Source organism: Phyllostomus hastatus, unplaced genomic scaffold, assembly GCF_019186645.2.
Source record: "Phyllostomus hastatus isolate PE091 unplaced genomic scaffold, TTU_PhHast_1.1 phas_contig_37, whole genome shotgun sequence".
Lineage (NCBI taxonomy): Eukaryota > Metazoa > Chordata > Mammalia > Chiroptera > Phyllostomidae > Phyllostomus > Phyllostomus hastatus.
In genome coordinates, this window is record NW_025333867.1 from 4128331 (window position 1) to 4416688 (window position 288358).

The 288358-nt window shown below is 41.1% G+C and overlaps 2 protein-coding genes across 2 annotated transcripts; one reads left to right on the plus strand and one right to left on the minus strand.

Annotated features, from left to right (window-relative positions):
- The first annotated feature begins 27234 nt into the window (after positions 1–27234).
- BMP6 (bone morphogenetic protein 6) lies at positions 27235–200671 on the plus strand. The gene is made up of 7 exons (XM_045841656.1): positions 27235–28747; positions 165759–165951; positions 182346–182494; positions 183172–183369; positions 198023–198099; positions 198938–199048; positions 199147–200671. Exons 1-7 carry the CDS (start codon positions 28111–28113, stop codon positions 199294–199296), a joined length of 1515 nt encoding a protein of 504 aa, XP_045697612.1. The 5' UTR covers positions 27235–28110; the 3' UTR covers positions 199297–200671.
- On the minus strand, positions 200478–231677 carry TXNDC5 (thioredoxin domain containing 5). The gene is made up of 10 exons (XM_045841657.1): positions 231169–231677; positions 225608–225757; positions 220004–220109; positions 213473–213569; positions 210846–210961; positions 208828–208914; positions 207979–208119; positions 204989–205071; positions 203366–203495; positions 200478–202241 (listed from the first exon to the last, which is right to left on the minus strand). The coding sequence occupies exons 1-10, from the start codon at positions 231432–231434 to the stop codon at positions 202119–202121; spliced, it is 1299 nt and encodes a 432-aa protein (XP_045697613.1). The 5' UTR covers positions 231435–231677; the 3' UTR covers positions 200478–202118.
- Positions 231678–288358: the final 56681 nt, after the last annotated feature.

Here is a 288358-nt window from a genome sequence, read left to right on the forward strand (position 1 = left end):
ACAAGGTTGAACAAGATTTAGTGCTTAATTGTATATTATCACCATGTCCCTAACACATTTTTTCTTTCCCTATACTTTATTTTTAAAAAAAAAACTTTATTTATTTTTAGACAGAGGGGAAGGGAGGGAGAAAGACAGAGAGAGAAACATCAATATGTGGTTGCCTCTCATGCACCCCCACACTGGGCACCTGGCCCACAACCCAGGCCTGTGGCCTGACTGGGAATTGAACCAGCAACCCTTTGATTCTAAGGCCAGCACTCAATCCATTGAGCTACACCAACCAGGGCTATTATGTTCAGCTTTAATTAAAGCCAAAAAAAGTTAAAAGTTCAAAAGGTTATAGAACTGGAGTGTGGCATAAAATGAAAGTTACTAAAGAAACCTAATTTTAAAAAATTGCTTTTGGAAAGAAGTTTATTAATCTTTATAAAATTATTTCCCACTTTTACCTGAAGATTTTAATTTCTTGTATCAATTTCAGTCTTAGTAAGTTGAGGTCCTTTATTTAATTGTCATCCCCAGATTAATTCTAAATAGATTAGTGTTTACACAGAAAAAAAAATAAAGTAAAAAAAAATAATAGAAAATATTGGTGAGAATTTTTTTTTAAAGATTTTATTTATTTATTTTTAGAGAGAGAGAGAGAGAGAGAGAGAGAGAGAGAGAAACATCAATGTGCGGTTGCTGGGGGTCATGGCCTGCAACCTAGGCACATACCCTGACTGGGAAACGAACCTGCGACATTTTGGTTTGCAGCCCACGCTCAATCCACTGAGCTACACCAGCCAGGGCAGAGAATTTTTTTATAATATTTTGAGAGAAGCAGGGCTTTCTAATCATAATATTAAACTCAGGAGCTGTAAAGGAAAGTAATAATAAATTTGATTATAAACTTAAGAAAATCTCTTCATAACAGCAAAATTCATAAAGTAAAAGCAAAAACCTATTTCAACATAATGACAACTGAAAGTTTGATTTCCATAAAATACAAAGAGTGCTTTCCAATTTGTTTTTAAAATGCTAATAGAAAAACAGGCAGTGTCTAAATAGGAAATTCACATAGAAAGAAATACAAGTATCCAATGAATATAAGATGCTCAATATTAATTATTAAAGAGCTTCAGTTTGAAAAGGAAGTTTATTATTTTTAAGGAAGTAAAATACTTTCAATTGGCCTGCAGAATTATATCAATATATATTATCTTTTCCTCAATTTTAAACTTACTATGTATACCTTTGAGAGCAGACTCTTTGGCAAATGTTTTACATGTAAATGAGCTCTTCACCAATTAGAATGGCTTTTTAAAAGAGACTATTAAGTGCTGACAAGGATGCAGAGCAACTGGAATTTTTATTTCTTGTTAGTAGAAATGAATGTAAATGGTATAGTCACTTAAAAAATTGGCAGTTTCTTTTAAAATTAAACATATACTTACCATATAGTTTAGCAATACCATTCCTAGGTATTAAGCCAAGAGAACTGGAAACTTTCCTTCACATAAAAAACCTGTACACAAATGCCAAAAACTGGAAACAACCCAAATGTCCTTCAGTTGGTGAATGGATAAACAAACTGTGACATCCAAGTACTGGAATATTCAGAATGGAATAGAAAGGAACAAATTACTAGTTCACATAAGAACATGGATGAATCTCAAATGCCTTGGGCTAAGTGAAAGAAGCCAGACTCAAAAGACTATATTTTCTATGATTTCATTTATATGAGATTCTGGAAAATGCAAAAAAATTATGGGAACAGATCAGCGCTTGCCAGGGGTTGAATGTGCAGGGAGCAGTTGGCTGTAAAGAGGCAGCTTGAGAGAATCTTTGGGTGAGGAAAGTGTTCTGTGTCTTCATGATGGTGCTCTAACTGAATGCATTTGTCTGACTCAAACGTGTACACCAAAAACAATGACTTTGACCGAATGTCTATTAAAAAGGTGAATAAAAAGCTAATGTATTTCTAAACTAAAGATTGATGTATAATGTACAAAAGTGCACAGATTATACAGAGCAGGGCAAAAATAGGTTTACCGTTGTGAGTATGTGAAACAAAATTTATTCTTGTATTACTGTTTATTAATTATTGTATTATTTTCCATATGAGCAACTGTAAACCTAGTTTTGCCCTACCCTTACATATGCAGCTTGATTACAAACATTGCAACTAACATTTGCTGGACTAACCACCACCTGGATCAAGAGATAGAACTTCACCAGAGGCCCCTCCCCTAACCCCTTCTTCTTTCCCAGAAGGAACCAATATTCTGATTTCTAACACCATAGATTAATTTTTACTGTTTTTGAACTTCATGTAAATAAAATCATATAGTATTGAATATTGCACTCTTCTCAATAGGCTTAGTTATATTTTGAACTACTTTTTTGTATAAGTGTAGATAAGCCAGCTAACAATGAGGAGATTAGAATGGGTAATCACTATGATTTCTTCTAGGCCTCAAATTGGTGTCTGTGAGTTAACAAAATTGTAAAGTATTTCTTTGTTTGAAATATTTAATATACTTTTTTTGGCCAACCAAATTAATCATCTTTTTTTTTTAATCTAATCTAAAAGCATTTGGGAAATCCACACCATACTGTTCCTTTATGACCTCCAGAATTGTATTTTCCCCCAGTATTATTTTCCCTAGTATGGGCAGACATTAGTATTAAAATTGGCCTGATAGACTAATCCTGTCATATGATACATCCTTGGTACTTCACCAAATGATGATCTATGAACTTTTCCCTCTTTGTTCTTTTGAGATCGTGCTTGACTTTTGCTCAGTTTTATTTAAAGCTTTGGGGAGAAGTGACTTCTTGAAAAATATGGTACTGAAGTCTACTCTAAACTTAAATATTTGGAAACCTTCAGTAAAAGTAAATCCATACGACAGGTCTGGTCCCAGCTTGATTCTTGCATGATTGGGTCCAAGATCCTTTATAAATTTGTGTGAGTATGTATGTGTATCTGTGCACACACAATCTTGTATGTATCCTTTGTGGTGGAAGTCAATTATGCTGGTTTTTGTTTTTGTTATTCTTTCCAGGGAGAGAACCTGGAGTATCAGTTCTGAGTTTCTGGGATGGGCAGGTTTTATTTTCTTAGCAGTAACCAAGCCACAAAAGGGAAAAGCAAAACAATTTCTAACAATTAAAAAATATCATGAAAAATAATATCAATAACAAACATTAACTTTCATGAGTTCAATGCATATGCCAACTGATTCAAAGCCTAAATTAAATATTATATGTATACCTCAGATCCTTTTTGCAAAGCTGGATGGACCAGCTGTTCTTCCCATTGCTGGAGTCAACTACAATCACACAGCTCAAGTGAAGACTGGGTGTGACCAGCAGGGCCACCAAACTCCAGATGCTTTGGTTATTATAATTCAAAAATGCTCTAAGGACTTGCCTTTTTGATGTGAGGGAGGAGCAAACTTTCCTCCACCCTCAAGGTTCTTATGGCTGATCTAATAATCAAATAGACATGAGACAGATTAGCAAGAGAGAATAACCCCACATACACAAGTGGTTCAGAGGTAGAAAGAGAATATGGGTATAAAAGATTTCAAGCTAGGAATGAGGTGAGGCACCTCGGGGGCTTCAAAAGGTTATTGCAACATGATAAGAAGAACAGAAGTTTAGTAAATAGAAGTTAGGCCTACCCTATAGATAGGTCAAAAGAAGTTATCTCTGATAAAGTGTTATGAGCAAGGCCCTTAATTCAAATTTTTCTAGGTAGTCAAAGGGAGGGGCAGAAATTTCTCTTGAACCTGAAGCTAAAATTGCCTTTGGCTCCAAGTAGCCTGCATACCATTGAGGCACATGTTGGGGTGAGTTGTTCTGAACCCCCAAAGTGAATAGGATTCAGTAAGAATACTATTTAATTGTGCTCCCTCCTTTCCTCTCTCTAGTTCTCTTTTTAATAATTCCAAGCCTGGGTTTCTTGCCTCATGCTGGAAAATGGTGAGAATTTTAATGCAGCTAAACTGTTTTATTGTTGTTGTTCATTTCTGAGTTTGAGAACATGGCACAATTCACATATGTAATTATAAACTACCTCCACATGACTCAATAAAAGTTGGAGCTAAGGGTCTACAATTAAATTCATAGGATGTTAAAGTCTAATTTTTTTTTCATTCTTCAAATGAGTTACTGGGCTCAAAGAAGGCACATGATTTGCCTAAGCTTCCATTGGCAATTAGTGGCAGAGAAGGGCTAGTATCTTGGAAACATCCAATTTTCCAGTCAAGCATTATTTTTCTGTTTTCCTTTTTGTCTCCTAGAATATACTAAAGTAGGTAGGGATTATTTAGCAGTGGGAGCATGTACACTGGAGTAGTACCTCAGGAATTTTAGTTAAGATGTTTAGTTAAAGGAATTTATTGGACCACATTAATGAATAGTCTGAGAGAGGGTGGACTTTAGGAATGGTTTGATTTGGCAGCTCAACAATGTCTTCTACGACAAAGTTTCTTTTCCATTTTTACATTTAGACTTCCATGGTGTCATCTCTTTGTGGTTATAACAAGGCTGTCAGCAACTCCCTGGTCTGCATACTTCTTCATCAGGATCTAAGAAGTGAGCGAGGAGGGCATTCTGGAAGCTCCCAGAAGATCTCGTCAAACATTTCCTCACATGTCATTGTCCTCAGTGGCTGATTGTTCCTTTCCTGAACCTGCATCTATAGTTAGGGGACCAGGCTATGTCAATTAACTTAGGCCTGAGTCATATATATTGTTCTGGAATCACATTCTGTTAAAGCATGTATATGTCACTGAGGAAATGTGGGTAACAGAATGAAAATCAAGGTAATTGCCAAGAAAGGAAAATGCATGTAAGGAGGTAATTCCAGTGTCTACTATAGTTGCAAATACTGGCAATCAACCTGAGCCAGCTTAAACCAAAAAGCAGAATGAATTGCATGGATACAGGCATGTCTCATGGAACACAAGGATGGGAAGCAACAGAATGGGAGTCAAGAACAAGAAAGCAATCAGACAATCATATGGTCACTTCCTTTCCCTTTCTCTCCTCTCCTCTCTTTCATCCACAGCCTCTTATCTAACCCCAGGGCTTTATTGTTTACCTGTGGACCCTCAGGTCTTGTGCCTCAGAGTTGTTGGCAGGAGATGACTATCTCTCAACTCTTGAATAGTCATACCCCTCCACCTTCAGACAGACACCCTGAGACTGACTAGCAGTCTCTGGTTTCCAAGTCCTCATTCATGAGAGAATTTGCTTTTGTAAGTTCAGCTCTCCCCTGAGATAGGCAGAGGACACTGGTCCTGATAAGCCTCCTGGAATCTACCTGTGTGGTATGGGAAGAGATGGGGTGCCTGGTGGAGCTGGTGGTTCTTAGAGAAACTAGGCAAAGGGGGCACCCTGGATAGCCACCAGAAGAAGGATAATGTTTGGAGTAAGGTTGACAGGGAGATGCCTACACAAGGCAGGCATCTTTTACCAGTTAATCCACTTCAGTGCCTCCAGAATCCTCAGGTGGAGGTGGAGGAAGAGATGTTGGGAGGGAAAGCAGATAACATGGGTAAGAAAGGAGAATTCTTGCTTCTAAATAATCTCAGACATTTGAGAAAACTCTATTTTGCAGCCATAAAAATCAAAAGGAGATACATTCCTAAATCACAGGCAACCTTTTCTCATGTTTGAAGCTAAAAATTGGCATTGTTAATAAGACCTGGTCCACAATTGACTCTTTCAAGCCTGAATCTCCATACTGATGATCCCTACTGGGACAGGATCTTGAGATAGTAGTGCCTTCTGGAGGTCCTCAGACTTAGGTATTTTGCTCTCTGTTTACATTTGGCAGCTCCACCCTTTCCTCTGGGAGGGCGAGTCAGGAGCTAGGGTGGCAATATCTGAGACCTGAGAGCAAAGTCAGATATGATTCTTCTGGGGGCTTAAAACTGTCAATTTCAGTGAAGGGTCATTTTGACCCTACTCTTGAGAATAAAGCTATCAGAGCTTCTGTCTATTTTACTGTTTTACAACTTCCTAGAACAATATCCTTATAAATGGGCAGGAAATCCATGTGTATCTGTTGAAAGGAAAGGGAAGTAAATATAGGGACTGCCTTTTAGGTTATTTCATTTAATACAGACTCTGGCTTGTTCAATTTGAGAAGTGAGAAATTTCAAAAGGGTTTCACCCTAATTTATTTCAAAGTTTCACAGAAATGAGAGCAATTGTTTTGAGGGGCCTCAGGCTCAAAAGGGGTATATAGAGGAAGGAGCTCAGGTTAGCTGAAGTTTAGGAGGGCAAGAACATAAGTAAACTCTAAGGTAGCTCTCATTAAGGAAGCAGTGCTGAAACCAAAAGGAGTCTGACACAGGAGCGAAAAGATGGGGGAATGGAAAGAGGATGAGACCTGTGCCTGCCACTGTTAAACCTAAACTGAATTTATTGGTTTGGAGACTTGTTACCAATAACAAGAGCTGAGCAGTGATTTTTTTTTAATAGCACCTTGGATTTCACAAACCTCCTTTTTCATGTTCATGATGTCATTTCATTCCCAAAGCCACATTCTGAGATAGGCACTATGCCCATTTTGTAGATGAATAAAGTGAGGTTCGGTAAGGTAAGTACTTTGTTGCAAATCTTCTACCTAGTAAGTTTTGGAGCAAGGATACAGATTCAGGTCTTCTAATGCATTATGCTGCCTTCATACTCTCCTAAAACATCACAGTTAAGAATGTACTTCAGCCTTTACTACCTCACTTGATTTCCACAATGACCCTGTGATGGACCTATTCCTTTCCATTATTCAGATGAAGAGTTTTGAGCTAAATAACAATAATATTTAACATGTTCTGGTTCCTTATATGGGTCAGGCTCTGTATTAAGTTCCCACGCTTTTATCTCTTTAGATTCTTACCACAGTTTCAGTCCCCTCCATGTTACAGTGGAGAAACAGAGGTGTGAAGAGGCTGGGATGTGGGCCCACAGGGGCTCAGATGTCAGGTGCTGCCACCTGAGCTCCCGCACAGGCGGTCTAACTCCGGGGCCTGCATTCTTCTGCAGTAACATCCACTGCTGGGCCTCGAATCCAAGCTGACCAGTCTTCCCACCACAAAAAGTATAGCTCCGCTTATCTTCTCAGTCAAGCCCACACTCCAGCTCATTAAATTTACTCATATAACAAACATTTTTCCAGTGCCTACTAAATGCTAAGCACTTTGCTAAGTGATAAGGAGGAAAACTTAAATGAACTCTGTTTCTGCACTCAGAAAGCTCATGGACTAATTCTCACCACAGTAAGTTCTGTGACAGGAATGCATGCCTGGGACCATCTGGCCACTGAGCGCAAGAAGCATCAATGTGTTTCCATGAGGCTGTGGAATAAGGCTGTTTCCATGAGGCTTCCATGAGGCTGTTAATCAATCAGGGCCTGCCTAGTCAGTGGGCACTGTGGGCTCAGTGCTGAGGGCACACACTACTTGTAGGGGTCCATGAAAAACATTTTAACTTCTTATAAAGTCACAAGAAAGAAATGAACTTTTAAGTCTAAGAATTTGTCTTTATATATAATATTAATGTATTTGCCTTTATACAAGTGCAGTATATATATGTAATTTATATATCTAGGAAAGGACCAGGAAGGCAAAAATGCCTAGGGCCCACAATAGTCATAATTTGTCTCTGATTATACTAATCTATTGTAAGGTAAAGCCCTTGCCTGGATCTTCAACCTGGCTTTACTATGTGCTATGTGATATGTGACATGTGCTCTTTCAACCCAACTTCCAGGTTGTGTCAGAGTGTTCAGTTCTAGTTATCTGTCAAGGGCCTGGTCAGTTTCATGTGTTTACATCATGTTCACAGCTCCACTGGGCTGTTCTGCAGGGACTGACTGGTAGATGGGGTAGGGGAGGAGGGTCTTGTCTGTGCATTATTATTCTATCCTCTTTATTCTTGAAAATAAGGTTTAAAGTTTTAAAAAGCACTTTTCTACTTGTAGGACTTTGCTCATCATTCTTGCTCTTGATGCCAGGGGTCTCGTGAACCTGGGTAGGCCTTAGCTAGCCAGAGGTAGGTGAGGAAGAGAAAAGAAAGAGTGGGAAGCAGACTTCCAAGCTGTGGACTTACCTAGATAATGGGTCCTGCAATGGTTGATTGTGGAGGTTCCCATGGAAGTCTACTTGGGAAGATGGAGCTTAGAGGTATGCTACAGCAGGACTGTATTTCAGCTTAGAAACTCTGAGGCTCTTTCACGCAAAACAAACCCAAACTCGAAAAGCTTTCTGGAAGGGTAATTCCAGGTAATGCTCTAGCATCAGTGACTGATAAGCAGTCACTTCCCTTGGCTCTTGGGATTTGCCCCTTGCCTACAGGTGCTTCATTTGGAGAAGTCCAAGGACTGAGGCTACTTGGGTTCACTGGCTTGTTAAGGCCACTGGACCCATATTGCCAGGGCACCTCCCCAGTGTTTTGGAAACAGGTGAGTTGGAATTGGCTGAAACTGACATGACTAATGGCAAAGGTTACTGGGGTTTAGGTCAACTTTCTATGACCATGAAGAGAAGAATCATTGTCTGTCTTTGCTAGGGAACTAACATGTGCCAAGTTTATTCTCAATATGTGTTGTGGGGATGTTCCTAGCAATAATTAATAATTAAGGCAATATTTCATTTCTGGGTCTCCAGAAGTTTTGTTTTGTTTTGTTTTTACTCAACTGTTAGTTTGTGTGACAAATATAAAACCGAAATCTATGAAGTCACCCACTAGTTACTCACTATTATACCTTAATAGCTTCCTGCTCTTCTTAAGAGAAAGACTAACATGTTTATTAGTGGCAATTAGTTCCTGCATGGGCTCAGTCCTACTCAACTCACCAGCCTCATCGCCCAACCCCTACTCTGTCTGGAGCTCTGCTCTCCCTCAGGCTACCCAGATATTCTTTTAGTTCTTCAGATGCACCACATGCTCTCCTGTGCTGGGTCTTCGCAGCAGGAAATAGCAGCCGTCTACCTGGATTACTCTTTGCTCACTACCAGGGAACTATCTCACCCTTTTTACCTCTGCTCAACTATTGCCTACTTAGAGATGCCTGTCTTATCCTCTTTGATTAGGTTCAGCTTTCTTGATATTATCTACCAAATGTGATGTTATTATCACAATTGTTTTACCAAACTTATACTGTGATTCTTTTATTCATGTCAGTCTTTCCTACTAGATTCCTTGTCACAAGGGTTGATGATACTCCTTACTGTATTTTGATGCCAGAGTATGATAAGTATTTAATAAGTCTGTGTTGAACAAATGACAAAAATGAATATGAGGAAGACCAGAGCAAAATAAACTATTGTTGAGAGATTAGAAAACAAAACAAAACATTACTTAAATATACAAGTCATTTCTTTAAAAGAAAATTGGGTTATTATTATTTTTTTTAGAATCCCATAACTAAGCCTCACATACAAAATGATAGATGGCTATTATGTATTTTTTCCTTCTCTGTATTTTTCTTAATGGAAGCAAATGGAACTTTCCAAATATCACTGTATGATTGGAAAAAGTGAAGCAGTCTGTAGTGCCATTTTGGGGGGAGGAGGGGAAAGAAGGGGAAAAGATTCTGAAAAGGGTTTATGTTTTCTAATCAAAGTCAGATGTAGAACTGATTTTATGTTGCTTAAGTAATGTGCTTCATTTTCTCCATTAATGGTCTTGTCCAGCATAGGATGTTCAGAGTAAGTCCCTTGAAGATAAGTATGTCCTTTTAATTCTGAATATTTTATACCTTAGCAGTCTGCTCACTCTAGCTTTTAGCACAGCAGAAACAACACTTTGGGCAGACCTAAGACAACTTTGAATAAGAAACCTGCTTGAGAAAGATTTCCCTTACAAGCTAAATGTTACATTTCCACTCAACAGAAAGGTGCTGCTGTGTGGCCATAAAAAGCTGGCCCAAACCCCGTAACCTTTGCAGCTAGCCATGTTATTTTTGGTTCATGCCAACATGGATCACAGCTGTGACTCAACAGAGCCACTGAAGCAAGAATTCAAAGAGTTTAAAGAACAGCAAACTCAGAAATGAGTTTTTTTTCTTATGGTGTCATTACGCAACATTTCTTGTAGTTTACCTTTTCAAATTTACCAACTCCATACAGATGAGCTCAGTTGTTGTTTGGCAAATGAACTCCTGAGTTGCGTCAGCACACTTCCCCAAACCCCACTGCAGGCTAAGGGTGATGGAGCTTTCCTTTCTGGGCTGTTTGTTTTACGTAAGTAGTGACTTGCTTTTTAGAGGTAAAAAAAAATCTGTGTTGATATATTTCTCCTTCAAAGAAACCAAAAATAGGATTAGGGTTTGACTTAAACATTTGTAATTCCCTGTTTGAAGATGATAGAAAGCCCATACCAACTGTTTCTAATTTTGCTTTTTCTTTTTACTCAATCTGTATGAATTTAGTTTAGCCATGAATGTAAAAGTAACCAACTAGAAAACAGGCATGGACTTCAGTAGACAATATATTAGTATAATTATTAACATCCTTTAAACTTTGGATTTCATTGTGTTAGTTATTACTTAACATTGAAGAACATTCCAGTTCTTCCATTTGAAGGTGCATAGGAAATGAGGACACAGAAGAAACAATGAAACTTGTCCCTTGTCTACTAAGTACTTTTTTTTTCAGCCTTGTGGTTAGATTTAAAAATTCTAAGAACTAAAGTGTTAAGATGTTATTTTGTTCTTTTCTGGTGGAGTAGATCATTAATTAAATGTTTTATTGAACCAAGGGAAAAGGCAACACATCCAATTGATTTTCTCTTTGGAAAATAGATCCACTTTTTGTGTTATATAGTTGGGCTCATTGCTGAGGCTTGACACTTAGAAAATGCTGTTCATGACAAATGCTTCCGCTGAGGCCTGACTCAGCTCTTCATCTGCATACCTAAATATTAGTTTAAAATGTGGAAACACAATTTCAGAGCTTTCCTTCCAACAGCAAGGGTGTTATTTTAAAAGAAATTATATTACTGTGATATCCTCTGGATATGGTAGGCAGCCACTTCCACACAGCAAGTGTGCAAGCCCCTGAGGTACCATCTTCAAACATTTACTGTGCAGGGAAAACTGGATGCTCTACTGAGGGAGCATCTCATCTTGGATGGTCGGCACTGGTTCAGTACATGCGAGCCTGGACTCCTCTCTAATTTAAGCTGATGGAGTGCCTGCTTTCTTTGGACTGTTTCTCTTGTTTTTAACAATTTCTTACATATACTTGAAGACTAGGGAAATTGAAGTGATTTAGAGAATAGTTCTTATTTTCAAGAGATTCAAAGAATTTTTGAACTAGGAGATTTAACAGAGATCAACAGAATTTTTGAACTAAGAGAGACTGCAGAAGTCATGTAGGTTTACCATTTTATTGATGGATGCAGAAAGTGGCACAGAGAAGCTGAGGGTCTAAAGTTACACAGATAATATATGGCAAAATTGTGATTCATAGCCAGGTCCAATGTGTCCTTGAACCATACCACCTGCTTTAGAAAACAAATTTGTCCAAAGAACTGACTGCTCCAAAGAGCTTGGATCCATACATTTCAGAACAAATTATTTAGATCACAAATGTCATGAGAGAAAACAGTGAGAATATTTTATAAATGGAAGTTGTGACTTTTTAAAGAAAAATAAAGCATTGCCTGTATCCTTATATATATATAATGATTTTTAGATTATTTTTTAAGTTGCTGAAATTCATTTTGGCAAAGCAATTAACTTTGAAAGATGAGTTAGTAAACTAAGGTTTTATTAATTGATTTTCTATACATGAATGAACACTAAAATGTTATCTATAGAAATGAAGATTCATTTGCTCCTGGCACATATTAAAAGCTCAACAGATATTTGTTGAGTGATTAGACATGAACTATAGTGCTATGGAAGTTAGTGTTTGACTATAGATACATTAGTAAGATATATAAAATACAGTGTTGAGTAAAACAAGCCCAAAACAAATCATAATACTGCATTGTTTCATTTATATGAAGTCAAAACCAGGCAAAGCTACTTAGACTCTCAGAAGTCAAGATTGTGGTTATCCTTGGGACAGGTAGTTGCTGGAAGCGGGTCTGAAGGGCTGGTCATGTTGTTTCTTGTTCTGAGTGCTGGTTATATACATGTGCTCAGTTAGTAAAAACTTACCAAATTGTGCATTACTACATATGTACTTTTCTGAGTGTATATCACACTTCAATAAAAACCTAATAATATATATGTGGCCTTTCATCTTTTGAACAGAACAAGCAAATAAATGCTAAGTGCTCAGAAGAAATCTCTGTAGCATGAGTTAACAAACAAAGCAAAACAAAACAAGTTGGGGTGAGGGTTTTGCTTTCCATAATGTTGTAAAATTTGCAACTCTTACACTGTCACAGAATAAATAGAACCTTGACTTTGGTTTCAAAATTTATGCAGCTGCTTCCTTAGACTTTTGACAGTTTTATCACATATTTGGCAGTTATAAAGCATGTTTTAAACATCAGGATGAGACATGCAGATGTTGGTAGGCTTACATATCCATAGACTTGTAAAACTGAAAAAAATTCTGCAAAAATAAATGATTATTCTGGTTTATTAAATTACTTTGCCAGCTTTATGAAAGTGCTTTTAGCATAATTGACTAAATATATAATATTAAAGGATAAACTTTCTAAATTGGTAAATAAGTTTTGAAAAGTCATACCTAAATAAATACCCCTTTTAGAATGAATATGTTAGATATATTAATGTATGTAAAATGTAATTTTAAAAGAAATAGTTGATGTTCTTTAAAGTTGACATGGGAATAGTGACTTCCAAGTGCCCCCCTCTTTGGTTGAAGCAAGAATATCCTGAGAGGAATTTAAAGGAAAAGAAGCAGGGATCATGGGTAAAAGGAATAGGACAACTTCATGTAAAACTGTTTTGGAGTTGTTACTGGCTGAACTAAAATGTCCACTTAGGGTTTTTGTTGTTGTTTTTTTACCAGCTTGATATGTAAGCTTTTTACCAAGAAAGGCTGATGTGTATTTATGTAGCCATGTTTCCGCATTTAAGAAGTTTATAATTTCAAGACTCCTGCAGGAACACAGGCCTACTGCTTTTCCCAAATGACTTGTACTTTGGAGCTAGGTATCCTTTTAGTTTAGCCATAACAAAGGAATTCTTTTGTTTAAGATTTTTGCTCATTCAACTTCACATGGCAATGTTTTTTGTTTTTATCAACTAAATTAAATTATAGGTGCATTCACACTCCAACATGTTGATCTCAATAAGCCAATTCAATTAGTCCATCAAAAAAATACTTGCTCTAGCTGGTGTGGCTCAGTGAATTGAGTGCTGGCCTGAAAGCCAAGGGGTCACCTGTTCAATTCCTGGTCAGGACACATGCCTGGGTTGTGGGCCATGTCCCTAGAAGGGGGTGTGTGAGAGGCAACCAAGCACTGATGTTTCTCTCCTACTCTTTCTTCCTCCTTTTCCCTCTCTCTAAAGATAAATAAAATATTTTTTAAAATACTCTTTTTAAAAAATAGAAACTTTCCACATTTCTCCTCAACAGAATGTGTGGCTTGTATTTCTAGATGAATTGAAAAAATAGATATAAACTGGAATCAGGAAACAGCTCATAGTTTCATAATACTTAATTAATTTCCCTATTTCTTTTTAGGAAATCTAATAAGGAAAAAGCCTTCTTTAAACCTAGTATCATCATCCCATTAGTAACTATGTTTTGTTTAGTACTTTGCAGTTTACAAAGCGCTTTTCCTGTTTTTTACCCTTATTCAATCCTCACAACAATTCTATTAATACTATTTAGATATAATTGTACTCCTTTTTTATGCATGAGCAAACTGTGACTCAGAGGGCAGAGCCACGGCTGTGTCCTCAGCTGGACTACATTCTTTCCACTAAAACACACCATTGTTTGACCAGAAAGGGAGGAATTTTTGTTTAAAAAGCTTTTATTTTTGCAAATGATGTGATATAATTGATATACTGGGGATGTTATTATTTTCAAATTGACAAAGCTGTTTCAAAATAACAATTTATTTTATTCAAGAGAAACTTGTTGAGCACCTCTAGGGAGCTGCAAACATGCTGGGTTCTAGGAGGGAAATGCACACAAGCTCTGTCCTCTTGGATGTGAGCCAGTTGTGTCAACAAGTTAACATTAAACATGCATGCACAAATAGATAAATCGCTAAAACTATAATAAATATTAAAAGAAAATCTAGAGAGCACTATGAGAGATTATTACAGGAGGAATAAATCTAGACGGGGAAGGCCTCTTTGAGAAAGTGACATTTAAGCATTAATGCAGGAGTGAGGTAGATGAAGAGTTTGGATTGGGGAGGAAAGATTATTTCAGATAAAGATAGCAGGACATGCCAAGTCCCTAAGGACTTGGAAATGGAAGGAGTCCAGGTGTGACAGGAGGGCAGTGAGCACTGAAGAGAGGCACAATTCTGAGGCTAGAGAGGTCAACAGGATTTTTGAAGGCCATTGGAAGGTTTGAGTAGGGACACAGTTTATATTTAAGATCATCAAGGCTGCTGCAAGGAGAATGGATTGGAGGACAGGTAGGACAAAGCCAGTGGAAGAGTGTTTCATAAAAGCCAAGAGATGAAAATATTTTAAGAACAAGGTAGAGGTCAAGTTGATTACTATGAAAAGTTTCTAAAGTAGCTCTTGGATTTGACAGCATAGTGACCCTTGCATGGTGGAGTTGGAAGCCAGATTGGGGTGGATTGAAGTGGAGGCAGCATATGTAGAACACACTTGAAAGGAACCTATCAAAGGAAGGAAAAAGATGGGAAGGAAGCTAGAGGGGTTGTGTACTGGGTGGGGATTGAAGGGAAGGTCTTGAAAGTGGAACATATTGAAGCATTTGAGCACCATAAAGAAAGTCATCTATTGTCAAGGGGGAGAGTGATGGTGATGATGGTATGTGTGTGAGACAGAAGTCAAAAAGGCACACACTCTTGGGCTAATCAAAGGAGTACATTCCTTGGGAAGTCACAAGGGCACATGACCAGAGTGAATTGGGAGCATTTTGCACTATTTTACACTGTTCCTGGGATAGAAGGAGATCAGTACAAGGCATCATTTCCATCAGTAACCAGATTGAAGCCATGTATTTGTTCATGAAACAATCATGCCCAACAATTCCCAGCATTTTCTGCTTGGACACACCATTTTTTAAAAGGCAGTTAATCAAGAATGAAGAAATACACAACTTTATTTTTTATTTTTATTTTTTATTGTTATTCAAGTACAGTTGTCTCCATTTTTCCCTCATGGCTCTCCCCTGCCCCACCAACCCCCACATGCAACCCTCTAAAACCACCATGAGATACCACTTCACACTGGTCAGAATGGCCATCATAAACAAATGAACAAACAACAAGCGCTGGCAGTGTTGTGGAGAAAAGGGAACCCTAGTGCACTGTTTCCCTAGTGGGAATGCAGACTGGTGCGGCCACTGGGGAAAACAGCATGGAATTTTCCTCAGAAAACTAAAAATGGAACTGCCTTTTGACCCGGCAATTCCCATTGCTAGGATTTGTACCCTAAGAATCCTGAAACACCAATTCAAAAGAAACATACAACTTTATAATGCAGTCAAATAATTTTCTTATACTTAGACTTTAATAAATTCTAGAGAGAATGAAGATAGCATATACTTATTTTGTTTTTGGCAGAATTCTGAAGAATATGCTAGGCACCATAGTGTTCTGTGGGATACCCTTTGTGAAATGTTATTACAAGGTTTAGAGCACTGGTTATTCAAGCTCTGGACCAAACAATGGGGTAGGGTGCTGCTTCAAAATCTGAGACATTTTTAATAAAGACATTGGAGTGTTAAAATGAATGGACCTTTACATTGAAATTGAGTAATAAGTTATGAAATCGTCCTCAGCTGTGTTAAAGAATAAGAAATGGGAATTTGACAGAGTAGAGTTGAATGCATTAAATTAGAAGAAAATATGAAATGTTTTATATATTCACCCCACTGAAGTGAGACCTTTTAATAAACTGGTCATTTAACACCATCAATCCTAACCATAGTTAAGTTAACTTTATTTCTTACTGTTCAAGGTTTCTGTTTCTTGCTTTTGTCTCTGTGTTGGTTTTCTATTGCAGTGTAACAAGTCACCCCAAAATTTAGCAGCTTAAAAAAACAAACATTTATTACTTCATAGTTTCCATGGGACAGGAATTTGGGTACAGCTTACATTTGAATCTCAGACTCAAGGTCTCTCATAAGCTTGTTGTCCCACTGTCAGCCTAAGCTGTAGTTTTATCTGCAGTCTCAGCTAAAGACACCTTCCACACTCCTTCATGTGGTTGTGGGCAGGATTCAGGTCCTCCTGGGCGATTAGCCAGAGGCCTACCTCTGTTCCTTGGCAGGTATGGATTTTACAGCTGAAAGTTAATGGGAACTTACCTTCCTGGCACGGGAATCCCAGACTGGGTTGTCTGGTGTGGGGCTGAGATCCCTCCCTCCCGAGGCATTCCTCCTGATTTTCAGCCACCATACGTGGATCTGTGACTGCCCATTTCACATCTCCGCCTCTCTTAACCATCTGGATGAATGTGGCTTCTTTAATTCCTTGGTTGTCAGACTTCCATACAGCTCAATTTTCTGATGATTCTGGTAGTTGTTTTGTAATTTAGTTGTAATTTTTGCTGTGGCTGTGCAAGGAGGCGAGCTGTGTTTACCTATGCCTGACTAGAAGTAGAACTCCTGTTTTCTAAATCCCCTCTCCCTAACTTACTTCTCTCCGGAGCTCCCCATGTCAATAAATGATGTCACCAGTCACTTTGTTTGCTCATGTATAAATCCTTGATTCCTCCTCTTCCTCAATATCCCATTTTAATCTATCATCAAGTCCCATAAATTTCCTACCTTCAAATATATGTCCAATCAATCCATTTCTTCTCTACTGTCTCCACCCTATTCCAAGCCACCATCTTCTGTCACCTGGCTTACTACAATAACCTCCTACTGGCGTTTTTGTTCTTGTGCAAAGTAGCCAACTAACTCGTTTAAAATACTTTATCAGAATGTGTTTCTCTTGGTTAAAACCCTTTGGTGCTATCCCTTTATTCTGGGAAATATCTAAATTCCTCAGGATCCTGTATGATATGCCTCTTGCTTATCTTTTCAACCTCAGCTCATCGAATTCCCTGTACTTACTATGTAAGTCAGCCGCATTGGCGCTCATTGTTTTTCACAAGTGCTCCGAGTTCTTTATTTGTAGACATTTGAGCACACTGTTCCTTCAGCTGAAAATGCTTTCCCTCACTTTTTCCCCACAGTCTGCTCATGCTTTTATATAAACTAGCAATTACAGTTTTGCTCATTTATCTATTGCCTACCTCATTGGATTGTGAACCCTATAAAGACAAAGCCCATGTTGGCTTTGTTCACACTTGTATACCCAGTACCAAACACTTTGTAAGTACTTAGTAAATATTTGAGCAAATGAATAGTCTCACAGTCATGCTACAAATCTCAATTTAAAAAGTGTCTCCTTAACCACTTTCTCAGCCCTCGGAGCCTTCCCAGATTCCTTCAGGCTGGCCCATGAATACCCTCTCCTGAATACTACTAACCAATTTTACATACCTCCTGTGTTAGCACTTGCCATGATGTGTTGAAAGTTTTTTGCACATCCATCTCCACAAGAGACCACAGGCTTCTTGAGGGCTGGAAGCTCTTCTTTTCATCACTAAAACCCAGGGCCCTTTTTATAGACCTGCTGCAGACCCAGCAGGGGCATGACATGTGTTTGCCAAATGATGTGCCGAGGGTCTTTTTAAAGGTTCAACAGTCTACTCTGGCTTATTGGTGATAAGCTGTTTTTCCAGGCTCAGCAACAAAACCCAGGCTCCTGACTGCGTTGTCAGCTGCCCTTCTTGAACCTGCACTACCGCCAAGCTTGAGCTCGTTTGGGAGGTGCCCCTTTGAGACCCTGGTATTTTGCTTAGTGAAATATACTTAGAGTAGGAAAGAAAAGAACTAACAGTTTTTTAAAAGAATCAACTTTATTGAAGTATAATTGATATAAAAAAGCTGCACATATTTAATGTATACAATTCAGTGAGTTGGGACATATGTATTCACACATGGCATCATCACCACAATCAAGGAAATAGACATATTTATCACCTCCAAAAGTTTCCTTATGTTCCCCTCCCCTTTTTTTGGTAAGAATACTTAACATGAGGCCTTCGATGGTGCAGCTCAGTAGATTGAGTGCTGGCCTGTGAACCAAAAGGTTGCTGGTTCAATTCCCAGTCAGGGCACATGCCTGGGTTGCAGGCCAGGCACCCAGTTGGGGCACATGAGAGGCAACCACACATTGATGTTTTTCTCCCTCCCTTTCTCCCTTTCTTCCCCTCCTCCCTCCCTTCCCCTCTCTCTAAAAATAAATAAATAAAACCTTAAAAAATGAATACTTAACATGAGTCCTGCCCTCTTAACACATTTTTAAGTGCACGACATAGTACTGTTGACTACAGACTCTGTGTTGTACAGCAGACCTCTAGAACTCATTCATCTTGCATAGCTAGAACACAGCAACCTTGAAAAGAATGATTCTTGAGTTCCTCTGCTAAAAAAGTAAGATAAACTTACATAGAGCAAAGGTCATTATGGTAAAATGCTTAACGTGAAACACACACTTTCGTAAACTTGTGACATCATTTTATTAATTTAATAAAAGTAACATTTTTATTTCCCTTCGGCTCACTTGTAATGACAGAGACAGACCCCTTTCTTTCCTTAGCAAAGTGTATGGTTGACAGAAGCCCCATCCTGCTGATGTCATCTGTAAGAGCTTTCTTTTACTGATTCTGGGGAGTCTGAATTTGAAACAGGTGTATGTATGTAGTTGAAAAAAACCTGTTGCAGATGCCAGAAGATTCAGTTCTGGGGTAGGACGTGAAGGAAAATTATGAGAACAAGCATCCTATTCACATGCTAGGAAAATAAACGTTTTACTAATCCTTAAATAACATTTCACTCTGAGGTGTATTGGCAAATTTTAGTTTTAGTTTTCTTTCTTTATAAAAGTCTCATTTTTAGGAATGTGATTTATATACATTAGTTAAGGTGACTGCTAAAATTAGTTTCTGTTATCCAATGCTAATGTATGTATAGGAAGAGAATAATATAGCTTTAAAGCCCTGACATTTTGGTTATATTTAGTGAATAATTTAATATTTGTTATAATTGGATGTAATTTAGTTTAACTATTATAAATGCACATAGTTGTTTAGTCGTTGGGGTCTCCTCATGGTAGAGAAAGTATGTGATCAGGAAGGTGTTCTATATGTTCTCTTTCCCTACCCAACACCTTAGCCAGTAAAATATTATCATTAAATAAGTGTTTATTTAACTCCATACTATTTGCCAGACACTGTGCTATGTGCTGGGGTACAACGGGGCTTACAGTCTAGAGTTTTGGCTTGGTGAAATAAGGTATAGTAGATTCTCACCTGCACAAATCAGACTGGTTATCTGGACAGTGACTTACAAGTTAGTTATTAGTTGCTTGTTTTGCCCACCCCCCCAGTTCATTTGTTCATAGAGTAAATTCAGCAGTCTCTGTGTGAAACTTGGGAACGTAATGCCATGTCAAAGCCCAAACAGCAGTTTCTACTTATTTCTGAAATATACCAAATGAATCTTGTTGAGTAGATTTGGGTTTTTCAGGTAAAAGGAATGATCAACGTGTACACATCAACAGGGAGAAGGAGTGACCACACTTGTTATGCACCATTACAGAAAGCCATCCTGGAACTAACATTTTATGATGGACAATCAACTTGTGGGTGTTTAAAAATTGGCTCCAAGAAAGACTCCTTATCCATGACAGCCTCTCCTGACCCACTCACTGAGAGATACCTAGTGGCCTAGATTGGGAAAGACACTTCAGCCCCTCTGATGGCACCAGCAGGGATGATGGGAACCCCAACAACACCAGATAAACTACACAAACCAAACTAATACCATAAAGGCTCTGAAAATTAAGTTGCAGTTGGAACCATGGCCCACAAAAGTAATCCAGGACCTGCATGGTAAACCTAAGCAGAGTGGCTGCCTGATAAAATCAAAGATTTAAATAGGACCCAGAGACTGTTAACAGAAGAGACAACATGTCCAAGACACAACAAAGAAAAAAAAAAGTCATCTGTTATACCAAAAACCAAGAAAATTTCAACTTGAATGAGAAAAGTCAACCGACTGAGACCCAATAGTGAGATCAATGAGATATTGAATTTTTCACACATTATCCAGATGATCAAGGATTTAAAAGCAGCTGTCATAAAAACACTTCAACGGTCAATTACAAATTCTCTAGAAACAAATGTAAGAGTAGAAAATCTTAGCAAAGAAATCAAAGTTAGAAAAAAAGAATCAAATGGAAGTTTTAGAATGGAATTTTTATTTAGAGTGGATTTTTATTTAGAATTGAGAATCTTCTACATGGAATCTCGTAGAGTGGAGATGACAAAGAAGGATGGACTCAGTAAACTTCAGGGCACCTCAGTTGAATTCACCCCGTCTGAAAAAGAGAGAAAATAGACTGAAAAAAGTGAGCAGAACCATTAGCTATTATGAATCTAATTGGGATAAAGATATTACTTTATCCTTGGCAGAGGAGGCAGCCAAACTTTAATTATTACATTCTAAGATGAATGGTATTGGAATGTTTTCTTAAATAAACTTTTTACTTTATTTTATTATAAATAAATATTTAAGATTTATACAAAGTTGCAAAGATAGTACAGAAAGTTCCTGTATATCCCATCCTCATTGTTTCTAATTGTTATGGTACATTTGTCACAACTAATGAATCAATATTGATGCATTATTATTAATTAAGCATACTTTGTTCAGATTCCATTTGCTTTCCTCTTTGTCTTTTTTCCCCTGCTCCACCCAGGATACCATATTTATAGGAGTCCTTTTAAAATTAATTTAATTCTTAATGACCAAACTTTATATACAGAGATTTTATGTTCAATGATGAAACCATTATGTTATTACACAGGGAACCTTTGTACGAGCCTTGTCTTGAAGCTGTTCTTGGGTAGCAACTACTCTGTTGACTTTGAGTGATTCTTGCAGTACAGTGCTGGTGGGGATTCTGGGTTGGCTAAAGCCCCTCAGGCTATTCCTTGACAGTTACTAGGGCATGAACATTGTTTTCCTTGGTCACAGGAAATTCACACTCCCACCCTAGCCTGTGCAATGGGGGAAAACCATGCTTTTTTGACCCCATACTGGGGAAGAAGTTGTTGGCATATTATGTGCAGTTTGTACATTCTCTTGGCATTGGGGTCTGTCTTCAAAATGTCCAAAACCCAATCACTTTTCTCTCTTCAATGCTTCTATCTGAAGTCCCGTATAAGCCCTCATCATCTCTGACTGAACATTAACAAGAGTTCCTTAGCTCGTTTTCTTGATTCTTCCCTGTCAATATAGTCTGTTCTCAACACAGCGGCTGGAGAGATTCTCTTAACATTTAAGTCAGCTTACAAGACTGTGTTCAAAACCATCCAATGATCCACCCATCTCATGCTTTTTGTTGGTAGTCATGGTAGTCACTCACTTACTTGTTTTTAAATCAAATTCTTTATCGTGTCGTAACATACATGCAGAAAAGTGTACAAATCATATGTGGATCACTCAATGAATTGTTAGAATGGACCACTTCCGTATAAACATTACTACCCAGGTAATAAAATAGGCCAACTCTTAGGAAACCTCCCTTGGTTTTATTCAATCTTGACTTCCACTTTCCTCTTCTACAAAGGTTACCACTAACCTGACTTCTAGATTGGTCTGTTTTTGAATTTATATTAATAGTGTTATTTTACATATGACATTTTCCCACAGCATTATGTTTGTGAGTTTTATCTATATTGTTGTGCCATCTTAGGATGCTTTTTAAAAGCTGAAGCCTTTACAAGAAACTTATGCCACCTTGGCCCCCAATTTCTATCCTCTTTGGCCTTCTGATATAATTTCTTGCTATTAGTCTTTCATTCCTCTGCTATGGTCACCGCCCTCCTTGCTCTTCTTCCTGCCTCAGAGCTTTTGCATTGTATCTATGGCCTAGAAAGCTCTTTCCCCAGAGAGCCTCATGGCTGCTTCTCATTAGTCTGCCAGGTCTGCACACAAGTGCTGCCTCCCTGTGAAGCTGTTCCTGACCATCCCCCTTCCTTGTCTGATTCTCCGCAGCACTCATCACCACACTACATACGTATTAGTTTCCTGTTGTTGCAAAACAAAGTACCATACATGTAGTGCCTCAAACAACACAAACTTACTATCTCACATTTCTGTGGATTGGAAGTTGGGTAGGCTTGGCTGCTTTCTCTGGTCTGGGTCCCTGCAGCCTGAAATCAAGGCGTCAGCTGCCCAGGGAGTTTCTTATCCAGAGTCTCTGAGTGATGATCTGCTTCCAGACTCATTCAGTTTGTTGAAAGGTCCCTGGTTTCTTTCTGGCTGTCCACTGAGGTTTGCTCTTAGCTTCTGGAAACCACTTGCATTCCCTGGCTGGTGGCCGCTTCAACTTAAATCCAGCAAGGGCAGGTTGAGTCCCCCTTGGGCCACCACATCTCATTTGCCTTCCTCTTTGGCTTTTAAGGGTCCTTGTGACCACACTGGGCCCACTCAGATAATCCAAGACAATCTTCCTGTTTTAAGGTTGTCTGTTTAGCAAACTTAATTCCACCTGCAAAGTCCCTTTTGCTATGTAATGTAATATATTCACAGGTGTGTAACAGTCATGGCAAAAAGCATGAGGGACAATATTCTGCCTATCACAATATATTTTCTTAGTTATTTTGTTTATTGTCAATATCCTCTTCCTAGAATCTATGAGGGCAGGGATCTCTGACTCTTTGGTGCCCCCAAACCTAGAACACTGCCCCTGGCACATAGTGCACAAATATTTTCTGAATAAATGAATGCATATTATAATTAGTATCAACATCAGCCCTCCCTTTGATAAACATCTCAAACTTCATCTTTAAAAGATGGCCTTGACCTTCATTTTAACCTGAGTTTATCCAGTCTGTATGGTTTCCCCTGCCTCCCCACCCCCACTGCTGGTCATAGCTCTGCTACTTAAGTATTGGCAACACAATAGCGTCATATTTTCATGGAACCTCCTAGTTGACACACAGGAGACACATCCAGGACATGGGGTACCCATGGGGCCACAGAATGGAGTGATGTTCAGAGGGCAGCACAGGCTATGAAGCTTCAGGCACTACTCAGTATAGCTATCACTTAATGGAATAAAATTCTTCAGGGATAGTATAGCTAGCCATGGAAATGTGTTGCCCATTGTTTTGCCCAGTAAAAGAAAAAAAATTGCCTTAGTCTGCACATGTCAATTATCCAATGAAAATTTTAAAAATTGGATTACCTGGATATTTTTACATACTTCATTTTAATTGTATGCAGACAGCCTAAATCCTAGGATGATAAAGATACGAGCTTGTGTGAAAAGTGTGAAGCATACATAAGTAACAGAATTGCTATTTGGGTTATAGTGTGGAAAAAAATCTCTGGAAACAGGTTTATGTATTAGTTTTTCACTTAGCCACCAGATGTCCTTCATGAGTAGGAAAATATGATGACTTGAATGATATTTTGAAGTGTGAATACCCAGCATTTTTGAATAGTTGACAGTGAAAGGAAAGTGTGAGTGAATGTAAACGTTACCACAGGCTTTGGATGAGACACATATTTTGAAGGCCGCCTTACAGGTGTAGCTTTCAGAAGTAATATTTATTTAACTCTCCAATTTTCATTTCTCATACTTTACAAATATTTACTTAACATATTCCCTTTTTACTTGACTCCAAATTGGTATTTTAAAAATTTGAGCAAATTATTATATTTAGAAATTAATGTTAAGAAATACCCAACTCCTTACATTAATATTAAAGATAAAAATGTAGTCATTTTAAGTGGAGTTTTTCCCAAGGATTCGAGGTGACCAGATCTCAGGCTTTTCAACACAAGAGCAGCATAGCTATGACACTTATATTTTAAATTAATTCTAAAAGCAGCAACTTACATCTTCAGGAAAGTCAGCTGAAAGGTGCCAAGCTTTGTTTTAATAAAAAATCAAGACTGCAGTTGCATTTCATTGCTAATAATATAATTCAAAGGAAAAGTATAGAGTATTTAACATATCAAATTAAAAAACAGCATCTTTTAAAAAAACAATTATTTAGTCATGTGTGTTATAAATGTACAATAGAAACCCTCATAATATAAAAAGGAACTAGGATAATTGCTGCTTTCAAAAATTTGTTGTGTGAATTACCCTGTGCACTACCGAACACTTGGGTATGGGATTCTCACTCTAGCCCCAGTATCACCAGAGGCACGGGATGAACCTGTGCTTTATGGTGAAGGTTCTTCACTCCTTCATTAAGGGGGCGGTAGTGAGACAGGCAACCTGTTTCCAGAAAACTGACAGCCATCTGCATGATATGTCAGCCAAGCAACCAGATTTTGGTATGGATTGGCTCCCACATCCGGCTTCTTGACCCAGTTCCTCCTCTTTCCACCCAGATGTTTTGGTGACAGTTACAGAGAACTTAATGAAGCTTGTCCAGTGCAGAGGAAGGAGCAGCAATATTTTGGTGTCCTGCAGGGGGCGAAGTTACCTCTGATTTTTGTCCAGTCCGTTCATACATACTAGCAAACTCCAAAGCCAGACCTGTTTCTCTCTCTTCACGCCACCTGGCCTGAATCGCATCTGTTCCATGTCCAGTTCCCTGCCCTGAGACTTCATGGGAGTGCTAGGATGTGTGATGGGGATGGCACACAGAAACAAGAAGTGGGTGAAGTGGTGGTTAGGGTTTCCTCACCCACCATGAGTTCCAACTGGCTTGGAAAAGGAGTGGTCCCAAATTTTTAGGTTATTAAAGTTTTAGAACTGCATCTCTTCATCTCCTTTGTCCATAATGGAACCAAGGGCGTTTCTGAATGTTTTTCTGACAATCATGAGCATATGCTTGGAATGCGAGTAGAGCATATCCTCTTTTGTGGCCCTCAGTTGAATGTCACTGTCCTTAGGATCATTTTCATAACTCACTTCACATATTTTTCTTTCTGGCTCTTCACAGAGTTGTGTGTTTTTCTGTTCATCACCAGCACCTTTTCTAGAATTATACAAGAATGGAGAGACCATGTTGGTGGGGATGGGGAGCCCATGGCAGACTTCAATCAGGGTTGCTGCTCAGACATTTTTAATTGGTAATAAGTTGCTAAGTGCCATTTTAGACCCCTGTCATATAGGTGCATCTACCTCTTACCAAGTATTGAGAAAATGGGATGACTGTACATGTACATGTGTGTTTTTACCACTAGATCATATATACATTTACAAAAGGTACATAGGGATGGGTCACAGTCTGCTTCTGTGTTTTAAATGGCATAGCCCTACCTAGATGCATTTGTCTATCCTCAAGGTTTTTACAGTTTTCCTAGTCCTTTCCCCACTGCCCTTATAGACTGGAACTACTTTTACCCTGCTTATATATCACTAGAAGTCTTGAAAAGAAGGTGAAAGTTTGAGAAAAGAGGAACTTGGCAGGAAGCCTACATATACTTACTGAGATTTCAGTCTTCTGATCAGAAATCTTGGCTGCTGTGATTTTATGCACTGCAATGATTTTATGCTCCTAACAAATCCCGCACAGAGAAAGATGTGATGTAGGCTCTTGAATTCCAAGGGTCCTAGCATCCCAGACCAAGTAGTGATGTATTCTCTTTTCAGATGAGAAGAATCCCTGCAGATGGTTAAAAACTGGCCTCCAGTGTTGCTGAAACTGTCTTGCCTGAGCTCAATGGTTATGGGACATCTGTAGAATTAAAGAATGTCTTAAATTACCACCCTGTATGGGCCAACACAGAAGGAGGAAACAAGATCTGATGGATTATGGGATGGTGAGAGGTAAAGACACTTAGCCATGTAAAAACAGATTCTTTGAAATAAGATAAAAATGCTAATAAGTTTTGGATCAGCAGAAACCCCATGATCTCATAAAGTCCATGAATCCCATATTCTGGCTCTCAAATGCCATGGACTATTGAACTGAGGCTGCCAGACTTTCGTTTTCTATTCCAAACACTTTTCACCAGGTAAAAGATCCTAATATTTTAAGTGAGTTTGCTCAGGGTCCATAGATTACTGAACATCCTTGGATAGTATAAAGCAAATAAATTTGCATCCTGAAAGGCCATGGTGGTGTTTGGTAGAGTGGGCAGTGTCTTTGAGAAGTGTGACTGTCATGAGAGTAAAACATGTGTTTTACAAAGTTGATCCTGTCTAATGCTCACAGCAACCTTAATTTCAGGGCCCTGTCTACTGCACCGAACAGGAACATTCCAAGTTCCTACCCGTACGGGAATTAGCTTTACCACCTCGCCTTAAGTTTTATTTATCTGGCATAGAGCATCCAGAATCTACTGTATTTCATTCAATACAGTTAAAAGCAATGTTAACAAACTGGAGAAGCACTGAAACATTTTCAGGAAGGGAGGGGGGCTTTTTAATTATATATATGATTACAGCCTCTTTTTGGGGGGTGCTAGCTTAAGAAGCCAAGCCAAAGACCAAATGAAGAGATAAGTCAAAATATTTGGCACATGCCCGAACCCTCCAGACACTGGGTCTGGCTTATATTTGGCCCTCTCCGAGGCCAGTTTGTGAGCAGCTTCTGGGAGGGTGCGTCCTAACTTGCGGCAGCTGCCTTTGAAAGCCACGTGTCTGCTGAAAGCCTATTTTACATCAATAAGAGAAACTAAGACAAGAATGGGAAAACTATCACTTTTCGGTTCTTCCTCAATCCAGGCAGCATTGACTTAACAGCTGGTTTTGCTCTTATTTAAAGCATCAATTTGCGTGATCGTAAAAGAGTAAGGTTCACACTGAGGTGCTGAACCGATCAGGTCATTTTCACTAGTGAGGACTTCTTTGCCTTTGCTACCTTGCAGTTCCTTGGGTACCTCCTAAAATTCTATGTGCACTTGAAACTTATGCACTGCCCAGGCTGCGCTTCTCGGGAGAGAGGGAGTGAAAGGAGGGGTGGGCCTCTTTAAATATGAGAGAAACGAGCCTCTCTATTGGTTGCCCGCCTGCCCGTAACCCGAGGGGGCGGGGAGTCCAGTGGGCTGGAGTGTGGTACCTGAGCGAGAAGCGCACCAGAAAGCCCACGTTGGCTGCTGCGGGGAGCGCAGCGTCCAGAGGCGGGAGTCTGCGAATTCCGGCGCGCCGACACCGCAGTCACTGCTCCGAACACCGGCCCACTTCCCTCTCGTCCTTTCTGTGAGTGGAGTTTGCTGGGCAGCCGGGAGATCACTACACGGAACGGAAGATCCTTGCCGCCTCCGCTTGGGGAACAGAGCAGCGCGCGGAGATTTTGAGGGGGAGCGACAGTGCCGAGGGTGGAGGGGCGAGGATTTGTGAGCGAGAAGGGAGTTAAGCCTCACACAGAAGATTGGCATCTGAGGACTCCTTGTTACAGCAGCCTGGGCCCTACGGCGGGGTAAACTTCTCAGCCGCTGTGCGAGCCAAGGAAAGACGTGCGCGGCGATGCTGCCCGGCATCACCTCCAGCCCGTGAGCGGTCCCGCTCCCTGCCGCCTCCCGGTCCCACTCAGCGGGGCGCGAATTAGCGCACGTGAGCGGGCAGCGAGGCCGGAGAGCTACCTCTCGGTGACCTGCGTAGAACGAGGGCGCTGGCCACAGCTCAGCCCGGACTCTGACGCACCTGGCCTGTACTTCGCGCTTCTAGGGACCTGCGCGGGCGTGTGGTTCTCCCGGTGATCTCCTTCGCCGCCTACCCCCCTCCCCCCATCCTGGGCAATTGGGGGCGCCCCAGTGGACCATGAGAGATAAGGACTGAGGGCCAGGAAGGGGAAGCGAGCCCGCCGAGAGGTGGCGGGGGCTGTTCTCGCCAAGGGCCACAGCGGCAGCGCTCCGGCCACGCTCCGGCCTCGCTCCCCGGCTCCACGCCTCGCGGGGCCCACGGGGCCAGCCCGGCCGGGCGGGAATGCCGGGGCTGGGACGGAGGGCGCAGTGGCTGTGCTGGTGGTGGGGGCTGCTGTGCAGTTGCTGTGGGCCCCCGCCGCTGCGGCCGCCCCTGCTCGCCGCCGCCGCCACCGGCCGTGGGGCGCTGCTTGCGGATGGTGGGAGCCCGCGCCGTGCGGAGCAGCCGCCACCGTCCTCCTCCGGCTTCCTCTACCGCCGGCTCAAGACACACGAGAAGAGGGAGATGCAGAAGGAGATCCTCTCGGTCCTGGGGCTCCCTCACCGGCCCCGACCCCTGCACGGCCTCCAGCCTCCGCAGCCCGCTGCACTCCCGCAGCAGCAGCCTCCAGGGGAGCCGCCTCCTGGGCGGCTAAAGTCCGCGCCGCTCTTTATGCTGGATCTGTACAACGCCCTGTCCAGCGACAACGACGACGACGACGAGGGCTGGCCGTCGGACGAGGAGAGGTGGCAGTCTGGGCCCCGGAGAGGGGCCGATGCGTCCCATCCCCGGCAGCAGCCTCTGGGAGCGGTGCGTCCCCACAACCACAAGAGCCTCCTGGCCCCAGGACCTGGCGGCAGCGGCATGTCCCAACTGACCAGCGCGCAGGATAGCGCCTTCCTCAACGACGCAGACATGGTCATGAGCTTTGTGAACCTGGGTAAGGATCTGGGGTAGCGTACAACGAGAACAATCCCCATTTACCAGTGTTCCGGGCTTGGGACTGTGCAGGCTGAGAGGGTGGAAGAGCCCTTGGCGCTCGAGTGGGGGCTGGCGAGGTGGGAACGCGAGAATGGGCGGCCCCCGCTCCTGCCACCTGCGCGGCCGTGGGCAGCACGTGCAGCCCCCATAGCTGCAGTCCTGGCGGCAGTCTCTGGCTCCAGCACTCACTGGTTGAGGTGCAGCGCCACGCAGGTGCGTCTTTGCGGGCGCCCAGAGCACGTTCAGCGCGATTTCCCCAAGAGTGCGAGTGCGCGGCTTGGGCCAAGTTAACTAGACTTGGGAGAAGGTCCAGCCCGAGTGTAGTCAGTTGGGAACGAGAAGGCCCTTCGACACTCTTTCCCCGCCTGTTTCCTTTTGCGCTCTTACCGCCCTGAGCGCCAGTTTTCCCACCAGGACTTTTAGGGAGTCCGACAGCAGCTGAGAGCTTTGGAAGCTTTATGTGGTTGTGTTAGGTGGCATCCACGGAACTGGGGAAGGAAGGTTACAGAGGAAGGTGCCTAAAAGGACCGCGGAAGGCGCTCCAGTTCCGGCCTGGCGGGGCTGGAGCTGGTTTGGGGCTGGATCTCTAGCCTAACTCCCGGGTAACCAATCCAGTAACGTTTGTCACAAGCCTTTGGCCATTGCCCCCGAAGGCTGAACTTCTGATCAACGCTGCCCAAGCTTTACGAGCACAGAAAGCGTGCGGGTTGGGGTGCCGGAGTTGGGCGCTGAGCTGGTCTGAACCGGTTACCAGGCAACAGAATGGAAATTTAAGGGCGGCTAAATCGGGCTCCGCCACAAGTGGCTGTGGCAAACCCCGACGAAGTTAGGTAGCCTCCCCCCCCCCCACTCCCAAGTTTTCTAATCTGTAAATGAGAAGGCGGTAAGGAAGGCTCCCCCCACCCCCACCCCCAGTCAATGCCGCCAATTTGTGCACTTCTTCGTTCATAAGCTGGCTCAGTTTAACGCACACAAAGGGATGATGGGGACGTACTCTCCACCGGAAGAAATCAGGGTGCAGTAGCCACGCCCGGAGTGGGTGCAGCGGCACTGTAAGGTGCGTCTCCTTTCCCCTAGGACACGTGGCTCTGCCAAGGCCCCAAAGTGGCTTAGCAGACACTTGCCAAAGAAGCACAAACGTCGCCAAGCCAAGTCAAAGACCTCCGTCCGTCATTTAAGGACATTATTTACTTGAATGACTACCATGTAAAATATCCTGGCGAGTTCTTTACAAATCTATCTATAAGATGATCCTTAACTCCGCTGAATTTTAGGGGCAGAAAGGAAGAATGGGGGTGTAGGGGGTGGGGATGTGCAGTAGGACGATTGACATCCGAGTGGTGCAGAAATCCTCCTGGGAAATTCATGAATCAGAATCTCACAGGCTCAAGGCCTACCAATCCTGCTACTTGCAGTGCGAGGGGTTCTCATTGGACAAAAATTTTCACAATTTATTGGAACCAAATCCAAGGTTGAGCTACTTCCAGGAAGCATTCTAATGAAATTCTCCTGCCAGTCAATAAAATATGGGGGGCGGGGTACAGAGGACAAGCGCTGTTCCTTATTCTAACATCTCTGATTCTTCTGGCTTAGTAAATTCCGCCTCTTGCCTGCTACCTCACCCCCCACCTCCAGATTTCCCTGACGGTCTTGGGGAAATGTTTTATTGCCTCTTGTGGGTAGTCCCAACCTGGACAAAGTGGAAGCAGAGAATCTTGTTGTAGTCTGCCGAAAAACAGTTCCTGGGTTGGGACCGGGATTCTCAACCTTGGCTGCCCATTAGCATACCTGAGGACACTTAACAGAACTACGGGATGCTAGGGCTTCTCCCTGCAGCAAGTAAGTCGGAGGCTTTGAGGGTGGTCTCTCTTCCTTCCCTTCCTTTCTCTCCTTCTTTCGTTTTCTCAGTGCCTCAGGCTTTTTTAATGTGCTACCATGATCAACAAGCACTGGCATAGGAAATTCTGTTGTCTGAAGGAAGTCAATAAATCATCCCAATACGTGATTAAGAGCAGTGCTTCCGTATGTTAATGGCTCCCAAACGGTGCTACACGTTTGAGTCAGCTGGGTGCTTAAAAAAAAAATCTAGATGCCCAAGTGGTACCCATATCAATTAAATCTGAATGTATGTGGTATAGCCCAGGTATCAGTATTTTTAAAGATCCCCAAGTGATCTCAATGTTTGGGAACTACTGCCTTAGATGGTATTTGAAATTGTGAGAGTTGGCCTGAGGCAAGTTTGTAAAGTACCCTGAGATTTATGGTGCTTAATGACCTCCAAATTCTCCTCCTCGCTTTTCTGACCTTTCCTGGTCTACAGATACACATTGCTTCTGAGTCCCACTGCTTGAAGTTGTTTGCCAACTAACCCTGCTAAAGTGATGGTTTAACATAGTGTCTCCCTAGGGATACTTTCATTTTTTCATAAAGGATTGTTAAAGATCCAAAAAATACCACTGAAAATTTACATATTCCAAGAGAATTCAACAATACTAATGTTAATTTCAATCCTCCCCCCTCCCCTCCCTCCCAGGCTGACATGGAACTGAAAGAAATTCATGGGTAGGGAACTCTGCCCCAAGCTCCTTATGTCAAGTCACTGGGCTTTCTGACTATAAGTTATACGTACTAATCTGTAGGTCCAGACCTGGACTCCACCTGGGTACTTAGAGAAGGAAACCTTTTCCAGGTAAATGGAATTGAAGTCATAAAGCCATGCCACCTGCTAGTCAAGCAATTTAATCTTAATCCATTTCTCAGTAGGAAAAGGATTCATACATAATAAGAGGCTAAAATGGCTCTGAGTAGAAGGACAGTTCATTTGAAGAAAGTAATTGCTTAGCAATGTGGATTCTTTAAATAAGAATGTTGGAAGAATTCCACAGATTTCCTAATCTGTGTTGATGGCATGTTAGCTGCTGCATTGCATGACTTTTCTATTAGAGAGCCTACAGAAAGATCCATGTTACAGTTTTGTGTTTTAAACTACTCTTACACCCATTGAGTTAGACAGATTATAAACTGGAAGTGTAAGGGAAACATAGCTGTAAAAATCATTTTTCCTTGGGGCTGAGGAATAATTTACTCATGAGATACATTTAGCCCTGGCTGGTGTGACTCAGTGGATTGAGTGCTGGCCTGAGAATCGAAAGGTGATTGGTTTGATTCCCAGTCAGGGCACATGCCTGGGTTATGGGCCAGGTCCCCAGCAACCGATCCATGTTTCTCTCACACACGGATGTTTTCTTTCCTTCACTTTCTCTCTCCCTTCCTTCTCTCTAAAAATGAATAAAATCTTTTTTTTTAAAGAAATACATGTAAAAATCCCTGATCCTTGTCGGCTAGAGTGCTTATCAGGAAGTATGACTCAACAGCATTAATTTCTCTTGCATATCCCAAATGCTGGTCACTGTTGTTTGGGCTGACTGTTTTAAACTCTCTCCAGGTGAACATGCTGGGGGTGTGTAACCTCCCAAGTGCTAACTGGTTGTTGTGCAGAGTGCTGGGGGAAGCTGGTGCACTCATGAACCTGCATTCAATCAGGGCCACAGATGCCATTTTCTACTTGTTTTCTAATGCTAAAAATGTCTTGGCAGCCTAATAAACAAGGCTGCCAATTTGGTGACCTTGGAGAAGTATCCTGAAATACCCTTTGGGTCTTAGCTCAAAATTCACCTTCTGAGAGAACTTTTCTCTAACCACTCCACAGGAGTCAGAGGTCCCCCCACCCCACCCCCTATTCCTTCACCATCAGAGCACCCTGTTTATTTCCTTGGTTGCACTTATCACAAGGGGTATATTTTTTTCTTTTTAAATTTGCTTACTCATTTATTTGTCACCGCTCTAGGATATCAGCTGCAAAAGGCAACCAGGCTTATCTACTGTTGTAATGTAAGTTCCTTACATAATGCCGAGCACATAAGAGCTGCTTAATAAAAATTGAGTTAATGAAAACATAGGCATATCTCTTACTTAAAATTTATATTTCACTAATGTGATAATTTAGAGATGGTACACCTATAAGTAAATAAGTGAAGACATTTAGGATATTGAGGTTTCATGGTATTTGATGTCTATCATGATTGATTAATAAACTTCTTTTGCATTAGTTACCCATATGTATATTAATTTGTAATATGTATTACATTTCAAACCAGTGCAAAGGTTTCTTTAAATCTCTGCATTTCAGACTTCATTTATTTATTTTGAATTAATGAAGTGTTGAACTCCAGATGCTAGGGTAAAATGAAATAAAAAACTCAAATTATGCTCAAAAAAAGAATCAGTATGTATTAGTACAAGTAATAAGAAACTAGTACTGAAAATACTGGCAATCTTCTGACAAGATTACTCTTGGGAAACATAAATTAGAAGGAAAATGGAAATATTCCTTACTCATATGTGTAACCAGATACACTATACTGTCTTTTTCTCATGACCATAGGATCAGTGGTACTATTTTTCTTTTAAGCTGCCTGTACTTAAGAAGGAAGGTTTTTGTTAGCAAATAAACCCATGCCTGCAAACTACTCACAGCAAAAATAGTTTGGAGAGAGTGGTTCAAAGAGAGTAGATTTTTTTCCTGAAGAGATTTAAAATAGTAAATGTGAAATTCAGTGGTATTTCAACAAAAAAGTTGTACAAAGTGTTCTTAAACTCAGATCAAAGGGCAAGCAGATATCATTGTTTAGACCTCAGATGGTGTTTCCTCTGGTTCTCCTTCTAAGAATGGGTATAAATCCTTTTTAAATATGCTGAATCATGCTCAGTTCCTCTTCTGAAGAGCTTACCTCTGATTTGCATGGACAAAAGGATTCTCAGTGGTACAATGAAGTAAGTGAAAAATAACCCCTAAGGGTCAGCATGTAATGATTCTGTTTCATCACTGTGTGTTCTGAGTTTAGCTACTTTACATATCGGGTTTCAAATTAATATTCTACTTGAATATGGTGGGGGGTAGGGAGTGGGTAGGTGGGTGAATATTGGGTATCAAAGGTAGTAGAGCAGACTCTTAAAGATAACAGCTCTGTCATCTTCGCCTCACCTCATCTGCTTAAATGCTGAGTTAGAAAAGGAAAACAAAGAGGGTAAAATTTCTGGGATGATTAATCAGCTTTCTGAAACTTTTCCCCAAGTCAGTAATTTACTCTGCTTCCCGTCCTGTATTTAAAAATGAATTACTCCATGTAATGCTTAATTTTTCCTTAACTTAAAGCCATTACTGTTTTCTCCTAGTTTTTCTACTGTGAGTCTTATTCTCTCCCCCTCCCCCCCATCCTTTTTGAATTTTAGTCACATCACTTTAGTGCTTCCATCAGTGGAAGGATAGTAGACAATATTTTACTCAGATAATTTTGTTCCTGATTAGAAGCTTCTTTAAATACCTGAATAACAGAAGTAGAAGTCAATATAGAAACTCCTTAAGACAGCAACAGTTTGCAGAGTCCCCATGCATGCAAACAGCTATTATACATTAACCTTTCTGTCCCATCCTCCCTGAGGCCCTTGCTTAGCCCAGCCACCAGCTGGGTCACCCAGGGGCTCGTGTGGGGGACAGCTGCAGTCTTCTTTTGTGTTCCCCACCAAGAGCTAGTGAATTCTGTTGTCCTGTCTCTGATTTCATCATGACAGTGAAGTTGCTTTTATTCAAACATGGTTTTCCTTTCATAATCCCCTCACCTCTTCTCCAACACTGTGGCTCCATCTCTTTCCCACTGCTTGCCCCCTGGAAACTTGTGAGCCAGAAAGTGGCTCCAGTCTCACCCGGAATACATGGAGCCGATGACACTTGTGTCAAGGAGCTGGAAAACCATTCCTGTTTTAGTAAAAAATAGAGTTACTAAAGAACTAGGGCTGTTAACCTCTAATGTTTTTGAGAATGCCAGAAATTGTCAGAACTTCAGAGTTATACCTGCTAATTTTCTCTACCTATAAGCATTAGAAATAAATGACATTGTAGTTCACTGAAGTTGATTGGATTTTTTTGTTTGATCAGTGAAGTTTTGAATATATTGTTCTCTACATTTTTTTCCCCACTGTAAGCACCTAGTATTTCAGTACCCTTATGGATAAAGTTAGACTCTGGAGATGGCTGAGGCCACAGCTACCTTCCATAATGTTGTTTTTTTGGGAAACGTGCCCAGCAACAAACAACCCATTTTTATGTTGGGCTTTCTCTATCATTGATAGGAAGTTTGAAATTATTGGTAAATTTGCATTATTCATAGATCATAGAATTTAGAGCTTTAAAGGTTCTTGCATGTCATCTAGCCTCTTGTATTTGCAGTTAAATGTGTTACATTTATTCAGGATCAGTTTCTCTTCACTGCTGTTACATCTGAAGGCTGAGGGACAGCCAGGAGAACCACAAAGAAATCCTAATGCATCAAGGGAGTAGGGCCATAGGGTTGTTGGTCAGGCATGAGTGGATGACTGAGGAGTAATTACAAAAGCATGCAGGAGCACAGCCTTGGAGTATAGCTAGGATGACCAAATCTGGACTTTTGTGAGTTGTCTGCTAGTGGATAGCATTCTCTTCTAGAATTCTGATTTTAGCAAGGAAAAAGCTATGCATATCTATAAACATCTGATATGTGGAAGGATTGTTGACCCCTAAGAATTTTTTTTCTGCTCTGAAAGTGAGTTGAAAACCACATTGCTCAGAGTGGCATTGTTCCTCTGATGTCTGCAGGCACCGATTCTCTTCCTGCCCTTCCCATGCCTATTATTAAAGAGACTGGGTCCATAATAGAGATGATATCTAAATTACATCAGGTAATTCCTTGATAGGTCCCCACGGTTTTGTTATCTCTAACCCAGTCCCGAAAGACTGGGTTGAAGACTCTGCTTCAAACATTTTTGCAGAATGAGATTCTGGTTCTGAGTGGGAGAGTCTTCCTGACTTTCAGGTTCCTGGGCACACACCCTTGATTACTGATCCTGCTAGATAGATTGGGATTGTCCTAGGCCCAAAACATCATTGCTCCGTAGTGCTGGTTTTAGGTTCAGATTGTTTTCTCATCATCGGAGAGCCGGGTGATGGTGGTGGGATGGGGGACGGGGGGTTGGGGGCGGGAGGAGTGCAGTGGCTCACAGCAGGCAGAAAACAGTGCCCAGCAGCAGAGCCCCTGCGCCCTCTCTGCGCTGAACCTTGATATCCCCCGAGATCCTTATTATGACTCTTCTGCCACTTACCCTTTTCACCTTTTCCAGAATGTGACTTCCAGCCTTAAACATCTGCGTTTGTTGATTGTTGTTCCTGTGTTTACAGTCTTGTGGGTTTCCTGTACATGAACACAGGCTGGCAAAAAATTCAGATATGTGTATCAGCAGAGCATAAACTAACCATATCATTGGTGTGAGCTATTTTATGTGCTGATTCGGCCGGGAGATTTTTATAATCAGCCTGGCTTAATCTCTGAGACCAGTTATTTTCTCTCCCTTCATTTAAATCTGTGAAGTATGTTTAAATATTCTGAAAACAGAGCTTTGTAAGCTATAAAACTAAGCACTAAAAGTTTTTCTTGACTTTGTTTTTCCAGATTTTATTTGAACACCCATATCAGAATAAGTTAAAAACAGAAGCTATGCATTTTTAAAAAATTTTATTTATTAGAGCAGTTATAGGCCTACAGAAAAATTAAGTGAAAGGTACAGCCATTTCCCATAAACTGCCTACCAGGAAGGGAAGAGTTGCCCTTCCTAGCAACATCCCCAACCTGCGTGGTACCTTTGTTACAATTGACAAACCTGCATTAATATGTCATTATCACCCAAAGGTCATAGTTTATATTACAGTTCACTATTGGCGTGAGACATTCTATGGGCTAGGACAAATGTATAACAACATCCATCCATCCAATGACAGAGTAGTTTCACTGACCTCAAAGGCCTGCTGTACCTTTAACTAGAAAAACAACTCAATAAAAATCTTAAAATTCAAAATATATAGAGTTTGAGGAAATAGAAATAACATGCCTTTGTCGAGTATTATTTCGTTTCTGGTGTTTTACCACATGAGTGTATAAATGAGTAATTTTGAATGAATATGAGCACCTTGTTTTGTGCTTCTGTTTATGGACAGCAGATCTAGTAGAAATCTCCCTCTCTCTCATCTAGGAGTTTAAAAATCTTTTTTCTTCCACATACTTTCAGTGAGGTGTCTGTCACCATAGTACCTAGACAATCCCTCAGGCAGAGAGATATGAGTGATTAAATTTCTCCCTGGCTTGTGCCCTCCATGCTCGGCAGGATTTGGGGAGTAAAAGAAAGAAGACTGAAGAATGAATAAGAATTATAGGAATTCTGTGCTTGTAAATTATTGGAATTTGGGGAGTTGGTAGGGGAGGGGTTAAATATTTCTTCTTTGTTTATGGAAATGTATACTAAAACTTAGTGTGACTTTTGGCTTGAGAAACTCACAAAAATACCTTTTACTGGCCCTAAAGGTAGGATCAGAGAACTTTAGAGGTTTCCTCAGGAAAGACTGTTTAGATCAGATTAAAACTAAATTTGTAAAGACTCCATAAATTCAGAGGTCTTTGTAAGTGATGTATAGATTAGGCTCATTTGCTTTGAGCTGTTTTCTATGAGAAAGGGCTACACAGATTAATGGTAAATAAATGGGAAAATTCTATAATATAAGCAAGCAACATGGTAACTACAAAGAGTGCTATTGAACAAATAGCTAGCAATGCATTTGTGATATTTGGGAACTGGTGAGCATTTCTTTACAAGTACTGTACAGGTGAGATATGACATCTCCCTGTCAACTATGAATTCCAGTTAAATTACTAACCTCTTATGTCCTCCCCTATGCCTCCACCTCTGCAAAGATGAAACCCCAGAAAGAGGGAAGAGCTTGGGCCATGGCACTTATGAGCACTTATGAGCACTTTTGAGGGTGGGGCTTGAGAAATTCAGCTTTGTTTCACATTTGCCTTAGTATGTGCTGTGGTTTAACTACCTCTCTGACAGGATAGATGTTGACCTGAGCCAAGAGTGAAATGGGCTAATACTGAGGAGCACATAGGTGCCTTTGGCTGAAGGTATTAGGAGAGTTGTTTCTCCCAGAGGGCCATGGAAAAGACCTTTGCATTTTTATGGTGTCTATCTAGGGCAGAATCCCTTAACACCAGCTTTGGGAACTAGTCCCACAAATGTGGCACCTTGGTTATTCTTTCTACTTAATTAAGGTTGTTAGACGCTATTGTTACACACGCACATGTGTGGTCATAAGAAGATGCAGACACTAGCGTAGCTGCAAGGATATAGGTGGTCCCCAGTAGAGGTTAGTTTCCTTCTTTCTCTCTTGTATTTCCTTTCCTTCTCTTTGTTTCCTACCATTAGTACATTTAGCAATTCTATGGCATATATTTCCTCTTTTACATTTGTCTTTTGACATAGTGTTGGTGCCCTAGTTATTCTTAATCTAACAGAAGATTGTACTCATTCCATGAAGCCTGGTAGTTTATACCACCAAAGTGACTCATTGCTCACTGGAATGGTTAAGTAGCTGGTTTTCTTGATGCTGCTAGGAAGTGCTTAAGGCCTATTCAATACAAAGTTGTGGAAAGAACACATGTTTAAGATCCAGGAAGCTTGAGTCTAGTCTCTAGTGTTAGTATTATCTCTTTTTATAATATCTTGTTCAAGCCACTTAGCCAAATTTCCTTTTCTGTAAAATGTGAGTATTGCATTTTCCAAATAGTGTCTCACGGAGCATGACCTTTCCAACATGCTCTGTGAAAGATGATCACAGAAGCACTTTATGCCATATTTCTCTCTTTGAGATTTTCAAGTCTATTAGGATTCAAAGCCCTAACAAGACCAGTGGTAAAGAAGTTTCCTTTCTTGTTTTAATAGTTTTTTGAACTTACTTTTATTCTGTAACCCCTATTTTCTGAAAGGCCCTTGTGTCAGACCCAGGCCTCTGCTCCCACATCCACTACTGATTCCCAGGGTGAGACCCCACAAAGCTGCATTTCCAGGTGACTCTGCTCTTCTGTGGGTCCAGCTCTCACTGGAAGGGCTGCCCTGCACCACCTTCCACTGTGGCCCCAGGCTCTCCCCTCCTTCCTGTTGGTGGAAGGGGCTTTCTGCTGTTGTTAACTGTGGGTCATGCTAGTCCATGACCTGGTTGGCTGCTTGGCTCTCCCACTGCTATGCCACCAGCTTCCTTTATTAAATTCCCTCTGCTGTGAGCACTTGCAGGGCTTTCTCTTTTCTTGGTGGGACCCTGGTTGCTACGGCCTCTTACTTCCCTGCAACACAGTAGAGAAACCCCAGACTGGATGATACTCAGAAATCAGTTCTAAGAATGTTCCCTGTTGTATATCTCTGAGTGATTACTTATTTTAAACAGCTTTCTTGAGGTATAAGTGACATAAAATAAGCTGCTTATTTAAAGTGTACAATGTGATAAGCTTTGACATATATGTATATCTGTGAAACCATCACCACAATCATGTCAGTTGAATATATCCAGAGCTTTTAACCAGTTGTCTAAACCAGGGAATGAAATACTCAGTCCTAACACACAAGAAGGGCAGTGAAAATTCCCATCTTTCATCAATGCCATTGCTCTTCATGCTTTTCTTATACAGTTTGAACATCCTTATGAATGGAATTTGGTGAAGATGTTTGTGAATGGTTTTCTTGGATCAGAGAACTCGGGGCTCAAGCCTGCTCTTTGCATTTGTGACTGGCCTTTATCCTATATCTTATCCCTATATTTATTTTAGGAAATAATAATCAAAATAGGCAGATATCTTTTCTAATATTGAGAACAAGCATCTGGGCATTTTGGGTTGCTGGTGATCCCATTGGCATCTTGTAACATTCAAGTTTAAATGATTTGATCCTTCAGAAAAATTGCAAAGATACTTCCCTGTGTTTTTGTGTCAAATTCTGGCAATGTAGGTAGGACACAAAAAATTTACAAAAGCAGACTCCAGTTTACCCTCAACTCTTCCCCCACACTTATCCTTTACCAAATGTTCTGTAAGCTTAAGTCAAAACTGCATTTTTCTGCAAGAAAATTATTGCATATTTTTGTGGCCTTTTGCCTTAAAGAGTGACTAATGTCACCTATTCTATATTATCAGCAAGGCAAAAACTGAAACTTCTTTTTTTTTAAAAGATTTTATTTAATTATTTTTAGAGAAGGGGAGGGATGGAGAAAGAGAGGGAGAGAAAGATCAATGTGCAGTTGCCTCTTACACGCCACCCACTGGGAATGTGGCCTGCAACCCAGGCATGTGCCCTGACCGGGAATCGAACCAGCGAACCTTTGGTTTGCAGGCTGGTACTCAATCCACTGAGCCACACCAGCCAGGGCAAAATCTGAGACTTCTGTAGCTGCAAATTTATATTAATCATTAGTGGACAGTGAGATAGGGGAGAATTTGGAGACTTTTGGAGAAAACTATTATTTAGAGTACCATTACTATTCCAAATAACACCCAGCACATAATAGAACAGTTTTGTGAAGTTAATTCAGGGAAGCTGCTTTCTCTCCTTTCTATTCACTTAATCCTTGCTTCTTGCCATCTGATTTCTGTCCCCATCACTCTGCTGAAATTCTTGTATCAGAGGTAGCTAATGACTCTGTTCTGAGTCTTTACCCTCCACTCTCCAAAGCTTTATCACCTTAACACTCCTTTTTCCCATGCTGTATAATCCCTCTAAGAAATTCTCTCCTTAGCTTCTATAATGCTGCTTGCTTACTTTCAGTTCTTTTTCTATCCCACAGACTGCTACTGTATTTTGGGACATTTCCTAGAAAACAGCAAACAATTTGGGAGGGTTGGCACAAGGCACTAGGCCTACACATGGAGCTGAGATAGGCATGGATTTGAAGTGGAGGGAGCATATCCAGCCACAGGAGTGAGGAGATAATACACAACCATTGAGCATGGTGAAGGGCAGGGACCAGGCTTTTGGGTGAACCCCTACGGTAGCTCAGGGGCCTGGTTAGGGTAGCATTGACTATGGTGATGGAGAACCCAGCAGCGGGTGTATTCAGGAGGCCAGATGTCAGCTATAGGGAAGTCTCTCAGTTCTGAGCATATGTTTTCCTCCTCTCTTGCTAACCCATGTATTCAAAGTGTGGTCCTGCCCCAGAATTACTAGAAAAGTGAAATGGAATAAAACCAAATGCACATGAAATCAAGCCTCAATTTTTAATTATTAGATTCCACTGATACAACACTATCAGTTAAATTGCTACCAAACTGTATAGGTAGTTTCCATTTTTGTATTTATTTTATTGCATGCCAATTACAGAGTTTGCTGATCAGCACAGACCTAGCCTATTTATTCACATGCAGTTCCAACCTGCCCTTTTGGACCTGCCCTGTCTCTGGATCTCATGTGTGGATCTCCATTTTACAAATTGGAGATAAGAGTGGTGACTAAGGTTTGAGAATCAGGGTGCTAACTACTCAGGTTCAACTTCAATCTCTGACCTCACTTGCACATCTAATCAATCACTCCCATCCTCCCATCTCTTTTCTCCATTTTCTCCCCAAGTGCCCTAGATGAAGGCTTTATGATCTTGGCCTTGACTTTACTCCAGTCTCCTCTACTGCCAGTCTATCCTTGCATCAACATCAGCTCTCTTTTTCTATAGCACAGGTGTGATCTGTTATCCCTTGTCCATCACCTTCATTGGATCCTACTCTTAATCATCCATCACCTTAATGGCCTACTGCACAGGTGGCAAACACAAGCCCCATGGGCTGAATCCGGCCCTCCACCTTGTTTCTACCCTTCAGCAGTGCCAAGCTCTCCCTTCACTGTTAAGGAGTAGTTACATTCATACAGTCCTAAAATTACATTTGGCCCTTTGAAGGCAACCTCGAGGCTGATGTGGCTCCTAGTGAAAATGAGTTTGATACCCCTAGCCTACTGAATAAAGCTAAGATGCCATCTGACTTCCACTCCCTTTCAATTTCAGTTCTTCTACTCCTCTTTGTATACATATCATTCAGCCAACTGACTGTGCTCCATGATTTCCTTTTTCTGGCCTTTTCTTATAATATATCCCATTTACATCGTGCAATTGCCCTCTTCCATGTTCTCAGTTCTATCTGCTCTTTAAACCCTAGCTCAAATGCCAGTTTATCAAGGAAGCCTTTCTGAAGTTTAATTATCACATGCTACCACTTTTTGCAAGAACATTGACTTTCCCTAGAACAGAGCACCACAGAGTGGCATTCTACTTTCAGGCATACATGTGCAGATGAGCTCTGTGTAGCTTAGAGGATGGAGTAGGGAGCTTTGAGTTCCAGTTTTGGCTCTGCCACCCAGCAGCTGTGTGGATTTGGGCAAATCATCTTCAACACCAACTTCTCTGCTTCTTCATTATTTAATGCTTTATTTATTGTGATACCTCCTCCTCCTCCCCTCCCCCACCCTGTACCTAGCATGGTGTCTTACATGATTGATGCCCAGTTTCTCTAAAATAAAGTAAAATTGATGTGTGCTGTCTTCTTTCTCTCATGACAAGTGCCATCAAGCATTTCAATGAGGGAATTATAAACTGTGAAACACTGTGCTAGTATGAGGAATGCACCTCCATTCACAGTAGTGGTTATAAAAAGAGTCATAGCCTTCGCTTTACAGAGTTTATGTTCTGTTATTCTCTAGATGGGTTAGGAAAAAAAGGCTTCAGGAAGAAGAAATATAATTTTCCATCTATCTGATGTCATGATGACTTTAATAAGTATTAATAGGAGTCAGAAAGGAGTGCTGCTGAGTCTAAATTTAAATGTCCTGGTTGTGCTGTGCAGAAAAGTTTGCATGCGAGGAGGCACGACTCCTCCTGCAGGTGCCGATGCAAAATACTTATCTTGTCAGCTTCTACTTTAGGCCGGCTGGTTTGGCTTACATCGTGAAGGTGTTAGACATTCTGTTTACATAAGGGCTGAGGGGGTGACATAATGTCTATTGAAGCAAAGTCACTTAGCTCTCCACTAGGCAACAGGGAGCATTTAAAAACCAAAAACAGATCAAAGTAATGGGCAGGGTTGAGATACCCCTACCCAGGAGCAGAACAGTCTGGCCAGGGAGGGGGTGGTCTCTTGGTTGGTTGCCCAGAACATACGTGCATTATTGCCTCACTGTACTTCTAGACCACTGTTGAAATGAATCAGGCAGAATTAAACTCTGAGCAGCCAATCAGAGAGACTGCTTAAGTGGGTGCAAGTGTGTCCAAATAGGTTGGAAAAAATGTCAGCTGAGAGTAAGCACATACAAGATGTGATGTTTCTCTTTTTATAGACTGTTAGAAAAGTTGTTTAAAATTAAACAACTCTTCAGTACTTAAATTATGTATAATGAGACAGGTAGGTTCTGGAACAGAGAGCTTTTTATCCCTTCTTCCCTATCCCATTTAGATTTTGCTCTCCCTACCAGAGTATGCAAGACATAAACACTTTCATTTCCAGGATATATATGAGCTTTAGCATGGAGGAAGGGGAGAGATGGAGTTGATACAGGTCACAGAAGTACCAAGTCTAGTTCTCATTCATCTTTTATTTGATGAACCGGAAGGCTGTAGCCAAGGGAAATATGAAAATAATTTGTGACTCATATTTGTAAGTATCATCAAGTGATAATCTTTTGTATTTTATACTTTTTAAATATATGTAGATATAAAGGAAGGTATATTATACAGCATATATGACTTTTATGACCCTAACCGCAAGTAAGTAATTTATTGTTGGTTTTTTTCAGCTTTATCTAGGTGTAATTGACCAATACAAATTGAATATATTTAAATTGTACATCATGTTTTGATATATTGTGAAATATCAACACAATCAAGCAAATTAACATATCCATCATTGCACATTCTTACCATTTTCTTTCCTTTTTTGTGTAATGAGAACATTTTAGATCTACCCTGTTAACAATTTGAAGTACGTAATACAGTATTGTTAATTATATTCACCTTGTTGTACATTGGATTTCCAGAACCCACTCATCTTACATAACTAAAACTTTATACCTGCTGACCAATATCTTCCCTATTTTCCCTCCCTCTCTCCACCAAGACCTTCTACTCTTTCTTCTATGAATTTGAATTTGCCTAACTTTATTTTGTATTTTTGTTTCTTATTATATTTTATTTTTTAATATATTTTATGGATTATGCTATTATAGTTGTCCCATTTCCTTCCCTTCACTCCCCTCCACCCTGCACACCTTCTCCCACCCACATTCCCCCCTTTAGTTCATGTCCATGTGACATAAGTTCTTTAGCTTCTACATTTCCCATACTATTCTTGCCCTCCCCCTGTCTATTTTCTACCTACAATCTATGCTACTTATTCTCTGTACCTTTCCCCCCTCTCTCCTCCTCCCAGTCCCCTGTTGCTAACCCTTCATGTGATCTCCATTTCTGTGGTTCTGCTCCTGTTCTAGTTGTTTGCTTGGTTAGTTTTTGTTTTGGTTTTAGGTGTGGTTGTTAATAATTGTGAGTTTGCTGTCATTTTACCATACATGTTTTTTTATCTTCTCTTTTTCTTAGATAAGTCCCTTTAACATTTCATATCATAAGGGACTGGCGATGATGAACTCTTTTAACTTGACCTTATCTGAGAAGCACTTTCTCTGCCCTTCCATTCTAAATGAAAGCTTTGCTGGATAGAGCAATCTTGGATGTAGGTCCTTGCCTTTCATGACTTGGAATACTTCTTTCCAGCCCCTTCTTGCCTGTAAGGTCTCTTTTGAGAAATCAGCTGACAGTCTGCTGGGAACTCTTTTGTAGGTTACTGTCCTCTTGTCTTTTGCTGCTTCTAGGATTCTCTCCTTCAGTTTTACCTTGGCTAATGTAATTATGATGTGCCTTGGTGTGTTCCTCCTTGGGTCCAACTTCTTTGGGACTCTCTGAGCTTCCTGGACTTCCTGGAAGTCTATTTCCTTTGCCAGATTGGGGAAGTTCTCCTTTATTATTTGTTCAAATAACTTTTCCACTTGTTGCTCTTCCTCTTCCCCTTCTGGTACCCCTATAATTCGGATGTTGGAACATGTAAAGATGTCCTGGAGGTTCCTAAGCCTCTCCTCATTTTTTTGAATTCTTATTTTTTTTCTGTTTGATTGTTTCTTTCTTCCTTCTGATTGTCAGCTCTATTGATTGGAGTCCCCATTTCCTTTCCATCACTATCAGTTCCCTGTGCATTTTCCTTCACTTCTCTTATTGTAGCCGTCATTTTTTTTCATCTAATTTGTGACCAAGTTCAACTAATTCTGTGAGCATCCTGATCAGCAGTGCTTTGAACTGTGCATCTGATAGGTTGGCTATCAATTTGTTGCTCAGTTGTATTTGCTGTGGAGCTTTGATCTGTTCACCCATTTGGGCCATTTTTTTTTTTATCTGGTCGCACCTGTTATATATGAAAGGCAGAGCCTTAGGTGTTCATGAGGCCAGGCAACCCAGTTACTGGGTTGTGATGCTGTACATGTGGGTGGGGTCTGAGAGGAAACAATGGTGCTTGCTCCTCTCTCCATTGGATTTCAGTCCTCTCTGCCACTTCCCCCAAGCAAACTGGGCCTTTCTGGTGCTAATTCCTATGTGGCTGGGCTTGTGCACATTCTAGGACCCTGTGGGTCTCTCCAATGAAGTCTCCTGTGAGGCTGGGAGTTTCTCCCGGCACTTCAATTCCCACAGGTGTTTCCAATCAGTATCCTGAAGTTCTCTTTCCTGGCACTGGGTCCCTGGGTTGCTCGGTCTGTCTCACTGCCCAATTTTGCCTGGTTTATCTGTGTGCAAATGTGACCTGGACAGCCAGGTGCTTTGTGGGCAGTGCCTCACTTCACAGTCACTGCCTCTCTGGGTCTGCCTGCTGCGCTCTTGTGCTTGGGATGCCTTATGTGCCCGGGATGCTTTACGTTTCTGGTACCACCCCTTTTTGTGCTGTGACCTGTCTCTGCCAGGCTACCTGACCCTGCCCCTCTTACTGGTCTGGATGAATGTGTATATTTGAACTCCTTGGTTGTCTGACTTCCATACAGTTCAATTTTATGTCAGATCTGGCTGTTTTCTTGTTTCTAAATTGTTGGTGACTTTATTTTTGTTGTGCGAGGTGGCACAGTGAGTTTACCTACACCTCCATCTTGGCTGGAAGTCCTTATTATATTTTATTGATTATGCTTTTACAGTTGTGCCAGTTTTTACCCCTTTGACTCCTTCCACCCAGCATCCCCCACTCCCTCAGGCAATTCCCACACCATTGATCATGTCCATGGGTCAGGCATATAGGTTCTTTGGTTACTCTATTTCCTCTATTGTACTTTACATCCCCATCGCTATTCTGTAACTTCCCATTTGTACTTCTTAATCCCCTTACTTCTTCACCCATTCTTCCCCTCACCCCGTCATCTGACAACCATCAAAATGCTCTCCATATCCATGATCCTGTCTCTGTTCTTGTTTTCTTAGTTTGTTTTTTGGATTCAATTGTTGATAGACATGTATTTATTGCCATTTTATTGTTCATACTTTTGATCGTCTTCTTCTTCAATTAGTCCCTCCAACATTTCATATAATAATGGTTTGATGAACTCCTTTAGTTTATTTCTTGTCTGGGAAGCTCTTTATCTGGCTTTTGATTCTAAATGATAACTTTACTGGGTAGAGCCAAGAGCCATCTTTGTTGTAGATCCCTGGTTTTCATGACATTGAATATTTCTTGCCAATCCCTTCTAGCCTGCAAAGTTTCTTTTGAGAAACCAGCTGACATTCTTATGGGAATTTCCCTGTAAGTAGCTAACTGCTTTTCTCTTGTTGCTTTTAAGGTTCTCTCTTTATCTTTAACCTTTGGCATTTTAAATATGATGTGTCTTAGAGTGGGCTTCTTTGCATTCATCTTGTTTAGGACTCTCTGTGCTTCCTGGACTTTCGTGTTTATTTCCTTCACCAAATTAGGGAAGTTTTCTTTCGTTATTTTCTTCCAAATAGATTTCCAATTTCTTGCCCTTTTTCTTCTCCTTCTGGCTCCCCTATGACGTGAATGTTGGACTGCTTAAAGTTGTCCCAGAAGCTGCTAACATTGTCCTCATTTTTTTAAAATTCTTTTTTCTTCTTCTTCTGATTGGTTGTTTTTTGCTTCAGTTCCAAATCATTGATTTGATCCTTGGCTTCATCCACTCCACTGTTGTTTCCTGGTAAGTTATTGTTTATTTCAATTAGTGAACCCTTTGTTTTTGATTAGATCTTTTTTATGCTGTTGAGGTCCTCACTAAGTTCTTTGAACATCCTGATAACAAGTGTTTTGAACTCTGCATCTGGGGATAGATTGCTTATCTCCATTTCATTTAGGTCTTTTTCTGGAGTTTTGGTCTGTTCTTTCATTTGTGTCATGTTTCTTTGTCTGCTCTTTTTGTGAGCCTCCCTATGTTTGTTTCTATGCATTAGGTAGAGCTGCTATGACTTGGTCTTGGTAGCATGGCCTAATATAGTAGATGTGCTATAGGGTCCAGTGGCACAGCCTCTCCTATCACCCAAGCTGGGTACTCAAGGTGTGCTTTTTGTGTGGGCTGAGTACACCCTCTTCTTGTAGCAGATCAATGGGAGGGATTTACTCAGGCCAGTGAGCTGCATGGACTGGCTATGACCACTTACCCCCAATCTCCTCCCTCCATGGAGGATCAGCTGTGCAGGGGTAGGGTAGTGGTGCTCTAATGTGGTTTGTAGCTTCCACTGGATGCATTGGCCCTGGGATTTTCCCAGGTGGTATAGGCCAAAGTCAACCTATGTTTAGCCTGGGCTACTCTGCCTGAGCTATAAGGCAATCTGAGGTTGCTGCTACTTATGCTGGGCATGGAGATTCCCAGGTGAAGCCAAGCTATGAATCTAGGCTGGCTTCTGCTGGTGCTGGGCCTGGGGCTCACTGAGGCCAGCTGTTGCTTGTTTGATAGGATTTAGGAAGTTGTGAAGCATGAGCCAAGGCCAGCCCTTCATATGGAAAAGCAGCTTGGGTGGGCTATCATTGGGTTGGGCAGAATTTCTAGGGATCTCCAAGGTGGTTAAAACAGTGTTAGCCGGTTGATGGAGCCTCAAATATGACACCTACTTGCCAGCTCTGTGGGGGGAGGGCTTAGAAAAGGGACAGTGGCCTCTGCTTGCCTTGATGCCAGGCATTTCAATTTCTCCCTATATACCACGGGTGCCTTTCAAGCTGCCACCTCTGCACTGGAGCTCAGAGGGAGGGAGTGAGAGTAGGTGAGTCTGTGTGTGGGTTCTTTAAGAGGAACTTCTTGGGGCTCCAGAAGTTTCTTCCACTTACTCAATTCCTGCTGGGTTTTGCAGCCAGAAGTTATGGGGACTTATCTTCTTGGCACTGGAATTCTGGGCTGGGAGGCCTGGTGTGGGTCTGGGACTCCTCACTCCTAAGATATCCCTCCCACATTTTTATCCACCACACGTGGGCAAGGGACCAGCCCATTCTGTGTCTGCACCCCTCCCACCAGTCTGGAGGGATGTGTTTTCTTTAATTCCATAGTTGTCAGACTTCCATTCAACTTGATTTCTGATGGTTCTGAGTGATGGTTATCCTATAGTTTAGTTGTAATTTTGTTAATGTTGTTGTGTGAGGAGGTGGGCCATGTTTATCTAGGCCACCACCTTTACCAGACATCAAATTTGCCTAATTTTAGATTCTGCATATAAGTGAGATCATACATTGTTTATCTTTCTGTGTCTAGCTCTGGGGTGTCAAGCTCATTTTCACCAGGGGCCACATCAGTCTTGCGGTTGCCTTTAAAGGGCTGAATGTAATTTTAGGACTGTATAAACGTAACTACTCCTTAAATAGGGGCAAGGAGCTTGGTGCTGCTGCCAGGTAGAAACAAGGTGCCAAGCTTGATAAAACAAGGTGGAGGGATGGATTCAGCCTATGGGCCTTGTGTTTGCCACCCACGGGCTAGCTTATCTTACTTAGCCTAGCGCCCTTCGGGTCCATCCATGTTGTCACAGAATTTCCTTCTTTCTAAGGCTGAATAATATCCCATTGTGTGTATACCATGTTTTCTTTATCCATTCATCCATCAAGGGAGGACACTTAGGTTGTTTTAATCTCTTGACTAATTTACTGTTTCGGGTTTTCTTTTCAGCCATATTTAGGAACAAGTAATAGTGCGTAATGTTGCATTGTTCAAGGTGTCTTGAATAATGGTTAAGGTGTCTTGGCTATTGTAATATCTACCTCTTCCATAGTATTATTTTGTTTCATTTGGCTGGATCTTTTTAGGATCAAAAGTTTTCATCTAACCACAGCACTTCTCCCATCTCAGTGTTGGATGGCACTCTTCTCTGAAGCAAATGGATCATCCTTTGTTTTCAGGAGAGTAGAAATGTTTGCTCATTCTCGAGCTCATAATCTCTCTCTGTCTCTCTCATAGGTTGTCATATTTTCACGGTCCTTCTGGTGCTCGGGGCCTGGCTCATAGGAAGCTGAGCTCAGAATCTAAACCTCTGAGTGCCACCTTACATCACTAAAACCACAGAGACAACTGGGATAGCCCTGTTAACACTACAAAAATAAAATATGTCACCAGAACATTTCCCTGGAGTGAGAAATTTATTTCCATGATTCCCTAAGGTCAGCTGTGGTACATGCTTTTTCCTACTAGGCAGCAAACATGTTTTACCAAACTCTTACCTAAGTGCTTTTCATTTACAATTCCACAATGAATTCTTGGCTTTCTCCATGTTGATTCCTGCAAATATTGTGATTTACTTACACCTTTTGGAGGAAACAAATTCCAAGTAGTGATTCTCTTTTAATTTTTGACAATATTTATTGTGAAAAATTGCAAACATAAACAAAAATTAAAAGGCTTTACAGTGAATATCTGTATACCCTCCACAGAATGCAAAAAAGGTCTGTGTATAAAGGGATTACATGTAGCATATGAAGACAAAAGTATATAGGTTTTGTGTGTTGCATCATTTTACATTCTGGAAGATATGATGACAGTGCACCTTTAATCAAATGGGAACTGAGGCACTGGGTCACACCCTGAGAAGAAGTTTCCTTAAACTCTGGAGCATCTTCATTATTAGGAGTATCAGGTGTCATTTGGTTGTCCAGTGTTTATAGAGGCTTTACAAGACACCAGGTGAAGTGCTTACTACAGTAGGGAGAGGAGAGGTGTAGTTGCTGATTTGAATGTAGGAACACCTAACTCTGACCCCAACTAGAGTGTTGTGGTCTCTATGATAGAGGTAAAAACAGAATATGGGAGCACCAAGGAGGACATGATTGATTTATCTGGGGGGATGTATGGACATGGCATTCAAGCTGAATGTAGAAAGAAGAGTTGGATTTCTGCTGGTGGATGTGGAAGGCAGAGGCGTCCCTGGCTGAGGAACACATGAGGGAAATGGCAATGGGGCTCTGGGCCTGGGGAGAGGCCTGAGGTGTGGGGAGCAAGGCCCAGTGTGTCCCAGTGGTAGTGGGAGACTGAGCCAGGAGGAGGTTGAGAAAATAGGCTAAGACCAGATTGTGAGGGATATTGAAGTGATTCTAGACAATTCAAATTTTATTTTGTGGGCTGTGGGGAATTTCTTACAGTTTTTCAGTGGGGCTGTAGAATGACTGCTGTGTGCTTTAGGAAGATGTATTTGGTAGTGGGATGGAAGGGGCCAGGGAGAGGCTGGATGCAGAAGACCAGCTAGGATATTTCTGCAGTTCTCCAGGTAAAACCCCTATTTAATCAGTCTTTGCAGCATTTGAGGGTCTTTTTGAAATTTTAAAAGCACTTTGCATTTTCCTTTTCTTCAATTAAGTTTAAAATGTTTAATAAAGAGGGGAAATTACGTGACAAGCTCATGAATAGCACCTAAGAGATTATAATTTGTGGGAAAAATGCTACTTCCAGTAACTAAAATCTGAAAGGTTATGATTTAAATAGACATTAAATAGACTTAACCTGGTCTTCCTGGAACTCCCTCTCATTTCTCCTTGCAATTAAAAACACTCATTTGTGAGCTTAGAATTGTGGTGAAGGTGTGGAGAATGTTTCCATTATTGAAACTACTTGGCTTATGAGGAGACTTCAGCAGTGAACTAAGCCTCATTTACAGGTGACTCAGCCCAAATGGACCAATCAGATTGAAGTTCAGCTGCATTTTCCACATGGTTTCTCTCCACTCTATAGGCCAACCCACACTTATAACAGGTGGAGTGAGAGAGGGGTGTCATCTCCTGGGGCTGGAATTAGCCAGTGCTAATTCAAGCAGGTGACATACTCTTCTCCTTCCTATCTCCTCAATTAATCACATAAGGACCCACTCCTAAGAAAGTTTTATTTACAGTGTGCAGTTCACAAATGTCATTGCTTTGCTCCACAAAAACTAGGACAACCATGTGCGAGATATCAGGTTTAGATGTATACACATTCACGGTTAGTATTTGCAGTAGGCAGAATTCTGGCCCCCATGGTGTTTGCCCTCTGGTGTTAGCCTGTGAATATGTTACCTTATGTGGCAAGAGGGAATTAAGATTGCTTAACAGCTGACATTAGAATAGGGAGCTTAGCCTGGGTGATTATTTACATGGGCCCTTAAAAGCAGAAGAGGAAGGCAAAACAGCCAGACGGTTGGGATAGAAGAAGAGGCAGGGCAATTCTAGGGGAGAGGGACTCAACCTGCTGTTGCTTTCTTTGAACATGGAGGAAGGGGCCTTAAGCCCATGACTACAGTGATCTGAAGAAGCTGGGGACAGTCCTCAGCTGACAGCAGCAAGGAAACAGAGACTCCAGTTCTTCAACTGCAAGGGACTGAATTCTGCCAGTTTGTGTGAGCAAAGAAACAGATTCTCCCTGGATGCGATCACCAGCTGGTAGTGACCGCGGAACGCTGTGGATGGCTTGTCAACATGTGAGAAAAACATACACAGAGACAACCAGGTCCTGTGGGAAAGTAGGAACGGAATGGCCACTCTCTCTGGTGGGGAGAGTGCACCGTTCCCCCTCCGGAGAGGCTTTTTATTGGTTTTGTTTGCATAAGAATTCAGGTAAAGCTCATTACTCATTCCTAGAAAGTAAGGATCAAACAATAGGTAACAAGGAAGTCTGAGGGCCTACTTTGAGTCAGGGTCAAAGAGCTGTAAAAAACTTTAAGGAACAAACTTACTTCTTGCTTGGACCCTTGTCATTCAACTGAGAGCATTCCAAACAAAGCAGGTTTCACAGGATTTTACATATTCTTTCTTAGGCCTGATCACCCAGGGAACCTGCCCTTTTCAGCACAGAGCTGCAGCACGTTGTCATTGTTTCAGGCTTAGGTGGAGCAAGGGAACTAAGGCAATCAAGAGATAAGGAGATTTTCTCCCAGACGATGAGGACTCAGGCTATGTCAAAGCCAAGGTTTGAGGGTCCATCACCCCCTTTTGCTGTAGTCCCCAAAGTCCTTCCTTGGGGGCCTCCCACATGATCGTGCCTGTCTTAGATCGTTCCCCCCTTGGGGAATCTTACCCGTCATTGGCTAACTGACCAAGTATTGGGTGCCAGGCTGGGTGAAGTAAAAGGAGCAGAAGTAGTGCTCCTGCCAGGGAGATTAGCTTTGTTTCCTTGCTGGTTTACAGCCCAAGGTCATTCCCTCAGCCTTAGCCTTGGCAGGGGTTACAGCTTCTGATACCAGGCAGGGCGGTTCCCAATACTCCCCTAGAGGCTCTAGAAAGGAAAGCAGTTCTGCTGACACCTTGATTTGATCTCCAGTGAGACCCATGTTGCACTTTTGGCCTACATAACTGTGAGATAATACATCTGTGTTTTTATAATATATTTTATTGATTATGCTATTACAGTTGTCCTATTTCCCCTCTTCAATCCCCTCCACCCTGCACACCCTCTCCCACCCACATTCCCCCCTTTAGTTCATGTCCATGTGACATAAGTTCTTTAGCTTCTACATTTCCCATACTATTCTTGCCCTCCCCCTGTCTATTTTCTACCTACAATCTATGCTACTTATTCTCTGTACCTTTCCCCCCTCTCTCCTCCTCCCAGTCCCCTGTTGCTAACCCTTCATGTGATCTCCATTTCTGTGGTTCTGCTCCTGTTCTAGTTGTTTGCTTGGTTAGTTTTTGTTTTGGTTTTAGGTGTGGTTGTTAATAATTGTGAGTTTGCTGTCATTTTACCATACATGTTTTTTATCTTCTTTTTCTTAGATAAGTCCCTTTAACATTTCATATCATAAGGGATTGGCGATGATGAACTCTTTTAACTTGACCTTATCTGAGAAGCACTTTCTCTGCCCTTCCATTCTAAATGAAAGCTTTGCTGGATAGAGCAATCTTGGATGTAGGTCCTTGCCTTTCATGACTTGGAATACTTCTTTCCAGCCCCTTCTTGCCTGTAAGGTCTCTTTTGAGAAATCAGCTGACAGTCTGCTGGGAACTCTTTTGTAGGTTACTGTCCTCTTGTCTTTTGCTGCTTCTAGGATTCTCCCCTTCAGTTTTACCTTGGCTAATGTAATTATGATGTGCCTGGGTGTGTCTCTCCTTGGGTCCAACTTCTTTGGGACTCTCTGAGCTTCCTGGACTTCCTGGAAGTCTATTTCCTTTGCCAGATTGGGGAAGTTCTCCTTTATTATTTGTTCAAATAACTTTTCCACTTGTTGCTCTTCCTCTTCCCCTTCTGGTACCCCTATAATTCGGATGTTGGAACATGTAAAGATGTCCTGGAGGTTCCTAAGCCTCTCCTCATTTTTTTTGAATTCTTATTTTTTTTCTGTTTGATTGTTTCTTTCTTCCTTCTGATTGTCAGCTCTATTGATTGGAGTCCCCATTTCCTTTCCATCACTATCAGTTCCCTGTGCATTTTCCTTCATTTCCCTTATTGTAGCCTTCATTTTTTCATCTAATTTGTGACCAAGTTCAACTAATTCTGTGAGCATCCTGATCAGCAGTGCTTTGAATTGTGCATCTGATAGGTTGGCTATCTCTTTGTTGTTCAGTTGTATTTGCTGTGGAGCTTTGATCTGTTTTTCCATTTGGGTCATTTTTTTTGTCTTGTCGTGCCCTTACATAGTAAGGGGCAGAGCCTTAGGTGTTCACCAGGGTGGGGCAACCCAGTTGCTGGGTTGTGACGCTGTAGGTGGGGGCGGGGTCTGAGAGGTAACAATGGCACCCGCTCTACTCTCTGTTGGATTTCAGTCCTCTCTGCCACTTCTCCCAAGCAAACTGGACCCTTCTGGTGCTGATTCCTGTGTGGGTGTGCCTGTGTATGTTCCAGGATCCTGTGAGTCTCCCCAATCTCCTGTGAGGCTGGGAGTCTCTCCCTGCTCCTCAAACTCCACAGGTGTTTTCAATCGGTGTTTTGAGGCCTTATTTCCTGATGCTGGGACCCTGAGCTTCACAGTCTGTCTTGCTTCCCAGTTTTGCCTGGTTTATGGGCACGTGAATGTGGGACCACCTGGTCAGCCAACCGCCTTGCGAGCATTGCCTCACTTCACAGTCGCTGCCTCGCTGGGTCCCTCCCAGCCCCCACCGCCCATTGCCATCTTGCATGCCTGGTGCCACCCCTTTTTGTGCTGCGACCCCACTCCACTCAGCTGTCCAACTCAGCCCCGCCTACTGGTCTGAGTGAATGTATCAATTTTAACTCCTTGATTTTTGGACTTCCATACAGTTCAGTTTACTGTGAGTTCTGTTTGTTATTTTATTTCTAAATTATTGTTGTCCTTATTTAGGTTGTGTGAGGAGGCACAGTGTGTCTACCTACGCCTCAATCTTGTCCAGAAATCTGTGTTGTTTTAAGCCACTAAATTAGTGGTAATTTGTTAAGGCAGCAATAGAAATTGAATAAATGTTATTTACACAGGGCTTTGATACTATTATTGTTTCCCCGGAACCCTTTGCCACCCCTTGAATCACAGCAGTCTGAAGGGTGGCGTTCTGGAAGGCCAAGCCTGCGGCTGTTGGACTGCCTGTGTCTGCATGTGGGCTCTCGGTCAGTTGCCCTCTGTGTGCTCCAGCTCTACACCTGAAATGTACGAAATAATAATTGCATTAAGTTACTGGGGTGGTTGTGAGGATGAAGATACTACATGTAACGAGCTTAGCATGGTGTTTGGTACATCTTAAGTGTAACAGTTATAAGCTATTATTGGCTTTGTTTGCAATAAGGGGCCATTTTTTAAAATCTACATGTTTTTGGCCTGTCATACTATTTAACACATCATCATCTTATTCTGAAGGTAGAAAGCCACCAAAAAAGAAAACTGGAAAATTTAGAGCAATACATATTTATTAAGTTCAATTTGAATGCATTTACACTTTCCATGCTCTCTGGAACTTAAGGAGATGATGTTTATGAGAGAAATTTATAATGCTAAAGCAGTATGTCAGCATAAGGAAAAATAAAGTAGGGTGTTTGGGGGCTACGCCAGTTGTGGGAACCACAAATACCCTGTGGATAAGTTCAGTGCCCACAGTCAGCTTTTGATTAGGTGGAGACTTTTGCAGCCTAACCAAGCTGAATGACCCAAGATTCATTGTTAATACCCAAATAACCATCATGTGCTGAGAAACTTCCCACTTCTATAAGCCTATAATTTTGGAATTCCATAGTCCCATAATTTCCATAGTCCTATGATTTTCTTGCATCCTGTGATGGTCCTAGTTTCTAGGATAGCAAGTGTGCTGCTGTGTCATGATGATGTCCTGTTTCTGGAATCAGTAGAAGATGAACCTGGCAAAAAATATTAGGAAACTCCCACATCATTTAGCCAAATGAAGTATTCTAATAAAATAGGAAAAAATCTCTAGTACTGCCATTTTGGACTCCTACATTGAAGCCACTGGTTTTCTCCCCTTCAATATTTAGTGCTTAGAATTTTCCTGTGGATATTCATTGTCTATTATATTTCATCTACAAAAGGCAACCCCGGATGAACCATTGTATGTCCAATGGGGAGGGGTGGGAATAAGTCATTCCATATTGTTGATATGTTTTTCAGAACATGAAGCAGTGCTTAGCTCAAATTTCCTGTACCAGGGAAATGCAGGATTTTTTTTTCTAACTAACTTTTGTTTTATGCTATGAATATTATAAATAATCATGTTTCCACTTTTGTTGGTCACTAGGAAATTTAGAATTATTTATAATTTATTGGATGTTATTTTTCTATATTAACCTTATCTTTTTTGCCCTATTTTCCCTCCATCCCTATTTTGACATCTGTTTAATGTTTATCCTGTAAAATTGTATTTCTGTGAATTGTCTCCAGACCTATTTTCAGAAGATGGCAGGGGAGAAACAAATGACCAGTCAAGAGCAATAATAGATTATCAGGGAAACCACTGCCTGCTGTCACAGGAGTTAATAGGTCCCACACCTACCTCTATGCAATGCCTCTGGGACTCTTCTCTAAAGAAATGTCCCATACCCTGTGTTATGCCACTGTGCGTGCAGGGCTGGGATCTTTTGCCAAGCTGTTACATGTCATACACTGTTCCCAGTGCAGATGGGACAATGTGATGTCACCTGGTTGATTAGCCCTGAAGGCAGGTTTGACTTGACATTAAACTTTCTGAGTGTGGTTTGTGGATAATGGGCATTAGAATCACTTGAGGAGCTTATTTAAAATTCATGATCTTGGGCTTCCCTTTCAGAGGTTTTGATTCAATTTGTCTGCAATGGGACCAAAGAATCTACATTTTAGGAAGCATCCTAAATAGTTTTTAATCAAGTGGTTCATGAACCAGACTTGGAGGAGCACTTTCTTACAGGGCAGCTGGGATTTAAAGAGGCAAGGGGTAGTGCACTCCAGATAGGACCAGCAGGAGCAAAGGCCTATTATGATAATGGGCAGGAATGGGTGACACACAGTGAGGCTAGTGGGTAGATACCATATGCGTTGAAGGCACTTTTCCTACTATCAGTATGGTTTGTATATCCATCCACTTAAATACCAGAGTGCCTACTATGTGCCAGCTGCTTTGCTGGGTGCCCAGGGTACTAAAATACAAAGGCCATTCTGCCAGCAGCAGGTTTTCAGAGGGGAGAGGCAGGAGTGTGGATACACAGGACATCTAGAGTGTAGCAGGTGCTAAGATAGAAATATATTTGGGGTATACTAATTAGGCAGTGATGAGGGTAGGACACGGGGGCAGATGGGCTCTGAAACGGAAAGTTGAGCAGTTTTCTTCTGAGTTTCTGAAATTGTTCAGTGCAGCAAGTTAGCTTGAGGTTTTTCACAGTGACTTTTACAATAATGTGATTTTTATTGGATGGTTTCCTTGTGTTTTACCTGTCTTTTTGATACTTAATTAAATGAACTATATAAATACAGGGACATCCACTAGGTGTACCTTAAGATTTTTTCCAGCTGGTTCTGGAATTTAAAATTTGAAAAAAATTAAAACCTCTTTGATTTTTAAATTCTCTATTCTTCAGAAATAAAGTAAACATTCTTTACTTGAAAGAGAGACTTAATAGATGGTAAGATTTTTAATAACTTGGCTACTATTTATTTCTTTTTAAGCCTGGTTTCCATGGTTTCAAACACTTGGAGGTTAAATGTCAGGTAACCTCCTTACTCAACTACACTTCTGCCCCAATTCTGTGATGTCTGAGCTCTAATTCTCTCCACCTTGAGTCTCTTCTTGAAGTGTATTAGCTGTGATGGGGGAAGGGCCCATCTCAGGATTCTGCTTAAGTCACTCTTAATCTAGAGCCAGAGCTAAAATTCTTAACCTACTTGTCTTTGGCTGTAACCCAAAGCTTCGAATGCTGTTGGATTCTGCTGTTCTCAGCCACATTAAGCTCAAGCCTTTGATGTAGCTTAAAGGCAGACTTGACCAAGTGTATTGCCTCCTGCTGATATTTAGGTGAAAGCCAACACCATAAAAATGAACATTTTACTGAGAGTGCTTGCTCTGCTACCTGCAAGCCCAGCCAATCACACTGCCAAATTGGTCAAAGAAAGAATTGGCTGGAGAATTGCAAAGTGTGTTCCGCTCGCAGAGGAGTGGAGCCCAGCTCCATTTCATGAGGCTCCCTAATTCAGATGTAGTAGACATGTCAAGCCCTTTAATTGGGAACATCAAAGAAAAACATTTTACTTTGCTATATTATAAATGTAATTTGGATAAGAAATGAACAACAGTGATGCATCTTTGATTTTTTTAAGGTTTACCTTATTTCTCTATTAGCCCACCCACCTGGGTTTCTAGAAAACAATACTTAGTGTTGTGCTAAAAGAGCCCATGAGTATAGCAGATACTTCAGAGTATATAATTAAGTTGACACATATAGTCTCTGCCCAAGAGTAAGACTGCAAAAGGATCTGGCAATCTGGATTACACAGAGACATCATTAAGTTATATTTACAAATCTCTGTGGAGCAATCACAGCATGTTAAGAGCTATAATGGCCACAGAATTAAACATGGCTTTTGTCCAGTGGAGTCACTTTTATGGACCAATGAAGACAAACTGGTCACCAGAAGATACCCATAGCTTTCCTTTTCTTTTCCTTTCCTTTTTTTTTGTTTATTTTTTATTGAATTTATTGGTTAATAAAATTACATAGGTTTCAGGTATATAATTCTATATCATCTGTATATTTTATTGTGTGTTCACCACCCCAAACCAAGACTCCTTTCATCACCATTTAACCCCTCATATGCTCTTCCATCTCCTCAATCCTCCTTTCCCACTGGTAATTACTATATTGCTATCTATGTCTATGAGGTATTTGTTGTTGTTGTTGTTGTTGTTGTTTGCTTAATGCCTTCACCTTTTTCACCCAGCTCTGCAATCCCCCTCCCCCAGGGCCCCTCCTTTTCAAGATGCATGCTCTCTTTAGATTTTCTTAGCTATAATGTAAGATATTTTTATTTATGAGTCAAGTGAGACTATTTTTCAAGCAGTCTAATATGGGCCTCATAAAATGCAGAATCTCAGAAGGGTTTTAAGAAAGCAACCCTTTGAGTAATACATACATCCCCAAGACTACAGTTCTAAGATGGTGGCCACCTAAAAGCTGCTTAAACCCTTCCAGTTACAGGAAACTTACTACTTCACAAGGACACTTCAATTCTTAGTAAAATAATTTTCCACCTCCTTAAAACTTCTTGGTCTTTGCCCATTCTTCTAGAGCAGGGGTTGAAAAACTTTTTCTTAAAGGGACAGATAGTAAATATTTTTTTACTTTGCATGTGCGGTCTTTGTCACAACCACTCTGCTGCCGTTGTACAGAAGCAGTACTTAAACAAATGGGAGTCACTGTATTTTAATTAAACTAGGTAGCTAGCGCATGGGCTGTAGTCTTCTGGTTTCTGTTCTATATCCATATAATCTAGGTCCTGAATATGAATTACCCAAACTTTTAATTTCAGGCTGGTTTACTAACAATTACAAGGGCCTTTACTCTCCACCTTTCCTGCTTGATGAATTAATTAGGAAGGTCTATCTGAAGTCATTCCATAAATCTAACAAGAGTCTTTAAGTCCTAATAGAAATGAATTTGTAACTGGAATTATCTGCTGTTTTAAGTGTGGATTATAATATTATGAAGTTCAAGATAGTTTTCCCTCCTTTTTCAAAGAGTAAAGTTTTAGTACTATATAATTTTCATGTCATGAAGCAATAACTTCAAGAAAGTGCTTTTAGTGCTCCATCATTGAGATTTCTTGGATGGAAAATGGCCATTTGGGGATGAGGAAGATGCAGGGTAAACAAAAATCTTTACCCTTAAGTGAAGAATATTTTGGTTCTGAACACAATCATCCTTTCAGAGCTATGGGCTGTAATCTAGATGATGCACAGAATAGCTGCATGAGGCATTGCTCCCATGTTTTTCCCCCTTACCTTTTGCCCTTCATATTTTTCTCTTTACTGATTAGCTTCTTCTGTAGGACCCTGGTAGTGTCAATGTATTATCCACTGGACATAATAAACACCTACACATAGCTCAGGAGGTCAAGAAACAGGGTCAGCCAGGAGTCATAGTTTATCATACTACAGAAGCAGGTAATACTAAGCACAGAACCAGCTTCATTTTTAAAATTTCACATTATGTATGGTAGGCGCACTGCTATTGTTAAAAAAATATTGGTCTGTGTCCAAAGTAATTTCAGGCATTAAAAAAAAGTTGAGAGCATTTTAAGTAAGTAATGGTTTCTAAAGCCAGTCCTCACCTCAATTAAATACCTGCTACTTAATTGGTCAAATGGCCATTGGCAAGCCCTGTCTCTTCCATATTAAGTAACTTTGCCCCAATCACACATTGACATTTTCTTGGCATTTTCTCCAGAGAGGACAGAAGACAAAAGCAGAATTAAAAATAAATCAGATTTGGTGGGAGAAATTGCTCCTGGTTAAAATGAAGCGTATGTATTATTTAGGGAAGAGGGTTCTCATTCCTTGCTACTAAAAGTAGCCTGCCTCACTATGGAGCTAGTAAGAAATGCATTCTCTCAGGCCCAACCCTTTATCTTTTGGTTCAGAATCTCCTTACAACACCCCTAGATGATTTATACACACATTAGAGTTTTGAGAGGCACTGATCTAGTTCACAAGCCTCCTTTTTCAGAGGTACCAGGGTAGGGCTGCCTTCATTTCAGAAATGCACATATTCCCAAAGAACTTGAGTTTTTTGGGGGGAGATGAGATGGGGGAGCGAAGCCATGCTTCCAGTGGCATTTGACTTTGCTCAGAAATCTACAAAATAAAGCTCTGAATGCCAAAATGATAAGTAAGTACTCTAATCACTTTGGTATATGGGACTTTCTTATTTTCTAAATAAGCATTAAATGTGTAGATTTTTTAACATTTTAACATATCTGTGTCTTTATATGTAAATTGGATTTCTTATAAATATAGATTTTTATGATATAGAAATATATGAGATACTTATTATAAATATATTTTTTAATGATCTGGCAATCTCTGCCTATTAATGGCAGTGTTTAGACCAGTTATATTTAATATGATTATTGACAATGTTGAGTTTAAATCTACCATCTTTCTAATTATATTCTTTTTGTCCTGTCTGTTCTTTGCTCTGTTTCCTTCTTTCTTTGCCTTCTTTTGGATTATGTATTTTTATGCTTTTATTTTGTCTACATTATGGCTTAAACCTTTATATTTTATTATTATATTTTTAGTAGTTGCTCTAAGTTTCAGAGTATACATATTTATCACAGTCTACCTCTAAACATTATTTTACCACTTCACATATAGTATAAAAATTTTACAAAGCATACTTTAATTTTCCCCTTCCATCTTTTGTACTAGTAGTATCATACATTTTATTTTTTAATGTGTTACAAACCCCATAATTGTCTATTACTAATTTTGTTTGTTTTGGGCAGTCAATTCTGTTTTAAAGAAATTAAAAATGAGAAAAGTCTTTTATATTTATCTACCTATTCATCATTTCTTATGTTGTTTGTTCCTTTGTGAAGATCTAAATTTCCATGTAGAACCATTTTCATTCTACTTGAAGAACTTTTAAAAATCTTTCCTGTAATATAGCTTTGATGATGATAAATTCCCTCAGCTTTTATTTATCTGAAACCATCCCTATCTCCACGTTTGAAAGATATTCACTTCCAATTTTTAATTTTTTCTAATTATAATTCTAGATTAACAGCATACTTTTCTTTCTGCATTTTAAAGATATTCTTCTATTGACTACTACCCCAAAACGCCTGATGAGAAGTCTGCTATCATTTTAATCTTTGTTCCTCTGTTCATAATGTGTCTTCATTTATCTGAATGATTTTTAAGATTTTCACTTTATTGCTGTTTTTCAGAAATTTTATTATTATGTGTCTTGGTGTTATTTTATGTTTCTTTTATTTGGAGTTCTTTGAGTTTCTTGGATCTGTGAATTTACAGGTGTTTTTTTTTCCAAATTCAGAAAAAGTTGGCCATTACTTCTTCAAATCACTTCTCATTCTTCCTCTTTCTTTCCCTCCTTCTGAGACCCAAGTTATGGAAATGCTAGACTGTTTTATATTATTTCACAGTTCATCAAACCTTGTCCATTTATTTTCAGTCTTTTTTCTCTCTGTGCTATCACATTTGGCATAGTTTCTGTTGTTCTGTCTTCAACTTCACTAATAGTTTCTTGTTCAGTATCTAAGCTATTGTTAACCTCATCGAATGTATTTTTTATTTGATTTTAAAAGTTTAATTTGTGTATTTTATTGCTTCCATTTATTTCCTGATTTTTTCATACTTATGTTTTTCTTTGGATGTTTTTCATACTGATGTTTTTCTTTGGATTCTTGAGCAAATTTTGAAGATTTATGATAGCTATTTATAATAACTACTGACTCTATTATCTCTTTCATTTTTGAGTCTGCTTTTATTGATTGACTATTCTTTTAGTTACAAGTGACATGTCTTAGCATGCTCCCTAATATTTTATTTGGTGCTGTGTACTAGATTTTCTTGTGCAGTTAAGTAATTTGCAGATCTGTTTGAGAATCCTTTTAAGGTTTCCTTTTAAACCCTGTTTTGATGGATCCAGAGGTACCTTGATTTTAGAAATGATTTATCCCACCACTAAAACACATTTTTCTTTGAGGATTCTATCCAATACTCCATATATCATAAAGTTTGCACACTCCAGTTCTTGGGCACACAACTCTTCCTAGCCTTGTGCAAGCACTGGTCATATATATGTGTTTTTTTCCCTTACTGCTTTCCTATATGTCTTTCCCTGCCTTGGAGGTTTTTCTCATATGCAAGAAGTTTAGAACTCAACTAAAGACTAGAGAAAACTCCTTTGCAGATCTTTGGAGCTCTCATTCTTCTGTGTAGCTCCTTGTTTCCTGGTGTTCATCCCTACAAATTTAACTTCCTTGGCTTCCCCAAACTCCCATCTTTGTCTCCTGAACTCAGTGAGAATATTGGGTTTTATTTGATCCCCTACTCTTGAACTCTCCAGGCAGTGATCTGGGGCCATTGTAAGGTTTACATTATTTTTTTTTATAACTTTTATCCAGTTTTCTAAGTGTTTTATGATGGGAGGGCAATTCCATAACAGTTGATCCTTTATGGACAGAAGGGAGAGTTCCATTGTGTGATATAAAAAAGTAAAATTAATAACTACATGAGTTATATTATTTTATTTGCAGAATGCGTAATATAGTATACTAATATCCTAGATCTTCCATAGCAAACTGTCACCGGGTGACAGCAAACTGGGTGGCTTTAAATAGCAGAAATTTATTCTCTCATGGTTTTGGAAGCTAAAAGTCTGAGATCAAAGTATCAGCATGGTTATGCTTTCTTTGAAGGCTCTAGGAAAGAATCTGTTCCATGCTTTTCTCTTGGCTTTTTGTATCGCTGTCAGCTCTTGGCATTCCTTGGTTTGTAGGAGCATCACTGCAATCTCTGCCTCTGTCATCACATGGTACTTTCACCATGTATGTTTTTGTGTCTCTTCACATCTTCTTATAAGGATATTAATCATATTGGATTAAGGGCCCACCCTAATCTAGTATGACCTCATCTTAACTAATTATGTCTACAAGGACCCTATGTTCAAGTAAGGCCACATTCTGAGGTCTGAATTTTGGGGAGAGACTATCCAACCCAATATGTACGGCAACTCTGAAGCCCCTAAGTTACTTTTAGCCCTTAAAGCTATGAAATATCTTTGATTCTTTCACTTTCTCTTAGGGAAAAAGGAATGTATATTATTACTGTTGATAGGGAATTCTTTATGCTGAAACAAGGCTAGTTTTAGAGATCCTGCCTATATTTCCAGACCTCTTCTCTTATGTCTCCCCACCCTACCCAGCAATCCATTGGTGTTCTTTTATTGTTACACAATGCACCCAAAGCTTCATCTTCATAGATGTTATGTATTTTCTCCCTTTGAAAGCTCACTGCACTATAAAGTAGGGAGGAAACCCCATTTAGCATTCCTCTTCATTCTCTCCACAGCCCTTAGTCATACCAGCCGGTCCCCACTCCCTACCCTGCTAAAATGGCCATTCTCTGAAAGTTCATATATTTTAGAATCTTGTCTCAAATTATCTTCATAAGTTTCTTTTGTGACACATTTCCCCCCAGAGTGGCTCCTTATATAAATCAAAGTTCTGCAGATGAGAAACAGAATCATGGCAAGTTATTCTTTCTGGTCAGAGAAAAAAGTTCACACATGGGGAAAACAAACCAAATAGATAATGCTTTTCACAAACACTTCCCATATTGCCTTACAGCATGATAGCTCAGCTTCTTTCTGGAAAGGTGATAATCTGTGCAGCTGCCAGCATCTTTTTGAATTCATATTGAAATTGTGAATGCAAATTGAGTAGCCACCACACTTAGTTAAGTGATACTTTCACCATGCAGGCAGGGAGCTGAATAAAGAAACAAAGGTTCTCACTCAGCGCTAGAAATTGCTGGCAGAATCAGGAATAGATTTAGTGAATTTTGGCTAAATACTCACCATCAGGCATTTTCTAAAGACTGAGAAATTCATCTGGGATTTTAGTGAGTCGCTGCAGGACCACACCAGATTTGTGTTTGGAAAATGACCCTACTGACAACTATGGTTTGCAACCACACCTACTCAAAATAAGATGAACAAAAGCTCTGCTCTGTCTTTTTTCTATTGCTTTGTGGTCTTGTGTGTTAATTTTGACTTTTTGGAATATCTGTGGCAGTGGTGGCTAAAAGGTGAAGCATTAGGGTGCTTTAGAGGGATTGGGCACCAGAGGCCAGTTGCCAAACCTGACACGTTAGAAGAATGCAGCCTTTGGGTCAGGCTGTGCCTAGTAATTTGGGTGTTCAGCCTTTTCTTTGACCTAACCACAAACCCACCTCACCCTCTCTCCACCCACCTTCCATGAGCTCACGTGTACCACAGGAGGTGGAGCTAATGTTCCCTTCTTTGCTCACCATGTGCACACGTGCATATGTGGTTTGAGGGGAGGCTGATAGCACTGGTGGAGTAGAGGTGTCTCATGTTGCCACAACATGAGTGGTCTATTCACTTATCAGTGCTTCCCCTAGACCAGTCTAAGAGCAGGGACTGTCTTATTCCTGTGTCTTTAAGCAAAGCCTGGCACATGATAACCATTGACTTAGCTTTTGAATGGCTAAATGCTACAAGAAAGGCTCTCCTTTTCTCAGAATATTATTCTCACTGCTGGTTTTGGGACTCTGGAGGTGTCCTTGAAGTTAGATGTTCTTTAAGTCCCTCATGACCATGTAAGTGTCCTCAACACTAGTAATAACATCAATCTTACTAGGAACCTATGTCCCTAGGAAGGTCATATATTGCCACAGAATAATTCCAACAGATGTGAATTTTTCTAGGTGGTTCCTTGGGTAGCTTAGGACATGTCAGAGCACGGGTGAAAAAAATGCAAGCTCTATGCAGTTAGCCCTCAGCCACCACTAAGTGTGCTGAAATTCAGAACATTTTGTTTCTAGTCTTGCTTTTGCCACTAACTAGCTGGTGACCAAGGACTCACTTAACCTTTCTATACCCCAGTGGCCTAGTCAGTAAAACACATGCTCTTTTACTCTCAGTTCTTGCCTTGAACTTGCTTTGAATTTAAACAAAGGACTCATTACATGGGATTAAATCAGATTTTAAGATCTTGAGTGAAGTAAAAGAACAAAGTACATTTTAAACACCTGCTGGTTCCATTCTTATTTTTAAGAAACTAAAATTTCAAACATTTTTTGAGCTGGTGTGATAAACTGACACTAGTGAAATTGAAACAGAAAATGCAGAATTATAATTTATTTGGCCCTTGGCCCTTTTTCTAAGTATCTTTGTCAGTCTGTGTCTTAAAGGAAGTGAATCTGAGTCGAGTGAGGAGCATCATGTCCCCACCCTGACTTTGCCACTGGGTGACTTTGGGCAAATCACTTACCTCTCCTGGATCCGTGTTTTAACATGTACAAAGAGATGTCTGGTTAATAAAATGTACAAATCAAAGTAGAAGTCTTGAATGGATCCAAGAGTTCTTTGTGAAATCAGCATTATCTTATGGGGCCTCTTAAGTGAGTTTTCTTTGTCTGGTGCTATAACTGGTTAATTTTGTAAGATGATTATGAGCCTAGACATATATTTTTCTCCCTAGATCAGCAATGCCAGCAAACCTGAATGCAAATGGCACATTTTGTTTGCAGTCAATCTGGCCCTTGCTTTATATTGAACGTTAAAGTTGCAAGGTGAACTGATAGTCTCTTCAAGATTCAGACTCTCCTCTTATTTTATGCTTTTCTCTGTAACATTTCTGAAGGACCATCTTTGGATCACTTATACACACAGCTGTTTTATGAGACTGCATTGGAGCTTATGAGTCAGATTACTGTTACCAAAATGTTTGTGAAATCACTTCTTAAGTCATATATTTGCATCATGTACAACCTGTTTGACAATCAAAACATTATGCCCTTCAGCACTTGGCTGGTCATTATAGTAAGTTTTCCAGTAGAATGTTCCAACATAATATAATTGGGCAGTAGACATAAGGAGCATAGTATATTATTTTAACATAGATTCCAAGTGCATTTCTCTTTTTGTAAGATTGAGAAAGATATATGATATTCTGTAATGAACTCAGTGTGATCAATTAATACCATAGAAAATTCCAGTGCAGCTGAGAGAATAAGCAAGCCCATCCATGGTTACACTTTAGTGGGGCAATAGGGGTGGAAGAATGGATTGGGTCAGAGCCCAGGACACAGCCATGGGCACGGGAGTGGTGAGCCAGGAGTGCTGCCACTGTTTCTTTGCCCCCTGCCCTCATCACCTTAGGTAAGTACCCATTGATGATGGCTCCACTTGATTTGCTCTCAGCCAAGCTTCAAGGCCCATCTGAAGTTGCAGCCCTTTCTTTAAAATTTTTACTGAGCTCTTCTGAATAGGCTCAACTTCCTCTCCTTGATGTCTTTATAGTATTTTGATTGCACTTCCTCATGGCTCAGTTGTCATTTGTTAACTTTTCACTGTCCCTAGATGTCTGTAACCTTCTTGATAACATGGGCAGTGTGTTGCCTTGGATTTGTTATAGGAAAGAGGTTGAGTCTTCATTAAGATGTGAGTAGCCACTTGTCAGTGAAATGTTATGTGTTATTTTTCAAAGGACATGTATGTCCATACCTCGCCAGGGACTTCCTGGGTTGACATTTCATTCAGATATTAACATTTGCTTTAATAATGAGTTATCTCAGTATTACTGGGCATCTACTCTTGCCAAGGGGCCATGTGGGGGATTCAAACGTAGTCCTTATACAGTAGTCCTTATCTTCTTGGGGTTTATAGCATATCAGGGGAGTTAAGATAATGTAACAAAAAGACATGACATAAATATGTTTTACATGCTAACTGAGTAGAATAGTCAGTAAATACTATAGAAATGTTAGCTTAATCCTAATCCATGTTTTACTAAATATTCTTTCTTGCTCTAAACATAACAGCATCTATAACAAAACTTATGTCCCAATTTAATAAAAAGATACAACTTGGTGTGCATGTCTGAGTGTATGTCCACACATTTTAAATGTTTTTTTCTGTGGACCTACTAAAACATTGACTATGCATTTGTATTTTCACATTTCTCCTTCTGGGGATAAATAGTAAGATGATAGAGGGAATTTCTGATGGTTGGCATGGTGTTTAAGCTGCCTGGTGACACAAATGTGGAGCCAGCTGAAATCTGTTTTGCTGTGAAGATATACTGGGAATCTAGAAGAGTGGCCTTTTAACAACTGTGAGGTGTAGCCACAGCCCATAAAATGTGGCTGGGCTTCCCTCCTGACCCCTCAACTCCTGTGCAGGTTTCTGTCCCACACTCTGCTTTGCAGGTACTCCTGTGGATTCTGGAAATCTTGGAGGAATAGGTTAGCCTTTAGAAATCTGTGTTTTGAAGTACGAAGCATACATCTGAGAAGTGAATTTAGCACTTGGAAAAAGTTTGCCAATGTTTTCAGCTTTCACTCTCCATGGCCAACCCCAGGGGAGGAATAATATAAAAGAGAGCTCAAAGAAGTGAAAGCACAGGACACCCCTTTTCTTTGAAACAAGAAGGCTGTAAGTATTCATTTCAAAAAAAGAGTAATGATTAAGGTCTATATTTTTACAGAAAATAATGACCCTCTTCTAGATGATTTTACTTTAAAAAGGTGGGGAAGTACTCTTATGGGAATTAAAAAAAAACACCAAAAATGAAAAGTATTTTTCTGAACAGAAAAAGTTTCAAGAAAACATCTGCATTTTCTTTTATGTTCCAGACTTTTACACTCATCCCTTAAAACACTACTTAAAAAGACAGAGGCTAGTGGGTTTCTTCCAAAAAGCTATTTGCTGCAGGGGATAATTGGCCAGATATGAAAGTGTGGTTTGTGATCATGACAGCCAGGTTGGCTCTGTCATGCCTGAGCAGAACCTCTGATGGCCTCACAGGGCCACTGACTAGGCTGCCTACCCTCCTGTGTCTGACAGGTGGGGACCCTGTCCTGATGTAAGGAAATGGCAGGTTCAGGTGGATGTGCAGGTGTGGACTCAGCCTGTTTAAAGGAAAATATATGTCTGCCTGTGTATAGAATGTGGAGCAAATACTGCAAGGTTACCCTACATGGTGACTTTTTCTACCCAGCTCTTGGCTCCCACCGATGGCCAGTTGTAATTGGACTATGAGGTTGAATATATTGTATAGTCTGGAGGAGGAGTTGCCAAAAGAAAAACTGTGCTGGATCAAGGGTGTGTGTTCTGCCTTCATTTCTAGTCCTGTAAACAAACACAGCTGTTGAGTGAAGGATCTGTCCTCAGAAATGGTGGGGGAATAAAAAAAAAACCCAGCTGTGCCCTGTGCCCTGCCAGAGAGACCACAGCAGGGGAGAGAAGTTATGTGACCGGGCTTTGGAGGAGCAGGCGGTCCTCAGTGGGGCTGGGACGGGGTATATGCTGTGTATTCCAGGATAAGCTGGCTGTGAGGAGAGGCGATTCTGTATTTTCAGCTGAGGCAGTTAAAATATTTAGAATGATTAGTTTGGGAAGGCTTTGGGGGAAAGAGAGTCTGAAATGTCATCTTCTTTCCTTGAATTAAACCTCTGTTTAATATACAAGCACTTAGCTGTTTGTTTGTTTGTTTGTTTGTTTTTTTCTGGAAGTGATGGAAGGGAATTTTATTTATCTCCACTTATTCTTATTTTGAAATAATCTGCAACTTTGAGAAAAAACATTAGAAGTTCATAGGCCCAGTAGCCTGTATTTATAGCTAATTTTTCCCACTAAGAATAAGTCTTAGACCACAACGCTGTTTCTTTCCTCTTTCTGCCAAAACGTAAGTTTACAGTATGGTATCTGTAATGCATAGACAGCATGCTGTTATGGGACAGCCCTTGGCAAGTCAGTTGTCTGTTCTGAGATGTTAGTGGAGGTCAGATTTTTCCTTGCCTCAAGGTCTAGTTGCCCACCAGGCTCTCATTGCCGAAACTGCAAGGTCCTCAGCAGTAGGGAAGCCCAAGGGGACTAGAGAGTAAAGCCAACAAGAGATTTATTTTGTGCGTGGAGATCTTGCCACGTTGGCAGTTGACAATTTGAGGGGTTCTATTCATGCCTTCATTTATTTAATAGACATTTATTAAACACTTATGGTATGCAGGAATTTAGGAGACTTCAAAACCAAGTCTTCTTTCAGTAGTGGGAGACTTGTGATAAGTTTGAATTTTGTCTCATTTCTGATTTTTTCCTCTCCCTTTCCTTTTTGGAATAATATTTTCAATGAGTCACTGTCCTAGCTCTTGGTTTTAAAGAGAGATCACAGATTGAACTTCTAAAATGTTTGACTTTAAATGTTTGATGGGAATTAAGACTTATCACTTGGTGTTACATGACTGGTTTTGGGGAAACTGATGTTGCCAGCACAATGGGAAGTCTGTGGGCTCCATCTTCTCGAGGTTTAGTCAAACACACACACAGCGCCCTGCTTTTGCTCTCACTGGGATGCAGCTCGTTCTGTCATTATAAAACAGTGCTCTAACAAATGGTGGCATATGAAATGTTCCTGGAATGGATCAGTCTTGAGACTTTAGAACCTTGACTTTCCTCGTGATTGGTTTATGCACTTCCTCCTGATTGGTTAAGTTAGTTGTCTGGGATGTCTGGGGTTGGGAGTTTATTTCTCAAAAAGGCCAACTTAGTTTCCCATAGGGGAACTCCAATTCATTCAACCATATTCGTTGTTATCTGCTTCAAGGATTGTAGGAAGGACAGGGGATAATTGCCTCAAGTCTCACCATTACAGATTCAGAGAAAAAGAGTCCTCCACTCCTCCCCTAAGATAAACAACTTGATTTGTCAATCCTTGCTTGGTTCATTTAGGTTAACTTTGTTCCATGATCCCACCTTACCTTAACAAGAATGTCTAAGTGGTTCAAAACACATGGTGACTAAAATACATTCCTCAGCTTGTCTACATCAGTACCTCCCAAGGTACCAATTCCTGCTCTTCATTAACTCACTGACCTGATCCCCCTTCAGTACATGATGGTAGACACCAAGAATATTTCCCGTTGCTGCTGTAACAAATTACCACAACATCAGTGTCTTAAAACAACACAAACTTATTTTCTGACCATTCTACAGATGAGAGGTCTAACATGGGTCTCACTGGGCTAACTTTAAGGTGTTAGACAGGCAATGTTTCTTCAAGAAACCCTAGAGGAAAATATATTTCCTTGCCTTTTCCAGCTTCTCGAGACCACTTGCTTTTCTTGGTTTGTGGCCCTTCCTCCATGTTCACATCCAGCAGCACAGCATCTTCAAGTCTCTCTTTAACTCTCACCCTGCTTTATTACATTTGCCTCTGACTCTCCAGCCTCCCCCTTTCCCTTACACTTGTGGTTACATTGGGCCCAGATGGATAATTCAGGATAAGCTCCCCATCTCAAAATCCTTAATTTGATCATGCCCACAAAATCCCTATGGCCATATAAGGTAATGTATCCCTAGGTCCAGTGTTAGGACATGGGCACCATTGAGGGGCCACTGTTCTGCCTGTCATGGTGAGTTTGATGCCTTTACAAGAACTTCACAATTTTTAAGTGGGAGATTTTTTCTGCATTTAGTGTGTACTTCCAGCCGTTTTTTATTTTTGCAGAAGGAAGGAAGATCCTGTGAAAATTTTTGAGGCTTGTATTTTCATCTGCAAATTTTCTGAGTGGCTTTGCAATCTACCTCTAGTAATGAGCTAAATCAATAAAATCAATTAGAAATTATTAATTAGAAGGTATGTAATGGTAGACTGTTTCCTTGTGCCTAAATGTAGATTTGTTCTTTAGAATAATGTACACAATTAAATAATATCAGTATATATTTTGAAGGCATATCTTCTGTGCAGGAGACTTTGCAGAGTGATGTGTATGAAGATATTTTAGATACCATCCTTATCCTGTTGGTAAGCTTACAGCCCCATTTTGAAGACTATTTTGTTAAAAAGTAAAACAAGACAAAAAAACAATTAGAAATGCCCCAGTAAAGAACAAACCAAAAGGGTATGGAAATAGCATATTTTGAAGATGTTTTTATACTTAATGTGCTCATTATAGAAGATAGTAAATTTCCAATTAAGTCATTCATTTCTGTTTGGGGAGTTATAAAGCACTCCCCTGGGTTGCTTTCTTTTGGCACAGAGTAGTTACTCCCAAACTGCCTGATCACCAGGGTGCTAAGGTCCCTTATTAAAGTGTAGAGTTCTTCGTCCCTCCCTGGAGATTTGATTTAGTAGGTTGGGGGACAGTGCTCAGGAAACTCAGTTCTCACCATTATTCTCCCAGATATAAAACTATTTGTTATCTTAGGTGAAAATTTAATGCTGCTAGTATATTTAGGCCAGAGATAATTCTTATTTAGGTACTAGCTGGCAAATCTTTTGCCCTTGACAGTTACAGTTATTTTAGTTTCCTGATTTCATAATTCCAACATCCTTGCCATATCTGAGTGTGGTTCTGATGCTTGGTTGCTCTGTCCCTGCAAACTGATTTTTTTTTTGTCTTTTAGTATGCCTTGTAATTTGTTGTTGTTGTTGAAAGACACCCATCCTTCTGATCCCCCTTCCATCTGGCAACCATTAAAACAACCATTATTAAGACGTGGTGTTCTGTGTAAAAGGAACTTCAGTTACTCAGCCCTTAGTAATCCGGTGGTCAGGTGTGTGTGGGAGGGAGCGATCTAGAGTGCTATGATTAGGTCCCAGGCTTTTGGTGAGCCTGTGGCCCTGGGCTGTGTACCTCACCAGTGCTTTTCAGTGTTTCCCTGTCCCCCATCCCAACTTAGGTGGGACAGGATGGCTAGATGGGACTTGAGTGAGTATTTTCTTTTCCCCAGGTTCATTAGACTCTAGTGAAATAATTTCTCATGAGTCAGGTCTTGTTAAGAACAGGGTGCTCTGGTATATTTCAAAATGGCTACTTTTCTCCTTCTGTAATGTATGAGGCTTTTTCTCTGATCCTGATTTTGAGAACTTAATTGAGTTCCTGAGACAGTAAAATTCACAAGAGTATGGGGCCCCTGGAGTTTTTATTTTTATTTTTAATTAAATTTTATTGTTTATGCTGTTACAGTTGTTCTACTTTCTCCCCCTTGGCCCCCATCGACCCAACCCCCCTCCACTCCCTCAGGCAATCCCCACACCTTTGTCCATGTCCACGAGGTATGCATATGTGTTCTTTGGCTACTCTATTCCCCATGCTGTACTTTACATCCCATGACTATTTTGTAACTACCCATTTGTACTTCTTAATCCCTTCATCTTTTCACCCATCCTTCTGATCCCCCTGCCCGTCTGGCAACCATTAAAACATTCTCTGTATCTATGACTCTGTTTCTGCTCTGCATGTTTATTTATTTTGTTTTTTAAATTTAGCTGTTGATAGATATATATTTACCGTCATTTTATTGTTCATATTTTTTATCTTATTCTTCTTTTTGAAGAAGACCCTTTAACATTTCATCTAATACTCAGTACTGAGTGAGTATTAAATACTGGTTTGGTGGTGATGGGCTCCTTTATTTTTTTCTTGTCTGGAAAGCTCTTTATTGGTCCTTTAATTCTTTTTTATTATTAAAAATTGTGTATTTATTTTAAAGTTTTTAAATTCATTATGCTATTATAGTTTTCCCAATTTTTCTCCCTTTGTCCCCCTCTGCCCTGCCCCCAAACCCTCCAGCATTCCCTCCCTTAGTTCATGTCCATGGGTTGTACATATAAGTTCTTTGAGTTCTCTGTTTCCTATACCATTTTTTACCTCTCCTTGTTTATTTTATGCCTACTAATTATGCTTCTTCCTTGTACATTTTCCCTCCTATTGTTCCCTTCCCCCTCCCCACTGAAATCCCTCCATGTGACGTCCATTTCTCTGATTCTGTTCCTGTTCTGGTTGTTTGCTTAGTTTTTGTTTTTCTTTTCTTTTAGGTTCATTTGTTGATAGTTGTGAGTCTGTTGTCATTTTAGTGTTCATAGTTTTGATCTTCTTTTTCTTAGATGAGTCCCTTTAACATTTCATAAAATAAGGGCTTGGTGATGATGAACCCCTTTAACTTGATCTTATCTGGGAAGCACTTTATCTGCCCTTCCATTCTAAGTGAAAGATTTGCTGGATAGAGTGACCTTGGATGTAGATTCTTGCCTTTCATGACTTCAAGTACTTCTTTCCAGCCCCTTCTTGCCAGCAAGTTTTCTTTTGAGAAATCAGCTGATAGCCATATGGGCACTCCTTCGTAGGTAACTCTTTCCTTTCCCCTTGCTTCTTTTAGGATTTTCTCTTTATCTTTAATCTTGGGTAACTTAATGATGATGTGCCTTGGTGTGTTCCTCTTTGTGTCCAATTTCTTTGAGACTCTTTGGACTTCCTAGACTTTCTGGACTTCCTGGAAGTCTATTTCCCTCGCCAGACTGGGGAAGTTTTCCTTCATTATTTGTTCAAATAAGTTTTCAATTTCTTGCTGTTGTTCTTCTCCTTCTGGCACTCCTATGATTCAGATATTGGAACATTTCAGGTTGTCCCAGAGCTTTGTAAGACTCTTCACTTTTTTGAATTCTTGTTTCTTCATTTTGTTCTAGTTGGATATTTATTTTTTCCTTTATGTTCCAGATCATTGATTTGAGTCATGGTTTCCTTCCTGTCACTGTTGGTTCCCTGAATATTTTGCTTTATTTCACTCTGGGTAGCCTTCATTTGTTTTTTTCATTTTTTGACCAAGTTCAATCAGTTCTGTGAGCATTTTGATGACCAGGGCTTTAAATTTTCCATCAGATTGGTTGGCTATCTCTGCATCACTTAGTTCTCTTTCTGAAGTTTTGTTCTGTTCTTTCATTTGGGCCATATTTCTTTGTCTTGGTGCACCAAAATTCTGAAGCCAATCAGATGAGATATTCACTTGGGCAGGGCAACCCTCCTTGCTGTGCTGAGGCGCTGCCAGTTGGGGAGGGGCCAGAGAGAGAACAGTGTGGCTTGCCTGCTGGTCTCTAGTGCACTTTCCAACAGACTCTTGTGTGAGACTGGGAGTTTCTCCCACTGTGGCCACCGAGGTAGTCCACAGCCAACTCTGAGTCTCAGTTTCACCTTCAGTCAGCCCCGCCCACACAGCCGGCTGCCTTGCTGCTGTTTTTCTGAGTCAGCCCACATAGTTTGCCGCCTTACTGGTCTGGTTGTTCTGGTTGATTTTTTTTAATTCCTTGGTTGTCGGAGTTCCATGCAGTTTGATTTTCTGGTGCTTTTGGTTGTTTATTGATTTTAGATTTGTTTTTATTTTTTTGTTGTTGTGTGAGAAAGCAAAGGGTTTCTACCTATGCCTCCATCTTTAACTGGAACTCCTGGTCCATCAAATCTAAATGATAGCTTTACTGAGTAGAATAATCTTGGTTGTAGGTTCTTCCTTTTCATAACTTTGAATATTTCTTGCCAATCTCTTCTAGGCTATAAAGTTTCTTTTGAGATTTCAGCTCAAAGTTTTATGGGAGCTCCCTCGTAGGTAACTAACTGATTTTCTTTTGCTGCTTTTAATTTTTTCTCTTTATCTATGACCTTTGGCATTTTTAACAATTATGATGTCTTGATGTGGGCCTCTTTTCATTCATCTTGTTTGGGACTCTTTGTGCTTCCTAGACTTGTAAGTCTATTTCCTTCACCAGGTTAGGGAGGTTTTCTGTCATTATTTTTTCAAATAGGTTTCCAATTTCTTGCCCTCTCTCTAATCCTTCCAGTACCCCCATAATGTGAATGTTGGTATGCTTGAAGTTGTCCCAGAGGCTCCTTATACTATCCTGATTTTTATGGATTATTTTTTCTTCTCATTTGTCTGATTTAATTTTTTTCGCTTCCTTATATTCCAAATTGCTGATTTGATTCTTGGCTTATCCACTGTACTGTTGATTCCCTGTGAATTATTCTTTATTTCATTTACTGTGTCCTTCATTTCTGATTAGATTTTTTTTATACTGTTGAAGTCCTCACTAAGTTCCTTGAGCATCCTGATAACTAGTGTTTTGAACTCTGCATCTGGTAGGTTGCTTATCTCCATTTTGTTTAGTTCTTTTTCTGGAGTTTTGTTCAGTTCTTTCATTTGGGCCATATTTCTTTGTCTCCTGATTTTGGCAGCCTCCGCATGTTTGTTTCTATGTATTAGGTAGAGCTGCTGCATCTCTCCAGGCTTGGTAGAGTGGCCTAATGTAGTGGGTGCCCTATAGAGTCCATTGACACAGCATCCCCTATTATTCAAGCTGGCTACTGAGGGTGCACCCACCATGTGGGCTGTGTACACCATCCTGTTGTAGTTGAGCCTTAATTGCTATTGGCACATCTAGTATCAGCCACAGACTGTTTTCTGTCCAGGGTCACACAGGATAAGCTATAAAATGATCTGTAGATGGCTGCTACTTGTACTGGGCTTGGAGGTGCCCAGGCAAGGCCAAGCTGTGGACCAAGGCCAGCTGTTGCTAATGCTGGGTCTGGGGCAACTTAGCAAGAGCTATGGGTCTTACTGGAGCCAGATGCTGCTTGTTTGAGATAATTTAGGAAAATCTGAAGCATGAGCCAAGACAAGCCATTTGTATGGAAAAGCCACTGGATAGCTTGGATGGGCCTAAAAGTTGAAAGGTAGGCCTCAAGGAATCACCAGGGTGGGACAAACTGTGTGAGCCAGGTTGATGGAGTCTTAGATATGGTGCCTGCCTGCTGGCTCTGTGACTTTGTTGGGAGAGGGTTCAGAAAATGAGTAATGGCCTCTGCCAGCAATTCTATCTGGGAGAAAGCTGCCCCTTAGCTCTCACCCTGTTGCTGAACAACTCAGTTCCTCTCCATATGTCTCTGCTGCCTTTCTGAGCTGGAGCTCAGAGAGAGTGAGTCCAAATCAGTCTGTGTGTGAGCTCTTTAAGAGGAATTGCTTGAGACTCCAGCAGTTCCTGTGTCCACAGCCTCAATTCCTACTGAGTTTTACAGCCAGAAGTTATGGGGACTTCTCTTCCTGGCAGTGGAGCCGTGGACTGAGGGACATGGTTGGGTCTGGGATCCCTTGCTCCTCAGATGTCCCTTGTGATTTTTATCCACCACACGTGGATGTGGGACCAGCCTGTTCTACATCTCTGTTCCTCCTACCAGTCTCAATGTGGTTTCTTCTTTAATTCTGTAGTTGGTTTCTTCTTTAATTTCATAGTTGTAGGACTTCCATTCAACTCAATTTCTGACAGTTCTGTTCTATAGCTTAGTTGTAATTTTGAAGTGGTTGTGCAAGGAGGCAAGCCATGTTTACCTACCTGCCATGTTGACTGGAAGTTTTCCACTGGAGTTTTTAATTCAAAGACTTGTCCACAGTGAGCCTCCAGTAAGTTGACAATTACAGTTCAGATTTTCCTTCCTCCCTACTGGTTTTTATAGAGGTTTCTGCTCATGGATTTCTGCTCTGTTGAATCGTGATTCTTTGTATCTGCTGGTCTGCCTTTCCAATTTGTGGGGTGGTAGCTTGTCCTGAGATCTCAGTTCTCTTGTGGTTCCAAGAAGATTTGTTGATTTTCAATTTGCTTAGCTTTTTACTTGTTGTGTGGATGAACTGGTGACTTCCAAGATCCTTACATGCCAAACCAAAACCAGAAGTGAAAACTATTTGTTGCACTTGCATTCGGTGTCCTACCCTAGTCAGAGCTGGGTCCCATGGGTGTTTCCAGACACCCTGACCCCAGTTATGGGCTCTGTTCTCTTTGCACCCACTTATGCAGACTGTCTTCTGCTATTGGCCACCAACATATGAACCTATGTCTCTGGCCCCTGGGAGTCCTTACTTCTACTTCCTTGAAAAATGTGCTCATCATTCCCATTTTTTCCTGCTGTTCTTGATTGTTGTGGTTCCTCTGAAAAGTAGCCTGGCATAACCTTGTCACAACCCTCCATCTTGCTCAGGTGCCTGAGGTTTCCACTTTCTTATTTCAGCCCTCTCAGATTCATTACTTTTTCCTGTCTCATTATTTTGTGGCGTGAAGGAATATTCCTCTCTCTCTTGAACTCCATAACAGTTTTCAGTGCCTCCTTTTTTATACTCATCACTGCTCATTATGACCTGTGATGTGTTATGGTGATTGGTGTTCTTTTCTAGCTCGTTGTAAACCATGAACACCCAAGGAAGAGGCCGTATCATTGCCACTACTTCAAAGTGCCTTTTTGCCTGTACAGTAGGTGGTCAATAAATACAATGAAAGCATTAATGTACTGACTAGATAAAACAGTTCTAAAGGGTTACATACTTCCCCTCAAACCAAACTTATTAGTAAGTACAATGTTCTCATACTATAATGCAGGTAAAAAAAAAAACAGAACCAAGGCACACAAGATACTCAAAAGTTGCAGGTAATTGCTGAATTAGAAAAGAGACTGGGAATTCTGGTGTAGATCACAGGTGGCAAACACAAGGCCCACGGGTGAATCCTTGCTTTATTTGGCCTGGCACCTTGTTTCTATCTGGCAGCAGCACCAAGCTCCTTGCCCCTAGTTAAGGAGTAGTTACATTTATACAGTCCTAAAATTACATTTGGCCTTTTGAAGGCAACTGCAAGGCTGATGTGGCCCCCAGTGAAAATGAGTTTGACACCAGTAGTCTAGACGAAGGTGTAGGTAAACAGGCTTCCCCTTCTCACACAACTACAGCAAAAATTACAACTAGACTACAAAACAAATATCACCCAGATTTGTCAGAAAATCAAACTGTATGGAAGTCCAACAACCAAGGATTTAAAGAAGCCACATTCATCCAGACAGGTAGGAGGGGTGGAGATGTGGAAAGGCTTGGAGAAGTGTGGAGAGGTGCAGAGATGCAGAGTGGCCTGAAGAGACAACAGAATGGGTGGTCCCACATTCACATGTGGTGGATAAAAATAAGGAGGGATACCTTGAGAGCAAGAGATCCCAGCCCTACACCAGACCATCCAGCCCAGGGTTCTAGCACCAGCAAGATAAGTCCCCATAACTTCTGGCTGTAAAAACCAGTGGAGGTTGTTTTGGCAAAAGAAACTGCAGAATTCTCAGGAGATTCCTCTTAAAAGGCCTGCAAAGGTCTTAGGATTAATGCAGACCCACCTCTGGGATTCAGTCCCAGGGCAACAGCTGGAAGGATGCAAAAGGCATTCCGGGAGAAAGTGAAGTGACTGGCAGCAGGATGAGTGCCAAGAGACACTTCCTCCTGGGCAAAACTCCAGAGGTCAGGCAGTGGCATTGTTGCCTCCCCGAGCCCTCCCCCACACAGAGCCACAAAGTGGCAAAAGAGGTTGCCCCACCCTGGTGATTATCTAAGGTTCCTCCTCAAACAGGTGTCTTTTCTACAACAGGCCACTTACTAAGAGAGTAAAACTGGCTCTGCCTAATACATAGAAACAAACACAGGGAACCTGCCAAAATTGGCAGATAAAAAAAAAACGGCCCAAATGAAAGAACAGAATAAACTCCAGAAAAATAACTAAATGAAGTGGAGATAAGCAACCTATCAGATTCAGAGTTTAAAACACTGGTGATCAAGATGCTGAAAGAACTCATTGGATACTTCAACAAAAAAGACCCAGGCAGAAATGAAGGTTGTATTAAGTGAAATAAAGAAAAATCTACAGGGAACCAACAGTGGAGGGGATGAAGCCGAGACTCAAATCAACAATTTGGAACATAAGGATGAAAAAGGCATTCAATCAGAACAGCAAGAAGAAAAAAAGAATTAAAAAAAAATAAGGATAGACTAAGGAGCCTTTGGGACATCTCTAAACATACCAACTTCCAAATCCTAGGGTTGCCAGAAGGAGAAGAGGGAGAGCAAGAAATTGAAAACTTATTTGAACAATAATGGAAGAACTTCTGGCCAAGATGGAGGCATAGGTAGACACACTGTGTCCTCTCGCACAACCAAAATAAGGACAACAACAATTTAAAAATAAAATAACAACCAGAACTGACATAAAATTGAGCTGTATGGAAGTCTGACAACCAAGGAGTTAACATAGACACATTCATCCAGACTGGTAGACGGGGTGGAGTCAGGCGGCCGGGAGGAGAGGGGTCCAGTCACAAAAAGCAGTGACACCAGCTGTGCAAGATAGAAGTGCCCTGACCCTGTTTTTCAGGGTGCAGCCAAGAGGGGGGCCCCAGATAGGGATTTGGAATGGGGTCCAGAACTCAAGGTGTCCAGGAAATATTAGGATGTCTTCACTCCTTCCCCTAGGTGTGAGTTGGGGGAAGAGACTCATGGCCATTGACAGCTGTTTTGCATAGCAACAGCTTTGCAGCTAACATCTGGCATGGTCATTTAACATATCTATAACTTTTAACTGGTTGCATAGATATGTTAAATAGCTGTGGCCAGGCTTTGAGCCAGGGAGAAGGGAGTGACTTCTATCCAAGACATAACTGGGGGGCAGGTTCCCTGAGTTATAGCGACTTACAGAGCCTGCATGGGAGCTTGGAGAATATTGGCTCCATGACATGGGGCCATGCCTGCCCAGACTCACTATGGCAGCCCAGTAAAGCTGGAAGGATATGAGAGTGCTGGCAAGTATAGCCGGTTGTGGGAGGAGTTGGAAATGGGGCTGCAGAGGATTGGCACGGGGATTTAAACCCAGACTCGGCAGTGAGGACAGAGGACCATGCAGCTGTGGCAGTGCAGAGAGAGGACCACGTGGTCTTTAGCAGAGTGGGGACTCCTGCAGTCCTGTGAGAATCACCATGTGGCTTTAGCAGAGAACTGCCATGCGGCTTTGGCAGAGTGACAACCCCCCAACCCCCTGCAGCTTTGGTGGAGAGAACTCTTGCCAGTAGGCCATGAGAAGGTGCCACATGGCTTTGGATTATTTGGAGATCCTGCCCAGATGGTGACACAGCTGATGGTACTGGGAGCCTGAAACACGGACACTTGCTTCTTTTCCGGAGTTATGGTATCCCAAATTAGGGCAGGGGGAGAAGGGAGCACTGTGGGTGTCAGTGGGTATCCTAAAGGACTTTGATATCTTAATGATGACATTGGGTCACTACTTTAAGTCTGTATAGCTTTAAATAAACATTTTGTTTCCTTCTCACAAATCTCTGGCATTGAGAGATGTCTTTCCTGTAAGGGGGCGGACATAATGAACCTGGGGGTTCCTTTCAGTAATTGCAAATCATGACCCCCTTGGCCCTTAGTTCTGTAACACCTGGGCACACAGGTGGCGGCTGGCAGACCCTGGGTGCAAGGTGGCAATGGGCAGTCCCAGCGAGGTAGCAATTGTGAAGCGAGGCACTGCATGCAAGGTGGCTGGCTGACTGGGTGGTCTCACATTCCCATGCAGATAAACCATGCCAGGCTGGAGAGTGAGACAGATCTCTCAACCCAGGGTCCCAGCAGCTGGAAATAAAGCCTCAAGGCACCGATTGGGGACACCTGTAGGAGTTGAGGTGCAGGGAGAGACTCCCAGCCTCACGGGAGAGTTTGTTGGAGAGACTCACAGGGTCCTAGAACATACACAAGCCAACCCACATGGGAATCAGCACCAGAAAGACCCAGTTTGCTTGGGGGAAGCGGCAGAAGGGGTTGAAATCTGACAGAGAGCAGAGTGGGTGCCATTGTTACCTTGCAGACCCCGCCCCCACATAGAGCATCACAACCCAACAACTGGGTTGCCCCACCCTGGTGAACACCTAAGGCTCTGCCCTTCATATGTAACAAGCGCGACAAGACAAAAAAAATTGGCCAAAATGGAAGAACAAATCAAAGCTCCACAGTAAATACAACTCAACAACAAAGAGATAGCCAGCCTATCAGATGCACAGTTCAAAGCACTGCTGATCAGGATGCTCACAGAATTGGTTGAACTTGGTCACAAATTAGATGAAAAAATGAAGGCTACAATAAGAGAAATGAAGGAAAAAGCACAGGGAACCAATAGTGATAGGAAGAAAACTGGGACTCCAATCAATGGAGTGGACCAGAAGGAAGAAAGAAATAACCAAACAGAAGAGAATGAAGCAACAAGAATTCAAAAAAATGAGGAGAGGCTTAGGAACCTCCAGGACAACTTTACACGTTCCAACATCCGAATTATAGGGGTACCAGAAGGGGAAGAGGAAGAGCAACAAGTGGAAAAGTTATTTGAACAAATAATAAAGGAGAACTTCCCCAATCTGGCAAAGGAAATAGACTTCCAGGAAGTCCAGGAAGCTCAGAGAGTCCCAAAGAAGTTGGACCCAAGGAGAGACACACCAAGGCACATCGTAATTACATTAGCTAAGATTAAAAATAAGGAGAGACTCTTAGAAGCTGCAAGAGATAAGGAGACAGTAACCTACAAAGGAGTTCCCATCAGACTGTCAGCTGACTTCTCAAAAGAGACTTTGCAGGCAAGAAGGGGCTGCAAAGAAATATTCCAAGTCATGAAAGGCAAGGACCTACACCCAAGATTGCTCTATGCAGCAAAGCTTTCATTTAAAATGGAAGGGCAGAGAAAGTGCTTCTCAGATAAGGTCAAGTTAAAAGAGTTCATCATCACCAAGCCCTTATTTTATGAAATGTTAAAGGGACTTATCTAAGAAAAAGAAGATAAAAAACATGTATAGTAAAATGACAGCAAACTCACAATTATTAACAACCACACCTAAAACCAAAACAAAAACTAACCAAGCAAACAACTAGAACAGGAGCAGAACCACAGAAATGGAGATCACATGGAGGGTTAGCAACAGGGGACTGGGAGGAGGAGAGAGGGGGGAAAAGTACAGAGAATAAGAAGCATAGATGGTAGGTAGAAAATAGAGAGGGGGAGGGCAAGAATAGTATGGGAAATGTAGAAGCTAAAGAACATATGACATATGGACATGAAATAAAGGGGGGAATGTGGGTGGGAGAGGGTGTGCAGGGTGGAGGGGAGTGAAGGGAAGGAAATGGGACAACTGTAATAGCATAATCAATAAAATATATTTTAAAAAAGAAGGAAGCAGAATGTGAGAGGGAGGATGCATTTGTACCCCTTAATCTGAATTCCTGTTATTAACAGGACAGAAGACAGATTGACTGCTTATTTTGGCAATGATATTTATTACTAGCTGTTTATTATAAATAAATGAATGATACCTCAGAAAAGAAAAAGAAAAATAATGAAAGAAAACTTCCCTAATTTAGTGAAGGAAATAGATATGCAAGTCCAGGAAGCACAGAGATTTCCAAACAAGTTAGACCCAAAGATGACCACACCAAGACACATCATAATTAAAATGCCAAAGGTTAAAGATGAAGGGAGAATCTTAAAAGCAGCAAAAGAACAGATAATTACCTATAAAGGAGTTTCCATATGACTGTCAGCTTATTTCTCAAAAGAACCTTTGCAAGCTAGAAGGGACTGACATGAATTATTCAAAGTGATGAAAAACAAGGACTTACAACCTAGATTACTCTATCCAGCAAAACTAACATTTAGAATGGAAGAGCAGATAAAGTGCTTCCCAGACAAGGTAAAAATAAAGGAGTTCATCATCACCAAGCCATTATTGTATGAAATGTTAAAGGAAACTATATAAGAAAAATAAGATCAAAACTATGAACATTAAAATAACAACAAATTCACAACTATCAACTACTGAATCTAAAAAACAAACTAAGCAAACAAGCAGAACAGAAACAGAATCATAGATATGGAGATCATTTAAAGGTATAGGAATTAAGAAGTACAAATTGGTAGGTACAAAATAGACTGGGGAGGTTAAGGATAGTATAGGAAATGGAGTAGTCAAATAACTTATATGCATGACTCCAGGTGGGAGATTGAACTAAAGTAGTAGATTGATGGAATGGGGGTACTGCATAGAGGGGGGCAAAGGGGGGGCAGAAATTGGGACAACTGTAATAACACAAACAATAAAATATATTTTTTTAAAAGTGAAAAAGAAAAGACACTGGTTGTAGGTTAAGGGAACTGAGCTAGCTGTTGGAAAGGACAATGTAAATTCTGCAGACCAACTCTTCCTAACCCAGACTTGCCAAAATGATGACCAACCAGAGAACTACTTAAGCAAAGGTTCCCAAGCTTTGTTCTGCATTCAGATCCACTGGAGGGCTTATATAAACTTGATGTCCAGGTTGTATCCAATACTTATTCAGTCACTGTGTCTGGGGGTAGGGGTTGGTTATTGGACTCTTTTAGAAATACCCCAGCTGATTCCAGTGTGCATCAGAGTTTGAGAGCCATGGCCTTATGCATCACGTGTGTTAGGTGGGGTCAAGTTCACAGGTGTACATGAACTTTAAAGACTTTTTAACTTGACCTTTGGAAGGGTTTTGTTTTTCTGTATTTTTCTGGACTTTAATTTTAAAACTTGAAAGACTTATCTGGTAGGGTCACAGAGAAATTAAGTATGGGGAAATACGTAAGGTAGTTGCCATAAAATTTTAGAGTATTAGGTGAAAAACATACTGGAAATTATTATAATTTATATGATAATTTTGTAAAATTGTATATTATAATTTATATTATAATTTTTTAACTCAGGAAAAATGTAAAGAGGTTGATATTCTAGTTTTCTAAAGGATTTTTTAAGAATATAAAATTTTGGAATGGCCTGGTTTGGTGTAGCTCTGTGGACTGAGCTTGGACCTGTGAGCTGCAGGGTCTGGTTCGATTCCCAGTCAGGGCACATGCCTGGGTTGTGGGCCAGTTCCCCAGTAGGGGGTGCTTGAGAGGCAACCACACTTTGATGTTTCTCTCCCTCTCTCTTTGTCTCTAAAAATAAATAAATAAATAATCTTTTTAAAAAATTTGGAATGTTATGGGAAAAACATATTTGGAAATTATTATAATTTATATTACAATTTTGTAAAATTATATATTATAATTTATGTATATGTAAATTTTAATTTATATTACAATTTTTTAACTCAAACAGGAAAAAAATGTAAAGAGGTTGATTATCTTGTGTTTTTTAAGGTAGACCATCAAACTATCTGCACATAAAGATAGATTTGTATTTTTCTTCCAATATTCCTTTTTTTCATCTTTCATTATCTAGGACCTCTGAGAGGTCCTAAAACTAATATTTTATTAAAAAATTTTAATAATATTAACAATAGGCATCCTTCAGAGTAGTGACTTTGTAAACAGATTTTCTCATGTTGAATCATTCTTGCATCCTGGATTAAACTCTTATTAAATACAATGATTATAATAGACTATTTTAAGATCTTTAGATATGGTCAAATGAGATTGCTATACATTACCATTTTTTTCTAGTCTTGTCCACTTGTAAGTGGGTATATGGCCACTTATAGTGTCAACTGAAAGAATGAACTTGGAAGTTTTCTGTCTTTTTAAACAAATGTATGGAAAAGTTTAAATAATACAGCATAAAACATTTGAAATAAAAAAGCCACATCCTGTTTTTAAGCAGCAGAACATACTTTCAAGAGAACTGATTTCTTAGTGCTTATTTAATGGTGTGTATATGGCTTACATCACTGTTAAATACTAGGTCCTGGTAATTTGGTTTGAATAATGGTGAAAAGAAAGATCTCTTAAGGAACAATAGAAACCACATGTAACAATTGTTCCTCCTCTCTCTGGGCCAATGACCCACTAAATAAAGATCAAGTATCTGCAGAACTCGGAATTCTTTTTCATGTATTATCTGTTGGCTAAGTCCTGGACATAGAAAGAGATTGGAACAAAACCCCAAAGGGAGAGATTCTGGATTCATGGGTATAAATATATATATATATACTTAGAGTCATTATTTTCAACCTAATCACCTCTGTTGATTTGACAATACCACACACATCTTTTCCTAAAAGAGCACCCTGTTTCCTGAACCTCCCTGATGATATACACCACCAGGGGTTCTTGTAAACATGCTGATTCCTGGGCCCCATCCCAGATTTACTAACTCAGAAATCCTAGAGAAGGGACCTGGGGAATCTGTACAGTCAATAATTATCCCAGATGATCTCTATTATCAGGAAAATTTGGAGAACAATCTATGTGGAAATGGATTAAAGTTCATTATAGCAGTGGTTCTCAACCTGGACTACACATTAGAAAAAAATGGGAAGCTTTAAAAATCCTGATGCCCAGGACTCACCTACCAAGGGATTTCATCTTTGGGGCTGAGGGCTGGGCACCAGTATTTTCTAAATGTGCAGCACTAGCACTGATAGTCATTAATCTTCATCATTCTCTGGAGAACTGAGTGGAATTCTTTGAGATAATTATTGATTACTTGCCGTGTTCGAAAATCAAGATGAGATAACTGAGTAGATACCATGTCTTTGCATAAAAGGAATGAGACTGAAGCCCTCTGTTGTGATTCCCTTCCCCGCTTCTTTCTCTTTGATTTAGTTCTTTATAAAGTTATACTGGTCAACCAAATGAAACCTCTGCAGGAAAACAGGTGAGTACCTGCCACATGGTAAATGTTCAAATAATGTTCACCACTGTGGGTATAATCCAGATGTCAGCTGAGCTTAGTTAGCTCCTTAAGGTCTCAATTTGATAGCATGGAGTCTCCACTGTCCCCTTTAAGCTCCCTGCTGTCCTGGTATCTGTGTGGTCCTGTTGGCCACAGGTTCTGGGTGTCTGCAGCTGTGCCTAGAGGTTTTTGTTCTACACCAAGTTTCCCTAGCTATGAAATCATTTCTTGCTCATAATAACGCCATACATACATAGCACTTATGTAATGTAATTGCTGTTATTCTCCCCATTTTTCAAATGAGGAAGCTGAGGCAGAGAGATTAGAAAACATTCCCTGGGATTTTGCAATAAGTTAGGTGGTGGAGCCAGACACTGAGCCCAGGCAGCCTAGCCCCAGAGTCTCTTTTGATGCAGGCAATCTTGCCTCTCTGTGGTGGATTTGACTAAAGACTTTGAACTGGGGTGCTGAAGAGTGTCACAGGGAGTGGTGGCTTAGCAGACTGCACAGCAGAAGCCTGAAACTGCACATCAGTCATTCCTTTCATTAGAAGTCACTTGGTCTGTGTCCCTGACAGTGCCAGCATGTCACCCCCACTCCCCCCTCTCAGGATCACCCTTGGGAACATTCTTCTTCCTCTACTTTACAGAGCACTTCCACTCTCACCTGGCATAGCCACACTCAGCCAGGTCCTAAGCCCACAAAGAGGCCTCCAGGTTGTGGAGACTCTCTCCATTTTGTTGTCATTATTCATTGCATAGGTATGTTCCCATGTGCCATTTTCCTCACATGCAGAATCATACCTGTTGGGAACTCTTTTCCTTGGTGAGCTTAGATCCTGTGCCATAGTTGTAAGGACCCACAGTCCATTTTGTCAGTAATGAATTTATTGACTTATGATGAGACCATAACTTCTGAGGGAACCAGACAAATGTATCAAATAGCAGAATGTTGTGTCTGTAGAAGGGGGCTATAAGCAAGCCACATTGCAAAGATGAGGCAATTTTATTCACTTACATTGAGAATGGTACCCGCCAATGAGACCAAGCCTCTGTGTCCTCCTGCCAGGATGTTCTCTCCTGGAGGACTAATGCCGCAGAGTCAAATTATAACCAGAGTCAAATTGGAACTAGAATGCAAGAGTGAATTAGACTTCTAAAATCAGGATTCTGTTCTGAATCTCTGAAGCTAAGGACACCCTAACTCTGGACAATGCTTAGGTAAACCTGTCTGCCATAATTGGTGGACTCCTGTTTTCTGAGGCTCAATGACCAACAGGTGACAGCACACTCCCCCAGTGCCTATTGTAGACAAGCATATTTTTACATCCTTTCTTTAGATATTTTATAGAACATTTGATGTTATTACTCATTCCTTGTAAGTTTGGGAGTCAGTCTTTCTCTTTATAGTGGCTTAATTGGATTCATTGCAGATTGACTTTAAAATTTCATTTTTCAAGGACAATTTTTTCTTATTTTCATATTCTTGGAGGGGATGCCTCCTTATAGACCTTGTATGATGTTTACAGTCAGGAAAATGATGGAAGATACTTAGAAGGAGCAGTATTCTCTGTTTTCATAGCATGCACTCACCTGATGCATACTGTTTCCGTAGTTTCCACTTGCATGTGCTCTCAAGCAGTGTGCAGAAAACCCAGGGTAACCGCCCTCTGCCCTTCGTCTCCATTTACACACATGTATGCGGCCCAGTAGATCCAGTTTTACTGTTGTTTATGGCATTTTTGGCAAAGCCAGATGAGTTCCCATATTCCAATGGGAATTAGGGAAGGAACAGGAGAACAGAACATCTGCTGTTAATTGTGTTCATTCATCACAATGCGTTTTCCTAGTGAGTGTGGTTGGGCAGAATGTGGTTACTCTAAGGAGTAACAAAAAAACAGTGAAATCACTGTGCAGGGTATCCTGCAGACAAAATCAAAGATAGGGAAAAGATAGGTAAGCCAAATTTTGCCACAGGCCTGCAGCATGCATAAACATAGCCTCTTATGAATATGTAAATTTTCAAATGACTTTAGAATATGTATCATAGTTCTATTTCATTAATATGTATGTGCATTTACAGACCTTCAAAAGAGCATCATCCTAAAGCCAACAGTTCTAAAAAGAATAGGGGTAAAGAGAAGTATGAACAACGAGCAAACTTAAGCATAGGACTTAAAATTTTAAATATTAGATATTTCTAAAGTGAGCCTTCTAGTTTCATTAATCCACATGCAGGTGACTTTTTCTGAGGCAGCTGAGTAGATCTTTTGGAATTTCCATGTATTGACTGTACTACTTTTGGTATTTGTATTTGGGCTAGAGTCAATGGGACAGATTCCCTCCCTCCATTTTTCTTTCTCCTGGAAGACACCCTTTTCTTGAGCCTATGTGAAAATTTGGGTAACAGCATGTTAACCAGTTTGTAATGATTTCTTGGGAATGTATGAGATGGCCAGGAGCCCTGAATGTGACCATCACCTCTGTCATTTCCAGAGGATTCTATGTTATTCCAGCCTTGCTGGCCCCAGGGAGGGCTAGTCCTGAGCCAAATTTGGGGAGTGGGTGGCAATTAGTGGTAGAACCTGGATTTCACCAAAGGGTCTTACCAACTAGAATATGGGTCTCTAGAGAATTTTATTAAATGAAGAGATACACAAATGGCACACAATGCATCAAGGGTCTGGGTGGCTCCATCAGGACTGTGACAAAGATAGTTCTCCTCATGGTAGTTCCCATTCTGACTCTCCTTTCCACCCAGAAAAGCATATCAAAATGCAACTAGGTGAGTGAGACTGGGACAGACCCGAATTCATCTCATTTTAAAAATGTGAATCTTTTGCAGACTCCAGTATTTTATTATGCTTCTCTGTGACTCAGTGTGGTTAAAAACAACTGTGCTCAAAAGAGGCATGGGGGAGAGGCTGCAGATCGGGACATTGCACAGCAGCAGGCCATCAGAGGAAGTCCAGAGAGGTGGGCAGGTGATGTCAGGTGTGTACTGGTCATCCTCAAGCACATGGGGGCAAGAAAGATGGGAAAATCTACAGGCAGTGAAAAAACCCCATCAAAGAATGAAGGATGATTTGAGCGCTTACTGTGGCAGTTTAATATAAAGTCTTGTCTCATTTCATCCTTTCTGTACCTGGGTGGTACTAGACTCATCATTTTACATTTTAGAAAACTCAAGCTCAGAGAGTTGTAGTACCTCATTTAGGTTCACTAAGCTGTCAGAGACAGATCCAGGATTTAAACCCATTTCTTCTGTTCTTTCCATCGTATCAGAGCTCCCTGCTTACTTGGTGGCAGGTAGCAGAAATACAACTAAAGTGAATGGCGTCAGGGGAGAACAGTAGTATAGGAATTCTGGAAACAGGGAGTGGATAAGGAATCCAGTTTCAAAAGCTGTACAGATATGCCTCAGTATCTAGGAGGGAGCTAGAGATGGACAGAGGGCCTAATCAAGGACAAATGCCAGTATGTGGTCCTTAGGTTTCTCCTAGGCAGAAAGTAGCTTAGGCTAGAGTGGATGGGCATTCAGGGATTTGGTCCCCAGTTGCTTCCAGCAAGGATGCCATGTGTCTGCTTTTGTTTTTGTTTTTGTCACAATGCTGTACATCATGACCCCAAGATTTATTTATATTAGAAAACTGGAAGTTTGTACCTTTGACCTCCTTCACTCATTCCCCACGCCCCCAAACCTCTGGCAACCACCAATCTTCTCTCTGTATCTATGAGTGTTTTTTTGTTGTTGTTTGCTTGTTTTCTAGATTCCACATGTAAGTGAGATCACTGCGGTATTTGTCTTTCTCTCTCTGACTTATTTCACTTAGCATAATGCCCTCAAGGTCTGTCAGTGTCACAAGTGGTAGGTTGTCCTTCTTTTTATGGCTGCATCAGATTCATGCATGTATGTGCACACACACATTTTCTATATCCGTCTGTGCATTGGTGCACACTTAGGTTGTTTCTATGGCTTGGCTATTGTAAACAATGTTGCGATGGACATGGCATACAAACATCTTTTCAAGATAGTGTTTCACTTCCTTCAGTATGTATTCAAAAATGGAATGTTAGGTCATGTGGTAGTTCTGTTGTTAATTTTGAGGAACATCCATGCTGTTTTCCACAGTGGCTGCACAAATTTAGAATCCCACCAACAGTGCACACACATTCCCTTTTCTCCACATCCTTGTAAAAATAATGGTCATTCTAAAAGATGTGAGGAGATATCTCATTGTGGTTTTGACTTGCATTTTCTTGATGATTAGTGGCACTGAGAACTTTTCATGCACCTGTTGGCCACCTGGATGTATTCTTTGAAACTTATTCTTTGGAGCCTATTGTTTTTGTAGGAGTTTGGCTAACTTGAAAGAGGGCTTGGGCTGGATCTTCTAGAAAAGGGATGATGCAGAATGAGGAGAATCCTACAGCTCCTCAGCCTACTAAGGCATTTGCTCCATGGAAGGAGGGCTTTCTCTGGCTGGTAGGTAGATGTAGGACATACAGCACTTCGGTGTGGCCAGCATCTGCTGCACCTTCCCCCTGCTATACCCTGCTGTCCTGCAGAAGTTGGGAAGCTGAAAGTGCCATTTCCCCAACCTAAGGCCATCCAGTCCCAGTTCAAGATGTGACTTACATTCCCCTGGTCAAATATACCTGCAGGAACTGAAGTTGGAACCAACTTGAGGGGGTGGGAAGCAGGTGCTGAGCACCCATTTGCTGGTTGGTGCTGGTCTTGTCAGCTCACCGTGCCTGTAGAGCCAGCAGTCAGTAGCAGCTTCCTGCTGCCCTGGTGGTGGCTGAGATGGTGTGTGGTCCTGGGGCCAGCATGGGGCAGTGGCTTCCTGACTGACCACTGACTGCAATTCTGGCAGCCGATTTTAGAGTGTTGTTCTGGGCCTCATTCTTGGAGACCCAGCCCAGACCGTGTGCCTCCAGCTCGTCCTTCAATTTTATAAGCACCTGAGGGCCTGAATTAACATCTTTCTGCTTCAAGTTCCTCGGTTGGTTTTTGTTACCTGCAATTGCACCCTAACTATTTGGTTGAGTCACTGCATGGTGGGACCTAAGTACTTACCCTGCTCAGATGGCAAAGCAAGCAAGACCTTGTGCCCCTAAGACTGTCTCCACTTCCCTCCTCCTTTTCTCCCCTCCTTTCTTCCTGCCTTCTTCCATTCCTTTTTTAATAGTTTTTTTTGACTTCTTACTTTGAAATAAGTTTAGGCTTGTTGAAAGTTGTGAAGTCATTTCTGCTAAATGGTTTGAACAAATTGGATGGAATTATTTACAACAACATACATGTTTGTAACAGCAAACCCAAAAGCTACATCTTCCTATCCATATTTCTCACCAAAAGAAAAGTATTTCCAAAGTATTAGGGCAAGAAATAAAATCTACTTAAGAAACCCTATGCTGGCATATTGCTTAGCTAATGCATATGCTGTGTGATGAGCATAGAAGAAACAGGGATGTGCTTCTTGGATTACATGCCTCTACCTCGCCTACCCCAGATCCCAGAGTAAAACTGTTTTTAGTAAATATATAATATATATATACCCTTCAACCTGATGTTATCATTTAGCATTAGTAGATCTGGTATCCTGATATAGATGAGTAATAGATTTACTAAATATATATAAATATATATATATAAGTGTATATATATATACTAATTTATATAAATATATATATAGATAATATATATATATTATCTCCTCACCTGAGGATATGCTTATTGACGAGAGAGAGAGAGAGAGAGAGAAACATTTCTGAGAGAGAGAAACATCAATTGGTTGCCTCCCATATGTGCCCTGACCAGGAATTGAACCCTCAACCTGATGTTATCATTTAGCATTAGTAGATCTGGTATCCTGATATAGATGAGTAATTGCAAGGTGACACAAAAAATCAGAACCTTCTGCGTGTGGTCGGTTGGATTGCACATGGGTTCTGCTATTGTTCTGTTCTGGATCCTCTGACAACTTGAAAGAATGTAAGCAGATGTTTCCAAGAGTTTCCTAAAGCAATTTCAAAACATTTGTGTTAAAAGCTTCAGTGACAGGTCTAAGGCTTGAGCAAGGCCCAAGCAGAGTGGTGTCATAGGAAACATACTGGACTTGAAACCAGAAAAGCTGGGTTTAAATCCTAGCTCTGAAATCTTAAACTTTGGTTGAGTTATTTAGCAACTCTTGGCTTTGTTTTCTTGTTCGTGGAATGATAGGGATTGAATAGATCATTCTGATGTTCTTTCTGGCTTTAAATGTCTCTCTCAATCTGTAATTTATCAACCATGGCTGCCCCCCTGACAGCATTGGTTTCCTGATTTGCCCTTGGGTGATTGAGGGACAGATCCATTGCACACACTAGGTGGGATCCACCCCTGTGCCTGTTGAGTTCAGACTGAGAGTCTGATGACTCCTCCAACTTCGATCTGATGACAAGAAGAGTCCTCACTTGTCTGAGTCAAGCTGTAGCTTATGAGTGTTGATTGGCCCCATCCACTGTTGCCCTAACAGGATACCGTATAGTGTATCCTTCATGCATTCTCTGCATCCTAGGGGGTTATGTGTTCCTTTTTATTGTCATGAACCAAGGGTTTGAGATGCATAAAGGGAGGTGCTGTATAATGGCTTCTCATGGCAATTGCCAGGAGACTGTCAGAATGCAGTTCATTCTATGGAAAGTTCCACTATTTGAAGTGTGGCTCTGTACTTTTATTCATTCATTGACATATTCTACAGGTATTTATTGGGTGTTTCATATGTGCTAGGTACTATGCTAGGGGGATACACAATGAACAAAGCTCTTGGTCCCTAGGCCAGAGGATAAGATAGAGGATACATATAAACTCTGACTAGCAGGCACATCCTAGTGGGGTGTGGGTCAAGAATACATTATCCTGGATTTTGTGGGTGAGTTTGGATTCAGCTAAAAACCAAGGGCAGCTGGAGGGTATTGAAGTGAGGAGAACTACTTCTACCCATCACTACCTTGGGGACAAGGAGAGAGAGGTGCCAGGGATAATTATAAGATGGGAAGATCATAACACTTTCTCAGTGAGAGCTGAGCCACCTACTTCCCTCTGTATGGCCACCTGGGTGAATGACTGCTTATTTATCTAGTGTCTGTATCACTAGGGTGGCAGGTGAGGAGAGAGATGCCAGTGTACAGGACTGGAACAGTTATTCTAATCTGTCATTTTCCGGAACATGTGCTGAACTATTGTGGGAATATTAAGAAGTATTCTTTCTTACAAAAGGATTGCAAGTAGTTTAAAAAATTTATTTACTGCAAGACTTAGTCTTTTCACATCAAGCTGCATTGTGAAATTCTAAAAAATATTGTATTTTTTTTAATTAATGAAGTTTCTTCCCACCCCACTAATAATAACTCTAGGAATATATAAACCAGAAGAAGATAGGGGCAAAGTGTATCCAATAAATAAGTGCAAATTCTATTAGAATTTGGACAGGGGGACAGAGGCAGTGAAAAGCATTAAATGCATTTTAATTCCAATTATAATACTTTGGAAGAGGTGGAAATTTAGAGCTTGCATTAGTCAGGGTTCTCCAAAGAAATAGCACCAATATAATATGCATATGTAGAGAAAGAGATTTATTGTAAGAAACTGGCTCATGTGATTACAAAGGCTGGCAAGTCCAAAATCTGTAGAAGCAATGTTCCAATTTAAGTTCAGAGGCTGGAAGCTGCTGTAGAACCAGGAGGAGCCAGTGTCCCAGCTCATCAGGCAGGAAGAGCTGTGTTCAGTTTGAAGATATCAGGCAGGAGAGTTCTCCCTGACTTGGAGGAGAGTCAGCCTTTATTCTATTCAGGCCTTTAAGTGGTTGGATGAGGCCCACCCACATTAGGGAGGACTGTCTGCTTTATTCAGACTACTGATTTAAATGCTAATCTCATCTAAAGACACCCTTTCAGAAACACCCAGAATAATGTTTGACTGACAATCTGGGCACCCCATGGCCCCATCAAGTGAGCACATCAAAACAACCATTACAGAGCTTATCTATTTCAAAGAGGTAGTGACTGGCCTAGGGGCCCACAGCTGGTCTAGGCACAGCTGCCTCATATCCGGATCTGGAATAGAGTCCCGATCTTCCAGTTCCCCTCTAGGGTTCTTTCCACCTGCTGCTTTACAGGAGAATGTATCTCTGGTGACTTCCTAAAGTATAAGGGATTAATACAAGATGTCTTCCCGGATCCTCGGTTTTCTACAGTGATAAAGACCTTCAGACATTATTTATTAAAACATGGATATAATGTTTAAAATAAGTCATGAATATCACAGAAATGGTGGACCTGTAGCTAAGCTAGAGACATCTGGATCAGTAAACTTCTTTCTCTTCTTTTCCGAGGATGACCTTGGTAAGAGATTTTAAGAATTGCAGGGCTGCTTATTATATCTTGCTTTCTTGGGTCCCCAGGAAAAATCATGGTGCCCAAGGAATCTCTCCTTCTTGTTTAGTCTGTGAGTCCCCTGCCTATTTCCAGTCTTCCAGGAGAAAGAACCTCCCTCACAGTGTCCGTCAAACACTTCATCATCAGAGTGGCCTGCTCCCCAAAATGTGTTATTATGTTTCGTTTCACAACTTTACTTTACTCTCGGTTTACTCCTGGTGGGCAAATTAAAAAAGTATTAAGCACAGCATATTTAGTACCATTTTATCAATATGGAAATCCCCTCAGGACTGTACCCTAGTCTATCTTATGACAGTAGGAGTGAAGAGAAGGGGAGAAGATGAGATTCAGTCCTTAGGGATATGATTTGGTCATCACTGGAATATCTAGTGTCAAACTTTTTTTAGAAGGTCAAGCACCCACATTACCACAATGTGCGGAGGTCATAATCAGAAACTGTGCCGTAAAGCTAGGTAGGAATGACTCTGAGCTTTGTAAATGGCAACCTCACCTGAGGGTGCCAGCAGGGAAGTAGAGCATTTCCCATGTCCCTGACCAAGGAAGGGTGTCTTCTACCTGAGAAAGCTGTCCTTCAAACTGGTCAGCATCTTCCATGTCAGGGTACGTGGTGAAGTGAAAGAGGCCCAAGAAGCTTACTGAGTTGGCCCCATCAGCCCTGGGTGCTGGCAACCCTGAGTGCACTTCAACCATCTCATTGACACTTTTACTGGGTGTGTATACACTCTTGAAATAGGCAGCCATCAGGTTAAGAGAGAGTGGACTGGATACATTTTCACACATTGTGGTTTAAAAAAAAGTATATGCATAATGCATGAATGCTTGCTTTATGAGACTATTCTTTAAAGCATTCTGAAGTTCCTGAAAGTGGCTCTGTGTTAAAAAGAAAGCCCTCTCTGGCTGCAATGCCCTAATTGGAAAAGAGGAGATGTATAGAGGAAACTCAGCTCCCTGGGAGGCCAGTTGTAGAAGTAGGAAGTGCTTTGTTTCTCGGAAGACTTCTGGCGTTTGCAGGTTTGGGAAGGGAGGTGGGGGAGAGAAAATCTGAGGAGAGAGGGAGGAACTTAGGCCACTATTAAAATAAAAAAAACAACAACACATCTAATGAAGACCTGTATCTTTCTGGCATCATTATTTTTTTAATAAACAGAGCAGAAAAAGCTGAAAGTAAAGCATAAAACCCTAGTAAATACCAAATTAGTTCTCTATGCAAACATACCTTTATATTTAGAGCTGGAACCACTCCGGGAGTGACCTTGCTCGAGGTGGCTGGCTTTCGCCTCCACCCGAGGCAGGGCTGTATATGTTAGTGTTTTCTTTGGCCTCTGGAACATTAAATAATGATAGCATTGCCTTTCTGTTTTTCTTCATTTCCCAAAATGAGTGCTAATAACTGTTATATATGGAACATTACCTGTTCAGAAGTCTGGTTACATGCCCTTAGGCAGGGCTACATCTCCTCAGAATGGGCAAGTGTGCCATTTGGAAATTGTCTTAAATAACTGTTTACTGACTGTCAGCTGGCTTTAGAGCACAGTAGGAAGCCTTGTGGGGAAGCTGTGTTATAGAAGATGTGACATGTCTCTCAGGCCTTCTCATCTGGAAGCAGGAAGTCTGGAGAGGATAAGTGTGCTAGAGGGAAATGTGTGTGTGTGTGTGTGTGTGTGTGTGTGTAACCTGAAACATTATTAACAGCTAACATGTACTGAGTACTGGCTATACACCAAATGTGATGATTTAATTTCCACAACACTGTGATAGTTGACATTATCTCCATTTTAGAGATGAGGAGACTGAGGTTTTCAGGAAGCTCAGTGCCTTGCACATGGTTGCACAGGCAGCTACAGTGGAGTGCAGGTGTGTCTGACTCTAGATCCCATCCCTTTGAGTGCTGAGGGATTCTTCCTCTCCATAAATAAGGCAGCATGGAGTAGTTTCCTAGACATTGTTCCTGTAGCTGTACATTTACAAATGCTTAAAAAGAGGGATGGGGAAAACTTGAAAGAAGTAAAGAAATTGGAACTTATGTTACAGTCTTGGTAACATCAGACCTGGAAAAGGGTGCAGAGATGATCTTGCCTTAACCCATTACCGTTTCCCTGAAGTCTGGTTCTACGAAGTGACTTCCCAGATTCACTGAGCAAGTCAGTGGCAGAGCTGGCCTTGAGGCCGGGATGCCAGACTCTTCCCTCTTATGCTGTTTGGCCTTGATCCTGTCCAGTCAAGGAGGGCTCTACCTATTGTTTTTATTCTCTCTATGGTCCATTTCATATTTAGTCATCTTGTCTCACTGATTATTTTTTCTCTATTCATATCTTATTTCTCCAATGAAAATGAAAACATTCTGAGGGCAGGTACTGTTCAACTTCTTTGCTATTCCTCAAGTTCCTACATGTTGAGCCCAGTACCTCAAACATGTAGCTATATAAATGTTTGTGATTTGAAAGTAACGTTAGGCACCCATATAACTATGCTTCTAGGAGAGAAGTGTTTCCTGACTCTGGTGCTAGCGGATACATTACCTTGGGTCCCTGTGAGTCTCACTGAGGAGCAGAGCAAGAGGACCCAGGTGCCTGCCCTACAACCCAGGTTCTAGCCGAGCAGGTGTGTGTGGTGGGCACCCATGTGACCAGACCCTGCCTTCAAGTGTGATGTCCAAAGTGCCTACTGACCATGGTGCCCCTGGGGGATGCTAAAGTTATTACCTCTCTCCTCACCTGGGTGGATTTAATCTCTAACGAGCTTTTGATTTGCAAATAGCATACTTACGAAGAATGATAGTAAAAATTTTATAACTCCTGCATAGATAGAGCTTTGTATTTCTCAAAGTGTTCTCAGGGGCAGGATGTTGTATTACCTGCGGTGTGTTCTTGTGAGGCCATTGTTCCTATTTTAGAGATAGGGACACTAAAGCAGGGAGAATACCTAAATAGCAAAAAGGTGCCATCTGAGGTCAAGGAGAGATTGGATAAGAAACAGCCTTTTATTGGTCTCTCCTCGGTGCTTGCTGTGTCTTTTTGTGGTCTCTTATGAGAGTGTCTGGGTGCATAAGGTCTTTTTCCTCCCTGAAACCACAGGCTGCCTTTGGGAAACCAGTCTGTAGCCCTGTTTCACCTCATTCTACCTTACTCCATAGGCTGTATGGGGTTGAGCGGGGCTTTGAAATGGTAGCATGCAGAGGGTGCACACACCCTGCAATTTCCGTGCTTCTGCTTCTCCTGGACTGCAGTGCTAATTTGTCACAACTTACTTTGGAGAGCCAAGGTGTTCTCGCCCTTCTGTGTGTTTCTGTGACCAGTTTAATTCTACATCTCCTGGTGCGTGTTGCTGGTGTCAGACTGTCCACATACCTCAAGAGCATTTCTATTTCTTTTTTTAAAAAGTAAGGAAGACCCTTCACACTTTCTTAGTCTTCCTTAATCCTTGAATTAAGCTTCTATGTAGTAAGGGATCAATAAATATTTGTTAAATATGAATGAGACAATTATGTTTTTAATCTGCATCTCCTAGCAACTTTCTAACCCAAACAGTATAATGCATTATGTGATAATACAGGTTTTCCTTGCCCTGACTATCCTTAAAGTTACTCCCACTTCTAGCCCTTCTAATCCAAGGTTTAACAATGCCTATTTGCATTCTATTTAATCCTTACCAGATTTCTTTTTTTTAATATTTTCTTTTCATTGTTGTTCAAGTACAGTTTTCTGTCTTTTACTCCCATCCCACCACACCTCTCAGCCCTCCCCACCTCCCTTCCATTTCCACCACCCCTTAGTTTTTGTCCACGTGTCCTTTATACTTGTTCCTGTAAACCCTTCCCCTTTTCCCTTGAAATTCCCTCCCCTCTCCCCTCTGGTCACTGTCAGCCTGTTCTCTATTTCAGGGTCTTTGTTTATGTTTTGCTTGTTGTTTTGTTTTGTTGTTTATGTTCCTGTTAAAGGTGAGATCATACGCTATTTGTCTTTTACCACGTGGCTTATTTCACTTAGCATAATGCTTTCCAGTTCCATCCATGCTGTTGCAAAGGGTAGGAGCTCCTTTTTTCTTTCTGCTGCATAGAATTCCATCGTGTAAATGTGCCATAGTTTTTTGATCCATTCATTTACTGATGGGCACCCAAGTTGCTTCCAACACTTGGCTATTGTAAATTGTGCTGCTATGAACATTGGGGTGCATAGGTTCTTTTGGATTGGTGTTTCAGGGTTCTTAGGATATAATCCTAACAGTGGAATTGCTGGGTCAAGAGGCAGATCCATTTTTTGTTTTCTGATTCCATACTGTTTTCCACAGTGGTTGCACCAGTCTGCAATCCCACCAACAGTGCACTAGGGTTCCCTTTCCTCCACACCAAATTTCTATAAAATAAGTATCATTGTTACTCTTAATACCACTTTACAGATGGGGAAACTGAGACACAGAAACATTAAATAATGTACTGAAGTAGTCAGACCCATGCTCCTTCACACACCATCTCTGGCAGCTTCAAGTCATGCTCCTCAGTGATGTGGACCAAGAATTCGTGAGCTAGTTTGCTGTCAACTCTGTTTGTACAGAGTAAGACTCAATAAGCACCCTGAGAGCATTTTCTGTAGGAGGCAGTGTGGTATAGTGGAAAGAACACAACCTTCAGTGTTTGATAGGCCTGGCTCCAAATCCTTGTTCTATCACCCGCTGCCTTAGCACATTATTTAACTGAGTGTCTCTTTCATTCATTTAACAAATGTCTGTAGAGTACCTATCAAGTGCTAGGAACTGTACATGGGATACAATTAAATTAAAAAAAAAGAAATGGATATCAATCAAGGATTGATCCATTTCTACAATCAAGGATTATAGTACTGAATATAATGACAAACTGAGGCAAGCTCTCTGAAGGAGCAAAAGCTATTAATCAAGACTGAGAGGTCTGGAAATATATCCTAGAATAAATGGTGCTTGGTCAAAGGCCATAGTGCCAGGGAATGTGCAACTTTTGAGCACTGAAAGATGGGGTGGTAAGTGCAAGGTTTTGTAGGGTACAGTTGGGATTTTATGCCAAGAGCAATGGGAAGTCATTAAAGGTTTTTAGTGACTGGTGTTAGGAACTGACTTGATCAAATATACATTTGAAAAAAATCACTGTGGTTGGTTTAGAGAACAGACAGAATGGAAAGTTTGGAGTGGGCCAAGCTTTAGGAAGCTTTTTTAGTAGCTGGGTTAAGAACCTGTGACTTAAGTGGCAGAGGAGATGGACAGAAGTGGATGGATTTGAGGCAGGTAAATGGACAGGACCTGGTGATGGATGAGACATGAAGGAGCATGTGAGAGGTATTGGGAATGATGCAGTTTCTGGCTTGCAGACGTGGGTAGAGGGAGTGTTACTCATTAAGATAGGGAACTCTGGAATTTGTTGGGGAGTAGGTTATAATTTTGGTCATGATCGTGTTGAGTTTGAGGTGTCTTTGAGCCATGCTGGGGGACTTGCTGGGTAGGCATTGGTTTATAGAGTTCGGGAGTCTGAAGAACAGGGGTGGGGTAGACAGAACTTGGGGCCGTTTTGGAGCCAAGGTATGTGCAAGGTAACTGGAGCAATGGGCATAGAGGAACTTACCCAAGGGCAGAGGATAGAGTGAGAGAAAAGAGGGCCTAGGACAAAGCTTGAAAACAACCAAACAAACAAAAAACCTGAGAAGGAAAAGCCTAGGGAGGTGGGAAAAAAACTGGGAGCATTGGGGAGAGGATGTGTCAAGAAGGAGGGTGTGATGAACAGTTTCAAATACTGCAGAGAAATCATTAAAGTGACTAATATGAGAACTGAAAATTGTCCTTTGAGTTTCACAACATGGAGGTCACTGATTCCTGAGATTCATTTGGTGAGATGTAGGCAAAAGTCATATTGGGAGGGGTGAGGGTAAGAATAAGAGGTAATGAAATACAGACAAAATCTAGACAACTTTTTCATGAAATCTGGATGTGAAGGGGAGGAGAGAGCAAAGGTATGCACTGGAGATGATAGAAGAGCAAAGGGGAACTTGTGTGGTTTCACTGGGAGAGATTTGAGCATAAAATCCTGGGAATCATCTAGTTGAAGGGAGTGGTTGACTCTAAGAGAAAGAATAGATGATTGAGAATATAAAATATAAATATCTTTTTCAGAATACTATTATAAAAATTGAGATAACATGTAAAATTCTTAAAGGAGTTGATGTTCCTATTCTCTATGATGTTGGTATATTTTTATTGGATTCTTCCTAATGTTCCATTTTTCTGTTTGGAAAAGTCTTAATTATTTTTATTTGATTTCTCTGCCATTTATTGCCTTTACACAGAAAAATTATTTCTTTTAATTTTCATTCTGTCTCGTCAATTTTTTAAAGTTCAATATTCTTTATTGTCTGGTAAGTGGATATAAATATCCTTGAGCAATTTGATGAAATCATCTTGTATATTACATAAAATTTCAGATGCCTTTATTTCTAATTGTTATACTGTGTAATGCTCATGAGAACCTAAAATGTCTCTTTCTTTCCAGTTTCCTTGTATGGTTGTTGACACATTTTGCATTTTATCATCATTTTTGGACCCATCTTCTTGCTCCTCCATTTGCTAATTTAAATTGATCTAATTTTTTAAAAGAAATACAAAACTTAGTAACCTTTAGAGCCAGTTTCTTTTAAAATGAATTGACCATCTTCAAGTATAGCTTGATGGTCTGTATGTGTGTATTTATACTGAGTATATGTTCAAATCACATGATAGCAAGTGTTCAGAGTGTTATCACAAGTGTTATTGCAAAATAAATTTTCTCTGCCAGGATAAATTTTAAAAAATTCACACATTAACTCAAATATTTTTCCAGAGTTCCTTTATTTTTTAAATTAACACATTTGGCAAAATTCAATGTTTCTTAGAAAATTCTTTGGACTTTAGATGGTAGTATTTAATACGACCGTGGGGGAAGATCAAACACAATAGAGAAGGATGTGTAATCAGTTGACCTTGGAAGAAGTGTAAAGTCATCTTCTCATTGAACTAACCCTGAGCTTATAGGAGTCACTGAGGGACAGAGGGACCAATTGTCCACATGGAAGTTGGCTTTCTTCTACCTTGGGGTTGCCAATCACAGAGCCAGTTCCTTCTCCTGGGGCTCCCAGGTGTGCTGAAGAAGTGAAGGAGGCTTCTGTGTTTATTACAGCCTAAGGTAGACTTTTCAGTTCAGGAAAAGGAAGTCCCTAGAACCATTTACCACCTACTTAGCAAGGGATAACTTTACTGGCAAAAGAAGAATATCATGGAGATGAAACATTTAGACGAATTCTGGACAAAATATATTCTCCCCTAGACACCTGTTCAGGCAGCTAGAGGAGTACTGTGATGTTATACCTGCTAGCTTTTTGTGATGATCTACTTTCAGTGTCTATAAAAACAATGCTTGTCTTTAGCCCAACAGTGCTCTAGAGGGAAAGGGATAACAGGCTTATTGGGTTTGGCATTCTTCAAATAAATGATATTAAAAATGCAAGGAGTTAATGTACAAGTTAAATACGTATAGCTAAAAGAATGATAATTTGTTTCTCTTCATTTATTTTCATGTGTCATGACTTTGCTTATTGAGAAACGGGTTCTTCAGTGTTTGAAATTGAGAATTGTCAGACTCTTAGTAAAAATGGTTTATTATGATTTTCCATCAAGATTGGCTTTTTGAGAAGCAGTAAACTGGGGAAAGGTCTTATTAGCTGACACAATAACAGAGAGCATCTTTTGTTTTCAAGTCCAATTTCACCTGAGGCCATTAGAAGGACAGGTGGGGCATGCACCATGATAATCTTAAATTCACACTGTGTCTTGCCACTGGAAGAAATGTGAGGTGCAGCATATTTTGTTGTGTCTTATAGACCTCTTTTGCCTCAAAAAAGTCTGTTTACAGAGAGAGGACACGGCTGAAAAGACTGCTTGTACATAAAACAGCTGTTAAGAGAATCTCCACACACTGAGATCAAGAGAACGTGAAGAAATATGTCCTTCCAAGGACCCCTTTGCCAACTTGGAGCCTCCTTCAGAAAATAAATACAGCCAAGCTACAAGTTTCTGGTAACTTAGTTACTGAAAAATAAATTGAGCTACTTAGACCCTTGAACCTTGATTTAAAAAAAGATTTCTGAATTCTATTGCAGTGATGCAAGAAACTGCAGAATATTTCTTTGCCCTCCTATTAACTGATGTACCCAGAGTCCAGAAAACACACCAAGCAGAAGCCCAGACTTCCCAGTAGCGAGAGAGCAAGTCCACATGCATTTGGTTCTTTAAATCCCCTAAGTTAAGTTTTCTTAACTTTCTGAAGTTTCCTCTGAATGTTCTCTTCTTTGTGGCTTAGTGTGGTAGAGGTCAATTGTTTTCAGTGGCTGCTAGGCAAACTGAACTTTTCCCCGTAATAGCACATCTGGGCACACCTTTTCTCGTTCCTGCTAGGAATACTTAAAAGGTTTGATTGACTTTGGTGTCTACTGCATAGTGGGAGGACTGTTCCAGAAAAATGAGGTCCCTTTAAAATTTTGTGCTCCTACTTAGACATTTCTGGTCATGTGCTACAGATGTTTTATAGTTTATTTCCAAACAGCTGCTTTTCCCTTCTTTACTTTGTTTTTCCTTTAAAAAAAGTCCCTTCAGAAACCTTTCAGCTCACATCCTTGGCAATGCTTCCTTAGTGGAAGCCCTCACATAATATGCCATGCTCCCAACCAGCACCTGTTGCTATAGGCAGGCCATTGATTTAGCCGGTTGCTGTTGTGTGAATAAGAAGTAGTTTTACGTATGTGTGTCAAAACTCTGTAGATTCAATTAGCCTAGAAAAGACAACCCATTAGCCAAGAAAAGGGACAAACAAGCCCTACCTAGACTTCGATGAGACAACCCAGAAAATAGAAAGAAAAGCAGTGATTTATCATTTATAATGTGCACTCAGAGCATCAGGTAGAAAAGTCCTGTGTAGGTGACCCAATTCAGGGGTCAAAAGGAAAGATTTTCTTGAGAGTCCACCAATTTGATAGCCTGTCCCACTTCAGACTTCACCAGCACCTAGCTTGTTAATCACACCTGACCTTTTGCAGTGGGAAGAACAGGAATCATTAGGATCCACAAATCATCCCCAAATTCCTGGTCATGGTTTTCATAGCCTTCACCATGATCCTTTTCCTGAGAGCTGCCATATGGAGCTATTTTGACTAGTTTGAGTACAGTCAGCTTTTCTCTACTTTCCACTGATTCTCTGATAAAGATATTTGGTAGAAGCAAAAGTCCAATGGAAGTAGGCAGCATCAGGGAGGAAACAGAAGTAAGGAGTTTGAAAAACAGTCCTTGAATAACTAAGTGTGGATCAGTTCTTAGAAAAAGGGAAGAGTGTTTATTTGTCCTTTTGCCAGTTGTACATATGCAAATACACCATCTGTGCTGAAAAATGTACATAATTTTCTGGAAGAGCCTAAGCGAGGCTGTCTGAAACAGACTAACACCTCTAAAACAGTTATCAAGTATTTAGGGATGAGGTGCTGTAGAGCCAAGAGAGTGAAAACAATCCATAAAGGCGTGTTTGGCCAGCTCTCAAAAATCTTAGACACTTGCAACATAGTCCTTGGCTGAGGCGCTGGATTTTTCCCATTCATGCACTTTTTTGACAGATGAATTGTTTCAGGCTGCGAAAGAGCTCTAAGAGGAATCTGTTAGACTCCTCACTCAGAGCAAGGATATATTTGCTTGCAACCCTGTTAGCAAACCAACAGACCATTTGCTTTGCCTGCTGTGCCCCTACATCACTGTTTCTTAGCTGTGGCTGCTCTGTCTGAAAGGGTCAAGGCCACATTTGGCTGTGGCATATTTGTGTGTTAGTTTGGAATGAAGACTCTCCATTTAGTAAATATTCGACGCTTGTAGAACTTTCTGGAACTTGTATTTCTCAACTCCTATGGAATGCTTATTGCTTTCATTATAGTAATAACAAGATTTCTTACCCAGAATCCTATAAATCACTTGAGCTTGACATTTCCCTTCTAGCATTCTCCTTTTTACTGATTGGTGGCCTCACATTTATATTCAGTATGATTTATCCATCATTTGGACTATTGACTATGGTTGAATATGTTTTTTAAATTAAAAGTCATTTTGATAAAATTATATCAGGCTAGGGTGCCTGTTTCAAGTATAGCTTCACACTACATGTGATACATGTGACTGGTTAGAAATAATAGAAACTGATGATTAACATTTAGTTATAAGAGTGGTTCAGCCCCTTGCTTGAGGGCAGTCCCTACATAAGTCTGGAGTATATTTCTTGAATCAGTGGAATAATATGGAGTCTTAGGCAGCATTCTGACAGAGCTCAATCAATTAAATTTAGACCTCCAAGTATTTTTAGACAGAGGGTCAGTAGCAATTAGTTGAGAGCACTAGAGAAAAAAAGAGGCATAGTTTGCATCCAATATGGAAAGAACAGGAGATCATACATCAGTCTTTACAGCTAGACTCCATACAGACTATGAGTGACTTCACCCTCAGAGAAGGCACACAAGGGTATACTATTATATAATGGTACAAAATGGAAAAATGATTAGTCATGTGCCCCAAATACTGTCTTCCATGTATATGCTAAAGAAGTATTGACTCCTTCACACATTTTTAAGCCAACAAAGATTTTTTAAAAATAAATTTGAATAGCGCCCTGGCTGGCGTAGCTCAGTGGATTGAGCACAGGCTGTGAACCAAAGTGTCGCAGGTTCGATTCCCAGTCAGGGTACATGCCTGGGTTGCAGGCCACGGCCCCCAGAAACCGCACATTGATGTTTCTTTTTCTCTCTCTATCTCCCTCCCTTCCCTCTCTAAAAATAAATAAAATCTTAAGAATATGGACAAAGAATAAATTTGAAGTTTTAAAATATACAATTATTCACACATACACACTCACACGTCTGTCCAGAAAAATTCCAGCCATTGTTAATATGATGAGAATGGTTTGTGTGACATTGATATGATCAGGCAGCCAAGGAGAGTGGACTGGAATGCACATGCATGAACAATGATGACTTCACTGTACTAGACAGTAAGGGTGGTAGATGCCATTGAGTAAGCATATGTACTGTATTGCATTCAAAATGACTGAATGAGTAGAGCAATCAATCAGCATCAAATTTTATGTTAAACTTGAGTATTCCTCCATGGAAACTATTTGGATGATTCAGAGCGCTTTCAGGGAGGATGTAATGAGTGTGTTGCAATTAAAAGTGTGGCGCAAATGCTTCAAAGATGGTCAAGAATCTGTTGAAAGTGATCCATGTTCTGGGAAGCCTGCAACAAGCAGAACATATGAGAATGCTGAATGTGTATGGGCTGCAGTCAACAAAGATCAGTGACTGTCAGGGCGAGAACTAGAAGCTGATCTGGGGATTCCAAAATCTACTGTGTCTGAGATTTTGATGCAAGATCTTGGTATGAAACATGTCGTGGCAAAATTCATTCACTAGATTCTGCTACCAGAGCAGAAGGAACATCATGCTGCAGTTGCTAATGACTTGATTCAAACCACTACTGATGACCCAGATTTCCTCAAGAATATCATAATGAGAGGTGAATTGTGGGCTATGGTTATGATTCAGAAATGAAGGCCCGGGCATCCCAATGGAAGTCACCTGGTCCTCCACACCTGAAGAAGGTGTGGCAAAGTTGCTCTAAGATTGAGACCTTGTTAACTGTGTTTTTCAATTGGGAAGGTATTGTCAAAAGTATGCCCCTCTAGGCCAAATGAATAACAAGTGGTACTGCCTCAATGTTCTTCATCGGTTGAGAGATGCAATACAACAGAAACCACCACAGCTGTGGGCAACTGATGATTGGCAGCTTCATCACTACAACGCACTCACTCATGCATCACATGTCATCCAGATATTTTTGGCAAAACATCAAATCACCCAGGTGATTCAGCCCCCTTAGAGCCCAGATTTGGTGCTCTGTAACTTCTGGCTTTTCCCTAAACTAACATCACCTTTGAAAGGTAACAGATTTCAGACCATCAGTGTTATTCAAGAATATGCGATGGGGCATCTGATGGCAATTCCAACAAAGGATTTTGCAGAGTGTTTTGAACAGTGGAAGAGATGCTGGAAGAACAATGTGAGATCCCAAGAGGACTACATTGAAGGGGACTAAGGCATCATTGTCCTGTGTACAATGTTTCTTGTACCTTCTATCTTCTTCAATAAATATCTCTACTTTTCATATCATGTTACATGGCTGGATACCTTCTGGACAGACTGTATATATTCATGTATATTCTTTAAATATTTTTTATCAGAATGTTGAATTTATAGATTTTTAAAATGTGTTTTATTGATTATGCTATTACAGTTGTCCCATTTCCCCCCTTCATTCCCCTCCACACTGCACACCCCTTCCCATCCCCCTCCCCCGCCTTTAGTTCATGTCCATGTGTCATAAGTTCTTTAGCTTCTACATTTCCCATATTATTCTTGCCCTCCCCCTATTTTCTATCTACCATCTATGCTACTTACTCTCTATACCTTTTCCCCTTCTCTCCTCCTCCCACTCCCCTGTTGTTAACCCTCCATGTGATCTCCATTTCTGTGGTTCTGTTCCTGTTCTAGTTGTTTGCTTAGTTTGCTTTTGTTTTAGATGTGGTTGTTAATAACTGTGAGTTTGCTGTCTTTTTACTGTTCATAGTTTTTATCTTCTTTTTCTTAGATAAGTCCCTTTAACATTTCATATAATATGGGCTTGGTGATGACGAACTCCTTTAACTTGACCTTATCTGAGAAGCACTTTCTCTGCCCTTCCAATTCTAAATGAAAGTTTTGCTGGATAGAGCAATCTTGGATGTAGGTCCTTGCCTTTCATGACTTGGAATATTTCTTTCCAGCCCTTTCTTGCCTGCAAGGTCTCTTTTGAGAAATCAGCTGACAGTCTGCTGGGAACTCCTTTGTAGGTTACTGTCCCCTTATCTCTTGCTGAATTTATAGATTTTTATATTTTGAAATGTCCACTGTATATATGAAAAGAATAGTGGCAGAATCAGTACTCATTATAAAACAAATCAAGTAAATCAGAAGTGGTTGCTGTGTTTTTTCATTTTAATTAACATGTTAACATACAACTTCAATCAACCATCTGACTTCTGAATTGAAACTCTAAAATGTGTAAATCAGAAAGGCCAGGGGCTTGCAGTGAATTTGTCACCTTGTAGAAATAAGGCCCTTGTACCCCCTCCTTGTCCTCTTGCCCCTACTTACTATATCATATAGTTATTTGTTTTAAAGAGAAGTTCTCTGTGCTGTGCTCTCCTGGGCTCTCCCTCAGGAATGCATTCTTTTTTTTTTTTTTTTAGATTTTATTTATTTAGTTTTTTTAGAGAGGTAATGGAGGGAGAAAGAGAGAGAGAAAGAAACATCAATGTGCGGTTGCTGAGACTCATGGCCTGCAACCCAGGCATGTGCCCTGACTTGGGAATCGAACCTGCAACACTTTGGTTCACAGACCGCGCTCAATCCACTGAGCTATGCCAGCCAGGAGGAATGCATTCTTGAATTACTCCTTTTATTTGTCACCTGGAGGTTTTTACACCCTTGTCAATGGGCTTTGTGATTCAGGAGGGCAGAGAAGTAAGAGGAGGTAGAATAGGAAAACCAGCATAATCTTAGGCTGGTCAGTTTTAGGAAAACTGAGATTGTGGAAATATAATCTACTTAAAATAACCATCTGTGTTCATGCCCCCTGCAGAAAAATCCTTGTCATTCCCCAGGGGTTTGTGGACCCAAGTTGGGAGACTCCTGATTTTGCGTGCATGACTTCTAGTGGGCATATCGTAGAGGGAAAGGTCAAGGAAGAGCATCTCTAAAGAAACTGTGAAAAATAAAATTAAAGTATCTGAACAGCAGATGGAAGTTTAAAAATAGGTAGAAAAATGCAAGGAAGAATGTGACCCATGGGACTGTCATTCACATGGATCCTTGAATTGAATGTGTAGATAATGTCGGAGTGGGAGGCAGACAGACAGGCTGGCAGATGCTCCATGAATCTCAGGGAGAATGGGTAACATGCTCCTAAGAGGCCAGTTCCAAAGTGTCCTAACAACTTCCTTTCTGGAAGTGTTCTGGGCTGGTAATTATTTTCCAGCTGGTAGGATTGCTTTGGAGACTCTCCCTGGCTGGCCTTTTCAAAATTACACTTCTATCTCTTCAAGATTAAGCAGGCCCTTTATGGCCTCTGATGACCCTGGCCAGCTATAGTGGGCCTTGCTGGTCTGGAGGCCTCTGCTTTTCACACCCTCTGACTGTCTCAGGAGTGCAGGCTGCTGGGCTGGCCCTGGTCCTGCATCCTGAGCCACTGGCTCATCCCTGACTTTCTCAGGGTTGCCAGTGCTGGTCAGCATCCCTCAGTGATTGTCGAGTTGTCACTTGGGCCATTCCCTCCATCAATTCTCCTGAGCGATATCGTGTGTTCCAGAAGCCTCTGTGTCTTACCAATTGCTTCAAGCCAGGTTTCTGAACCCGTGTCACTTGTTTTGATGTTGGCTCAGGAATTTGCACACACACAGCTGTTTTTACTGGGGTGTGTGCATCTGTGTGTGTGTGTTTATTCAAGTTTGTTTTTAAGTGTTTTCTTCACATGGTCCCCTTCCTTCTGCCCCTTCGACTTTGTGAAAATTTTTCTAGCATTTGGCAGAGTGTAAGTCGACAGCATTGGCAGAATTTGTCATTGTTCATTTTGGTTCTCAAGGCCTTTGTAGTAAAAAGAAGACACAATTAAATGAAACCCACTGAGTTTCTCTCTTAATGCATGCGAGAGGTCACTTAATTTCCAAACACATCTTCCTGTAGGTTTTCCCACTACCACATGTCTAAGCTTCTTGAAAAGAGCATCTCTTCCTCCTTTCTTCTCATCACATGGAAGAGCTCTAACCCCTTTTGTCATGCTACTTTCAGCTCTTCCCCCCCCACCCGCCCCCGCCAATCCATTCATCTTCCTTCCTTTTTACAGCTTCAAATTCACCCTTTCTGCAGGCTCCTGCCCTGAACACTTAAACATGCTCACATCTGTCTGTCTGCCACAGGAAGCCTCCCTTGACCTCCTCTTCCTTAGGCACAAACTCTGTCTCCCTCCTCCCCTGCCCAGACAAAATTCCTGAAAGTGTTGTCAACAGTCATACTTCCCTCCACACCTCCTTCCCTTGCCTACCACTATGGCCTGCCTTCCCCCATCAAAGGTTGGAGGGGGAGTGGTTATTTGCACAAGGGGGTGGCAAAGTTTGATTTTCTGTATTAAAATTTTGTGGGTTTTACAATATCCCAGCATAAATAGAATCATGTCTTGTTCTATAGATTACTTGACTGACTTCATTGACCTTGGACCATTCTGCAGCAGACACAGTATCTCCCCTGGGTGATTACATCACCCCCACCATGTCAGTGAGACACCTCTGTGGTGTCCTTTTTGCTTCATCTCCCCTCCTCTGGGAATCACCATCTTCCTTGGCTTCTGTGCTGCTCCACTCTTAGTTTTCCTCTGCAATCCCTGGCTCCTGGCATCTCTCTCTGTCACCTTCACAGACCACTTCAACGTTCAAGTTCCTCAGGCTCTGCTCTAGGCCCTCTGTCCTCTGTGCCTCTCTTCTCTCCTGTGGCAACTGTACCTTCTCCCAGGACTTCAGTTAACTCTCTCTCTCCCTCCTCTTCTCTCTCCAGACCCGCCTCTCTAAACTGTTCTCTGAAAGTCACTACTTGAAAGTCCCAAGGACCTTTCAAATTCAACATACAGGAAACTGGTTTCATCATGTCCCCCAAACCTACCACTCTTTCTGTGTCCTCTGTCCAGTGAGTGGCATCACCATATGCTCAGCTTCCTAAGCCAAAGAAAGGATGTTATCTCAGATTTTTTCTTTTCTCTTGTCCTCCACCTACCCATTTCAATCACCAAATCAAAACAACTCTGCATCCTTAATATGTTTCACATGCATCTACTTCTTTTTCATATCTGTCTGCTTATTTTTACCCTTCATCATTTACCTAGATGTCAATACCCTGGAAGATTTCCTTAACCTCACCATAACAGGTGAGGTTCTTGTATCAGTCAGAGAAGCAGCAACAGTAGGATGAATAGATGGATGGAAATATGTTTTAAGGGATTGCCTCATGCCATTGTGGGGGCTGACAATTCCAAATCCATGCAGCAGGTCAGCAGGTTGCACACTCAGGCAGGAGTTGATGTGCAGTCTTGAGGCAGAATTTCTTCCTTCCTGGGAAGCCTTGATTTTTGCTCATAAGGCCTTCAACTGATTGGATAAATCCCTTCCTCCTCATTCTTGGGGTAATCGACTACTTAAACTCAGTTGATCATGGATCTTGACCACATCTACAAAACACCTTCATAGCAACACCTAGGTAACTATTTGATTAAATAACTGGATACTGTAGCTTAGCTGAGTTGATACATAAAAGTAACCATCACAGTTCTTCTTTTGGGTGGATGTTCCCATAAACCCACAACTATGAGCATAGATTCCACTATATTAAAATGGGCTGGGTACTAATCTGTGTCACTGCCAGACTATGGGCAGGTACTGTATGTTGTCCACCTAACCTAATGCTTGCATAAAGTAGGAATACTACACACACACACCACACACATGTGTACACACTCACTCATACACACACATTCATACATACATACATACATACATATGTAAGAGTGAGTGAAGGAATGAATATTTACTCAGTCTCTTTGTTTTCATGGATGGTCCATGGGAAGCAACATCTCAACAATGTACTACTAGTAACAAATGACATTTGGTGGCAGTAGATAGTTGCCAGGAAATGAACAACATTTCAATATACCATACTACTAATATTCCAAGATTTACCAGAGCCTCGTCTGGATCCAACAACAGCCAACAAAGCTGCAAAAGAGAAAAATGAAGAAAAGATTAGGCACTTTGCAGCTAAATATTCTCATACTTAAGAGACACATAACAATAACTACTAATCATTACCTATCATATAACATGTGCTTAAAATGGTTACCTGATTTTTCATTATGTGGCAATTATACATTTCATGTCACATACTTTGAGGTTTCAAAAAGTATAATTTCTTTATTTTTCTATAAATTAGTTTGTCCTTCTTTCCCCACTTAAGCCTGATGGCAGGCACTGAATAGAGTTAACAGCAGAAAAACTCAATCCACTCAAAGTTTTCTCAGTTAAACCTTAGTAGTCCTCCTCTGTGGAATTGCATCTCATTTGTGGGGTGTTCATAGAGGTGAGAGGAGGACATCTGTCCTCAGTTGTCACCTTTCCAGCAATGTCCCCTGGAATGTAAGTTTTCCCATCTCATCCCTGCACTGTCCTCAGTCCACCTTGACGTCTGCAGATAAGTCTGTGGTTCCACCTGAACACCAGCCATCCAGCCTGGGCCAGAACCTGCTGCTCTTACACTGCAAGGCCTTTTCAGAGCTGCCAGCTACATCTCAGCTAATTCCATTCTGAAGCTCATAGGGAAATTATTACTGTTCTCGCACTCCCTCTGGGATCTCCAGAAAGTTTTCTGTGACTCTCCCAGTTACCCACACAGCCATTTCTAGTCTGCTGCCTCTGCTCCCTGGGCCTATGGGGACTCCAAGAGGGTAGTAGTCCAGGGCTTCAGAGGGGAACAAAGATCTGGATCTCCAGACCCATCTGAAGTTCTGTCATTCTCAACACAGAGCTCTGCCGAAGTGCTAGGCTCGTCCTCAGAGGCCCATGTCAGTGTCTCTCTTGTTGCTCTTCTCTCTTGCTCTTTACTCTCCCATAACCTGGACACTTCCTTTCAGGTGTCTGGGAGGGAGTAGAGGAGGTGCACCTGGTTCAGCACATGTTCTGTCAAAATGATTGTTTATGGAATGATCTGGACATTTGAAACTGAAATACCAAAAGTTGGGCTACTTTGTTTTCTTGTTCTGTTCTAACGATTTCTCAGAGAAATAATGGGTTGACTTATATCAAACAAGATCTGGACCCCCAAGTAAGAAAAGGTTGAAGAATGGAAAGGGGCATGGGAAAATAATGCGTTAGTTGAAACCTCACCATAAACTCTGCCACATTAACATCTACCCAGGAGCTAGGATTCTCACCCCAGGTTACAGATGAGAAAATGGAGTATAGAGAGTTGAGGAACTGTCATGTGCCCAAGGTCGTAAGTGGTAGAGCAATTGTTTGGATACATGTTGGTCTCACTTCACTATGCCATACTGTTCATAAGAAAAAAACATGTAGGAATCATTGTTTTCCAAGGGATACCTGTCATAGTTTCTTTCTACTCATACAGGAAAGTTTCCAGACCTCAGAATGCCAGTACTGTCCAGGGAAATACCGAGTCCTTTTTAGGAAACAATGTTTTCTCATTGTTTATTAAATTGAAAAAATGATATAGAAGCTTCCAAGTGAAAGGGGGAAAAGCATATTGAACATCTCTTTGCTAAACACAGGAGGTAAAGCACCTACTGTGTGTTGGGGTTTGTGGATACAATGGGATTGACAATCTTTCATAGGGAAAAACACAAAGGTAGGGAATTTTAATTTATATACAGCCTGGGTTAAAAGAGGCTTGTACAAGGGTCAGCAGAAGCAGAAGGAAGGACCTTGGCCCAGTCTGAAGTGGTTGGTACAGGTTTCCCAAGGATGGGGTCAAGTCTTAAGGAAGGAGGAGTTGGCCCAGAAAGATGATCAGGAGGATTTGATGGTGGTGATGGTGGTGGTGGTAGTGGTGGGTATTCCAGGCTGATAAGACAGGGAACAAGGTTATTGGGTTATAAAACAGCCCTGTTAGTTCATGGATCTCCAACACAGAGTGATGCAAATGGACAGGGAGGTGAGGTCCTGCCACAAAGGGCTAAATTTGTCATGATGCCACTTAGATTCAACCCTGTAGGTGATGACAAGCCATTGAAGGAATTAAATCAAGAGTGATATGATCAGATGTGTTTTTAAGTGCACTCTGGGTGGCAATGAGGAGCGTGGATGGGGTAGAACTTGAAGATGGGAAGCTATCCTATTGTCTAGCAGAGAGATGAGGGTCTAGGCTGAGGTAGTAACAGTATAGATGGAGAGCAGGAGACAAATTCAAAGGACAGAGGGAAGTCAGATTGTTGGGACTTAGCACTAATTGAAAAGGGAAAGTGAGGGTAGGGAATGAGGTGTTGCAGATGACTCCAGACAACTGTGTTGGCTATGTGGGTAGAAGGTGGTACCTCTAAACGAAAGAATGAAGAGTGTGTTAGTCAGGGTTCTCCAGAGAGACTGAACCAATAGGAGACATATACACACACATACACACACACATGATGTATGTATACATACACCTGGGGTTTATATATTTACATACATCTGTATGTTATGTATTTATATACCAAAGTTATAAATATTTAATAAATTTATATTATATATAATTTAAAGGAGATTTATTTTGAGGAATTGGCTCATATAATTATGGAAGCTGAGAAGTCCTATTATCTGCAAGCTGGAGACCCAGGAAAGCTGGTCCAAGGTCAGGAGAAATTGAGATATCCCACCTTTTGCAATCAGGGAAAAAGGGGTGTTTCCCCTGTCTCTACCTTTTGTTCTATTTAGGCCCTCAACAGATTGGATTCTGCACACTCTTGTTGGGAACAACAATCTGCTTTACAGAGTCCACAATTCAAATGCTAATCTCATCCACACACACACAGAAGCAATGTTTACTCTGGGCACTTCATGCCCAGTTAAGTTGACACATAAAATTAAACATCAGGAGGAGAAACAGTAGGCTTTGGGGAAAAGATTATGAGTTTGGTTGAGGTTGAGGAGCCCTTGGGAAGTATCAAATAGGCAGTTGGAATCAGGTACATAATTTGTAAGCAAGGTCAAGACCAGAGGTGTTAGATTTGGAGTCTACAGCATGGAGGGATAGTTACCACCATAGAATGTATGTGATTGCTCAGCAAGAGTACTTAGGATGAAGATGAAGTTGTTTCTGGGATAGACTAGGATGCAAATAGAAGAAGAGGATCCTGAGAAGGATGATAAACAGAATCAGAAATGCACGGGACCCCAAAAATAAAGGAGGCAAGCATTGAGGGAGGAGGACCATGGGATCATAAGGTCACATACTGCAGTGGCCTTTATTTTTTTATGTTTATATTAATTCAAGCTGTATTACAACAATGTCTACTATTCTTTTCTTCTTCTTTTTTTCACATTTCTTTCTTTTTTGTTGTTGTTGTTCAAGAATAGTTATCTCCATTTCCCTCCCACCACTCCCCCGAACCCCAGCCATGCCTACTTCCCACCCTCAATACTATCCCCCTTTGGCTTTGTCCATGTGCCCTTTATACATGTTCCTTGATGACCCTACCCCTTTTCCCCCTGTTATCCCCTCCCACCTCCCCTCTGGTTACTGTCAGTTTATTCTTTATTTCAATGTTTCTGGTTATATTTTGCTTACTTGTTTGTCTTGTTGATTAGGGTCCACTTATAGGTGAAATCATATGGTATTTGTCTTTTACCGCCTGGCTCATTTCACTTAGCATAATGCTCTCCAGATCTATCCATGCTGTCTTGAAGGGTAGGAGCTCCTCCTTTTTTTCTGCTATGTACTATTCCGTGGTGTAAATGTGCCATAGTTTTTTGATCCACTCATTTACTGATGGGCACTTAGGTTGCTTCTAACACTTGGCTATTGTGAACTGTGCTGCTATGAACATTGGGGTGCATAGGTTCTTTTGAACTGGTGTTCCAGGATTTTTAGAGTACAGTCTCAGAAATGAAATTGCCGGGTCAAAAGGCAGATCCATTTTTAGTTTTTTGAGGAAATTCCATACTGTTTTCCATAGTGTCTGTATTCCCACCAATGGTGTATTAAGGTTCCCTTTTCTCCACAGCCTTGCCAGCACATGCTGTTTGTTGATTTCATTAAGATGGCTGTTCTCACCAGTGTGAAGTGGTATCTCATTGTGGTTTTAATTTGCATCTCTCTGATAGCTAGGGGTATTGAGCATCCTTTCATATGTCTCTGGGCCCTCTTTATGTCGTCCTTGGAGAAGTGTCTGTTCATGTCTTTTGCCCATTTTTTAATTGGGTTGTTTGTCTTCCTGGAGTGGAGTCATGTGCATTCTTTATATCTTTTGGAGATCAAACCCTTGTCCAGGGTATCATTTGCAAATATATTTCCCCATATGGTTGTTTCTCTTTTCATTCTGCTGGTTTACTTTAGCCATGCAGAAGATTTTTATTTTGATGAAGTCCCATTTGTTTGTTCCTTCTTTTATGTCCTTTGCTCTAGGGGACAATATCAATGAAAATATTGCTTCTGCAGTACTCTTTAAAGAAGAAGATGGAAGAGTGACACCTGGGTTGTTAATGGGGAGCTCACTGGTGACTGGTGGGAGGAATGTTTTGGCAGAATTACTGAGGATGGAGTCCAACTGCAGCCATTGGGGCTGGGAAGGCTTTGGTTCTGTTGCAGGGAAGTTTCTTGTGTCTGGTGGAAAAAGAATGTTATTTTCACCTGGTTCCCAACATTGTTGCATTAAGGCATGTTAAATAACATTTCTCCCTTTTTCAGATGTAGGAATATTAGCTCTGGGCTTTGTCTTGATGCCAGAATAGCTTAGCTAATTTTTCCTAAATTCTTAGTTATATCCTGGACAGTTTCTCTAGAGAAAAAAGAATTGTGTGTGTCAAATGTCTTCACTTTTATGGGGTCTAAAATTCACAGTGAAGAAGTTTTTATTTTGCCAGAAAAACTAATACTTACAAAATAATATTATTTTCTTTTACTGTTTTACTTTTAGTATAATCAGTAGAGTGGAATGTATTTCCAGTTTGTACAATATTTACTCTGTATGCAAATTAATAGCAGAACTTTTTTTAATACAAGAAGACTGCTAGATTTACAATTGAATATAATTTTTCTATTTTGTAAGTTAGTGAAATAATCCAGTGAATTAACTTCTTATTTCCAATTCATAACTACCCAAATCTTTCTGGATAATTGGTTCTGTTTTCCAGATAAGAGCACAGTCTTCAGTCATAAACAGATCTCCAAGTAGTTTTTTTTTGTCATGTGAGTTGGGGTTTATTTTTATTATTTATCAATTTAAATTATAAAATGCTGAGCCTAAGTGTCCTCTTCAAAGAATAGTTTCTTAAGTACTACCTATTCATAATACACTTCAATGTAGACTAACAAATCCAATAATGAGAACAGTTTGGTAAAGTAATAGGAAACTTTGCAGTAACTACAACAAATATACATCATCATACTCTTTGTGGAGATGACACACTGGAAATTGCAGGTGGTGCTTATTTTTAAATGTATGCTCTATTTAATGTGTCCCTAAGTTCTCAGTCTCCACAATAAATCTAGCACAGGCAGCACCCCTCTTTCATCCATCGTACAAAACGTAGGCTGTTACAAATCCCAAGCAATGAAGTGTATAGTTGCTTCAACTTTGTCTTGGCATATAAAGCTAGGGAACTAATATTCTAAGAGGTGATGTATTTTAATCCTAATATGCACCTAAGAATTCACTGAGTGAAAAGTTAAGGTTAGCAATCGACCTCAGTAAATTGATGCTTATAAATTATTTCAATGTGAAATTGTGTTTTAGGTGAGAAACAAGAGTGGGTGTTGAGAGGGAGTAATAAACCATCACACTTCAAATGGTGACATGTCATCACACCACTGTACTCATTGGACATTATTCACAAGTGCACCTTTGATTTATTTTTCTCACTGAGTCTGTAAATCTCTTTCTTGGAGTACAAACTGCATGAGTAGTAAGTTCCATGTGCCAAGGGATTGCTTGGTTCATCTCTTAGACTTCAAGTTTATTAATAACAGCAACAAAAAAGTGGATTGACGCAAGCCTTAGAGAACCCCCCAAAGTGAAAAAAATTATTTTAGTCTCTACTTTTTTGTTTTATGTGTATTTCTTTTTTGCTAAACGAACTTCTCCAATAATTTGTTCCTTCATAATGCTTTGAAAAATGTAGAAACTAGCAGTTAAAAAAAATCAGTTATGCCAATTGTTTTATCCTTCCCCTGGAACAGGGTGACTTCTGCTTGCTGTTATACTGTAGGACTTGGGCTTCTCTGTCGTTCTTTTGTTTAAGGTAAATGTGCCTCTAGAAACTCTCTAGCAGTCTGATCTCCATCTCTTAATTAGTTGCCTTGTTGGGTTGAGTGAAGTACTAAGAAGACCCAAGTCTTGGATTTAATATGACAAAAATCACCCTATGTTATGGAGTACATTTATCTCTGTAGAGTCAATTATCTTTCTTATAATTAAGGGCACAAACTATACCTTTAGTCCAAGTCAGCCAAGTCCTTACCATGAGTCATGAAATAGAACTTGATATAAGACCAGACAGCTGAGGACACCGGGTCCAGCAGGAACCACAGAGATAGTTTTGGTGTTTTGGGGCTGTGATAACAGAATACCATAGACCCAGTGGCTTATAACCAATGGAAACTTATTTCTTACAGTTCTGGAGGCTAGTAAGTTCAAGATCAAGTCACTGGCAGATTTGAAATTTGGTGACAATTTGCTTCCTATTTCATAGACAGCCATCTTTTCATGGTGCCTTCACATGGCAGGAGGGGCAAGGGATCACTCTAGGGTCTCTTACATGAGCACTGATCCCATTCAGGAGGGCTCCATCCTCATGACCCACTCACTTCCTAGCAGCCTACCTCCTAATACCATCACACTGGGGTTTAGGGTTTGAACATGAATTTAGGGGGACACAAGCATTCAGAGATTATCTACATCAATTTTTTACTTTATAGATGAAGACCTGAGGCCCAAGGAGGTCAAATCCCCGTTCACAGTCACATAGCCTCTTAGAGCTGGTACTGGAGGGCCACCTTCCTGTCCTTTTCTTTCCTGGTCCATTGTGTACAGATGTCTTAGCAAATATCCCTTATCATTGTTGGAAGCAAGCAAAAACTCCAGTTTAGTGTTTTGTAGTCCATGTGTTCTTTGCTTTATGTTCTCAATAGTCTATGCTTTCAGTCCTATTCGTCTTGAGAGTGAGGACACAGATATTCCTCCCACACTCATGCACTGAGCACTGCTGTGTGCCACACACTGGTGCTTGGGGTAGGAGTGCAAGGACACATTGCACACATGTTAATACAAATATGCCAAAACGTCCCCAGTGCCCCCTCTCCCCTGCCACATGTAGCCTAGGGAAGATGATCTATACAGTAATTCCCTTAGATTCAGATATTAAAATAACTAGCCTCAGCTCAGGAACCAGAGAAACCCCTGGCAGAGTTAGAAATGCCCTTTATTTCACAGATTTCATGGCTAGATGCCAGAGTGATATAGGGAAACTGGGAACGTGGTCACCAATGGGTTTTCTGGCAGGCCTAGGGAGATTGGATCATCTCATTACATCATTTTTAATTATTACCTCTTGACCTCACTTGCTCACTTTCTCTCACCACATCATGTACTGATTTTAATTGGTCAGTAGCCTAAGAGTGACAAGCTTACTCGAACTTTCCAACATAGAGCATGAAAACTTCGGCTACTGTGAATTCCAAGGTTTTGCATGGTGAAATCTGGCAAGGACTCCAAAGGAGGCAGAAAGGAGAGAGCAGCTTATTCAACAGAATAACCTCATTTTAAGGCCCGAGTGCCAAGCTAATTTGTTCAAATTACTACACTCAGTTCTCAATTATCCATTTCGAGGATTATTTACATTGTGGATTTTCAATGGTCACCAAGTCTCACCCAGTCAAAGCAGGAGGTCAGGGTCAGATGCTAAATCAGTAATTGTATATAAAGATAATTCAGAAAACTGCCAGTAACATGGATTAATTCAGGGGAGGCCTGTTGAAATTATTAGAGAGATTAAAGTTATGTTGTTGCTGTGTTCTTTCCAAAGAAAGGCTACTTGATTCTAGCTGTATATCATTGTGCAAGTTACTTAATTCTTCTGGGCCTCAGGTTTCCTCTGTAAATGAGGATGTACCAAGATGAATTTTAAAGTCCTTTCCAGTGCCAACACCTCATAAGCATAAGACCACTACTTTCAAATACCTGCAGTATCTGGTAATAAGCTAGTAATCATTCCAACCAATCAGCTTTAGTTGTGATTTATAGTTGAAAACAGCAGTAGCCCACACTTACCTTTCCTAAATTATAGTAACAATGTTTGTGTTTTAAAAAATGAATATAGGATTTAAAAGCATGTAATGTTTAAAACTTTAAAGGGACTGCTGGTCAAGATGGCAGCATAGGCAGATGTGGCTTGACTCTTTGCACAACTACATCAAAATTAAAACTAAAAAATAGAACAACCATCACTCAGAACTGTCAGAAATCAGATTGAACAGATGTCTGACAACTATGGAATTGGAGAAACCACATCCATCACACTACTGAGAGTGGCACAGATGCAGAGCAGGCTGGCCCCATACACATGTGTGGTGGATGGAAATTTTGGGAGGAATATTTCAGGAGCCAGGAGTCCCAGCCCCATACCAGGGACCCCAGCCCAGAGTCCCAGTGCCAGGAAGATAAGTCCCCACAACATCTGGCTGCAGAAGTTAGCAGGGACTGAGTCAGTGAAGGAGGCTGCTGGAGTCCCAGGCAGTTCCTCTTGAAGAACAACCACATGTGCTCTCATACTCAGACTCACTCCCCTCGAGCTCCAGCACCAGTGTAGCAGCTTGAAAGGCACTAGTGGTACAGAGGGAGGAACTGAAGTGTCTGGCATCAAGGTGAGCAGGAACCATTGTCCCTTTTCTAAACCCTCCCAAGCTGGTGCCATATCTGAGACTCCATCAACCTGGCTACTACTGTTTGACCCGTCTTGGAGATCCCATGAGACTGCCCCCTGGAACCAAAGCTGCTTTTCCATATGGAGGGCTGCTCTTGGTTCATGCTTCACAATGTCCTAAATCCTATGAAACAAGCAATAGCTGGCTTCAGTTATCCCCAGGCTGGGCACTAGCAGCAGCCAGCCTAGATTCACAGCTTGGCTTTGCCTGGGAATCTCCAAGTCCAGCACAAGTAGCAGCCATCTCAGATTGCTATATATCTCAGGCAGGGTGTCCTGGGCTAAACAGAGGTGGGAGCTGACCCTGGCCTGTGCCACCTGGGAAACCCCAGGGCTGGCGTGCCCAGTGGACAGCTGTAGACCATGTTAGAGCACCACCACGCTGCCCCACTCATCTGATCCTCCATGGAGGGTGGAGATTGGTGGTGAGTGGTGATATCCAGTCCTTGCAGCTGACTCGCCTGGGTAAATCCCTCCCATTCACCTGCCAACAGCAACCAAGGCTCAACTACAAGAGAAGGGTGTACTCAGCCCACATGAAGGGCACACTTTGAGTACCCAGCTTGGGTGATAGAGGAGGTTGTCCCAGTGGACCCTACAGGACACCTATTACATTAGGCCACACCACCAAGACAAGGAGTCATAGTAGCTCAACTTAATCCATAAAAACAAACACAAGGAGACTAACAAAATGAGCAGACAAAGAGACATGACCCAAATGAAAGAACAGATCAAAACTCCAGAGAAAGAGCTAAACAAAATGGAGATGAGCAATGTATCATATGCAGAGTTCAAAGCACTGATTATAAGGATGCTCAAGGAACTTAGTGAGGACCTCAACAGCATAAAAAAGATCCAGCCAGAAACAAAGAACACACTAATTGAAATAAAGAACAATTTACAGGGGAACAACAGCAGAGTGGATGAAGCCAAGACTCAAATCAATGATTTGGAACATAAAGAAGCAAACAAAAACAAAAACAAAAACCAACAAAAAACACCAACCAACTAACCAAACAAAAACCAACTAATCAGAAAAAGAGGAAAAAAATAATCCCCTAAAATGAGGATAGTATAAGCAGCCTCCGAGACAGCTTAAGTGATCCAACATTCACATCATAAGGGAGCCAGAAGGAGAAGAGAAAGAGCAAGAAATTGGAAATCTATTTGAAGAAATAATGAAAGAAAACTTCCCTAATTTGGTGAAGGAAATAGACATGCAAGTCCAGGAAGCACAGAGAGTCCCAAACAAGATGGATGCAAAGAGACCCACCCCAAGACATATCATAAACAAAATGCCAAAGGTTAAAAATAAAGAGAGAATCTTTAAAAAATATTTGATTGTTATTCAAGTACATTTGTGTCCATTTTCACCCCCCACCCCCCACCCAACCCATCCCTGCCTCCCACCCTTGAACCTACCCCGTTTGGCTTTGTCCATGTATCCTTTATACATGTTCCTTGATGGCCCTTCCCCTATTTTTCCCCATTATCTCTCTCCCCCTCTTCTCTGGTTACTGTCAGTTTGTTCTTTATTTCAATGTCTCCGGTTGTATTTTGCTTCCTTGTTTGTTTTGAAAGCAGCAAGATAAGAAGTTAGTTGCCTTCAGCGGAGTTCCCATGAGACTATCAGCTGATTTCTCAGGATAAACTTTGCAGGCTGGAAGGGATTGGCAAGAAATATTCAAAGTTATGAAAAGCAGGGACCTACAGTCAAGATTACTCTACCCAGCAAAGATATCGTTTAGAATTGAAGGGGAGATAAAGGGCTTCCCAGACAAGAAAAACTAAAGGAGTTCATCATCACCAAACCATCATTACCATATTTTGCTGAGTATGATGCACTGCTGTGTCTAATGCACACCCATGTTTTTGGTCCAAACTTTAATGAAAAAAACCCTTCATTTTAATTTTTTAATTGATTTTTTAAAATTTATATTTAGAAACAGAACTGATGATTGTATTTTAGGGTATTATTTTGCATACATTATTGCTTTCTAGAGTTACATTTTTAACACATAAGCATAAATACAAGAATTAAAAACATTTATATAGATATGGAATTAGTACTACTCATATATAATACACACCCTTAGTTTTCCCTCAAAAATTTGGGCAGAAAAGTGCACATTATACATGGTAAAATACAGTATATGAAATGTTAAAGGGACTTATTTAAGAAAAAAAGATGATCAAAACTATGAACAGTAAAATGGCAATAAACACATACCTATCAACAATTGAATTTAAAAAACAAACTAAGCAACAAGATATTTGATTGTTATTCAAGTACATTTGTGTCCATTTTCACCCCCCACCCCCCCACCCAACCCATCCCTGCCTCCCACCCTTGAACCTACCCCGTTTGGCTTTGTCCATGTATCCTTTATACATGTTCCTTGATGGCCCTATGAACAGAGACAGGATCATGGATATGGAGAGAATTTTGATGGTTGCCAGATGGGAGGTAGGTGGTGGAGAATGGGCGAAGAGATGAGGGGATTAAGAAGTACAAATAGGTAGTTACAGAACAGCCATGGGGATGTAAAGTACAGCACGGGAAATAAAGTAGCCAAAGAACTTATATACATGACCCAGGGACATGAACAATGGTGGGAGGATTGCTTGAGGGACTGGGGGTTGCCGTGTGGAGGGGGGCAAAGGAGGAAAAGTCAGGACACCTCTAATAGCATAATCAATAAAATATAATTTAAGAAAAACTTGAGAGGAGCATTGATTTGAATTCCTACTCCTGTTAATTGTTGAGCTTGTTTTCTTACATAGGTGTTTATTTCCATTTGCTCAAGGAACCCATTGCTTATTGATTGATAAGTGCAAATGGAGAAGGGTCAGGTGCCAACAAGTATGCAGACATTCCAAATTAATGAAGTCTTGAATTGATGAGGTTCTAATACATGATGCTTTTTGAGTTTTTCTGTTGTTTATATTATCTTTATCAGTATGTCTTATCCTAACCACAAGAGCTGAGTGTTACTACAATGAAGGAAGGGGAGTGTATGTACATGGTCTAAAAGTAGCTACCTTACCATACAACCACCTCCAAACACGTCACATTGATTGCTACTCTTTATCTCAGATAAAGGCTATAACATGGGATAATCCTTATTTTTCCTACCTCACAAGTAGTAGAGACAAGTGAGACAATAAATATGAACATTCTTTGAACTCAAGAAGACAGCTTTTAAATACAGACTTAAAAAAATTATCTTAGAGTCAAATAATCCCAGTGGAAAACTTTGTAGATAACAGTGTCCATAAAAAATTCCATTTGATCTCGTATTTCCCCATGTATTGGCCTTCACCTTTGTAGATCAAATGTCTCACAGAATCTCTAACATGTATATCTTGAAAAAGCTCTGCCTCTGCCCTTCTCCCTTGACCCCAGTTCTGGGAAGTCCAGTCTAACCACATCTGGATGGAGGAATCTCTTGGTTCTCTTCTTGCTAGGTTCTGGGAGTTTAATAGTAGCTTCCCCTACTAAGTACATAAGTTTTCTTTTACTATAGGGATCAGGGGTAAATCTATACATTTATTTAGTTATTTTTGGTATCTTTATTGTTCTGTTTTGTTTCTACATTCAACAGTATAGTGAACGTATTTGATGGAATGACTTTATTTTATAAACAAGTTATCAAACTGATTCAATAAAACTTCACTAATTAAAAAAATTAAATTCAGCCCACATTTGCTAGTGCCAGTGATTCTTCTTAAAAGATTTTATTTATTTATTTATTTATTTATTTATTTATTTATTTATTTATTTATTTTGTATTTTTAGAGAGAAGGAAGGGAGGGAGAAAAAGGAGAGAAACATTAATGTGGGAGAGAAACATCGATCAGTTGCCTTTCATGCACGCCCCGACTGGGGACCAAACCTGCAACCCAGGCATGTGCCCTGACCTGGAAATGAACCTGGATGACCTTTTGCTTTGTGGGATGGTGCCCAACCAACTGAGCCATGCCAGTCAGGGCTAGTTCCAGTGATTCTTTACCTGAACTGGTCAGGTTAGGTGTTTGGTTGTGGCCATAAAAGGGTCGGCTTGCCTCAGTTTGGAAGTAGCTATCCATAAGCTGTTCAGAATCTAGATTGTTCTTATTTGGCTACTTAATTTGAAAGTAGAAATGTGTCTCTGTTTGGGAATGTAGTAATGAAGGCAAAGATGATGAAGCACAATTTTTCTAAATTGATGATTCCTCCCATACAAATAAATAGTATTCATTCTGGTGGCTTAGCATTAATTTTTAAATAGAGTATTTACTAAATTGAACAGTATCTTCTGAAAAACTTTCTTGCAGAATTTTCAAACTGCTTTGTTTATTGTTCTCTTGAAGACTGGTCCTCTTGTTTTTGGCATTAGCTGATACCACCATTGGACTTCAATGCACCTCTTCATCATTGAGCAGTGATGCACTGAGAAACTTAAGAAGCACCTGCAGTGATTGACACTAGGGCTAGACTCTGCCAGGCTACACCTGAATATGTCCTTAAGAGTAAACCCAGGAGAACAGGATATCATTTCCTTCTGGTCAGCACTGAGTTCTGAGATCCACAAAGATCAAATGCTGAAGCCCAGAACAATTGGATGCTGCCAAATCATGCTTTGCCCTCAGAGTTGGCATCACTCATGATCTCAGATGATTTCATGAAATAGCTTAGGGACTGAAGAGGTCTATCCAGAAAATAGAGTAGTGTCAGAGAAAATATTTTCCCTCCATTTGGGAGATGTGTGCCAAACTGGGGTGCGTGGGGAGCTCAAGTGGCTTGCAGAATGTGGTGTGAATACAGATGCCTTCTATATCTCCATGAGGTTTACGAAGAACTTAGGCACAGGGATAACTTTCATGAGTTAGTGGATCCTGGAGCCACAGCACACATAGCAGATGTGGCTCTGTTTGGCAGGAACAGCAATCTGATATCTAGCAAGATGTGATGCAGATGGTTCTATAGTAGAATTGATAAACAAGGTCAGTTTGATCTAGGTCAGGGAGACAGACGTACTGCCCAAGAGTCTGTAGAAGGACCTTTCTCTCAGGGAGATTTGGAGTGCCCTTAACCAGACGGAGATCCAGAGGTTAGATTCCCAACAGCTTCCTGCACACAGAGCACCTGCCAAAAGTCCATTTAGAAGGCATTTGGTAGAATGCTCAAGAGATCTTCAGCTTGAATGAGAACCTTATGTGAGCCTGTTAATTTACTATCTAATTCAGATTATTATTATTATTATTATTATTATTATTATTATTATTAAAGAAAAAGCTGTATTGTTTACAGATACTTGTTTTTTAATTTTATTTATTGATTTTGAGAGAGATGGGGGGAGAGAGAGAGATGATTTGTTGTTTTACTTATTTATGTATTCATTGGTTGATTGTATGTGCCCTGATTGGGGATTAAACCTGCAACTTTGACATGTTGGGAAGATGCTCTGATCAACTGAGCTACCCAGCCAGGGTGCAAATACTTTGGATTTCAAAGAAAATTGTGATTTATTAAGCTCAATGGAAGGAATGTCTTATTCAAAGTTTTCATTCACTAAAGCAATAAATATTGAGTAGCTCTGTGTTCTTGGAACTACCTATACAGTGGTGAATTAAACAGATATGTCCCTGTCCTCCTGCAGTCTGTTTGATTCATATGGTTGAGTGTCATTCAGAGACTAAGGATATAAGGATAGTCTTGACAGTTAACCTTTCTCAAACCCTGGTTTCCGGGGGTTGTAATATTTACAAGCAAGAGGCTTTTCACATGGTGGGCATAATGAATGGAATAGGCACAATATTCAGCACAAACCTGGATTTATGGCCTGGCTGAGTTAGAAGAATACTGTTTGAGAAGCTTAGGTTAGACCTCCCATTGGGGAGGGAAATAGACAGGGCAATAACTTGATCAGCAGAGAAGGTGCAGCCATCGATAACAAGTGCCTCTTCTGAGCAGGTTGCTAAAAGGAAAGTGGCCTTGAATGGACTGAGACTTCTCTTTTGGATTGTCATCTGACAAAAATAGCATCACTGTGTTTTTTTCATCTTTCCAGATGGTGAGACTGCATAGACCTGGGGCTGACCTGGCATTCTGGCTTAGAGCACATATGCTCTAGGGGAGGAGTAGACTAGGCATTCAGATTATTCATTCACCAAATACTCATTGAGTGCCTGCTTCATGCTAGACACTGCCACGTGCTGGGATGCAACAGAAGATAAGAGAGACCTGGTCTCTACACTGATGAACTTTTTATTCTAAAGAGAAGACTAAAACCGAGTGAACAGATTATGAATGAAATCACCTCAGGCTATAGTGGGTGGTAGGAAAGAGGAATATAGAGGGTTGAAAGGGAAAACAACAGACTTTGGAGGGGTTCAGCCTGGACAGGTCCCTTCATCTGAGAAGATGTGTAGAGAACTGAAGAATGGGAAGGACCCACCTTGTGAGGAGCCAAGGAAGAATGTTATAGGCAAAGGGAACAGTAGGTACACATGTACCAAAGTGGGTGACCCTGGCTGGTTCAAGCATGATGGCATCAGTGGTTCAGGAGGAGAGGTGGGTTAGGCTGTGGAAAAAGGCAGTAGCCAGATCATTTAGGGCTTTGGATTTCTTGAAAAAGAGTTTGTATTTGTTCTAATGGGTATCCATTAAAGTGTTTGAATACAGTTATGACATAATCCTAGATACTACAATGAGATTAATGATCTCTGTGGGTTGCTACACCACACAAAAATCCTCAGGGACTCCCCACTGCCTTCCAACCAGTATTGAATGTGTCCTTCAGATTGTCTTGTCTTTTATTTCTTCCCTTCATGCAAATTAAGGCCCAGCCTAATGTCAACCTCTACTCTCTGCACTCGCCTACCTTAAGCCTTTGTCCCTGCCATTATCTCCATCTCCAGAAAACTCACCCCCTTCAAGGCTCAGTTCCCATGGCATCCCCTTCATGCTGCCTTTCTTTCACAGTTCTCCCAGCCCAGATTGATCTCCCTTCTCCACCAGCCCTTTGAAACTTATGAATACCACTATATTAATCAATTTCAAGATGCACTTCTCCCCCCACATTTAACTTCTCAATTAGGTTGTGCCACCTAGCAGTTGATAGTATATCATAGTATATAGTTGGCAGTGCTTTTAAGTTTCTTAGCAGTTGTATAAATGAATACTGTGTCTTACAATCAGCGGTATCTTAGATGGGATGAGATGTAGTAATCAGTCCACCAATACTATTATAATCAATATAATTGCATTTTCCCCTCCTGAAATGAGAGCTCTGAGCTGAGGAACCACATGGTAGCCCTTTTCATGTTCCAAGGTAAACTCACTTGGTGTTCCACAATGAATCTGAAATGATAAATGAGAGAAAAATATGCAGGAAACAATAGGGTATTTATCCTTGCTAGATCTGAGTAAATCAGAGCATTTTAAGAGATATAAACATCTAGAATGGGGTGGGTGACCAGTTTAGTAGAGAGCCCAAATGCCAAGCTAAAGAACTAGCATCTCCTCTTTAGGATTATCTCAGACTACAAGTTAGATGCAAAGTCATTGTTATGGGCTGACTGCTTGTGTCCTCACAAAAATTCATATGTTGAAATCTTATACCCTAATACAATAGTATTAGCAGGTGGGATCTTTGGGAGGTAATTAGGGTTGGATGAGGTCTTGTGGGTGGAGCTCTCATGATGGGATTAGTGCCCTTATAAATGACACTGAAGAGCTTGCATACCCTTTCTGCTAAGTGAGGACACTTTGAAAAGATGGCTTCACATGAACCAGGAAGTGGGCTCTCACCAAGTACCTGGTGTCTTGACCTTGGATTTCCCTCCAGAATGGTGAGAAAATAAATTTCTGTTGTCTATAGACTACCCAGTCTATGGAGTTCTTATTATAGCAGCCCAAATCAAAACAGCCGCTGAGGTGGAAAATTAAAGCAGGAGTATAAGTAAGAAGTGAAAAACTAAGGGGGAGGAGGATATTATTAACTTTCCTTTGGTTTTAACCCTCACTTATGATAATTTTTTCATGATTTTCCCACTTACAACACTGCAGATTTTTAAAAAACCTATTTCCTTTTGCCACTAGTCATCTCACCATAAAACTTGGTTTTCAACACACCCTTCCTTTTTTCCTTTGCTTTTGTCTTTATTGTTTAATAGACATCCTACTCTTATACATAGTGAATGCCAGGACAGAATTTTCAGGCAGCTCTGTGATGATCAGGACCAGTTACCCTAGTCCTTTATTTAAGTTATTAATTTCACATCCAACTAGAACATCAATGAGGATAAGGATTTTAGAATCCAAAGAGACATGGGTAATGCTGGAAGCCTCTTCTCTTTCCATATTATTGAAAAATTTATTCATTCATTCATTTGGCAAACATTCAGTGCTTTCTGTATGCCAGTTACTATGCTGTGTTCAGAAAATACACAAAAATGTGTACCTTTCCTTCTAGCAGTTTCTATTCTAAACACAAAGAGAGTTGGTTATGAGATTACTTACATGGTGACTGAAAAAGCATAGTTAGTACCTATTCTTAGACATGTATGGACAACTCTCTATACTGGGTTGGTTTAAATCGGGTGCTTTCCATTTAAGTCACTTAGACTTGACTAGGTGACTTAAAATATATTTTCCATTTTTTTCTATGACTGATTTTTAGTGTATAAACACTAGCCATTCCCCAGAAATATTGTTCCCCATCTCGTAAACTCACTTCCTAATACTTGTAAACTCACTTCCAGGTCACACCAGAGGGATAAAATCTTTCATAGAAAGCAAATTTTTCTGTTAATTTCAAAGAACTTTCATTGTTCAAATTATAACACTATCAAATTACAATACTGTCATTGATATGCTGTAAGTTTTTTTGTCTGTTTTAATTTTTTGTCTTTGGTCTAGAGCAACAGTTTTCTACCTTTTCCATCTGGTGTCAAACATAAAGTACTGACTAAAATTTTGTTACACACCAAAAAAAGTATTTTTTGCCAATCTGACAAAAAATAGGTTTAATTTTGATTTGTTCACACTGAATGACTATTGTTTTAACTGTTGTCATTTTTTTATTTGTCAATCTAAGGGAAAAGAGGTCAGTGCCCCTGACTAAATAGCCAGGTATTGCATGTTTTAAAAATTCTTGTGGCACACCAGTTGAAAATCGCTGGTCTAATAGAGTAAATTAGATCCAATAGACAAAGAGCAAGGCAGAGGCTCAGGACTCCCACTAAAGTCTTTCCCATGTAAAAGAGCTTTGCTGGGCATCTAGATCATCTGTCATCCCTCTGATGGGGCCAGAGTCATTGCCAAGCTTACTGTCAGGACCTTACATGATGTGAAATTCATAAATATTATCTTTTGGATTACAAAGCTACAGCCTGACATACAGGTATGTGAAGTGAACTGTATTCAACACATACAAGATTTTTATCTTGGTTACAGTCATTTTCGAATGTTAGAATGAAATTCGTGTCGTTTTAATTCGAGACATGGCCAGGTTCATTTAAAGAACCAAGTCTGACTTGCTGTCTTATTTTAATGGTTTAGGATGGATGGAATTTTAATTGTATAAATGCATCAGATACTCTGGAAGGAAACCAGATCTATCCCCATTAGAGTTTTGTAGAGGTTTCAAGTTACAGGAATGAATGTGAATCAATGAGCATGTATTTCATTATGACTGGGGAAAACAAACAGTGTCAATATTCGGTTCAAGAACTTTTCAGATTTAGGGAGCACTTGTAAGACCATGTAAGGCAAAATAAACCCCACAAAAAGCATTTTGAGGGTCAGTAGAGATCATAAAGTATTCTAGCACAGAAGTCACAAGGCCATTAAATTCTTAAATACTCCCCAATGTGAAAAATGTCCCAAGGAGTCTTCCCACACTAAGTGAGGTCATCATGGAAGGCACATTTGAGTCTGTTTATCTCCGGTTGGAATGGTACATGACTACAGTCACATTTAGTCTCGTTACTGTTAAAGTCTGAAGTGTTGACTTGGAAAGAATGCAGTCTTCCACACATAGGATTGCTGCTTTCTGGGATGTGGGGGTCAGCAATGTGGTGGGATGCTTTTTTAGGAGATTATTATCTGAGATGTTTTCTACAAAGCCTGCTTAATACACCAAGTTAACCACTTGGTGCCTGCCTTCCAGACGCCCAGGGAACATGAGGCAAGTGCTGCTCTGGGTTTCCAGCACGCTGAGGACTTTCCCTTCTCCCTCTCACATGGGGGAGCAGGATCTTCAACTGAAGGTAACACATGCATTGCCAGCTTGATGAAATTGATTTCCTTTATAGTGATCACTTCTTAACTTGGGTAGGCAATCTACAAGTTACATTCCTATGCTCCATGTCTAGAATTGCTAACCAGGTGATTTCCTTGTGCACAAACATCTTTATAATCCCGTATGTTCTCACAGTGAAAAGTTATGTAGCTTTTCTCATGTGTAAATTGTAACTTTTTCTTCCTCTAGCCAGATTTTTGACTTGTAAATGTATGGCTTTTGTGGTTGCACAAATGCATTCCATTGGCTCTTGATATTTTTCTCTGATTCTAAGAAACATGTATTTTTACTGGTCCAGCCTAGTAAAAAAGAAAGTGACTTAAATAAAGGGAGTATGTTAGAGTAGTCAATTTTTAGGACTTATTTTTCTTAGTAATAAAATATTAATAAAATTAATATTTTCCACTTAGTCCATCTTATGAAACCATGATTGAATTACTAAATAATTTTTAAAAAATTATACTTAGAATTAAAGGTTCGTGCTTTATCAAGAGGCTGATTAATCTAGTGTGGCTAGGCAGGTAGGAAAGGAAAAACTTCATGTATCACAGGATGGGAATGGATTGGGTAACACTCCCCTCTTCAGTTTAAATCATACTGTTGAATTAAAAGTTGCCCTTAATCTTAATAAATTCCTCACGAGAAGATTCCACTGTCTCTCTGCCATCCCATTTCAATATTTAACAACTCTCTAAGGAACTTATCATAACATCTCTTGTTTCAGTTTGTTACTTCTCCATTTACTCTTATGAATAAAAAATGATGTTCAGTCTCTTAGGTAATGTTCTCCCAGTGATCCTCCTTAGGGGAGAGAATGATGCAGCACAGGACCTTCTATCTCCTGTCCCATTCCCACCCTTTGATACACATTAGCAGTGTTTCTCAGCGTGTGGTCTACAAATCAGCAGATCAGCATCTCTCCGAGAAATTTGTTAGGCATGCACATTTTGGACCCCACTGCAGACTTACTAAATCAGAAACTCTAGGGGTAGGGCCTAGTAATTTGTATTTTAATTGGCCTTCCAGGTGATTCTGATGCATGCTAAGGTTGAGAACCCTTGCTATGTAGAAAGCTGGGGAGAGGCAGTCACAAAAGGGAGAGGACCAGTCAAAACACCTTAAGAGAGCAAACTGCCTCCTTCCTCCATCACAATGCAGATGCATCTGGAGACAACCACAAAATGCAGCCCTGCTAAGCCCCCAGGCCTGTGGGTGATCCCCCAGTTCTTTTTTTTGAGTTACTAACCAAAAGGCTGTGAAACTTTCGGTTAGCTAAAACAGAAGAAAACAAATATGCATATACAGGATTGATTGCACTTATAATTAAAGTCAGCTTGTACTTTCGGTTGGTAGAAGACAAACCTCTGTAAAATCTGAACATTTGCTGATAGATGGATGGAGAAGCATTTCTGAAATAGACCTATTAGCCATGCACAATTCATTGATCAGAAACTGCTCATTGCCTCTTGGATGGGGGTGGGGGATACATTGCAAACTTACCAAAACCAATTGCCTGGAATTTCTGTGCTGCGGTTAACTTCTCAAGACTCTAAATTCCGAGTTGTCCGTTTTAAATTTTGCATTTATTCTTGGGACTTGGAAGGTCTTAAGAAGATTTGGATGGTCCCTGAATACGCTTCTCTCTTCTTTTGCAACAGGTACCGAAGTTGTCAGATTTTATTTGAAAGAGCAAACCAGGCAAATGTTCAAGTACTGTGATCAGAAGCCTCCGCTTCCTGTTAGCACTTCTGAGCCTTGAGATTCCTGAGAACTTGTGATCATAGGAGAATTTTGAGCTATTTTTTTTCCGGTGCTTTGGCAAGGGTCCTGCTTCTTCCACTGGGTGTATAGTACAGAAATGTATCCCTTTTAATGTCTGTGTTGATAAAGATTTAATAGCGATGGCTTAAACATCCTTTAAAAACTTTTGGCATGAGTGTGTTTAAGTGGAACTGTGGTAGCTTATTGCAACCTGTAATAAACTCATTGGAATGAATGGGAAATAGCTATCATATGTTTCTGGAACCTTCCTTGGGCTCCTGGCCAGAAAAGAGATGTTATTCAAGGGGTTAATGGTATCCAAACCTTATTTATGTTTGTGTGATTAGAGATGTGAGGATGTGCCTCTTGCACTCAATCCAGGTTTGTGAAAGATTAGTTGTTCTAAACAGAAATGGGAGAACAGCCCTGAAGAATTGGAGAAAGAATGCGTAGCATGAGAACAGGGTTTTTTTTTCCCCATGTGTGGCTATGTAGAGGCAGAAAGGGATGAAATGTGGTTTAAAAATTAAATGCAGACTAACTGCTCTCCTTTTCTGAGAAATGCCAGAAAACATTTAATCCAGGAGATACTCCCGACCATAAACCTCATTCCACCCACCACCATTCAGTGGAAATCTTCAGACTCTGTAAAATAGACTGACATGGTTATTACTGATTTTTTTTTAGGGTTTAAAGCCCAATGGGTGAACAGTGTGTGATTGTGTTGGAACTTATACTATACTCAGTAAGTCCTGTAGGGAAATAAAACATTATCAAAGATAGAAAATCTGAATCTGATCATGAAAATCTATTGTATTACTTCTCCTAAGTCTTTTACTCGGTGAGATCACTCATTCATGTATTTGTTCACTACTTACTTTATGTAAAGCTAAAAGGTTTAGCCCAAAGTTTTCAAGTCATTTATGTGTGTGTATGTGTGTATGTACATATATATGTACATTTATGTATCCAGCTCTACAAATTCCCCAAGTTAGATCTTACTTTCTTGGTTAATTGTATGTATTCATAGAAAAATATTTATAGGGCTGGGCAAAAAAAAAAGTAGGTTTACAGGTGTGAATAAGTGAAACAGAGCTTATTGTATTATTTATTAATTAATTGTATTATTTTCCATATGAACAATTGTAAAGTTACTCTTGCCCCACCCTGTACATTTCTTTGGCTCACTGAAGAATACAAATTAAACATTTTCTTTGGGCCAAGTAGTTCATCTTATCCATAAATAGCAAAATGGTTCCACTCAAGCTGTGTTACACCCAAAGTTTAAGAAAACAGCTGTGTAGCATAGTGGAATTCTTAAAGCTTCAAGGGGTATATGAGAATACCCTTAGCTTACAGGTGAGCACAGTGAAGCCCAGTAAGCTCCAGGCAAGTGGCTGTCCTGAGGCTGCTGGGCAGTGGGTGGACTAGCCCAGCACAGGGCTGCACGATTCCCGACCATAAAACTCAGGACTGTGTTTACCTCGGGGTAAATGCTCCACCTGCACCACTCTTCTGAGGGCACTGACTTGGTTCCAGACCCTGAAACTGGATTTCATGACTAAAACAATAAATAAAAGAAATTGAAAGTCCCTGTCCTTGAGTAGCTCACTGTTTGTATTTGTCTTAGATCTTTCTTCCTCTAATGCTACAAACCGGAAGTGTATGAAGTGTGAAAATTACCCAGAGGGTCTGTCAGAAAGATTATCTTCTGAAGGATTCATTAAACTTAGTAGTTGCACTCATTATATTTTGCTGAAAGCATTTATAAGATGTGAAAATATATACATTCTTCAGTGAAAGGAAATCTCAAAGTATATGTCAGATGTGGCTGTTGCCTTGCCTCTCTGCTACGGGGCCAACACTGATTCTTGGGGTTAGGGGTTTTGAAATGAGAGGTCCTTCCTGTGTGTTCCCACAAGGATGGCAAATTATGGAGTATGCTGGGACTAGAATTTTAACCCATGTTCTGGACTTGGGTCTGCACTGTAGTCCCCTTTGTTGTATCTTTCCCTGCAACTGGTAAACACCATGTCCGGAGCCTGAAAAGTGCTCTATTAACTTCAGTGCAGCTCACACTTGCTGACTAAAGAATCATGTTTAGTAACTCACTAGGCTCGTGCTAAACGGGGCCAAAGGTCAATACATAAGCATGACTGCTATCTCTTTGAGAAGGCACCCACCTCCCACTGTGTCACAGGTTCTTGACACCTTCCCAGGCCACCATCCTCAGTTACTGTAGCAATGATTCCTGAGTAAGCAGACCTACCCCCTTGCCCATCCTGCTTGTTCTTATCCCCAGAAATCCAGGACATGCCCTCCTGGTGCTCAGGTGCTCAGCATTCCCAGCTCCTACGGGGACATGAACTGGGGGTCCTGAGGGTTGATTCACAGGGGCCAAGATCAGGGTATTTGTCAGGTTGTGGAGGGGAAATGTTGGCTTGAGGGACAAAATGACAGGAGGAAGAAAACAATGGTAGAAGAGGAAATGGGGAGAGAGTGTTTGGGAGGAAGGTCTGATTTGTAGCAATAACTGTTGGCTTGGTAACTTGTTGCCATGGGGATGGGCCCCCTGTCAGGGCAAATGTATATCCCCTTGAGAGAAGCTTTTTCAGCTGGCGTTGCTGACCCACTGTCTAACTGAAACAACTTGATTAAGGAGACTTTGTTTATAAAGCACTCTGTGTTCTGAAATAGGGTCTTAGTTCAGGGTACTATTCTTTTCTGCTATTTCATTTGACTGTAACAGGAGGAGTTTTGCGCATGCAACACAGGGTATAATTTGACCTAATTGATTCCAGGCCTCATCATTGTCTCACTAACATGCCCCCCCACTGCTCCTTTATTAAATTCACATGGGTTCTCTTTCCCCTCAGTGAAACTTTTCCACTGAAACTCTTGCAGAGGTGAGAACCCTTTCCACAGATAACTTCTGTGATGGAAGCACCTAATTTTCTCTTTGGGCAGTAAAAGCCCCTGGTAATGAAAATATTTATTTTTTGTTTTAACATTGGGATTCTGAACTAAATGAAAAATGTATACATGAAAATGACTGCTCTGCAAATGGTTGTGAGAGAACAGGGTAGCGCCTCTGCTCTGAGCTTGTGTCAACACAGGCAGGTGTTCCAATGGAGCAAACAGGGTGGGGGTTAGAGAACCCAGGACTGCGGTTCCAAATTCAACATTGATTTAGTTGTTTCGGGTTAGGGTTGAGTTAGAGCAAGTCCTGGTACATTTCATATACTTTGATAGAGCTGTGTTATAATTGGATTGAGAAACTGGAAGGACTTTAGGGAAAGAAAATAAGTGAATCTGTTTGCTTGTTCTCAGGACTGATAGTGAATTCATTCCAGTTAGCAAGTATCCATTTTAAACTTCCGATCTAAGAAAAAGTTTCCTTTTATTTCCTTAAAGAACACTATTCATTCTTGTTCATATGGACAATGGCCTGGACCTCAGATGCATTTTAAAATTCAGTAGTGTTTGGGCAACAGAGAAATTTACAAAATAAGCCATTACAAACTAGAAGAAAATACAGGTGATTATTCAACTGGTGCCTAGATGGAGAAATGCATCATAGCTATAAAGTAATAGAAAATTGTATAACATCTATGTATGTGTGTGTGTATATATACATATATATATTCCTTACACATATATGCAAAAAATACATACCTATATATGACATACAAGTTTTAAACCCACTTATGCCAAATACAAACAAAATTAAGCAAACAAAATATTAGCAAAAAACAAATAAATATATTCATGATGTTAATCCTGTGGCACTGTTGCATATATGACAAACAACAAATATGACAAAAAGTGATTCTTATTGTACAATGAGCCCATCTACATCATGAAGAAAAATAATAAAATTTAAAATATGCAAAAGATGGAAAAACATTGAGAAAGAAATATAAATGTCTGTGGCGTATTTTCAACAATTCATCTTTCACAATAGGACGTGGCGTCTCATTTGTGAGGCCCTGCATGAGGACTCCCTCCCAGGCCTGGGCTTCCTCTGAGCAACTGGTGTCGGTGAGAGGTGTAACTGGCCATGTGTCCTTGCTTTCAGTGGTTGCTGGAAAGATCAGGAATCATCCTTAGCATGGCCAGAAGATCTTAATTCCATGCAGTTTTTATATACCTGGGTTTGTTTTCTGTAACCCAGTTTCTTACTTTTATTCTACTGTATGATTTGATTTTGTAAACTACCTCAAATGCATTTTGGAAAGACATGGGCTTTAAGTAAATTGTTACATAAAAATATATTTAAAAATGCCTACAGATATTTTATCGCGTCTTTCTGTGATATATCTTTGAAATTCCCTTGATTCTGAACACCTGTGTTACAAACAGTAGTTGTATAATAGCAGGCTAGACAATGACTTTTCACTCCTGCTGCCTGCCCCTCTGTTACTGCCTTTTCTCTACTCCACCCAAGGTTCAGAATGAAAACCCAGCTGTTTTTGTTTGGTGGCACCACCTGGTGGCCAGTTTTAGAGACTCCAGTTATTTTGATTCTTCCTCACAAGCAAGTGCTTCTAGGTGCCAGGACCAGGACGCTAATTCAGTACTCCCACTGACTTTCTGAGCTGAGTATTATCGTCTCCATTTACAATAAGAAGACAAAGAGATTAAGTCACTAGCCCAAGATCACAAATTGGTAACTGGACAAAGCTAAGATTTGAATCCAAGTCAGTCAATATATTAATTTTCTACTGCTATGTACCAAATTATCACTAACCTAAGGGCCTTAAACAATGTCCATTTGTAAGCTCATTGTTCTGTAGATCGGAAGCATGGGGGGCTTGGCTGGGTGCTCTGTCAGGGTCCCACGAGGCTGAAATCAAGATAGCAGAAGCCAACCTGGCCTCTTATCTGAAAGCTCTGGAGAAAAAAAACTGCCTTGAAGCTCATTCAGGGATTTGCAAGTATCCAGTTCCTTGTGGCTGTAGGACTGATGTTCCCATTTTTTGCTGGCTGTTAGCCAGGGCTGCCCTCATATTTTAGAACCCATCCATACTCCTTAACAGGAGGTTCTTCATCTTCAGAGCAGCAATAGCACCCCCTACCCAGAATCTCTGATTTCCTTTTCTGCCATCAGCCAGGGAAAGCTCTGCTTTTCAGGGGCTCCTGGAATTACATCAGGCCCACATGGATAATCTCCTCATTGATGAACTCAAAGTCAACCCTTCAGTAACCTTAATTACACCTGCAGAAAATCCTTTACCATGTAATATAACATGTTCAGGGCATGATGTCTTATCCTACTTATAGTCCCATGGATCAGGGCATGACATCTTAGGGATCATTTTAGGAATTTACCTACCATAGCCAAACATCAAAAACTCTTAACTTCTTTTCATCCTTAAGGTGGTATGTATTTTATTCCCCATTTCTGTCTTTCTGTTGTTTACTAGCTACTGGTGTTCTTCAGTTTTATTTCAGGATTATTTTTATTCTTTCACATAAAACACACATATCCCCTGACCTTATCCTTCGTCACCATGTCTGAATTCTTCACTAGCAACCATGGAGAGTCTCTCTCTTTACCTTTCTCTTCCTCTCACTGTACTTCACTTTTTCTTTGGGCCATGGGAGGAGGCATGCAGAGGTCTGACACTCAGGAGGTCCAGTGTCTCTGAAGAAAGAATGTGGCCTGATCTCTTAGTGCCTTGGTTTCCTCAGCTGGCAACAACCAAGTCTCTGGTAACCTGTTTGGGGCATATAATGAGCTTATCAAATTTTTAAAAAACATTTAAATTATGTGATGCCAAGCTCCTAAATCACCTGTTGCAAGATTGTTCTTAGGATTCTGAGGTGCTGTTCCTCTAAGTCCAAGAACTCCTGGGATTTAATCAAGGGATCAGTCTTGGTTTTCTCTTGCCAAGCAAGTAGAACCTTGACCCAAAGTACTTCCTAGATGGAAGTTGTGCACTCCAGATCTCCACCAAGTCCTGTGGCACCAAAACACTGATGAATGTGGAGACATTTTTGACTGTATGGCAGCCACCTACATGCATGCAGAATAACAGAGTGCGTAGGAGCACTTACTTTGTAATAAAAATATCCGCACTGGCATCCTGGCTCTGACATTGACAAGCTTTAGGAATCAGGGCATGTTTCTCATCAGGAAATTTGGATAATATTGGACATTGTGAAAAAAAGCAGAATTAGTTGTCTGTAAAGAGCCCGTCACTGCTTGGCACATAATAAATGTTCAATAAATAATAGCTTTTATTACTTCTGCTGCTAAGAATTAATGGTGGCAATAGCAATAGTCTTGGTTAAAAAAGACATTATAATGAAAACACTTTAGAGGTTAAAATGGTCATAGAAGGATCATAGAGTTGAATCATAAATTAATACTTAATTTTCAAAAATTGAGATTACACACTATAATAGGGTCTTTAAGAATGGAGGAAAAGAGCTTACCTCATTGCTGTTATAATTAACATGAGCAAAGATGTGCTTAGTATTAACAGTTTCTTTTGTCTCCACTTTCTGGACTTCCTAGTACAAAAATAGAACAAGAGAAAATAGAATACAGTAGCATAGAAATAGTCATTCTGGCTGCAAACCAAGTACTTGGCAGGAGTATTTTACTAATCATTTGTGTATTGATATGGCTTAAGCTGTACTTGCTGGCAAAACGGTTACAGTGTGACTTTGTGACACTTCAGGGTGCGGTTGTGCTTTTAAGTTAGAGCGTCTCCCACAGTGAAGACCTAAGGAAGCCCTGCCCTCTTGATTGCATAGCCAGCCATTAGTAGGATGGAAAATTGCTAGGAAGGCTTGTGTGCATGTTTTCTGGACAAATATTAAGAAAGGAAGAGGAGTGAGTGGGAAAGGAGAGAAATAAGTTGAGGAGTTGGCAGAAGAGAATGGCGTTTACATTTATATAACACCTGGGTCCTTTTACCTTTAATCCTTTCCAAACAATCCACAAAATAGGTGTTCCCCCATATTAAAAGTAAGCAATTGATATTAACTGATAAGTGATAAAGCTGAATTTAAACCCAGATCTGTCTGATCACAAAAATCCAAGTGTTTTCCCACTGGTATGACTTTGGATTCTAGCCCAAAGTAAAATTCATAATTAGGAAAGTGTTCGTATATTCAGCCATGGTAACTCTGAAAGGGGAGATGAGGTTAAAACAAACTTTAAGGGAATCCATCCCAGTGGGATGTCTCTCAGTTGAAGTCCCATCCATGATTACATTTTGTGTTCATGTTGACCCATATTTTAGACTAATTAAACTAGGACCACTAGGTCAACTTGATTAAATTGCATTATTTGCACATCAGAGTATATAGTTCATTTATTTTGGTGGTGGTTGTTTTTGGTTTCACATTTTTCTGTTAGTGTCAGGTTTGATTACGGAGGTTATAGATTAAGTTTATAAAATCCACTATAACATTAAGGGAAAATACTAAGGAATGCTATATAAGCAAAAAGTTATTGTTCCAATATGTCTAATTCCAGTTATTAACTGATTGGCCTTTTTATTACAGTAATGCTTCAATTACTAAGATCAGATCCTTCAGTTAATTAGGATTGTCTATTATTCTGAACTGTATTTCCAGAAGAAGGAGCCAAACTTGGAAACAGGGCCCCCACAGCACCATCCCCATTTCACTCTGGAGAAACCAACTTTTCACTCTGGAAAAAGTACTGCCTTGCCTTTGAACTTTGTGAAGTGCTTTTATATGTGTTAATGACCTCATTTAATTCTGTTTTTGTGGCATGCGGGGGGCGGGGGGGGGGGTGGATTTGTGTGTGTGGGGGGGGAGGGAGGCACATGCTGTGATCCTGAGGTCTTCCAGTCATTAAGGTTCTTTCAACTAAAAGATTGTTTCCTTCTTACCTTCCTTTCTCAGTGGACACTACTGTTGACATTCTACAGGAGACTCAGTCATTAAGGAATGATGTATTATAGTATATTTATTAAAGCAGAAAACTGCTTCATGTTTTAAAGCTGAATTAAAAGTGTTTTTAATTCAGCTAAAAGTGTGTTTAAATTTTATGTGACCTTCAGCTGACTAGAATATCGGATTATCCCAAACCCCTCCTGTAATGATAATGATGTTGTGCTGGGGTGAATGGGCCTTGGGAATCATGTGCAGCCACCTCACGTGGCCAAGTGAGGCATTGCAGGTCCAGAATGCCAGGCCCTTTGCCTCTCGTTACTCAACCAGCCAGCCCCCGTCTGTGGTGGGTAATCACATTGTGGCTCTGACAGGTGAATACATTCAGATCATGTCGCCGTGTCCACACATTGTTTTTTTTTAAGCACATTTATAATTGGACTGTTTCCTTGGAAATTTTTCAAAAAGCATTAACTAGGCCAAATCCATGGCTTAGACTGTTTTGTTCTGCTGATTTTTCTCAGATTTTCCAAAATACAAAGAATTGCAGTAGATCAAAAATAAGCAAATACATACAAATTAGGGCCAGAAAGCCTTCTCAGATTCCCTAATTTCACTGCCATAGAAGAATAAAACAGCATTCCTAAATGTTTCTTTTTTATGTAAGACAGGGGTGGCAACATCGTGTTCAATTTATACTTTTGGGACATTTTATATTTGGCTGAAGGCAATTGGGTGAAAAATAGAAGAGATTTTGGAATCTTTAATACTCTCTGTAAAATCATGTTATTTAACTCCCTCCCACCACTTGTGGGATGTTTCAGCACTTGTGAGCTTCCCGTCGCTAGCAGCTGTAGGCAATAACTGACATCTTTATGTAAGTTGCACATTGTCAACATACACAGTGGAGCGGTTCTTTATTGTTGCTGGTGCTTTAAGAGGTGTCCTTTCATGTAGACAAACACTGTCTACGACTGAACACTAATCACAGCCAGCCTCCACGGGAAGTGCTCCTGCTGGCTGGGTTGCAGTCACACAGAGCCAGAGGACGCCTCACCCAGGGCTGGGGTCCCGCAGCCCTGCTCCAAAGGCTTGCTCTCAGGGTGAACAGGGAAGCCGCTGCTCATGATCTTCAGGACCACCGCACAGACAACTGTCAGGGCCTACCTGGGTCAGAGGTCGTTTGTAGATGTATTAATATAAAAAAAAGGAAAGGGCCATCATGATCTGGAGAAAGAAAACCTTTTAATGAGCTGAGGATTTTATTTTATAAAAACATCAACATATGAAATTGACAAGATGGTTTTCTCAGATTTCAGAGAGAGATAGTCCATGTCTGTGTGCAACAGCTAAAAGACATAAGAGCATGAATAATTAGAGGGAGAAACATCATTTGTAATGACAAGGTGACCTGTAAGAATTGGCTGCAGAAGAAAATAAGGGAAAGAATAGGACCAGCTGTGACCAAGAACTTATGTAGGCATGTGTGTGTGTGTGTTTAGTGACTGTGTGTTACTTTCATGTGTACATATGTGCATGCATGCACTTGTGTACATGTGTGATCTCTAATCTGGGCATCTTCTAGAGTCTGAGGTGTTACTGAAGTAGCTCTTCTATGGCAATAGGGTGATCAACTTGGCCTAGTTTGTCCAGGACTATCCAGTTTTAGTGCTAAAAGGCCTGTGTCCTGGGAAATCCCTCACATTGTGCAAACCAGCATGAAGAGTCGCTGTATATCTTATTTACAGATTCATTTTTAAGGTCTGCTGATGAAAATGATCCAGATGAACTTCAGACCTGGAATGACTGCATACCTGTATCTTTGTCTGTCTCATTGCTCACAGTTAGCTGGCTGGAATTCCCAGGTAAATCCATGTACTAATGTTTTAGGGATTGCATGCCTAACAACAGTGTTTTTTACATCAGATGTAGAGATTTAGCAGTTCTTTAAATTTGAATTTGGCAAATAAGCAAATAAGTAGGCACAGAAAGAAGTGAAAAGGGGACAGTAGGTTAGAGAAAGGGAGAAAGAGAAGGACTGGAGAAGGGGTTTAGGTCCTTAGGCCCTGTTGAGAGGGTCTCAGGAATGTCACCACACCAAAATGAGCCTGACCATGGGAATGAATCTGTTCCAGAAATACTTTTTAGTTGTGTTTTTTTCTAATTATAATATTCTTCCACAACTCAGCATATAACCCTAGCTGTTGTTTTTCCATCTTCCAGCTGGAGTTGAGGTAATACTGTGATTTTCAACCAGAAACAGAAGCTGCATTTTTTTTCAGTAGCAGAGTTACCATTAATTAGACTACAGAGAGTAATATTTTTACCAGATGGAAGTAGGCATTTCTTTTTTTTAAGACTTTATTTATTTCCTAAAGAGAGGGGAAGGGAGAGAAAAAGAGAGGGAGAGAAACACTGATGCACAAAAGAAACATTGATCAGTTGCATTTTGCACGCCCCTAACCAGGGACCTGGCCTGCAACCCAGGCATGTGCCCTCACCAGGAATAGAACCTGTGACCTTTAGGTTTGCAGTCCAGCGTTCATCCACTGAGCCATACCAACCAAAATGGAAATAGGCATTTCAACTATGTTTCTAGTTGACTGAGAGCATTGAGCACCTTCTTTGAGAAATAAAGTTAAGAATTGATGAAATTGGGGACAGCTGTGGTTTGCTTAAGTGACGTACTTTTAAATTTTTTATTTTAAGTAGTGTATTTTTATTATGAATAATTTATAAAATAGAGATAGGCAGAAATAAGGATATAGAAAGTACCCATATTCCTTTTATCATCTCAGCTAACTAGAATTTTGTTGTATATCTTTTCAGCCTTCTAAAAGTTGCGTATGAGCATTTTAATATATGTTCGTACTTACAAATGGCTCATCCTGCACATATAGTTTTATAAAGAGATAACTTTTAAAGTTTTGTTATTTAAAAACATTATTTTAAATTGAGATATAATTGACATGCAGTATTATTACATTAGTGTCAGATGCACAACATGACAATTTGATATTTGTATATACTGCAGAATGATCACCACAGTTGACCTATGTAACATTTGTCACCACACATAGTTACAGTTTCTCTTTCTTGGGATGAGAACTTTTAAGATATACTCTCTTAGCAACTTCCAAACATATAATGTAGATTTGTTCTTTTTTCACCCCAATAAATTTAATTTTTAAAAAAGATTGTTTTGGGTGCTGCAACACTCGCTGACACAGGACTAAAGCTCTTACCTGCAGATGGTAAATTCCAACTCAGGTGGATTTTCAGTGGGTATGGAAGCTCAGAAGCTCTCAGAAAAGTGTTTCATTTGGGTCCGAGGACTTTGCAATGACTGACGGCTTTGGCTCTCTTTGCTTCATGTGGCCCCTTCTACTTTCCCTGCCGTGAGAAGCTGTATCTAGGAACTTTTCTGGCTCTGCAGTTGCTATGTGGCCTGGTCACCATGACAATTGCTAGTACCTGAATTTTTGAAGGAAATCAGGTGGATGACAGTCAGCAGGATCTGAGGCATCTGTTCATTCCCGAGGCAGGGAAGACCGGACCCCATTTCTCTAGTCCTTAAACTGCTCATTCTTTGTCTTTAATTACCCCCAGACCCATTTGGGGGTAATTTGTCCCATTGGATATAGTCCTGCCTGCTGTGGGATGTTTCTCCAGGGGTTCCTTTCTCCCAAGGCAACGTCCACATTCGTGAGCTGAATAGGACAGCCAGGCTTTCCAAACTCTCTGTCTTGCTCCTCCGTACACGGCTGGCTGTTAGAGCCACAATCTGTGAGGTTTGGACCCTGTGCCCTGACTTCCCCAGCCACACCTGAGGGCTGGCCTCTAGTCAGAGTGGGAGAACTCAAGGTTGGGTCTTAGGGTTCTTGCATTGTGCCCATCGAGACTTCAAGCCTTGGGTGAACTCTGCTGCTACCTGTGTGTTCTTAGACCTTCCCCAGCCAGCTACCTGCAGGCACTATGGTTTAATGATTAGTGCATGGGGTTTGGAGTCAAATCCCAGTTCTGACCCAGTCAATCACGTGACTTTGAGTAGGGTACTTTTCCTCTTTGAAAGTCTTTTCCCCTAAACATGCAATGGCTATAGTAATGGTGACTACTACACTCAGGCAGTATGAAGATTAAGTGAGATAATACACGTACATCACTCTGCAAGCTCTCTGGCCCAGCCAGTGTTTTCAACATATTCTTATTTAAGCAGGTTGTTCTCTACTTTCCGAGAATATTCTACACTAGGTACACTGAAGAGGGATCTGAGGATCCTCTGCAGGTCCTGAGGAGTAAGAGTTTCTGGGAAGGAGATTTAACCTAACAAAGGGCTGAAAGTTATGGATTTCAACTTTCCACACTCCCTTCGCCCTGCGCCACCAAGGCCTGACAGAGGAAAGGACTCTTTAGTAGGTCCTGGCACTGGATATGGGGCCCCCTGCAGAGACAGGTGGTCTGCTTTGTGAAGTGTTTACTGGGCATGTCAGTTAGGGCCCCCCCCAAGTGTTTCTTTCTGTCCCTGTTATCTTCTAACACCTGGAGCCCAGGACCTGCAGCCTGGCCGCACACCAGGCCACACAGCCTGGAGCTCTGCTGCTTGCTGGCCTATTTCTGTGGGGTTGATTTCCATCCTGGGAACGTGTGTGGAAACATCCTCCTCCCCTTCCTCAGGCCCACTCCATTCTGAGGTCACAGGTTCACCCCTCCTCCTTCTCCCTGTGCTATCAGCCCCTGCGCACTCCTTTTTGTTCACCACCTTTAGATTCTCCCTCCTAATTGTTACCACTCCTCTGGGAGTAGCCAAACAAAATGAGGCAAAATGGGACAAATTACCAAAGGAGTGGTGTGACTTTCAAAAGCTGAGTTCCAGAAGTCATCAGTGCCAGCATTCAGAAAGTTTTTGATGTGCTGGAATCTTAAGCCACTAGCTCCTCCAGGCCATTTAGTTCTGGAAGCCGCAGCAGCCCTCAGCGCTGCAGCGGGATCAGTGCTGGGATTGTGAAGCCGCTTCCCGCCTCCTCCTTTGTTCTGCTTTGATTCATTTTAACGTTTCTGAGTGTGGAATCTGCATATGATTGCAGGCCTGCTCAAAATTCTCTAGGACATTTCGTTCCTTAAGTCTTTTTATTTTATGTTCTCCCTAATTATCTTTTCCCACAGAAAAAAATTTAAGTTTCAGGTACCACCACGACATTTCGCCATGCATTTCCCTGCAGATGGGCAGCTCACTGGTAGGAAGTGATGCTGATTGAGTTCTTGACTCTGCTCTGTTCCAAGGCAGGCGGGCTAAAAGAAATGTGTAGTAGCTTTCTTTCACTTACAGAGTATTGCACTTTAACCTCTTTAAAATGCTTCCCATATATCAGCTCATTTAGGCACCAAACACTTCTATGAGGCAGAGGAGTTATTACATCCTCCCTAAAGCCAAAGAAGAAAATACGATCGAGGTGGCTACTCATTCATTCGAAGGAACATTTACCTTCCACCATGTGCTGTGCACAGCTCCAGGCACATAGGATATAAACTTGTTACACTGATGGAACATACATTCAAGAGAAGGAAGCAGACAACAAATTAATAAATTCAGCATAACGTCAGGTGGTGACAAATGCAGATGTCAATAAAATGCATTTTAAGGGGACAGACAGAAAGTGACCATTTGTGCTGCTAGTTAGGTGGTCAGGGAAGGCTTCTTGAGGAGATGGCATTTGAGCAGGCAGATACGAGAAGTGAGAGAGTGAGCTACATGGCCGTCAGGGTCAGGCTGTCTCTGCTTGAGGAAGTGGTGAGTGCGAAGTTCCTGTGGCCAGAAGGTGCTTGGAGGTTCATGGAATTGCCCTACTGAAAAACTTATTCAGTGGCATGAAGTGAGGTCAGAGAGCAAGCCAGGGAGTGAATCAGGCCTTTGTGTATCAGCCTAAGGATTTTGAGTTATATTCAGAATTTTTTTCTGCTGTGAGAGGGCATGAAAGAGCTATATACTGGAGATGACATCATATGACTTACATTTTAAAGAATTATTGTGGCCACTGTGTAGAGAACAAGCTGTAGGAGCAAAGTGGAATCAGAAACACCGAGGCGGCTACTGCAGTGGTTCAGATAACAGGTGGTGGCTGTGGAGGTGGGAAGCGAACTGTCTGCTCGATATTGCAGACAGAGCAGGCAGGATTTGCTGGTATCACAGAGGTGGGTGTGAAAGAGAGGAGTCAAGGAGGACTCTAAGCTCAGAGGAAGAATTCAAGAAATGTTATAACAACGATGTTGTTGTCAGCTAAAGGCTGGTCCAGGCCTCCTGATTGACTGGATCTCCTGGTGCTCTTTCCAGAACCCTTTGAGCCAGAGTCAGGGAGTAACAGTTGCCTTCTCCCTGTGGCCATGGGAGTCTTTTGACAAGTGATGCAGCTGCTACAAGACTCCCTCCTCCTCGGTCAAGCCCAGGACATTTGACCGTAGACATTTATTGATCCTTTCTGACTGGTAAACAAGAGAGGAGGGGAGTTAGTAAATTATTGTTTTGTAGTCATTTAATTTATTTCAAGGATGTGGAAGTGTGGGAGGAGCCTTACTGACTATCCAATTAAACAGCAAGACACCATTTAGTGTACTTATAATATCTTTAACAGCCTGTTAATGACCTTTAAAATTATTTCACATGCAAATGTGAGCTCTACAGAAGATGATCTGATAATCCTAAAGGTTTGTTGGCCTGCTTGTAGGTAATAGGTGTTCAGTATTTGTTGAATTCAGTGATTTTCCTCAGCTGAGCATTGAGCATTGGTTCCTTCTGAAACATGTATGTTTCAGTCTGGCTAATGTTGGTGATTAGAGTCACACCTTACTCTTAGGTGGGGTTAGTGTTGGTATTTCCAGTACTTCGCCAATGAAGAAACTGAGATGGGAAAAGGTAGAAAATAGAGGTGCTCACCTACGTGACACTGTCAGCTCCTTATCAGTGGGGCTGGGACGTGCAGGAGAATCTTCCAGATGCATCCCAGGCATTTGGTCTTGGGATCCACACCTTTGTCACACCATTGAGAAAATGTGTGAACTTCAACCTACAGACCTGCCTTCTATGTTCTTTTGCTGGACTTTGTTGGCAGTGTTAGTTGACAGATCTGGCCCAATCTGGTAACTGGTGACTTTTAAAACTTAAGTGGTTTTAGGAGATAAAGTATTTTCCCAAGCACTGCTTCTAACCACGAGGATAGCACAGGTTCCACCTACCATAATCCAGTGGCCACCTGTACCAGACAATACTCTGCAGTCTTCTTTTTCCCTCTCAGCATTCTGTTTGCGTCGGGGTCACACAAAAAAAGCTGTTCTCTACTCCTGTATAGCTCGCACAGTCCACAGTGATGGTTCATGTTCCGCTTCCCATCTTGGCTCTGTCTGGTCATGGTCTCCAGTCAGGAGCAGGACTGAGGAGGATCTCAGAGATGGAGTTTACTCCTGTGAGTTGAGACTACATCAGAGTGGCTGCGGATCCTTCCGGGCTACTCAGGGAGGCTTGGGGAGGCTTGGTAGGGGCTGTGCTGTATTATATGTTGGTATCTCTTTATTTCCAAGTCATGTTGCATGGACTTCCTTCTTGGTTCAAAAGGGCTATAAGGCAACAATTTCTTTTTCTCTTAAGTAGCAGGTCACTTCCAGCCAAGTGAAATCCTTTCTATTGTAGCTTTCACATTCACTTCCACTTGTTCTCCTTACTCTCCTTTGATGTATTTATGTCAGAAGTGGCTTTCTAACCTTCAGAATGCAGCAGAATTCAGGAGGGTGGAATGATCCCACACCTGGAGGGACCTATGGAAATGCCTTTTGTCAGCCTGGGTTTGAATCACCTGAGGACTAGTTATTGCATTTATGGTTTATTTTGCACTGGGCTCCTTATTACCAACATCTGGGCATTTGAAGGCTATAAAAAGGATTAAAATTCAGACCATTAACTGCACTGATTGCTAATTACTTTAGTGGAAAGTTTTGTGGGGAAGCACTAATAATCAAAGGTTGTTTGATTAATTACCTTTGATTTTTCTCATTTCTACTCTCCTTTTGACTTACTTTGTCTGATTATTCCCAATATCAGACAGGAAAAGTCAAGGCCTGATGTGGACGAACCACAATATGGCATATGATTGTACCCAATATGCACATGCCACACAGCCACCTGTGTTGAGGGTACTGTAAGGTTTTCTTAGATCCCACCAAGGAAATAAACAGCCAATTAGCCCTGGAAACAGGCAGATAAGTTTTATTTTGGAAGTTTGTGCTCCCAGGTGACGTTTTCTCCGCCTGGAGAAAGGGCTAAGAAAAGACCTCGGGGGAGAAGGGAAAGGGTGGGAGTTTTATATGGCTTGACTTCACGTGAGAGCCAAGGATTGGTTCTTGGTGAACAAGAAGCAACATATCATTGGTGGTTCCTGGTCTGACGTCAGTCACCTCTTCTGGGTCAGAGTTCAGTCACCATATTACTTGTAGTCCAAACAGTGGCCATATTTGTAGTCCAAAATGCTAATTGTAACTAGGTTCCCAAGTTTGGAACCTAGATTGCCCATCCTGACCAGTACAGTGAGGGATAGGACAATTGCCCATTAAGGGGGAACTAGACCTGTCTCCTTGAGGTTACATGGCCCATCCTTTGTTAATACTGTACTTCCTGACTTATGTGGGGTAGTCCCTGAGATCCCCAGGCAACCTCTTTCCCCTTTCCTCCCACCTGTCTTTTCTTGTTCTGTGAAATATGACCTTTGTTAATTTCAGTGCCTTCATGAGGCTGAAATATTGGTCCCAATGAATCACAGCCCTGTGTCAATCTCAAAAGCAAGGGCTAATGTCCTTGGTGATTTCCCATCAACTTTACAGCTCTCCTTGCTTCTTTCTCAAGCCCGTTTTTGCCAAGCCTATTTGCTGGTCTCATCAATGTGTGATTTCAGATCCTGAAAGAACCAAGATCTTGTGACTTGGCAGGGAGAGCCACCCACCCTGTGGACTCACCCACCATGTGGACCTGCTGCGCTTCGGGGAAAACAAAATATTAAGTGAGCAGTTTAGCTTGGACTTAATCTGGAGACAAATCAGTAACTTTACACTGAGATACTCTTTTCTTTGTGTTCTCAGGAAAATGAAGTGAATCACCGGAGCAAGGAATGTACTCTCTGGTGCTACACCAATAATAAAGCCTAATGTTTTGAATTAGAAGAGTGAGAGAGAGTAACCGAGAAACCTCTCGCTGGTCACTTTGTTGCTCCTTTGTCTCTCCCTTCCTTCCCTCAGATATATGCTGGGATAAGTATTCTCTTCTCCAGCCTGGTTTTTCCTGAACTCAATCCTGCAGTGAAGTGACAGGCCATGTTTGACATGGAAATTACTGCAGAGCAACAAATCCAAATTATTATTCCACTGAAGGCTCCAGGAAGTGGAGATGAGCTGTGAGAGCGTTAGGTTCCAGCTCAACCCGAATGTGTTTTTCTTGCCACATTTGTTAATTAGCAAGTCAGAACCAAATGAAAAATACAAGTACATACCACGAATCTGTCATGCTTGGGTGTTTCCCAGCTTATTTTTGTTTTTCACTTTATACAATCCATCATTGTCATCCTCTAAGAGTACAAGTGCCCCAAGGTGCCTTGACAGACTGGAGTCCAGTTTAGTCTTCCAAATAAAACTGCCTAGGAAATTACCTTGTTAACATAAGCTTGTTCGGTTAACTCAGATGTTAGGTGATTTGTTTGTTTGTTTGTTTGTTTATTCATTTGATTTTTGGGACAGGGAGATGGGAATGATAAGGCAGTATGTTTCCCATTCTTTTAAGTTTCTGGTCAGGTTTTTGGTATTTGTTATTATTCTTTCCTGTTTTTCAGTTTATACATTGAAACGCTTAATTTTGATGAGTGTTGTTGTTATTTAACTTAGGAAGCACTGCGTGTAGGGACTTTGAATCAGACGGATCTAAATATACCTCATACTAGTATAGCCATTGCTCAAAAGAGACCATGAGGGCTGTTGTACCAGAAAAGGAAAGATATTCTCAAAGAACAGTCCTGAGGGAAGCATGTTGTTGTGTTTGTGCAAGGATGTGGGGTCCCAGTGTTGCCTGTTCAAGGAAAGGCCTGGCCCTCTTCTGTGTCTGTGTGCTCATGGCACACGGCTGTGCCACATGACAGCCTAGCCCCTATGGTGGTGTTTTCCATTCTCTTGTTTAGACCCCTGGGCACAAGCTTGTGTCCCACCCACACCTCCACAGCCAGGATCACATCTTGGGTTTGCACTGCAGGTCTTTGTTTGACGAAGAAAGGTTAAAATGTCCCTTGTTGATGCTAGGCCAGCCAGTCACAGCTTGAGAAGTATGGCTCCATCATTCACTCGTTTAGCAAACAAGTACAGGGCCCTACTATGTGCCAGGTACTGTTTTAGGCATTCATGACTCGTAAGGGAAAAAAGACAAATTTCCTGCCCTTGTAGGGTACACATTTGAGGGCGGTTCCAGGTACCAGCAGCAACATGCCTGTGTTTGCTTTTTCTGTGGCCACCGGTGTGTTGTTGAGGCGGAGGGGAGGGCCATGTGCAGATGTCCCTGAGCGTGGGTGTGTGCTGGCCCCTACTCTCCTGCGGTCAGGCCACCCTGGACCAGTCACATGGAGGAAAGGTTGGAAGGTATCATGAGAAAGAACCCTCCCCAAGTCCCCATGCTTGGCACGTTTGCCTCAGTGCCGTGAATAATAACAGGTCATCTGATGCAGTGTAACTCGATAGGAATATGAAACCCTGGTAACCCTGGGAACTGAAGCAAGGAACTGGCCTGTCAGTTACTTTTCACTTTTAAAACTTGAATGTTTCATTAAACCGAATAGCTCCATTGTCATGGTCAAAAGTCCACTGTGGAGAAAGGCAGGATTTAGTGTTTTTAAATTTAAGCTGCCACCCAATGAGAGAAACTGTTGCCTAACATAGTTCAATTCTCAATTATTTAAGGACCGATTTTTCATTTTGTGGATTTTTTCATGCTTTGCTCTCACTCTTTCTGTGTCTCTGCAGAAGTTGTGGAAGCAATAAAATTTACTGGCCAGGTAAGTGTGTATATGAAGGAAAACCCTACTGGAAATGATCTTGATGAGTAGTGCTCTTAATAAAAGAATGCATCTCCTGGTACTTTGTCATTCTGCTGGGTGGTCACAGAGCATTTGGGTGCACAGGGTCCCATGTGCCTTTCACCCTAGCCTGTTAGGTACATGCTCCTACCCCACGTATTTATAGAGTGTGGTCATCAAATCAGTAAACAGACAAAATAACTCAAAATAAATGGGTTATTGACATCACATTCTACTACGTGATGAAATAATATTACCTTTGTTTCCATATTTTATGGCCACCCTGCAGATGCTTTAAGAGACTGAAAACAGCTAAGTAACTTGACAGGGCTAAAGAGAGACGTTACTGCAGCATGGCCTCCCATCTTCAGCCTGTGGGTCCCATGTTCTTTCCTGCATAATAGACTCCTGACTTTCAAAAAAAGGAAACAATTGCCATTGACTAGGGTTCCTCTCTTTTCAACATTACCAGGATTTCTTCTGGTAAGAAGCTATCTCTCACTGGTGCTTGATTTTCATTCTCTGAGGTGTCCTTTTCTTCTGATTTTTGGTTTACAGCATCCGTCTATTTCCCCTTCTATAGTCTCTTCTGCAACTCCCCTGGATTAATCTTGAGACTCAGCAAATGTTTATTACAAACCTACTCTGTGCCAGAGACTGTCCTGGGCACGTTTACTCTACACTCATTCACTCTGCAGCCTCTTTCTGCTCAGATGTCTTACATAACCTGGCCCTGAGGAAGGTGCATAGCTAATTGCCCTTGTGTTTAGGATAGGCTATGGTTAAACTCTGACAGATAATTATCAATCCCTCCCACATTAACTGGGGAATCAACGGCTGAGGAGATAGAACAAAGAACAAAAGAGAATGAAAGAGATATACAGGGTGTGTCAAAAGTAAGTTTACAGTTGTATGTGAAACAGTTTATTCTTGTATTATTATCCATTAATTGTTGCATTATTTTCCATACAAACAACTGTAAACCTACTTTTGCCCCACCTTCTATGCACAAACAAATTGAAATCAAGCATTTGAATACATGTGCATGCATGTTGCTAGAAGCACTATTCACAATATCCAAAAGGTAAAAACAATCTAAATGTCTGCCAGTGGATGAGTGGATTAAAGGACTGTGATATATACATAAAATGGAATATCATACAGCCATAAAAATGTACTAATACATGCTAACACTATTGATGAACTTTGAAAACATTATGCTAAGTGAAAGAAGGAAGTTACAGAGGATTATATGGTACCATTTATATGAAATATCCACAGTGTATTAATCCATAGAGACAGAACATAGATTGTTGGTTTATAGGACCTGGAAGGAGGAAAGAATGGGGAGCTACTGCTTAATGAGTATGGGGTTTTCTTCTGGGGTGATGGAAATACTTTGCAACCAGGTAGAGGTACTGCTTTTACAATAATGTGTATGTGCTAAATGTCACTAAATGGTTCACTTTGAAACAGTTAATTTTAATATGTAAATTTTACTTCATCTTAAAAAAATAAAAGAGAAAGAGTCAGAGGTCTGTTTCTCTGAATTAAGGATGTGATTTAAAATCCATTCTATCTTTCTTGTGCGTGACCTTGTGAAATGGCTTGCATATAATTGAAGTAATTTCAGCGGATTAATTTCTTTCCTTTGCTTTTAAAATTTAACATGCTTGGAGTTTGCATCCTGAACTCAAAGTGCATATGCAAAGCCATATGCAAATTGGTATCCTGGGCCTACAGTGCTGCTGCTTCAAAATTTGGGTTGGTAAAAAGCCTCTATCTTGTGGGGGAGGGAGAGAAATGTCATTTAAAGCTTAAGAGATTATATAAATAAGGCAAAAGCATGAAGTCCTGGGAAATGTGGTTGAAAAAACAGAGCAGTTTAATGTCTACCAAGAGTATCATTCAAGGCCAGAAAGGTAAGCGATGAGGCTGGAAGGTGACTGGGGAACAGATTGAAGGCTCTACTCAGGCAAGTTTTAAGGTTAGGTTTGCTAGCTGCAGTATGAAGAAGGGGTGGATGAGAGGCAAAACGAGAGGCAGCAGGACAAGGCTCTGCACAAGGGCAGTGATCGTGGAGGTGCAGGACCAGGCGGGCTAGGGAAATTTCGAGAACAGCGCTATGCAATAGAACTTTCTCTAATGATGGAAGTTTGCAGTGATGTATCTATATGAATATATAGTAACCTACCAGTCAAACAGAGCTATCAAATACTTATAATGTAGTTAGTGTGACTGAGGAACTAAATTTTTAGTTTTTAATCAATTTGCATTTAAATAATTGAACTTGGCTACTGACTATTGTGTTGTGCAGTGCAGTTCTAGAAGGTAAAATCAAGAGGACTTGGTGGTTAATTTTCCAGTTTGGAGTGACCAGATGGACAGGGAAATAGCTACAGGGACAAGTTAGTTAAGGGGGAGATGGCAAGTCTGATTTTGTGCATGTTGGCTTCAAGAATACAGTGGCATCTGGATGAAGATGTATACCCAGCAATAAAAGAAACACATCCCGTAAGGGAGAGCAATGAATTGAAGATGGAATTGGGAAAAGCTGATGCATAAAAATAATAGTTGAAATCATTAAAGTGAGTGGCATAGGGAAGCCCCTTAACTGCTTTTGGCCTCAGATTCCTATTGATATGATAGTGATACTATTTGCTTTGCTTATCTTCTGGGACTATTCTAAGAAACAGATGAGATAATGTGTTTGAAAATGTTTGTAAACTCTTCAATCATTAGGCCGGTTTTATTATATCTTTAAGAGTTGAGAGGAATGTGCCCCAAATGTTATTTTCTAAACAGACAAGATACAATAAAGTCTTCAAATTCTAGAAGGATTGTACACTAGATAATCTGTAAGGCCTTCCTGCTAGCATATGACTAGATCTGGGATAAACAAGAGCAAGTATGTCTACAACGTGAATGTCAGGGACTCAGAGACATCTTTGAGCACTTGCTGGAGTGTGTTGCTGTGAGCAAACAAACATGAAGCCAGTTTTCTGTGAGTGCAAACACCAATGCCGCTGCAGACCATGAGACAAGCTCGGGGCCCAAGAACATGGGAGAGCTGCTCCAGAGGTTTCCGGCTGAAGCCAGGGCCCTCAAAGGGAGAGAGGCAGCTCCAGGTTGGTAGTGTTCCTCACAAAAGCAAATGTATGATTTTTGTGGGCTGAAAAAAGCAACAACAGTTTAAACACCCAAGGTTATTTTCAATCACAAATTACCTAAAAAGTCTCCAAACCCACAAGGAAATAAACCACCAAAATGAAAGTCATCAGAGGGATAGGATGGCAGCACAGATTGAGTTCCCCAAGGATGTCACATATTAGGAAACAGACACCAAGCTGGAGAGAAAATGTAAGACGTATCGTTATATATATATAGTTATACAGGAAATAAACAAAGAATAAAGACTAGTATACTGTATTATAGTAATGTAGGACAACAGACAATCAAAAGTGACTGAGCAAACCACACAGCAGTAACAGCAACAAATAGAGCTGTTAGCATTTTAAAAAAGTCAAACTAATAGATGGCTCTTTAAATACATGTACATTCACTTCGCTGAAGAGGGAACTGGTGAACTTGTTGATTTTCCAGCCAAGAGACAAGGAGATCAAGGATTTAAAAAAAAAAAAGCAGTTAAGAGACAGGGAAATTAGAATGGGAAAGTCTAATACACACCTAATTGTCATTCTTAAAGGAGACACTAAAGAAAATGGAGAAGAGGCCCTAACTGATGAGCTCATGACTGAGAATTTTACAGAACTGATGGGAGATAGGAATCTGCAGGTTCGTGAAGTACAGTGTGATCTGAGAAGACTGAACAAAAAGAAATAGAATTAAGTATATTGCAGTGATCTCCAGCACACTAAGGACAAGGACATGATAAAAGCAACATGAGAAACAAGGTCATCTAAAAAGAAATGGTTATCTGATATAATGAATACAGACGGAAATTTATTCTCTCAGTTAGTGAGGATATTCTGCCCATTAATTGCTCTGCAGTTGGAACAAGAGTGTGGGAGAGTCTTTATTTTTCTCTTTGAGGCATCCTATCTTTGAGTTTTGACTGAAGATGATAAACTTTTTAATTATGAAAAAATGCATGTTGTATAAATTGAATTTTACTATATGTGGTCTGATTGCTTTGTTATAACAGGCCTTATAAATAGGCATAACTGTAGTTATTTGTTGTTAATGGAACTCTATTAGGGCTGCAGTTTTCCAGTTTGTCTTTCCTCATGATGCTTTTTATTTATTTATTTATTTTTGGTTAAATGTACATGAGATTTATTTGTATTACTTGAATAAATTCCAAATAAATAAATTCACATTTGAGAGAACAGTCTTTGCTCCACCACAGCATTCTGATTAGTGGTCCAGGAACTTTGATCAGCCATCACCACAGCCTTGGGGATCATGGCTCTGGTTTTCCCACAGAGAACAATTTTCCCACCTTGAGTGCTGAAGCTGGAACACAGTATGAGGTCTTCCTAGCCACAAGAGGGCAGAATTATGAACATCAAATTTTTGAAATTTTTGAAACTGCACCTGTGCTATCCGTAACCAAAGACTAATTGAAAGGGACATATCAAAGCCAATGAAAACATGTATGGTAAATGACCATTTAAAATAACTTTTTTGGAAAAGATCCTGAATAGCAACAGTGATCTTGAGAAAGAAGAACAAAATTGGAGGAATCATGCTACTTAATATCAAACTGTACTACAAGGCCATAGTGATCGAAACAGCCTGGTACTGCCATAAAAAGACCCATAGATCAATAGAACAGAACAGAGAGCCCAGAAATAAACCTACACCTTTATAGTCAATTAATATTTGACAGAGGAAGCAAGTACATACAATGGGCTAAAGAAAGTTTATCCAGTAAGTGGTGTTGGGAAAATTGGACAGATATACACAGAAAAATGAAACTAGACCACCTTCTTATACCACAAACAAGAATAAATTCAAAAGGGATTAAAGACTTAAATGTTGGATTCAGACCCATAAAAATCCCCGAAGTAAGCATAGGCAGTAAAATCTTGGACATTGTTCATAGCAATATTTTTTCTGGTATATCTCCTCAGGCAAGGGAAATGAAGGAAAAAATAAACAAATGGGACTACATCAAACTGAAAACTTTTTGTACAGCAAAGGAGTCCACCAACAAAATGAAAAAACAACCCACTGAATGGGAGAACATATTTGCCAATATGTTTGATAAGGAGTTAATATCCAAAATTTATAAAGAATTTACTAAACTCAACACCAAAAAACCAGATAATCCAATTGAAAAACAAGCAAAGGACCTGAATAGACACGTTTCCAAAGAAGACATAGAGACGGCCAATAGACATGAAAAGATGTTCAATGTCACTAATCATTAGAGATGCAAATTAAAACCATACTGAGATATTATTTCACACCTGTCAGAGTGGCTATCTTCAATAAATCAACAAACAACAAGTGCTACTGAGGATGTGGAGAAAGGGGAACCCTTCTGCACTGTTGGTGGGAATGCAGATTGGTGCAGCCACTGTGGAAAGCGGTATGGCGATACCTCAAAAAATTAAAAATGGAACTGCCTTGTGACTCAGTGACCCCAGTTCTGGGAATATCTCCAAAGGAGCCCAAAACACTAATTTGAAAGACTATAAACACCCTAAGTTCTGCAGCATTACTTACAACAGTCAAGATTTGGAAGCAGCCCCAGTGTTCTTCAGTAGATAAGCGGATAAAATAGCTATAGGATATTTACACAATGGAATACTATGTGGTGATAAAAAAGAAAAGTTTACCCTTTGTGACAGCATGAATGGACCTGGAGAACATTATGCTAAGTAAAATAAACCAGTCAGAGAAAGACAAATACCATATGATTTCACTCTCATGTGGAATCTAATGAACAAACTGAACTACAAGCAAAATAGGGACAGACTTATAGACAGCAAGCTGATTGCTCTCAGGGCTGGCAGCTTGAAGGGTGGAGGGATTGAGCAACAAGAAAAAAGACTCATGAACACGGACAACAGTGTGTTGATTGCGGTGGAGGAGGTAGGTAGGTGGAGGTGGAAGAGGGTATAAAGGGGATAAATAGTAATGAAAAATACAATAACAATAAACTATTAAAAATAATAAAGTAACTTTTTGGTTATAAGGCTTGAAAAAGGTACTTCATCGTTATTTCTAAAATACCTGGCTCACTCATATGTGGAATCTAATGAACAAAATAAACTGACGAACAAAATAAACTGACAAACAAAATAAAACCAGAGGCATGGATACATAGAACAGACTGACAGATCTCCAAGGGAAGTGGGATGGTGGTGGGACTGGAAGAGATTAGCCAAAGAGCATATATGTTGGTATACATAGCTCATGGACACAGATGACAGTGTAGTGAAGGCCAGAGGGAAGCGCAGGGGCCAGGCTGGGGGTGGTAAAGCGGGGGCAGGGGAATGGGGGATATCTGTAATAGTGTCAAAAATAAAAAATTAATTTAAAAAAAAGAAAAAAATGACACCTTTATTGATTTAAGTACCTAAGCATATTCTCTGATGTTGGCTGAGGTCTATTCACTTATTTCCATTGTAAGAAGCAATTGAGCTTCTTCCCAGCCTAAGTGATGTTAACATCTGTATTTGGGTGTGAAAGTGGTTCTAAAATGAGTTTTTAAAAATTTTTTAAAGGACTTGATTAACCCTTATTAAAAATGATAATATGTAGGCATGTGTTGTTGGCATGTAGGCTCTTTACAATATATGTACTAGGGCTAGTCTTAGAAAGCCATCTGGAATAAAAGGATAGGCCCAAGGAGTACTTTTTCATAGTGTCAGAATAGTTCTGTATCTGGATTGGGTGGGGGTTATAGGAATCTATACATGTTATAAAATGTCATAGAATTGTATACATGCATGCCATAAAGGCATGTAGGAAAGTGGTAAAAGCATAGTACAGTGTGCAGTCTAAAGTATAGTGCCAGCCTGACCAGTGTGGTTGGGCATTGCCCCACAGAGCAGGAGTGTGGCCAGAGACTGGGACTCATGCCTGGGTTGCGGGTTTGATCCCTTTTTAGGGTGCATACGAGGGGTGGCCGATCGATGTTTCTCTCTCACGTTGATGTTTCTCTCTCTTTTTCTGCCTTCCTTCCCCGTCTCTAAAAATAAATAAAATCTTTTAAAAAATGTATTTAACGTATAATGCCAATGTCAATTTCCTGGTTTTGCTATTCAGTTATGTAGGATGTTGCATGGGCTCTCTGTATTTTTAAAAATCCATTCTACTATTTTTGCAACTACTTTTGGGTCTGTAATTATTTTAAATGAAAAGTAAAATTTAGGGAAAAGAAGTCACTTGGAGCATGGCAACCAGGAAAGTAGATTCTTCTTGATATTTGTGATTCTCATAGAACATTAATACAAATATTTTAAAATATTTGGTGAATCCTGGAGGGTAGAGTCTGTCATCTCACTGTGGTTAAAAAGTGAGTGGACAGTTGAGTTCAGTACCTCTACTACTATTTAAGTTTGTATGCTTGCACCATAGAAGTCAGTAGGCTGCCATTGTTCCAGCCCTTGGAAGACGAGCCAGAACTGTGCTTGTTGCCTCAAATTAAATAAACTCGTGCCACAGCACAAAAACTTGTTTACAGAAGTCAATGGAATGGCAATTTTAAAAGTTTCAAGCTTTTCAATTTTGATGTATAAGTAAAAGCATGAAGCATTTAGAAAATGTAGAATTTGAATTAACTATCAAGTAAGTTCAGGTAGTAATAATAAATATGTGACTACTCTTAAATGTATTAGAGAGTATTCTATTATTTTCTTCCCTCTCTTCTTTTTCTTTTCTCTTTTATATTTGCAGTTGAAATAGATGGTATCTTTATTTTTCTCTAGACAACTTTAACTGAAATAATGCAGACTTTGTGGGATGATATTCAGAATATGCCCCTTAAAATATCTGTATTGAACCAAATTAAGCTGTAGTGAGGAAAAAAGAGAAAATGACCTCCACTAAGATGAATCAAAAGAAAAGGAATTCACAAATAAACAGTATTAGAATAAAGAATCATAGGTAGAGCAAATATTTTAAAATGGAATACTCTGAAAAAATGTATGGTGATAAATTAAAAAAATTTAACTCAAATCGATAAACCTCTAGAAAAAGCATGCTGACTTTAAAAGAACTAGATAGCTTGAATATCTTTTTTTTAAGATTTTATTTATTTATTTTTAGAGAGGGAAGGGAGGGAGATAGAAAGAGAGAAACATCAATGTGCGGTTGCTGGGGGTCATGGCCTGCAACCCAGGCAGGTACCCTGGCTGGGAATCGAACCTGGGACACTTTGGTTCCCAGGAATATCTTTATATGTTTAAAGGAAAATGAATAAGTAATTAAAAATATTCACCAAAGGAACCTATTCCAGAAACAAGTATAACTTAAAACCAAATAGCACTGTATGAGATGAGACCATCACCAGTGACACTTATAAACACAAACCAAAAATGCCAAACCATAAATTCAAAAGGTAGCAAGCAGAACAAATGATGTGACACCTTACGGTCAATGTTGTGGACTGTGTGTTTGTGTCCCCCCATAACTCATAGTGTTGGAACTTTAATCCCCAATGAGACAGTATTAGGAGGCGGGGTTTTGGGGAGGTGATTAGGTCTAGATGAAGTAATGAGGGTGGAGCCCACGATGGAATCAGTGTTCTCATAGGAAGAGAAAGAGACTAGGGCAGGGGTGTCAAACTCATTTTCACTGGGGGCCACATCAGCCTTGAGGTTGCCTTCAAAGGGCTGAATGTAATTTTAGGACTGTATAATGTAACTACTCCTTAACTAGGGGCAAGGAGCTTGGCACTGCCCCTGGGTAGAAACAAGACTCCAGGCCAGATATACCGAGGTGGAGGGCTGGATTTGGCCTGCGAGCCTTGTGTTTGCCACCCGTGGACTAGAGCTCATCCTTCCACTCATGCTCCAAGGAAGGCTATGTGAGAATGTAACAAGGAAGAGGGCCCTCAAAAAGAACTTGATCGTGCTGGCACCCTGCTCTCACAGGACTTCTGGCCTCCAGAACTGTGACAAGTAAATGTTTGTCATTTAAGGCACTCAGACTATGGTGTTTTTGTTACAGCATCCTGAACTCAGTGAGACAGTCAAGGAGGCAGTCAGCTAAGTTTTCTCATGAGATTCAACAGTTTGTAATGTGTCTCTTTCTTTTCTGTCATTTAATCTTTTAAATTTGATTATTGGTTATTAGAGACAGTAAAGAATTATGTTGACTTAAGTATGATCACGCATTGTGATTGTGTAATAAAATGTCCATTTTAATTAGTTTTTTATTGTGGCAAAATATGTATAACAAAATTTACCACTTTAACAATTTTTAAGTGTGTAAGTTCTATAGCATTATGTGTATTCACATTGTTGTGAAACTGTCACTACTATCCATCTCCAGGATGTTTTCCATCTCCCCAAACTGAAACTCTGTACTCATTAAACAAGTACTCCCCATTTCCTCCCTCCAGCCCCTGGTAATCACTGTTCTACATTCTGTCTCTGTGGCTTATTTCACTCAGCATAATGTCTTCAAGGTATATCCATGTTGTAGCATGCGTCAGGATTTCCTCCCTTTTTAAGTCTGAATCTTATTTCATGGTATGTATATGCCACATGTTATTTATCCATTCATCTGCTGATAGATGCTTGGGTTACCTCCACCTTTTGGTTTTGTAAATAATGCTACTATGAATATGGATGTGAAATATCTGTTTGAGTCCCCACTTTTACTTTTGGGGGGTTAATACCCAGAAGTGGAATTGCTGAATCGTGTGATAATTCTGTTTGATTTTTCGAAGACTCTGCACACTGTTTTCTACAGCAGCTGCACCATTTTTCATTCCCACCAACAATGCACTTTTTTCACATCCTTGCCAGCACTTGTGGAGAAAATGCCCATGTTTGTCATAGAGCTGTATGAGGCAGAGCTGAAAGAGAAGACTTACTAGTCACCCATTGCCTGCGGAGTAGCCATGTTTCACCTGTGGAAGCTCAGCTCCCCACCACTTGACAGGTAGTGCAGTTGTCTGCCTGTGCTGCCTTCATTCTTAGCTGTGACTGCGCCTATCTATAGTCTCCACATAAAACTTCCATCATCTGGACATCAACTTTAAGGGAAAAAAGAAAAACAAAACACTCTATGATTTAGTGATACATGTGTATATAGTAAAGGGTAGAGGTAGAATATGAAAATGCATGTATAAGGCAAGGGAACATTAGATACTATTTCTGATGCTGGGTGCTGTGTAGGCTGGGCAAGGGGGCTGGTACTAGAGAGGCATACCATGGTATTGGTCATGTTCCAGATTTTAAGTTGGGTGCTGGTTTTCTTGGTGCTTTGTTACCTTCATAAGTTACATATATTCTTTTGTACATATTATATAATTTACATTTTAAATCTTAAACCAGTAACTTTTATTCCTTAGTATTGTGGCCATGCATGTTGGCTAAAGGTGTGGACCTGGTCATAAATTCCAAATGGTATAGTCTGGGGCAAAAAAAAAAAGAAGAAGAAAGAATAGAGTACGTTTTATAAAACTAAATTTATTCAATTTCAAGGATTGTATGTATTCTTTAATTATGACTTTCCTTTTTTATTTGGTGTTAGAAGGACCTTTAGAAATCAAATCATAGAATTAAAGGAACGTAGTTTGTTGTCTTGTTTTATTGTACTTACAAATGGCAAACAGAAAAAGTAGGTGACCTTGTGCAAGGTCATTATCATTAAAAAATATTTTCACTAGTCCTTAAAATGAAAAATTCTAGGAATTATTGCCTCAGAGAACACAGCACTATATCTGGTAGCCAATACCAAGGCTGATGGTACTCAAAATGGTGATTTCATTTGCTGCCCTTTTCACAGAATGTATCTCTAATTTAAAGAGCTAATTTAGCAGAAGCATTAATCAGCCCTATCTACAGACTCATGAATGCATTTGAATTACCCAGTATTGACATACTCTAAGTTCAGAGGAGCCAGATTCTCAAATATCAGCTAATGATAACTCAATTGACATTTATGGAGCACTTAACTCTACCACTGAGTATTTTGTATAGATTGTTGTATTTAATCTTCAGAAATGTTATTATTCCCATTTAACTGATAACTGGAAATTTGACTAATATCTTGTTCAGCATCATATAAGTAAGAAGAAAGGGAGCTGGAATCCAAAACCAGTTTGGCAGTTTAACACTTCATCAACATACTTAACTGTCAACCACACGTGGCATCACTGTTGAAATGCCCAATGCTAGGGACTGCAAAATAGGTACTGAGTGCTGAATTCAGAACTCAGCCCTCTGTCGTACTTCTTGAACTCTCTGAAATTTAAGGAGAATCACACAGCTTGAATGGGGAATACTAAGTTCATTGGAAATATTAGTGTTTCACCATTGTGGTCTCCAAGTGCATGTGTAGGCAGTGACCTAATTGTGCTTATTTTTTGTTAATGAGACATTAGCAAAAAACATTGTGTAAATTCAGTAAGAGGAAAAGATTGGGGAAGAAAGGAGTTCCAAGCAAACTCCAGTGACTGGTGGCTGTGGTGTCATGGGAACAGCAGTGTCATGGGGACAGCGAGGTAGGTGGTTTAGCTTCCAGCAAGAAGGTATGAGGAGAGTAGAGACACCAGAAGACAGCAGAGTAAAGGATTTTGCTAAAAGAACTTAAAAGCAAGTGGGTAGCAATCAGCAACACATGAGAATCCTTAGAGAAAGATAAAGAGAAAGCAGAAGAAAGTTCAGAGTACCTCAAGATAATGTTGTCAGGGTAAAGGAGAAATGAGAAAATGCACATATAAGGCAATGTGTACTAATTCACATTGTAATAAAATGAAAGCTTTGAACTAGTCTTTTTAATCATTTCTAAATTCTTTCTCTCTCTTTTCACATCTGTCTGTGAGCATTTGCCAGGATTCTTTCTTTTCCATACATTTTTTCTCCCAGCATTTCAAAATATTTACCCTTAAGAATCTCATGCAATTTCCCCCCTCCCTAGCAAGGTCAAACTTCCCTTTCCTCCTCATCTCCCTCTGTTATTCTCTCCTGTTCTCCCTTCTCTTTTTCTGTTAGTTGCTTATTAATATATAACAAGTCACCCAAAATGAAGTAACTTAAAACAATAAAGTATTATTATCTCTCACAGTCTTGTGAAAGGACAGTTCAACTGGGCAGGTCTCTCACTAGGCGGCTCATGCAATTGTAGTGAGAGGTGGCTGGGGTATGAGTCATCTGAAGGTTCCACTGGATTGGATGTCTAAAATGGCATCTTCGTAACATGTCTGGTGCCTCAGCTGAGATGTCTAGGGACTGACAGGACTCTTCCCTTCCTCCCTCCTTCCTCTCTATCCCTGTGCCTCTCCATGCACCACACAGCCTCTCCATAATATCAGCTTGGGCTTCCTCACAGCATGGAAGTTCCACACAGTTGGACTTCTTAGTCCAACTACTCTAAAGACTGTAGACATCTTTCCCCACACAAGCATTCCAAGAAACGTAAGTGTAAGGAAGTTTAAAACTTATGATCTAGCCTAGAAAGTCACTCTGCATCACCATTGCTGCATTTTGGTCCAAAGAAGGTCACGAGGCCAGCCCAGAACCACTCCAGTGGAGGGAGACTACTCGGGGGTGTGGATACTGGAAGGTGTGGGTTATTGGGGTTGGTCCACCTCTCCAAAGACTAACTACCACATTTCTCATTTATAGACATTTCTGTCCCTTTCTCTGCTCCTTTTAACTGAAATATCTTGTTACTATCTTATAGCTTGCTTCATGTTTATATTTTTTCTTTCTAATTGTTAAGAGCAATTGAAAGACTTCTTTGAGGAGTTCTTAAGCATTCTCTCAAGCAGATCTTAAGAATATATTTTCATTTAGTGATATTAAAATTTAAGCACCCAAAAGGCCCTATAGAAAAGCTGTGTGACTATTTTGTAGAAAGTCTCTTTGGGAAATCAGATTTGATTCACTTTTAAACACCAATGATAACATATCAAACTTAAAGGCAGATCAGTTTTAGGGAAAAGTGATACACCATCATGTGTGGGTGGCCTTGGGTGAACTCCCTAACAATATTGCTTTTCATGCTTAGCCACTAATTAGAAAACCTGCTCTCTTGTTGGGACTGAACCATGGTTTACTTTCTGGTTAGATCTTTTTTTTTTACTTATATTCAAGCTCTTACATAAGCCAAAACTTGTCCTTTTATAACCCTCCACATTAAAAAAAAGTGAGAGAGATAACTTGAATCTAAAAGATTTGTTGCATAGTCACATGGCAATTTCAGAAATTCTTCATTTAAAGCCACATACCTATAGATGGCTTAACCTTCCCTAGCCTCTGCAAATGTCATTGAGGTCTTAGGTTCTTGTAAAGAGCTATTGGCTTTTTTTCTTAAGGAAGCTTAATCCCCAAAACTTTTCTGTGGTGCTTATGAAGAACAACACATGTTGGCGAAAGTGGGCAGTTGGAGCTGGCAAATAATTTGATTTTTTTCTACCCACAAGCCCTGGGAAAACTTTGCCAAAAAGGATTAATTTGCTCATGAGATTTTACTGTGGTTGCTTTTAAGAAAAAAACTAACAGAGACAGCAGGGCAGAAGCATTTCTGAAGTCTGGGGAACAGAGTTGAGGGTTGACGGTTGGAAGCAGAGAACTCCTCTTTTATCTGCAAAGATTATGAGTTAAGCATGTGAGGTTGATATCATGTCTCTCACACAGACTCTATATAGACATCTGATAGCTGACTGAGAAATGATAATTAGTAGTAGTTGTAGTTTTTCATGATTTGTCTTCTCTTCAAGCAGGGAAAAGAGTTCATTTAAAAAAAAACAGCTTTTGTATTCAATCCTTTCCTAGTTTTAAGAAAAACATCAGAAAATAGCAGGATGCCCCATTAGTGATTTGCTTCCACATCTCCATTTTCATACTTGAGTTCTATGCACAGATTAAATGGAGACTCCAGCAGCTTCACAGCACTATGGGTCCCTCTGTTCTGCCACCCCAACCCCGGTCCTTCAGCCATCAGGTTCCACCAGTGGGGGTTGGGTGTGGGCAGTGAACTTTAGTTAGGGCAACTTATCTGTGAAGCTTCGCCATCAACCCCTTAACAATAAGTTCCACTAAACAGCAGCAGGTACAATTTGAAGGCACTTGGAGCTTCAGGCCCAGGCAAAATGTACAACTCATTGCTCTCCCCTCCAGCACGATGCATACCAGGTGGGCTCAAGGCTACCCTTGGTCACACCCACTGCTGATGGGATGAGATTAATTGACATGAGGGGAGGGGGCAAAGCAGCAGGGAGGAAACAGAGTGGGAGAGGATAATGGCTGGGATCACCAGACACCTTCTTAGTCACTGTTTTCTTAATTCTTACAACTCCCCTTTGAAGCCATAGTGTTCCTGTTTTTTGCAGATCAAGAAACCTGAAGCAAAGAATTTAAATAACTTGCTTTCATGCAACTTAGTTAAACTAGAGTATCTAAGGTATTTAAATTAAATAAAATCTAAGAATTTTATTTAATCCTTGGGTAAAATAAAGGATTTTAATCCCAGACTGCTTGACAGCCTAGACAATTTTCTTTCCACCACCCCAATCCCTCTAATAAACCATTGGTAACCTGTAATCCACTTATGAATTAAATTGAGAGACTTTCTTTTGAGGTGAGCCTGTGGCACTTAGTCAAGTAACAATAGTTGTCACTCTCTCTTGTTTAATCTTATAGTGGAGTACGACAAGGAGTTCTCCCCTCGCCAGCGACACCACAAAGAGTTCAAGTTCAACTTATCCCAGATTCCTGAGGGTGAGGCGGTGACGGCTGCAGAATTCCGAATCTACAAGGACTGTGTTGTGGGGAGTTTTAAAAACCAAACTTTTCTTATCAGCATTTATCAAGTCTTACAGGAGCATCAGCACAGGTATGAAGGCTCAAGGAAGCCCAAGGGTGGGGCTGACCCCCGTTTCTCACCCTGTCATCCATGACGCCGAGTATGTCTGTGGATGGTGATTTGGAGTTCAGGGCTTGCACATGAGCAGGATGAGGGGTGTGTTCTAAATGGCAGTGTTTAGCCAGTAGGAAGATTTTTTGCCAATACGTTGAAGACTTTCCAAATAGTTTATTTTCTTAAGCAAGCCAGTAGACCATATTTACTAAGCATCCTTTGTGAAGAGAGAATGTATGATTTACTGGGGATAAAATGTTTCCCACTATTGTTTAGTCTCTACTTTGAATAATGGGTCAGCGAGGCTAAAATGAAAATTGTGTAAGGATACTTACAAATGATACTAATTCAAGTGACTAGAAGGCTATGTATTTGTGCATATTATATATACATATATTGTATGTATTATATGTATGATATGTCTTTTAGTAAATGAGTATGTGCATCAAATGCATTTTTTTATCATTTGAATTCAAGGGAATGATAGATATTTTTTCTATGTCTGCATTATTCTTATTTCCTGAAATGAGGCCAGATTATTTTATAAAAGAACTGCAATGAAGTACGTTTATGGGACTTGCTCCACAAACAAAAAAAAACAAACTTCCATGGAGCGAAATTTGGATGAAGGGCTGAGGATGAAGGATAATAGCAGTTAGTTCAAACCTATAGCACACAGAAAATAAGCCAATGACCTTGAATTTTGTTTACTACGTAGAGGTCAGTTTAGTGGTTTGGGGAGGGTGGAGTGCCTGATACACAGTAGGTTAGCATTGCACACACTTACTGAGCATGAGGTGGAAGCTCAGCATGTGGTATGACAGCCTGGCAGTCAGGTGGTAGGTGTGGACATAAACACTAAAGGGAGAGAATACAGACAGGGAGGGAAGCCCACACTTACAGACTCGGTGAGGGATCTGCCAGGCTTTGCTTTATAAACCAAGTCCACATTCTTGCTTTTGGTCTTGGAAGTCTATTAACTTCCCAAGAGTGTCCAAAGGTTTAGGAATGACTTTAGTTTATCCTGAAATTATAAATCTGTGTGTGGGTCTGTCATAAATATGCACACTAGAATAATAACAAACGTTAACTTGCCCCATGAAAGGTTTATTTTACTTTTGAGAGCACTGTCAACATTTGGCCCTTATGCACATTTACATCTCTAAGGAGAGAAATAAAAGAGAAGGAAGGACACTTGCCAGTTTTGGGGGACACATCATGGTGTTGAACATACACATTGATGTTTATGTGAATTCTTGCTGGAATAGTAAAATTATAAGTAAAATATAGTCATTTGTGGTATCTTTAAAACAGACCAAAATTTCAGAATGAATGGGAAGTGTTCTGATGTCTTATTTTCACTCCCTAATAAAAGTATATTCAGTGACTTAACCATTAAGGACCTCTTTTGAAAAGTAACTTATTTGTTGCTAGATTTTCATCTTTCAATACTTCAGAGAGAATTGATGTTCAGTGATTTTTTGGAACTGATTTAGCCATTGATTTTCAGTCTGCCTAAGTATTTGTCCCATTATATTTTTCTGAAGGAAATACCCTCCTGGTACTCTTTTGGCTCAGAACTTTGTTCAGAATACATGGTTTTCTCTGTCCTGCAGGAAAAGTTTTATAGTGAAAACACTAGATTGTGAGTTTTGTGACTGTAAAATTTTTTTAATTATTATTTTTAAAAAGAGAGCTAGCAGACCATTTGTGAGGTTTATATTGAACTTCAGCCAAAAATGAACAGCTGCCTTGTGCTTAAAGCGCTGGTGTCATACTTCCTCGAGGCCAGCAGTGAGCTTGGAAAACAAAATCTCAAACTGTCCCAACCTTTGATGGCTCTCTGTCAAAGCAGAGTTGTAATTTCTCTGCCTTCTAGGATGGGGCTGTTTGGCGATTGGATGTGTTTGATTTTATGTACAGGAAAGGGAAAATACTGGGAGGATTGGGAGAATTTCATGAACGCTTTTGAAGGGTTCCAGGTTGGCCAGGAACAGATTTTTTTTCTTATCGGTGGGCCAGGAGCCCAGGCCTCCTGCTGTCTCCTCTTGTCCTTCCAGAGGCTCCAGATTTAACTGCAAGACTCTTGGGGGAGGTTTGATCCCCCCATCTGTACCGTCTTGGGGTGTCTTGGCCGAAAATTATTCTCCAGGCTTGTAAAGAAACTTGTTTCTCTAATCTGTGTTCCAGTGAAATTTGTAGTATGTGATGGATTAACTTAATTTAACAAATGTTTGTGTTGCAAAAGAGTTGGCCTCCTTGCAAAAGAAAAAAAAGGCAGGTTTTTAAATGCCCTCATATACTCAGCTGAGGCAGAATAAGTTATGCACTGGGCCTCCTATTATAAAGGGACAGCCAGAAAAGATTCTTGGAAGATAGGCCGTTGCTGTGATCTCTACAGAAACATATTCCTCAGACTGATAAGAAATCACTGGACCAGGTAAGTTCAAAAAGTGACTACTTTTATAGATGGTGTTTTGAGTAAGAACAGGGAAACATTTGATACTTTATTCAAAGCCTGAGAATAAGTCCCAAGATGGAATCTAAGTCTTGAAAAGGTCTGAGGAGAGTGGGACCAGCCAGTAGCAGTGTACACAGTTAAACCGGAGGAGCACAGATGACTTTGCATTTGACTTGTAAACATACTCTATGCTGTGGTGTGGTGTGTACACTTTAAGATGAGTTTGGTGTTAACATCTGGTGTTATCAATCACGTTTTTATGATAACATTGGTAAAAAATTAGCATTTATATAGTACTTAAAGTTTGGGAAACACCTTCTCATATATTCCCTCATTAGAAGTTAACCGTGATCCCCTCAGATAAGCAGGTCAAGCATATTACCTATTAGAGAATGAAATGTGTCACAGATGAATTTTGCCAAGTCCAAATTATGCCTAAACTTTTGTCTGCTATGCCTCCCCAAAGTCACACCAGTGACATGGGGACAGTTCCTACTGGCATGCTCCACATCTCCGTCTCCTTAGCCTTGATGGGAACATCCCAAGGATGCTTCGATTTGGATGGCAAGTGAGACAGTTCTCTTGGGGGGAAAAATGTGTCTGTCAGTTCCTGGTACATTGAGTCTCATGGTCTTCCTATGGAAAACCTTTGTTGATCTATTGATCAAACATTGATTTATTGATCACACATTGATTTAAGCAGCTTTTCTAGAGGAGAGGCTAGAATAAATTTATACAGAAGTATTTGTACTTATTTACAGCGTTATATTTGTCCATTTACTTCACTGTTTTCTCCTGCATCTCATACACAGTAAGCTGTCTTCACACCTGGAGTGTAAAGGCTGCTGTCAATAACTTTTGACCTTTCCTATTCATGTACATTAGTATGATGGTAGCATGTTGCTTATCATAACATGTACTTGTGATCTTTATTTCTATGGCACCTTTAGGTTACTAGTGCAATTCTGAGGCCTTTGAAGAATATAATATTCATCTGTATTTCTTATTTGGCTAAAGACATAACTTTACTTGTTTTAATTGATTTTGCATACTTAGAAGTCAAAGAGCATCTCCTAAGAGCCAGACAGAAATTTTAACAGGGGAACACATTTAGCATCTGAAAAATGGCCCTGTTTGGTATGTGAATTGACCCCACTTGATTCTGCTAGTTTTGAAATGCTGTGTGCTCTTCCGTATGTTTTGGTCATTGCATTGCTTGGTAGTTATAGTCTACCTTCTGTGTATATAGTGACTTTTCCATGTTCTCTCATAGTGCATTTAAAATAAGAAATAATTGCCAAATTTAAAATTCATTATTCCTGGTATGAACAGTACCACAGCTGACTCCTCTGTTTGCAAACAGGCAGATTTATTCATTTTTAATTGTATATATATTTTTTAGTTTGGTCTCTACAGGGCAGGGAAAAAGTAGGTTTATAGTTGTGAGTATGCAAAACAGATTATTCTTGTAATATTATTTATTAATTATTATATTATTTCCCATGTGAGCAATTGTACACCTACATTTGCCCTGGCCTGTCTTGTTCTAACTTCAGAATCCTTGGGATATGAAGAAATACATCTCTGAATCAAGGAAACAGGGCAGCGCTGCCATAGAGCCGGTCTTCAAAAGTAAAAGATTTCCCTAGGATAGCCCTAAAGTCATGCTGTGGGGTCCCAGGAAAAATCCCAGACTAAACTATGGCTTAAACTAAATTTTAGACAAAATTCACCAATTTTAACCTATTTTACAGATAGAATATAATTGTTCCATGAGAGAAAATAACTGTCAAAGGTCAAATATACATTTCCCCAAAACATGAAGTTTGATATGATACTCTGAACCACTCACAGATAGGAACCACACAGTAAGTGAGGAAAAGGAATGGAGATGGGTTCTGGTTGGACCATGGCTGAGTCACAGAAGGGATGCCCTCAAGGCAATGGGAATGGCAGTGCTTAACTCAGCAGAATGAACTAAACTATAGTAGTAGATGTTTGAAGTCCTATGTGAGATATTGAAGTTGATTAGCTATTCCAGCTGTGTAAGAATAGAAAAACCTAATTGACCCAGTAGTTTATTGAAGATAGTTTTCATTTTCATTATACTTCTGGGCAACTTTGTCCTAAATCAGGTGATAACATATACATGGGTCTGTTTCTAGGATCTTTATTTTGTTCCATTTGTTAATTTTTCTCTTCTTCCACCAGTGTTATACCCTTAATTCTTTTGAGTTTTTAAAGAAGGCTTGATGTCTATGTGTAAGTTCTCCAACTCAATTCCTTGAAATTTTCTTGGCTATGTATGAATCTTTGCACTTCCATATAAATTGTAAAATAGACATTTCAATTTCTACAAAGAAAAATTGTGGACTTCTGATTGGAATTTCATTAAATCTAGAAATTAATTTGGGGAGAATTGACTCTTACCAATATTGAGCATTCCAATCCAATAATATGGTATTTATTTAGGCTTTCTTTAATTTCTCTAAATAATATTTTGTAGTTTTTTTGTGTCTTGAATATTTTCATTAGAATTAATTCAGGTATTTAAGTTTATGATATTGTAAATGGTATTATTAGCTTTTAAATATTTCAGTGTCTAATTGTTTATTGCTTACACTTAGAAATACAATTGAATTTGTATATTGTTATTTTATCTAGCAACCTTGCAAATTCACATATAAATTCTAATAATTTTTCTGTGCACTAGTTTGGAAATTCTATAAATACAATCACACCATCTATAAACATCAATTTTATTTCTTCCTTTGTAATTCTTATATTTTTTGTTTCTTTTCTTTCTTGTTTTGTTGTGCTAGCTGGACATCCAGTACAATGCTGAATTCCACTTAGATTTCTAATCTCAGATTGGAAATCTCTGTCATATTTCTAAACTAATGGGGGATGGAGGGAAAAATTAATAATTTACCATTAAGGATGATGGCTGCTCTAAATGTTCTTTTTTAAAAAAATTATTGTTGTTCAATTACAGTTGTCCATATTTTCTCCCCCCCCCTCCAAACCCACTAAATGTTCTTGTAAGTATTCTTTATTTAAGGAAACTCTTCTCTAATCCTAATTTGCTGAGAGTTTTTTAAAATTAGAAATTGGTGTAAAATTTTATCAAAATATTTTGCTGAATTTTTGGAGATAATATGATTTTTCTCCTTTATAGTGTCAGTGTGAGACACTACATTAAAGATTTTCAGATGTTAAACCAACTTCACATCCCTGGAACAGGCCCAACTTGTGATTTATAATCCTCTTTATACAAGACTAGATGAAAAAAATCATGTCTGATATCTCTGTTATTTGGATCACCTATAGATCTATTTCCATCATCTATTTGTTCCCTTGATTTTTCCTCATTTTTTTTTCCTGGAATGTCTGATAATTTTTTAAATTAAATTCTTGACATTATTTATGAAAAACAGTTCTAGATACTGTTATCTTCTCCCAGACTGGATTTTATTTTCTTCCAGAAAGCAGACAAAATGCAAACAGATTACCTTGTTCTTTTTGTTCCAGATAAGGCTGGGTTTCAGGATGTGCTAAGGCTCATCTCTTCCTGGTTTTCCCTTTCTCCTAGAGGTCAGCCCTTTAGGGGTCTCAGCTGAAGATCTAGGAGGTTTACCAGAGCCCGTCTTCCTTAGTGGGCTCTAAACTCTAATTTTTAATTCCCCAGCCTTGTAAGACTGCCCCAAAGTCTGCTTTGCTTTTAATCATCTAAGCAGTTTCTTTCTGCTTGTTTTCTCAGCTTCTTACTCCATGCACATACAGCTTAATATTTGGCAAAATATTAGAGTTCAAGGCAGCCAGAATGTGAAGAGCCAAGATCCTGGAGGAAGTGAACCCAGACTTCTGTGAATCACTCTTATGAGCTCACCTCTATGCAGCCCCTTTCCTCTGGGGCCATAGACCTTCAAGTCCTAGCTTCCTTAAACTCCAGTGATCCCCAGCCAGTGACATTGCTCCAGTGTCTAGACTGCTGCTCCTTTTTGTTTGGCATCTATGCTTCATACAAGGAATTAACAAATGCCTTGAGATGAAAAGCCAACAGCAAATACAAACCTTACCTTAATGCATTTCCCTTCTTTCTGAGATCTTGAATCATCATGTATTGACTGTGTTTTTTTGCTGTGAGATAACTTCAAAGAGGTTTATTTTTTAAACTTGTTCATAGTGGGAGTGTTAGTTTGACACATTATATCCAGAAGCATATATCTCTGAAGTATCATTTTTATTTGCAAATCTTTATAATGAAGTCCCACAAATGTTGATATTTGATTCATTAACCAAGTAGTATAGTTCTGAAAACAAGACATGAACCCAGTAGTTGATCCAGTTCCAGGATCTAAGAGGATAGTTTCCTTGGAAAAGCATTTTTTACAGACTGATTGCTCTATGAATTCTGTTGCATTTTCAGGGCTGCCTGCTGAACTGGAGAGTGAACTTTATCATCACTGAGATAAAAGGGCGATATCTGAGACTATTTTCTGCTTTGAAGAGAAGGGCAAATTTGAGAAAGCCAGGATAGGAGAATGCTATTGTAGTTTGGTAGAACAAAATTAAAGCCTTTTATCACTAAGTGCAGCCACACCTGTTTCTCTTTCTGTATCTGCCTTTCACAGGTATGATCCTCAGGGACTCCTGAAATTTACCACTGACTTGATAATCTCTGGCACACTCAGTGTGGGCCTCAGGCAAGCATTGAACTTTTCACTATTTGTTCCTTTGCCCCTGAAAAAGGGATAGATAATACAACTAACACACAGCTAAGGTTATATAACTAGTTAGTTTTATCTTTTTAGTGCAGTGCATATTATTTATACTTAGAATTATCTACCTGAAATTTTAAAAGTAAAGGCTCAAAAAGCTGCCTCATAGGCTGCATACATAGGCTTATTCCTTGGTGTAAGTATGTTCTGTTCTTTGCAAAGGCACTGAGTAGAAAAGAATGTTTCAGAGAGGAATCAAAGTTTTAATAAAGAATTGCATACACTCAAAAGAATGCTAAGTTTGAGGGAGAGGAGAAGTCAGGGTGTGGTGGGCAGAGAAACTCTTGTCTGGGAACTGCTTATCCACTTGGTAAACATGAAAGAGAAAAGGAGATAGATTTTTATTTCTGGAAACTATGCCTTCTGTATTTTTTGCTCCCAGAAATGGATTGCTTTGGTGCAGGTACCACCTTACCAGTATGGCCAGCTCTGTGGAAGGCAGGCCATGGTAGCAGTTAAATTTATTTTGTGAAGCATCTTTAAAAAAATAATAAATCACAAGTTAACAGTATTTTTGCTGCTTTATTTCTCCATATTGGACAGAGGTATGGAAATGTAGGATTGGTGATGAGAACTAAAACATGTGAGATTTGCACACATGTGTAAAAAGTGGCAGAATCCCTTGTTTAATCTGTGCCTCGTCCCTAGGGCATGTTGGAGTGTACCCCAGTGTTTGGGAACATTATTTTGTTTATGTGGCCAGAGAGAACAGGTTAGGTAGCCATTAATTTATATAAAATAATATTCTACCTTCCTCATTCTCTCTGTCTTAGACACATAGAAGCAAGCCTTCTCATATTACTACTACCTTGGACTTGGTCTTACCTGTGATTCGAATTATTAGCCTGGGTTGATAACCCCCTGAGGGTAAGATCAGTCCATAAGACAATCCAACATTTACTTATGGAGCAGCCCATTCTTGCTTTGCACTGTTTAGGGAGTGGAACAATCCATCTTGAGAGCAGATAGCTTTGAACCTTAAGTCTAAAAAGCAGGTGAAGTTAATACCACCCATATGTAAGAGAGAGGGATTATGACCCAATTATTCCACTTCTGGGAATATATCTGGAGAAACCCAAAACACTAATTCGGAAGAATATGTGCACCACTATGTTCACTGCAGTGTTATTTACAATAGTCAAAATTTGGAAGCAGCTTAAGTGTCCATCAGTAGATGAGTGGATAAAACAGCTATGGCACATTTACACAATGGAATACTACTTGGCCATAAAAAGGAAGGAAATATTACCTTTTGCAATAGCATGGGTGGATCTGGAGAGTATTATGCTAAGTGAAATAAGCCAGTCAGAGAAAGACAAGTACCATATGATTTCACTCATGTGGAATCTGATGAACAAAATAAACTAACGAAATAGAAACAGACTCATAGAGAACAGACTGACAGCTGTCAGAGGGGAGAGAGGTTGCAGGGATGGGTGGAAAAGGTGAAGGGATTACGGGGAAAAAAACTCATAGACACAGACAACAGTATGGTGATTACCAGAGGGAAAGTGGGATGGGGGGGTAGAAGAGGGTAAAAGGGGTATAAATGGTGATGGAAAGAGCCTTGACTTGGGGTGGTGAACATACAAAACAATACACAACACAATACACAGATTATAGAATTGTATACCTGAAACCTATATAATTTTATTAACCAATGTCACTCCAATAAATTCAACAAAAAAGAAAAGAGAAGAGAGAGGGAATATGTTGTAGTTTAATGGCTCTCAAAGTTTGGTCCTCAGTCTAGCAGCATCAGCGTCACCTGGGAACCTATTAGAAGCGACTTCTCAGGCCCCACCCCAGGAACTCTGGGGTGGGCCTAGCAGTCTAAGTTAGCTAGCTCCCAGGGGATCCTGATACAGGCTGATCTGGAGAACCACTGCTCTATGGCTAAGGACATATATAACACCTGAACTGTGAAAGACAAATACCATATGATCTCACCTATAAGTGGAACTTAATCAACAAAACAAACAAGCAAGCAAAGTATCACCAGAGACATTGAAATAAAGAGCAAACTGATAGTAACCAGAGGGGAGGGGAGAGAGGGATAATGGGGGGAAAATAAGGGAAGGGCCATCAAGGAACACGTATAAAGGACATATGGACAAAGCCAAAGAGGGTAGGTTTGAGAGTGGGAGGTGGGGATGGGTGGGGTAGGGGGCTGTGGGAGAGGGGGAGATGGAGACAACTGTACTTGAACAACAATAAAAAAAAAATTCCAGCTCTGCACTTACCGGCTAAGTGACTGGGAGCAAACTACTTAACTTCACTGTTTCCCAGTGTCCTGATCTGCCAAAGTGTGACGGTGTTAATACTCTTTATGGTGATTGTGAGGAGATAACATACATAAGAACAGTTAGTACAGCCAGGTATTAAGTACCATGTAAGGGCTTGCTATGTTAATATTCTGACAGAAAAGTGATTTGTGTTGGTTTGTTGATGAAATACCCCTTACAGAGTTAAGGTGACTGATATTTTAAACCTCTCTTCATACTATGTTCATCCTTGAGGTAAAATTTGGGTAATATGAAGTGGTATATAATCAATGAGAACTGAGCTAATTATATAATACTAATGTCCCTTCATCCATATTACTCAAATCTGTGTGTGTATAGCACTTCACCCTGAGCTGTAGTGCTGTCTTTTCAAATCCTATTTCTTTTCTCTTTTTAGTGGTGAAATTTTAGACATAATCCTTAATATGTGATACATTACATAAGGAAAAAATATAAATCTTTGCCTTACTATCTAATTTTCTAAACTTCTTAATTTTTTTACTTTCATTCCATTTGAAAATTGAATTTTTTATCTCATAAAGTTGGTTCATCAGTGTATGAATGTTGTTTTGTATCTTAGTTTACCATTAAATCCAGACACATAAATGGCAGAGCAATGTGTTATGAAGAAATAAAGAAACAAACCACAAACTCACCTTATCAAATATTTCACAAATCTGCTTGCTTCAAACTTATAAATTTCATTTTATGAAGAACATTTTTCTAGTAAAATGGTTAGTAATAAGCACAATTGTACTTTATTCCAGGCAGTGAGACTTTAATGGATAGTATTTGTCAGGAAAGGTCAAAACTAGAAGCTCAGATGCCTCTAGGCCTTTTTCAGGGGCAAAGAAGAGAAAGACCACTGTGCCTTTGTGTTTGCCCTTGGTGCTGCCTGCTTCTCAGCCTGATGGAGTGCCCCTAACCATCAGTGGTGCTTTGGGGGCTATGTGATGAGACGGACCACACAGGGGTGACCTTGCCCATAAACACTAACTCAGCAAGTCTTTTCAGTGGTGTGCTAGTCAGGCAACTCTAGTACCAGGATGAATATTTGAAAATTTCTAGAAATTTCTTATTAGGCTTATTAATTGTAAAGAACTTTATTTTTCCTGGATGGTAACAATACAAGGAAACACATGCCCTCAAGTTGGGATAGATTGAGAATAACACTATTGTACCCTTGAAGATGGAAAACATATTCATCATGTAACATGGATCTATGTGTTGGTTGAGAACAAAATAGGAAATAAATTCATTCAAAATGTTATCTCCGTCTTGTTTCAGGACTTTCTTTTATAGCATGCCTACTTGAGTGTCTGTCATCTCAGTAGGAGGGTCCAAATAGTCCAGCCATGGTAGTTATTTTGGCCAGACCCTGGGATTTGTTATTGACCAGTGACTCATATTGCAGATGGTAATAACAGAACTCAACCCTGCTGCAGTGAGATTCAGAAGGGGACCTTGTTTTTTCATATAACAAAATGAAGTGCATCTTATTTGAGGCTGTACTTTGAGAGAGTCGGTAGACTAAGAAGGCCATGTATCATTGAAGAAAAGTAAACAGATGTGGGTCAGACCAGAACCATTTCAATGACTTGCCATAAGTCATGTTTCTCAAATACCTGAGTTGTTGGAAGCATTGAGGGTCAGCCAGCAAAGCTGTTCCTTAAAGCTGTAATTCTTCAAGTTCCTCACCCTGGCTGTGAGACTGCATGCCAATGGTGGTCTTGGTCTAGACAGACTGTTCTGCCTAGGATGAGGGATAGTGCAAGAGTGGGCAGTCCATCTCTGCATGCACCTGTCACCCCTTCATTGGTGCACCTAGACCCCATCTCTGCATGCACCTGTCACCCCTTCATTGGTGCACCTAGACCCCAATATGAGCACCTGCTCCTGATTTGGGGTCCTGTGGCAGCCCCAGGTATCTTCATCTGTTTTCTGTAGCCACCTGACATTGGCATTTATGTGCAGTAGATTTTGATTCCTTACCTTACTCTGAGCCCTTGCTCAGAGTATTCAACCTGTGACCTAGACTTTTCTTGACTCTGTTTTTTAGGTAGCTGGTGGCTATGAGTCCACGCTCTGATTTTGAGCTCTGGTCAGCCCATTTAATACCTGGGACTATAATACACTTACTCTCTCCAGGCTCCATGTTATCAGCTGTAGGACTTGCCTCTCCAGGCTTCCCGAGGAGTAAAGGAGAGGCTCTGCACACGTGCCCATGTATTGAAAGGACACAGTAAATATTTGTTGTTTCTCTCTCCGTTTAGTCCAGTTATTTTAAGTCCATTCTCGACCTCACCTCTCTTCCACAGAACCTGAGTGTCCTGGAATTAAACTTCTAAATTTGAGACTGCCTGACTTCCAGGAGCCCAAGTTTTTTATCTTTCTACACTCACCATTAGACTGTGTTCATGTAGCCCACAGGCTGCTTGAGCAGTGAGGCCTGGCATTTTCCTTATTGTACAGGGAAGTGTGGCAGAGAAAGGAATTCCCGGGGGCCCAGCCTGACTTAGGAGCAGAGTCAAGATAGAAACACGGGCTCTCCATGTCCACTGATCCCCACTAACATTGAAGATTTCACTTCTTCTACATTGTGATTATTAATCCTTCTTATCAACACTCTTCTGGCACACTGACTTCCAGCCAAGATGGCGACATCAGTAGATACACTTTGCCTCCTTGCACAACCAAAAGAAGGATAACAACAAATTTAAAAACAAAAGAAAACAAAACAAAAACAGAACTGCCAGAAAATCAAAATGTCTGGAAGTCTGACAACCAAGCAGTTAAGGAAGAAATATTCACTCAGACTGGCAGGAGGGGCAAAGAGGACGTGTGGCAAGGTAGCAACTGGAAGACTGAGTGAGCGAGGTGGTAGTTGGCAGTCCTCATATTTGCGTGCAGATAAACTGGGAGGAACAGCTGGAGAGAGACACAGACTACACAAACCAGGGTTCCAGCATGGGGAAAGAAAGCCTCAAAATCTCTGGCTGTGAAAACCTGTGGTGTTGCAGCAGAGGGAGAAACTCCAAGTCTCACAAGAGAGTTCATTGGAGAGACCTACAGGGTCCTAGAACTTACACAGCCCCACAAACCTAGGAATCAGCACTAGAAGGGCCCAATTTACTTGTGGGTAGTGGGGGAAGTGACTGAAAACTGGCCAAGAGCCAAGAAAGCAGCATTTTTTCCTCTCTGACCCCTCCCCCACATATAGCGCCACAGCACAGCAACACAGGTTGCCCTGCCCTGGTGAATACCTAAGGCTCCGCCTCTTACAATGTAACAGAAACACCAAGACAAAGAAATATGGCCCAAATGAAAGACCATATCAATGCTTCAAAAATAGGACTAAGCAATGAAGAGATAGCCAACCTATCAGATGAAGAATTCAAAACACTGGTAATCAAGATGCTCACAGAAATGGTTGAGTATTGTTGCAAAATAGGAAAAAGTGAAGGCTCTGCAAAGTGAAATAGAGAAAAATATGCAGGGAACAACAGTGAAAGGAAGGAAACTGTGACTCAAATCAACGATTTGGGGCAGAAGGAAGAAATAAACATTCAGTCAGAACAGAATGAAGAAACAAGAATTCAAAAAAAATGAAGAGAGGCTTAGGAACCTCCAGGACAACTTTAAATGTTCCAACATCCAAAACATAGGGGTGCCAGAAGGAGAAGAGGAGGAGCAAGAAATTGAAAACTTGTTTAAACAAATAATGAAGAACTTTCCTAATCTGGCAAAGGAAATAGACTTCCAGGAAGTCCAGGATGCTCAGAGAGTCCCTAAGAAGTTGAACCCAAGGAAGCACACAGCAAGGCACATCATAATCACATTACCTAAGAGTAAAGATATGAAGAGAATCTTAAAAGCACTGAGATAAAAGGAGACAATTACCTACAAAGAAGTTCCCTTAAGACTATCAGCTGATTTCTCAAAAGAAACCTTACAGGCAAGAAGGAGCAGGAAAGAAGCATTCAAATTCATGAAAGGCAAAGATCTACATCCCAGATGACTCTATCCAGCAAAGCTTTCATTTAGAATGGAAGTGCAGATAAAGTGCTTACCAAATAAGGTCAAGTTAAAGACGTTCATCATCACCGAGCCCTTATTGTATGAAATGTTAAAGGGACTTATCTAAGAAAAAGAAGATGATCAAAACTATGAACAGTAAAATGACAACTGACTCACACTATCAATAACTGAACCTAAAAAACAAAAACTAACTAAGCAAACAACTAGAACAGGAACATATTCACAGAAATGGACTTCACATGGAGGGTTATCAGTGGAAAGGGGGAGGGAGGAGATGGGGGAAAAGGTGCAGGGAATAACAAGCATAAATGGTGGCTACAAATATATGGGGGGAGGCTAAGAATAATACGGGAAATGGAGAAGCCAAAGAACTTATATGTATGCCCCATGGACATGAACTAAGAGCAGTGCTAGTGGGAGGGAGGATTCAGGGTAGAGGGAATTAAAGGGGAGAAAAAAATGGGACAATAAAATATAAAAAATAATCAATAAAATATACTTTAAAAAAATAGAAAATCTTTGTTCTGGCTCTTTCTACCAAATATGCCCCACTCATATGTTGGACTGTATTTTTCTCCATCTTTGTTACAAGACCTTAAAAATTATGAGCATCATCAAAGTTCTATAAATAGCAACTAGGGACCCATGGCATTAGAGGCCTACACTGATCCTCTGTCTCAGGGTCAGCCTCATGCCCTGGAATTCTCAATGTGTCTTCATTGCAGAGGGTGCTGCTCTGACGTGAATATGTCTTGCACTGCCTTCAGAGCCAGGGCTACTTTTCCCACAGTGCTGTGCATGATGTCTGTGTTATTGCTGGATAAGGGTCTTCTCTGACCTTCCAGAAGAGAATTTATGTCTTCTTGCATCTTAACTTCAAAGCCTTGGACTTGCACTCCCCTCTTGCTGTTTTCCATGGACACCCCGTCTCCCTGCTCACAGTTACCTAAGTGATGGGGAAGGCTGATTTGTCACCAGGGGGTGTGACACATGCATGTTGGAGCGTGCTTTAAAGATGGCAGGTCTGAATGTGCCCCCTGTAGACTCTGCTCAGCAGCTGAGTAAACTTCTTTTAGCTGTTCCTACTGTTTTAAGCTTGGAAAAAATGACAAAAGAGTTTTCTTCTAACTCTAAGCCATGTAAACAGGAAAAATTGTTTCCCTTCTGAGAAATCTAAAATTCTTAACTCAGATGTTTCACTGTCCTCACAAATTCAAAAGAATAGAGATAAATTGCATTCATTTGTCACAAATTATCTTTCATAATGATCTCAAAAGGCAATATGTCATTATGGAAAACTCTGAATCCACTTTCTTTTCTCTACCTAGTTCTCTCACTTAGTAGTTTTTGATCTTGGCGACATGACCCTAACCTCACACCTGAGTCTCAGTTTCCCCAACTGTAAAATGGAGATAATGACGTTCTACCAAGCTTTCAGGGTTGTTCTAAGAACTGAAGAAAGCAAAATATATGGAAGGACTTTATAACTTGTTTAAATGTGCTTCACTTATATCAAGAACCTCATTTTAGCCCTGGCTGGTGTAGCTCAGTGGAGTGAGCACGGGCTGCGAACCAAAGTGTGGCAGGTTCGATTCCCAGTCAGGGTACATGCCTGGGTTGCAGGCTATGACCCCCAGCAACCACATATTGATGTTTCTTTCTCTCTACCTCCCTCCCTTCCTTCTCTAAAAATAAATAAATAAAATCTTAAAAAAAAAGAAGCTCATTTTAAATTTTGTATTTCATTCCACTGAGTTATTCTATCCAGTAAAATATTTCAGCAAAATATTTCCAGCACCAGGGATTTGAATCTTTCCATGGCCAGAACACACCCTTCCCTGTCATGGGCATTCCAGGCCATTTCATGCCACTGACCCTGGGACATCAGCTCAGATTCAGAGTGTCCTTGCAACACATGAAGGTGACTGGCCCCTAACACTGCTCCGCCATGACATTTGGGTGATCAGGAAGAAACCCTCACTCCATCTTCCCACAACCCTTACAATTATGTTAGCTGAAAATTGTAAAAAATATAAAAATATTCCCTGTGGAGCCCAATGGAAGGAATAGACTTAACTAGTTTGCCTCAAAGAACCTCAACAGCTGTGTGGGATAAACTTTAACATCATTCAACATACACACACCCACGTTACACAGTCCAGACGAGAAAGGACTTGACACTTGCCATAGACCAGTCAAGTGCCTTAATTAAAATAAAAGAACTGATGATTACTCAGAGATATGATGCAGCTTCTTGTTTCTCCTTATTTCACAGGAATCAACATGCAAAAAATGTCAGGCCCTAATTTTAAAAACAAAAATGAGCAAAACACAACCTTGTCAGTGCTCAGATTGATCCTGATTTTAGTATTTTCTTAATTCTTTCCTACTGCTTCCACACTTTCTCTTTCTAGAGTTCATTAGCCATAAAGTAAGCAACAGTCTGACTCTATCTATCTGTCTACCCGTCTGTCTGACTATGTATCATTTACCCTAATTCCAAAGAAAATCTGGTATAAGCATTACAGCAAGGCTTTTGTTGAAGCTGAGGGATCCTCCTCTGTTCAGGAGAAAGCTGATTTTTCTGAAGGGCTATAGCATGCATTCATTTCTCTCCAGGTTGTGTTATGCACGTGACCTATATAGTGTCATGCCCCCCAGAGCTGCTGCAGATCACTATACACAGTGCTTTCTGGTGGACCTGATCTTGCTTTGGCATCTTTTATTGTGACAGCAAGGCAGGACAGTGAGAATGAGCTAAGAGGGTAGCATGCTACTCACAGTGCCATCTTATCTTTCTTTCAGAGACTCTGACCTATTTCTGTTGGACACCCGCATAGTGTGGGCCTCAGAAGAAGGCTGGCTGGAATTCGACATCACGGCCACTAGCAATCTGTGGGTCGTGACCCCACAGCACAACATGGGGCTCCAGCTGAGTGTGGTGACTCGCGATGGTAAGTTTGCCAAAATCAAGCAAACGGTCGCTGTCATCCATTTCCTTTACAACAGTTGTAGGAGAGCTGAGGTTTACAGTCAAGTCCTGGGCTCAGGATGACTTTATTAACTGTTCCTTTGTAACTGCTATTGAAAAACAAAACCTTTCCCTGGGAGGACTAGAAGCTGGTTAGGTGGTCACGGTTCTGAGAGGAACAGTGGGAGGAGAGCACTCAGAAGCAGAGGCAGGTAGATGATGTTAAGATGAAGAGAAAGATGGGAGCACAGTCTAATCCTGACTGTTGAGTAGGTTTGTGAGGGAACGCTGTAGCATCAAAGCTCAGCAAATCGAGGTCCCATCATGGGTCCTCATGCTAGACATGCTCAGCCTGTGAAGTCACCTCACTGGTTGGGGTGAATATAATCAGAAAGAAAGATTGAATGGAAAGGGAAAAGACTAGCAGAAATGGGGGAGCCTGGGCATACCCACTCCTTGCTTTGATTCATGGACCTTTGGAAGGAGTGTTTTGGTTTTGTCCATCCAGAGGGAGCCATCAGAGATCAGAGGATGCATGCACTTGCCCCTTGCATTCATCCTTTATGACTAGGCTCTGGGAGGCTGGGAAGGATCAGTTGTGCAGCTGCAGGACTAAGTTTCTGTGGAATAAAGAGGGGCGTGCTTTGGTTTGCATTCAAGGACTCAGCATCAACCCCCGAGCCGCAGGCCTGGTGGGCAGAGATGGCCCTTATGACAAGCAGCCTTTCATGGTGGCCTTCTTCAAAGTGAGCGAGGTCCATGTGCGCACCACGAGGTCAGCCACTGGTCGGCGCCGACAGCAAAGTCGCAATCGCTCCACCCAGTCCCAGGACGTGTCCCGGGTCTCCAGTGCTTCAGGTAGGTTTGGTGAAGCCCGTTATTCCTATTGGTTCTCAGGCCTCAGTGAGGATGAAGGACGTGTGGATAGTTTCATATGCTGCACAGCTTCTGCATGGCAGATACAAAGGCCTGCACCTGCCTCATCATTGTCACCAATTACCTAGATGGGTTCCTAGGGCCATCTTGTTACCTAGAGATGGAGTTTGCAGGCTGCAGACATCCTCAGTGTCTCTTTTTCCAGAAAAACATCCTTCTGTTTGGTAAGAGTTCTTCAACTCTTTTTTTACTGCCATAAAGATCTTGAGAGGACCTAGTCTTCCAGTTTCATTATGCCTGGAAGGTTGTGGTACAGAAACAAATTTCATATAGTTGTATTAGATGGACTTGTATTTTTCAGTGCCCTTGGCTGGCTGTGGTGGAAGGTCAGTTCAAACAGCCCTGTATGACAGGTTTAGTTGGTTCATTTAACTTGGAAGTTTAGGGGTTCTAGCTTTAGGCATGGCTGCCTTCATGGGCTGAGATGATATGAGGAATCTCTCTCTTTTTCTATTTTCCTTTGTTGGCGGGCACTCTCAGAAAGACTATCTCTATGAAGTGGTAAGGAAGGCAATGAAGAGTTCCAGAAGCTTCTTTTTCACAGAAGCTCCAGTAGAAAGCCAGGCTGGGGCTATGTGCCTACCCCTGAAGTGAGGTAATGGCATTAACCCATCCTGCCCTGAACAGGGAGGTTCAAAGCACAAGAGAATGGGAACAGCTCCCACTGCTTGAGTGTCAATTCACTGGTTCTTCAGAAATGTTCCCTCCCATGGGAATGGGTGTGCACCTCGCAGAGCTAGTAACTATGCAATTCCAACCCAGATGCATCTTACTCTAAAGCTGGTGCTTGCAAGTTCTGGGTTTTGTTTGGCTGTTTAATAGTCTGGGAACCTAGCATGAAGTTGAAGATTTGCTGTGGGATTTTCAGTCAGAGAACTTGCTTCCTTTGTTACTACTCCGTGACTTTGAACAAACCTAATCCATTTCAGCTTCATTCACTCATCTACACAGTGGGGGTGGTTAATACTTGGTAGATTTGCTATGATTAAATGAGAAGCATTTGATTTGGCTCATAATAGCACTTAAAGGTGAGTTGCATCCAATTGTAGGAAGTAGGTTGTCAGGACATTTGTTAGCATCCTTGGAAAGCAGTGAAATACTTCCGGAAGATGCATTAATTCTTCCAGGTGACTGTTTAAATATGTCATTTTCAGTGGCCGGAAAGAGTTCATGCAACTCCTTAAAATCTCCAGTTTTTCTTCAGGAAGAAGTGTCTTCAGTTTACATTCTGACTTAATAAGTTATTATTTTTTACCAGTGACTTGGATGTGGAACATGAGGATCCACCACCCAGTGTGATGTGACATTTTGCTTCTTGTCATCCTGGTGTTTCTTAGATGCATCACGCAGCATGGGTGTTCCTGTGTTTACCACTGGAAACAGTCAGGGTTGGGGTTTAAAAGAAAAGAAGAAGAAATGGTTGCTTTCCTTTATTTGCTTCAGAAGAAGCCTGCTGAACAGAGTTAATAATCTCAGAGTGCTCCTCAGGGCACGATGTGGGGCAGGTCTGCCCATGGTGGGCTTCACCTCCCTAATGAACTGTGGTCAGTCTGGTACTGGGTCCTCAGACTTGAAGACAGCGCTTGAAATGTTGATTGCTTTTAAAATTAAAATTTCACTTGATTTATTCAACATCTCCTCCCCTCCCTAATACACACAGGAATTTCTTTAATTGAGAAAACATGTTGTCTCTGATTTGGGTTTTAGCATTGTCAACCAATTATTTTTTTGAAGTTAAACTCTTTTTTTATTTGATGAGTTCAAATTAAATATGAATATTAAAGTTTATCTATTTCACAATAAGCTATAAGTATATCTGTTTTTACTTGGTCTTCCCATCCTCCCCCCCCCCAATCCAGTACTTTCCAATTTGCTTTGCTCCTTTCAGCAGTACTATGGCAAAAGAGTTCATCACAGATACCTCTGGTCTCAGCTGTGTAGCGGCCTGAGCCAGAGAAAGTATTACTACAAAGGATCCTCCTTGCCTCTCGCTATCTTCAAAGACCCTCTTAAGTTTCTCTGAGAAATTGCTCTTGTGAGGCCCACTGAAGTGCTGCATTACATATTTGGCTCTTTCTTCCTTATTTATCCATGCCGTTAATGGGAGTGGACATGCAGAGGAGGAGATTGCTTTTGGAGGAGGGGATTCCAGAAAGATGGCCTGCTGCCCCGAGAAATGGGCTGTCCAGTGTGTGATTTCCTTCCAGGCTGTGGTGGAGCCAGATGTTCCTGGGCATTCATGAACCGGACAGATGCTGCAGAGACAAAAAGTTGCAGCCTCTGGGATGACTCCATGCAGGCCTCTCCCCTTGTAAATCTTTCAGAAGTTTGAAGGAAGAGATTGCTTTTCCTCTGCTGCCCCCCTTCTTCCACAGTGTACTCCCAGGGAATTAGTATCTCTCCACTGAAGCAACCGCCACCAGGAGAGGCCTACTTGAGAATGCTCTGCATCTGGGTAAAGAAGTTAACAAAATTCATCAAAGTGCCTGTCATCAGCGGGGAAGCATGGCAGGGGAATGTGTAGCTATTTTTGGAACTGAGCTGCAGATGCTTGAGACAGAGAGACCAGTCCACAACAAGGGAAAGGCCAAGAGCCCCGTCCGTGTCCTCCCTACCGCCCACCAAAATCTGCTCTCACGTCTGTTCTCAGCCTTTAAGCTGGACTCTCCAAACACATGCACCTTACAGGGGTGTGGGCTGAAGCCCCCCTGCATGGTTTTCACCTGCTCTTGCTTCTCTGCAGCTGTCTGCTCTGAATGAGTGATGGATGTTGGCTGTGTCTCACTTCTCCAGTGGGCTTGAATATCATCTGGACAGTTTCATCTATCAATTTTACACATGTTTTATGAGTCCAGGTCCAAGACATGCTGTGCAGCCCACTGGGGATTCCAGTCAATCTCGCAATTTCTTTTTCAGTCTCCAAGTCTACCAGCCTATGGGTCTTGGGTGCCCTTGCATTCCTTTGCTCTCCTTTAGTAGCCTCTTTCTACTTGCTTTTGTATATCATCTTTTATAGTATCTTTCTCTTGGGGTTCATTCTCTTGTCTTCTTGGGGACTGTGACACCACCTGGCCCATCCATTATGAGGGCTGTGAACAAATGGCCTTGAGGGATTGTCCATGTGGGGATCCTAGATACTGATATTAGCTAATTTTCTAGGATTTTGCCAAGACATCTTTGGGGAGGGGGCAAGTTAATGAGATTTCAAGTCAGCTGGTGAGTGTGAGGTTTTTACCATGTTAACCCACTGACTGCCAACAGTGTGACATGGATGTGGACTTTTTTTTTGCAGATGGTATTTTGGAAACATTTTCTGCCACTTTTAACAATTCATGTAAAATTGGATGAGGTGACCTTTAGGTCTTGAAATTTAATCCTTGATGTTTATGCTGCCACCACCAGCTCTGCCAGCCATCTGTGAACAGGCAACTTCTCAAGACCCTGTCTGTCCTTTGGAGTGGGTCCTTCAAATGCTACCTGTTAGTACTTCTTACAGTCACTTCTCTTTTCAACACAGCCAAACATGTATCTTTAAGAATCTGGGGGAAATGTGGATCTGGTACATTTAGATATACTTTTCAGACCGTGTTGACAGTTCATATCTTCTATTCCTTGAGCTTCCCAGTTGAGACATTCAGTATGCTTCCAGATAATAAAGGTAACCATGATTCATTGCTTGCAAACCAGTGGTTTGGATACTTTATTATGACTGTGAAATCTTTTGCTTTAGATTTCAGGGAACTCCAGTCCACAGGCTAGGAGGTCTCATTCTTACAGATCAATGTTCCCGGCAGGTGTCCCCGCTGGGTCATGCCTTGCTTCCATGGGGTGACAGGCCAAAGCTTCGGAAAATGGACGGTTTGCAGTCCTTCAAAGGAGTGGGGAGTTTAAATTTGCCATTTTGACCTTAAATTAAAATTTTATGTCCTACAGCTTGGCTTCCAGATGTCTCAGTCAAGAAGTAGAGGTTAGTTCAGATCTTTCTAAATGAAATCAAATCTTAATTTTCTACCTCTATGGAAGACAGGTATGGCATTAGTGATTTGAAAGTTAGAATCATTTCAGATGCCCTATTTATCATACTTGACTCTTGTTTGCCTCTAAGTGCCTTTACGATAATAATTATCAAGAGTGAACCCGACTAGAAAGTTACCTCTGTCCGATCCCTGGGTCCATCCTTACGGAGGTGGTAATGGCAGCAGTGCTAAAAGGCAGTAATTATAACAAGGTATGAAGAGGCACTGCTGAGTAACTCAGCAATTGCCACCAGCTCCTGCTGGTGGGGGTCCTGGGGCTGGGAGACTCAGTCTTGGGACTGACAGGGAGCAGAGGTGCTTGGAGCACAGGGGGTCTTTAAGCCTAATGTTCAAGGGAAGCATTTGTCTATTTTCAAGATATCTAGCTCCATTTTCTTATAGAATCAAGGTAAAGCCTGAGAAGAGGCCAAAGTCTCACCAGATTAAATGGAATCTTATGAGATCCTGGAATCCTGGAGCAACAGAGGGATAGGACCTTTATGTTGCCTCTCGTGCTAACCATCCAGGTTGTAAACAAAACCTAGACTCTGAAAACTTATCTGTTGCCCCCTCCTACATCTTATGAGGAGACTATTGACACTAGAAATCAAGGTCCCAGCGTGGTCCCTTAAGGCCTGTAGTGCCAGTGGCACAGGAGCGGGACATCCTGCAGCCTGCTTTCAATGACTGTTCTGATTCTTCGGAGTACATGGCAGCCAGGCACTCATTTTGGATGCAACGGCTGATAAGGCCCAGGGATAAGGAGAGGGCAGCCAGGCCACTGAAGACAGAGGTGCTCTTTTAACAGCTGTGTGTTATCCTTCCCCTTGTTATTCTAGGAGAGAAGGGAAATAAGAGCAGTGAATGGCTCACTCTAAAAAACAAGTTTTCTCTGGGAAGACTCAGAAGCTAAGGCTATAGCTCAGAAGTGCCAGGAGATACAGTGTGGACCGTGCCACTTTGTCCCCAGCTCCTGCTGTGCCAGCATTTTCCTGGCTGAGTGTGTGTCCTGCTGAGCAGGGACACCAGCCTACAGCTGGCCTGGCCTGCAGAGGTCAGCTCACCAGGCTGAGGAGCCCCTCTGCAGAAGTCCCAGCATGGGAAATGCCCCCCTGGCTGCTCCTCTCCCTTGATCCCTCTCATCTGGTTTTGGATAGTTGCCCTGACTTGGTTTTCTGCCTTTTCTCCTCTCTATGCCTTCCCTGTTGTTACTCTCTCCTCCTCCTCTTTTGGGGTTGGAAAGGAAAGTGGGCAGGACACCCAGACCCCTGGGACCTGAGCTAGCTTGGGCCCTGTGACTCAGGTGTCCAAGGGGGTCCCTGGGGCCCCCAGGTTTTAGTTGTGTGGCCCCACCTCTGTCATGATGATGCCCCTCAAGTTGGCCATGCAGTTTCCCTGCATGCATGCCACCTGCCCTGCAGGTCAGGGTCATTGCAGTGCCCTTCCTTTCACATCCAGGGCCCATTCCCCTGAGAGTCTCCTGGCCTTCCACTGCACTTAATGCCGCAGCTTTAGAAATAAGCCAGCAGTGAGCGCCCGACTCTCTTAGCACATAGCTCCTCTGCACATTGCTGTAAGTGTGGCTTTTCAGGGGGACCAGATACAAGGGATACTGGGTGAAATTAACCCAGATGCCCTCCTTAGGGCCATGGGAGGTGATGCTCAGGTTTGGGGCAGAGCAAACATACAGTGTGCATGGCCACTGCCTGTGGACAAGGATGCTGGGAGGCCAGCACTTCTCCCCAGCATCTGAATGAGAGAAATGCTCCTGTGCAGTGTTCTGCTTGCCTTGAGCTGAGTGGGGCTCATGGCGTGGCTTGCATTCTCACATGGACCCAGCCAGGCCCCCCATCAGGTCTTTTCTGTAGGTGATACACCCGTCAGCCCTCACAGGGAAGACTGAACAGAAGGTTAGAGAGCAGCGGCTGTCAGCGGTGGAAGTGGGTGTCAGGCCATGGCCCTGAAGCTAAGAAGAAAGAGCTCCCTGCCAGAACCAAGAAAGCAGACTGTTGTTCAGCCTAGCCTGCGTGGAATGTAGAAATGAAATAGAAGGGGGACCAGGTGGCCTGGTGGGGACAGGAAGATGGGAATGAGGATGAACACAGGGGTTAGTAAAGAGCTCTGTGTGGTGGAGCTATAGCATCGGCCCTGGGTGTCCCACCCAGGTTTGACTGATCCCCCCACTCCCAGCCTCCAAGCAGGACTCTCAGTTGTGGGAATTAAGTTGTGTCTGAAGTTTAAGAACAAGATTCCTGAGCACCATACTCTCCTGCTATCAGCTGGACTTCAGGAAAACGTATCTTCCTCCAGCTCATTTTGCACCAGCCTCCCAGCATCTCCCAGGTGTTCCTAGCTCCCTGGTAACTCAGAATCACAAATAATAAAAACACACCTGAGACGGGAACATGAGGTGACAGCCACTGATGGAGCTGATGCTTCATTCAAAGATGAACAATTGACTGGACTACCCCAAGCCCTCTTGTCACCAACCATGGTGCAAAATGTAGGATACTGGTTACCAGTTTGACGATTAGCAACAGACATGATGCTTCAGTGTGTTTCTGTACCACTGGTGTAATCGCTCAGAAGTCCTGGATGAGATGCAAACCTCCCTTGGCAAAGTATTGGAAGAATAAAGACTTAATAAAGACACACTGTGGGCACTGCAGCCTGGCCCTCTTGCCCCATCTCCCTTCTACTTGCTCTTCTTTCTGAGAGGGCCTGTGTGTCTGCGTGGCAGTCACTGTAGCTTTCCCACGACAGAGCTTTCCCACAACAGAGCACCCATGTGCTGCTGAGAGATCAGATCTTCACAAAGGGGCCACCAGGCAGGTCTGCTTTGGAACTGCGAAGTTTCTCCCCTTCTGCCAGGGTGGCGCCTGTGAAACTTCCTCTGTGACTGTCCGCATCTGCCTCACACAGTGAGATGAAACCAATAGAAATTTCCATTTAAAACCCCTGTTTAAATGTTTGTGATATTCATTTGGAGATGAGAGGAAGGATTGGGGCTTTTAAAACCAATCATATCTGTAGCTCTCCCTACTGAAGCAGTTTATGAAAGTGGAGTGGTGAAGCAGTGCTGCTGAGGGTTACCAATGCGCTTCTGATAGCTGGAAGCTTGAAAGTCTGGTGGGGAGACAGCTTCCTCCTGTTCAAGAGCACCTGAGGCAGCTGCCTGCTTCTGGTTATGGAAGAACAGTGTCCTGGAGGGGGGACTGGTATATTTTGTCACCTGATCGCTTAACAGTTTTTGCCCAAACCAAACCCATCTATGGCTGAGTCCCACGTGTCCAGGTTACTCAAGATGACTGTCTCGGGCCTGGTCTGGGTGGGCCAGAATCCCATGGGGTTCCTGGTGCTTGCCCTGCCCTCCACTCTTAGTTCAAAGAATCACATGGAATGATTTTAGAACCAGATTTCACTATTACATTCGACACTGGAAAAGCCAGATACCTTGAAAATTTCTCCTGGAACCAAGACCGGCCTCCCCCACAGCTATGTGCCAGCAAAGTGCAGGGAGAGCTGGTGTCTAAAGACAGACTGTGTGGAATGGGGTGATGCCACCACCTACGTGTGAGCCTCTCATCTAGAGGGCTGTGCATGTGTCAAGGGCTAGTGTCCATAGGCTTGCCTGGGCAAGAGCAGAGGACTCGTTCCCGACCATTCCGACTTGCAGGTCTGGGAGGAGGCTCAAACTCCCCGATGGTTCTCATGATTCAGAAACAGGCAGCCCATGAGTCAGACCAAGGACTGCAGCTGCTGGGGATGGTTTTGTCAGCCTGGTGCATTGCTCTAGTCTGTGCGTTTGTTTGCGTCTCCTCAGCTCTATGGCTTCTTTTCTCTGCCCTGCCCTCAACTGGGGAACCATTTGGACAAAGCTATGTTGCCTTCCTTTATGCCACAGGAGTGGCTATGTGCCTGTGAAATTTCAACTGGCTCCACCCAGACCATTCGTCTCACCAAATATCAAGGGGAGGCGGGTATGGGGGAGGAGAGAATGCTTTTCTGCAATCTGAGAATCCCTCAAAACAAAACAAAACAATGTGTGGCAGTGTAATTCTACTGCCAAACTCAGGATGGGATCCTGTCCCCTGAGCAGCAGATATTAAGTGTCTTGAGGAGCATTGACTTTCACAAATATTTATACATTCTTTGACAACACTTAATATGGAGTTATAAGGAACCTGAAGTGTGGCCTGGAAGTGTCTTTAAGAAGAAAAACAGGAAAGCCAAATTTCTCTCTTCCTCACTCTGGCCCCAGTTTTTACTTGACAACAAGAATGCCACTATGTAGCTGTACAAGAAATAGCTGTTCTTGCTCAGAAAGTTCTCTTCATTGAGCATTAAGAGGGTCCAATTAGCAGGAGGTTCTGACAACAAGAACTGTGCTGAAGGCAGAAGTGAAGTTTTTTACTGCGTCATCTTGGTTCCATCCAGCAGAAGAAACTGGAAATCCAGACATGCAGCAGTTGTCCCAGTCCTCGTTCTGATACCTCTAGGTGACCTGCAATCCAATTCAGTCCTAACACTAACCAACTGGTGTTTACACAGATGCCACGAGTTCAAGAGTGAGGTCCCCAGCAAGACTGCTTTCACTTTAGATGCCAGCTGCAGATGAGGTCCCCAGCCCACCAGTTACGTCTGACTTGGCTACAAACTGAGGGGTTCCCATGACCCCCTTTAAGTTTGATAATTCACTAGGTCAACTCAGAACTCAGCAAAGAGCTATACTTATGATTACAGTTTTATCGTAAAGGATGCACACGAGGCAGTGCCACATGCAGAGATGTACCGGGCAAGCTCTGTGGGGGTGGGGGTGTTGAGGCCAGGGGTGGACACGGAGCTTCCATGCCCTCTCTTCATGGAATCTGGGCAGTTCGCTCTCCCAATGTGTTTGCCAACCCCAAAGTACCACAGAACCTCAGTATCCAGGGTTTTCACAGGTCTCATTACTGTACATGGTTGATTAAATCATTGGCCACATGACTGAACTCAGCCTCCCCTCATGGTACCAGGGTGGCCTAAAGTTCCAATTCTCTAATCATGTGGTTGGTCTTCCTGGTGACCAGTCCCCATCCTGAAGCTATCAAGGGCCCACCATATGTTAGAATTATCAATTAGGAAATTTCATGGTTTTTTAGTTCTGTGCCAGGAACCAGGACAAAGACCGGATATATTCTTTATTATATTACACTGCCCTTGTTCACTGACCTGGAAGAAACCTGTCCTAGAAATCTGTCTTTCACATTGCCAACAATTCCAAGTTTGATTTTGAGGAGATCTTGGTCCCCAGCTCAGAGAAGTCCTTTTAAAGGAAGTTCATTTTAGGGGACACAGGCCCGACAACATTGGGCATGGAACATTCCAGACTGAAACTATAAGCCGGGGGATCATATAACTTATCTAACCCAGGACACCTTCAGGAGTTCAAGGGGCCAGGGCCTTGGCGTCTTCAGAAGCCTGGCCCTTATGTGTAGCTGGCAGGAGAGGAGAGAGCAGGTGGAGTGCTGCAGGTGAGCTTAGGAGCCTGGGCCTGGGAGCAGCAGACCTCCCTTCTCCCCACGTTCACGGGCAGAACTCAGCACATGGCCACACCTAAAGGCAGTGGGGAATGTCAGATAGCCATGTGCCCTGGGGTAGACAGAGGATATGGATTTTTAATAAACACATAGCAGCATCCATCTTACTGTTCCTGTACTATGCCAAGCAGGCCTTCATGTTTGTTATCCTTCCCTCAGATAGACTCCTGCCTCACTCCTGAAGTTCCTTCAGGTCTCTGCTTAGAAGATATTTCAACAGAAAGATGGGCTCACCAACCCTGTAGGAGACAGTGAGCCCACTGCACTCTGTGCTCCCTATTCTATAACCATGAGTAATAATTTAGCTAGTCAGGGCTCTTGATTACACAGAATAGAGGCAAACTCTTTACTTACTTAAAGTGAAAAATAATTTAAGTGTATCAACCCAACCAATGAGGCTGGAAAGCAAAACTCAGAATCAAGGTCTAGCTTGAACCTGGTCATGGGACAGTGGAGTTCGAATGCTGCCACGAGGGCCGTCACCCAGAATGCCCGAGGCTGTGCCAGCCATTCTGTTTCCCCTCTGAGTCACTCTCTCAGAAGTGGGTGCACTGGATAGGCTTTAATGAAGTCAGGAACCTGTTCTCTGCCGGGGGACAACAACAGTAGCTATCTGCTGTGGGAAAACAGGACCTTGATTCCCACCGATCTAGGAATTCCCCCAGATGAGAAGTTTCCTGGAGGCTGGGTAGGCAAAACAATAAATGTCTGCTGCAGCTGTGTATGGAATTATAGGTTGATAGCATAGTTTTTAATTTTTTTTTATGTTCTGTATTTCTGTTGAGAAACTTGCTATCAGTCTACTTTTATATTCTTTTGCAGGTAATTTTCTGTTCATCTCAGGTTTGCTTCTAACAATTGTCCCTATGTGTTTGATATACTCCAGATGTGGCTAGATAGGAACTTATATACTCTGTTCAGGACTCATTATGCCTTCTCAATTTGAAGAAACTTGCCTTTCTTCAGTTCTGGAAAATTCACATTTATGTCTTCAACTATTACTTCTCCCCATTAGTTTCTTCAGAGATTCCTATTAGAAATCAAATTGGACCCTTTATTCTGTATTCCATGCCTCTTTACAGATAGCCGTATTTTTTGGCCATTTGACCCTGGGCTATATTTCTGGAAGTTTCTTCAAATATGTTGTTCAATTCTTTTTTTAAAGATTTTTAAAAATATATTTTGTTGACTATGCTATTACAGTTGTCCCATTTTACCCCTTCACTCCCCTCCACCCTGCATACCCTCTCCCACCCACATTTGTTCTGTTTAGTTCATGTCCATGGGTCATATTTATAAGTTCTTGGCTTCTACATTTCCCATACTATTCTTGCCTTCCCCCTGTCTATTTTCTACCTACCATCTATGCTACTTATTCTCTGTACCTTTTCCCCCTCTCTCCTCCTCCCACTCCCCTGTTGCTAACCCTCCATGTGACCTCCATTTCTGTGGTTCTGTTCCTGTTCTAGCTGTTTGCTTGGTTAGTTTTTGTCTTGGTTTTGGTTTTAGGTGTGGTTGTTAATAATTGTGAGTTTGCTGTCATTTTACTGTACAGGTTCTTTATCTTCTTTTTCTTAGATAAGTCCCTTTAACATTTCATATAATAAGGGCTTTGGTGATGATGAACTCCTTTAACTTGACCTTGTCTGAGAAGCACTTTCTTTGCCCTTCCATTCTAAATGAAAGGTTTGCTAAATAGAGCAATCTTGGATGTAGGTCCTTGCCTTTCATGACTTGGAATACTTCTTTCCAGACCCTTGTTGCCTGTAAGGTCTCTTTTGAGAAATCAGCTGACAGTCTTATGAGAATTCCTTTATAGATAACTCTCTTATTTTGTCTTGCTGCTTTTAAGATTCTCTCCTTATCTGTAATCTTGGGTAATGTAATTATGATGTGCCTTGGTGTGTGCTTCCTTGGGTCCAACTTCTTTGGGACTCTCTGAGCTTCCTGGACTTCTTGGAAGTCTATTTCCTTTGCCAGAATGGGGAAGTTCTCCTTTACTATTTGTTCAAAAGTTTTCTACTTGTTGTTCTTCCTCTTCTCCTTCTGGTACCCCTATAATTCAGATGTTGGATCGTTTAAAGATGTCTTGGAGGTTCCTAAGCCTCTCCTTGTTTTTTTGAATTCTTATTTCTTCATTTCTTTCTGATTGTATATTTTTTTCTTCCTTCTGGTCCACTCCATTGATGTGAATCCCAGCTTTCATTCCCTCACTGTTGGTTCCCTGTGCATTTTTCTTCATTTCACTCATTGTAGCCTTCATTTTTCATCTAATTTGGGACCAAAATCAATCAATTCTGTGAACATCCTATCCTGATCACCAGTGCTTTGAACTGTGCATCTGATAGGTTGACTATCTCTCAGTCACTTCAAAGTACTGTTATGAGGATTTCTTTCTGTTTGAGTCATCTTTTTTTTTTTTTTTTTTGGTCTGGTCCCGCCTGTTACGTATGAGGGGCGGAGCATTAGTTGTTCACCAGGGCGTAGCACCCCAGTCGCTGGGTTGTCAGTGGGGGCGGGGTCCGAGAGGGAACAATGGTGCTTGCTCTGCTTTCTGACAGACCTCAGTCCCTTCCGCCACTTCCTCCGAGCAAACTGTGTGCCTCTGATGCCAATTCCCATGTGGGTGGGCTTGTGCACCCCATGGAACTTTCCAAGGACACCTCTCCTGTGAGGCTGGGAGTCTCTCCCTGCTCCTGAACCCCCACAGTTGTTTTCAATTAGTGTCCTGAGGCTCTGTCTCCTAGTGCTGTGATCCTGGGTTGCACGCAGTGCCTTGCTTCACAATCACTGCCTCACTGGGTCTGATGGTTGCCACCCCTTGGCTGGGGTCTGCTAGCTGTGGTCTTGCTCATCCTGGATGCCTTATGTACCTGGTCCCAATGCTCTCTGCTCTCTGCACTGTGACCTGTGCCCAGCTGCTGACTCTGCTGCTCCTACCGGTCTGGATGAATGGGTCTATTTTAACTTCTTGGTTGTCCAACTTCCATACAGTTCAATTTTCTGTCAGTTCTGGTTGTTATTCTGTTTCTAAATTGTTGTCCATATCTTGGTTGTGCAAGGAGGCATAGTGTGTCTATATATGCCTCCATCTTGGCTGGAAGTCCAGAGTTCTATTTCTTATTTTATCTTTCATTATATTAGATATTATTTTTTGTAACTCCATTCAGAGACTACTCTTGCCTACAGTCCCTGAGATTCTATATTTTCTCTGTCTGAAACTACAAATCTTCTCTCAGGATACTTTATTTCTTTGTGTGGTTGGTTCTTTTTGTTGAAGGATTATTTTCAACAGGAGGTATTTGTCTTGTTTTGTGGTATTGGTGGGTACCTGTTTGTTTTTGCTGAGAGGGTCTGTGGTATCCTTCCTTGTGAAAATGTCCCTTCTATGCGGTTTTGCATTCACTTCTTCCATGTCCTTTAAATTATAGTAAGGGGGTTTCTGTGAGGTTGAAGAAAGCAGATGGGGAGAATGAATAAGTTTAGAATTAGAACCCACCTCAGAAAAGTAGCCTCTCTCCTCCAGGATAGGTCACTGGGCTGAGTGGGTACAGCTTGTCTCCTTCCCTTACAAAATCGTGAGAGCTGTGTGTTGGGTCCTGCCTCAGGGCTGGGGGGTCCAGGAGTGAAAGAAACAAGAGCCAGCTCAAAGCAGGCTGTAAGCAGTCAGGTCACTTACTGGCTCATGTGACTAAAAAGGACAGAGGTCCCAGGCAAATGGACTTAGGCTCTCGCATCCATCAAAGTCCATTTTAGATTAAGAACCTTTCTCCAAACTCTGCTTACATCTCTTCTTACAAACTCTTCTTACACCTTCTCTGTCACGTCTCTCCCCTCTCTAGAACTCTCAAGCACTACTATCATCAGATCAATGCTTTAGAATCCGAGCTCGGATCATTTCACTCCCTGACACAGAAACCTACAAAGGCTCATTTAATGCCTCTGGTAGAAAGTCCAAATAATTTTGGTTAGTGCTCTAAGCCAATCAAGATAAAGTTTCTCCAGCTCTATATCCACTGACTCCTCTTCATATCCTTAAATGCATCTCAATAGAATTGCTCTCTTTTCCTCCTGCTCCCACCCTGAACTCCCAGTGGGACTTCCCTCTGGTCTTTCCCATAGCATTCATACTGTTTTGTATTTGACTTAGGTGGGTACATGTCTCACATCACCCTTCTGATTCCCTAAGTTCCTGGAGGATGGAAGCATTCTCTAACTTATCTTCCTTTTTTATCGTGATGCCTAGCAGAAGGCACGTCACCCTTTGTCCTAAATGAACCAGGACACTGCCAGTGCCCTCTTGCCAGTGATTAGGTTAACTCAGACCAGTGGTTCTGGAATCACACACAGCAGTATATGCAGTTCAGCAGATTCTCACAGGCACTGGCACTGCTGGCTTAGGAGTTGCTGCTTAAGTGTAGGGCAAAGGGCTCACCCCTGGCCATGAGACTGGAGGACAGTGCAGGGGAGATGGCCCCTGCTGCACAGCCTCCCTCTCTCCCTCACTCCTGGGCCTCCTGTTCGGGGACCATTCCGTAATTCTTCCTCCAGGACATTTTCCTGGCCCAGCAGCTATCTTTAAGGCCCCTGTGCAGTTTCAACACTGTCCGTGCCCAGGGTAATCAACTTTTACTGTAAATATGACATGTTCCAAGTCAGGAGCCTGGAGTGTTTTGGGCATCTTGGCACACCCCCTCCATGGAGCTTGCACATAAGAGAGGCTCATAACAAACATCTGTTGCTTAAAGGAGTCCATTCAAGTCCATATTATGTATCATTTGCAAGTATGCCCAGCACTAAGCCCACAGTAGACAAGACAGAGTGTGTGAATCCCCCAAGCAATCGGGAACCTGACGGAGCTGTTTGGTGACCAGCTTTGTGTCTAGCAGGGGCCTGGTTCGCTGCTATCCTGAACTTAGTAAAGTGCCTGGCGAGGGAATGAATGAGTTAATGGATGCATCTTTTGATCTCCTCCAACAGATTATAACAGCAGTGAATTAAAAACAGCGTGCAGGAAGCATGAGCTTTATGTGAGCTTCCAAGACCTGGGATGGCAGGTGAGTTCTCAGAGCAACAGGAGAGACAAAGTTCCTTTCTCAGCAGTCTCTTCTCGCCTTCATGGCAGAAGCTGTCATCAACAACCTTGAGCTTTAGGACTAAGATATGTCTTCCATGAAGGAACGTAGGAGCCCTTCCAAATGCCCAGCCTCTTGGCATGAGATGGGGGAAGGCTTGGCCTACTGGGGCACACAGCCCTTCCTGGCACCTTCCCAGGAAGCCCAGGGTTCCCCTGCTGTGTGTACCTCAGAATCGATAGTCATATGTTTCCCAATACTCTTTCTTCATGCTTTCAAAGTCCACAGGGCATGTATTTACATTTGGGCATTTAAACAAATTTTAGTTGTATTGAGAAGGAATTGGGAAAATGGACCAATAGTTACTGTCTGCAATGGCTATAAATTGGCTCAAACTATCTAGAAGAGCACAGATATTCTGCCCCACACCTGAAAGCCACCACTAGTTTATAAGAGGCAAATTACAGGTGACAGTGATAGAAGATATTTTCCATATGTATGTGGTATGATGACAGGGAGTACCCTGGGCTCCTGGAGAGACTCTGTTGGGTCCAAGTACCTAAAGCCAGCCACGTCTGTGCTCCCAGGCCACACAGGCAGGTAGCAACTAAATGCCACGTGGGCCTGTGGGAGGAGCAAGGACTCTGGAGTCTGACGGACCAGTTCATACCCTAGCTTTGCCACTTGAATGTGAAATTGCCTTTCCTCCATGTCTCCTTTCCTGTCCATGTAATTTTTCTCACAGGATGATTGAGAGCACAGATGACATAAGGAGTGTGTGTTAACCACCTTTTTGTTGCTTCCTTTTGCTTCAATTAAGGACTGGATCATCGCACCCAAGGGCTATGCTGCCAATTACTGTGATGGAGAATGCTCCTTCCCACTCAATGCACACATGAATGCGACGAACCATGCGATTGTACAGACACTGGTGAGCTCTCAGAGATCTTTGCCACTTTATAGGAAGGCATAAGCCAAGACCAGGTACAGTTTCTAATGGGAACTTTTCCTCCTTCTGTTTTGGAACAGGTTCACCTTATGAATCCTGAGTATGTCCCCAAACCATGCTGTGCGCCAACTAAACTAAATGCCATCTCAGTTCTTTACTTTGATGACAACTCCAATGTCATCTTGAAAAAATACAGGAATATGGTTGTAAGAGCTTGTGGGTGCCACTAACTCGAAAATAGTTGCTGGGGACACAAATGCTGCCTTGGATTCCTAGATTACATTTCTGCCTTAAAAAACTCACAGAAGCACAGTGGAAGTGGGATGATGACTTTGAACCACCTCATGCCAGTTGGTGCCTTACTGCCCAAGGAAGATTTTCAAGGGTCTCAGTAATGATTTGCTCACATAGAAAATGACGTGAGTAGTTGGTCTGTTGGAAGCTGTTTGACTGTCCGTAGTATAAAGTCTGGTAACTGCAGAAATGTAACTTTGAAGGGTTCCTCTCCCCCCATAAATGCCCACCAAAATTAGTTTTAGCTTTAAATCAAGCTGTTCGTGGTGTTACTGAGTAAAGAAGGAAAATAATCTTAAAAGAGTAAAAGTATCCTTGGCTAAAGTACCAGCCAGTTTAGTGACACTTCTCAGAAGATTTTAGTTAACAAATTGGGGGGAAATGCCTCTATTCATTGATTTCATTCACAGGAAGGTCAATTTCATATAGGATCAACAGCCCGAGCCATAACCAGGGCCATATGGAAGTGCCTTTTGTCTCAGTAATTGCTGTTACATGTTTGTGCTGGCATTTTGTTGGTGAGAGCCATGTGATTTCCACACCTCAGCTGTCCCCCGTTTGCCGTTTTCTTTGCTAGTACCAAAAGTACTCCGCTCCTACTTCGAGGCGAGGACACCAGGGCTGAGAAGCATCTCTGATAGCCATCATTGTAACCATGCGACATGTGAAGGCAGCTCTGTACCTCTCCTTTTTTTGGAATGGCTCTCTGAAAAGCACATTAACTTCAGGAACGCTGGCTCTAATATCTCATGTATTTCAGTAAAACAGCTCTTTCCCTTTTACTACACAGCACACCTTGTCGCAGCTGAGAACCAATCAAGGAAATGCACTGAGAAAGGGGCTCCTAGCCTTTAGGAATAGGATTGGGTGGCCATGTTGTTTATGAACCGAAATCAGTTTTCTCTTGTAGAAAGCAAGACTCAGATTAAATCTTAGAATATCTTTTAAATGTCTTTTTCAAAATCATGTACTAGGAAATCAATTTCATACTAAACTGATTAAATAATACATTTATGATCTATAACTACTTGCACTTACAGCTTTTTTGTAAATATAAACTGTAATTTATTGTCTATTTTATATCTGTTTCGCTGTAACATTTAAGGAAAGACCAGACTTTTTTTTAAAAAAAGAGTTTATTTAGAAAGTATCATAGTGTAAACAAATTGTACCACTTTGATTTTCTTTCAATACAAGACTCGTGATGCAAAGCTGAAGCCACTCATGAGGATTGTGCTTCTCCAGAAAGTTGGGTTTTTTAAAAGAACATCTGTGAACCATACGTTATTAATAAACATTTCCTTTAAGGCAGAGGCTGGTCGAGATCCTGCTCCGTTGTCATCTGCCTCAGACAGCAGATGTGGTCTTGTTTCTAAGATTCGTACCATCAGTTCCTTTGTGCCAAGTGACTAGATCCCCCAAGCAGAGGGGCAGGGTGAACAGTGTTGGACACAGAGGGGGTGTTATGAGAAGTAAATTGACAGCAAAGAACATACAGGTGCCTATTTTAAGGAAGCCAAGTCCTGTGGTTACTTACTTCCAAGGGTGATGGTAAAAATGCTTAATGACCAGGATGGCTTGAATTATAAGGACACTAGGCTAGCAATGATGGTAGCACCGCCTACTTTAGCTGTGACTCCGCGCTGCCTACTTCATCCTTTGGTCTTTAGATCAAGTTAATCTCACTCTCCCTAGAGCAGAAGACTGACCTCCGCGAAGGCAGAGGATGCACAGTGTGCCTCTGAAAGGACAACCTGAGAGCAGAACAGAAACTGCTTCCAGTTGGGGGCCCTGTAGGGAGGCTGCAGGCTTCCCCTGGTTCCCAATTCTGGGACTGGAAAAGCTCGTCTAGTCCTTTCGCCTCAGGTGGCAAATACAACCAGAATCTTCATATGATTTAACAGAACAGTCAGGACCAGCCTTGTGGAACTTCCCATGCCCACATTTTCCATGGGAGATATCAAATCTTAAACATGGACTTAAATACCTTCACAGGGACCCTGACTTAATGCTAACATAACTAATGAAATCTTTCACCCATGAGAAGCAAACAGAATTATATCCCTTGAACAATAATGACTGACTTGACAAACACCGACACACATGTAAGATTATGGCATCAGCGTTATCTTACTCAGGCACATGTCTGAAGTCCCACTGCTTTCATTATGGCAAACCTCTCACGATGAGAGAAGTACTAACAGAAACAAAATCAGGAGTGGCGTGGAGGTATCTTCCAGAGGTGTGGGGTTTTGTTTTTAAATCTGCTCCAAGCTACGGACCAACCACATCATTAGTAAGTCCGTTGTGACCTTCAGATCAGAGGCACATCGATACTGCCACACGGCCCCCTTTCCAGGCTCATGGGCAGTTCAAGACTAGGCTTTGGATGATGCTTTCACCAATGTCACTCAGGAGCCAAAAACAATCCGCAATTTGATTTTCCTCAACTCTACTTTAGCCTCAAAGGAAACCATTTAGATTCCATTAAGAGAAGGTTAAGGGGGATGAAAGATTGCCACTGAAAATATTTAGTTTGCAAAGGGGTCATGAGTTACATTATTTACTTAGAGAAACTTAATTAAGAATCTGTAGAGTGTGTTGGCTTAAAAACACACACATAAAGAAGATACCACAAGTTCAGTATATTCAGCTCTCTGAACAACCACCACTTGAAACTTGCAACATCCGCATGACTTGGCTCCTCCACACCGGGTTCCAGGAGGCCAGGCAGGGCAGGCGACTTCTATCTGCGTTTTTATAGTTCGTCTTTTGCCTGGCGCAGAACAAAGTGGTGCAACGATTCAAGATCTCTGCCTCCACTGTGCTCACTGACTTTTTTTCCTCCACGGAAAAGCAACAATGTAGGATAGCCTCGTACCTTTAAAGGAAAGATTCAGTTTGAAAACCAGTGGTCTGAATCATACACAAATGACTTCTTAAATAAAACCAGAAAAACACCTACTGTTGTAATCGGGAAAGTCTATGGTTAAATTTTTAAGTGAACAGACTATTTAAAAAGTATCAGACAGTTCAGAAAGCAAAGCCTCAAGGCTATGTATTCACTTTCCAATCTATATTACATTTAAGATCAGAGTGAAAAAGGTCTGCCTTTCCCTGAAAGTGGAAACCTCGATCTTTCTTGTGCACATGCTGCCCTGGGGACGGGCGAGGGTACGCCTTCCAGCCCAGCAGGTCGGTGTGGGGCCTGGAACTCTGTATTTCTGATAAGCTTCCTGGTGATACCCAGGCTGCTCAGTGGACCATACTGAGTAGTAGCAAGAGCCACAAGGAGACATATTTTTCAGCTGCAACTCACTTCTTTTCTCCTTTGAGAATTTTAAAGCACACACACAAAAAAATAGCTGGCATCTTCTAATAAATAAAAAATGTCTATGCTACATCTATGTCAATCTGATGAGGTAAACATTAGAAGCCTCCAGTGTTTTAGGAAAATAACACAAAAGAAAAATATAAATTACAAATCTTACAGGCTAGTAGATGGTGCAAACAGCTCAGAAAGAAGGCAGCCATTAAATAAACAATCCAAACACAAGACTGGCTTGTTGGTATGGCCCTCTCAGGTGGGAGTTTACATTCAAGGGTTTAGACATTGTACTACAGAATGCTGGCTTATGCCAAAAAAAACGAGCCACTTAGGTATTTATGACGAAGGCCAAAAAGCATCTGACCGTTGTGCCGCTAAGGAAGTGCATTTGGGTGGCACCCCACCCCCCAGTGTGGAGTCTCAGTCACTGCCCAGCCTCACACCCACCAGGTGAGGCCTCCCAACCCCACTGAAATGTGTGTACTAGCAGAGGGAGAAAGCCTTTCTTTCAGCGAGCATCTCTTGCTTTTCAAAATGAAAAAAAACAAAACACCTAAAAAAGACACAAAAAGCACTTTGTTGAGGAATGAGGGCAGCGTGAGTGATCTTGGTTCCGCCCTACCGGGATCTGCCCCCAATGACAGTGTGCCCGTGTTTCCTTCCATCCAGGGACCCACCGAGAACCTGCTGCAAATATTCCGTTCGGCCGTACAATCCACTTCAGCAATCTTGACCTCTGCCAAACCAGGGAATTCCCTTTTAGAGAGTTGCTCCCAAGTAGGAGCCAGATTCTTACAATGACCGCACCTAGAAACAGAACAATGACAGCCTTGTTGAAGTGCTGGGCCCATTTCACTGCCAAAGTCAAGCTTTACTTTTCTATGAGGCAGTCAACAACTGTCTAAGAATGTATAAAACTCCACATCCTCCCATTCTCTTCCTCTCCATCTTCAACAAGGAAGTCGAAGTCAATATGAAGTAGACTTTTGGATAACCTGATAGAAGCAAGCTGGTCTGAGAACAGTTGGATTCTGAAACCATTTCCATGATACGGTAAATCGGGCTAACTGGCTTATGAATGCACCACGGGCAGAAGGAAATAAACAGGAAACAAAACAGGCTCCAAACATTTATTTTTTAAATTGCTTGAATGCCAAAAACATTTTAGTTCGATCGCTCATGGTCTCAACATTTCAAAACAACATCTCAGCTCCCCTCCCAGGTCAGCGATCTGGTGTGAGCACCGAGGCGGCAACCAAGTTTCGTTCAAACCCTCCCCTCTGCCGGCCCTTTCCTGACCCTCCCCCACCACATGGCCCTGCTCCCCTTCAGTGAAAGGGGAGCTTCTGTCTTCAAACTTGATCTAGAGCTTTAGGTTTTTTAAAAACTAGAAAACAGTTTTAAAGGCATTATTTACTAGTGTTTCTTATTTTTTAAGAACTAAAACTGCACAACTCATACGGGTCATGTGCTCATTAAAACTTTTTATCTCTGCTATTGTGGTTTCTCACAAATATCTGAACTGAAACAGACTGAAGAACAAACATGACATGTGGTGACCTTACTTGTTCACTTTGAAATACAGAATCTAACACTCTCCTTAGCACTCTGCTTTCCCAAAGGGAATGTTTCATTTGCGAAGACAAAGCCTTCTTCCATTTTACAGCTGAGGAAACTGAGGTTTCAAGAAATTAAAGGACACGTCGAGTTACAGTAGCTCATGGGAAGTCTGGGACCTCTCATCTTCCCACCCCTTCGGGCTGCCTTGTTCTCAGACCACGTGCACACGAGCCCTCTCTGCTCTGGCCCCTGAACTGTGTGGCAGGAAGCTGGCAGGTGATCGGGTAACAACGTGCTGAATGGCACTACCAGAAAGCTGAGCTCCACTGGATTTCTCTGTAACATGTAGAAAGACTAAGGAGCAAAGCTATAACATGATGTCCATGGTTTATTTAACCAAAAAATGCCATCCTTTTGGAAAAGCACACAGATACCACAAAACTTAAGTTTTGTATGGCCATCCTAATTCTCCTCCATTACTGTTTTCTCCAAAGCAGACTGAACTTTAAAATAAATTAACGTCATTCACCATAGATAACTGTTTATGAATACCACCAAACTTGAACATACATGACCACAACAGCATAACAATAACACCTCCGTATTTCTTACAACATAACCTGGGTGTCAGTGTAATACCCACCCAACAGTGAGCCTGGAGGGCTGGCTAATGAGCTGAAAAATATGACGGGATTGAAGTGCACCAGGACAAAGTAGATTCTAATTACAGAGACACTTACCATGGAGCATAAAACTTGATGAAGGTTATTCCTTCTGCAATCGTGTCATCGAAGTTATTTTCCGTGAGTGCCAACACAGTGCCCTTCAGAGGATGCAAAAGCCACAATTCAAATACATCACTTAGAGCACAGTGGGATCATGCTTTGGGATTGCAGAAATATGAATCAACATTTTTAAATACTGTTATGTATACTCCAAGGTCACACAAAAATATCCATACCACTTGCACTTCACAAACTACACCAAAGGGAAGAGCAGTGGCCTCTGAAGGGCAGAGATCCATCACAGGTCCCATGGGCCCTGAGCCCAGGAGACGCCTTGAGGAGGCGGCAGGTCACAGCTCAGGGCTCTGTTCCCCACCTGCCCAGGGGAGTTCAGGTGCAGCTGCTGTCCTCCAGGGCTCTGAAGTGTGGACCAGGCAGTTCTAGGTGGCCAGGGCTTGAATCCAGCCAGGCATGAAGCCTGCAACACTGACCAGAGTCCACACACCCACTTCCTGGCCCTCCTGAAGTCTGTACGTACGTGGCTTCTCTCCCTGACTTGAATGCTGTTGTGTTATATGGATTCATAAAATTGATCTTCTCTGTGTCATAGGAGGACCTTACAAAAAATTACAAAAGCACAGGCAATATGTTCTACATAGAAAACTTTTTTTCCATTTTTAAATTCAAAGTAAATGTAAAAACCGTTCACATAAGCTCTGGCTGGATAAATTAGGAAAAAGGTGCCACAAGGCAGTCTGCTCTACAGCGACTCTATCTCAATAATTCTTTAGAGAATCGTGTCTTCTCTTTCTCCAAAAACACATCTGCAATTTTCTCATGAGAGCGGGAACATGGATGATTTATCATGTGACTAAATGTACCAGGGCTGCTCCACTCGAGTCTGGTGCTGAGTCACGCGTGTCAGTGACCGGGAGGTGGAGTGTGCCAGGGGCCATTGTAGAACACTACCATCTTTCTTTATGTTCAGAAATACGACGCCACACTGACTGAAAGACCCACTTAATGGTGGAAAGTCATTATAAATAGAAACCGTTCTGTGTTCGATGAAAACATCCAGAGTGTATAATTATACTCAATTTGGGATGACCTTTATAACCACCATGACACACACACTCCTTTAACATGTGTGGTCATAAGAGCTACAGAATCATTTGTTTACTTCTTAAACCAAAACTTCAACTTTTAGCTGACACCCAGGCAGTCCCCAACCTGCAAGAGTCCAACTAAGGGATGGGCTGTGGGGATGAGGAGGCCCACTATTCCCTGACCCTGGGAGAATGGGTAGGTGGCTTCACTGGTTTTTCAATTCAAACAACTGGGGCTCTGGGAGAGGTAGCTCTGGAGACTCATGACTGCTCCTCTAAGTGCTGAGGGTTGGAGTGACTGGGGAGGCGTTCAGGCACGTCTGGCTGCTGCCCTCTCACCCTGTCCCCTCCTTGCCCCCAGTGCCCCGATGTCCCAGATAAGAACCTGGCATCCTATGAAGTATAGCTGTGTCAACTGAAGTAGCAACATAAAATATTCTAGTTTGGAAGTATGTTGACGAACAGGCCTTATGGTTCTTAGTTAGGCAATCCAAGCACTGATTTCCTGAAAAAACATTACTTTGACTCCCCTTAAATAATCTTTTTCACCCATGGCTTCAGTGTCAGATTCTCCCTAAGCTTCATACACATTAACCTGGCATAGATAACCTGCTTTAGTTCCAGACTGATAATACTTAACTGTCCATTGGACACTGCTACCCAAGTATCTGCCACAGCCCTGAAAATCAACATCTTGAAAACTAAATGCATCACCTTGCTCCACGCTGGCCCTTTTGCTTGTGCTTGGTGCCGTGGTGCACCGGATGTGCCGGGAATCTGAATCAGCTCAGACCCCGCCTATGCTCACTGACGGTACTCACAGGGCTGACTCCCCAACACTGGCGCTACTCTTTCCCTCCATTCCCACTATCGCAGCCTGTTTGGGGTCTCACCCTCTTTTACGACCTAATGCACCAGTTTTCCATCTCTTTCATGCATGCTGTTGCCAATCCTCTTTCTAAAATTCAAATCCTCTAGTGGATCCCTATAAATAATGCTCAAAATCCTTGGCCAGCTGACAAGAGTCCTCTGCAACCAGCTCCTACGGCTCCTCTCCAACATCCTTCCTCACCCCTTTCTCTCTGCTCCCGCCTCTAGCCAACCACCTGCCCACCCCAAAATACACGGCTGCTTCTCACCACGGGGCTACTGCTCACACTCTTCCTTCATCAGGCAAGCCTTCCTGCCTCTCTGCCCCCACCTCTCAAACAACAGTGACCGGCTCTGCACCCACTCTTATCATAGCCCCCGTGACATCTGCATGTATGTGACCTCATGTCGCCCCACTAGGCCCACCACTCTGCACAGGCAGGAAAATGGCTTGTTTTTGTTTCCTGGTGGCCAAGGACAGTGCCTGAAACATAACAAGGGCTTGGCAATCACAGAACAAATGAATCTGAAACCTCACACTGTTGGAATGAATGGAGACACCCCTTGGTGAGTTAGACTGCCCAAGCAAAGTAAGTGTTGTACAGCCATGAGCCTCCATTGCCAGCATGCACAGCTCTTCCTCTGTGGATCTTTCAGGGTCTTCATAAACCACAGGTCAGAGTAAAATGACTGCAGCACAGTGTGGGAATGAACAGAAATGCGGGCCCAAGAGGCAGCAGACAAGTCTTCACAGTAAATATCCTCAAGTATAGTGATAACTGAATCAAAGGGACAAATTTCCCAGGGATTCTGCCTGCACTCAGAATTTTCCTCACTTCAATTTCGGGGAAGCTCTTGCTTCCTTGTACCCCTTACAAGCATGTAAAAGTAGTCAAAGAAAATGCTTTGTGTTGAGAAGTCAGTGGTAACCACCATCTGAATGGCTCTGGACTATCAAATTGTCCTTCTGTCCCAAGCATCAGAGGAGAATGCAGAGAGCCGTGTGGGCAGTGCTGGGTGCATACTCACCTTGTCCTCAGGCTCTGCAGGCAGCACCGGGGCCTCAGAGGGCTGGGCGGTCTCTGGGGTGCCCCTGGCCACACTCTGGAGCTGTGATTCCACGTACTCTCTCAGGGAGTCCAGATCCCGCTTTCCCTTGTACTGGTCAATCTGTCCAGATAAGGCCACACAGCAACATGACCGAGTTAGTGTGCTTGAGTGCTTGAACCACTCACACCTCTTCCAACCCCACTGGCCCACGTGAACCCTCCTCCCATCATCGGTCTTCCCATGGCTGTGCGGGTTATGTGAGCTGTGTGAGGCTTGTGTGCTCGAATTGAAATGGGAGAGCACAGATCATGAACTGAGGGTTTGGCTTTGGTGAGAGAACTCTACAGCTTCTTCCTTCTGCAGAGCTATGAGTCACAGAAGCCTGGGTGCCGACTCAGATACTCTGAGAAGCTGGCCATCAGCCAGAGACAGAGGCAGGGCGTGAGAACCTTACCAAGAGTGAATGTTAACCCTGCTCAGAGGTCACGATCAGAGCTCAGTTACCCTAGGACAGTAGATTTGGGTTATTCTAGTGATAACCTGAGCCACGTGAAAGGTTTCAAAATGGCGTAACAACTGACTGTTTTTTTCAACTACCCAAATCTTATTAATTAAGAGAAGGCTTGGGAGTAAAAGGGAGAAAACTGTACTTGAACAATGATTACAATAAAAAAAAAGAGAGAGAAGGCACCTTTATTCCATTCCATGTGTTCCTTTAAACCAGTGCCCAAACAGTCCACGCTGGCAATTTGCCACGGCTGTTAAGCCACTTGACGACTCAGCCCACTGTGGTTAAGAGAAACACTTTGTCCCAGCACCAAGACGTACCTTTTTACCATCTCGGAACCAGAGAAGAGTAGGGTAGCCACGAACCTGGTTTCCTGAACAGAGTTCATAGTGCTGTGTGCAGTCAACCTATAAATAGAGATCATAGAGATCATGTCCTCAGTCAGTCTCTTTGTGAGCCTTTCTGATAAAAATGGACTGCTAGGCACTTGCTCATCTATTTTTTTTTTAAGGAAAAATTCTAAAGCCCCTGATCTGTAGCATCTCTGCCAGCAAGCTGCAGTTTCTGCAGAGACTTTTTCTAAAGCTGCCTCAAAATACTCAAGCTAAGGGAGCAGGACAACAAGATTTAGAGACATGATTTCTTTATCTCACTTAAAATGCCCATTTTTAAGAAGCAACACTTTACCTTGAGCAGGTTAACAAGGCGGAGAAGGGGAGCCCCGCCCAACACCTGGGCCACAGTGCTAGCTTGGAAATGTATTTTCACGTCCAAACTTGTGGAGTTTTAAAATCAAGGAGAAGTAGTCAATTCTAAATAGAAGTACTTGGTATATGACAAAGACAAAACTGAAAAGATGTCAAATTAAGATCACACTATTTCCTTCGTTCTATAAACTCAATTTACCAACTAACACAGCTCCTCTTCAGGTATTTTATTTCTTTTAAATCTTTATTAAGATTCTGCTTGCTCAACATTTTCATGCAATATTTTATCCGAAGTCACTTCTTTCTTTTTCTACTGGCATTAAAATCAACTATGTGGGACTACATTGTTTTTCAGTATGTCAACAGAGTAGGATGAAAAATGTTACTTTAACAGATAAGACTAAAATCAGAGAGCAGTTAACAGTGTAAAACTAAAGCACAGGAAGCATCAAACAAAAACTGAGGGAGGGTGCATTTTGGGGTCCAGGTACATGTCTGTCCAGAGATGAAGGACCACAGACCAGTTACTGAGGCTGTGTCCTCTCTAGTGACGTAAACTGAAAACAATCCCCCATCAAAGTTTAAAAAATAATTTAAAGTAAGGATACAAGATATAGGGAAGACAGAAGAAAATTATTTTATGACTACTTCCATGAAATGTTCAATAAATATATAATCATAACCATATATATATTAGAACATATCATGGGAAGTTGCAGGCAACCCTGGAAAAACCCATTTAACTAACAACTATTACAATTTCCTAGCCATTGGCTCCACGCCAAGCATACTAAGCTTGCTCCATGCCAAGCATGCTAAGCTTTTTACTTTCATCCTTGTGACCACCAGGGTTAGGTCTCATCTCAGTTTCCAAAGAGGGAGAATGAGGTATGGTGAGGTTGCCCTAGGTTGGCTAGCCAGGTCCATCTGACTCCCAGATTTATGCTTTTGCCCATCTCGCCATGCTGAGCTGTCTCGTTAACTAGAGTTCCTGGACACACAGCACGGCTTCTGTATAGAGATCAGCCCCCTGGCAATGTAGAAAATGAGATATTTATTAAAGGAAATCTAGGCAGGGATGTCTGTGGATGCCAGAGGATGGATAAGATTAAAAGTGTTTGATGGCACAGAAGTTGTTAGACATCACTTCTGGCTTCTCTGCATAAAGTGGGAAAAGCTGGAAAGAATTCCAGGCAGCAGAGCAAGCTGGGGCTCACCACAGGGAGGGGCTTCTGCGTGTCTGCATGAATACAGAGCCGAGCGTCCTTCAGGAAGGAGCTCTTGGGTGAGATCAAATGTGAACAGTTTCCAAGTACGTCCACTGAACATTCTCTAAGGCTTTGCCCCCTATCTCTGCAGAAAGGGTTCTGGGGCTGCCAATTCAGAATTGGCCGTTGCTTCAAAATAAACAGAGGAGCCGAAGCCATAATTTATCTCTAGGCCGTGGAAAAGCCAGCACATGAGAAACCAGGCTGCCATCTGGGAAGGTGAAATGAATTATCAAGTGGTGCACTAAATGGAAATAATAAATCAAGTTTGTGACTTTGCACACAGAATGAATAATGGGCTACTCTGCTAATTAATCCAGCCAAAGGCAGTCTATTTCCAGTTTAATAAGGGTTTTCACTTACCTTGCCAATCTTGACAGTTTCGGAATGTTCGAGGCCCAGAGCCAGCTGCTCCCAGGTTGGAGCCAGAGCTTTGCAGTGACCACACCATGGAGCGAAGAACTTGATAAAGTGGTCGCCTTCCGTGGGGAGCCAGGGCAGAAAAGGGGGGAAAGGGAGTGTAACTTAGATGACACCTAACTAGAAACTGAATGGAAGCATCTGATCTTTGTCCTCTTGCAAAGTTCAGTTCAGTGTGAAACCTTTAACTGGTAAAAAGTGACTCTCCATCAAAAATGTCTATATCCATGAGTTCGTTAACAATTCTCAAAACAAAAATTAATTTGTAATCTTTGGAAGATAACAGGGAACCAATTTATTGGAAAACTAGAAATAAAAAAAAAGAATCAGGCATTTACCCTGTCTTGGATAACCAAGTGGTTAAGTCAGGACAAGTTTCTCTTGCTAAAAAAAAGGAAGATGGGATGCTTGAATTAAAACGGCAGCATTTGGTGTCCAGAATGAACGAACAAATCTAGGCCCTGACATCACAGGGACTTCGGCAGCTATGAAGTCCTGCCCAAACCACCCCCCCAAAACATCAAATGGAAATTGGTACTGTCTCTCGATCCAAGTAGCAAGCAGTTCACAGGGACTAGAGGAATCAGGGACACAGGTTAAACCACACTGTGGGGAGACAATCAGCAAAGGCCACACAGGGAAACTCTACAAGTCAAACCACCTAAGCGGTGAGAAACAGAATGGAAGGAAGAAGGAGCTGTCGGGGGTACACAAAGATTAAACAGATGTAAGTGAGATAAATTTTAAAAAGACCAAGCTAAATGATAGCGTTTAGGAGCACACACTTGTGTGATGACACCATAAAGAAGAGCAAGGAGAGGTTTCTGTAGAAGTCAGGATGGTGCCTCTTCAGGGGGCTGTGATGGGGAGGCTGGCTGGTTTATTTCTCCAACTGAACAGTGGTTACAGGGTGGCCAATTTATAACAATTCACCAAGCCCTACCTCTGTTTCCTATATCTGTGTTTTATTTTGCAATGAAACAGATGGCTTAAGAAACTGACAATTATGCCCTGGCCCAGTAGCACCCTGGTATACCAAGGTTGTGGGTTCAATCTCCTGTCAGGGCATTTACAAGAGTCAACCAATGAATGCATAAATAAGTGGAACAACAAACTGATGTTTCTCTCTCTCTCTAAAATCCATAAATAAAAATTAAAATAAAAAACAACATAACTCCCATGGCTAGGAAGAAAAAAACCAAATCCTCAAATGTCATTATTTAGAGGTTGGAGATTTTTTTTCCTAGGCTGTTCTACCTTGACCAGAATCTTAGAGCCTAAAAGATGTCAGGCTGAGACCAAACTGAAAAGTGGCTGTGGCCTCCTGTACTCAGCAGAGGTAGCATCTCTAAACACTGCTCTTCAGCAGTGACCTGCTCAGGGAGCGACCGGAAAGGGTCTGCAGAAATGGTCTATGACAAGGTGATTTTGGTGGCACACCTGCAGGGAGCCCAAGCCAGTCTTGAATTAGAGTGCATCCCCTGCAGGGGAAGCCCCTAACGTTCTCCTGTCAGAGCACTGGTACAAATTAAATAGCCATCTATAAGGAAAATGGACAATAGTTGAAAGCATCACAATTATTTTTTACCTTCAATGTGGTGGGGAAAAATTTATTTAGACCTTGAGTGGGGTTGGGCTGACTCTCAGCAGGCATGAAGTTACAAGGCCAAATATGATTTTAAGCCCCTTTTCACAGCATTTCCAACCCAGACTTATGGGAGGATTTCTCTCCATGGTAGCATTTGAGAATGGATTCAGCAAGAAAGCTGAATCTACTTTCAAGTCATTCACTGCTGAGCCAACTCTTCTGAAACGTAAGGAAAGAAGGACTTACTGACATTAGAAGTTGTACACAGAGCATTTTAATATTTAGGAGACCATTTTCAAAGATGAGATATAGTCTAAAAAAGATTCTACATGTAAAGGGCATGTATTCTAATTCACATGTTATAACAGCTTCACCGAACAAATGAAACTGTAGTGTAAACAGATAAGAGAAAGTGTTGGTTCTTCCTCAGATCAATAAGTACATGATTAACATAAATATAAACACTTTCTTACCCAAGGATGCACTGTCCAGCTACTGTACAAATCGAATATGTCACTCACGATTTATGAACTCCAAATTTCCACACCCATGGCTTTAGCTTAGCATTAAAATTCTCACCCTGGCTGGTGCAGCTCAGTGGACTGAGTCAGGGTATATGCTTGGGTTGCAGGCCAGGTCCCCTGTAGGGGGCATGCAAAAGGCAACCACATACTGATGTTTCTCTCCCTGTCTCCCCTCTGTCTAAAAATAAATAAATTAAAGCTTTAAAAAAGTTTTCATTTCCATAAGAACAGAAAAAAGGAGGAATAATTCCCGAGAGGAAGAGCATTAAAGTGATATTAATGGGTGATGTTAATGGGTCCTGAACAGAGAAATCCTGACTTAGTGCCATAGACGCTGCTTCCTGTGAGTCCTCAAGTGGCAAGAAGGACAAGACCAGCAAGCCAGGGAGTGACGGATGGTCAGTGGCTCTAAGAGGTATGTACCCCACTGGGAATGCCCACAAATGCGCCTGCCATACCTTGTGCGACGTGCAGCTCAAAGTTGCTTGCGGAGAGCTCATACAGCCCCTGCTTGAGCTCAGGTGCTCTGGGTGGTTCTACTTCTGGCTCCGGTGTCTAATGAGAAGAAACGAGAACACAGTCACTGAGCTTGTCAGTGAAAACTTAGTGAAACCCATCAGAGAGGTGACCTGTGTCTGTCCATAACCTTCTGCAGATCTTCCTTACTTGGCTGCCTTTCAGCTATGTGGGATGCCGCTATGTTGAGGGAGATAAGGCCAAGGCAGGAATGGACTGTCAGGTCTTCGGACGCTTCAGTAAGAAGCCCCTTGCCAACCTCCTCCTTCTTCCCCAGCAACGTCCTAGCACTGACAGTGGAGGGAAGTAGGTGGCAGCCATCTCCGCCTCAACCTGTCCTTTGCTGCCCCAAACGCAACTAAACAGAGCAGAAAAACTGAAGGACAGGCCCTCCTCTACCTAGCACTCTGTCCCGCTGTTTGAAACACGATCCGAGATTTCACCTAGACTACAAAATGAAATTCCTGATTGCCTGGCTCTGGAGGAAGAAGTACCTAAACACACAAAGGTACCAAAGCAGACAAAACTGAGAATGAAAAACCACTAGAGAAGAGAACGACCTAGCTATCATTTATTTACACAAATGGTAAAAAAGAGAAAAAAAACTTTGAAGGAAAACTATGAAGGACGTGATAAAAGAGAAAGGTAGGTGATAAGAAGGTACATTTAGATGAATCAAGTCAATAAAGAGAAAACCACAGGCAAACATAAGCTGTAATTTTAAGAAATATAACTCACAGGACTAAGTTTGGGAGAGAAACAAACAACGAAGGTGCAAGAAGTGGCTTTTTAAGAAAGACACCCAAGCAAACACCGATGTGCACCACTGCACCATTACCGTAGTACTTATCACACAATTCTAAATTTCTCAGTTTTTGAGGCCAGGACAGCTGGGGTAAAGAAAAGATCTCTGAATTACCATTTTGCTGTAGACACATGGTTATTACTCGATTGCTTTGTGGCAGTTCATATTTCTATTAAAAAGAATACTCAAGTTACATCATCAAAAGCTTTAAAAGTGCTGACAGCTCAAAGGTGTACAGAGTTGAAATCATAAAGCCCATGAAGTTTTCCTTTCTGTGGCTGGCTTGTCAAACTTTCAAAGTGCTAAGCACCCACACAAAAGGATGCTCAAGAGAATGGTGGCTAAGAGGTCAAAACAGGTGAAACAAAATACTCTATATGTGTTGTACGGTGTTCAAAGAGCTTTAGTACTGAGACGTTATTTATGGCACTTAGGGGACACTTTCACTTCCTGTGCTCTGGGGCACACACCGGAGAGGTGCCCTCCCTCATGGGAACACCACAGCACATCACAGAAATGGGTACACTTTAGATTCTTTTCTTTAAATAGAGCAATTATATATTTTTAAATTATATTTTATTGATTCAGTTATCCTGACTTTCCCCTTTGGCCCCCCTCCACTCAGCAGCCCCCACTCCCTCAAGCAATCCCCCACCATTGTTCATGTCCATGGATCATGTGTATAAGTTCTTTGGCTTCTCCATTTCCTATACTGTACTGTACATCCCCATGGCTGCTCTATAACTACTTATTTGTACTTCTTAATCCCCTCATATCTTCACCCATTCTCTCCCTCCTCCCTCCATAGGGCAACTTTCCAGTAACAAACTTCTTTTCTCTTGCTTTTAAGAGTCTCTCTTTATACTTAACCTTTGGCCTTTTAATAATGATACCTCTTGGAGTGGGCCTCTTGCATCCATAATTGGGACTCTCCGACTCTCTGCCCTTCCTGGACTTGCATGTCTATTTCCTTCACCAACTTAGGGGAGTTTCCTTTCACTATTTTTTCAGATAGATTTCCAATTTCTTGCTCTTTCTCTTCTTCTGGAACCCCATGAGGTGAATGTTGGACCTCTTAAAGTTGTCCCAGAAGCTGTTTATACTATCACTTTTTTTATTCTTTTTTATTCCACATACATTGATTGGTTTGATTGTTTTGATTGGTTGTTTTTTGCTTCCTTATGTTCCAAATCATTGATTTGATTCCTGGCTTCATCCATTCTACTGTTATTTCCCTGTAAATTGTTCTTTATTTCAATTATTGTATCCTTCATTTCTGACTGGGTCTTTTTTATGCTGCTGAGGTCCTCACTAAGTTCCTTGAGCATCCTTATAACCAGTGTTTTGAACTTTGCATCTGATAGATTGCTTATCTCCATTCACTTAGTTCTTTTTGTGGAGTTTTGATTTGTTTTTTCATTTGGGCCATGTTTCTTTGTCTCCTCACTTTGGCAGCCTCCATGCACTCGTTTCTATGGATTAGGTAGTGCTGCTTTGACTCTATCTCTTCATAGTGTGGCCTAATGTAGTAGGTGTCCCGTAGGGCCCAGTGGCACAGCTGCCCCTATCACCCAAGCTGGGTACTCATGGTGCACCCTTTGTGTGGGCTGAGTACACCCTCCTCTTTTAGTGGAGCCTTGATTGCTGTTGGCAGATCAATGGGAGAGATTTACCCAGGCCAGTCAGCTGGAAGGACTGGCTGTGACCACTAACCACCAACCTGCACACTCCATGGAGGATCAGCTGTGTAGGGGAAGGGTGGTGGTGCTCCCATGTGATCTGTAGCTGTCCACTGAGTGTGCTGGCTTTGGGGCTTCCTTGGTGGTACAGGTAAGCCCCCACCTATGTTTTGCCTGGGGCCACCCTGCCTGAGCTGTAAAATAATCTGAGATGGCTGGTACTTGTGTTAGGCTTGGAGATTTCTAAGCGAAGCCAAACTGTGACTGTAATCTGGCTTCTGCTAAGGATCACTGAAGCCAGCTGTTGCTTGTTTGATAGGACTTAGGGGTTAAGACCAGCCATTTTTATGAAAAAGCAGCTTGGGTGGGCCTGTAAGTTGGGTGGGGTAGAGCCTCTGTGGGTCTCTAAGGTGAGTCACATAATGTTAGCCAGGTTGATGGAGTCTCAGACATGGTACCAGCCTACTGGCTCTGTGGGGGGAAGGCTCAGCAAAGGGACAATGGCCTTTGCTCACTGCAATGCCAGATACTTCACTCTCTCCCTGTATACCACTGGTGCCCTTTCAAACTGCCACCCTGGTACTGGAGCTCAGAGGGCAAGTCTGAGCAGGTGAGTCTGTGTGTGGCCTCCCCAGGAGGAGCTGCTTAGGGCTCCAACAGCCTCCTCCATTGACTCAATCTCTGCTGGTTTTCACAGCCAGAAGTAGTGGGGATTTGTCTTCCTGGCACTGGAGCCTGGGCTGGGGGCCCTGGTGTGGGTCTGGGACTCCTCACCTGTGACATATCTGTCCTGAGTTTCTATCCATCTGGGTGGGGGGCCAGCCCAATTCTATGTCCATGCCCCTCCTACCAGTCTGGATGGATGTGGTTTCTTCAATTCTGTAGGTGTCAGACTTCCATTCAACTTGATATCTGATGGCTCTGAATGATGGTTGTTCTGTATTTTAGTTGTAGTTTTGATGTGGTTGTGCAAAGAGGCAAGCCATGTCTGCCTATGTCACCATGTTGACCCGAAGCTCCCAGTCTAGATTCTTAAGAAAGCGTTCTTCCAACATTGAGCAATGGTATAAAAGTAAAAGTGGTCTTTTTTTTTTCCTGTCTTGATACTTTATGTCTGGGAATATATTCTAAAAACATCACTGAAAGTGGGGAAAAATGTTCTTTACAAAGATAAACATGTTCCTTATAGCATTTCTGATGACAGAAAAATTATAAATACTAAATAGCCATTGACAAAAAAGAGCTGAATTATGCAAATCCACATAATATATGACTAGTATAAAGACAACATACCTATATAAAAAGATAATAAAATAAAGTGTTTATATAACTGTTTAAGAAAAAAATATGGAAGCAAATATGGAAATATAAAAATTGGAATAGACTGTAAGAAACGGTAGGTTTTTTCTTCGAGTTTCTTTATTATTGCTGTAACTAGAGGGGAATCTAAATTTATCCTGTATAAATCTAAAAATGTATATATCAAGTTATTTAGGTATAAATACAGATGAGAAAACCTTCTAAAACAGTTTTTGCTTACAATGAACAGCAAAGTTCAAATTGGAAAGAATTTTCTGTTCACAATATAAAGTTTGTTTCTACAGTAAGGCACACTATCATTGTTTCTGCAGTTGTGTGAGATCCCTATTGCTCTGAATGACAGAGATATGGCCAGTGGGTTAACTGTGGTTCTAGAGTGGTGATGGGTGGATCCTACACAACCATGCCCCCACCCACTACAGGAGACAGGACACTGCTTCTCAAAACATATAAGCTGTGCCTAGACCTGGCCTCCCTGTCCTTCCAGCATGCACTCCAGGCTGTCAACCCACTTAAGGGAAGTTGGCTCACAAGACGAAGTCTCTCTGCCATCCTGATACTGGCTGCTGGTTTCTTAAATAAAGTCAGCAGAGGAGGTTGGATTTAATTTTTTGTAAAATGTTTATTTTAAAAGGTTTTTTTTTTCTGAGACTATTAACTCCTCTTTAAAATTAGCTTCCCCCATCAGAGAACACTTTCATAAAGGAAACAATTTGAAGTTTAAATCTATATGAAAGTCACACCTGGCTCATCCAGCTTTCTTGCCAGAACTGAGATGCAAATTTACTCTCTGAGAGGTTTGTGGTTTTCCCATTACCTAAAATTAGATAAGACTCTGGCCAACTTATTCAGCACCACATTCCAACATTCTTCATCATGTACTTACAGACTTTAAAATGTGAGGTATAGATGCACTCAGGAAGCAGCCAGCTTCTGAGCAGCTGTGACATTTGGGGGAGAGCTGACACACCACAAAGACCCCTGGGCCCCACAAAGCTGCTGGAATTACACATGAGCAAAAGAACGTCCACATCTGTGAACACCTACCTGACACAATAAAGCGGTCTAAGTGAAGTTTTAAATTGAAATCACATTCAAAGCCTTCGGCTGCTCTGAAATTTTTCAACAGAAACACACAACATGGGAATACTGGGGCTCCCTCCAGTCCCTCACCAATGCAATTCCACAGACTGTCTGAGTCCAACTGAGCCCTGGTGGGCCGGGGCACTCAGCGCTAATCTGGAAGTAGCACACACGGAGGGACACGGCGCATTGTTTATGATCACAGTGATTTAAAAAAATGAAGGCTCCCAACGTCAAATGGAGAGAGGGAGGATTATAAATTTTTCGTTGTAAGTAACATTTCACACACAGCTATTTCTTTAAAAAATATCTCAGAAATCAGTTTCCACCAATTTCCTGATACTACCCTTAATGTAGAGAGGAACATTAGGACACTAAAAGTTTTAAGAGTATTAAATTACATTATCAGCAATGTTGGTTAGGCTGTTACAGACTAAGGGTGGAGAGGAAAAGGAAAGATCCACATTCTGGGTACAGGGAGTGAAGTACAAGCCAGCTGGTAGCTGTGGGAGGCGGGCAGGAGGGCCAAAGCTAGCCTGCACAGGATACCCTGGCGCAGGCCTGGTCCAGACCCCAGGTGGGTGAGAGTCAACCTCTGACGCTGAGGAATTATTGTTAACTGTATTACAGGTGGCAGTCGTGAGGCCATGTTAAAAAGTACTAGGGGGATCTGTCAGATACATACTGAAATACTTATAAATGACACTCCGTCAGGGCTGACTCTTCAGCCAAACAGGAGATAGAGAGGCAGGTAAGACAAAACAAGGCTGACAAAATAGGGATAGTTACTGAAGCTAGGGGATGAGCACATGGGACCATCCTCATCACAGCCCTCATCATGCAGACAGCATTCTCTAGACCAGCGATTTTCAACCTTCCTCATCTCGTGGCACAGGTAAACTAATTAAGAAAATTTTGTGGCACAATAAAAAATATATATTTTGCTGATCTGACAAAAAGTTATATAATTTTGATTTGTTTACACCAGAGGCTATTATTGTGATGGCTGTTGACACTTTGTTATTGGACAGTCTAAGGGAAAAGAGGTCAGTGCCCCTGACTAAATAGTCAGGCACTGCCTGTTTTAAAAATTCTTGAGGTACGCTGGTTGAAAATTGCTGCACTAGTCTCTTCTTTCCACTATTGGTCATGTTTGAATATTTCATGATAAAAAGTTTTTAAAAAGTTAATCTTTTCTACTTACACAGGTAAGAGTTAAAATCATAGAGAAAAAAAGTAGATGGTGGTGGCCCGGGGCTGGGGGAGGATGAGGAGTTAGTGTTTAATTACACTAAGTTTCAGTTTTAAAGATGAAAAGAGTTCTGGAAATGGATGGTGGTGATGGCTGTACAACATTATGAATGTACTTAATGCTACTGAACTGTATACTTAACAATAGTGAAGATGGTAAATTTTACCACAATAAAAAAATTTAGAAGGAAAAAAGTTAATATTTACTTATTATACCAATGAGTTCTAAAAAAGTAAAACTAGCCTTAAAATGGTATCCCTAATTTTTCACCTAAACTGGCCTCACTACCCAAAAATGTAGGAAGGAAGAGGGAGGGGGTTTCCTGTGCACTCACAGCAGGCTCATCATTCAGCGTCTGCAGCATCCAGTTTTCCAGGGCCTGGAAGTCCCGAGGACCTTGGTACTTCACAGCTTCTTGGCCAGGCTTGAAGAACTTCAGGCTGAAAGGGTAAAAAATGATTAGACAGAGCAGATTTTTAAAGCACTTCGAACTGCTCTGAGTCAAGAGCACTGCCTTATCGGGGAGCAAACTCCTTTGGTGGAGCCGTCAGAAACGGGTTATCAATGGGCTGCAGCCAGGCACGCATCTGCCACTCTCTGATAAAACTCGCCAAAGGAAAAGATGATACATTCACTTAATCCTAAACCTTTAAACGTTTTACATTTTATTCAAGAAAAATAAGGTTGAGACGAACACATCAAGCCTGATGCTGTGCACGGAACGCCAAGCGGCAAGCGCTCGACAGTGCAAAACGCTCAAGCTTCTCCCTGCTCGGCATCTGACATCCTCCTCGGCTCTAGTAGTCTTCATATCCTGCTCTTTTTTTTTTTCATGTAAAAAATTAGAGCTGTGATAGAAAGAGCATTGTTTTGCAATAAGTGTATTTCCAGGCTACCGTGTCAGCTACTCTATTCTTACAAAGCATAAATATCCAGGTATTGTAAGAATTCAAGTCTACAACTGTAAGAACAACCTTGACACTGGCTGATATAGTCTATTCACTTCTTCACAGAGAAGGAATCTTTCCCTTTTTTCTACACATATTAGCTTCTGACAATATCTGCAGATAGACTATGAAGCATTTCTTTATAGGTGAGCAAAAGACATCGCCAGAGGCTGAAATTAATACAACCAAATCATGTAGCATGCCACTGGTAATGGAAAAACATGCTCCCGATAAGATCTGGCAGAAGGTGTCAAGGAATGGGGGTGGGAGGGATTAATTCTTCCACTGACAAAATTAAGAGAAGGTGTCAAGGATGGAGGAATATGGCTACTGACACAAAAAACATAGACTAGCTTTTTTTTTTTGGCAAGCCTATTCATTTAAAACACCCCTAACACTTGTACAAGCACGTACATGGTATTTGTTAGCAAATGCCCAATATGTAATGTCAAATGGTAAAAAGTCAGATGTGCAGAAATCAGAACTGTGGGTTTGATTAGCTAACTCCCCAATACCTCACAATGAAGTTTCACAGCTATGTAAGAAAACCAACACATTGGTTGGAGTAGGTATCTAAATTAAAATGGGCTTCCTGGCCTCATCCAGAAGCTAAGATCTGTGATGGGCTTAGGTGACTTTACTAATGTGTCTCCAATAAAGAATATACTGGGTCTGTCCAGAAGGTATCCAGCCATATAATATGAAAAAGATATTATAGATGATACAACATAAAAAATATTGTACACAGGACAGTGATGCCTCAGTCCCCTTTAAAGTAGGTACCCTGGGACCTTATACAGTTTTCCCAATCTCCATCAGCTGCCCCATTGTATTTTCCTGAATTTCACTGATGGTCTGAAATCTCTTCCCTTTCAAAGGTGGTTTTAGTTTTGGGAAAAACCAGAAGTCACAAAGCACCAAATCTGGACTGTGGCGGGCCAAGTCACCTGAGTGATTTGATGTTTCACAAAAAAACTCTGCACAAGAAGTGATGTGTGAATGGGCACCTTGTGATGAAGCTGCCAATCACCAGTTGCCCCTGGCTTCAGCCTTCTGAATCATATGAATAGTTTCAACAGAGGAATGTTCAAGCTTTATGCAAAATCTGATGCAGATTTATTGCTCTACTTGCTCATTTTGAATGCAACGGCCACACAGTACACATATTCACTCAATGGCATCTACTGCCCCCACTGACTAGTACAGTGAAGGCGTCACTGTTCATGCATGTGCATTCTAGTCCAGTTGCCTTTGCTGCCAGGTTACATCAAGGTCACACAAACTGTACTTGTTATATTAATAGCTGAACTTTTTCTAGACAGAGCTCCTATGTGCTGCTTCCTCAGTAGCTTGTACTTTTATAAGGATAACAAAAGGCTAAAACCTAACTAGATTTGTTGGCTGGTGTGCCTGGGACTTCCTGAAATTTAACATTTTAAGCAACTCCAAAGTATGATCTCACAATGACGAATGCCCACACCCACCCCTGGGACTGCACAAAACTCTGCAAGTATGTGCTTTGCCCAGACAACTGGAAGATGCTTACTGTTCTCTACCTCCCTTCTATCTTTCGAGCATCTCCCTCCACCAAAGAGCTTCAGGATCCTGAAAACATCAGATGTCACACTCATTTCCCATTTCTTTGCTAACTTTAAAAACCAGTAAAACCTAACCTGCGATATTTTTCTAATTTGGTGTGCTTTAAGCAAAACAAAATAAACAATTAAAAAAAAAAACCTTGTCCTGTTGGATTGAAAATCTTTCTGTCTGCCCAAGTTTGAGATTCTTCCTAATGTTTATAGATCCTAGGGATAAAATTAGAGCTTCCTCTACAGACTTTTCAGTCTGACTTCAATTCTCATTGAGGATGGAGATGAAGGGGGTAATGGAGAGTGAGCTATGGTGCAGAAGACCAAAGTACAGCCCCAAACTTCTCTATCACGAACCTCCACATAAGCATTTGTTTTTGTTGTTGTTTTGGTGACCTATTTCTTTTTCCAGGAGACTGCAGGGGAGAAAATAGCCATGTGTGGGTCACTCTGGCAAAGTGTGATGATAGTTCTACTACAAGTGATGATGTGGTATTATGGGTTGAACTATGCCCCCCCCACCAAACAGATCTGTTGAAGTCCTAACACATAGTACCTGAAAATGTGACCTTATGTAGGAATAGGGTCTTTATAGTGATAAGTTAAACTGAGGTTGATAGGTGGGCCCTCATTTACTATGACTGTGTCCTTATAAAAAAGGGGAATGTGGACACACAGAGAGGCCTGCACACATGAAGCCACATGAAGACCGAGGATTGCAGGGAGGCAGTTACAAGCCAAGGCACACCAAAGATGCCGGCAAAGCCCGAAAGCTGGGAGGAGGGAAGGAAGGACTCCCTGGCAGGTTTCAGAGGGAGCAGGGCCCTCTGATGCCTTGATTTCGGGCTTCAGCCTCCAGAACTGTGAGAATAAATTTCTGTTCTTTCGGCCAGACGGTTTGTGGTGCTTTATTATGGCAGCCCCAGGAAACCTCCTTCATTCAGCCCTGCCCATGCTCACATCTTCCAAGATGATAAAGATTACTTTCTGGCTCAACAGGAAGACCTCAAAACATCTTCCTGAGCAGCGAGCCACCTGTACAGGTACGGGAACTCAAATGCCCTCCCTCTCCAATCCTTCCCTCCAGCTCCAGGTGAACAGGGAGAATGACTTGGAAGCTCAGGAACTTACATTCACTGTCCAATTCAGGCCCTGCCACGTCTCTCTGAGATGAGTACCACTTGGAGGAAGGACAAGCTCAACAGGTAACTCTGAATACCCTAACGTGACTGTGTTTTGTGCAGCACATTCCACCTCCTGCCTTTAACAAAAGGCAGCTCCTACAGCTTCCTGTGTGTCAAGGTCACAGAGGTCCCTCCCAAACCTTGTTCGGCAGAACATAAGCTCATTTTACTTTGTTTTACAACACAAAAACAGGGCATGTTTTTTTTGGGGGGGGGGCGAGAACATGTCTCCTAAATAAAAACCAGGACACGTGATCCAAGATGGACCTTTTAAAATCCATGAAGAGCATCTGTGGAGTTGCACCAGAGAGCTCGTATAACCAGGTCCAGATGGAACCCTCTACTCCTCTCTCTGTTGCCCCCTAACACGTGCTCTCTCAGCCCTAATGCAGCTCCTGTTGTTTTGCCTTCCCTCTGGCATGTTTTGTAGTGTACACAGCCACAGGGCCACAGATTGCCAGCTGCTTAAGAGTGGACACCATGCCCTGACTGGTGTGGCTCAGTGGGTTGGGCACCATTCCTCAAACTGAAAGGATGCTGGTGCAATTCCCAGGTAGGACACATACCTGGGTTGCGGGCCAGGTCCCCATTTGGGGGCATGTGAGAGGCAACAGATCGATATCTCTCTCCCTCTCTTTCTTCCTCCCTTCCCCTCTCTCTAAAAATAAATAAATAAAATTAAAAAAAGAGGACACCACAGCCAACCATCCAACCATTTCTCCTGCCACTGTACCTTGAAGTAACAGGCTCTCAACAGGTAAGCATCCACCTCCTTACCTGCTCCCACTACTCACTGACCGCTTCTTTAGGATGCTCTCCATCCAAGCAAGTTTACTTTAAAGGCAATGCTGTGAAGCACAGCACAGTGATGCCTTTTAGGTAGGTAAATATAGTGGGAAATTTTCTCTCTATCTGACTTGACTTGATGTAGACTTGAATTATGGCACTGAGATTAGCAAGCATTCAACAAAGACCAAGAATTCTGAGTCCTATATGGAAATGCCAAATTTCCAAATGTTAGGGGAAAACCTAACATTTGCTGGGTATATTCAAATTGGTGTTTGCACACATTTTATTTCATAAGGATGTGTAGGGGGCTGAAGTGAGTATCGGCAACCTACTCTGGACTCAGAGGTTAAATAGTGTGGCCAGAGCTGCATGATAAGTAGATCGTAGAGCTGGGATTCAAACACTGGCTTCAAGGTTCCAGCCCAGAGTTCCATCCACTTTTCCATGGTGACTCTCAGGTTTGAAGATAGAGTTCAGGTTTAATACAGACTTTACTTAATTCATCAATTTGAACAACTATTTTGGGAATTGCAGTACCAACCCTCCCCCATCCTTCTGGAAATAGCATCTTCCCTTTTTTTGGAAAAGGGCTCTTCTCTCCAACAGTCGCCACGTGGTCTGAACAGGGCCACTGTCTTCACACAAGATTCTGTCCCTCTGGCCACAAGGGCTGTTCTCAGAATGAACATCCCATCCAAGCCAGGCCAGTTAGTGGCGGGCCCAAGAATACCATGGCAACAGGGAGATGCAGAGCCAGAAAGTTAAGTCACCTTACGGGAGACACAGTAAAAACAGGCTCCCAAATCTTTGGAGCTGAATCTCACAGAGCTTCCCCCATAGCCTACTAATTACTCTCCTCTTTTGTTTATTAAGTCAGTGTCAATTTCTGTTTCTTAAAACCAAAAAACTCTTTTAACTGTCAAGGGAGTAAGTAGCACCACTTGTCAGAACTACTGTATTCCATCTTCCATCTTGTTACCTTCTGTCCGACAGAAATATCCTCTGCCTGTTACCTGGGAAATTACTCTAGGAAGGATGTTTAGGAATAAGAGAGTGACCAAAAGTTCATATTAATTTGATGACAAAATCTGTATTCATTGTGTAAATGTACTTGTGAACATCAAACGTGACAGGACTTCATGGAGATGACCATTTTTAGTTCACAAACATATGTTCTTATAAAAAGGCAAACCCATGCTGATTAATAAAAGGCTTTTTCCAGACAAGGCACAAAAAGCCATCCAACACAGACCCAGTGGTAAATATAACCTTTCCCTAACAGCAGGAACTGCCTGCTTCAATGTAGCATGTCCTCCCCCCTCGCCTACAAAGGAAGATACCAAAAAGTAACATGGACTTTCTATGGCCTAAGGCAGCTGATCATAAGATGTGGAAAACCTAGAAGGTACGGGAAGCCCTTCTTACTTACGTGGGGTACCCTCGCACCCCCTGGGCAGAGCACACGTCTGAGTCGGCTGTGCAATCCACCTTTGCCACGTAGACTTTGGCATCTTCCATGCTGTTGTACTTGTCTCCCAGGTCATTCCAAGTGGGCTGCAGCCGTTGGCAGTGCCCGCACCTGTAACAAGGTGAGAGTAACACACATACTGAGTGCAGGGTCAGAGGATGCCCAACCCACCTCTTCAGTCATTTCCACGGGGCAACAGGACTCTCTGCTCCTTTCTTCACACCGCAGCAGAGAGGGGTTAGCTCACAAGTACTACAAAATCTCACTCCCAGACTTCTAGCCAAGATGGAGGAGTAGGTAGACACCCTGTGTCTCCTCACACAACCAAAAGAAGGACAATAAAAATTTAAAAACAAAAAAACAACCAGAACTGATAGAAAATCGAACTGTATGGAAGTCCGACAACCAAGGAGTTAAAGAAGAAACATTCATCCAGACCAGCAGGAGTGCAGAGACAGGCAGCTGGGGTGGAGAGGACTCACTGCAAGGTGGCAGGTGGCAGACCCAGTGAGGCAGCGGATTGTGGAGCGGGGCGCACAAGGCTGCAGCTGGCCGTCAAGGCAGCGGCCGACCGGGTGGTCCCACATTTGTGCACAGATAAACCAGGTGAAACAAAGGGGGAGTGGGATTGACCGCATAACCCAGGGCCGCAGCCAGGGCCCAGGGAAATAAAGCCTCAAAACACCTACTGAAAACACCTGTGGGGGTTGAGGCACAGGGAGAGACTCCCAGCCTCACAAGAGAGTTCATTGGAGAGACCCACAGGATCCTAGAATGTACACAAGCCCACCCACACAAAAATCAGGACCAGAAGGGCCCAGTTTTCTTGTGGAAAGCAGGGGAAGTGACTGAAATCCAATTGGTATGTCCCACCCTGGCAAATACCTAAGGCTCTGCCCCTCACTACATAACAAGTGCGTCAAGACAAAAAAATGGCCCAAATGAAAGAACAGATCAAAGCTCCAAAAAACTACAACTAAGTGATGAAGAGATAGTCAACCTATCAGATGCACAGTTCAAAATACTGGTAATCAGGATGCTCACAGAATTGGTTGAACTTGGTCACAAAATTAGATGAAAAAATGAAGGCAATGCTAAGTGAAATAAAGGAAAATGTACAGGGAACCAATAGTGATGGGAAGGAAAGTGGGACTCAAATCAACGGTGTGGACCAGAAGGAAGAAAGAAACATCCAATCAGAAAAGAATGAAGAAACAAGAACTCAAAAAAATGAGGAGAGGCTTAGAAACCTCCAGGACAACTTTCAGCATTCCAACATCTGAATTATAGGGGTACCAAAAGAGGAAGAGGAAGAGCAACAAGTAGAAAAGTTATTTCAACAACAAAGGAGAATTTCCTCATTCTGGTAAAGGAAATAGACTTCCAGGAAGTCCAGGAAGCTCAGAGAGTTTCCCTGAGTCCCTCCTTGGACTCAAGGAGGGACACACCAAGGCACATCACAATTACATTACCCAAGATTAAAATGAAGGAGAGAATCCTAGAAGCAGCAAGAGATAAGGGGACAGTAACCTACAAAGGAGTTCCCATCAGACTGTCAGCTGATTTCTCAAAAGAGACCTTGCAGGCAAGAAAGGGCTGGAAAGAAGTATTCCAAGTCATGAAAGGCAAGGACCTACACCCAGGATTGCTCTATCCAGCAAAGCTTTCATTTAGAATGAAAAGGCAGAGAAAGTGCTTCCCAGATAAGGTCAAGTTAAAGGAGTTCATTATCACCAAGCCTTTATTATATGAAATGTTAAAGGGATTCATCTAAGAAAAAGAAGATAAAAAATATGTACCGTAAAATGATAGCAAACTCACAACTATTAACAACCACACCTAAAACAAAAACAAACTAAGCAAGCAACTAGGAACAAAGTCACAGAAATGGAGATCACATGGAGGGTTAGCAACAGGGGAATGGGAGGAGGAGAGGGGGGAAAAGGTACAGAGCATATGTAGCATAGATGGTAGGTAGAAAATAGACAGGGGGGGAGGGTAAGAATAGTATGGAAATGTAGAAGCCAATGAACTTATATGTATGACAGACATGAACTAAAGGGAGGGAATGTGGGTGGGAGGGGATGTGCAGGGTGGAGGGCAGTAAAGGGGGGAGAATGGGACAACTGTAATAGCATAATCAATAAAATATATTTAAAAATATAGACCAGAAAAACCTCTCACTCCCCTGTTTATGACCCACCAGAACGTCCCTGCACTATTCTCGGCATGAAGTCCAAATTGCTGGACTCCCACTTCACCTCGATGCCCCTAGCTACCACCTTCTCTTGCAGTCAGTCTATCCCTGAGCCACACTGCAGTGTTTGTGGTTTTCTGAAAGGGCCAGAGCCTGGCTTGCCCTGGGAATCACAAAATACACTCTCACACTGCCTTCCTAAACCCACCCGGCTAATTCCTATTTGCCCAGGGGTTTAGTTCAGGTGTTACTTCCTTCAAGAAGTCAGCCTGACTTCCCAGGCTATTTGGTACCCACTTTCTCCTCCTCCTCTTCTGGAAAGCAACCCTACTCTCCCTCTACTGCAGCAGCTTAGCACTTCTCACTATACCTGACCCATTATTATTCAGTCAGCTCTCTTCTACTAAACTACCAAGTGTCTAGTAATGCAAAGCAACCCTCAAATTAAATCAATCCTGCATGTTCTCCAATGAGAAGCTTTAAAAGCGTTTGTGTCCACTCAAACTTCTAAGTTTGATATAATCAAATGTATGACTGTAATATTCATTGTACAAATTTAACTATGCAGATATTTTTATATCACTTGTCATTTAAAGTTTACTTAGAATTATTGCTTCTTGCTATTCTTCACATTTCTGGACAGAATGAGCTTTTATCTCATCAACTAAATCTATTGAGTCATATAGCTGATTATCTTCTTTCACTGTCAGCTGTCCACAGTGCCGTATTTGAATTCTGTGTGAGCCAACACTAGAAACTTTACCTCAAGCTTCACGCAGAGTTGCGCATCACTGTGGCATGTGGGGTTTTCCCCATTCACCTGCTAAGCGTGTAGTTACAATGCTTACAATGGAACTACCTGCTATACTGCTTTTTAAAGTGATCTTTAACACACCTGCTTACCCTCAAAATAATTTCTCAATAAAATCTTTTTCTTCTTTGACAGATGATCTCAATAATACATATCTAAAGGTACCACAAAAAACGTCTGCTTCGAGCAAATGTGTCTTTCCTAAGCAGCACTCACTTGGTGAGCTAAGAGAATCCCCGCTTTATAAAAACTCAAATACAATATAGTTCCCTCTTTTCTGGAAGATAATTGTGAGGGGAAAACCAGTGTTATATGTAAGTATATGCGGTACACAGGCCAAAGAGACAGCATTATCCTTTTTACTACTGTGTTCCCTGTGTCTAGCACATGCTTGGCATGTACTATTTGGCAATTTCTCAGTGATAGGTCCATAGATGTCGTGTAGTTGGCACTGCTGGTTTGGGACCCTTCTGGCTATAGTATGAACCTGAGACAACAGCTGCATTCAGAAGGTGGCCTGTGGCCATGTAATAGAGCAAAGTTATCTCATCCTCCCAAGGAGGTGGCCCCAACCTTGACCTCTTTGTCATCTTCAGGTTCAGTTTGACCTGCAAACTAGCCCAAGAGATGTTGGCACAAAATCTACAGCAGTGGGACTACCCTACATCTGTCAAGTTCAGAGTAAAAATACATAGATCAATGTTTTCATTACATGGTACCCCTGACCCCAAATCACAAGTCGACTTCCAATACTCCAGAGGAACTGAAACTGGTAAGAGATGGGTGGGGACGACCCCACAGCATATTCTGTATGATTTCCAATCTATTGTTACAGTTGAACTTTTAAATGCTGTCATAGAAAACTCCATACATCTGTTTAAATATTTTGTAGTAAGACTATTCAGAAGCAAAATAAAAACTTTTTTTCTCAAAATAAAAACTTTAAGTTACTTTTTCTAGAGGCATCCACCTAAAAGTCCATAAACCACATACAATGAAAAAGGAATTTAGTTAATACCAAGGGCTCAGATTTGCCGGTCTTCTCCCTCATTCAGTCCAGGACCAGCTGGGAAGTATGACAGAGCCTCCGAAATTAAACCTCCACTGGCACTGCATGGACTGTGTCTATGTGCCATTTTTTCTTTTAAAAATAAAAATTAACAGATTTATTCCACTGGCATAAACTCCAATTAAGTAGTGTACATAATTACAATAGTTACTCTGTGAATACTCCTTCCCAGAGTAACTATGAATAATTATTTTTATGTACAATGTATTTTCTACACAAAAAGAGGTTCTGAAAATTCAAGTCCGTTGGTTCTTGGGAACTTTAAACACTGTTGATACACAATAGCTGTGACTCAGACCCGCCTCCAAAAGTTGATTTAACTCCAAATGAAATGAAATACAGTTTGTAGGCTGAATATGACGAGAAAGGGAAAAAAGTTTCCTCCAACTTCCGCAAGCACATTTTCTGAATAGGCCGTTTTTTTCTCAGGCATCTTCTCTCTATTCCTTCCCACATCCCTTCCCCACATCTCAATGAGCTTCTCCCCCATGCTAGGGAAGAACGCCAAGTTCTGCAATAAGCCTGCAAACTGCCTTGTGCCCAAACACCAGCTTTCTGCTCTGCCCCATGAGAACTTCCCTTCATTGGGGCATCTGTGCCGTGGAAAAAGAGCACTCAGGACCTGCTGTCTTTTGCTAGGACAACTCCCAAAGTACGGGTCTCTGGGGTTGGCCTAGAGGCCCAATACTAAGTCCCTACCCCAGAACCAGGGCAAGAGGTACACCGTCCGTTCAACCTGGTGAGCTTTGTCACACTTTCTAGAGGAGCAGACCTCAAGAGAGCAGAGGGGAGGAGGTGCCGTAACTCAGCCTTGAAGTGAGAGCCAAGAGCACAGCTCCCCATGCACTCCGGACTGCGGAGGCGTCCTCAGAATTCGCACTACTCTCCCACAGCGACCCTCTTCTGCCTGGGCCAGCCACCCCTTCCCACCTCACGAGCACACAAAGTAGGAAATCACACCGCTGTGAATTCCTGTTTTTCAATTGAACTCTCAAACGACAATTAGCCCTGCAGCGCGTGAACGGAATCTGACGTGTACTTGTCTGCCGCGGGACCTCCGGTTGCCAGCAGCCGCTGCACGTGGCCCGCAGGGTCCGGCAGCTCAGGCAGGCCGCTGCTTCCGGCCGGCGCACCAAGTTTGGGGCAGGGGGTTGAAGGATGGCTTCTACCCTCCCAGCAGCCACAAAGGGCGACGGACCCCCTTTCCCTCGCTGGGTCCCCTGCAGGGGGCATTTGATGGGGGAGGGGCAGCGCATTCCTGGGCTCCCATTGGGGACCGCCCCCTCCAGCACCGCCCGGCGCCACGTCAGCCACGAGCGCCCCAGCCCGCACAGCCCCCGTCTCCGTGCTCCCGGCTTGCCGCGGTTCCCCGGCGCCCCCAGGCCCAGGGCCGCTTCGGGAGCGCAGACTAGGACTTGGAGGGCCCGGCCCGCGCCGCCACTTACCAGGGTGCGAAGAACATGACGAAGTGCGCGGCACTCTGGATTCCATGCGTGAACATGTCCGCGGTGTACAGGTGCTTGGCGTGAGGGTCCTCCCTGTCCCCGCCGTCGGCCGCGGGGGGCTCGTCTGCTGCTGCCGCCGCTCCTGGCTCCTGGGCCCTGGCGCCCCAGCGCCCGCCACCGCCATGGCCTAGTAGCAGCAGCAGCACCGCGGCCCGGGCCAGGAGCCCGGTCAGCGTTGGGAGGAGGCGTCTGGGGCGCGCGGGCATCACGGCGGGGCTGGCGCGTTCTCGCCGCGGCGGCCGGTCCGCTCCACGGCGCCAGCCCGCCGCGCGCACCGCCCCGCGCACCGCCCCACGGAGGCCGCGCCCCTTCCTCGCCCCGCCCAGGCCAGGGATTGCCGGCTCCCCTCCCGGCCGAGACTGAGTACGCTCGCGTCGGGAGCTCGAGGCAGGGGAGGGGAAAGGAAAGGGTCTCCTAGCCCTGGAGAGAGTTTCACGTGCTAGGCCTCCAGTCGGTTCCGGTTACTCCCGCAGGGCCCCGGTGCTTCCCCAGACGCAGGCAGTTCCGGGACGAGGGTAAATATTGAAGGTCAGGGAGGACAGGCAGGAATGCCACAGAGCGTAATGTTAGCCTCGGCCAGTCTTGGCATACCCAAAGACCCGGCCTTTGGATGAAGGGAAGAAAAGAGCTGCTGTCAGCAGAAAGTGGGAAATTGAGCAAAAGTGGGTGGGGTTCTTGGCCAGACCTCAACTGTGACTGAGCCTGAGCTCAGAGGTGTGATGGAAGCCTTGCCTGTTATCCCTGCCTTGCCTTAACTGGCTGATGAGTAGGAGACTAAAGGTAAAAGTAAAAGCCTCCTGTTAGGCAAGTTGTGCAGGGCTTCTTCTTGGAAAAACTAGCTGGTGTGTTCTACTGTGTCATAAGTCATGGTGCGTTAGGGTTATAAACATAAATGACAACACCCCTGTTCTGGCTGGATTTGTGGAATGGCTGAAAGGTATCCCCCGGGCTTGGGCACCTCATCATTCACACCGGCACACATGCCTTATTACATATGATAATTGAAGGTTCAGACCCTGCCCTAGGGATCTGAAGCTAAATTAGGGACAATCACTGGTTGCTTCCCGAGATCCTGCCTAATTCTGGCTTGTCTTCAATCTGGGAAACAGGCGGCAGGGCAGTTACTCCAGACCTGGCAAAAGGGGAGGAGCCCAATGATTCACCTGTCATTACTGGGCTCCAGCCTTGGGTTCAGGCACTGCTGAGCTTTTAACCACAGTTTGCCAAATACCAAAACCATCAATTTCCATTCAAAACCAATCCTCCCAACCACTTAAGCTTGAAACATGAGAATCATTCCCCACTGGCTCCCTCATTTCCCTTATGTACTATAACCCAAACCAAGTGCACTTCTTAGAACTGTCATTGCTTTTCACCATTTTTAGTATTCATACCCTGAAACTTTATTAGACTTTAATCCTGGCCTGTTGCAGGAGCTTTCTAAGGACCTCTTTAGTTCAAAATTAATTTTCCTAAAGCCTGCCTTTGATCCTAATAGTTTGCTGCTCAATATCTCCTCCTGCCCCCAACCTTAAGGTAAAATATTTCTTATCAAGGCCCTCTGTGATGTAGTTTGTGTCCTTGTGAAACTCACCACCAGATATCGAGGGATCCTCTCCAATAACCTGTTGCCACACTCTCATCCCTATGCTCCCCAGAACTTCATGCCTCCCAAACCCTTCTACTGTGATATTGGGAAATTCCAACGCAGGATTAGTACACATTATTATTGCATCAGTTTCTTAGTACAAATATAGGACCATAGGAACCCTCCTACACACCTGAGTCCCTTAGAGCCAGGAAGTAAAGCAGGTAGCTTCCTTGCTCCCTACTACTCCTTCCAAACCATTTCTCCCCCTTCCTCTGGCAAAACCTCCAGCTCCCACTTAATCGATGCCTTTGGGTATGGTACCTACTGCTCTTGCAGTTCCTGTCATCCACCTACTTCCCTCATCTAACTTCTTCCAGATCTCTCACCTCACCAGCACCCCATTCACTGAAGACTTTGCTTCCCTTTCCTGTCTTCACTCCCGGTGTCTTCAGCATCTAGGTGGATAATCATCTGTCCATCCTTCACTGATTCCCTCCCAAAAGGAAACCCTAGAACTTAGCATAACCAGAAATGCAGTGTCTCCAAAGTCTGAATTAAAGGCTTCCCACTCTGCCCAACGCCTCTTGTACTTACAGTTTTCTCTTGCTCAATGTCCCTTTGTCATGACCTCTGAGCTCCCAGTCCCACTATCTCACAGTCTCCTCACAATCCACCAGACTGCTATGCTTTCCCTTGCCTCCTGACCAAATTACACCCCATGGGTTCTCAGCCTTATACTTGCTATTTTGCCATGCTCCTCTGCAGTGATGCTGAAAAGCCTAAAAGGTAGTTCATTTTCCCACTTCTGCAATTCCCTCTCCACCCTCCTTCACTCATTGTCCTTCTCAGCTGTCAACTTGACCTCATACTTCTCTCAGAAGATTGAAGCCAAAAGCCTGAACTCCCTCATCTTTTCACCACCAAATCTGTGCAGCCAGCCCTGCATGAGACTCTTCCCCTTCTTCTTTGGGTTAAAAGGAGTAGAAAGAATCCTCCTCTCCTAGCAAAGGCTAGTCTTCCACTGGTGCTTGAGAGCCATTCCAGGACGTAACTCCTGGAACCTCTGAGTGTTACTTTGCAGGACAAAGGAGACTTTGTGGATGTGATTACAGATTAAAGGATTTTGAAGTGTGGAGATTAGCCTGCAATATCTGGACAGGCCCTAAGTGTAACCACAGATGTCCTTTAAGAAGCAGAGGGAAATGTAACTGTAGATAAGTAGACAATGTGACTGGAGTAGGGAGAGATTTGAAGATGCCTGACTGCTGACATTGAAATGAAAGCAGGGACAATGAACCAAGGAATGGAACTCTTAGAAGCTACAAAAAGCACAAGAACAGATTCTCCCTTAGAACCTCCAGAGGGACCTTTGGTCCTACTGACAATTTGACTTTAGTCCAGTGAAACTGATTTTGAATGTCTGACCTCTAGAACTGTAGAGAATAAATTCATGTTTTAAGCCCCAAAGTTTGTGGTAGTTTATTACAGCAGGCATGGGAAACTGGTACTCCATCCCAACTCAAAGACTTTTCTCTTTCAGCTGTCTTCTCTATCCTGTGTTAATTTCAATCACACTCTAGTGGAGTATTTCCATCTATGTACAAACATACTTTAGTATCTCCTAACTTAAAAAATTTTTAAAGCCCCTTGACCTCATGACAGCCCCCCCCTCCCCAGCTACTATCACAATTCTTTACCTTTCCTTCATAACAATCTTTCAAGAATTATCTGCGTTTCACGTTCCATTGATTCTTTAGCACATGCCATTCTGGTTGCAATATCCATCATAAACCACAGTCACTAAAGGTGTCTGCAATGGCAAGTCAGAGGAAGGCTTTGCTCTCCTGTTCTTCCTAGGCTTCCTGGCAGTGTTAGTACAGTTGATACTGGCCACCTCTTGACCCACATCTGGAACAACACTGGCCTCAGCTTGTCTGATTTGCCTCCTGCTTTACTCCTCACTCTGCAACCCAACCTCTAAATGTTAGTTTCTCAGGGCTTAGTCTCTGGCCCACTTTTCCTCTCTCTACACTCACTCCCTAGGTGATCTCATTCATAGCCATGGCTTTAGACAGTGTCTGTATGTGATGACTTCAAAATCTGTATTACCAGCTGAGATCTTTCTCTGAACACTCACTATCTACTTGGTATCAGCACTTGTTTATCTTAGAGGCATAGCCAAAACCAAACCTGTGATTTCCCACAGCAATCTGCTGGTCCTCTAGTTTCTCCACCTCCATAAATGGCCCTCCCCTGCTGTTTGCTTAAACCAGAAACATGGGTTACATCCTTTGTTTCCCTTTTCCTTATTGTGTATCTCAATCCCAACTCCAGCCCCCACTTCACATAAGCAAGCTCAGTCATTTCCATTTCTGAAACCCGGCTCCAGTCAACTTACTGCTTTCCACTACTACCATATATGCCGACTCATCTTGTCATCTACAATAGTCTCCTGATTGCTGTGTTACAACCCTTGAGTCTCCAATCTGTTCTTCACGTAGCAGCTAGAATTGAATCATCTCCCTCTATCCCTTAACTTCCTTCAGTGGCTTCCTTTTCACTTTTAATAAAATCCCAGCTCTTTGCCTTGGCTCTCAGGGGCTTTCAGGAAAGATGCAGTCTCCTCCCATACTACTATTCCTCCGCTCCCCTAGATGTAGCCACTTGGGATGATTTGTAGTACCCTCCACATGTTTCCCTCCTTTGCCCTTGCAGTGCCCCATGCTTGTTCTCTCTCTTGTCTTCCCCTGTGACTGGCCCTCTGGCACCCTCAGGCCTCCTACCCATACATCACCTCCTCAGGGACACCTTCCCCAAGCACCTCTCTGGAGCAGCCTCCCCTGCTCCCTGTGCTCTCACCATCACTGCACAGTTTAGTTTCCTCATAGCCCATTTCACAACGCAATGCTGTTTTGTTACAGATTTATGTGTTAGGCTAGTTAGTGGGCCTTCTTCTCCATCAGTAAGCCCCACAAAGTCCAGACCTACCTGTCATATTCACCACTCTCTTCCTGGAACCCAAATTCCTGGCACATAGTACATGTTCAACAAGTGTTAGGTGAAAGAGCCCATCTTTCTACCCAAATCTCTTTCCCAGGTTCCACAAGACTAAATGACTTAGTCTTTGCCAAACTTACTTCAAGCTGTTCCCTTGGCCAGGAATGACATTCCCCTTCTCTGGGCCAATCATAATTCTACCTTTCCTGGATGACCCATCAACAAAAGTTCCTCAAAGCTGCTCAGCATCACCAGGCTATTGGCACGTGCCCTTCCTCTCACCTCCCGGCCCTCCTGCAGGACATGTATGTAGCTTGCTGTGACAGCAGCCACAAGGGCCCCTGCTTAGATTTCCTTCCTGAGCATCCTGACTTTAGCTCACCAAAGCCTGTAAACAGAGAAATTAAGTTCCAGCCAAGATGGAGGCAAAGGTAGAAACCCTTCATTTCCTCACACAACCAAAAGGAGAATAACACCCAATCTAAAATCAATAAAAACCAGAAATGCCAGAAAATCAAACCATGGAATTAAAGAAACAGTCAAACAGAACAACCAGACTGGTAAGGTGGTAGACAGAGAGAAGTCGTAGTGAGGTATAGTGAGGCGGTGGACCTTGGGGGCGGGGCTGGCTGCAGCAGGGCAGCAGGCTGCACGGGAGGGGCTGACTTAAGGGGAAACAGACCCAGAGGTGGCTGTGGACTATGGCAGTGGCCATGGTGGCTGCAGTGGGAGAAATTCCCAGTCTCACACGAGAGTTCTGTTGAAAAGTGCTCTAGAGATGAGCAAGGAGGCTGCATTGTTCCCTCTCTGGCCCCTCCCCCACAGGCAGTGCCACAGCACAGTAAGGAGGTTTGCCCTGCCTGGGTGAATACCTAAGGCCCTGCTCCCTTGTCATTTAACAGGGGACCCCAAAATAGAAATAAGGCCAGAATGAGAGAACAGAGCAAAATTTCAGAAAGAGAGGTAAGCGATGAGGATATAGCCAACCTATCTGATGGAGAATTTAAAGCCCTGGTAATCAAAATTCTCACAGAACTGATTGAGCTTGGTCGCAAGATGAAGGAACAAATGAAAGATACTCAAAATGAAATAAAGCAAAATATTCAGGGAACCAACAGTGACAGGAAGGAAACCTGGAGTCAAAACAACAGTTTGGAACAAAAGGAAGAAATTAACATCCAACCGGAACAGAATGAAGAAACAAGAATTCAAAAAAGTGAAGAGAGTCTTATAAACCTCTGGGACAACCTGAAACGTTCCAATATCTGAATTATAGGGGTGCCAAAAGGAGAACAACAACAGCAAGAAATTGAAAAGTTATTTGAACAAATAGTGAAGGTGAACTTCCCCAATCTAGTGAAGGAAATAGACTTTCAGGAAGTCCAGAAAGCCCAGAGAGTTGGACCCAAAGAAGGACACACCAAGGCATATCATCATTAAGTTACCCCAGATTAAAAACAAAGATAGAATCTTACAAACAGCAAGTGGAAAGGAAAGAGTTACCTACAAAGGAGTGCCCATAAGGCTATCAGCTGATTTCTCAAAAGAAAGCTTACAGGCAAGAAGGGGCTGGAAAGAAGTATTTGAAGTCATGAAAGGCAAGGACTTACATCCAAGATTACGCTATTTAGCAAAGCTCTCATTTAGAATGGAAGGTCAGATAAAGTGCTTGCTAGATAAGGTCAAGTTAAAAGAGTTCATTATCACGAAGCCTTTATTATATGAAATGTTAAGGGGACTTATCTAAGAAAAAGAAAATAAAAAATACGAACAGTAAAATGACAACAGACTAACAACTACCAACAAATGAACCTACAAAAATAAAAACAATGAAAACAAAAACTAAGCAAACAACTAGAACAGGAAGAGAATCACAGAAATGGACATCACATGGAGGGTTATTAGTGGGGTGGGGGAAGGGAGGAATGGGGGAAAAGGTACAGGGAATAAGAAGCATAATTGGTAGGTATAAAATAGACAGGGAGAGGTCAAAAAATGGTATAGGAAACAGAGAACTCAAAGAACTTATATGTACAACCCATGGACATGAACTAAGGCAGGGGATGCTGGAGAGTTGGGGGGTACAGTGTGGAGTGGGAATAAAAGGGGAAAATTGGGAAAATTGTAATAGCATAATCAATAAAATATAATAAAAAAACACAAATTAAATTTTACAACAATGAAGTAAATACCACTTTCTCAGGGAAGGCTTCTCTAACTCTCAGCAGGAGTTAGACTCCCCACTATGCTGTCATATATGTAGTTTCTCTCCACAGCCCTGAACAAAACAGGCATTACTTGTTTATGTAATTTTTGTTTGGTGTCAGGCTTCCCCCTCTGGACTCCATGGAGTGAGGGGTGTAAACATGAGGTCTGGTTGCTGAATGAATACATGAGCGAATGAATGAAAAGTCACATTTGTGTACCATCAGCTAATGGCTTCCTTGAGAAACAACCCTGACAGTCACAGTCCTGTCTGCAGCAAATAAGACAACAGGCATGGAGAGCAGCATAACCACCGGTAACAAACAGTGGTGCTACCTTGCCCCCTTATTGCAAACACATTGCCTTCAAAGAACTGTACCCCCATCCCCAAGAGCAGCCTGAGATAGGGGGCAAAGCCTCTTGTTTGTAAAGCTGTCCTCATCCCAATGAGTGCAATGATAACTAAAATGGGACAGATTACTACTGACTGGGAAAATTACAGCTTTCGTATTTCACCTCCTGAAGGCAGAGTGAACCCCAGTGTGTTGTCATTTTGGGAAGAGAACCCTACAAAATGTTGTCAGTACAGAAACTGAAATGCCACCACTTGAACCACTTTACCAGGTGCATCCTGGGGTTATTATTGGGCTAACAGTGCTACTTTTAGGCAGGCACTAAAAGTATTCACATCCTGTTGTTCTGTTGGTCAGAACATTCTGGAAGGTATATATGAAGAAAAAGAGAAATCATATTTTTCTCAATGACCTTTTATAATGTAAAAGGTGATTGTTGAGAAAGGGCAAAGCTAGAGGATTGCTGTCATCAGAAGACATGTAAAGAAAAAGACTGAAGTGATCTTCCAGCCTGGAATCACCCAGAACAGTAGAGCTATTCTCAGCATTTTAAAAATGTTTAACGGAAATTTAATATTTACTCACTGCACACAAAACTTCCTTGTACAACACTGCCCACCTCCTCCCAAGTAATAAGCTCAGGAAAGCACATTACAACATACTATATTCAGTTGAGGAGATAAATCTTTCAAAATCCATGTGAGCCCTATACCAAGGAAAGAATTAAGAGTTTCTCTGTTGCATGTATTATGACCACTGAACTGTACTATTTCTCAAAGTTAACAGATACCGGCCCTAGCTTTCCATTGTGGCTCATTCAGTCCTTGCACATGCCAGCTCTTACACTCCTACTCGGCTGTGAGTTTCCCAGGGCTCATGTACTGGATATTCTCATGGCAGCCCTCCTGCCCTTCTCCTGCAGGCCCCTGGGGTGTGGGGCCAACATATGAAAGCAGAAGCTTGCCTGTCAGTATTCAGGTTTGAGAACAGAAGAGCAGTCTTCCTACTGAGCATGGAGGCCACTCACTAGGCAGTTCCACTCTTCTCTTGGCCCTGCTAGCTGGTGTTTATGGCCTTGGCCATGGTCTGTGATCTTCCTATGAGCATGGGGACATATTTCTCTCATGGTGCTTAGAGGTCAGCTCTTAATGGCTGCCTGAATCCCAGAACACTATTCCAAATTCAGAATCAAGGATAATGCTTTACCTAACTGAGTGGTTTTCAACTCTGGCTGCATAGTGCAGTCAGCTGGGTCTTAAGAACAGTGCTGAAGCCCTGGCCTGGCTCCCAGAGTTGAGAAGTACTGCTAGTACAGGATGCACCATCAGGATCTCTGCTCCTGGGGTTCCTGGAGAGGTGGGTGGTAGGGGCCCTTAGGGCACAAACATGGAGCAGACCCCCAAAGGAATGCTGGTGTTCCCTGGAAGTTCATAGGTATTTTCTTAAGAAAAGACCCTTAAGACTCAAACATGTTTTCAGAACACTAGGTTATAACAAAGACAAAACAGCCAGGAATATGCCCAAATTATACCATAAGACTACTCAGATCGAGGTGCCATTGCTACCACCTTTGGGTGCAAACAGCCTATCCCACTTCTGCCACAGGACACTGGATATGGCCCCTACAACCTCTGGCCTCCACCACCCTTGCAGGAATGGATTTTGCACGACACCTGCTTCATAAAACCAGTTTCACCATGTTGGGGCTGACTGGTCTGCACTCTAATTCTAACTTGGGGACGTGAGGTGGGAAGCCCCACAAACACAGGAAAGGTGTTCAAAGAAGCTAGGCAGACTAAAAGAATGGCCATATAAAATGGGAATGGAGGCCCTGGCTGGCGTAGCTCAGTGGATTGAGTGTGGGCTGGGAACCAAAGTGTCCCAGGTTCGATTCCCAGCCAGGGTACATTCCTGGGTTGCAGGCCATAACCCCCAGCAACCGCACATTGATGTTTCTCTCTCTCTCTCTTTCTCTCTCTCTCCCCCCTTCCCTTCCCTCTCTAAAAATAAATAAATAAAATCTTTAAAAAAAAAAGACTGAAAGTGAAATCAAGACATTTAAAAAAAAATGGGAATGGGACAAGAAAGAAAAAATTATGTTTACTTGCCAAGAGACTTATCAGAGATTTTAGTATGTGAATGCACCCTAGGAATCTCTAAAAGTATTATGTACGGTGTTTTCCAAACTTATCAGATCATGGACTCCTTTTTGTTCGAGGTATATCTTGTGTCATTAATGCTTGGAAGAACTTTTTGTAAAAGGGTTTATAACCGTTAAGTAATATTTCATGTGGAAAGATAGATGTCTGGTTTTACTTACTGTAGCTGCAACACCCCCTCCTCTATTTCATGTTCTTAGTTGCCAGGGAATTCACTCAAGTTTGTATCAGTGTCTGTTGTGTCAGGCAAAATTATAGGTGCCAGATATTCAGCAACAATGGGAGTAGACAAAAAAATAAATCCTTCCATAAAGGAGCTTCAATTCTCCCTGGAAAAAGAGCTAATAGACAAGATACAGAAGATCTAGACAATGTTGCTCAGTGGTAAGTGTGGAGGAGAAAACAAGGGAAGGAAGGAGATATGAAGTGATGGGGTCCCAGGTGGACTAGAATTTCAGAGGGGCTCATTAGGGAGGTGGTTTTTGAGTAAAGATGTTAAGGGAAGTGAGGAGCAACAGATACAAATATTTGGAGGAAAAGGTCCTGGCTGAAGGAACAGCAACATCCATTCAATGGAAGGGATGAAGGAGTGAGTATTAATGAGAAGTCATCAGAGAGGTAATGGGCACAGAGGGAGGCAGTTCAGAGCGAGAACATTGGCTTTTATAAATGCAGGGAAGTCATGGGGGGCAGGTTGTTTCAGCAGGAACGTGACATGTTCTGACTTCCAGTTTTACATCATGGCTCTGAAGTAGTACTGAAGAGCATGAAGGGGGCAGGGAAAGAAGTCCCAGATGGAGATGCTGATGACTCACACCAGGATGGAAGCAGAAGGGTGATGAGAAGTAGTCAGATTCCAGATCCATTTTGATGCAAATGCCAACAGGGCTTGCTGGTTGGGCAGATGAGGGCTGTGAGAGAAAGATAAGCATTAAGGATGACTTTGAGGTTTTTAGCCAGAGCAATGAGGAAGATTGAAATGCCATTAACTTTGATGGGAAACAGAGTTTGGGGGAAATAGTCTCACAATATTGAACATATTAAATTGGAGATGTCTGCAGATACACAGATTAGGCAGTTGGATATTGGAGATCAGGGCAGAAATGTGGGCCAGAGATAAATTTGAGAGTCATTAGCATGTAGTTGGTACTCAAAGCCATGAGATAGGATATTACTGTTTGCATGAGTATAGAGAAGAGAAGAGATTCAAGGACTGAGCCCCGCCAGGCACCTCACTGTTTAAAAGACTAGCAGATGAGAAGGAACAGGAAGAAGAGACTAAGAAGGAGCAGTTGGGAAGGTTAGAGGACAACTTGATCATTGTTGCCCTGAAGGCCAAGAACAGAAATGTTTCAAAGGGAGGCAATGAGCAATTGTTTCTAAGGTGTTGGTTGATATTGTCTTGGTTTGGCCTGAGCAGTACCAGTTTATACCTATGTCCCGGTTTAATTATTACTAGCACCCCATTTACTCTCAAATGTTTGGACACGTTGGACCTATCATCCTACTGATGGGTCAGGTGTGATGAGCACTAGCACTTACCTCTGGATATGGCAATGTGTAGGTTACCAGTGACCCTCATCATAGTAGTCTGGATGCAGAGGTAACAGCAAAAATCTGAAGTGGTGAAGGGCAGGAAGAGAGGAATTGGAAACAACGAGTATCAACAACATGTTCAAGAACTTCTCTTGTAAAGAAGAGGCAAGGAATGCAATAGTAATTAGAGGGGAGAGTATGGCCAAGAGAGTTTTTTTTTTAAATATGAAATAAAAATAAGCACATTTCTAGGCTGACAAGGCTGATCCAGAAAAGAAGAAAACATTGATGTGGCAAGAGAAAGAAGAGAGAATTTCTGTGGCTATGTCCCTGAGTAAGAGTGGGGGGATGTCACCAGGTGCTTGGGAGGAGAGGTAGGCTGGCCCAAGGAGCACGGACAGTTATCCATAATAAGAGAAGGGCAGGCACAGTGGGTGAGCACAGATCCAGAGGGGTGGGTTGATATGGTTGGTGGTGGGAGGTTATATCAGCTCGCTTCCATTTTGGCACTGTAATGGGAACAATAACAACCTGAGACTGAAGGTGGGGGAAGAAGTAGTGAGGTTTGGGAGGGAAGAAAAGATTTATAATAGCCATCTAGAAAAGGAGAGAGTGAATGCACCAGGGCATTTTGTTATGATTGCCTGGTGGCTTGAGGGCCTTCCTGAAATCACTGTGACATACTTGGGTTTTCTCCAGGCTTGTTCCATTGTGTGGTATAGCCACAGAGTAGACAAAGAGTTGGATTTAGCCATGTGAAGTAGAAAAGGCCAAGAGAGGCCACAAAGTCAGAGTGCATGCAGGGGAGAAATGGTTATACTTGATCAGGGAATTTAAGCTGGGTAAATTAGTTTAAGAACTTGTGCTGTAGTATGGCATAGTATGGCATAGGGAATATAGGCAACACTATTCTAATAGCTGCATGGTATCAAATGGGTGCAAGATTTATCAGATGATCACTTGGTACATTATGTAATATCTAACCACTGGGGTGTATTCCTGAAAGCAATACAATAATGTATGTCAACTGTAATTGAAAAATAAAAAATGATTTAAAAATGAAAAAGAGAAATTGTAATACTCAGCCATGTATACATATAATACATAAGTTCATTATAGTTTGATATGTTAATAATGTCCAGTGTCACTTGTCAAATAGTTAATTGAGAAGTCATATTCCATACCTTCCCCTCTAGTTTTAATACCCTGTTTAGCTCAGGCCTTCGTCATTTCCTGCCTGCATTAGCTCCATAGTGTCTTGGCTATTACTTCTGGTTCCATGTGTTCCCATTCAAGCAATGGCAAATTATTTTCTCCAAAATCATCTTGAGATAACATGTCTATCATGTCACTGCTTTACCTCCCCCAAAGGACTAGGTCTATATTACCTTTCCATCACATTCATAAATCCTCTGCCTGGCTTTTGTAGCTCCCTCTGCTTTTGCAAACTTATCTCTACATTGTGTAATTCTGCTTGACAGGCTGGTTTCCTCACTGCTCCTGCTAGATGTATGCATTTTCAGCTCATTTCCCCTTTGCTCATTCCATGCTTTCCTGCTTTTCAGAATTCAACCTGCTGTACATACTAAATTGTGATAGTGGTTGGTACAAGGAAATGAGTGGGATTGGAGGGGACCTGCCTAAGACTAAAGCTGGACTGGGACAACAGAGAACCACCCCTTCCTACTCCCTACCACCAGGCTATCAAGTACCAAATAATAAGCAAGAACAGTGGGGAGGGGGCAACAGCATGGAAAGAAACTTCCTTCTCTTTGGCACACAGGAAGGACTGAAAGTTGAGGGTAGAGCAGGAATATTGAGGAAAACACTTTGGAACCCAAGCCCCCGCCCTAAACATGAAGTAATACTACTTCAGGAATTGAAGTCAGTGATTTACTGAAGGTAACAATAACAACAACAAAACTCAAATCCACTTGAACTCCTGAGTAGCTTTATTCAACCTCCAGTATGAATGGCCTAACAATAGAGGTGTGCTCATTTACAGGTACAAATACTATTTACCTCAGCATTGATTGAACTATACATGATGTCCAACATTTAATAAAAAATTACAACACATACACACAAACATGATGAAAAACAGTGAAGAGACAAAGCCATCAATGCTGAGCTCTCTGTCAAATTAGATGAACTAGAAGATGAGGTGACAATGATGTGACATTCAGATAGAAGCAGAATGGTAAGAGAAATAATAAGGTGTTGAAGAATGTTTTAGAATTCAGCAAATAATATCAGAGTTTCAAAACATATATATTCTAGCCTTTCTCTCTCTACAAGTATATATACATATATATGTATATATGTGTGTGTATATATATGATATACACACACATATATTCCATAATGTAAAAAAATGCAAAATAGAAAAAAAGGAATAGAGAACATATTTTCTTGAATGTTATTGAGAATTCATTGTTGGAAATTCATTGTTTTTTTTGCCACAAATCTTTTTCAAAAATCTATACTTAGTCTGGATCTTCCTAGTAGGATTTCATGATAAAAAATCTTTTTATAGACGCTATATTAGTTTTATTCTTGCTTAGTGGTTGTTGTTAATCCAGTGATCCAGTGTGCAGATAGCAAAGAGAGCATTTGAGCCACAAGCTATGCTGACTGGGGAGTTTGGTCTCTGTAATTTCTCTACTATTTATATCAAAGCCACTCAGCTTGGCATCAGGCTTATGGCTAGGCCTGCCATCTGCCACATGAATATCTGTCTCTTCAGCGCTGTTTTTGTATTTGGCTGTTACTGTGCCTGCCATCCAGGGATGCTGCTCTCACTCCTAGCAGCAGCTCTTGTTCAGTGTTCCTGCTTTTGGGTTTCCAGCAGCCCAATTTCACCAGGCTGCTTTTCACCACAATTACAGTCACCTTTATACTTTGGGAAACTTCTCCTCCAGAGCTAGAAACCAGTTCCTCACTGGTCACAGGCATTACAGCAGCCTGGATCTCCGAGTCCTGCACTGACTGTTAACAAAGGATCTCAGCAGGCTACACACCTAGCCAGACATCACAGGGCACCTTCCAGATTAGTCCCACAACCCAGCCTTTTCTCCAGAACACAGCCCTCCAAGCCCAGAGCCTCCATGGGGGCCAGGACTTTAGCTATTTACTTCCTAGGAGGCTACACCATGCCTCTGAGGAGTGATTAATTTCTGCCATTTTGATGAGTTGCTTTCTGTTTTCTGTGTAAATGGATGATTTTCCCAGTTTTATAAAATTATTGTATTATTACCATATTTTTCAGACCATAAGATGCACCTAGGTTTTACAGGAGGAAAATAGAAAAAAAGAATTTGAAACAAAAAAAATGTGGTAAAATATTTAATAACATAAATAACACAATATTTCACCAATGTAAATGTAAAACTACATTTGGACTATAAGATGCACCCCCCTTTCTGCCCAAATTTGGGGGGGTGTGTTTTATAGTTCAAAAAATACAGCTTTTAGGATTGGTTGGGGATGAGTGCTTAGAAATAAAATGAATGCAACAGCCAAGCCTCTTTCCCTGAAAGCTCCTGTATTCAGACCACTGTGATAGAACACCATGGACTTGGTGGCTTAGAAACGACAGAAGTTTATTTCTCCCAGTTCTGGATGCTAGGAAGTCCAAAATGAAGGTGCTGGAAGATTTGGTGTCTGGAGAGAGCCTGCTTCCTGGTTGACTGTGTCCTCACATGTGAAGGGGCCAACAAAACCCTCCGGGGTCTCTTCATTAGGACACTAATCTCACTCATGAGGGCTCCAAGCTCATAACCCAGTCATCTTCCAGAGGCCCCACTTCCTAACATCATCACACTGGGAGTTAGGAGTTCAACAAATAAAATTTGGGGGGACAGGGTATAAATGTTCAGTCTATAGCAATTCTAGAATATTTTTCTTTAACATAAAATCATAATTATCTTGAGGCATAGTGATTAAAGTGGGTTTTCTTCCCCTCCTTTGCTGTTAAACAACATGACCCTTCCTGAAGTTGAAAAGTTAGAACTGTCATTCACTTTTTGAATTGACTAAATAGAGAGTAAATTAGACCACGTCTTCATGATTAAAGAGAATCCATTTATGACTGTTTGCTTTGAATTGAAAAGTTGAAGTGAAAGTTAATGCCCTCACTCTCCAATGAAAGACTCCTCAGCCCTTATTTTATACACAGCTGATTTAGTAACATTTTAACATGTACATGTATATCAATTCAGAGTGAATTGGCAACATTCTATAAAAAAAAACCTCAGCAATGGTACATTTATGTCTAAAGAAGCTTCATTTTATTCCTCTTCCCAAGAATGATGACTCATTCAATATATCTACTTTATTTAATGAGCATATCCAAATTTGCTTTTTTTTTAGTCAAAATTTCTGGCATCTAAGGCAATGAAATTGATTTTTAAATTATTTGTAAGTAGAGATCTTTATGGAAAACTTTGCGAGATGTTTCTTAAAGGTACACATGTACAGTTTCATCTACTTCTGTTTTTCAATTTTTAGTAAACTTCTATTTCCCATAGAAATAAAATGTCCTTTTAAATAACTCTGGTCCAAATTTAATTTCTTCAGGAGATCTCACCATCTTCTATTTTCTTCCTCTGTTGTAAGCTATGTGTGTAAAGAAGATCAAAGTTTAAGATACTTTAATAACTAACTGCATTAAGGCCAAAAAAATCAGGCCGTCAGTCTTTTTCTTCTAATTTGTTAGTGTATTTTGTTCATTAGATTCCAAATAAGTGAGATCATACAGTATTTTCTTCCTCTGACTGGCTTATTTCACTTGGCATTAGGCTGTCTGGGTCCATCCATGTGTGGCAAAAGGTAAGAGTTCCTTCTTTTTTACAGATAAGTAGTATTCCATTATGCAACTGGACCACAGCTTTTTTTTTATCCTCTCACTACTAATGGGCACTTTGGTTGCTTCCAAATCTTGGGTATTGTAAATAATGCTGCAGTGAAAAAAGGGATGTATATATTCTTTCAATTAATGTTTCGGGTTTCTTTGGAATTATTCCCAGGAGTGGAATCACTAGGCCTTAAGGCAGTTCCATTTTAAATTTTTTGAGCACTCTGTTTTTCACAGTGGCTGCACCAGTCTGTATTCCCATTAACAGTGAACAAGGGTTCCCTTTTCTCCACATCCTCACCAACACCTGTTGTTTGTTGATGTTTGATGTTAGCCATTCTGACAGGTGTGAGATGGTATCTCATTTTGGTTTTAATTTGCATTTCTCTGATGGTTAGCGAAGTTGAGCATCTTTTCATATGCCTATTGGCCATCTGTGTGTCCTCTTTGGAAAAGTATCTATTCAGGTCCTTTGCCCATTTTTCAATTGGATTTTTTTTTTTTAGTATTGAGTTATATAAGTTTTTAAAATAAATTTTGGATATTAACCTCTTATCAGATGTAACAGTGAATATGTTCCCCCATTCAGTGGATTGTCTTTTTATTTTGTTGATGGTTTCCTTTGCTGTGCAAAAACTTTTAATTTTGATCTGTAGTCTCATTTGTTTATTTTTCTTTTGTTTCCCTTGCTTTAAGAAATATATCAGAAAAAATATTGCTATCATCAATGTCCAAGACTTTACTACATTTTCTTCTAGGATTTTTATGGTTTTGAATCTAATATTTAAGTCTTTAATCAATTTTGAATTTATTCTTGTGTGTAGCATAATAAGGTGGTCTACTTTCATTTTTCTTCACATGTCTTCCAATTTTCTGAACATCATTTATTGAATAAACTATCTTTAGCCCATTGCATGTGCTTGCTTCCTCTGTCAAATATTTATTGACCATTAAGGCATGGGTTTATTTCTGGGCTTTCTATTCTGTTCCATTGATGAATATCTGTTTTTATGCCTGTCCCATGCTGTTTTGATTATTATGGCTTTATATTATAGTTTGATATTAGGTAGTGTGACTCCTCCAACTTTGTTCTTCTTTCTCAAGATTGCTGTGGCTGTTTTGGTTCTTTTGTGGTGTAATATAAATTTTTGAAAGATTTGTTCTAGTTCTATGAAATATGCCATTGGTATCTTGATAGGAATTGCATTTAATCTATAGATTGCTTTGGATATTTTAATAATGTTAATTCTTTCTACCTATGAACATCGTAGGTGCTTCCACTTATTTGAATCTTCTTCAGTTTCTTTCTTCAGTGTCTTATAACTTTCTGAGTACAGGTCTTTTACATCCTTTGTTAAATATTTCTAGGTATTACTTTGGTTCAGTTGTGAATGGGATTGTTTTCTTAATTTCCCTTTCTAATTGTTCATTATTGGCATATAAAAATGAAACTAATTTCTAGGTATTTATTTTGTACCCTGCTACTTTACTAAATTCATATATAAGTTCTAGTAGTTTTTGGTGGACTCTTTAGGGTTCTATGTATATTATATGTCACCTACAAAAAGTGACAGTTTTACTTCTTTCCAATTTTGATGCCTTGTATTTCTTCTTCTTGTCTATTTGCTGTGGTTAAGACTTCCTGTACTATTTTAATTAGAGTGGTGAAAGCAGACATCCCTGTCTTGTTCCTGATGTTAAGGGAAAGGCTTTTAGCTTTTGCCCATTGAGTATGCTGTTGGCTGTGGTTTTGTCATATATGGCCTCAATTACATTGAGGTATATTCCCTTTGTTCCCACTTCACTGAGTGTTTTTATCATAAATGGTGGTGGATTTTATCAAATGATTTTGTGCATCTATTGACATGATTGTGTGGTTTTTATCCTTCACTTTGTTTATGTGGTGAATCACATTTATTGATTTGCAGACATTGTACCAACCTTGCATTCTCAGAATAACCCCACTTGATCATGGTGTTGTGCTTTTTATAATGTATTGCTGGATCTGGTTTGCTAATGTTTTGTTGAGGATTTTAGCGTCTATGTTCATCAGGGATATTGGTCTATATTTTTCTTTCTTTGTAGTGTCTCCATCTGTTTTTTTTTGGGGGGGGGATTAAGATAATGCTAGCTTTGTAAAATGAGCTTGGAAGTCTTCCCTCCTCTTGAATTTTTGGAATAGTTTGAGAAGGCTAGGTGTTCATTTTTCTTTGAATGTTTGGTAAAATTCTCCTGAGAAGCAATAAAATGCAGAACTTTTTTTGTTAGGAGCTTTTTGATTATTGCCTCAATTTCACTAGCTGTAATCTGTCTATTCAGATTCCCTGATTCTTCCTGATTTAGTTTTGGAAGGTTGTATGTCTCTAGGATTTTCTCCATTTTGTCCAGATTGTCCCATTTGTTGTCATATACTTGTTAGTAATATTTTCTTAAAATCTCTTGTATTTCTGAGGTGTCCCTTATTACTTCTCCTTTTTTGTTTCTGATTTTATTTGTGTCCTCTCTTTTTTTCTTAATAAGTATGGTTAAAGGTCTTGTTTATCTTTTCTATCTTCTCAATTTCAATCTTGTTTTTCTTTTCAAAGAATCAGCTCTTGGTTTTATCCATCTTTTGTACTTTTCAAAGAATGTGTTCCATTTATTTCTGCTCTGATCTTCATTATTCCCATTCTCTACCCACTTTGGACTTTGTTTGTTGTTCTTTATCAAGTTCATTTAAGTGTAAAGTTAGCTTGTGTATTTGACATCTTTCTTGTTTTGGGAGGTGGGACTGTGGTGCTATGAATATCCTTCTTAGAACTGCTTTCTCTGTATCCCATGGATTTTTGGTTTTTGTGTTCTCATTTTCATTTTTTCAAGGTATGTTTTGATTTCTTCTTTGATCTAATTTTTAAACCAGTCATTGTTTAGTAACATGTTATTTCACCTCCATGTCTTTGTGTGTTTCAGTTTTTTTCTTGTGATTGATTTCTAGTTTCATACCACTATGGTCAGAGAAAATGCTTGACATGGTTTCAATCTTCTTAAATTTACTGAAACTTGTATTGTGTCCTAACATGTAGTCTGTTCCAGAAAATGTTCCTTGTGTACTTGGAAAGAATGCATATTCTTCTGCTTTGAGATGAAATGCTCTGAATATATAGGTTAAATCTATCTGATCTAGTATGTCATTTAAGGCTGCCATTTCCTTGTTCATTTTATGTCTGGTAGGTCTACCCATTAATGTCAACAGAGTGTTAATATCCCCTACTATGGCTTTATTATTGTCAATCTCTCTGTTTACGGACATTGAGATTTGCTTTAAATATTTAGGTGCTCTTATGTTTGGTATATAAATGTTTACAAGGGTTATATATTCCTGTTGCATGGCTCCTATTATCATTATGTAGTGTCCTTCTTTGTCTGTTACTATAGCCTTTGCTTAAAGTCTATTTTGTCCAATAAGTATTGCTACCCCAGCTTTTCTTTCCTTTCCATTTGCATGAAATATTTTTTTCCAACCCTTTCCTCTAGGCTGTGAGTATCTTTCATTCTGACATGGGTCTTTTATAGACAGTATATATATGGGTCTAGTTTTCTTAACCATTCAGCTACCTTATGTCTTTTGATTGGAGCATTTAAGCCATTTACATTTAAAGTGATATTTGATAGGTATATATTTATTGCCATTTCATTCTTTTAATAATTCTTCTTCTCCTTCTTCTTCCTCCTCCTCCCCTCTTCCTCCCCCTTCTCCTCCTCCTCTTCTCCTTCCTCCTCCTCCCCTTCTTCTTCTTCTTCTTCTCCTTCTCCTCCTCCACCTCCGCCTCCTCCTCCTTCTCCTCCTTCTTCTTTTCTCCTCTTCCTCCCCTTCCTCCTCCTCCTCCTCTTTCTCATCCTCCTTCTCTTCCTCCTCCTTCTGCTCCACTTCCTCCTCCTCCCCTTCTTCCTTCTTTGCCTTCTCCTTCTTCAAGGCCCTTTAACATTTCTTGTAATACTGGTTTGGTGGTTACAAGCTCCTGTGCTTTTTTGGTCTGGAAAGCTCTTTATTTCTCCTTCAATTTTAAATGACAGCCTTTCTAGGTAAAGCAGTACTAGTTGTAGGTTCTTGCTTTTCAGCACTTTGAATATTTCATGCCAATCCTGGCTGCCCTGAAATCTTTCTGTTGAGAAATTAACTGACAGTATTATGGAAGCTCCCTTGTGGGTAACAGTCTTTCTCTTACTGCTTTTAAGATTTTCTTTTTGTCTGTAACCTTTGCCATTTTACTTATGATGTATCTTGATGTGGGCCTCTTCAGGTTAATCTTGTTTGGGACTCTCTGCACTTCTTGGGCTTGTGTGTCTTTATCCTTCACCAGGTTCAGAAATTTTTTGGTCATTATTTCTTTAAATAGGTTCTCTCTTTTTTCTTCTTTTCTTATTCTGGTACCCCTATGATGCAGATATTGTTATGCTTCATATTGTCTCAAAGATCCCTTAAACTATCCTCAATTTTTAAAAATTCTTTTTTCTTTTTGCTGCTCTGACTGTGTGCTTTATCTTACCTTGTCTTCCAAATTTCTGATTCAGTCCTCTGCTTCATCCAGCCTACTGTGTATTCCTTCCAGTGTATTCTTCATTTTTCATATTCTATTATTCATTTGTGACTGGTCCCTTTTAATCATTTCTATGTCCTTTTTTATGCTATTGAGCATCATTGTAATCATTTTAAAATTTTATAGCTGATAAATTGCTTGCCTCTATTTCACTTATCTCTTTTGGGGGATTTTTCTCTTGTTCTTTCATTTTGGGGCCTATTTCTTTGTTTCCCCATTTTGGCTCCCGTTTGTGTTTGTTTTTATGTATTAGATAGATCTTCTGTGACTCCCAGTCTTGGTGGGATGGCCTTATGTAGTAGGTGTCCTGTGGGGTCCAGTGGTACAGTCTCTTTCATCACCTTATCTGGGTGTTCCAGGAATATCCCTTGTATGGGTTATGTGAGACCTCCTGTTGTAACAGTCTTGCCCACTATTGGCCCATTTGTGCATGGGATTGACCTCCAGGCTGGCTGACTGTGAGGCTAATCCCAGCCATGGCATGTGAGCTGCTTTGTAGGTTCTAACCAACACAAAGTGGAATTTGCCTCAGCAGGATCTGGTGCTTGCTGAGATCTCCCTGTGGATATGCTGCTTGTAAAGCTTCTTGCTCTGATGTTGTCTGATGATGGCGACTGAGTGGATTGTTTCTGGGCCTCTTAGAAGGGACTCTGGTGTAGGCTGTGGTCAGATGCTGCCTGAGACTGGCCCTTGGCAATCTGTTCGGAGCTACGAATGATTCACAATTTGTGGCTGCCTCTACTGTGTGTGGGTGCATGTGGGAAGAACCAAGCTGGACACCAAGGCTGACTTTTATTAACACTAGGCTTTGGGACAGGTCAGCAAAAGTCCCAAGGCATCCTGAGATTTTCAATTGCCTGCCTCTGCCTGCTGGCTGCCTGATACGCTCAGTCACTGAAAGAGCCTTTGGCAGTACTCAAGTTCCATGAGGTAGTTCTCAGTGAGTCATCAGGTAGGGGCAAATTGTGTTCACTATATTGATACAGGTTCAAACTCAGTGCCAGTGCTGGGTCTGAGGCCACTCAGCAAATGTTCCTGGGTTTATCAAGTTCAGCTGCCACCCACTGGGTGCTCGTACACCTTTGAGTTGGGTGGGGGTCATCCAGGTGAGGCCATCAGTTTATTAGGCCCAAACAGACCAAGATTTGCCCATGGGAAGGGAGGGCATTGCTCCAGTTGGGTGTGTGAGGAAATAATGGCCCTTGTCCTAGAGCCACACAATTCAGTCTGTCCCAGATTTTGGGAAGAGGAGATAGAGCTCAGCAGGGCGGGGCTGCCAGGAGTTGAGAGGATGGGGCCAGTGGGTCTCCTGTGAGAGGGAGGTGCTGCTCAGCCTTCTGGTAAGGTGGTGGTGTGGCCCACACCCCAGAGTCACACAGCTTAGTTTGTCTTGAAATATACCCTGACCTTGACTGGGGAGAGCCACTAGGAGTCTAGCGGGTGGAGCTGCTGGAGCCCAGAGTGTTGGTCCACCAGAAGTTCAGAGGGTGCTTCTAGTGGATCTTCCATAAAGGAGAAGTGCCAGTCAGGTTCACAGGAAAGTGTGAGGAATGGCCCCCACCCCTAAGCCATACAACTCAGTTACTAACACTTCCTAAGTCTGTCCAGACCTCCAAACCCTGGCAATGTAACTGACTTAACAGGGCATAAGCACCACAGGGTAAGGAAAGAGGGGTCCAGAAGTTGGAGCTATAGCTTCCCCCAAGGCTGATGTCACACAGAGGGGAGTGCTCTACCCAAGAAAGATGACATCTGTAGTATGAGAGGGACTCAGCCAAGGGATCCTGGTGGTGATGCCCTTAGCTGTCTCTCCAGAGCCACAAACCCTAGACTCTCCTCACCCAACTCTAGTCTGTAACACCTTCCCTCTTCTGGAGCCCAGGGTGAGTGGCTATGAATGAGATTTACACGTTGGCCCTTTAAGAGACACCTGTGTCTATGGCAAACTCAAATCTCTCCCTGATGGACAGAAACACCACTACTTTTCACATCCAAATGTTATGTGGGTACCTCTTACGACTCTGGTGTTCTAAGCTAGGGAGGCTGGCTTTGGGTTGAGACCCCACATTTCTCATGGGGACCCCCCCAGTAGCTGAGATATCCTTCTGGAACCTCAGCCACCTCTCCTGGGAACAGGACTAGCCCTTTTCACATCATTGCCCTTCCTACCAGTCTTGATATGGCTTCTTCTGTAAATCCTTGGTCATAAGATTTCTCTTCAACTAGTCTTCAGTTGGCTGTTCAAGTTGATTGTTCTGTAATTTAGTTGTAATTCCAGTTTGGCTCTAGAAGGAGGTGAATGTAGCTTCCACATATTCTGCTACCATCTTTGGGGATTAGGCCATCACTCTTTACGCTTACAAATAAAGGCACGAACAGTGAAGGCACGCACTTTTTGACCAATGTTAAAAATTAGGTCTCCAATATCTAGTATTTAGTCAGTTGTGCCTTTTTGTTTAGTGTTTTACTAAACATGGAAGAATTTATAGCCTAACACATGTGGGTCAGACATAATATTAAATAAACCAAATACATTTAATGATGGGCAAACCCCAGTGATGTAACTAACTTTTCTGCTCCATTAAAAATCTCTTTGCATTTTTCCTAAACAGAGTAACAGAGTAGTGTTATTCCTGTTGTCCCAGAAAAATCCCAACACACACACACACACACACACACACACACACACACACACAGAGTGGCATCCTCCCTCTCCTATCAAACGAAGAAAACCAGGGCATCCTTAGGTGTGTTGTTGCTGTGTGCAGTCAGGCAGTGTGTGTTGGCAGCAGCAACTGCTTCCATCTGTGTCACCAAGGCTTGAGGAGTCTGGAATCGCTGAGTTATGGGACTGTCTCTGTAAAAGACTTGCTGGTAAAATGTTTTGTCTGCAGAGCAGACACAACAATGAGAACCTTAGGTGGATTTTAAGAAATGCCCTATACCCTGGAAACTTATTTTGGAAGTAGTGAAGGAAGAAATCCACTCTTTTCCTAGAAAAAAGTTTCCACAGCAGATCTAAACTTTGTCCCTTCTATAAGACAATAAGTGCTGTTTTTTTAATGAAAAAAGGGGGGGGGGCTGGTAATAGAACTTTATACTAGAGCAGTAAGACCAAATCCAAATGGCCCCAGTTTTGAGGTTCTTGAGTGGTCCCTCCTCATTACACCATTGCAATGCTGTCCAGTCAGGTCAACAAGCATGCTCAAGGTTGGCTGGTGGGAGATGCGGACTCTGAGAGTGCTTTCTGTTAGGTATGAACTGAATTGTGTACCCTCTACAAACTCATGTCCAAGCCCTAACCCCAGTACCTCAGAATGTGACTATTTAAGTTAATAAGAACGTTAAAGAGGTAATTAAGTTAAAATGAGGTCATTTGGTGAGCTCTAATCCAACAGGACTGGTGTCCTTATAATAAGAAGACACAGACACACCCGGAGGGATGACCATGTGAAGACACGGGGAAGAGATGGCTATCAGCAAGCCCAGGAGAGAGGCCTCAGAAGGAACTAACCTGCCAACACCTTCATCTCAAACTTGCAGTCTCAAGAGTATCAGGATGTAAATTTCTGTTGCATAAGCCCCCTGCCTGAGGTATTTGTTACAGTAACTCTAGCTATGTAAAACATCATCCACGTTTCCCTCACTTGGTGGGGCTGGGCCTCAAAATACCCTTCCACTGTGGAAGGAGATGTGCATCCCAGGAATGAGGACTGCTGACTAGAGGGCTCTGCCTGTCATTGAAGGAGTCACCCCACTCTGCCATCTTGGTGAACTTCCTTTTCTTATTTTCCTCTCTGCAGTTTTCGGCACAGCAAAAGATGATGCTACTAATGATCAAGAGCTAAAGTTACCATGAGAGCTCCAGCCATAGTCCCAGGTATCTGTGAGCGGGGACTCCCTACACCCCCACACTGTTCACAACCCATGCTAGCTGTGACTGTATAGGTGTATGTCCGGAGGTGTACTTCTTACAAAGTATGGCTGAAGTCATTGCTGGCAACCACAAGGTAGGCATTTTCTCCGTGTTAAACAGTTTTTGCCATTTCTGAAATAAAGGAAGTGAACCTTTCTTGGGTTCACATTTCAATCCACATCCAGTCATTTCTAATCCTCTCCCATCCATCAGCATGACATCTGGTCAGCTGACATTTACTTCCAACACCAGACACCGTTTTCACTTCGCAGCCTGGCTGACAACATCCAGTCATTGTATACTTGTTCAGTTTGTTGGCTTCTCCAGATTTGGCATCAGCAGTTGAAAACCCTTCTGATCTTAATAGCTGTATGGTAAATGTTTCCAGAATATGAAAAAGTCTCTTGGTCCCCCTTTTGGTTACCATCTGGTGACATAAGTGGTTCCTCTTCTTGTGGTCTAGCAGTGAATTAGCGTGGCTGATAGACAGTTTCTCACTGGCCTGTTCAGCAGCATGTCTCCCAAATTCGCAGTGGAACGCATGCTTCCACACACGAGCAAGGCCTGTGACAGGAGCCCCATCAGCCGACCCGGCACTACGCCTGGGCCCGATCTCTCTGTGCCTTCTGAGCTCCTGAATCTTGCTTATGACTCACTCCCTGCAGCCACACCTCTTACATTACATTGGTGATATTACTCTACTTTAAAAACGCAAACTAATTAATGTATGCCTTGAGGATTTACAAAGCTCACAGCAAAATATGTTTTATGTTTTGTTTTCACAGCTGTGCTCACACTCTTAGATGATGTCATTTCAAGGGAGATAGCATGATGTAATGTTGGTGACACCACAATTGTCCTGCTAAAGAGAAGAGTATTGTGATCTCAATGGAAAAGAAAAGTGAGGCTTTTTCATTTGTAAGCTCAGATCCCATTTACTGCAATAACCTCAACTTTTGAGTAGGGCTGGGAGTGGAAATGACAACAAGCTGCTGACTACAGATGACATCATCTTGCCACCCACAAATCTTATGAGTTTGACAGCTCAGAAGATGGCATATGCTGGGAGGAACACAACACCAAGCAAGTTGACAGGTTTTGTGTGTTTGAAAGGAAATATTTCCATAAAAATTATTCTGTTCTCCATTTTCTCTTTTGGTTTGGCAACTGCCACTATAATGAAATTATGACAACAAGCCATTAGCTTTCCCCAGAGCCATGAGCCACAGCTCCCTCTGTGTAGAATTAGGTACATTTTAGAGCCCTTTCCCATTAGATCTTTCACAACTTGGGTCTCTGGAGGCTGAGATTTAAATGACTACATAGGTTTTTATACTCTTCACCATTGTGCACTTTTCCCTGCTATGCTGCTCCTCACTGGGACTTTTTGCTCAGGCCACCAGAGCTCATACGTGCCACATAGATGCTGAAGTTGTCACAGGTCAAAAAGAGAGTGCTTCCTCCTTGCTACTTCTAGAACTGCTCTCGTGTGTTTGCAGGAATGCTGGACATTTTCCTATGCACAGGTTTTCTCCCATGAAAGGACACACACCTTCATTACATGACTGGTAGCTGCTTCTGCCTGCAGCTCTAGCATCACTGCCATTCTAGACATGATATTATGTCCATATTATGGAACTATATGCTGCTCATTCTAAAAGTGGGACTGAAAGAATAGGGGGCAACTTCAAAGGAACAAATGGCACCAAAACCATAAGGCACCCTTGATACAAATGAGGCATTGGGTAGGGTTGGGGAATCCCCATGTCTTTCATTTACTCACTCTCAGGGCTTGGTCTAGCTAGCATATATAGCACTTTTAGGATTTAGTGGAAAACATGGTCTTAATTTTGTTTTAGTCATGTTTTAATAATCAGTTTCTTTCTTCACCATCCACTACTCTTTCAGGGGCTTTGGAATCAATGTGTTACAATATCAACCACCAAAAAAAAAGAGGCTTTAACATTATCCTTTCAGGGACAAAAGTAATTGCTGAACCCCAGATCTGGGTGAGGCTGCCCCCCTGCAACAGCACAGCCCCTGGTTAGGAAGACTTGACAATAATTCTCATCATTCTAAATGACTGCTGGGTTTGCATTTCACAGTGTTCCCACTTTCAGTGTGTCTCACAACCCTGGGGAATGTTTTGGGAATGCCAATTCCATACAGCGTCTTAGGTCTCACAGAAAGGGTGTTAACAATACAAGGTATTGTTGATTACTTAAAAAGAAAAAAGAATTAAAGTATTAGGACTTTATTTAATTTAATTTTTTTTCTGGTTCGGGCTTTTTTATTAGGAATTTAAAAATATATATTTTATTGATTATGCTATTACAGTTGTCCCATTCCACCCCCTTTATTTCCCTCTGCCCTGCATACCCCCGCAGACCTGCATCCCCCACTCCCATCCCCGCCCCTTAGTTCATGTCCATGGGTCGTACATATAAGTTCTTTGGCTTCTTCATTTCTATACTATTCTTAACCTCATCCTATTTTGTACCTACCATTTATGCTTCTTATTCCCTGTACCTTTTCCCCAATTCTCTTCCCTCCCCCCACAAATCTTCCTTCCCTCCCCTCCTCCCCTTCCCACTGATAACCTTCCATGTGATCTCCATTTCTGTGAATCTGTTCCTAATGTAGTTATTTACTTAGTTTTTTGGTTTTTGTTTCTTTGTTTTTCAGGTTCAGTTGTTGATAGTGGTGAGTTTGTGGTCATTTTACTGTTTGTATTTTTTATCTTCTTTTTCTTAGATAATCCCCTTTAACATTTCATATAATGAGGGCTTGATGATGATGAACTCCTTGAACTTGACCTTAATGGGAAGCACTTTATCTGTCCTTCCATTCTAAATGAGAGCTTTGCTGGATAGAGTCATCTTAGACATAGGCCCTTGCCTTTCATGAATTTGAATACTTCTTTCCAGCTCCTTCTTGCCTGTAAGCTTTCTTTTGAGAAATCAGCTGATAGTCTTGTGGGAACTCCTTCATGGGTAACTCTCTCCTTTTTTCTTGCTGCTTTTAAGATTTTCTTCTTATCTTTAATCTTGGGTAATGTAATCATGATGTGTCTTGGTGTGTGCTTCCTTGGGTCCAACTTCTTTGGGACTCTCTGGGCTTCTTGGACTTCCTGGAAGTCTATTTGCCAGATTATGGAAGTTCTCCATTATTTTTTCAAATAAATGTTTAATTTCTTGCTCTTCCTCTTCTCCTTCTGGCACTCCTATGATTCAGATGTTGGAATGTTTAAAGTTGTCCTGGAGGTTGCTAAGCTTCTCCTCATTGTTTTGAATTCTTGTTTCTTCATTCTGTTCTGGCTGTATTTCTTCCTTCTACTCCAAATCATTGATTTTAGTCCTGGTTTCCTTCCCTTCAGTGTTGTTCCCTGTTTATTTTTCTCTATTTCACTTTTCATAGCCTTCACTTGTTCCTCTGTTTCTGCAATAATACTCAGCCATTTCTGTGAGTATCCTGATTACCAGTGTTTTGAACTCTGAATCTGAGAGGTTGGGTATCACTTTATCACTTAGTTGTGTTTTTGGAGCTTTGGTGTGTTCTTTCATTTGGGCCATATTTTTTTTCTCCACACACCTGTTACACAGTTAGGGACAGAGCCTTAGGTATTCACCAGGGCAGGACAACCCACTTAGCTGCATTGTAATGCTATATTTGGGGGAGAGGTCTGAGAGGGAACAATTGGCACTTGCTCCGCTCTCAGCCAGCTTTCAATCACTTCCCCCACTGTCCACAAGCAAATTGGACCCTTCTGGTGGTGATTCCTGGGTGAGTGGGTTTGTGTACATTCTAGGACCCTGTTGGTCTCTCCAACAAACTCTCCTGTGAGGCTAGGAGTTTCTCCCACAGCTCCAACCCCCACAAGGTTTTGCCACCAGAGGTTTTGAGGCTTTATTTCCCTGCACTGGAACCCTGGGTTGTGAGGCCTGTCTCGCTCCCCAGTTGTTCCTCCTGGTTTATCCACACACAAATGTGGGACTGCCTGGTCCACCAGCTGCCACCTTGCCATGTGTTTTTCCCACCCCTGCTGCCTGTCTCCACCCCTGCTGCCTGTCTCCACCCCTCCTATCTGCTGAATGTTTCTTCTTTAACTCCTTGGTTGTAGGACTTCCATACAGTTCAATTTTCTGGCAGTTCTGGTTATTTTTGTTTTTAAATTTGTTGTTGTCCTTCTTTTGGTTGTATGAGGAGGCAAAGTGTATCTACCTACACCTCCATGTTGGCCAGAAGTCTAATATATTATTAGGACTTTAAACAGTCTTCTTCCTCACCCTCCCCCAAATGGTCTAGGCTCCACCCACCATGGGGGTCCTGGCTCTCACTTATCTCTGCTGCTTGATTGTAGTCCTGCCTTAGCATTGATCACAATGTAATTGTACTAAATTTAAGTGCATTCCCAGCTATAATGTCAGTTCCTCAGGGGCTGCAGCCACCTCTTTTAATCTTGATATTCCCTTCAAAGTACTAATTAATTAAACATATGTTGTGTTGTATTATGCCTCAGAAAAGTTACTGGGTCTGAGATACCTGGGTTTATACTAAGTAAATCTCTATAAAGAGCCACAAGACTATTTGCTTTATTTATGAATTTAATATGCACATTCAGGTACAACATATTTCTTACCTGGGTTTAAGTTATATCAGAATTTTTTCATATTTTTAAATGTTCAAATGGTTCTTGTATGATATAGCATGTTACCACTGTGTACATGTACAAAATGTATAAGTAAAGGAATAAATAAGAACTAATCTAACACTATTTCAGGTTATGTTTTTACCATCAAATATGTTTTCTGAAATCTTATGTAAAAGGTTCTTTGTTTTTAATACTTTTTAAATTTCCAAATAATGAAGGATGGACCTATATTCAAAGAGAAAAGCAAATTACTTACTTCTTCTATATTAAATTTCTATAACTGACAAAATATTCCTTCAAACATTACCATAGCCCATTTCTACACTTTTCAGTTTTTTAAATATTGCAAGTAATCTATTAATACATGCTTATTATCTTATTCTATTACAACATTAGATATAAAATAAAGTCCCCCTAAGAATTCCTCTTCTCAACTCAGTTTTCTTTTCACAGGATTCCCTGGCCTCCAGAAACTGCACAGGCACATACCAAAGCACAAAACACCACCTGTCTTTATAAAGACATCTCACAAAAGTGTCCTTACCTCCGTCTGCTCCCTTGACCCCCCTTATCACACTGTTACAGGTACATAAGGAAAATTATATTATCCACCTGGTGTAGAGTTGAGAAAAACCAAAGTTAAGGGCATTAAGATTTTTGCTGCATGTTATAGAAAACCAGCAAATGGAAAAGGTGGGCATGGAACCCAAATGTCTGACTCTCAACATCTCTGCATTTTCTGCCATCAGAACAGTTTGCATCATGGTTCAGATTCCTCCAAAACCAGAGGTCTTGGGTGGGTAAATGTATTTTCACAGAAAATGGGGTCTTCACAGATCAAGGTAGGCTGAGTCTCCCAGGTTGCTAGGAACACCCCTGTGCCCCTGCCCCTGCTCCAGTGTATCCTGAGAGCTCCACAAACTCCTGGAAGTTTTGTGTCACTTCACCAACAGAGACTTTCCAGATTATAGTAATGTCCCATCCTATCCCCACAGCATTTCAATGCTGGCCATTTCAATAGTTCTAAATAAGTACTGTTTTCTTATAAATTTGTGCAACTCACCACCTCTGGTCCTTTAAAATCCCCTTTCCTGTGGTCATATTTGTATCATAACTTTCAACAAAGAGTGCAAATAACTTCATATATTGTCTATTTGTTTGCCTTCAAGCTGTATTCTAAGAAGATGGAATAGGGATTCTAATTCTCCTATGGATGGCTTCTATGGTTTCTAGTTTGTGCCTTCCCATTATAGAAACACATATGTTCAGGAATATAGAAAGCCTTGTCCATTCAAGAAAATTTTCTATAGAGATCCTGAAAAAAAATCTTCAAACATCCTTGAAGCAAGTAGAGAAAGTTTCAGGAACAATAGGTTATCATGAGAGATGAGAGTTTATTTTACTACTCAGGCATCAAATACAGTCTTTAAATAGCAATTAGTGCTCATTAACTACATCTAGTATCAGTGGATGCTCTAAATAGGCTAAATTATTTGACATGAGCTCTCAAGCAACTTGCTCTACTTTTGACTCGGACTCCGGCCTGCAGTGTCCATGGTATAATGGATGAGACAAGATACATTCACATGGACTACCAAGTCCTGTGGAGGAAAAGGGATGGCACGGCTACTCTTTCAAGGGCAGAGCACCTCAGAGCAGCCTAGCCACTCTCTCAAGAGGAAAGTGCCCCGACCCTTGCCTTGACAGATTTTTATTGGCTTTCAATTTGCACAGGAATACAAGTAAAGCTCATTAATCATTGTTAGGCAGTAAGGATCAAACAATCGATAGCATACAAAGAACTATAAGGGCCTATTCTGAGTCAGGGTCTATTAGTTAAAGGGCTACAAAACTTTGGGAAACAAACTCATTTCCTGCTCGGACCCTTATAATTTAATGGAGAGCATTCTTAGCAAAGCAGGTTTCACAGGATTTTATGTATTCTTTCTTAGGACTGATCACCTGGGGTACCCACCCTTTCCAGCACAGGGCTGCACTGCTCTCTGTCATTGTTTCAGGTTTAAGTCAGGCAGGGGAAGCAAAGCAGCCAAGAGATTAGGAGACTTCCTGCAGGCAGAATGAGGACTCAGGCTATGTTAAAGCTGAGGGGCAAGGGTCCATCACCCCCTTTTGCTATAGCTCCCCAAGTCTTTCCTTGAGGCCTCCCCATTATCATGCCTGTCTTAGGTTGTTGCCCTCTTGGGGAATCTTACCCATCATTGGCTAACCGATCAAGCATTGGGGGCCAGTTATGGATGAAGTAAAAGGAGCAGAAGCAGTGCTCCTGTTAGGGAGATAAGCTTTGTCTCCTTAGTAGCTTATGGTCCCAAGGTCGCTCACTCAGCCTTAGCCATGAGGGGGTTACATCTTCTGGAGCCAGGCAGGGAAGTTCCCAACATACCTTCACAAAACAATGGAAGAGTAGTGTTCTTAAGTAATTGTTTTATATTTTGGAGTAAATGAAATGGTAGAGAGTATTTGAATTAGATGTTTGCCATAATCAAGAGTAATCCCTTGCCATAATTTGTTTTTTTTTCCCAGAATATATAACCACTTTGCTATACAATAGAAGTAAATTTAAAAAAATTTTGTTCCTCATTGAAATATGTTAGCTTTTTCTTGAGGAAAAGAGGGGCCAGGGAGGGGCAGGTAGTTTCTTCACTGGTAATTTTAGAGGAAGAACTGCTATTTATGTAATTCAGTATGTTCTAGAAAAAGTTGTTATAATTCTGTTATTCAATCAAGTCTTACTAAAACAAAAAAAAGCAGATTAAATTGTTATTTAAAAATATCTCCCCATTTCAACAAAAAAATAAAATTTAATTTAATTTAATTTAAATTAAAAAATAAAATAAAATTTCCCTAAATGTCATTAGTGCTCTGCTTGAATTACACCTTCAAAGAATTGAAATTAGCTAGGCAGAATGAGTTTTACTTTCTCCCATCTCTAATCATTCTTAGTGCTAATCAGTGCAAAAATTTTGATGGTGGAAAGTAGAAAAAAAGAGAGGTATAAAGAAGTAAATTAAGGTCTGAGTCAGAGCAGGAGCAGGGGCTTCAGAGAAAGGAGCCAGATTTCGGAACCTCTCAGCAGCACCAAGATTTGGTGACTAGCAGAGAGTAGGGGGCTAAGGAAGAGGGGGGAGTTAAGCAGAATTCTGAAGTTTCTAGATTGGAAGTCACTCTGAAAGAAGAGTTGGCTTTACTTGGGAGATGGGAAAGATAGAGAAGGGGACAGAGCAAGCGGGAAGAGAAGTTGACTGTGAGGTCTGAGTTATGGAGCTGAGAGAGGGAGAGAGAGCTCTCTGACCTGGGAGGGGTCACCAGTATCCACCAGTAGAGACACCAAGAACCTTCCATCTCACCCAACCAAAGCTCATCCATCTAATCTCCTCACTAGTTCCTATCACTATCTCTCTTCTCTCCGTTATCTTAATTGGGTGCTTCAGCCTCTTTGGCTTGATTTTGCTGGTTGTATGTCTCCTCTAACCATGCTCCCACCATTTAGTCTTTTTTTTCACATTTTTGAAACTGTTTTTCAAGTACAGTTGTCTCCATTTTCCCCCCACCACTCCTTCCCACCACTGCCCCCAACCCCAGCCATCCCTACTTCCCACCCTTGATCCCAACCCCCTTTGGCTTTGTCCAAGTGTCCTTTATATATGTTCCTGACAACCCTTCCTACCATTTAGTGTAGCTCATGGCTAATCTTTAAATTTAAATACAATTTGTATTGCATTACAGTCTTGATAAGAAGTGACCAAAGCTTCCCACTTTGCCAGGATGAAATCTAAATGCCTAATCTCCAACATCTTCCTTATTCATTTCTTAACCACTCCCAGCCTCACACCCTCACTGCCAAGACACTGAAGCACTGGCAAATGGGTTCTCTCTCTCATCCAGACCTTTGCCCAGGCTGATTCTGTGTCTACAGTCCCTATTTCTGTATAGTCAGCTCCAATGCAACACAGGTGTTGACTCCCTCCAGGAACATTCTCTGATTTTCTGTCCTTTCCAGTCAAGTAGAAACTTCTCTGTTCTCTAATTCTACCTCTTCACACCTCTCAGACAGTGTTCATCAATTGTTAGCTATTGACTATTTATCTCCCTCCCGAGACAGAGATGTCATAGTTTGTATTTTCTTCATTCTACAGTTCTGGCACCCTTCATAGAGATTTGTGAAGCTGTGACAAAGGTGGTATTTCTTCCATTTCTTTTTATTTTAGATCTTATATATACTGTATACTTTACTCTTTTAGACTCAGCTGAGGCTTTTTAAAATTAAATGTATTGAGGTGACATTGGTTAATAAAATTATATAGACTTGAAGTGTATATTTCTATGGTACATCATTTGTGTATTACATTGTGTGCTCAGTCCCCAAAGTCAAATCTTCTGTCATCATATGTTTGACCCCCTTTACCTTTTACTGTTCCCCCATGACCCTTCCTTCTTGTAACCACCATACTGTTGTCTGTGTCTAAGAGTTTTTTTCTTGTCTGCTCATTTGTTGCTTTTAGTTTTGTATCACACATATGAGTGAAATCATATGGTGCTTGACTTTTTCTGTCTGACTTATTTCACTTAGCATGACATTCTCAAGATTCATCCATGCTGTCGCAGATGGCAGTATTTCATCTTTTCTTATGGCTGAGTAGTATTCCACAGTATGCATGCATCTATCATTTATCCAGGCATCTATCAAAGAAAACTTTGGTTGTTTTCATGTCTTGGCCACATGAATAATGATGCAATGAACAGATGAGTGCACATATCTTTGAAAATAAATGTTTTCAAAATATTTTGGGGAAATACCCAGAAGAGGGATTACTGGGTCATAGGTAGTTTTATTCTTAATTTTTGAGGAGCCTCCATGCTGTTTTCCATAGTGGCTGCACCAGTTTACATTCCCACCAGCACTGAGTGTTACTTCCCCCCCACAACCTCTGCAACACTGGTGATTACATTTGTTGATAACAGTCATCATAACAGGTGTGAGGTGCATCTCTGTTGTAGTTTTGATTTGCATTGCCCTAAGAGCTAGTGAGGCTAAGCATCTTTTCCTGTATCTACTGGCCATCTGTATGTCTTCTTGGGAGAACTGTCTTTTCAGGTCTTCTATCGTCCATTTCCAAAAGAGAAAAGGGGATTTTTCTCAGTGGAAAAGCTACTTCTAGTTTACTTCTCCTTTTCCTTGTGAGAAACAGCACTGAGGAGCATGCATGACACCCACCTCAACTCCTGTGCCCATTGACAGTCACATGGGAGAATGAGCACTTTCATGTGAAGGTACTACAAGCAAGATCTATACTCAAGGGACAGCCAGGTTCCAGGAACCTGGTCAGTCCTGCCTTCCTCTTCAAGTTCTAATCTTTCAGTTACCCAAGTGTTTCTTGGAAATCCTAGTTTTAATATAACCAAGCACAGGCATCTTTTACAGAGTGACTTTGAAAAGAAAAACCATCAGAGAAGGGAGAATTGTCATGAAGAAGCATTTTGCAATACCACTGGGTATGTTCAAAGGAATATAATTTCTCATAATCCAGCACACAGTGGGACCTTGTGGGAGAAATGAGGGGACTGAAGGAAAAGGAAGACATGTGCATGCACACACACACACAGCCAAGATAAGTGACAAGGAATTTGGAAATCCTATATTAAGCATTTGCATGTATCATGAAAACTTTTAGAAAGATGTCTTTAAAAATGGAAGTATCCATCAATAACTAAAGCAACTGTAACTGCCATTTTATAATTGAATGTTTAATTTCCCTTGAAAAGGCACAATGAAGACTTTCTCACAGTTACTACCATTTCCAACAGAAAACAATTATTTGTAAAGACTTGGCATATAATAAATGTTTAGTAAATGAGTGATAAATATTCTTGTTGAAATAGAAGAATCATTTTTTAAAAAACTGTTCCCGATTTTAAGCGTACATATACAGGTAGATGTGAGTATACACATATACATATATGTATATACATATGTATGTATATGTATACATATATACACACATGTTGGGGTTGGCAAAAGTAGGCTAATAATAATACATAATAAAGTAATTTATAAATAAATAATACTACTCTGTGTTTTGTGTGCCCACAATTGTAAACCTACTTTTGCCCACCCCTGTATATATACTATAAATAATGACCAGTTAAAGGCCACTGAATCCAGTGAAACATATTGCTAAATACTAAATTTAATCACTTAATCTATCTTACATTTTGATGGGTTTTACACCAGCCAAGTCACATCTCATGTTATGGGATGCAGCTCTTTTTTGAAAGTAGGTGAGCAAATAAGTTTCTGCTTATTTTATCATCATTAACTTTCCCTATAAAATTGAAGGTATATTCCCACATATGATATAAGCACAAAAAATCATACTGAAGGAGTATGTAAATTTGAAAAAGTCGTATTTTAGATGGAAAACCTGTTTGAAAAGCAACAATATTTGTAACTCAATGTATAATACTGAGATTTCAAATATTATACTAGGAATCATACTCCCTTGGGCCTAGCTAACTCTACAGAAACTAAAACTAAAGTGTCCTACTTTAAATTAAATTCATAAATTTTTTCTACTTCAAGGCAAAAAATCATTTTTTAAATCACAAACCTGTCAAATGACTTTTATTGAATGTACCATTGATGTTACAAGAAGTTCTGTTAGCTTTAAAAATGCTGTCACCTAAAAACTATTCTGAACTGACTCTAAGTGCTTCTTTGAAATGTGTATATAGAGTATGAACTCAACAAGCCCATTATATTGGGTTGGCCAAAACGTTCATCTGTTTTTTTTTTCTGTAAGATGGCTCTAATAGTGCTTAGTTGTCTTTAAGTTCATTTGATGCAATTTTATTAGATAAGTATTGTGACAGCTGTCATGTCAGCATGCATTTAAAAAAAATCAAAATTGGTGAATTTTTATGTAGCCATTTTAATATTGAAGATAGAAGAAAATAAGCAACATTTTAAGCATGTAATGCTTATTATTTCAAGAGACATAATGATGTAACTGAAATGCAAAAAAAAAGATTTGTGCAGTGTGTGGAGAAGGTGCTGTGACTGATCACAAGGGTCAAAAGTGGTTTGTGAAGTTTCATGCTGGAGATTTCTCACTGGACTATGATCTATGATTGGACAGACCAGTTAAAGTTGATAGCAATCAAATCAGGATATTAACTGAGAAAAATTAATGTTCTACCATGTGAGAGATAGCCAACATATTCAAAATATCCAAATCAATAAAGTTATTGGTGAAAATGAAAAGTGTGTCTTTTATTTTACAAAAAAAAGCTAAACAGTCTTTTTGGCCAACCCAATAAATGACTTGTAAGTAATATAATGTGGAACAAAATAGAACTCTCAGCTAGCACCCACAGGAGACCAAAGCAAACATGCAACTACTTCCCCACCTTCTAAACTAACACAGGAAATATGGTGGAATATCTCAAACTAATGATAAACCTACTGGTGTGCAGCTGATACATAACTATTTTTTTACAGTTTGATTTGACAAAGAAGAAACTACTGTTACCAGTCAATTTCTTTTTTGTAGGACCACATATGAGTGGTTCTACATCCTGTTCATTGAGTAGGGGGAAGAGACTCAAACAATTAGGGTTTGGTTTTGTTTTTTAACTTACATGTTTGGCATTTATGTGAGAAAATATATATTTTTTAAGTTTCCAATTACATCACACTATTTTCTCTAAGGGACAAACAAAATGAAGTCACAGTACCAAATGATGCAAGAAAGTTTCAGAATAAAATCCAAAGCAATGATGGAACTGGAAAGTATGTGAGTTGGGGAGAAATGTGAGGTCAAATTTGCCTGACCATTATTCTTTTTGTCTTCCTAGGTGGAATTTTCACAGTTCTCTAATACTTAGCCAAGACTGGCTTTTTCTTTGGTTTTGAAAAATGAATAGACTCTCCTTTTGTGTTAAGGGTATTTTATAGTTGACCTCTTAATGTCCCCACTATTTGAAATGCACATACCTATGACCTCTGTATTTATTTTCTCAATTATTGTAGGACATTGACAAGGACAGCTAGAGGATCTAAACCATCTCTTTGGTGCCAGTGTTGAGAGCATCCAGAACCTTCTGGTGACTTTTCTAGGGCTAACTGTGCAAGCTGTATGTCTCAAGATGTGCAGGGCCTAAAAGGGTGTAACATCCTCAGAGCTACAAGTGAGCTACAAGTTCAAACATAATCACATTGCTGGGCTAGACGCAACTCTCATTCTAATCTTTCTTGATAATTATTCAGCCACATGTCTCAGAACTTGGATGTTATAATAGGAAGAGGCTATAAAAAAAGTTGCAGTATAGGTTTTAACCTATAAAAATCTTATTTAGACATTTAAACTTATAACACTTACTTGAATTTGTTTTTTGAGCTGAAATAAAGGCAATTGTAGAAGCCCTCCATACAAGTGTTACAAATAGGTGCCAGGAACTGAATAAAGTGTCCTGAGGTTTTGCCAGTCAGTTGAGTTCCTGGCAACTCACAGGCTGTAGCTGCTGAAGGGACAGCCTGAAAGAAGTAACATAGGTCACTCTGTGTCTTAAATGTACACTTGTTTACATTGTTTATATTATGGAAAAATATCCACTCATCATTAAGTCCATTGTGTTCTGGAAATATAGATATTGAATGCAAAAGGAATATTCTATTGTCAAAATCTATTAAAAGCCTTAAAATTGCTCAAGCACTTGTTTGCAGAATTATTTCTAGAAATTTATACTAAGGAAATAATCTTGGAGGTGACAAAATATTTTCTTGCTTGTGGGTTTTGTTTCGTTTGCAGTTATAAACAACATATGTTCATCACTTGCATTTATTAAAATAGCAAAAAAAGTTCAAAAAATGTAAAAAAATTGAGTCCTGGCCAGTATGGCTCACTTGGTTGGAGTGTTGCCCCATGACTGAAAGGTTGTGGGTTCAATTACCAGTCAGGGCACATACCTAAGTTGCATGCTTGATCACCGGTCCAGGCGCAGGTGTGTGCAACCCTTGGTCCACACACATACCATTCCCAGTGCAGGTGCATATGGGAGGCAACTGATTGATGCTTTTCTCTTGAGTCGATGTTTCTCTCTCTCCCTTTTTCTCTCTCTAAAAAGCAATGAAAAAATTGTCCTGGGATGAGGATAAATTATTTTTTTAATTTGATTAAGTACATCTATGGTTAAAACACCACAGAAGCATGTAAAATTATGCCTTAATAGAATATCTAGTGAAAAGAAAGTATTATACAATATACTCGATTAAAAACTGCCACAAAATGCATGCAGAGCCTGAGACCATTTATTAATTGAGATACTGCGTGGGATAGGCTTAGCAATATGCTGAGATTTTAATTATTATTACAGATACAACAAATCTTTATTATTTATATAATAAAAAGCTAAAAGACATATTCTGAAATATATCTGAGTGGCATCTGGTTATATATGTGTGATTAGATTATAGAAATTTGTATTTTCTTCTTTTTGGTTTGCATATTCTAAATTTTTTATAATGAATAAGAATGAAAAACTAAGCAATTACAACTCCCCAGAGCTATATTCTTAAATAGGATACTCAATTTAGATGCCTTTTTCTTTTTCTTTTTTAACTACATTTTATTGATTATACTATTATGCTTTTCCCAATTTTTCCCCATTATCACCCCTCAGGCCTGCACCTCTCCCAACCCTTCGGCATTCCCCCTCCTTAGTGCATGTTCATGGGTTGTACATATAAATTCTTTGAGTTCTCTGTTTCCTATATCACTCTTAACCTCTCCCAGTCTATTTTATGCCTACCAATTATGCTTCTTATTCCCTGTACCTTTCCCCTCTGCTCTTCCCCTCCCCTTCCCCACTGATAACCCTCCATGTGATCTCTATTTCTCTGATTCTGTTCCTGTTCTAGTTGTTTGCTTAGTTTTTGTTTTCATTGTTTTTCTTTTATTTTTTTAGGTTCATTTGTTGATAGTTGTGAGTTTGTTGTCAGTTTACTATTCATATTTTTGATCTTCCTTTTCTTAGATAAGTCCCTTTAACATTTCACATAATAATGGTTTGGTGATAATGAACTCCTTTGACTTGACCTTACCTGGGAAGCACTTTATCTGCCCTTCCATTCTAAATGATAGCTTTCTGGGTAGAGTCATCTTGCATGTAGGTCCTTGCCTTTCATGAATTTGAATGCTTCTTTCCAGTCCTTTCTTGCCTGTGAGGTCTCTTTTGAGAAATCAGCTGATAGCCTTATGGGCACTCCTTTGTAGGTAACTCTTTCCTTTCCACTTGCTGCTTTTAAGATTCTCTCTCTGTCTTTAATCTTGGGTAACTTAATTATGATGTGCCTTAATGTGTTTCTCCTTGGGACCAACTTCTTTGGGACTCTCTGGGCTTCCTGGACTTCCTGGAAGTCTATTTTCTTTGCCAGACTGGGGAAGTTCTCCTTCATTATTTGTTCAAATAAGTTTTCAATTTCTTGCTGTTGTTCTTCTCCTTCTGGCACCCCTATAATTCAGATATGGGAACATTTCAGGTTCTCCCAGAGGTTTGTAAGACCCCCTTCACTTTTTTGAATTCTTATTTCTTCATTCTGTTCCAGTTGGATGTTAATTTCTTCCTTTTGTTCCAAACCATTGCTTTGATTCCAGGTTTCCTTCCTGTCACTGTTGGTTTCTTGATCATTTTGCTTTATTTCATTTTGGGTGGTCTTCATTTGTTCCTTCATTTTGTGACCAAGCTCAATCAGTTCTATGAGCCTCTTGATTACCAGGGTTTTCAACTGTCCATCAGACAGATTGGCTGTCTCCCTGTTGCTTGGCTCCTTTTCTGGAGTTTTGTTCTGTTCTTTCATTTGGGCCATATTTCTTTGTCTCGGTGCACCTGTTAAGTTGTAAAGGAGTGGGGCCTTAGGTATTCACCAGGTCAGAGCAACCCTCTCTGCTGGATTGTGGTGCTGCCTGTGGGGGAGGGGTCAGAGAGGGAACAATGCAGCTCACTTGCTGGGCTCTAGCCTCACTTTCCCACAAACTCTCTGTGAGACTGGGAGTTTCTCCCACTGTGGCAACCCCTGCCGTGGTCCCCAGTCAGCTCTGAGTCTCAGTTTCCCATTTGGCCAGCCTAACCCAAGTGGTCTGCCACCTCACTGGGGGTCCTTTCAGGCAGCCCTGCCTGTGAGGTCCGCCGCCTTGCCTCAGTTTCTCTCTGTCCGCTTGTCTGCCCTGTGTTGCTCCTACCTGCCTGGTTGGTCTGGTTGGTCTGGTTGACTATTTCTTTAATTCCTTGGTTGTCAGAGTTCCATGCAGTTTGATTTTCTGGCACTTCTGGTTGTTTATTGTTTTTAGATTGGTTGTGATTCTCCTTTTGGTTGTATGAGGAAGGGAAGGGTTTCTATCTACCCCTCCAGCTTGGCCGGAACTCTAGATTTCTTTTTAAAAGTACCTAGAACTCATTTGTATAAAGTCATGTGCTGCTTAATGATGAAGACACATTTTGAGAAATGCGGTATTAGATGATTTCACTGTGTGAACATCATAGAGTGCACTCACATAAACTTAGATGGTAATGTGTACTACACACCTAGGCTATGTGATATAGTCTATTACTCGTGGGCTGCAAACAGAATGTTATTTTACTAAAATACTGCAGGCAATTGTAACACAATGGAAAGTATTTATGTATCAAAACATACCTAAACATAGAATAGGTACCAGAAAAAATATGGTATAAAAGATAAAACATGGTTCAACTGTATGGGACACTTATGACTGGAGGTTATTCTGGGTGAGTCAGTGAGGGAGTGGTGACTGAACGTGAAGGACAAGGACATCACTGTGCACCACTGTAGACTTTATGAACACTGTTCACTTAGGCTACACTAAATTTATAAACACCACCAGATTAAATCAAGCATCCTTTCTTTCTAGAGAAAGGATGCAATCAAGGCATATAGTGGACATGAGATATGTGAGGCTGCTGTTGTTATAACACAGCATACTGCTTTACAGTAAATATTTACTTTTATAGGAAACACTACACTCCAAAATAATGATAAAAATATAGTATAGTAAATACGTAAGCCAGTGACATAGTGTCATAATCAAGTTTTATGCACTGTACATAACAAGGTGCTACACTTTTATATGATTGGCAGGACAGGACAGTGACTGGCACCAGCATCACCAGAAACCAGTGACTAATGCTGTACTATGACGTTAGGACGGTTCCATTGCTATGCGAGAAGAATTTTTCAGTTCCACTATAATCTTACAGGACCGTCATTGCATACGTGGTCCATCATTGGTTAAAATGATACTGCATGGCTGAATATTATTATGTGTATATATTATGTTTATCAGAAAGAAAGCTTTTAAAATATTTACCATCATTTTGCAACATCACGACAGATAGGTTTGATAGTTTTAATAAGAATAAAAAATGAGAAATTTACTTATAGAAATGAGTCCAAACATTTGAATTTCATGTGACCTCATATTATTGTTTTTCCCTCAAGAAGTTTGTATATTCCAAATAACAAAAACTTGCAATTAATTACAATTAAATAACTGCAATTAATTACATTGCAGTTTTTTGATGGCAGGAATTTTCTTATGGCTTTTGTATTTTTAGGACCTGACCCCAAACACACACTCTATATTGGTTAAATAAACAGGCTAACAAATGTTTAAAAGTTTTACACAATCTGTATAATTCTCTGTTTATATAGCTATTAAAATACCTTCATCCACATTAAGAAACATTTCTTTTTAGAAATAAACTTGGAACTTGGATAAACCAAGAGGATGGCATTTAGAAAGTGACTTCTACAAGTAGTTTTCCATTATCTCCTGTGGAACCAAGAAGATAATTGTGCCACAGAATTTTAAATGGTTTGGGTGAATGGTCAAGGCTAATGCTTGTGGCCTTGGGTTTGACTCTCTTTCCCTGACCACGAAACGGACCTGAGAGCAATCAGATGGCATCCTTAGATCCTGTTAGCATCATGCTGTAACCAAGCACATTTCCCAGGGTCTCTCAGCCTTTCATGTGCCAAGCCAATGAGATACCTTGCAACTCATCTACAGTGGAAGAATAGGGCTAACTTTCACTCTCCTTTTTAAAGAGTAAAGATTTGGGGGCCACATGTTCCTTGAATAAAAGTTTTCTTATAAGCAGCCTGTACCATTCACTGCCATCTGGTCCTGGTCTCCACATCCTTCCACGTGTACAGGCTACTTCCTGCCTCCGGGAGTACTTACCTGAGTGCAGTCCACCCAGGTACAACCCTGCTAATGTTCAAGCTCCTCTCAGAGCAGGAAATTATTAACTGCTGAATTTCCCAGGCTAAGTTTTACAGACTAGCCATAAAAAGGAAACACTTCATGTTAACAGGTACCCCTGTTGTTTTCTCATTGAAGACCCAAGTGCCTAGTGAATAATCCCAACTACAAAGTAAAGAAGGAACGTGTCACTTTAAAATAAATTCAGATGATTCAAAAGCTTAGCCATAGCTGCTAGGAGTTAATCACTCAATGACATATTTCCTTTCCCGAATAAACATTGACTTTTTGACATCTGGTGTTGGATCTCTTACATTTATGGACACGGCTCAGTTCCTGGATAGAGCGGAGTTGGTTACGCAGAGTGAGTCATCAGGCCACACCTCGGTGTGCTCCGCACTAGGACACCAATAAAGGACTCACAATAATTTCACACATTTCATTTCTGCAAAGAGTTCCATAAGAGGAAAAATAATTCTTAAACATAAAAATGGCAGGGAAAGCTGGAAAGTTTTCTTACATTAAATACAGCTTTGGTTTGGTTACTCTGTGGGAATAATTTAACATTGAGTATATTAAGTGATAGCATGCAGAATAAATTCATATGCTGAAGAGCCTAATTTACAACCTGAACTTCATAGGTTATGCATTTTATAGCTTATTACAGTTTAATTTTCTTTCACATCTTATGGTCTCCCACTTTAGGAACTGAAATTCTTCAGAATTTCTCTACTGTGATAATTTTCTACTCTTAAAAGAAGGAAAAATGGTCTTTGGAATTATACAACACACAGAGTTGAATTCTAACATAAACAGAGGTCTTAAAATATGAAGGTAGAGTAAAAAGGAATTAAGAACTATATTGGGCATGATTAATGTAGACTATAACTAGTTTAATAAAACAATTGTAAAAACTGTCCTTAAAGAGAAAGCTGAAGAACTTTATTTTAATAGCCAGAAGACAGATTTGAGAAATTTTAGGGGATAAAAACAAATTTTAAATTCCCTTTAAGAACTGCAGTAGGTCTATTTTTGTTGTCTATAAACTGTAAATTTAGTTTTTAATTCATTCAACAATAAATCCTAATGTCTTCTAAGCAGCAAGATGTGACAGAGAAGAAAACAGACAATGCTTTGGCTCGCACAATGGTTACAGTTCAGTGAAGTAGAGAGCAAATATACAATAAAGAAATAAAGTACAAGAGCTTTTCAGATAGTGCTAAATGTGATAAATAAAGTAAACAGGGAGATGTAATAAAGACAGCAAGGCTGGGCTAAGGAAGGCATAACCTCTCTGAGGAGGCGAGTGGCCTGAAGGAACAAGACTGGCACATTCAAAGAATAGGAAGAAGGACACAGCGGCCATGTAGCAAAAGAGCAGAGGGCAACAGGGTGTGAGATGAAAGGGGCAGCAGGGGCAAAGCCCGGCAGAGCCTGACAGGCCCCGCTGAGGAACTGGCACTTCAACTGTAAAGAGAAGCCATTAGAAAGATTTTACGGAGGCTGTGGTACAATCTGATTAGAGATTTTAAAAGGGGTGACGTAGGTGGGAGTGGTGAAGTAAAAATCTCTGAAAATCATCTCCCTCCATAAAAGCAATGAGAACAGCCCAAATTTGTCCAAATCCATTTTTCCAAACCTTGGAAATTAACTAATGTGTGCAATGATCAGAACAGCATTTTTTGGAAAGCATGCATTTTGGTTACAATAGCAAGTTTTGAGTTATTTTAACTTGCCATACAGCCATCCCTCCCTACAGACCTCTGCAGTAGCCTTGTAAACCAACAATCCACAATCACAGTGAGAGTCAGAAGCCTGCAGCCACTGGAGGAAGCAGATGGGGCTGGAGCTCCTCCAAAGCCCCATTCCTAGAGAATGGTCATTATTTGACCTGCCGGCAAGTTCCTTGGAAAACCTCACTCAGAGAATTGCCTTCATTTAATCTGACTCAGAGCTCACCAAATATAAATAGCTTCCTTCCTCCCTGCCCCCCAACCTAGGGCAATTGTTGAAAAGAAAAATCAGTGGCTATTGTTTAATATCAAAGCTGCCTGAGGTGGTGATAACAGTTGGGGCAAACAACAGGTTGACACAAACACTTAAGGAAAAGCTGGAGAAGGAGATGCCCATGGGGGGTATAAAAATCTACAACAAATTCCTGGGAGTCTAGAAGACCATGTGCAGGCTCAGAAAAGAACTGAGTTGTTGTTTCTGAATAACTTTGAAGCTTTGTGCATGCAAGAAGTGAAGGCTAAGGCAGAGTTGTCGACTGCCTGGCTGAATATTGAAGGCATGCCCCACACGCACACTGAGGCTCTCAACAAAGAATGAGAGACTTATCGGTGTCAGGTGTTTTAAGAAAATATGTGTCCAATCATTAGTTGTCCACTAAACTAACCAAAAAGAGACTTCAGTGACCAAACACAGCCAAGAATATAGATTTTACAGAATTAGTTCAGAAAAGTCATTAAATAATAACAAAAGCAGCAAACTCTGGGGAGGAAGGAGATTCAGTAAAGAAATAAAAATTATAAAAATATTATAATTTCAAATAGAAATCCTGAAGCTAAAAAGTATATTAAAAATTTTAAATTTGTGGCCCTGGCTGGTGTAGCCCAGCGGATTGAATGCGGGCCTCAAACCAAAGGGTTGCGGTTCGATTCCCACTTAGGGCACATGCCTGGGTTGCCAGGTCCTCAGCAGGGGACATGCGAGGGGTAACCACACATTGATGTTCCTCTCCCTCTCTCTCCTTCCCTTCCCCTCTCTCTAAAAATAAACAAACTCTTTAAAAAAGATTTTAAATGTCTAAAGGGTTCAAGAGGAGATTTGAGAAGGCAGAAGAAAGAATTAGTAAACTTGAATTTAGGTCAGTTGAGACTATCTAGTCTAAGAAAACAGGAAAAACAATGAAGAAAAACAGAGCTCCAGAGCCATTTAAGGCACCATCAAATACATCCACATATGCATAATGGGGTTCCTAGAACACAAGCAAAGAGAGAAAGTGGCAAAAAGAATAATTGAAAAAATTGGTCCAAAATTTGATTTAAAAATTAATATACACAACCAACAAACTGCAAGTAGGATAAATACCTGGGGCCCTCATAATCAAACTGTTGATCAAGGCCTAAAGAGAAACTTTTGAAAGTAGCAAAGAAGAAATGACTCATTATATATAAGTGATCTTCAATAAGATTAAAAGCTAATTGTTCATTAGGGATCATGGAGGCCAGAAGGCAATCGGATGCTGTTTCACTGTATTAAAGAAAGAAAAAAAAGATTGTCAACAAAGAATTCTATGAAAGAAACTATCATTCAAAATGATTACAACCAGTATTACCCTGATGTGAAACCAGAAAAACATACCACACAAGGAAGGAGAGTTAAGACACTCCCAGATAAACAAAATTGGGAGAAATGTTACTAGCTGAGCTGTTCTGTAAGAAACACATCAGATAAATGCAAGAAAAGTATTAGATAAATATGTTAGAGTGTCCTTCACCTGAAAAGATGATAGGCAGTAACTTGAATCCATATAAACAAATAAAGAATATCAGTAAAGGTAACTACACAGGTAAATATAAAAGAGAACATATATGTATTTTTGTAACTTTTTTGCTATCTAATTTTAAAGATAGCTAAATAAAGCAGTAATTATATATCTGTGTGGATATGCATACAATGTATAAAGTTGTAAAATACATAAAAATAATAATGAAAAGGAGGAGGGAGCAGACTTCCAGCCAAAATGGAAGTGTAAGTAAATACAATTTGCCTCCTTGCACAACCAAAACAAGGACAACAACTAATTTAAAAATATAAACAACCAGAACTGCCAGAAAACTGAACTGTATGGAGGTCCAACAACCAAGGAGTTAAAGAAGAAACATTCATCCAGACTGGTAGGACGGGTGGAGATAGGCAACTGGAGTGGAGAGGACTCATGGCAAGGCGGTGGCTGGAGGACTGGGGTGGGTAAGGTAGTGGCTGATGGAGTGGGCGATCCCACATTTGGGTGCACATAAACTGGGAGTAACAATTGGGGAGTGAGACAGACTACACAACCCAGGTTCCAAAATGGGAAAATAAAGCCTCAAAGCCTCTGACTGAAAAAACCTGTGAGGGTTGCAGCAGCAGGAGGAACTCCCAGCCTTACAGGAGAGTTCACTGGACAGACCCACAGGTTCGTAGAAATGTACACAAACCTATCCACCTGGGAATCAGTACCAGAAGGGCCCAATTTGCTTGTGAGTAGCAGAGGAAGTGACTGAAAGCTGGCTGAGAGCTGAGCAAGTGACATTGTTTCCTCTCTGACCCCTCCCCAACATACAGCACCACAACACAGTGAAGTGGGTTGCCCTGCCCCGGCAAATACCTATGGCTCTACCCCTTACTATGTAACAGGTGCACTGAGACAAAAAAAAAATGACCCAAATGAAAAAATAGCTCAAAGATCCAGAAAAAATACCACTAAGTGATGAAGAGATAGCCAACCTATCAGATGCAGAGTTCGAAACACTGGTTTCAGGATGCTCACAGAAATTGTTGAGAATGGTCCCAAAATAGAGGAAATAGTGAAGGCTATGAAAATGAATTAAAGGAAAATGCACAGGGAACCAACAGTGATGGGAAGGGAAATGGGACTCAAATCAATGATTTGGACCAGGAGGAAGAAAGAAACATTCAACCAAAACAGAATGAAGAAACAAGAATTCAAAAAAATGAGAAGAGGCTTAGGAATATCTGGGACAAGTTTAAATGTTCTGACATCTGAATCATAGGGGTGCCAGAAGGAGAAGAGGAAGAGCAAGAAATGGAAAACTTATTTGAACAAATAATGGAGGAAAACTTCCATAATCTGGCAAAGGAAATAGACTTCCAGGAAGTCCAGGATGCTCAGAGAGTCCCAAAGATGCTGGGCCCAAGGAAACACATACCAAGGCACATCATAATTACATTGCCCAAGATTAAAGATAAGGAGAGAATCTTAAAAGCACCAAGAGAAAAGGAGACAGTTACCTACAAAGGAGTTCCCGTGAGACTCTCAGCTGATTTCTCAAAAGAAAGCTTACAGCCAAGAAAGGCTGGAAAGAAGCATTCAAAGTCATGAAAGGCAATGACCTACATCAAGATTACTCTATCAAGCAAAGCTCTCAATTAGAATGGAAGGACAGATAAAGTGCTTCCCAGATAAGGTCAAGTTCAAGGAGTTCATCATCACCAAGCCCTTATTGTATGAAATGTTAAAGGGATTTATCTAAGAAAAAGAAGAAGATCAAGAATATGAACAGTACAGTGACAACAAACTCACAACTATCAACAACTGAACCTAAAAGAAAAACAAAACTAAAAGCAAAAATTAAGCAAACAAGTAGAAATAAGAAGGAGGGTTATCAGCAGTGATGGGGAGGGGAAATAAGGGGAGGGGGGAAAGGTACAGGGAATAAGAAGCATAAATGGGAGGTACAAAATAGACAGGGAGAGGTTAAGAATAGTATGGGAAATGGAGAACCCAAAGAACTTGTATGTATGACCCATGGACATGAACTAAGTTGGGGGAATGCTGGTGGGAGTGGGGGTACAGGGTGGAGGGGAATAAAGGGGAGAAGAAAATGGGTCAATGGTTAACATTATAATCAATAAAATATATTTTAAAAAAGGGAAAAAAACAACAGAGGTAGGGAATGAAGTTATGGAAGAGAAAAATTTTGTTAAAAATACCACAGTAAGAGAAATACTATAGAAATTCAATTTGTATTAGTTTAAAGAAGATTGTCATAAGTTAAGATGTTGATTGTAATTATTAGAGAAACCACTAAGAAAATGACTAAATATACATATAACAAATAAAAATATCTACTTAACATAAAAGGTAGTAATGAAGGAATAAAAAACAAAAATGACATAATATATAAAAAACAAATAGATATTGGTATACCTAAATTTTACCTTATTGGCAATTATATTAAGTGTAAATGGATTAAACACTTCAATCAAAATGTAGAGACTGGCAGAATAGATAAGAAAAATTTTTTAATGACCCAACTATATGCTAAGAGAGACACCCTTTACATTCAAAGATAAATCAATGGAAAGCAAAAGGGTTGAAAAAGATATACTGCACAAAGATTGAACACAAAGAACTGGAGTGGTTATTCTATTATCACACAAAATAAGCATCAAGACCAGAGACAAAGGATATTTAATAATGATAAAAGGGTAAAGCATCAAAAAGATATAATTATCAACATGTATGGGCCCAATAACAGAGACCAAAACTACATGATGCAAAAACTGACAGAACTGAAAAAAGAAATAGGCATTCCAACAATTAATAGTTAGAGACTTCAATAACCCACTTTAAATAATAATAAAATTACAAGACAGAAAATGAACAAGGAAATAGAAGACTTGAACATCACTATAAAATGACTAGATCTAATAGATATATTTGAACACTCCACATAATAACAGCAGAATACATTCTTCTCAAGTGCACATGGAATATTATCCAGGGTAAATAACACAAGCCTTAATACATTTAAAAGGACTGAAACCAAACAAAGTACACTATCTAACCACAATGAAAGGAAATTAGAGATCAGTAATAGAAGGTAATTTGGGAAAAACCTATACTTGGTATATGTAAAAATTAAACTTCACACTCTTAAATAACCAATGGGCCAAATAAATCACAAGGAAAATTAGGAAACACTTTTATATAAATAAAATGAGGACATAAAAAAATTTATGGAATGCAGCTATGGCATGCTTATAGGAAATTTATAGTTATAAATGCCTATATTAAAAAATAAAAAAGATCTCAAATCAATCATTTAACTTTACACATTAAGCTATTGCAAAAGAAGAGCAAACTAAATTCAATGCAAGCAGAAGGAAGGGAATAATAAAAGTGAAAGCAGAGATGAATGAAATAGAGAAACAATAGAAAAACCTCTAAAACAAAAAGTTGGTTCACTATATAGATCAACTACACTTTTCAGTTTGAGAAAATTTTAGAAAGACTAGACCAACAAAACGAAGAAGATTCAAATGATTAAATTAGAAATAAAAGAGGAGACATTACTACTGATATTACATAAATAAAATGGGATGGTATCAACAATTGCATGTCTAGGTGAAATGTACACATTCCTAGAAAGACACAAACTATTGAAACTGACTCAAGAAAAAAAATAGAAAATCTGGATAGACCTATAGGAAGTAAAAAGACTGAATTAGTAATCAAAAACTACCCACAAAGGAACTAAGGATGAGATGCTTTTACAGGTGAATTCTGACAAATCTTTAAAGAGTAGGTAACACCAATTCTTCATAAACACTTCCAAACAACAGAAGTTAAATAATAGTTCTCAATTCATTCTATGAGGCCAGTATTACCCTAATTGTAAAACCAGAAAAAACATACCAGAAGAAAAGAAAACTTCAGACTAATATCGCAAGAAAATACTAGCATCCCAAATCCAGCAACATAAAAATCAGGTCATATACCATGATAAAGTGAGATTTATTCCAGTAATGAAAGAAGATTGATTCAAAACATGTGAAAATCAATCAATGTAATGCAATATATTCACAGAATAAAGAACAAAACCACATGATCACCACAACAGTACCAGAAAGAGTATGTGAAAAATTCCAACACCTTTTCATCATAGTAACACTGAAAAAATTAGGAATAGGTGGGAACTTATTTAAGCCAATAAATGGCATCTATGAAAAACCCAAAGCAAACATCACACTTAATGGTGAAAGACTGAACTGCCCTCCCTTAAGATCATGAACAAGACAAGGGTGTCTGCTTTTATCGTTTGTATTCAAAATGAACTGTATGTTCTAGCGAGGCCGATTAGGCAAGAACAAGGAATGACAGGCATCCAGATGGAAAGGAAAAAGTAAACCTAACTCTATTTGCAGATTACATGATCTTGCATATAGAAAATACTGAAGAGTTTTAAAAAAATTATTACAACTATATAAACAAGTTTAGTAAATTTGCAGAATACATGATCAACATACAAAAATGAATAATATTTTCATATACTGGCAAAGAACAACTGAAACTAAAATTAAGTAAATGATTACATTTATGATAGAATAAAGAGAATGAAACACTTAGGTCCTGATGAGTGTGGCTCAGTTGGTTGAGTGTCGTTCAGCAAAGCAAAGATCTCTGGTCTGATTCCTAGTCAGGGCACATGCCTAAGTTGCAGGTTTAGTCCCCAGTTGGGTGCATACTAGAAGCAACCAATAGATGTTTCTCTCTCCCATCATTTCTCTCCCTCATTTTCTGCCTCCCTTCCTCTCTCTCTAAAAATAAATAAAAACTTTAAAAATGAATAAATTAGAAGATGGAGGTATAGGTAAATAAGGGTCACCTCCTCAGACAACCACATCGAAATTATAACTAAACTACAGACCAAGATCACTCAGAACTGTCAGAAATTGAGTTGAATGGAAATCTGATAACTACGGAACTAAAGAAACCACATCAACCCAGAAGCACAGGAGATGCAGAGACCCAGAGATACAGAACAGGTGAGTCCCACACCCATGTGGTGGATAAAAATTCAGGAGGGATATCTCAGGAGCGAGTGGTCTTAGCCCTACATTAGGCTCCCCAGCCCAGGGTACCACTGCCAGAAAGAAAAGCCCCTCATAACTTCTGGTGTAAAAAACAGTGAAATTAGAGTCAGTGAAAAAAAAACAAACTACTGGACTCCTTGACAATCCCTCTTAAAGTGACCACGCCAAACTTACTCAGAGGCACTCCTTCTGAGCACCAGCACTACCAGGGTATCAGCTTGAAAGGCACCAGAACAGGGAGGAACTAAGATGCCTGGCATCAAGCAAGAGCCAGTGGACAGCTTTCTTCCAGACAGAAAGGTGGGCTGAGACCATTGTGCTGTTTTTGAGCCCTCCCTCCACAGAGCCACAGAATGGGCAGGCAGGAGCTATATCTGAGACCCCATCAACATGGCTTAAACTGTTTGTCCTGCTTTGGATTTTACCTGAATCTCTGCCACACCCAACTTATGGGCTAGCCCCCAGTCCTGTATTTCTGGCTAAGTGGCTCCAGGCCTGGTACTAGCTGCAGCCATCTTTGGATCCATTTAGCTCTGTCTAGGAACCTCCAAGCCCAACACAGGCAGCAGCTATCTGCAGACTGCTTTGTAGCTCATGCTTGGTGGCCCCGGGTGGAATACAGTTAGTGACTGACCCTGATAAATACCACCCAGGAAACCCCAGAGCCTGCATAACCAGTGGACAGCTACAGACTATGTGAGAGTACCACCACTCTGCCTTGGCATAGCTGATCTTCCACAGAGGGTTCAGGTTGGTGGTCAGTGGTCACAGCCAGTCTTTGAGGCTGAGTAACCTGGGTAAATCCCTCCCATAGACATGTCAACAGCAAATAAGGCTCAACTACAAGAAGAGGGTGTACTCAACCCACATGGAGGGTGCAACTTGAGTACCCAGCTTCGATGACAGGGAAAGCTGTGCCACTGGACCTTACAGGACACCTATTACATTAGGCCATGCTACCAAGAAATGGAGTCAAAGCAACTCCACCTAATACACAGAAGCAAACACAGGGAGGCTGCCAAAATGAGGAGATAAAGAAACATGGCCCAATGAAAGAACAGACCAAAACTCCAGAAAAAGAACTAAACAAAACAGAAATGAGCAATCAACTGGATGCAGAACTCAAAACACTGGTTATATGGATGCTCAAGGAACTCAGTGAGTATTTCAACAGCATAAAAGAAATATACTAATGGAAATGAACAATTTACAGGGAATCAACAGTAGAGTGGATGAAGCCAAAATTAAATCAATGATTTTGAACATAAGGAAACAAAAAACAACCAAGCAGAGCAATAAGAAGAAAAAAGAATCCAAAAAAGTGAGGACAGTGTAAGCAGCTTATGAACAATTTCAAGCATTCCAACATTTGCATCATAGGGGTGCTATAAGGAGAAGAGAAAGACATTAGAAATCTATTTGAAAGAAATCTTCCCTGATTTGGTGAAGGAAATAGGCATGTAGGTACAGGAAGCACAGAGAGTCCCAAACAAGATGAATGCAAAGAGGCCCACTCCAAGCCACATCATAATTAAAATGCCAGAAGTTAAAGATAAAGAGAGACTCTTAAAAGCAGCAGGGAAAAGCAGTTAGTTATCTACAGGGGAGTTCCCATAAGACTGTCAGCTCATTTCTCAAAAGAAACTTTGCAGGCTACAAGGAATTGGCAAGAAGTATTCAAAGTCATCAAAAGCAGGGACCTACAGCCAAGATTGATTGCTCTACCTAGAAAAGGTATCATTTAGAATCAAAGAGCTGATAAAAAGCTTCCCAGACAAGAAAAAAAACTAAAGGAGTTCACCACCAGCAACCATTATTACATGAAATGTTAAAAAGACTTATTTAAGAAAAAGATCAAAACTATGAACAATAAAATGGCAATAAACACATACCTATCAACAATTGAATCTAAGAAACAAACTAAGCAACAAGATTAACAGAGACAGAATCGTGGATGTGGAGGGCATTTTGATGGTTACCAGATGGGAGGGGGCTGTGGGGGAATGGATCAAGAGGTGAGGGGATTAAGAAGCACAAGTAGGTAGTTACAGAACAGCCATGGGGATGTAAAGTACAGCATAGGAAACGGAGTAGCTGAAGAACTTACCTGCATGACCCAATGACATGAACAATGGTATGGAGATTGCCTGAGGGAGTGAGGTAAAGGAAGAAAATCAGGACAACTGTAATAGCATAATTAAGAAAATATTTTTTTAAATAAAAAAGAATAAAATACTTAGGAATAAATTTAACTAAAGAAGTATAAGACTTTCCCCGACTGGTGTAACTCAGTTGGCTGAATGTTGTCCCACAAAGTGTAACGTTGCCCATTTAATTCCTGGTCAGGGCACATGCCTGGGTTGTAGGCCAGTACCCAATGGGGGCATTTGGGAGAGGCAACTGATGGCTGTTTCTCTCACACATCAATGTTTCTCTCCCTCCCTCTGTCCCTCCCTTCCCCTATCTCTAAGAATAAGTAAATAAAATATTTTTTTAAGATTTTATTTATTTATTTTTAGAGAGGGAAGGGAGGGAGATAGAGAGAGAGAGAAACATCAATGTGCGGTTGCTGGGGGTTCTGGCCTGCAACCCAGGAATGTACCCTGGCTGGGAATCGAACCTGGGACACTTTGGTTCCCAGCCTGCGCTCAGTCCACTGAGCTATGCCAGCCAGGGCAATAAAATCTTTTTAAAAAGAAGCACAATACTTGTACACTAAGAAGTACAAAACATTGTTGAAAGAAATTTAAAAAGACTTAAACTCATGGAAAAACACCTGTATTCAAGGATTAGAAAATGCAATATTGGTAAAATGAAAATACTTCTCAAATTATGTAGAGATTGAATGCAATCTTATTAAAATTATAGCTGGTTTTTCTGCAAAAATAGACAGACTGGTCCTAAAGTTCACATGGAATTTTGTGGGACCCCAAAGAGACAGGCAATCTTGAAAAGAAGAAAGTCGAAAGACTAATATTTCCTGATTCCAAAAATTATTACAAAGCTGCAGAAATCAAGACTGTAGTACTGACATAAGATCATATATACAGATCTATTGAACAGAATAGAGTCCAGAAATAGCCCTTTATATTAAGGTTAGTTGATTTTGAAAAGGGTTCCAAGACAATTCAATACAAAAAGACTAGTTTTTTCAACGAATTGTACCACAACATCTGGATTTCCACATGCAAAAGAATGAGGTTGGACCCTTACCTCACACTACATAAAAATACTAACTCAAAATGAATCAAAGACCTAAGTGTACAATATGAACTAAAACTACAAAACTCTTAGAGGAAAGCATAGGCATCAATCTTCATGACTTTGAATTAGGCAATTTTTCTTATGTAGGACACCAAGAGCACAAGCAACAAAAGAAAAAAATAGGTAAACAGGACTTCATCAAAATCAGACACTTCAAAAGACATTATCAAGAAGGTGGAAATTTGACACACAGAATGGGAGAAAATATTTTCAAATCACATATTTAATAAGGGACTATAGAATATATTTTTAAAACTCTTACCACTCAATAATAAAAAGATTATCCAATTTAAAAATGAGCAAAGCATGTGAATAGTCATTTCTCCAAAGAAAATATACGAATGGCCATAAACACATGTAAGGATGCTGAACATCACTGGTCATCTGGGAAATGTAACTCAAAACCACAAGGAGATACTACTTCCCACCCACAACAATCACAAAAATTCAGATAATAACACGTACTAATAAAGATGTGGAAAAATCTGAAACTTCCTAAACAGTTGGTGCAAATGTAAAATGGAGCAGCTACTTTGGAAAACAGTGTGGTAGTTGTTCTTCAAATGGTTAAACATAGATTTAGAATATAACTCAGAAATCCCACTCACTGGTGTCTATCCAAGGGAAATGAAAACATATATCTATAAAAACCTTTATACAAATGCTTACATCAGCATTATTATAATAAAGAAAAAAGGTGGAAACAACCCAAATATCTATCAATTGAAGAATGGAAAAAAAATGTGGTGATATTCATAGTGTACAATGAAATGTTATTTGGTCAAAAAAAGAATGAAGTACCTATATAAGCTATGACATGAATGGCCCTTGAAAACATTGTGCTAAAGGAATGAAGACAGTCTTTGTGATAGACTGCATGTTACATGATACCATTTATATAAAATTTCAAAACAGGAAAATCTACAAACACAGGAGGTAGATAAGTGGTGGCTTAGGGATGGGGGATATGAATGGTTAGGCGGTGATAGCTCAGCAGTGATAGCTCAGCAGTTTCAAGGTGATGAAAATGTTCTAAAATTGATTTTGGTGATGGTTGCACATATCTGTGAATTTACAAAAACCATTGAATTGTACACTTTAAAAGGTTGACTCATATGGCATGTGAATTACATGTCAATAACACTGTTATTTAAGAAAACAGTCTGCCTGATCTTGCCACAAATTACAAGCCTAGTGGAACTGGGCTGAAAAAATTAACCCCTGTTTCTTATAAGTTATGGCAGTTCTACCATATTTGGAAGAAGACAGGCCAACATGTCATCCCTATTGTACTGTCTGAAACCTGGAATAGAAATGTACTCTAAAAGCTGGCTGAAAATTCGGGTTATTCTACATGAGTCAACTGGAATAAAGTCTCCAATTCTCACCTCGTTGTCTTTCCACAGTTGGAAGAACAAAACAGGGTAGGGACCTGTAGTGAGTGGGGGTGACTTAGTGTGGCAAAAATTTTGAATTACAATTCTCATGTGAATTCCAGATAGGAAAAGTCTATCTCCCAGAAAGATTTAAAAATCTGATTGGTTTTTGACTTTAGCTCTGTCTTTCTCATGTGAAAGTGACAGATGAATATGCTCGGAGATTAGTAAATGAGAATCAAGGGCAGTTCCAGGCTCTGTGGAGTCCAAAATTAAAACAATTTGTGGAACTTCGTTAGAATATGTAGCACTATGAATTCAACTTTAGGGATAGGGTGTTGGGAGGGGCACTACAAATGAGAAGAGTTGAAGCTTAAACTTATGAGTGTCGTGCTAAAGCTACCTCTGATTTAAACCTACATTGTATTCACTCTCTCTTGAAAAAAATTACTTGGAGGTATAGTCTACTTAGTTGACTAAAAGATGAAACAAACAAAAAAGATAAAAACTAGAGACCAAAAGCATTAGCTATAAGCATTAAAGACAGTTAAAGACAAAGTTGTAGAAAACATTCACAAATATGGTTGCTAAACTCAAGGCAAATGTGAAACAGCACTTGAAAATTAACATGTAAATACCTATAAAAACTATAAAGTAACAGTAATCTCCATTTCAAACTCCTGATTATATTAAGGAAGGTGGGTGGGTGGTGGAAAGTGGTGGGGGAAATGGGAGACAACTGTTCTTGAACAATAAAAAATAAAGGAAGTTGGGATTTGAGGTGAAAGTATATAGAGCAATAATGAAGAAGTAAAAATAATTTAAATTTTATTTTATTTTCTCCACACAATTTATTCACTATTAAAAGAATAATAAAACTTTTAGTTTTATTTTCTATTATAAACTGCTTTAATTTTTTAAATTTACTTTTTAAATTATTTTAGAGCTCAAATAGAAGTTGTGGGCAAAAGGAGGGTAAGTCAAAAAGCATCTTCAAAAATTTCAAACTTTAGAGTAAAAAATAGAGACTGGAAAATAACTCTTTAAACATTAAAGGCAAGCCCTAATAAAACAAAGAGATTATATACCTGCCAAATTACTGATATAATTAAGATTAAAGAAAGTTTGGGGTTAAAATGTAAAAATCAACTACAGCCCTGGCTGGCGTAGCTCAGTGGATTGAGCGTGGGCTGTGAACCAAAGTGTTGCAGGTTTGATTCCCAGTCAGGGTACATGCCTGGGTTGCAGGCCATGACCCCTAGCAACCGCACATCAATGTTTCTCTCTCTCTCTTTCTCCCTCCCTTCCCTCTCTAAAAATAAATAAATAAAATATTTTTTAAAAATCAGCTACATACAACTTATAAGAAATACAACTAAAACAGACCCACACATAACTGTTAAAAATAAAAGGATGTCACAGTCACTGTAGAGAGTTTGAGAGCTTTTCAAAAAGCTTCTCAAAAAGTTAAACATAGAGCTTTGTATGCTCTGTATGACCTGAAATTCCACTTCTAGGTACACACCCCAAAGACTGACAGCAGGGCCTCAAACAGACTTGTGCACTAGTGTGCAGAGCAGCATGATTCACAGTCGCCAAAAGGTGGAAACAACCTAAGTGTACATTGACAGATGAATGGATAAACAAATTGTAAACATACATGCAATGGAATTTTATTCCTCCAAAAAAAGAAATAAAATTTTAATATATGCTATATCATGGATGACCCCTAAAAACATTATGCT

What these genes read in the sequence shown, in the direction of transcription:
- BMP6 (XM_045841656.1), top strand. Translation starts at nt 28,111, where the DNA reads ATGCCGGGGCTGGGACGGAGGGCGCAGTGGCTGTGCTGGTGGTGGGGG. An exon ending in CATGAGCTTTGTGAACCTGG is followed by an intron (nt 28,748 to 165,758) that starts GTAAGGATCTGG and finishes TTAATCTTATAG; the next exon opens with TGGAGTACGACAAGGAGTTC. An exon ending in CCGGGTCTCCAGTGCTTCAG is followed by an intron (nt 183,370 to 198,022) that starts GTAGGTTTGGTG and finishes CTCCTCCAACAG; the next exon opens with ATTATAACAGCAGTGAATTA.
- TXNDC5 (XM_045841657.1), bottom strand. Translation starts at nt 231,434, where the DNA reads ATGCCCGCGCGCCCCAGACGCCTCCTCCCAACGCTGACCGGGCTCCTG. An exon ending in GTCATGTTCTTCGCACCCTG is followed by an intron (nt 225,758 to 231,168) that starts GTAAGTGGCGGC and finishes ACCTTGTTACAG; the next exon opens with GTGCGGGCACTGCCAACGGC. An exon ending in GGTTCCGAGATGGTAAAAAG is followed by an intron (nt 208,120 to 208,827) that starts GTACGTCTTGGT and finishes TTATCTGGACAG; the next exon opens with ATTGACCAGTACAAGGGAAA.